The 288,358-nt window shown below is 38.9% G+C and overlaps 5 protein-coding genes across 5 annotated transcripts; 2 read left to right on the top strand and 3 right to left on the bottom strand.

Annotated features, from left to right (window-relative positions):
- Positions 1–7,202: 7,202 nt before the first annotated feature.
- Positions 7,203–36,892, top strand: LOC139744811 (epithelial splicing regulatory protein 1-like; the record flags this gene model as incomplete). Its single annotated transcript, XM_071655226.1, is given in 13 exon segments — positions 7,203–7,450; positions 15,566–15,661; positions 19,043–19,097; positions 23,521–23,631; positions 24,770–24,902; positions 26,559–26,601; positions 27,443–27,540; positions 28,167–28,373; positions 28,668–28,919; positions 29,319–29,502; positions 30,517–30,899; positions 36,429–36,461; positions 36,464–36,892. Coding segments are annotated over 13 exon segments (1,945 nt in total), but the record flags the coding sequence as incomplete, so codon positions are not given.
- A 10,584-nt stretch (positions 36,893–47,476) lies between these two features.
- On the bottom strand, positions 47,477–160,856 carry LOC139744812 (importin-4-like). The gene is made up of 25 exons (XM_071655227.1): positions 160,665–160,856; positions 132,428–132,514; positions 117,042–117,118; positions 110,067–110,108; positions 107,329–107,461; positions 105,887–106,023; positions 99,786–99,828; positions 99,286–99,453; positions 79,746–79,829; positions 77,597–77,728; positions 75,158–75,321; positions 72,974–73,221; positions 71,396–71,500; positions 70,755–70,880; positions 69,490–69,613; positions 64,737–64,848; positions 64,229–64,350; positions 63,847–63,924; positions 61,096–61,256; positions 58,138–58,331; positions 56,421–56,606; positions 55,556–55,764; positions 55,174–55,306; positions 51,833–52,007; positions 47,477–47,718 (listed from the first exon to the last, which is right to left on the bottom strand). The coding sequence occupies exons 1-25, from the start codon at positions 160,728–160,730 to the stop codon at positions 47,585–47,587; spliced, it is 3,240 nt and encodes a 1,079-aa protein (XP_071511328.1). The 5' UTR covers positions 160,731–160,856; the 3' UTR covers positions 47,477–47,584.
- Positions 160,857–161,310: 454 nt separating this feature from the next.
- On the top strand, positions 161,311–258,236 carry LOC139744816 (HEAT repeat-containing protein 3-like). The gene is made up of 17 exons (XM_071655230.1): positions 161,311–161,542; positions 166,098–166,270; positions 177,848–177,935; positions 180,344–180,459; positions 183,523–183,632; positions 188,896–189,039; positions 191,795–191,943; positions 193,129–193,185; positions 198,280–198,379; positions 212,794–212,897; positions 214,112–214,174; positions 216,867–216,949; positions 234,272–234,408; positions 238,098–238,186; positions 250,582–250,725; positions 252,369–252,545; positions 256,069–258,236. The coding sequence occupies exons 1-17, from the start codon at positions 161,390–161,392 to the stop codon at positions 256,195–256,197; spliced, it is 2,016 nt and encodes a 671-aa protein (XP_071511331.1). The 5' UTR covers positions 161,311–161,389; the 3' UTR covers positions 256,198–258,236.
- Positions 172,096–173,302, bottom strand: LOC139744817 (uncharacterized). Its single transcript, XM_071655231.1, has one exon. The coding sequence runs from the start codon at positions 173,221–173,223 to the stop codon at positions 172,231–172,233; it is 993 nt and encodes a 330-aa protein (XP_071511332.1). The 5' UTR covers positions 173,224–173,302; the 3' UTR covers positions 172,096–172,230.
- A 6,058-nt stretch (positions 258,237–264,294) lies between the features above and the next one.
- LOC139744814 (6-phosphogluconolactonase-like) lies at positions 264,295–275,661 on the bottom strand. The gene is made up of 4 exons (XM_071655229.1): positions 275,279–275,661; positions 274,093–274,308; positions 273,443–273,583; positions 264,295–267,221 (listed from the first exon to the last, which is right to left on the bottom strand). Exons 1-4 carry the CDS (start codon positions 275,537–275,539, stop codon positions 267,102–267,104), a joined length of 738 nt encoding a protein of 245 aa, XP_071511330.1. The 5' UTR covers positions 275,540–275,661; the 3' UTR covers positions 264,295–267,101.
- Between the last annotated feature and the right edge of the window lie 12,697 nt (positions 275,662–288,358).

Genomic DNA, 288,358 nt, shown 5'->3' with positions numbered 1-288,358 from the left:
GAAATTTACTCCTCGTCATTAGATCTAGAAATATTGTGAAAGTTTGTGTATATTCTTTGTACTAAATTATAGGGGTATATGACTCTAATATAGCTAAATCAATGAGTTGGGGTAGAGATCAAAAGGGGTGGATCTCATTGTAAGTTTGAGTTTTACAGGCCACAAACCAATACAGAAATGTAACTTGGATCCAAGATGATAATATCTTTTGATATCAAGGGGGAGACTGAGCATCCGAAAACAAAACGCGAAAGGCTATTATCCTTCAAGCTTAATTTTCACGTATCCCTCCGCTTGCAATTTGATAATGATACCGATTCTTCGCTACATGACAAGCAAGATTGCCAATCATTGTTTTCATATTAACGTTTCAATTCCCGTTTTTCTTTCAACCCCACGGTTGTCAGCGTATCAATCATTGTTTGCTCTCTTTATTTTTTCTTTCTCTCTCTCTCTCTCTCCTTCCCTCTCTGTACCTTCGCTCGTTCTATCTGACTCTTCACAGTATCTCGGGCTGCGCCGTCCGCGGGCTATTTGTTATGAAGATGTGATATTGTTTCGAAAAGGTGCAGGCGGTACTTTATTCCGAATGCGCTGTTTCTCCCGAAACCAGGACGTTAAACAAACAAGGGCGTATGGCACTCTATCCCTATCATCACATGGTTCATCATGGCCGTTTCTACCAGATACGAATTTGCCAGTATGCATCACAATCATAACTGATATTCTCCATCACGCTCTCTTGAAACACATTTTATTACTGCCCTCACTAAACAAAGAACCGGTATTAATTCCAAACGTTATCATCCAGACAAGGGAGACAGTTTGTCAGTGTAGAATATCTCAGACACAATGTACTGGTATACCTACGTGCTGTATTCTGTCAGTATAGGTTATGAGGAAGGAGTAAGGACGCACCTGGCTCGTTATGTTCTAGCAGTTTGTTAGACATCATTCAGATATACGCCTTCCACATATATACTGCAACCAATATATTTACGATAAATTCTCTAAAATGCATGCCAGTGCGCTTTCCTGCGTGAAAACACTATTATATAGGCCTACACGATACCCCTTCCATCGAGAAAAAAAACAACATATTATTGTGAGAGAATGAGAGAAAGAGATTGAGATGAAATATAAACCGGCATATAAAACTTACTATAAGAGAAGCATTTTAGAGGTTATTATCTGATTCTCTCCAGTTTCCTTGTGATGGTATAGAAACAATCTGCTGTCCTCCTGAGTAGAATAATGGTGACTTTAGGAAAGTTAAAGGGGAAAATATGAAAATTATATCAAGTTAACCTTGTGATTTTAGAAAGGGAGAGGACAATCCCATTGGAAATGCAGGAAGGTTGAATTAAAAAGAAATGTTTACGGAATTTTTTCATGAAAACTAAGATATACAATTCGTTAAAAGGCTGGGTAACTGGTAGCTGAAAATTTTCAGCAATTTTCAGGGTTTACAAGGTTTATAATTGAGTTTCTTTTTTCATGTATTATACTTTACTCTCGCAAGATATACGTAAGATAAAAACACTGTTAGTACGGGATCGAATGAAAGTACAGACTTTTACTTTTATTAAGCGTGAGATAGTTCACCACCCTTCATCGTGATTTGTAGAATGTAACAATGGTGCACACAGCAACCGACATTAAAGTGAAATATAAGCGGCATACGTAGAAGGATGAAGAATCAAGAACGTTTACGTGTTACAACGTGATACGTCGCTGTGATACATTTCTTTAAAAAATATCATTTTGAAATTATAGCTAATCACAAGATCATTGTAACTTCTCGAATCAACACAATGAAACTACGCCAAAGAGATTATTTAAACATTATGCCATCACAGTCTATAGATTTACATGTAATTAAAAACACATCTTAACAAACATGAATGTTTATTTTATAAGCCACAAACCAATACAGAAATATAACTTGGCTCCAAGATGATAATATCTTTTGATATCAACAAACATGAATGTTTGTTAAACATTGCTTGAAATGTCGAATTTGGAGAATTGTATATTACAAGGATAAATTCTTGATACACTCTTTAAAGCTATAAAGAAGGGAAATGAGAGGAGTAAAGCAACGTCTTGAAGCAAAGACTCTCAGTTTATGAAGAGACATTAAATTTGCTGTCGCGGTATGTCAACGGGATTCTAATCGACATCAGAATAACTCTCTTCCCAAATTCAAAGACTTTTGATATTTGTGAGCGAAGATTGTCGAGAGCGAAACTGCCCATTGTACAGACGTGATGTAGTTGCAGCTCTGAGTTGAAATCACCTGCTACGCATCGAAACGAACTTTGCTAAAAGCACACTATTTACGAGTTATTGCCTATGCAACCAACACCAAGTTTACGAGTTGCTATAGTTATAGCAAGTCCTTTTCCACGAATGTTCCATCCTGCATAAGCTTATAAATAGACGCCCTCCTCCAACACACACACACACACACACACAGCCGTTTCAGAAATTACTATCAGTATTAGATTTTAAAATGTCAGTATACTCACAGATTTCCTTGGGGTACAAAACTCAGAGGAAAGAGAAAAGCAAAGTGGCCCTGCATGTTCATCGCATGCTTCGATTGTGGTGCTTAACATACGTTTTCACCATTTTGCTTGTTTTTTTTTTACACTTGAGTCAGATTCACTGGATTTTTTTTCTGACACTGGAGTCAGAAGCATATTGGTCGCTTTATCAGTGTTGTGGTAATAATTAACTCTTGTATTCTCCCTTTCATGCGTTTTCTCTCAAATGATATCAAAGGACAGTGAAGGATGTCCCCTCCTATCCCAACACTGTGTAGGGAAAGAATTCACGAGTGAGCGTAGAGTCAACTTAAACGAGGGAGTACCACGCTTCTAAAAACTAGTTTGAAAATAGCAGTTCTCGATTGCTAAAGCTGTGCAGTAATACATCATGCTTTCCATGAATGCCTCGTCTGCAGACAGATCTTGGAATAAAGCAGCAAATCAAGGACGTGAGATTTACGGTCTGTAGAACTACAGGTGAATGGACGAATCTATTACAATAGACATATTAATACAATTGACAGAGCAACAGCATGCCTATCTACTATTTTCACTTCATGCTCATGCGTAAGAGCCTCACAGACATGAGTGGTGAAAGTTTTGCAAGTAAAGCTATAATTTCAGCACTACGACTTCCATCAGGTAATTTTGATGGAGTTATAAAACAAGTAGGAAATCGTACATCCCAGATTAGAAGCCAGTAGCAGAGTGCGAGGCTGCTTGCTAGACCCTTGAAAACCATTCGGTTTCTGCGGTAATTTATTGCGCTTGCACCATATTGGTAGCAACTCCGAGCAATAGGTATATACAGGTGATGATGCCTCGTCATAGCTGATTATCGCAGATTTAAGGTTAATAATTTGCACGTAAAGGATAGATGCAGTCTCACTGAAACTGGCGTGTTTCTCCATTTGGTGAATATATAAGTTAACAGTTTTTCAGATGATTGTGTGTATAGCTTTTTTTCCAGAAAATGAAACAACTCTGGCCAGCGCGTCTTGAACCGTCACAGTTGACTGAAACAGCAAGCAGCTTGAATATTGCATCGCAGGTGTACCATCTTTTATAATACTTTGAAAATGGAATTTACATCAGCACATTATCTATGCTGCACCATCTATATGAGTCTATGGTTGTGTCCACTACAGAACTGAATCTAATGGTGAATTTGATACGTATTCTGCAATATCGTGAGCTATCATTAACACTTTTTCAACAATCATAAATCGATCATGTAAAAATCTTTTTTATTTCAATGAAATAGAATTTTAGAGGGCTGTCTTCGTTGAGATGTAAACATCGATGTTTGTTTCGCTGTGTGATGTTACATCTCAATCATGGAAGATAAGATTTCGCCCTCATAATCAACATCAGTATTAGTTATAATTCCAAGAACTTAATGTCTGAGGAAAGTTCACGGCCAGCGTGATAACGTTCTCAATCACCATGACTTAATCGTTCTCTGCAGCCTAAGATGGAACTTGATGTGGTCAGACAGGTATTGTGACATCAAATTTATTGTTCATGTATGTCACTGAGGTGATAAAATCGTAATCTTCTGATCGGTGATTGAAAGAATAATTGGTTAGTTATAAGAAATGATAATTCGTAGAGTATCTTAAATTACCTCTCCACAGCACTAGCCTGGTGAGCGGTCTGAATCGTGTTGTCAAGTAAGCTTTTGTGATACACAGTACTTATCTCAAATACAAAATGGCGATAGCATTTAGGACTAGCAAGTGACGATGATAAACAACAACTTGAATATCTTTAAATAAACAAAATGTCCGTGACGAGCTAGATAAGAATATAACTTATAAAAGAGGATGCCACAAAAGGACTGTATTTCAGATATTCTTTCACTGCCTATAACTACGTTTTGTAAACGAATTCTGAGATCGCCAATGTATGAATCAACTTTTTCATGGAACGAAGCTGCTGTATGGGTGCATGCTTTTCGTCGTATTCAACACATCTTCACTATTGACTATACTCTAGACGGAGTTGTATAGTAAACGAGGTTACGACCCCTCAGAAGCTTATCCGCCCGAGGAGGTTGTATTCTTCTCTAAGTATATTTGATGGATTTGAGCCCCAAATTCTTCACCCAACCCAAAACTGCTGACAAACAATAGATGAAACGAGGGCTTTTGGCGTAAACATTTTTACGATGTCACGGAACACGAAACAGAAATGGAGAAATGGTTACGATTTAAAGCCCTGATTTGCGTTGTTGGTGTAGTTGCCTTCGGGATGGTCTGTTTATCTCTGTTCATCAGATATGCATAATTATGTCTCTCAAAGTCAGGTCAAGGGTCGGAATGGCAACAAAAGAGACCTAAAGACATGCCAGGGAGTGTACGTATTTATACGTGAGAGAAACACCAACAGTCATTTTCCTTCGCTGGTTATGTTCGGAGACATAGGTTCCTCTCAAAGAGTCCGATCGCCGTTCATCTTTAAAGAGTAAACGACAAAACATTCCTTTTATTGTGAAGCAGACAAAGTTTTATTCACTTTTAACTCAATAGAAACTTTGCTGCTTTCTCAAGGAATAAAATATGCCTAGACAAGTCATTAATAGATACTGTCAAGGCACGGTTATGCAGTTGATACTCTGGCTATTTTGCGATAAAAAAAGAAATGAGAATATGCACGACATTTTATCACCTCCCTTTTTAATTTTTCTGTTATTCACATGCAGTTGCAATCTAACAAACTTTTCGGACACTGTACATTGCTTCGACGTTCTCACATTGTTATTCTTTTACACTACAATCAATCAGTTTATGTTTAGGTTATATAGTTGAAAGTATCAATTTATGTGTCATTTTAAAATCATTTTCTAGAGTAGATACTTAAACAGTTGATGGCAGATCTCACTGGCTTAGTAACGTGGATCGACTTGAACTATGAAATTCATTTCAAATAAGAAAGAGTGTTAATGGATACACTCTGCCGGACGGAATAACCAGCTTCAGTAGAATGACTTAGGTTAATGGCAATAAGGTTACCAAATAATAGCTGTCGTTTGTCGATTCATTGAGCAAAGAATCTATAAGAGTAAAAGTCAACATGATAAGAGGGATATATGTGGAGGGATCTTATATGTCATTTTAAGATCATTTTTAGAGTTGATACTTGATCATTTTGATGGCAGACCTCACACACATTTATGTATGTATGTATGTGTGTGTGCCTGTGTGTCTCTGTGTGTGTGAGTGTAGAGAAATTAGAGAGGATTAGAATTTCAAAAGAATAAGTGTTTAACACAGTTTCTTATTTTGGCCGACTTTTCTCTCCTTCCTGAATTATTTCTTCATGTACGCTCAGCAAAAAAGAAAGTAAACACTTTTTCGAGTTCACATTTTTCATAGAAGATTTTGATGAAAATCAATGTATTATATACCATATTAAAGGTAATTTAATTGCCTATCAAGCTAGTAGGTTAATACAAAAGGAAATCTTATGCATGAGTGAACACATTCGTTTTTGTCCCCCAAAGCACAAAAGTAAAAATTGCAAAAATTGACATGTTGCCTTTCATTTGCAAATGCCCTTCACTATAACAATGACAAAAAAGACCAGTTTAACACAATGAGAGACATGAATGAAATAGCAAAAATAAGTTTTTGTTCTCTTTATCTCTTTATAGCCTCCAACAAAACAAAGTGGGAAAGTAAAGGGGGAAAATAAGAATTTTCTGTCAACTCAAACTTCAAATGATATAGGGAGTAATATGCATAAACATGGTTGAATGAACAGATTTTTTTAAAGAATTCACAAGACAAATTCAAGAACTAAACATTATTGACAATTTTCTAATTTGAAAAAAGAAATAACTAAAATTTCTGCCATTTTGTTAATTATTGCTTCTTTTCTTATTTCATTTGAATTTAGTTTTGACAGAAGATTCTTCATTTTTCTCTATTACTTTTAGCCTTAATTGATCTTTTGGGCTTTAAAGATGTCATAGAGATCATAGGTTTATTTTTGCAAGTTAATTCATGTGGCTTTTTATGTGAAATTTTTGTTTGTTCTCATTGTTATAAGGAAGAGTGCCTACGCGTGAATCGCAACTTGCTCAGTTTTTGCAATTTTTACTTTTGTGCCCTGGAAGAGAAAAACAAAGGTGTTCACTCATGCGTAAAGTTTTCCTATTTATTGACCTACCGGGTTGATAGTCAATTAAATTATCTTTAATATGGTGTATAATACATTAACTTTTAGCCAAACATTATATGAGAAATATAATCTCGAAAAAGTGTTTACTTTCTTTTCTTTTCTTATTTTTTTTTTTGCTAATGAGAGTATATAGGGCCTACGTCATTCGGTATGTCTGCATGTGTCGAATCTCCTTTCCACTGTGTGTCCTTTTATATTCAGCAAGTTTATTTACCTATATCTGTTTGTTGTTTTGTATATTTCAATATTACTTATCTATCGTTTGTATGTATATTTCAAGCACTGCTCTTATTTTCTTAGCTAGTGCATTTCATTAACAGTATCCAGTTATCGTATTAGTCTTTTTAGTTGACCTATTACGGTAATACTGTACATTTTCATTTCATTTCTGGCATGATCAACTCGCCTCTGTATGTGTGGGTATGTCTATTTCTGACCATGGACCTTCGTACTGATATGATATAGAGTTTCTACTTTTCATATTTTACAGTTTGACCAGTACCTGAAGAACGAACTCGCTGGGGATGATGGTAAGACGTTTTGCCTGCTCACTGACGGCCAACTTCACGTCAGGCAATGCCTCCATCCACAGTCTACCAGCAAAGGCGTGCCTCTCCCTGAGTACTTCTTTAACTTCTTCGATCTACGCAAGGAGTTCCGCAAGAGGTACCCGGATGCACCTCACATCACTGACGTCAAGGATATGGCGAATTGTATCCTTACCTAAAAAAAATAAAAATATATATACATGCATAAGTCATAATTTGGATGATTGCAAGCCGATGTAACGTTAAACTCTGCCTTTACCGTCGACAACCTGTTGGTATGAATTGCAAATGACAGTGTTAATACACCTGAGAGAGGGCTTAATAAGTACATTTTCCCGATATCAGTTACATGCAAACACTTGTTACAATGTTCTTCTGCGTTCTCTTCTGCTTGCATAAGTCCTAGGCCTATGGTATAGCTTCCGACGCGGTCGTCTTGTGCCTCTGCCATGAGATACTGACTGATAACAATGACTAAACTTTTAAATGAATGAATTCTGGAGATTTGGAAGCGATTTTCACTTAGTTTGCATGACCATAAACAGAAAAGCGTGGGATGTTTACAATATTCATGACACAAAGAGTGTATTTTGGCAAATTAAAAAACAAACAAAACAAGCGAACAAACATTTGACTGATGCCCTAGGCTTATGTGTAAACATTCCTACTAGCAGCTATATGGGCAACGTTTACACAAAATGATACATAAGCTTCAAAAAGTCTTCGCCTGAAAACTCGAACTCCAAAACACTTTCATACTACCATTGCTTTACTAGCTTACTAACATGAGCTTTTGACCAGCTAATTGCAAACAAAGTATTTCGACACTTTGGCAATTTGCAACGCTGGATTGTAAGCATCGGGAAGGAGAATGCATATTGTGGGAATGATTTAATAAATTATGGTGCGTGACTTGACTTTCCTAAGTTCGTTCGAGAGCAAAGTACGCAGGCCATCAAAATTGCCATAGCGTCTAAACATACCAAAGCACCTTTTGCAACCGCGATCATTCATCTATGGGGTCTCTTTTATGCCAATTTTTTGATGCATTATCACCAATTATGAAAAAGCCGAACAATGCATCCATGAACAGTAAACTTTGATTGTATCCCAGGTTCTTTTTGTTGTGTGGTTTCTGATGACCAGTAAAGCGTGATAGATTGTGTCTTGAAAACGCAAACAACTTCACATTTTTTTTTTATAGTCTTTTCTGATTTCCCCTTTAAAACTGAAAGAATAAAATCAGGGTATAGTGCACAACAATGTCCCGGGGGAGCGCTACTCGGCATGCATTTGTATATCCGTCAAGGTACTTTAGCCTGCAGACAGTACAGCTTGTTTACAACATGGGCTACGATATACCAAAGAGAGAAAACGGAAACTTTGTTGAAGACCACATGCCATAATCAACCGAAATGTTATATTTACAGAGGTGTGGGACCGTTGGCGACTTCGTCCCTTTAAAGGGTTGCGTTTGAAAGATATCTAGGGTTTAACTATCATCGTAACTGTTATCATTCAAACTTAACTCACGAATTGCCATCTCCTAGAAGACAATTGTCCATTGTATAACGAATTTGTGCAATATCTTATTGGATGCCCGTTTTCTTAACCATACACGAGCTTGAAAGAATCACATTAGATATATATATATATATCTTAATTAAGGTAGTCGTAGCATCCGCATCACAAAATTATGAATAAGTTAACCGCGCTTTAATTTATTTCGTAGACATTTCTTTAAAAGATACATTTTAACGCTATAATGATGTAACACAGATAATAATTATCTCAGGCATTTATCGCAGCAAAAACGTAATTTCCTCAGTCCAACTTAGTTCTTAAAGTCTGCATAAGTTTAACAAAACAAGAGTAGAACAGAAGACTTCAATCTTTTATCATATTCCTATCGTAATAAGATGTCAAGCCAAAAAAAAAATGAACTAATTAAAATGAATTAGAATTAAGATTACATACGTTCATAATTAAATTCGTCTAAGCATTGTGTACTCAGTATACATGGCTTTTATAGGAATATTCAGTTATCAGGGACTGTGTGCCTAATCTAGTTTTTAAACCTATGTTAACTGACCATCGCTGCTTCATGTCACGGAGATAGCCCATATAGGGGAACTCACATGTATATTCCTTGTGTTCAGTCAGGATTAATGTTCCTGCTTACATCCAATCAACCAAGATGTCTCAACAGATTTCCTTGTTTGGGATTACCTCTCCTTGATTGAAGACGCCCACGGTTGAAACGGTGACCCTTACGGGTTTTTGAGGAAAGTATAGGAGGAAGAAATAATGGTCACAAATACGGCTTCGCCTTGTCATTCAAATGAGGTAATCGTGCGTACTAATCTGTCATAGATGTGCGAGTTTCGATCGATGAGTGAAGAGAAAACACGGTTCCAAGCTCGCCTAGCCCACACCACGTAAGGACACCCATTCTTGCACTAGTAGACCGGCTCCTAGTCTTGTAGTTGCAGGCAGGTTGGAACAGGACCAATTGAAACAAACAAACAAACAAACAAACAAACTGCGGAATTTTTAAATTTGTTCTAGTAGGTAAATTTGAATTTGGTAAATGTTAGGATTTACTTGTAGCTATAGGACACCACCAACCTGACAAATTTCATTCTTTGGCAAAAAGCTGGAATCTAATGGACGTCAATACTGTCTGTGGAAGACACACGAGCAACTCCCTTCGTGTCACTCCTAACAGCTCAGTTTACACGAAAATTCGAATGATCAGTTATACTAAACAGTTGTAGATACTTAACTGGGAAGGCACCACAAGCGTGAAATGAAAAGGAAAACAAAGACGTTTATTGTTTAGCACTCGAACCAGGAAGTAAGTTATCATCACCTTTACGATTTTTTTTTCTCTCTCTCTGCAAAATAGTTCTTTCCCATTCAAGAGAGAAGGGGAAATAACAGTACTGTATAAGAAAAATATCGGCTGGGTTATTAGATGAGAACAACGACCGTTGATTGGAGCGATATTTTGTGTGAATGTGTAAAATCCTAATAGGAAGTTCTATCCTATATATTCACACTATATATGGATTCAGCTTAGACCTATGATTGTGTTGCCGTACATTCAATTAAAAGCGATAGTGTGAAACAAATGTCTAAATATTCATCGAATCGATTTTTTTTTCCTCGTGCAAAGATAAGGTTGCAACAATATTAGTAAAAAAAGACATGTGTAATCGCAGTGTTCCAAAACCAATACATGTCGATGTAAAAACACAGATATCCAGATGCAATCAGTTTGCTGTATTGGATTAAGAAAATACATACAAATTATTACTACATAATTGTTCATGATATGCAGTGGAAGATTTAAAACATGGGCAAATTCATTTTGAATGAATCTTTTAAACAGTTCTCATAAGGGAAAGTTATTATAGAAAAAGTACCTCACTCCTTCATTTTTTCCTATAGACGCGTAAAATCGTTAGCCCAAAATGTGACCTTGTGTGGAAAGACTAAACCTAGCACTGGACCTCTGCTCTCCTTGGTCCCGCTCGATTGGCTGCATTGATTCCACCTTAGTTAGGAAGAAAGGAGGAAGAGAAAAGAAATCCCCCTCCTCTTCATTTTGTGAATCGAGTGAGTGAGTTGATATAATTATAATGGAAAGGACGCATGAGCGCTGATCGTCTCTTTTCTTGTTTTCGTATTCATTCGTGGTAATCCTCGGGGCGCATTGTCACTTCTTCGTGCGGCTAGAAAGGGTGAGATTGATTTTAATGAAAAAGGTGTAAGGTAGAACTTTTTCAACACACAATGTGTCACGCGCTTCGAGAGGAGAAACTGAACGTTGTTCAGAACATTAAACTATGGTCAGTACAGACACCTGTGCCAATGTTTTACTTACGCACTATGTCCTTGTTACTACTTTTTTTACTGAATTTTACATCAACATTAAGTTATATTTATAGCCAATCTGCAAAATATTCCACGACTGTCGTCTTACTACGTAACGTTTGAATAGGTGTTGTTACTTTCATCTTGTGACACAGCAGCAGAATCGGTTATCATCATTATGAAATCACTATTTGACCTTTGCTAAAATCTCGCCATTTGCCTCTACAGCTGATCACCAACACTGTGGCCTGCTGTGCAGTCTTTATACTTCATTGCTCTTGAAATTATTTCCCAGTTTCACGCATTTCACGCATTTCCGCTCGTCTACAATCGGAGCAGTATACTTCACTGTCCTTCACCTGGCCAATGAAGATATGAAAATAGCCCCAATGACCAATAGTCTGACGTCATACAATAAGAAATATTAGAACCTCTGGTTCTATCAAGTTGTTGTCGGTAATTTTAATTCAGACGGAGTAATGCTGTAGTTGTATTTAGGGGGTGATGTTGATTGCTCATTTTATCTTATTCTGCACATACATGAACAACTTGAATTTGGAGAAAAATTCAATTTCAAACGCAATGAAAAGCCCTATGCAAAATACGGCCCGTCCCTTATAGAAGATCCTACAATTCGTCTAAGAGGGAAAAAAATTCGACTCTCCTTATATTCAGCAACCGTATAGTAGACATAAGATGTCCTTAAGGGCTGACAGTTTGTGTCAGTCAGTTGGCGGTGATCGATAAATCGATGTAGCCTAAGTGTAATCTCTTTCTCCGAGTGGATGGAATTGGTCTGTTGGATCAATATGAACAGTGAGCTCTTTGCACAGTGCTCGCCGACAATCGCACAACATGGGCAGACCAGTCTAGCCAGGGTTTGATTGTTTACAAAATAAAATTTGTATGAAATAATGATACAAAGTACCATCTTTGGCATGCAAATAATAAAGCCTTTTATTCCCATAAGCAACGTGCGATGTTTCCCTATCAGCCGTGATGTGAATGATTTGTTCACAGTATGGTTTTCCTTGATGATACCTTCAATAGTACACATTAACATCCGTTTGGCGAAGCATGGCAAAGAAAAAAAAATCCACAAAACATCAAATCTTTCCTGTATTCACTTTGTATCTCATGCAAAGGTTGGACATGCGGGTGAAAACTCTAATGCTTATAACGTTTGTGAAATGATGTTGATGAAATTCTTCCACAATATACAATCACTAAAACAAAATAAAGTCGTACAGTCACTGTTCCCGTGAGAATGTTAGGCCTATACAAATCTTATTGTGCAGATTTGACCGTCATTGTTTCATTGGACCAATAATTACTTTGTTTCTCGTCGTTTTCAGGTTGGCATAAGGTCGAACGCAAAGAAAAATAATACAGCTATTACAGGAGAACAAATCCATAGGAAAAGAGCTAGCGATGCAGGCAGGTATAAGAACTCTCGGTCTGCAAAGCGATAGTTGACCATGTTAATAAATCTCTTAGAAAATCATTTAACGAACGGAAAGAGTTTTTTGAAGTCGCATTGTAAACCCCTGACAGAGGGCCGCTATAGACTCAACTTAATTAAGCCTTATTTGGTCTTTGATGAACGGCGTTTTAACTCGATTCTTTACGATGGGTCACTTTCTTTGGTCTAGTCTTCGCTGAAGCGATAAAGGCTGTTGACTATCAGGACTGTTGTTCAATGAAGACTGAACGTCGCGCCTGATCTCATTAGTCTACTTGGAGAAACGTCGTGTATCATCAAAGAAGTTGCCCTCAATCGTGTAACATGGAAGTAGGGTCAGCTTTAGGTCTCGATGATTTTTAATGGTATGGTTCATGTACCTCCACTTACTCTTTACGACGAGAACTTTTTCATCAACCGTGAAATGGATTGACTGGAGAAAAGGAATGTATTGCTGTTAGTTTTTCTGTTGTAATTTTGCAGTCAATTTCAATATGACAACTATATAGCCTCATCAATCTTTGCAACGTTCAACGCTGCTAATCGTAACATTGAGATATAGTTGAAATAAATGATGATCACACTGTCATGTAGCATTGAGAATGAGTCTAGGTATATAATTCAGCAAAAATGTACTTTGTAGATTAACACACACATGGTATTAAATGGCAATTAACTTTGTCCTAAATAACTTATTTTATGATACAACAATTGCAATATTTTGAATCTCATAGAATAGTTTATAGCCTGTCTGGCCGCCATTTATCAACGCCCGCTTGAACACAAAGTTCTCATCCTTTGGCTCTCGTGATATAATAAATTACTGATAATCAAAATAACTAAAATCACACGAGCACTGCCACAACAACCCTAACACACTTAAAGAAAAATAATCGCTTCCATGCACAAGACTGTGCGTGACCAATATTATAATGTGCGAAAACCGTCAAACTAACGCAAGCGGACAGGGCCTACGAATATGTACTTCTTTCGAATCATGTTATTACGCCTATAATCTTTGCAGCAAATTTTTCATGATATACAGTGAAATAGGCCAAGGGTTTGGGACTGTGTGCTCGAACACACAGCTCTTTGATCGTCTCTCACTATAATCACCGCCTATGCAGTGGAGCCTACACATTGCTTGGACTATCCCACGCTCATCAATCGGCCGCCATTGTTAGCCGCGCCGTGGGAGATGAACCTTCCCAGTAAAATATTTTTTATAAAATCTTAAACTGCCGTCATGTGAGCAAAGAATTGAGCAGGTTATAAATATTCCGAGGTCCACAGAGCCGAAATGTCAATGAATATAATACCACATACTTGGCAAAAGGGAAGTCAGAATTACCTTTCAAAGAGAGAGAAAGAGAGAGAGAGAGAGAGAGAGAGAGAGAAGAAGAGAGATCTTTTTTAATAAATAGATGAGGCGAATAGCTTTAATTGTTGCGGCCGTCTGGAGAATTGAGTGCGTGCAGAGTGTGCGTGTAGATATTTTTCGGGTGCACGTCACGAGACCGACACCCACGAGAAATACAGCCCAAGAGTCATACAGCTCACAAGTCATACAGCCCATGAGTTATACAGCTCACGATTAATAGAACCCAAGAGACATACAGCTCACGAGTAATACAGCCCAAGAGTCATACAGCTCACAAGTCATACAGCCCATGAGTTATACAGCTCACGAGTCATACAGCCCATAGGCCATCAGTTCGACAGTAAGCCAACAAGGCCCACGAGACCGACACATTACGCGCCGTGTTGTATCTGTCGAACTCGTGGGCTGTTTTCACTTAGTGTCGGTCTCATGGGCTTTATTTGCCTACTGTCGAACTCATGGGCTGTATGACTCGTGAATGACTCATGGACCTGTTTTCAATGTCGAACTCATGGGCTGTATGACTCGTGGGTGTCGGTCGAGTGGGATGACCCCTATTTTTCAGTTCGGTTTGGTAAAGATGAAAACTGTAGGTGTGCCCACAGTTTTCCTCTTTTACAGTCATTGCCTTATAACATAATTTTCAAAGACGTGGAACAGTATGAGATTGCTTATTGCCACAGTACAAAATTCATTGTGTGTCATTCATTTATTTATTGTGTGTTACGATGTATTTTTCATGGCCACTAGGGAAGCATTTAAATGCTTATGAGCAGATTAACCCGAAACCGACAGTTTAGAGGAAAGTAAGAATAATTGCATTGCCCAAACACGCCAAAGGCAGGACCCGCTGCTGCCAGCGGTCTCGAACTAAAGATTGCTAGTCCCGAGTAGTCTTATTCACGTAGCAACAATGGTTCACAATTCAGCTCCAGATCAGTAGCAGATATGAAACAATGCTGTTGTATATAGGCCTACTTTTAAGGATTTTTGAGACATTTGTATGTATAGTATAACAAACCTTTGCGCCGAGTACGATGATAAAAATCAATATGATTACAATGTATGGTAACAATTAGACCAATCTTAAATCTTCTTATGGACACACGTTTACCATGATTGATATGCGTATGCATGCATTATAGACATGCGCACTAAACTAGTACAATTTACTTCCATATCTATTCATATACGGGTACATAATTGTATTGTATTGCATTGCATAGCGTAACATAATCTTCCAACATTATCTGATGGTGGTGGCAACGTCGTGATTACATTATCTTCTATACTTCTACACCACTCTTACTTCTGCTGCAGCCGTGTACTGCCGCAACTGCCTACTGATTGTCTTAATCATTCTGTATTTCACTGATCACATTTTCCTCGTCCAGATGAAGCTGTCAGCAAAGCTGCAATGATCAATATCAACTCTTCTTTTTGCTCGGCAGTTGATAAAATAGTAACTTTACCTGATTTTGAGTATTTTCTCTCTACGTGCAGATGACAGTCAACACTCCGACACATTAAATTTTCCTTTACCAAGATCGCTTTCTAGATTTGAGGATAGACGTCGGAAATTACAACTTCACGGAAACAGGGCTAGATGAGTGCAAAACAATGGCGAGCATCGTCCAACGGCTTATAGCAGACAGTAAGTGGCTCATCTCCATAACTTCATTCATTGCGCACGCAAGCAAAACTTGCACAGTCATGATACCGTCTGTTATGATGGCATACTCAAGATCAGAGGTGCTTTGGCCCCAGTGACGATTGGGAAACTATTAAAAAAAACTTCTTATTCATTTCATTTTGTGTCTGCTGACGTTGAAAGTTGAATGGAAATTAGTTCACGCTGTCAGTAAGAAAGCATTAAATGCCTATAAACTTGAGCAAAGTACAGCTCCCTCTTACACTAAATAAGGAATGAGGTTTGAGTACCTTGCATTATGGCTTATAAAAGAAATACCGCTGCTGTCAACAGTCTCGATGATGACCTTGTATGTGAGCAAGTAAATATCGGAAAAAATCCTGATAAAGTTGTCATAACAAGTAACACGACCAAATTACATTCAATTTGTTTGAAGTTGTTACTTTTTACAAAGCAGGATTATACTGCCCATGTTTCCTATTTTCCAGAAGGTGGAGTGTTTTTAATACTAAACCTGGAGTATGATTACGTTTTTAACTACACAAGTCTTATTCACATGCCATGTCATCTGCCCCTTTTCATTTTCGTACTTACAAAATAGACTGATCAAAGTACCAACTCGTCCCATTGGATGTAGAAATCTGTGTGAGCGCACGCGTACAGTGCTTAAAGGTTCCCCGTGGTATCCAACTCTGGTACTGTGACCATGATGACTTCTGCTAATTATGTGAATATGTCTTCAAATCACAAATTCAAATTTAAACCATTTTCATTATGATTTTTCCCTCATATGCTAAGCTCCATGGCCCAATGCTCTTCGTTGCCTTCCGTGATATGTTATTCTATGAAGATGTTGTTATCATGCAATCGAATTTGTATATTTATCAAGGTAAGGTGTATAAACAGCAGGCATTTTGACGCTTGTTTCAGTTGACTGTATTGTTGATGACATCACGAAAGGCAAAAGAGTTGTTAATCTAGGGACGAAGCGTATATCTTAACTGCAGAAAAGATAATGTATAATGTTGTGATTATCAATTAGAGATAAATACTTTGATCGAAAAATCTAGAATTTGTAATTCGTAAAACTTTGTACATCCGAAGAAGTCAAGATCTAGCGGATGTCATGGTGCCCTCAAGATGTGACATTACATGCCATGCACCTAAATGAATGTTTGTGTGGAGTGTATAGAATGTGTGTACTAGCACGCTTTACGATTGCTTCGAAGATCTTTACTTGCATCATTACATTTCCGAAGGATTGTTATTCCGAAAGTTCGTTAATCCGAAAATTGAAAGAGGTTCGTTAATCCGAAAATGAAGAAAGATTCGTTATTCCAAAGGTTTGTTAATCCGGAAATGACATGGGTCCTAATGGTTCGTTATTCCGCAGGTTCGTTGGTACGCACCTTCTTTTCATTTGCTGATGAACAAACCTTTATTTAAATTTCAGATTAATTTGTGTTAAAATTTCATGTATACAGCAATGAAATTCAAAATGCATGAGAGACCTTATCATTGAAACATAATACAAAATAATTATAATGTGCTTATAATTGCAGCTAATGGCATCTTTTCATTGAGGACAACTTGTGTGAAAGTTTGCACGTGTTTCAAGAATTTTCACATTGTAGATGCACAAGCGGTAGCCGCTGTGCCCCTGCAAACCACAAATAGAATATCTCAACTCGTACCCCCCCCCCCAAAAAAAAAAAAAAAAAAAGAGAGAGAGAGAAAAGGTCCTGTTTGATGGCATGCAAAAGGACAAAAGGAGCGCACAACCAACCACTGCACTGAGATTACGGCTTTTCATTCATTCCGGACGGCGTTGCGTTATCGATCGAGTCGCCGATGATTATCTAGACAATACCATGCACTGGAGTATGGCGGCCTGGAAAATGGGCTAGGCACTGCGGTTGAGAGCCGACTGTAATAACGCGTATTACCACTCCTTTTATTGACGATCCAAAAGCACAGCGCACGAGTTTAATGTCCGAAGAAGAGGTATATGCATGCTAGAACACGGGCTTCCTTTTTTTCAGATCCACACAATTCAATAATCGTATGTAAATAATGCGAGACTTCGGAGCAGCCTATTAAGTCTTTGCCCACCAATCAACGTATGCATTATACGAGGAGAGGTGTTTTCTGGCTCATGGTATGATCACCGTTGATCATGGCAGGTATAATGGTTGCGAGTAAAATCACGTACTTTCAGTGTTTGAAAGGAATAACTCGTTCCTGCCTTGGCTGTTTTGAAAATGATAAAGCAACTAGACAGTTTAAAAGTAGACAGTGTACGTTTTCTGACTAGTTCAATAATCTTTGTTATTTGGTCAGCCAAAGTTTAAAAAAATATATCTAATTCACTTTGTGTGCAATGCGACCTTCAAACCAAGATACTGCGAAAATAAGTGTCTATAAAAGAGAAAATAGTAAGTCATACAATTTCTTTCATGGCAAGAGTAGAAGTGAATCTGTTTGGAGCTTTGTGAATAATGAGCGGTTACCGATAGCGTTGTTACAGGATTTGTGAAGTGATATGAGCTGGGTACAGATGGCCAAGTTCCCAGCGTTTTACAGCCCCTTCTGCATTACTTTCAATATCAGATGTCTATCCAGTGCCATCTTTTTAAAAGAGAATGGATGTCGTAAGAAAACAAAAACTCATATTTCCAGGGACCTTGTGTCAATAAAGGAGAATGTGGAGACTGCGTTGGCCAAGCAGCATCTTTCAACATGATACCATAGAACTTATTTACCACGCAAAGGGGTGTCGAAGGAGGGGGGGGGGGTGAGGGAGGGGAGGGGAAGTAAATTAAATTGCGCAAGCCAGCCCCCTCCAGATTATGTGTAATTTTAATAGCATGTTAATTATCCATGTATTAAACTATTATCTGCTTACAATCGTGACTACAATTCCTAATAATTCTGTTAATAGATATCTTTCAAACATGTACTTAACACGCTTATAGAAGCACGTATTTGCCCCCCTCCTTCCCCGCATTTTCAAAAAGTCCCTATTGTGGGAGGCGTATGCCCCCTTACACCTCCCCTCCCTCCCCCCCCCCCCCCCCGGCTCGGTCGCTTCGCTCCCTCCACATATTCATTAACATCTGATCGTTCTAGGCTCTTCCTTGACTACATGGTTTAAATTGTTTCTACTCAGTTTTAACTCACAGTGTTTCAATTACTTGATTTGATGCTAAGTTGTTCCATAACACTTCAACTCCAGGCTATAGGATTATAAAGATGATGCTAAGTCAAGACTGGTCCAGTGTAGCCGACAACACTGTCCTGTGCTTTTTTCTACTGCATCTTCATTAATCATTGCGTTAGTTTTAACTCTCTCATGCTCCTGTTTTATGCCTTTCTCGATCCCAGATCATCTGTTCATGAAGCCAGACTACGTGACGAAAAAGTACGAGCCGGGTACATAGTAAGTAAACAGGCTTTATTGTTACATTTGTCTGTGTGGCATTGGGTGAACAGATTAAGTATACTGCATGAAAAGATTGATAACAGGGCGTCGATAAATTACTGGGGACTGTCGCGACGTAGGCAAGGCCAGTTTGTTTGCTTCTTTATAAATATTTCTGCCGATAAAAAGAAGATTTTCCCACTATATAGCTGAATACAGTTCTTGGATTATAATGCCAGGATTCGTTTGACGATACTGTTTGTTTGCCAAGACGAATATCGGTTATTGTAAGCAGCCTCAGGAATTGAGTTGAAATTTGAGCGATGTTTGAAATGTTAAAATGCTGTGACATTTAAAACTTGTATTCAAACTTGATTGTCAAAATAGAAATGACATGCTCGGATGTACTTCATAGAAAATGTGGAAGGTTTTGAAAAGACATCAATACAGATACTCTGAGTTCAGTTCATAATGCAAACATAAAATCATATGCATTATGCGAATCCATATATTCTGAAGCATGATTTATAAATGAAGTATGAGGAAGAACGATTCACCTTGACCGAAACAATGTTACTCAATATTACGATATTACAAAAGATAGCACAGGGATTATGACTGCCTTAACACTCTTTATGTTGAAAAAAAAAGAGGCAGTAGGGCGTTTTCACATCAGCCCGATAAAAATCCAAGCTCGAGATATTTATATATATATTTTATATATATAAATAGTCAGCAAAATAGCGCGCTATTTCGAAACATCGGGCTGATGTGAAAACGCATCATTACTGATGTATGTGATTTTCTTTACATGTATTGTCTTCTCATGAAGGCATGTCTAACATTCTATCGTGACATTATCGAACATGTTTGACCTGGAATTTTGGTCCATCATAATGATTTCTATTGCTGTCAGGATAAACGTATCAACTTGCTATGCAAGACTGTAAAACACAGACACAACCGGGCTTCTTCCATTATACCAACTAAATGGACGTCAAGGGGACATTCATATTTTCTACCTAAATGATAGCAAAAACCAAAATACTTCCTTAGATATTCAGGCATAAAATTTGTTGAAACAAACAAGGAAATGATTGCAGCATTTGTTTCATCGATTTTGCTGAGAGTAAGCGCAGTGACTGAGTAAAGTAGACAGCTGCAAGTGTATTCAATAGGTGATATAAACATTTTCAAAGTCCTTCATACGACACGTTCGGCACCATATCCCAGAGACTCCCAGTATTTCCGACTCGCTGAGACATAGAATTGGTTCTGAAGAGAACCAATGATATATCAACAACATATCTTCAAGTAAAAACAAATACAATTCGATGTATAAATCAAACAGTGAGGCCCGGTTGAATAATAGCTGTCCCGAAAGTGTCAGTACGGGCTCACGCTGTTTAATCATTATTATCATTATTTTTCTTTTTTGTTGGATATGCACTTACTATCACGCAACAAGGAGGGGCGGGGATAATCCTTTTAACACTCGTAAAAAGTCATCAGCTTTGCGGATATTGAGTCAGTATCGAGACAATTAACATAGCTCATTTATTACGACACATGATGGCATAGCCTATACTAAGCCTACATGTACGTACAAAAGAGGAGTCCATCATGAACTGCGTGCAAACACGTGGCAGTAATTGACATGCTGGTACATGACTGTATATATTAATGCTGCCTATATAATAGTTGAATAGAAGGACGCAATGCAACGGACAAACTACTCATACTTCAAATTATTCTACATTAACAGGTGCTTATTCAATCATTCATTTCAGGTATGAAGCTGTTTTCTAGCTTGAAAGTTACTTAAATGTTTCCTTTTACTATGTGATTCAGGTGGCGATGTTATAGTTAAGATGTTATGCTACGTTAACTAACGTATTGAATGTCAGTTCGGCATACTGCAATCTACAAAGTGGGCATATACATAGACATAAGCGGGTTGAAGTATGTGGCACTATACGAATTGAAGAACTATAATAGTAAAGGCATCCACCGTGAGTAGTGCTTTCGTCTATTGTTTCCCACGACATTATTTTGTAAAATATGTTTAGGTTTATCTGCTTTGCTAGAAAATAACCACAACGCTGCATTATGTGTAAGCTTGATTATACATTTTTCAAAAAATAATGCATATGCCATGTTTATAACGTGTGTCAGGGCATCATTGATGGTATACATTATCATGACGTGAAAGAAACAAACATTTCAATTTAAGGCAATATCTACTGACAAAATATTTGGGCCCTGTCCGAAAGAAGTAGTGGAGTAAAAACTTAATGAACAGAAGAAAACATAAAATCTTGGATATGAAAATAGTTTCATCGAAATTTATTTTTACTGTGTCTTGATTACATCTAATCATATGTTGAGTCAAAGATAAAATGCATGAGCGGCAATTTACAGTATTAACGAGTTTTTTATTTGTATAATGTAAAAATGGCCTTTGATAACATCAGAAAAACACCAAAAAATATCATATCGCTGAAAGCTAAAAAAGGGATAATAATGATAATGATAATAGTGGGCTCTTATAATGCGCTGAAGTCCATCAAGAATGATGCTCTTGGCGCTCTTACATAACCAACATAATACAACCATACATTAAGAATGACGAAGAAAATCCATTTTCTAACATAAGGCATCAAGTATTTCATCCACATTTCATGCGAACATCAGTGTGCTTGATAAGATCAAAATTTTAAATGGAACCATGTCTTAGTAAAAGTGTCGGTAGCCGAACGAATTTTACATTTGCCTAGATAATTTACGATATTTCCTGTAATGTTCAAAGCAAATTTGTCTCTGTACCTATTTTTGTCGTCCATTTTTTCAAATATTTAACTCTGTGCTTTCTGAAGTAAATGCCAAGAAAAAATAGATAGAAGAAGCTAACTAATAATTTAGACAATATATAAAGAAATGGTGCAACCAATCAACATTGCATCCTATCGCCTGCTCTGTCTTTATAACAAATAAAATACAAACATGACAAAAGATAGATGAACGAAAAAAACGTATCGCAAATCCATTCATATACATGCATGTCGACACAAAAAGGAAAAATGGGGACGGAGCATGTTTGCTACTTTTAAATCGTCTTAAGCTGTTACCCGAACAGTGTCGAGTAATTCTTAAGTGATTAGTAAGCAAACAGTTTGCGTCGTACTTCAACCCGGCTTTCCAAGCGTAGACAAATATTGACTCACTCTCGACTTATACGAAGTTTGACGATTCGCCACCTTCCCACTGTAGTTGGCCTACGGCCTGGCTACCGAGTTTTCAATGTGTTATACGCTTGTCATTATCATTATCTTTATCATCGTCATCATCATCATCATCATCATCATCAGTAGTAGAAGTGGTAGTAGTGGTAGTCCTTGTCGTAGTAGTAATACATGAATAAAGAAATAATTAATATTTGCTGTCGCCTTAACAGTAAAACAAACACCATTCAGACGTTCGTGGTCCGAATAGACATTTACATGCATGTTGAACATTAATGTAAGAAATCACGATTTTCAAGACGGATTTTTTTTTTGAGACAATGGACAGGGTTTGTGCAGTCTATTATGATAAAATGTACATCCATTTCCTTTACTATATTATGTGTTTAAATACACACATATGTTATCTCTCTCTCTCTCTCTCCCATATATATATATATATATATATATATATATATATATAATTTATGTATAATTATAGTGATAATATTTTCATATAAGCCACGACACATAACAAAACATCTTTAGATTAGAACCGAAAAGCATCAAACTGAGTGCAATATTGCGGTACATCGAACTCATGAAATTTTGTAACTGATTGTTGGGTGTCAATGTATTCAGTGATGTATAACATTATTCCATACCTTATTACCCATTAGACTATAGGGCACACACCAGGGTATCAGTAGACGATATTGAAATCAGATTCTTCCGTGATAACGTTGCGAGCAAGTGATTCACACTTTTTATCAAAATACTGTTTTGTTTAAACCCATGTTAATATTCTGACTAATCTGCAGACTAATTCTATGCCATATTTATTGGTTTCAGTTGTTTGTTATGTTGTCATCATTACTATTCACTAAAAAAGCAGCATCGATATTGCAGTCTTGGGACATCCCAATGCCAGTCCGTTTAGCTTCTGGAGAGATATTCCAAGTAATGCCATTCAGAATATACGACTAGAGTTTCCCCCTTGACAGCGGGAAGTGTTTCAGTATTATACTGTAGCATTTTTAATTACTGTGTTTGTATTCCTCTACAGCTTTCATAATCATTAGTGCCCTTACGTCATTACAAATTATTACTTTATACATTTTTTTTTTTGTTTATCAGCGTCATCAGGCATTGTCATCTCTTTGTGACAGCCATCACTATAAAATTTAATCATAAATCGGCACACGCATTTTGTTCTTCAGTGATAAGACAGATTCCGTCCCAGACGACACGGTAGTCAAAGCCAGAGGTCTCCCTTGGCAAGCCTCCGATCGTGATGTGTTCCGCTTCTTTAAAGGACTCAATATTGCCAGGTAAATATCGTGATGTATAGCCTATGACGTTGAAAAAGTATTATTTCTGTATGAAATAAAAAAAGGAATATATATATATATATATATATATATATACTCTAAAAAAATCGAGTGAAAATGTTCATTTTCACTCATTTTGGAGTGACCTCAGGGATCACTCGAAGATTTTGGAGTTATCCCTGAGGTCACTCTAAAACGAGTGAAAATGAACATTTTCACTCAAAATTCACTCCAATTTCACTCTAAATTCACTCTTTTTTGTATTCACTCTTTTAGGAGTGAATAGTTTCACTCGATTTTTTTTAGAGAGTATATATATACATATATATATGTTTGATTTTTAAACAAAAGAAGTGAGTTATATCTGACAGTCACTGAATCTAACACTGAATTAAATTTCGTTTTGTAGAAAACAACTACTATGACACCCGGAATTAACATTCTAAAGTAACTGTTCAATACTGTATTGACTGACATAATATGTCTACACTTTGTCTATGGTTAGGCTCGTTGAATACTGAAAACCCATTATTGCAGCAGATAGTGCTGCTTTCTACTGTCTGATTAATATTTCACATAGGCATGGAGTAGGGAATTTGCGTCTGATTTAACTTCAGTCTGCGCAGTCAGCATCTTTTGCCGTCGAGTATGAAGTTCGTGAACATAAAATGATAGTTGATTTCCTCGATTATCAAGTTATGGACAAAATGTATACTTTATAGAAACATTTTTCTTTTTATTGGTGGACAATGTTCCCGGATTAGGCTGGTTTAAATCTTTCATCACGTGGCAAAATAGAAATGAATTGTGACTGTTCTGAAGAGGAAGTAATGTGTTTGAAATAGCAACCACACACTTAGATCTAAACAAAAATAAAATTGCGCGGATGATACATTGTTATCAATATTCGTTGACAAAATATAATAGTTTATCCATTATTTGTATGGATGTGATCGTTATATTCATGATGTATCCTTGTGTCCTGATATCAGAAAGCCAACAAAAAGACACTTATATCGTAAAATAATGCCAACCAACATACACTCAGACACATGCAAACACACACACGCACAGACACACACATGCAGTATTGTATCACATATTATCATTATGTAGTAATAAACATTCCTTTTTGCAGGGGCGGAGTAGCGCTTTGTCTTAACACGCACGGGCGGAGAAACGGCGAGGTCATGGTGCACTTTGAAAGCTCTGAGCAGCGAGACATGGCGCTCCAACGACACAAACACAATCTTGGAAAACGCTATGTGGAGGTAACAAAAAACCTTATACATTATAACTCAGGAGAGGTGTGGGTGTAGTTTTTTTTTTCCTGTTTCTTTTATCATTGTTCTGAATTGGATTTAATTGAAAGCCTCTGAATTGTTATTTGCGTTTCTGTTGTTGGTTTCTTTTCACTCATAATAGGAGTCAAAATGTTTCAGGCCATTAGTTCCACGAGAAGAGGATCGAGCAAATACAAAGAAGTGAATATTGTCATTGATTTTATCACTCAGCCTTAGGGCTAGAAACACTCATATATTTTTACCTTCATGAACCGGTGTGCTTTACGTGAAACTGCATTTAATTTCAGATGAAAAGGAATGCCTATGCGCACTTCCACGTCAAATTATCACAGATCATCTGGGTTTTTTTTTCTTCTTCTTCTAATGTATTTGCCTGGTTTATTCCACTTAGTGTATTATGCATGGGGTCCCTGAGAAAGATGCTCTTACATCAGGAATACGTTGATTTATGAGATGAATATAACCATACGGTCGATAATTCATTTACTATTGGAAGTGTTAATGCCGCGGAACTGTACAGATTGTGTGTAGGCATTGTACAGATAACTGCATTGGATTTTGTTATGATGTCGCAAGGATTAATGTCATGCATCAGTTAAAGTCTTCTCAGGCTCTCCTGTGGCACTTCTTTGTTTCTTGAGAGGAGCATGAGATAGTGTATCTGTTAGAAGGATCAAAGCAAAAGTTTGCCTTCTATTTCCAAGTATAGTGTAAAAGTTGACAAACTTGTTCCCTTTACTCGTCGAAATAGTTTGTTCAAAAAACTATGAAAACGAGTCTATTTTGCCAAATGTGCCGTGAAGAAGGTTGTGTGATAGGGAATATTATGTGTAAACCGTGCAGTAGTAGGTACATCGGTGTAATTGGTGCTTGAAATAATATTTATAACAACACTATACCTTCGACTTCGCATATATACATCCGTGTACGGGTCTTCTCTCTTCAGAGAGCGTTTAGTGCACGAGTTGTTTCGGGATACTCGATAATGCCATTTTGCTCATTAATAATACAGTCAACCTCCAAACCTTCCATCTGCGGGTAGTTGGTTTTACCTTACAGTAAAACCAACTGGATGTTGCACGCACACACGCACACGCGCACACACACACACACACACGCACACGCACACACGCACACACACACACAAGGCACACACACTAACATAAAAGGAGTGGTGATATCGATGCTCTGCAAGGATTGTCACAGAAAATCTCTCCAAAAATGTGAATTTGTTCTTACATTTTTTTTTAATTTAGTGTCTGATTTGCAAATGAGATTGGCTGCATTTCGACTGTAAATGCGAAACAGTGTGTGTGAACTACTTTGTATCGTTTTGTGCCATCGATAATGCGAAACGAGAATTTTTCCACACGAAGCTCGTACGAAATGAAGTCTTACATGGGTAAGATATCTGCGTTCAACCCTCTTAACCTTGTTCAACAATGAAAACGAACAAACAAACGGCTGTTCCCAAACGATTAGATATTGTGTTTGATGAAAAGGAAAGAGCACTTTCTTCACTGTTTGCACTGTATTTATTTCCCGACCTTTTAACGGTACCTTTAAAGGTTCCCTCATTTTTACTACTACTACTTCTTCTTCTTCTTTTTACAATATCTGCAGGTATTCAAGGCGACCGGAGATGAATTTATCCGGGTAGCTGCAGGTATGTATAAAATTGTGCCGGCGGTCATGCATATTCTGCCAGCGTCAGTGGCAGTGTGTTAGTTGAGTGTATGTGTGTGTGTGTGTGTTGTGTGTGTGTGTGTTTTGTATGTGCATATCTCTGTGTGGTAGTTATTGTATTCTAATCTCTATCGCATTTTTTTTGACCCGAGACAAGTTTGTGGATGTGCGTATCACTATGCACTGTGTGACGAACCTCATTTTTCTTTGAACATTCGGCACATTGTACCGTATGTCTCCTCCTCCCCCCCCCCCCAAAAAAAAAAAAAAAATTACAACGGGACCCTCCCCAACGATAACTTTAATAATAGTGTATCAATTCAAATACAATTTCAGGGTATGAAACTATAACTTATTACCCATGGGATCTAACAGAAAACCCGATCCGATTTGGTTCAATGGTTAAAGAGAAATGAGCATGGTGTACAGCATGTCAGGAATCCCTTCCCTCCAAGTTCTGTCCATTGTGTTCACACGTTAATAAGAAGTTCCAAGAGCATCTACGTGATAAACTTAGAAGAATCAGACTCATGACATGCTTTACAACAATCCACATTTCTCTGTGACCACTTAAACAAATTGAATGGGGTTTTCGAAATATAGCTCAGATGTTATATTTCAAGACCCTGAATTAGCATTCAGACAGTTTCATCATATTATTGGAAGTGATCAATGCGAAAATCCGTTTGCATTTTTTTTTTTCGGGGGGGGGACATACTGTATTGTGCTTCTTGAATGATGGCACAATAACTCTAATTTACGAACATACCTTCAAAATCTCAAACCAAACTTTACTCCCCAACCTGCTATTATATTAACAGGAACATCGAAGGAGGCCACTCTGTTTCTGGCGCGCGACGAGGGACACATTATCGTGCGCATGCGTGGATTACCTTTCACAGCCAATGAGAAAGATGTGGTAAGCAGACACATTTTTTTTTATGCTATAAGAAAGTGAAAGACATCAAGTTACAAGATGTACTCCCTACGTAGTAAACAATAAAATTGTGCTAATAAGTTGAAATATGTACTATACCCGGGACATTGTGTTTCTTCTGCACACACTTTTTGAATAAGCCTAACCAGGAAGACAAAAGACCCCTCTATTGTGAGGTTGCTGGGTCATCAATCGATTGATGACATTGTAACGTCATACGATGAACATGGTATCAAGGCATCACATAACCAAGCAGTAGGCCTACAAGTAGAATAGCTATTATGGAATGTGTCTCTATTTGTCTTGAAACATTATTGCTTAGTATTTGTCGGACATGTAATAAGGAATATGACATAAAATTATCCCATTGATAAATCTATTCATACATGTCATAATTCTTTGAAGGTTTTATTTTCTACTCTCCTCTCATTATACCATGCTCATGAGCAAGTAATGTGAACACACTTTTCACATTAGTACCATCAAATAAATCTAATGAGATGAATGATATCAAATAAATCTAACCGAAATTATTTTGCCCAAAAGAGTACCTACTGCAACCCATTCTTCCAATACCACGACTATCTCCATCACCACAATCATTTCAGGTGGATTTCTTTGGAAATGAAATCCCCGTGGCAGGCAGCGAGGAGGGTATCCTTTTTGTCAAACAGAAGAACGGTAAAATGACGGGTGATGCCTTCGTTCTCTTTGCCTCGGAGGATGCCGTCTCCAAGGCACTGGCCAAGCACCGCGAGTACCTTGGCAACCGCTACATCGAGATTTTTCGCAGCACTACAGCAGAGGTCCAACAGGTAGGACGGGTTAAGGTCGCTCTGAAAACTTTTCACATCTGGTAATCAAATACTTTTACATATAGCTGTAGGGTGAAATGAATAACAAATCCACAAATAAGAAGACAGAATGAATGATTTAGAAAGGATAAACGAATGAAAAATCGTCATAATTATACATCATAAGTATAATATCATCAAGATCTTTGGTGAGTGATCTGATGAAAGTATTAATTTGCATAAACATGTCGTTCACAGGATATAACAAAATGAGAAATGTATTCCTCATTGAAAATCTTTCCTTTCAACCTGAAGGTGCTCTCTCGTGTTCAGTCGGAGCCTATAATGGCGGAAATACCGCAGCAGCCAGTCCTCCCTCCTGTCATTCCGATCCCGATGCCACTACCACCACCGCCACAACATTTCATCACTGCGGGAGTCGTGCGGGACTGCATACGCATGCGTGGCTTGCCCTACAATGCTTCCATCGAGGACATTATGTGCTTTCTCGGAGAGTGTGCCCAATATATTCGGCCACATGGCGTGCACATGGTCCTCAATGTACAGGTAGTATTTACCCTTTCTCTCGTACCCTCACAAAAAACGCCTTTAGTTGTATAAGTCGTGAAAAAGGAACAACAGCAACCACACTAACGAAAATTAGACATACATAATGTTGATTTATGCGGCAATCCCAGTCGAAACTGTGATTAAAAAAGAAGATGCATTTGATATTTTGATCTTCTTTTCGAGTGAATCGCTGTATCTGCTTGGAGGTAATTTGATATAGAAACAGTTAAGTGGCGATCAATTCATCATTCATAATTTTTAAAACTGAAAGCATTGCTTAAAATGAGGATTTTAAGTAGAATTGAAATAGATGGGTGTTATATATGACAGTCACAGCTGAATTTGATTTTAAAAAATGTTAAGAAGGAGATAATGTTAAAATTGCTCTCGTCATAGGGCAAGCCCAACGGTGAGGCCTTTATTCAGATGACATCTGCAGATCGTGCTTGCCTTGCGGCGCAGACGTGCCACATGAAGTACATGCGCGAGCGGTATGTGGAAGTCTTCCAGTGCTCGGGTGAGGAGATGCAACTTGTGCTCACGAGCGGGATCAGAAATGAAAAGGCCCCACAACCACAAGGTAACCGGATGATCAGATATAATTAGTCATCCATTTCTCTGATTTTCATCCAGTGTTATGTTACAGTGAGACTATCATACTATTCCTAACAATGCGCAAGTAATAGTGAAAAAAAGTATGACGTGAAATTCCCACAGTGACAACATTATATTTGCGGTTTCGTAAGTCCTAAATTAAAATAATGCGACACACGTGCTTAAAATACACCATAATTAACCCTTTCGTGAAACATAGATACATACAAACTCTCCAAACAGAAGATAATGTTATAGACACAAAAATCATTCAAACAGTATTATCACAATGCATACCATGAGATTAAAACCAATATCTTTCAGATAGTTCACGCTGGACAAACTTTTTCGAAAGTTTGAAACATGTGGGAAGGTCCACTGCTTGGACTGATCTCCTTAGTAGATTCGTGTGCAAGATATATATATATATATATATATATATATATATATATATATATTATTAAAATGATTATATAAATACACGCCATGAATATACAATATTATATGCAACCACATGGTCACAATGAAAATAATATCATTATGGTAAAGACAGTATCCTAGTCTCCTAGGGAAGTATCGTTGTAGAAATATGGACGTTGAATCATGTGATGGTTTGCATTGTGGATGGGTCTTTATCATATTCCAAGTATTCCAAAGAGGGATTGCTACTCACGCACCCTCTAAGTGTCACTTCACTGCATTAGTTGTCAATTATACATGTATTTCCCAGTAAGGGTTCTGAGAGCGACAATGGATACTCGTGCTGGTTATTGAAGCTTAGTGGAGATTTCGATCGTTCAACGAGATGGAAAACTGACCAGTATTCCATAAATACAATGGTAATTACATTATTACGATAATGACGACAATGATAAAAACAAATGTATCGCACACAAGTCATCGGATTTCTGCAACAAATTCGAGTTCCCCGTTTGTAAAAATGAACATTTCCACGTTACTATTCAACGCCACTTTTTTTCTCTCTTGAATCTGTCATTAGTAAATGCAATATCTCCGACAACTCCACTGGCGTATCAGCATCCGCATCACCCCCACGCCCAGCTTCATCATCCTTCGCAACTGCCACAGGTCAGCGCTGGTACCATTATACCCACCATGCCTCATTTGACGGCGCATCCTGCCAACGCCACTCACCACACACAGCACCACCTGCCGCCCGGCGCCACATTCTTGCACCAGCAACAGCTGGTTTACCTCCCTTCCGGTTTCCCGAGTCCGCCTGTGTCTCCTACCGGACATCACCTGTATTACCCAGGAACCGCAGCTGGAAGCGTGGCACAGAGCAACGCCATGATCCGGCTGCGCGGGTTGCATACTGGCGCGACAGCACACGACGTGGCCAAGTTTTTCCAGGGCTATGGGGTGAGTACTTTAATTCATGACTAACCCCGATCTTAACAATCATCTTAACATTTTGCCTCGAGTGTCACTCGGTTGATTTTACGGGAAGTCGAGGGACTAACTAAAGCGCGGAAATCCGTAGTTGTACCATGATGACAGAGGGGTAAAGTTGTGCATATTAGAAGAAATTGGAGAGGTGGATTGCCCAATGGTAGGAGTTCGATCCTTTCAGCGGGCATTGCTATGCTGGCTAGCTGGTTTTTACTGCCTGAAAAAAAAAAAAAAAAACAAAATCTAAACTTTTGCAATCTACTCTGCCAGTATGAGGATGTTTGTTAAAGCTTTTTGCTGGTGATACCTATTATGTCTCCTCAAATTCATGCTACTGTGAGTACAAAAGATAATTATGTGATTGCATCACAAGGACAGCTCTACCGGGATACCTTTACCATCATAATACTAAGAAGAATTCCGGTAAACTAATTTGTAATGCAAGCTATGCTACTATTAATTGTCCACATCCACGTAATCAGCGAAGCACGGAAATTTGGATCCGTACAATCGAGTATGCGGTGCATGACACAGTTCATCAACACTGATTCCTTTGCATGACTCTCACTCCAAGAGCACTGAAACAAAATGCATCACCAAGACTATCATAAAAAGTAAGAGTAATATTATTGCTTGAAGACAAAATAAACAATAATTCGCCGCTCATTTAACATCAAGAGGAGACCAGTATAAATCATACTAGCATATTGAAGCCAACATGCTGTTATCACAAGAGTTGATCCTGACACCAAGAAAGCTTGCTGGAGGCTTGTTGACGTAGGGACATCTAGATTCCACATATCACAATTCCATGTAAGTTCTTCATACAAAATGACGATAATATCAATGATCAAGGTGATGATGGCAATGATCGTAAAAAGAGTTATGATGCAATATAAAGAACAATAATATTAGGTATAACCTAAACAATATTTAATGAGCAGTACACGGCAGATTAGCTCTTACTTGCTCTTACACATAAAGAGAATATTGGAGGAAGTTTCATTCATGTCATGTCATGCATCTCCATGTGCTGCATGCAGACTTCTCTCAGTTTACGATCCCTCCCATTAGATGTGACAAGATGGATGTTAGTCAGAGATAATGTCTGCTTTCACAAACAGAACGAGAAATGATTTCATTTAAGGAGCTGGAGACATAGGATGTGTTCCTATGACTGAATATCAATCATATTCGCTCCCTCTCGTAGGAATGAATTATTGCTTGCCTCTTCCTCATGTAGGTGTGTTGCAAATTGCCCCTACAACTCTGAAATATGTTTTCATAAATCAAGAATATAATTTCCAGAGCTTACTCACTTTTTCGCTGGCACATAACTTGTCAAAGCAACTGAAATGAGCGTTAGTAGGAAAAAAATCCGATCATTACTTATCGAATTAAGCACACTCGTAATCTTGACGTCTGCTCTGTGTAAATGCAATACCAAACTATCGAACTTTGGTTGTAATAGTTATATTGTTTTCTCTTCCATAGATTGTTAAAATGAAATAATGGAATGACTCGTCCACAGTAATTTGACTTGGGATTTCCTGTGCAAAAGTGTATTGTTGTAGTGAAGGTAATGACTGATCCTAATTCGCAAATTGTTCGCGTGCTTTTTCATTAGGAGGGGGTCAGGGTCGTGGGGAATCTGGGCGGAGCCTCAGGAAACTCCTTGGTTTTAGTGGATTTGTAATTGTATTTTCGTTTTTCTTTCCAAATTTTCAAGATGTTTTCGTGTCCAAAATGTTCCTTTATGCATATCTTTCGTAGCCAAAAGTGCAATGTGCGCGTACGTGCGTATGTGTGAGTATGTACCAAAGATAGTGTACCCACCCCGCGACCGATGAAGTCATAATACACGCACAATCACGTGATTGCAATTCAGCTACTAAGTACTTATAACGATGTTTTAGGGAACACTATTCAGATTTTAGGAATGCAATAAAGATCTCGAATAACTGAAGGTTGAAGAAGAATCAATTTGTGAAAAACCCATTTTCTCACACTTTGTACCGTGGTAGTCGTGATAAGTGTTCTCAATCGGTCCAAGGTTTATTAGTCAAAAGATTATCGTAACTTGTCGAAATGAACTAAATGTCTTCGATAAACTGAACTGAACTGAACAGAGTAGATGTGAGAATAAAGTGCATGCATGTCCCCTCATTTCGTTAGGCTTGTTTTCTACAGGACGTGTACACTAACTATATAGCGCATATTGATATGTTACATTGATTTTCATGAATCATTTTATTTCTAATAACTTCCGAAGGGATTAACAGCGGCCCGCACAACGGATTCATGGCCATGACTGCCGGTCTCCGGGTCGGCAACAGAAGGGGGTCTTATGTAAACCCTTCTGGTCTTCGAGATAAACACAGGGTGAACAACTAACTATGCAATAGGTACAAGATGCAGACAAATTACAAAGAATACCGCCAAAATGATGTCATCAACAAAATAGTAGTATACATTAATGGCACGCGCTTGACATGTGATGGGATACTCATTCGGTGCATTGGTTCTAAACTGTATTGCTATAATCCATGGTAGCGTTTGTTACCATCTCCACGGTGTGGAATGTTGAATTTTGATTATGCGCCTCTCCAAGAAAGTAAATCATTACTAGTCATTGTCTCCTTGGCAGCGGGTTATTACTGATCCATGCGATTGGGGTGTATACTGCAACATGGGTGATGTGGGATGCAATACGGGGTATCGCGAGGCAATATCATTCCATTGCACGTCCTAACCTTCAGAAGCATTCATTCAGTCTCTTATTGTCTTCACGTCACAGCTTTCTTTGTTGTTGTTGTTCTCTCTCTTTCACATTGTTTTATTCTTTCACCAAGCATTCTAACAGCGGGGTTGCGGTGATATTAAGGCATCTTAATCTGGTCTATTGTTATTAACTCATTTTGTTCTCCTTGCATGCCACTGTATAGGATCCTCCATCTTTCGTCTCTTCCAGTTTTGTGTCATAACAAGTTCGTATCGTATGAAATAGCCTAAACAAGCAATTTTTAGCTATATATGGAACGATGTAGGAAAGGTGATTGTAGCTCCTGTGCTGTCAAAACAGAAACGTAGATCCGTCTGTTATATCCGGCTACGTCTCTGGTTACTTGTGTGTGTGTGTGTGGGGGGGGGGGGGTGGGGGGAAATGTCTGTTATTCTAAAGGTTAGTTAATCCGAAAGTGAAGTAAGGTTCGTTATTCCGAAACACACAAATTCCCTATGACTATATAGATGCTCGTTAATCCGAAAATGAAAAAGTGTACATTATAAATCCGAAAATTTGTGGCGTTATTCCGAGGATTCATTATTCCGAAAATGAATTAAGATTCGTTATTCCAATGGTTCATTATTATTCTGCAAAATGAAAAGAAGGTGTGTATAAACAAACCGTCGGAATTACGAACCTTATTTCGTTTTCGGATTAAAGAACCTTCGGAATAACGAACGTTTGTTTGTTTGTTTGTTTGTTGTTGTTTTTTTTTTAGCATTTTCGGATTAATGAACCTTTGGAATAACAAACCTTATTTTATTTTCATATTAAGGTACCTTCAAGATAAATATTCTTAATCAATTTTCGGATTGACCCTCCTTCAGAATAACGAACCCTCGGAATAACGAACCTTATTTCATTTCCGGATTAACAAACCTTCTGAATAACGAATTGTAACCGTGTGTATAATTATGTATGGGGGGGGAGGGTAATTGTGTGTACTACTACGAAAATTGATGTTTTTGTCAAGTCAAGAAGGTTTAGCATTACGCATTAAAGAGGTAAGATTCCTGTAAATGAGGATTGCCTGACGAGAGAGTTTTGTATATCTTACTCTGACAAATTCAAAGTAACAGATCAGTGCACGTTAAAACAAAACACTGAGGTATAGTGTGCAGAAGTTACGATTTTTTTCCGGTAGTAAAATTGTCATCTAACATCACGTCTTTTTTATACTTCGATCTCATGCGACCCTGACGTCGCTTGCCCACAAATCCTAATTGCTGAAGAAAGACACACAAGCACACACAAATCAAGACTTTTTTTTGGGGGGGGGGGGGGGACAAGTCGTGCTGATCAATAATCAACGTCCTCTGTCATTTCAGGTGCACAAGATTATAATCTCTCATAAATACTGTCTATTTCGACCAAAGGTAGAACAATTTTTGACAGAAACTGACATTAAATTTCATTTCGAATAACATTAGATTATCTTTACAAGGAGGGCTAGAAACGACATGTTGGATGACTTTATCACATTATTTTTTAGCCTCGTATAGAAGATGCATAGATATACGCCTGAAAGCGTTACATTGTCCCTTGAATCAAACAGCATGTCTTTGCGTAGACTAAAATCTCTTTCGAGACATGAAAAAACAGCAATTTCAATATCGCAGCAATTATTATTCAAAACTCTATCTTTCATTCTAACATTACTTCTAATGATAAAGCAAATTAAATCGTTACTGTTTGGTAGTGGAATCAAACTGGAATTTGTTTGTTTTTTCATTTTTATTTGTGCATGTAAAGACATTTGTGCATGTTCAGGTAATTGTAGCGATCCAACAGTGTTATGTTGCATTATGTCAGGTCCCAATCATCTCGACAAAGATGATTTTGATTTCTCCCACTGGAGCGTGCCAGTTCAACACAGATTATCGATAACGTACAGTAATGGGATATGATATGAAGTGTTTTCAGAATTAAAAAAAAAAAAATGTATCCGTCTTCTTAAACTGTTTGAAAGACTGTTTGTATAGAGACTGTTTTCTATACATCTATACATCAATTTAGACTAAATAGTAAAATGTTAAATACCTATTTCTGCAATCGATAGAATATGGTTTACCGAAGAAATATTGCATAGAAAAAAATATTGCGCAACAGTATTTTCCCAAAAAGAAGACTAACATCACTGAAACGGGTGGCTACATCTATGCTAATTATCAGTTTTGCATGAGATAATTTAAGCAATGCTGAGTATTAGCTGCAGTGTACATTCATCAAAAACCAACGCCAACTTTACACTGTTCTTTATCGGTCAAACAGTAATTGCCACGAGCGCGTCATTTTACTTCAATATACAGCGACAATTAGATTTTTGGGTTTTGAATATGGAAATTAAGAGGCCCATAGGCCGGTTTGCTCGTGAGATATATGACTCTTTTAGCACAAATTATCCGAAACTGAACAACTGAGAAGACAAATAATGATGTTTTTTCTCGCATGATATTTTGTTCAGGTACTACATGGAAATTTTTTACCATCATTATGATCATGTGTGAGATAGTAAGCATTTCAGCATTAAAAGTACTGCATATCTTCAAGAAGTGTGTGATATTCCGTTTTTGACTCTTACGAATTTTTTTATTTTCATGCGTTTTTTTCAACAAACTTAATGTCTTTCTCTGAGTGAAGTTGAGTTTTTTGCATCAGCAGTGTTTTCATAAACTGTTTTGCCATCATCCTTTTTTGCATTTTACCACTTTAAGGTACCTCCTGACAGCGTTCAAAATGACTCAAAGCGGAGAAAGCCATGGTCCCCTTCACCTCCCAAGACATTGCTGTCAGGGCCCTGCAGGACAGACAACGGCAATTCGCCGGCAAAATGGAACTATTCGTAGCCTGAAAGAGAGAAAGTAAAGGTGACCGTCTCCAAAATACAGCATAACAAGACTTCATGGAACATACGTAGGAACGTGTACTCGGAATTGGCCTACAGTCAGATGCTTTATTCATACTTTTGGTAAACTCACAAAATATCACGCACCGTACAATAATTATTATTGGCAGATAACGACTTTTTGTGGATGACACTCTTTGACGTACCCATGTCCTCCGGTGCGCTGAGGCTGTGTTTTAGCAGGGATGTATCTCCCTGCATGGTTTTTACCGTACGATGTTGGATGTTGGTTAAATGCGATAGGTTGATGATATATCGATCCATCGTTATGACATTTTAATCTATAGCGGAATAGCTCTTCCAAACAAAATATTACAACTTGAAATTTGTTCTCCCTTACGTAATCTCCGAATACCTGCTTCGCTTTGACTTATTTTGATCGCACTATTATCAACAAGGCTATACATTCATCAGGATTTCAGCGATTGTACCATAATGACACTCTGCAAGAGAAGTCTTAACCAGAGAAATGCTACATGTTTACCGCGCTTTACTGCAATATGCATATATATATATATATATATATATATATATATATATTTGTAAGAAGAAACGAGTCTCAAATACGCCATGGATCCAACAAGAAGTGTTTTTTTTTTTATTACAAAAAAATAATAATAAATATTGTAATAAAAAAAAAACCCTTCTTGTTGGATGAAAGTTCCAAGATATATATATATATATATATGACATTGGAGGACACTACCTATAGGTCAGCAATTTTTGAAATGGTAGATGACCCACTTACACGATTGAGAATGTAAATAAAGTGCCTACAAAGTCTGAACTGAATAATGAATCATTTGCATTGCTCTCTTTCTGTTGGAGACATTCTTTCCTTCCAGCAAATGTTCCACATGCTGGTCGTGTTTTCCCGCATGTCATACTGAGCATGTGTAGCCTTGAAGAAAACTTAAAACTGTAAACGGTACTGAACGTTATGGCTGATATAAGAAATACGCTTGCCAGGTTTTGGTAGGGTGATTAGAATATCATTTGATGAGTACGTGTTTATTTGCATTTTCTGCTAGAAAGCTAGTGTAATTGTACCGAGTTGGTAGAACAATTACATTGCATATCAGCAGTCATGTTCATGCCGACAATGTGTTTGAATATATTCAGTCGCCTTCTTGTAATCTAGTTTTCATTGATCGTTTTTTGTATTCTTATTGTACATCTCTGATAATTCCAACTCTAAAGTCACTCATTTCTTACTAATTGATTGCAGTTTTTATAGTGTTTAATCTTTTCTAGTCATTATCCTTCTTTCTCTCTTCCTCTGTATCTTTCCTTTTCCCCTAAACTGAATATCATACTGTTGATTAATTTCGAATTAAATAAAAACTACCACTGGCACCTTTTTCTACAAATTGGGACATCACATTCCCTACATGCCACTAGCTTGCACAACTCATAATTTGGCAAGTATTGATATAGCATTTCGATAATTCTCCGAAGTGTAGAGAGGATAATCGAAATGTGTTCGTTTTGGGTAGAATTTCATACTGGGGTTAGGTGTCCTTAACTCTCGTAAGCATGGTTTGTGATTCATGCGACAATTTTCATAAATATTAAAAACCTTGCCATTACAATGTCAGTATGTAAAAAGATGTGAAACTTGGATCTTCGCTAGAAAATTAAACAATTAGTGTTTACTGTGGCCTCTTTGACGATGATTAAATTGTTTATCCAGTCGCAAAGACGGGTGTCTAGTAACTGGAAAAGTCCGCCAATAATCAGTTACTAATATACTTGCCTCAAAATATCAAATTTGGAATCTTACCCACAGGAATGCAAACATTGATATGATACGTTTGAATATTGTTGCTCATTGTTGATATCCAATAATTTAGAGGGTATTTTCTATTATTTTTGCTTGCTTATTCATGTAAAATTCATTATGTGTGTCAGAAACGTTGAACATAATTGTATATATATTGATGTTTTTCCGTTGCGAAAGTGGCAACACCATTGTGCCTTGCAAAAGTATATTAACGGTCGTCTTCCCTATTAAACATGCTGATGTATGTGAAGAGAACGACTTTTATATAAACATAGAATAGATTGTAATTTGTCCAAGTCATCATCTTTTTTTTTTTTACATTTCAGCATATTCAATGCCTTGAAATTGTGCAACAAAGTCTCTTGTCTTCCTAGTATCCTAATGTTGTCATTCCTGTTATCGTTTTTTGACCTGCGGGTATCGTTTGGATACGTCGCTGAAATTGTGAGCACGCGATTGTTTTCTGTAAAGTATTGAAAAAATTCAGCCTGTCCACGGTTGGCGATTCGAGGGAAAATGCAGACCTCTATAACAGAGTGCCATGTGTAATTCATATATTTGTTACATTTTTTTGTGGCCTTTACACTTGTTGAGAATTCATTGCATCCATGGATAAAAAGCGCTTAATATCAATAACAATGTCGAAAATTCTTATCGCATTTACTGTTGTGTATAAATATGACACTTCTGTTCTATTGGTTTTAATGGAAATTGATGAATAATGTCCAAAAACAGGTTTTCACTCATTTGATCGGCATCAATTAAAGCTAAAAAAGCTATGTGCGCTATGATAGAGTACAAAACTTATTCCAAACTCTACAATCTAAACGATTCACCCTTGGAAGCCAATCTTCCGACATAATTATGGGTGTTTATATATCATTATGGCCTCTCTTGATTTCAATCCAAACAAATCTCAGTATAACACAAACGTGGACTAGCTTGGTGTTTTGCGACTTCCGTCTTGCTGCCTTTTTTCAAGGAAAGAGAACATAGAAATTAGATAGCTGAATTAATTACTTTTTTGTTTACCTACGTGTTGAACGAGACGGATGGTGGGAACACCTTGGCAGCCCAGTGCGACATTCTGTACACGGCAATGAAAAAATACAGATAACATATGTGTAGCCGATTTTTTTTTTTTTCCGGCAATGAAATTGCATTCCTCGGGGAAGGGTACATGTGGAGCTACGTGGTGGACATTTCTCTGCATCTATTTTTCATTCCAGGGTTAGATGTTAAAATGAACCGTTTGTATTGGTTTCAAGCAAAAGAAATCTCGTATGACACAAATTGAAAAAGAATTATGAGAGAATCTATTGATGAATTTACTGAGAGAGAATGTTATGTATTGTAAAGTAAAAAAAATGTAGCATTTTACGCATTATCCATATCATTTCTTTACAAAATGTAGTTTTATTTCGTAAAGTTTTTATAGATTTAGCTATTTTTGATTGAAAGCATTATAATCTAGACAGAATTGTCATGAAATTATACAGATTTCATGGTCGTCATAATTTTTAGATAAAATATATTTAGTAATCTAGATTGTGTATCCTCTGTATAGATGTTGAGCTTGTCCGTTGTGATAGTGAAGTTCTATCTACAAAGCATATGAATGTATATTTTGTTTCGTTTTACGTATTATAGTGTTACGCACTTGCCACACAATTCCCACTGTTTTGCTGTTTAACTTGTTTTTTTGTCCTGTCTGTTTTGTCAGCGAGTAATGTGTACCATATACTAGCACTTTTAGGAAAGATTACACTTTGTTTTCGTATGAAGAGGTTGAAACTGTATTTTACTCTTGTTGCCTGTATATAATTACGTTCACTATGTGTATTTCATGTAGATTAGTTCCATATGTAAAGCCGCGTGCACATCGGTAGATCCCACTTGGATCCCGTCTTACATGTTGGATACTTGCCTAATACTCAAAAATCGTGATCGTGTATTAAACACTAGTATGGTGACGTTTCGTTTTCCTGTATTATACGCCATGGAACACGGCAATGTCTATTATAGTTATTCGGCGCGGACGGTACACCTTTTTTTATTATATACTTCATTTAGCTGTAGTGAATTCATGGTAGGTAGATGGTGCCATTTTGTAACACACTATAACCCTGTAAGTACGAGTAATCCCATGTTAATACGAGAACCTCTTTGCACATTTAGTTCAGCTTATCTTCTTACTTGTGTTACAAAGGCATTTTTATTTTTCTCCGAAAATAAGATCCTCCCACCCAAACTATGAGAATTATTAATATATATATATATATATATATATATTTTTTTTTTTTTTTTTTTTTTTTTTTGCAAAAGGGCAAACAGAACTCTGTGGAGGCAGCAACTCGAAATCTGAAGAGTGCAAAAAGGGGAAAAAAATTAATGAGATTCAACTAAATTTTCGATTCCCACAATTTGATGCTTCTGAATGCCATACAACGTGTGAATATAAGGAGTGCTGCTATTGCTAGATTCTCGAAGAAATTAGTTAGAATGGTTGTTTGTTTGCCCGCTTGTCACACCCTCAGATATTCATGCTAAAGAGAACTCAACACAGAGCTCTCTACCTCTTGGAAACCAATATTGGAAATTGGGTGTTTAAATGGAACTACAGGCTTCATCGGCAAACTTACTCTAGTATAGTGATGTGTTGTAGAGGTACAAGTGTATTTTTTTTGTTGCCCTTTGCGATTTTTATCAGTGCGCGACTATTTTGTTGGGGTTTATTTTTTCATTTATGGTAATGGGTATGTTCTTTTATTTGTCTATTTGCTTGTTTTTATTTTTGTTTTATCGTCATTATTTGGTGTCATCTGAATATCGCCAGGGAACACAGGGTGAACTAAACAGTGTCAGCGTCACATAGTGGCCTAGACACACGTGCTACGCATGCTACGTGCAATATTGTCGCAAATGTCGGGAGCATCCAAGGAATAATAATGTCCTAATTCGAATTGGCGAGAAAACCACATGATGGGAGTGAGTGATTTTGTCTATAACCTTTTTGGTATCACACGGGTGAGTACACCTGGAACTGCCAACACTGCTAGTCTTCTCTGACCAGGGAAATCAATATACTGCCTTATTTCAAACAAGTGCCTATCAATATAAATGAATCAACTTGAATAAATGTGAAGTGCCCATCATGAATTTTATTAATGCATAAATAGTCTTCTTCCTTGTAACTTATGTCATGAAAATGTTTACAGGAACATGTGTATACTGTAACACGATTTTTGCAAGAATAGAATCCCAACAGACTGCATGTTATTTTATTTTTTTGAACAAGGAGGGAATGACAAAGAGATATCACAATTGATATCCGAATGCTTGCACTCCTATTGCTTATGAACAGATTTAATGACTCATGAATGACATGATTCATTTTTTTTTTTTTTTTTTTACAAATCATACCATGTATCATCCATTCTAGTGAACAGAAATAAATTTCCAGTAATTGTGTACATAATTTGAGTATCGGCTGTTACTTCACTGGTTGCAAATTAGAGCGCAAATGTCTGTCTGGTTGAATCTACCATCAAACATATCTATATTTATATATATATATCTATGAACATCGGTACCCAACTAGATAAATGTGCATCCACAGGTACAAACAGCCATCTCTTATTGACACAAAATTCCAGTTAAATGCACATGACTTTAATAAAGGCAAGGTAAGAAATGAACGGTAAGATGGATACACGTATAGATTGTGCAGACATCAACGAAGTATATGGTGTATAGACACAAAAGAAGTATGATTCTTACTGACCCAAATTTGACTGTACGTGGTTAAACTCCAAGCCATAAAAGTCTAGCTTAGATTTAAATGTTAAAATTTAGATTGGAGATCTCCTGTTCGGTTTGATTTAGTTAAAAGATGAGCAATACATCTAAACTCCTCAAAATAAGTTCTGCAATTAAAGTTTGACATATCATATTTCTCTTATACCCGCATTATCTTCATTAAATATGACATCATAAGAAAACCTGATTAATTATCTTTAAAATGACACCTCACTTGCTATGATTGGGTGTTCTTGGAATGTGCAAAACAGCTGGGTATGGGAACAGATCAAAAGTGAAAAGTCGCAACAAATCTTGATAATGTACAGTTTTGATGAAAAAAGGCCACTGGAATAAGCAATGCTGAAATGACAGCACTTTCAAAAACTCCTATTTCCTAGACATTAGATGACCGTTTGGTCAATCTTTATGTTTAATTTTAATCTGCAGTTTTTAATTCACGGATGAAGCCTGGAATCTAATGATAATCTCACAATGCATTCTTTTCAAGCACATTCCTTCCCTGAAACGACAAAGCAAATGGGAATTGTACTGTTTAACATAACACGTTTGCTCTATTTTGCAACATTTCACATTTGACCTTTCCTCATACTCAGTCATACTGTGCATTTCAGGAATACCCAATCTAGCAAGTGAGTTGTCATTTTAAAGAGAGTTAATCAGGCTTTCTTGTGATGTCATATTTAATGAAGATAATGCGGGTGTAAGAGAAATATGATATATCAAACTTTAATTGCAGAATTTATTTTGAGGAGTTAGTATCAAATTTACAAGAGATCAGATATAACCTTTCCCTTGGCCCAAATCTAGAATATGATAAAATCCTACATCTTATAACGTGTACAATTACTTGTATATTCAATTACCATCGATTTTAATCAAGCAATATATTGTACAACTACGTAATACATGTAGAATGCCTTGTATTTGCGACTACATGCTACAAGCAAAAAACACAAGCAGCTATAGTCAGGAACATAAGACCAGAACATGTTTGGAGGAACCCACAGCAGACTGTCTGCATTTGTTTGGTCCTATCTCTATATCATGTACTTTGGTATTGCTCAAGTACTTAGCAAGTTGTTATCAGAATTGTTTGTTTTTATGTCACGCATGTTCAAAAACTCAGATAATGGGGCAAAATTGTAAATTTCTTTCAATGATGGCATTATGAGAATGAAAGTGTGATACGGTGGAATGATGCTGTAGTGACATGAGCACTCTACCGCTTGTCCCTTCAAGTCACATCAATGATGAAACATACAAAGCACAGATGGAGAAGACCACTAGTATTCAAGTAGATTGTAGAAGTACCACTGAAATGGAATCGCTAGAAGCACTCTTGTCAGTATAGGTGAAATTCTTGTGTCTACTTCATATAAATCTTCTTGTCTTGTGTGTGTAAAAGAATTGCATATATTCATATTAAAGTACATTGTAAAACAGAAGATCAAAAGAAATCACTAATTTCATAAAATCATGCCTTTTGCATCATCAGTCTCCTACAAAATATTCAACACGTCAAGAAATTGAGTCAATATCTAGCAATCAGCCTACATACACTGACACAGACAAAAACACCCCTTTACACACACACACACACACACACACACACACACACTTCACCACCTGGTATTCTAAAAACTGCATTTTGATACTCATTTTTTTTTTGGCTATAGTTTGTTGTTCCAAAAATGAGAAAGTTTTTTTTTTTTTTTTCCCGAAGGCTCATTCATCCGAAAATTAAAAATAAAAGGTAGTTTGTTATTCTTAAGGCACTTTAATCCAGAAATTAAATTCATATCAATAAAATGAGATTTATAAATCTGAACAAACTAATGTATGCACTTTTTTTCTCTCTCATTTTTGGATTCACAAATCTTTGGAATAATTATTTTTTCTGATGAAAGAACCTTCAGAACAATGATCCTTATTTCATTTTCGTGTAAAAGAACCTTCTGAACAGTGAATCTTATTTCATTTTGAGACTACAAAACCTTTGATATAATGCCACAAGTACCTTCCTTCATTTTTGGATTATCCAACATCAGTGACTAGGTATATGGAAGTTGTATGTTTCGGAATAACAAGCCTTATTTTATTTTCATATTAACGAACCTTCGGAATAATAAACAGCACCTACTTCATTGATGCTGTAAACTCTAGATGCCATAAACCATTGGATTTTCTACTGAGTCTGCACTTAGATGCCACCACCCCAATATTGAAAAAAAAGTAAACTGCAGAACACCCTCCCATATAAATGCAATATTCAACATGGCTTTTAAATTTATGTATCATGTCACTTTTATTCTTTATTGCACATGCAAAAACATAACAGGTAATAAAGGATACAAATTGATGAAGGCATGTCCCTTCTTCTTGCAACATAAACTCATACTCAGTCATTCACTCCATAAATCCACTGATTAAGCCATTTTAAAAATAATAAAATGTGAAACACATCTTAGCTCTCCCAAATTCAGTGTGTCAGGACTCTGGAAATACCAGAGTATTTCCAGAGTCCTGACACTGTATCCATAATGTCCTACTTCCCATACTGTAGTAAGTGAACAAAACAGTTCAGAACCAAATTAACATTTTCTACAGTGTTGCTAATCAATATGCTCTTATTTCTTACAACATGTGTTTTATTTTGCTTGTGTTGTTTTGAACTTATTTGGGGAGAGGAACACTGCATGATGCCTTGTGTGCAACAGACACTGCTAGTAAAGCTATGTTAAATATGTATGTAGAAATAATCATTACATAAGTGAGAAAGGACTGTACGGAATACAGTATTTCTCTTTCTTAAGTGACCTTGTGGCAGATTTCATGATAATCTTGCTATCCTCTCATTGTTCCATGCACACAAACCCCTTGAGTGTATCACAAGCCTTGTGATAGCCTCACTAGTCTTCTAATCCAAGAATGTTAATCCACAGAGTGTATCACAAGACATTTTATAACAAGATTATTTTGAAAAATAGAAGGATTGACCAGTAGAAGTTTCTATTTTAAGTAATCTTTACAGCACTTGTGCTGTATTCTCAATTATTATCCACAAACTCTGTTGCATATCATTTTCCATTTGATCTATATCAAGTTCATAATGATGGACTACATGTCCAATGATATTTACATGGCTCAAATGATTTCACAATTCACAGCATGATTCAACAACATATTCATCCTTTCAGAAATAAGAGCATTTGCATATTTGAAAGGTTTGTTTATCTACACAACTTTTCAAATAGTAACTTATTTCCACATATAGATGATGATTTTATCATTCTTTTACATTTGGTGTAAGCTGAAATGACAACTGCTGAAGCTTTCTTTTCTAACTGTTGTGTCTCTTCATGTTTCTTTAAAAAGGTGAGCATGCTTTGTTTTTCATACATATATCGACACACTATGACAAAATTGGGACGCTGAATTTGCCTTTCAACAAACTGCACTGAGTACACTGCCTTCAGGGTTTTATGGCCAAAAATAGCTTGAATACATACAAAGCAAAATCTTCTCCATGCTACCCCAAAAATTACACTGATTTCAAGCAATGGTATCCATTTTGCTTTATAGGCAGTAAAACAATTGCTTTCTGCTTCCTGTGATATCATGGCTTATGAACTAGAATATCAAAGAAACATTTGATTAAGTGAACATATATATATATGTATATATATATATATATATATATATATATATATATATATATGTATATATATATTCCCCCCCCCCCCCCACACATTTGATGAGAGCTTTTCTTCTGACCTACACTTTTAACATGACAAAATTTGGGATCAGATCCATTACTTAAAGTCACATTCCAACAGTAACTGTAAACTGAGCCTACTGATTTGATTCTGATGTACTTTGGAGACTTAAAAACAAAAATACCTTTTACACTCTGTTTTTGAAGACATTACGGAACTGTCTGTTCCTTTGCACCAATACCTAGTGCACAGAAAGTACATGCAATGGAAGACTGGAGGATTTATCACACATGGTGAGCAACTTACTTAGTTTTACAACAATAAATATGGTGACAATTTATTTTCCTAATGCTGACCAAGCAATCAACATATTGGGGTTTCAAACCAACAAAGCAAAATTCTCACAACCTACTTGTCTATGTATTTGTCTCACACTAAGTCTGCTCATATGCTTTGACTAGTATCCTTTACAATTCCCTTATTATTTTCCCTTTCTGTGCAGAACTGGATACATTTGTAGTTTGAATGTTGAGGCATTGTCTGTCACTGCTTCATTTCTTTGGACCAAAACATGCCCCCTCTCATATTCAGAATGCTCAGAGTGTAGACAATTTAAATCAAAGACAAAACCAAAGATTCACCTATTCAATCAATCTTAATTCATTCCTTTGCTATATACATATCCGAACATTTGAAATTATATTCTGTATCTTACTGCAACTTTTCAGTTCTGTATTAATGTGCATAGAAATGCCTATGTCAAGCACTCTATTAATGTCAAGTATTATCATTTACTCTTATGGATATCATTTCAGCATTGAGCCTTTAAATAAAATGGAAACATCATATAAAACGTCAGTCCAGCAAAAAGTACTAACCAGACCAGGCAGACTTTCTCATTTTCTTTTGTAATTCAAATGTATCATCACTTTCACAAGGTAAACAGAGAATTAAGGTCCTACTGCCAGATTTTCTTTTTTTTTTTCTTCAAACCAACAAAACTAGTTCAGTCAAATGACAGCATCTTTGCATTTGTTACACTGTTCTGTTCAAAGGCACCCTTAAATTCAATTCCAAATTTGAAACTTGATTGTATTGTTAACCACTCCCAAATATTCAGCTGCTCTTCATATAACATAAGACATCAAAACTGTGCACTTTTAATTGATTCTGGGCTATCTAGCAATACTGTAGTGGCTCTATGCATTTCAGTTTTGACCAAGAGTTTGTATAAGAAACGCAATAGGGTTGACATGGTGTGGGTATCATCAAATACTTCAACTGCTTCTATAAGATACTGATTAAAGAAAGGTATATTGAACAAAACAGAGAACTGAAAGTAGTAGAGTACTTCTTTAAAGAATCTTGAAAAACAAGGAGAAACTATTGTGCATTTGTTAATAACTGCTACAGCATAATATAAGATGAATGACAATAACACACATGTGCACACACAAATACTTCAGTTCCTCCAGTTATTTATTAAATGTCGTAAAATGAAATGCTTTACAACATCAAAATACAATTAAAATAGGAAAAATGACACTCAAACTGAACTGAAGATGATTGAGCTCTTCCTACATTGCTACGGTTATTTTGTTGACTGCCCCACTGCATCAATGCAGTCACATTCCAGGAAACCAACTAAGAGGCCTGCATGAGGAGGTTGCTGAGCAAGTTGACAACCTCCAGGGGGAGGGCAGCAACACTAGAGCTGAATGGGTCTGGCTGAGTGGTCTTGGCCAGCTGCAGGGTCTGGATCATTGTCAGCCGCACATCTGAAGCAGAATCATGAACATATCAAAAGTCAAAATATTTCACAGAAAAAGACTGTTCAAGGGAAAAGGCTGATGAATTACAATGAGAGCACATAGGTAGTCCAGCTTTTTCTGACAACTAGCATACACACAACAGGATAGTAAAGCCTGATTTCACCAGAGTCCAGCCAGAATGACATTTTTTGAATAAACAAAATATGATTTTACATATGATTAAACGGTTTTGTTTATTTCAAATCCTTGTGTACCCATGTATGTTTCATAAACACCATGGACATTGACAAGTGTGGTCCAAGCCGAGATCGGAACATACAGTGTAGTACAGTAATGACAACTATTTTCAAGGACATGCAAATGGTACAGCTAAACGAAGAAAGGATCAATTGAACTGATCTGTCGTAACTGACTGGGTGGATGCTCGTGACTGATAGGGTACATGGCAAAAATTATGTATATCAAGACATTTGAGAAGTGCAATGGTTCTTAACTACGAGTTTACTTAGAGCATATCATGGGAGTTGATTTACATGATAATGCCATCATGCGCTATTCAAAACTGATCAATAAAAATTACATGCTCAACAGTGAAAATGCGCAACAGTAATTTTTAGCAAATTTACAACTCTAAAAAAAATCTTTTTAAGTGTTATAAAATGTGATCTGACACATGAGCCATATATCTGACCTCCTACAATTTGATATCAAACAATAAAGAAAATATCGGAGAATAAAAGACAAGGGATGAATGTGAAAGCTGCAGACACTAATAGCGTGCTGTGATGCCCCCCCGGCCACTTTTAGGACTTAACAATGCAACACAAAAATCTATTTAGTTTCATGCTAAAACAGAACTGTGAATGGGAGTATGGGATGGGATTCTTGTACTCAAGAAATGAATAGGGAATTCAGTTGATAAGCCATAACTCTTGGGCTATGAAAAGTCCAGTTTGCTCAAGGCTTATAATTGATAAGGGTTACTCTCTCACATGCAAAAAACAGCAACACAGCAGACACAAATAGTGTGCTGCGACAAATGGAGTCAAGAGAAAAATAAGAGACCTGTGGGAAACTATTCAAAAACAAGGCAAGTGCCAAATTGTGTCTAGCCCAATCGCGTACAAGGAATTAATATTATGTGTTGTTTGAAGGTTTGCATGGTGAAGTAAATGAGGAAGAAAGATTTGCGGTGACACCATGTGTATGTAGTCCTTAATCGGATCGCTGTTTGGCAGAAGAGCCTAGAAAGAGGAGAAACGAAGAGGGAAGCGACATATGGGGGTTGTGAGGAGGGCAGAAAGTGAAGAGTGGGAGACAGTAATGGGCTAGAGGTTGAAGTTGCACTAGTGGATACGGTAGAGAAAGGAACACAGAGAGTGGTAAGGAAGAATAGTGTGAGAATCAAGTAGGATGTTCGGACATCGTTAGAAGGGGAAAGATGAAATAGAAGGGAAGAGGAAGAGGAAGGAGTTGAATGTTGGAGAATCATGGAGATAGGGGAGAGCAGTAAAGATTCATGAAACCAAGAGAAGAAAAACGAAGTCGGCGAACAGTGTGGCTATGGAATGCGGAATCAATGGAGAAAGGACGAATAATCCCTCGAAGGAAGGGTAAGTAGAGGAGAGATGAGAATATGTTGATAGAAGGGAGATAGAGAGGGAGAGGCGGGGGGGGGGGGGGGGACAAAGAAAAGAAGTAGAAAAGAACAAATTGAAATTCAATACGTAAATCAGAGGGAGCTAGTATGGATCCTAGAATGAAATGCTGCTGAGAGGGAGAAAAAAAAAATTGGAAAGGAAAATTGATGACAGTTAAGTCCTGAAAAGGTTCCTGTGGGAGAAAAGCAAAAATAAGAAATCAAAATGAGGTTGAAGTGTAGACCTGAGGAGAGAAGACAAGAGAAATAACCTGTGGAGAAATGTGTAAATTAAGTAGTGGTCCTGAAAAGGACCGTTGGGTTGTATGGAAGGAAGAAATAAAACAAAAAGAAGAAAGAAGAGAAGAGAACAGAAAAGAAAAGAAAAGATAAGTAGTGTAGAAACAGACAAAAGTGTAAGAGAGAGAGAGAGAGGAAAGAGAAATGAAACACTGAGTAAAGGTGCTAGTGAAAGTAGCGCAAGAAATCTAGTTATAAGAATAACTAGGAGAACCGAGGAACTTGACGTTTCGGGCAGGTTGACTGTCCTTCGTCAGAAGTGAAGCGTGATCTGAGAAGAGGTGGGCTATATATGGAGAATGCGGACCTAGATGGAAGTGGTCGGTTGAGGCGGGCTCGCAGGCGAGCTGAGCGTCGGCTGTTGGTGGAGTGTTGCGGTCGTTGATGCGTTCTATTGTTGTCGGAGTGTGTTGATGGCGGAGTATATCTGTGAGAGCTAACTTGGCTGTTAGTAGGTCGTGGCCGGAGATTGGAGTCCGGGTTAGTGGTTGGGGTGGACGCCGGTGAATTAATATTTTTTATAACTCCCAGAAGTTAATTGACCTGCTTAACACCTTTGACCTTGTGGTGACCTTCAACACCCCAAGGGACATTTACCATCCAAGTTTGGTCACAAACGGACAAAGGGATCAAAAGTAATGAGCCATAATCGAAACGCGCCATAAAAACTTAACATTGGGCCCTAAAAACTTGTTGACCCCTTTCTGTAACCTTTGACCTTGTGATGACCTTTAAATCCCCAAGGGACATCTAACGTCCAACTTTGGTCACAAACGGACATAGGGATCAAAAGTTATGAGCCACAATCAAAACGCGCCCTAAAAACATAACAGTGGGCCCTAAAAGTTTGTTGACCCCTGTCTGTGACCTTTGACCTTGTGACGACCTTCACCTTCCCAAGGGACATCTTCCATCCAAGTTTGGTTACAAACGGACAAAGGGATCAAAAGTTATGAGCCATAAACGAAATGGGCCCTAAAAACTTAACATTGGGCCCTAAAAGTTCGTTGACCCCTGTCTGTGACCTTTGACCTTGTGGTTACCTTCAACTTCCCAAGAGACATCTACCATCACCCAAGTTTGATTGCCATTGTAGCAACATGTGCTGAGTTACGTGTGATAAGAGAGTCTTGCACGTAAACTTTAACGTATGACCTCAAATGACCTTTGACCTTATCATGTGACCTCTTACAGCACCATAACATGAAGGTACCCCAAGTGCATCCATCACCCAAGTTTGATTGCCATTGTAGCAACATGTGTCGAGTTACGTGTGATAAGAGAGTCTTGCAAGCAAACTTTAACGTATGACCTCAAATGACCTTGACCTTATCCTGTGACCTCCAACGGCACCATAACATGAAGGTACCCCCAGTGCATCTATGACCAAAGTTAGGTTGTAATCCAAGCAACTTATGAGAAGTTATTTGTCAAAAGAGAGTCTTGCAGGTAAACTTTAACAGAGAAAAGAGAGTCTTGCACATACTCTTTAATATATGACCTCAAATGACCTTTGACATCATCACATGACCGTCAACAACACCATAACATAGAGATACCCCTAGTGCTTCTATCACCCAAGTGTGGCTGCCATTGCTGTAATAGTTGCCAAGTTATGCATCATAAGAGAGTCTTGCAGGTAAACTTTAACATTTGTGACGGACGATGGACGACGGACGAACGACGGACGGACGATGGACGGATGCCATTTGGATCCCTTAGTCTCGCCTTCACCTCCGGTGGGCGAGACAAATATGTTGAGATTCAGGGAATGTAGCAAGCCCCTTGGGCAATCCCTTTTAATTTGGGGTATTTTGGACTAAGGCAATGCCACCATTTGTACTAACTACATTGTATAATCCCCTTCCCACTTTGATGACTGCCAAGTTTGGTCAAACTCCACCCATTAATTTCCAAGAAGAAAATGATAATGTCAAAAATTATGCAACATAGCTAATTTGGAATATCTGGGAACCACCATTTGTACAAACTATGATGCCCCCACCCCTGCAGATAATTCCTGCCAAATCTGGTCAAAATCAAGTCAGCTGCTTCTATTATTAAAAAGCAAAAGATGAAAATGATGCACACTGCATGACAGATGACACACACTAAACAGTAGCAATAGCTCACTTGGGCCATTCCGCTCAGGCGCACTAATATAACAAAATGTGTAATTACCATCTTTCAGTTCTTGTGTAGTTAACACTTGGGCATAGATATTGACAAGTTGGGGGAGGGACTGGACAAGGGTCACTTGACCAGCTTCATAGAGTCGACCCAAGCAGGTGTAGACAGTCACATTTTCCTCCATATCCTCTCTTAGGGGGAGATACTTGAGGAGCATTGGCACCAGCTGAGAGTGAGAGAAAAAAATTATGTGTTAAGATATTTTGACATTGAATAAAAGATTTAGAAAAGACATATTTTGCATATCACCAGCAACATGAATCCTTCACGTTTCATATCATGCTACTCCAAAGTTTATGAAATGATTGATTCAAGCATCAACAATCTAATGATTTCAGAGACAGACCTATATGTATGTTGTATATCATATTTAGGGATATTTAGATGTCGGTCTTAACTGAAATTCCAGATTTATATAATTTCATATCATGTAATACATAAATCGATAGTGCCATGTATAGATTTGTAATATTTATTGTGGTCCTAGAGCAGATGAACCAATACTCTGAAAAACCCAAGACATGTTACAATGAACAAGGATAATGCCAAAAGGCGTTTTCACATCAGCCCGATAAAAATCCAAGCTCGATATATTTCTGGCGATTGCGAATTGGCGTGCTATTTCATTTCTTATTCACATCGGCCAGAAGAGAATTTGGTCGGAATCTTTTCGAGCTAATTCGACAGCTGAGCATGTGCAATCAGCATCAGTAATGTGTGCACTTTCAAAAATTTCTCACGCTTTGTGTGCAGTTTGTATCGATCGATCGGGACACACACGCTAGGCATGATGGGATGCATCGCGCTAATTTCTTGAGGCGTTTTCACATTATCAAATAGCGAGCTAGTTCACCAATTATCCCGCTATTTCAGAAATTTCCAGAGTTGGACTCAAGAAATTTTCTCGACCAGAGCAATACAATTAGCGCGCTATTTCGTGATCGGTTCCCAAGTCAGAAAATAGTGCGCTATTTCGAAACATCGGGCTGATGTGAAAACGTCTAATGAGACTCACAAAATCCAGTAATGTAGTTTCATTACAATAGCACTTGCTCAATAACTACACCTCTGTAAAATTTATGCATGCTTTCTTTTGTTCTGCTTCCTTGAGCAACCAGTCATGCACTCTTATATGAAGCTGTATGTCATTATCCTTGCTCATTGTGATTTGCAATGAATTTTGAGAATATTCTTATTCCTCATCCCAATCACCATAGCCATGTTCAGACGTATTTCTAGTCGGAGTAAAATTTTATGGGCGCAGCAAATTAAAATCAAAATTTATACTTATCTTACCACGACCCTATGTCAACACGACGGTCGTGGGAAGAAACTCCGACCAATTTACCATAGCCTTGCGGGGATCACCGTGGAGGGTCGGTGTAACTTCCGGAAGTGGTAGCGCCGCGCACATCGAACATACTATTTTTTTTTAATCAGTGGCATTTGTCTTCTCCATTCTTGTTGATGAAATTTCTAAGCGCTAGCTTCTTCGTCGCCATCGACTAGGTTAGAATTGCACTACACATGCACGCGTACTTGCAAAATGTCAACATGAAGCCCGGAAGTTTTACCTAGGTCGTAAGGCATGTAAGTTCAGAGATACTCCAAGGGCTTGTCCGCACGGGCAATTTACTCCAATGGGCTAGTCGTGGTAGCGCGATACTCGTAAGAAAACTCAGGAGTATCTTGGTCGGAGGAAGAGGTTGTGGTAAGTTCCTCCGACTGGAGGAAGTTACCCTGACCTTGTTCAGACAGACACTACTCCGACCTTTCCTCCGAAGTTACTCCGACTAAGCTTCCTCCGACCCTTCCTACGAAGATACTCCGACCAAAACTGCCCTCGTCTGAACATAGCTTTTGTTCATTGTGATTTGCAATGAATTTTGAGAACATTTTTATTCCTCATCCCGATCACTGAAAATTCCAATACTCTGTACCCAGTACAACCAATTTATAGATGTTCAAATGTAAAAGTTTGAGAATCATCCAGAAATCTCCTTTAAGCATTTAAACACATTATGGAAATCATATGTAAGACAATGCTAACAAGAAATTTTAAACTTATAGGAGCAATCTATGACTTTTTGCTGAATGGTCTTTTCTTTCAGTGTGTCACAACTTCACACATTTCTTTTTCTTGAAATGGTTGACTGTGAGAAGAGTACCAGAAGTAACCTGAGAAAATGAACAGTGGTTTGATTTGTGAGCAAAAGCATCAAGAAGTCTGAAAGAGAATTTACTTTAATACAAAGATGACTGCTCCGGGAAATGCGACAACAATCTTATTTTCATTGTCATGGAACACTGATATAAGAGGAGAGCATTTCAGCAATCAGCAGCGGCTTTAGAACTCAAGGAAACTGAAGATGCATTCAAATGAAAGTTTTTTAGTCTCTGTGACGTTTAATAGTAACAGTAATGGAATGATTTCATACATGCTGCTCTGATGCTTGTGGCCAAAAGCTAGAGATGAGATGGGCTTGCAGGACAGTAATCCCAATTCAAAATGGTTCCCACTCGAAGCAAACCTCATACAAAATTGGACTCATTCTCACAGAAAACAACTCACAACTAATCAAAATGCATTCAATCTATGAAGCATATACCAGTACCTTAACCGCGCAATATAATCATTCTTAATCTCATATCAGCAAATGTTGTTTATCTTATAGAAAAATTTAAAGTATCTTCAGCATTTATAGACACTACAGGATATTTGAGGAGTGCTTTAAAGGCGCATAGTCCCAGTGGGTTAGAGGGCGCTGTTGGACGATACTGCCGATCACCGTTAGCATGATATGAAGATTGTCGAAGTTGAGCTGTGATCGAGAATAAAGCGCGTAGGTGTTGCTAGGTAACATCGCCTTCCTTGTCTTCTCTGCACGTCACGCAGTCTATAGTGATGCCAGGAAGCGTGCTTATGTGCTTCTTAGTATGACATCACAAAAGAAGTTTGCTAAAGCTGCCATCCCCCTCAGCCGAATCATGAGCCGAACTGTGATCGGACCACTGACTACAGTGGATCGGACTTCTTCTGACCGGGGAAATGGGCCAAAGCATAAGTGCTAAAGAGGAGTAGAAAGCGTAGGTCTCTATAGGAAACTTGCGCCATGTGCCCGCGAATGCATTTGACTAAACCACCGGGACCATGTGCCTTTAAATGTCTTACTGATAAATGACTGTGTAACTTTACCTAAAATCTGACAAATTGCACTTTTATACAAAAAGTTACATCAAGATGAAAATGAGGTTTAAGGAGATGACTTGAACACAAGGGCCACTTCCTACTATGTAAGGCTTTGCTGGGTTTGGGACTTCTAACAACTTACCTGACTGACAGGAACTAGGGTGTGGTTGGTTGTGATGAGACGGCAGACACTGGCACAGACATTATCAATGACCCGACCATTGGATTCTCTCCCCATCACACCTGACAGGACCTGTAGCAAGCTGGGGTAGTGTCTGACTCACAAAACATTATTTTAAGGAACTTAATTCATTCTTTATCAACACAGAATTAACTCATCCTGGCATAGCAGATCGTCAACTACAAAAGATATACACTAACACAAAACCACAATAATGCCTACAACTTGTCAGGAATGTGCATATATACTAGGGGTGGAGAAAAACACTAGGAAAAACTCGGGTCCATTGACACAATCAAAGAATGAAGATGGTGCTTGGTTGTAAGAGAGAAAAAGAGGATACTGATAGAGAGCATCTTTGCCATGCTCAGCTAGGACACCAAGCCCAAAGACAGCATTGCTCCTCACTTCCTCATCTTCATCCTGAGTCAGGTGAGTGAAAATCTTCAGGAAAGGGTCCACAAAGGGGGCAACGCTTCCTTTCAAGGCACACACGCTCTCTGCCAGAACACCACATGCAAATGACTTGTCAGAAGCAGGACAGCTCTTTTTCTATAATACACAAAAGATAAAACATTTTGAATCTAAAACACATAATTCACAGGAGTATGGTCAACATTTACTTTATATTGAACTTACATATCCCTCCAATCAAAATGGTAAACTTGTTAAAATAAAAACATTTACATATTGCAGCGCAAATGAAAAGTGCACTGCAGTGGATGTGATTTACACAATAGTCTTAGTTTGATACAACAAGCAGTTTACACATGCCACTGATTAAAAACACACTGATCACTTGCTTATCTATGACATGATATGAACTGTGAGTAAAATACCGATGTCCTGTCATCACAATATCGCATATTTTTTTCCATTGGCATTTTCAACACATAAAAATGTTATGTTTGGATACATGGCAATATGTAGACCAATCACTGAAAAGGATTTCAGATATGAAGGATATAAAATAAGTATTTTCTGTTTATAACAGTAGGTGTTGTAAATCAGAATAACATCCATTAGCTTTAGAGATGTGTGGTAATATATATACTTTGAGTGGAATCATGAAGTTAAAATGTTTTCCAACAAAAATGAAATAAGTGATGTACTGTGAAGAGGAAGTGAGAATTATTACTAATGCCATGGTAACATGATCAAAACACTGCGACAATCAAACATGTAATAAAACTACAGGGAATTCTTACCGTTTTTGCTAGCAAAAATGGAAGCATCTCAGTAACCATAGAGACAGCAACATCTTGTTTCCCATGTAGTGCCTTGATGACTGATGGAATGACATCTCCTGCATATTCCATTAGAATGGCATCAGACTCTGCCTGTTCACTGTCATCCTCCTCCTCCTCTTCCTCATCCTCATCCTGACATGCAGTCTTCAGAAGAAAATGGTGTCAATGTGTAACAAATTTACCAGCACTCCTGTAATTATGGCTTTGACACCAGTTTGATTTAACTCAACATCTGTAATTCCTAAATAATGTATCATTAGCCTCAGTAACAACGGCAAAACTTCTCAAAGTTTACCTTCTACCTTTGTGAAGTTTGCTCGTCCGTTCATACTGGCAGCCAAGCTTCTCAATTTTTCATTTCTCACAGCTAGGGTGACTTGTGTACATGCCCAACAAAGAAGACAGCGTGCACCATCTGACAGCTAATGAATGTGATGAAACAATGTACACACCCCAATGAGTGGATTCTTTGGAGGCACCTACAACAAACAGGTGGTGGACTTTCCATGTGACAAATTTCACAGTTTCAGTTGCAAATGTTCAGACTGCACAAACTTCGAGAAGATTTGCAGGGATTCAGGAAATTTCCCCATTAAATTGAGTGGATGGTTTCATGAGAAGTTTTGCAAGAAGTTTTAAGGAAGTTTGTGGTCAAACTAGCAAAACTCATAGAACTTACATTTTGTGACATTTTGCCAGTGTGATTGCAGCTATTGCCCTTCAGCCACCAGGCAGTAGCACATCAAACATGGATTCAAATTAGAACACTGAAACATCCCCCCCCCCCCATCTTCACTTCGGCCAAGGATTACCAAAACTCTCAAGTCAGGGGAACTAAAATGAAGGCCTATGAAGCAATGTTCACAGTATGAATGCAATAAACTAACATATTTTGCACAAAAGAAAAAGGAGTTGGCATTCAAGCACTGTCAGGGTAATCACAAACATACTCAGACTTTGCAATTAAAAAATATGACCCCCCTCCCCCCCAAAAAAAAAGAAAAGAAAAGAGTATCATACAATCATATGCAGTGGTTTCATCTGAACCTACAAAATGTACATGTAGTATGGCATTTTTTTTCACTAAAACAACCTATCAGACATTCACAAATGATAAACTGTAACATTTTCCTATTCCTCTTCTTCCTGTTTTGACAAATGGATTGAAAATTCACTCAGAGAAACTATAGATGGATTTCTTTCCACATATCTGGTATACACAATCATATACTCTTTGCAATTTTCCTCTTTTTGTCAGAAGATATAAAATATATATACTGGTATCACACCCATAATCTCCTCAAACATTGGAGAGGCATTCCATGCCACTATAATACCACATGTTTGATTTGAGAAGCCACAATCATTATGTCAAGAAAACAAACAAATAGAGTAAATGGCTCAGATTGGTACATGTAATTACACTCAATCAGTGATACATGTAGGCACCATAGATTGGCTAAGTGCCGCTGTGTATTTTATGAAGTGAAGACAAATACAATACTATCGCAGTATCCATAAGATTTTGCACAAGAACAAACTTCAAACATGATAATAAGACATAAATAAGGCATGTAAATCTTACACAGAAGCTATCATTGTGGTAATGAAATACAACTAAATCCTTCTGTCACCCACCTACAATGACACCCATGAAGTGTAAATATTGAATTACCTTGTGCTGGAGAACATTCTTGATAGACCCTGTAATTGCTGTGAGGAACTCTGGGTTCTTGACCACAAATGGACCAATGGCATCTAGCAGGTCTTTCAAAACCTCCAGCGTTGTAATGACAACCCGACGCTCACTGTCTGAATCTATGTTCTCCACAAAGTGGGGGACAACTTGATCTAGCATCTCTGTCAAGGCTGTCAAAGTAAAAAGACAATCACTTGTGTGCTCTTCCTTTGTTTATCTAATACCACACCACAAATAAAACAATTTCATTCAGAAGATACTTCTGAAAATATTAATTTCACTGTTTCCATTACAATAATACATTAAATAATTGTGCAGGGTGAGAGAGAACTCATGGCAGTCTTGGCTTCTGTAAGCAGGAGATGCTGAGAAATAGTCTGAGTAAATTTAAAGCAAAAGGTAAATACTCGTGCAAACTATTTGCTCCCATTTTGATACCATACGCTATTAAATTGATCCCATTTCCATGTACTATCTTGTTGCCCATTATAAACATGAAAATGTATTCCATGTTTGTGTTGAAATCATTAAAGCATACAAATACCCTGGAAATCAAATTTGTGTACAGCTAGAGTACACATAAAACAGCCATAATTCACCTGTGATAGCCCCTGAAAATATAAATATTTTGAGAAATCAGATCATATCTCTGTAACAGATTGGCACTTGTGCTCTGCGCATTCTGCTCTATTAGCTCCAGTACAGATGTGTGCCCATTCCAGCTATACGTACGTTTTAACGAATAAATATTGAGATTCCATGTTGGTCCATTAGCTGATCGCAGGCACGCATTGCATATCACTATCGTTCCTGACGTATTTGGAAAAAAGCCTTGACAGCCTCATAGCCAGATCAATCCAATTGAAAGAATAAGGTGATCAACGAGCCCATTTCAAGTCCATTTTGTTGTTGTATACTCTTTGAAATTCATATCCAACCCCCCCTCAAAAAAAAAAAAAAAAAAAAAAAAACTAAAAATGTCGCTATGGCGACTGGTACATGTGTATGCCTCTGCCTTATGCATGGTTCTCGTAATATTCCAAGTCTATACTACAATGTCTTGACAATGTGTCATGAGTTTCACAAAAATGGCAAAATATTGAAATGACAGGTTTGTCACAAATGAGTTGAATGTTCATTTTCCTTGAACTAGGTTTAATTGGATGTATGGCTATACTGCCTAAGAAGAGCTCAGGTATATTGGGATTTGAGGATTTTTACTTCACTTTTGACTCTTTTTTTTTTTTTACAAGCCTATGCATTTATCAACTTTCAAGGTATGGAGAAAAAGTGTGATTTTACTATCAAACGGTAAAATTGTTGCATTTTAACTTGGCCTTTGACCCTCGACCTTTGATTCTATGACCCTAAAATTCCTAACAGAATCACTGTCAGGTAAAACATGCATCTGTATAGATATGTACTAAGTTTCATGATGATACCTTGAGTAACTTTCGAGATATGGATGAAGAAATGAAATTTAGCACTTTCACTTGACCTTTGACCTTTGGGCAAGAAACTTCCCAGAGAATCTCTATTGGGTTATACCTGTATATATCAAGTTTCAACAAAAATCCAACAAGTATTGCATTTAAATACAGTTGTATGAGGGAAAGAGTGAAATTATGAGGAGTTGACCTTACCTTTGACCAATGACCTTTGACCCATGACCCCCACATTCCCTAGATAATCACTGCTAGTCAGTACATGCATATGGACTATGTTCCATGAAGATAGCTTGAACCATTTCCAAGATATGGAGAAAAAAAAGTGAAATGTTAACATTTTCACTTGACCTCTGACCTTTGACCTCATGACTCGAAACTCTCTGGAGAATCTTCATTTGGTATTACATATATACACCAAGTTTCAAGAAAAAACCTCCAGGCATTGTATAAATATGGGGGAAATAGTGAAATTTTGAGCATTTGACCTCAACCTTTTGACCTTTGACCTTGAGCATGTGCACCCAAAAGTTGATAGGCACAACTTTGCCCACTCATGCATATACATACCAAGTCTCATTAGGATACCTTAAACGGTTTTTTAGTTACGCTGTCCACACAATTCATTACGGAAGGATGGATGGACGGACGGACGGACGGAAGGACGGACAACCCGAAAACATAATGCCTCCGCCGACACTTCGTGGCGAAGGACGGACAACCCGAAAACATAATGCCTCCGGCGACACTTCGTGGCGGAGGCATTAAAAAATCAGAGAGACAAAAAAAAAAAAATATAATATTTTGCAGAGGGCATGTCTAAAGTACATTCCACAAAAAAAAATATAGCAAACACAATACTCAGGGTACTGGTACACTTTAAAAGAGCAATGTCAAAAAAATAGATCAGCACAAGTTTCAACAGAAGCCCACAGAAAAGTTACAGAATCTAAGGTTGGCGTTATTTTCCATGACTGGTGATAATAGTCACCGTCATAAATGCAAATTAGATGTTAAGGCCTCACAATTCTTAAATTCTCCTCACCACCTTTTCTTCCTGACATGAAATCATCAAGAAAAAAATTACACCCTTTACAACTTACATCAAATCATTGTAGAGTTGTGACAATTTATCAGAGGGAGAAGGGAGGGGTAAAAGGATGGGAAAGTGATGAGAAAATGCATAGCAATTTACTGTCACTTTAGATGGTTTATCACATTATTAAGTGTCATTCTGCTCATAAAATGTAACATAAAGTTTACAAACACAATGTTTTTGTCCCATAGTAACACTGTACATTTGCAAATATTCCTAGAAACCCAAAGTAAACTTGAGGCATGCTACATTTCTAATTGCTACATTGATAGACAAAATGAAATGCTGTTTTCGTACCAAATGCCTGCAACATTTGCATACTTGTGGACACCAGGGGGTAGGGGCTAGAAGAAAAGTGTTAGGAGTTTAGCTGTTTTTGTAAGTACTCAATACCTTCAGCTTGTGACACTTCTGCCATGTTACCACATTGCCCAAGGGTGCAACATAGCTGCCCTGAGCACACTGTGGCTGCCTGTCTGATGCCTGGGGCTGGGTAGTCCATCAGTCGGTAGACCTCATTGTAGCACTCTTCAATGTAAGGGAGAAAAGCTGCCCTGTGGAGAACAGGATTGGCGAACAGACAAGCAAGATGACATTAGCTCTGGCTATACAAATGGAAGATGCTCCTTTCTGAAAGCCTTTCACGTCTGGCTGATTCACAGTTCAGAGTGCTTGCATGTAGTATGCTATAAAACTAGAATATTTCAAATGACAGACAGCGAGAGCTTTGCTTCACCTTATCATGCAAACTCTCCACAGCATGCAGGATTAGAATCAGGGCTTGAAAGCAACTCTGTACTTTATGGTATGATAATTTATTGTCAAAAGAATGGTTATGAATATGATTTAATATCAACAGATATGAATAATACTGTATGATTGTACCATGAGATCAGTCAGACCATGGCATAACTTAGCAAATTTGAGTATGCTTTTGACACAGAAAATTGGGAGTTTTTCCAAAATCATACATACACTGTAGATATGACAAATTGTCTCCACAGTATACATGCAAACTGTGAGTATGAACATCCTAAGACTTGCATGGCATAGTAACACTTTGCGATAATCACAGCACTATGTGAAATAAAAATACAAACCCTAATATTTTGGTACACAAATTAGCTTGCATGATTACATACACAGTTACATACGATCCCATTGAAATTTTCTTTTGCAACTTCTGAATGCAATTGGCATCAAAATGGCATTCATCATACAATTGTATTTCCCATTAAATACACTCCCTCTAATCTGTCATAATGCTAATTCATCTGAAATGTCATTTTCAGTGAAACTATGCAGCACAGTCCACAAACAAATACAAACTTATTTTGGATTTCTTCATTACATGTTCCAATATGGATACAAGTTCAAAGCAGTGTCATGAAAACTGCGTGAGTCCTCATTTCAAGCTCTGATAAATATATTATTCATATAAACACTGATCAGTGCTAACAAGGCTACAAAATGCTTTAGAAAAAACAGAGCTTTCTTGGGAAGGGGTGGAATTTAGTGATTCCATTACTTACATCTGACATAACATTTTTCTTGCATCAAGTCTTATTCATACTGCTGATATTGGGAACAAATTTGTCTAATTTGACCAAACTGATACCGAATCATAAAGCCTAAGTAGTTCACTAGTGGTCTGGACATGATATGCGTAACAGCAGAAACATTAAAAAAAAAATCTGTTCGTCCTTAATGAGGGAAAAAAACTGCAAATGAAAACAAAGAGATAGAAAAAGGAGAGGGCATATTTTATAATGTAACCATCCTTTCTTTCTTTTTTAAATCAGAAGTACAGCTCTTCCTTTGGATAAAACATATCATAAAATATCATCCAGCTTACAGCAGTGTCATCTTGTTGAACACTAATGTAACTCTTTGTAAGTAAACTCCAGGCCATTTATAACATGGCATTACATACGATTTATAGGTATGTGGCACACATAATAGAAAAAAAATCCATACATTTCATGAATTGACTGTTGAATGTTAAGCTGAAAAATTAAATTGCAGCATAAATTCATTCAGTTAATTCTCACGTTACATTAAGAACTTGGATATGAAAACCTGTTTAAGAACACATCAACAAGATAGTACATGATCAACATCTTTTTTTTTTTCATTGACTTAAAATCATACAACAGAAATATTTCTAATCTCCCTTTGGATCTTTTGAATTACATGCATTTGAATGTAATTTGTCCATACTTTTGTAACTACAGCGTTTTATGAATTTCATGCTAGTGATTATGTGCAATTATATAGTGATGTTTATGAATTCTAAATGTTCTTGTTATAGACTCATGATAAAACCAACAAACTAACATCCAGTTGATTATTAGCTACCATATTGATATACAACACCCTACATCCCCCCCACCGAAAAAAACAAACAAACAGATAAATCTCAGATTAAGAATATCAATACTCTTTTCCACTGATTCCAAGTGTCTTTTACTTAGTGCTTTACTTGAAAAGCTACTTTTACAACATAAACTTACTCCAACAGAATATTTATCCTTTGAATAGTCAATGACAGATATTACATATGTAGTTTATAAACACTTCCATTTTTAACCTTTATTGGGTTGGACCTTTTTGGCTATGCTACACTGTAGATCTGGGGATGGATTCTGTAATTATACTATAGTTCCTCTCATTCCATGCTAATTGATGTGATATAATGTTTGCATGTGGTGCATTTCATTTTCAGCATGTGCATGACTGTAAACTGCCCTGTGGCACAAAAACTGTTGGTCCCAATTTTAAAATTTCATATCAGAAGATGCACACGACTCTTGGTTCAAAAGTCATGAAAGGCTAAGGCACAATTATTCTCGATTAAATGATCCTGGAAAAACCACTGGGGCAGATTCCTTCCTATCTCAGCCTTTTCTAGAGTTAAAAACAACTGCCTTTAAGGGTCTGAAGCAGTGACAACCTTTAGGGGTGCAGTTATCAGTCAGGATGCTACCTTGAGGAATGAAGGGTAGGAATGAAAACAAAGAGAGAGAGAGAGAGAGAAAGGAGAATAAGAAAGTAGACCATCAAGTAAAAATTTAAAAGAGAGAATGGGGGCTCTGAGGGAAATATCACACAAATTCACATGGACCAAATATAAATTTTACTCACTTTGCATTGAGTGCTACTTCTGCCATTGCATTACAAGTGTCCTCCTTCTCATCAAGGTAGGAATTCTCCACATTATATCTGAAAGACAAGAGGCAGTTTATTCATTTAGTCACTCTAGCACAAGACACTCATGCAACTCACTAAAATGCATGGCTGGTGTGGATAACATCAGATGTAAACTCTGACAGCTGAATTCTGTAGTAAAACTAAAAGCAGGAAATTATTTTTACCTTAAAAACTTGTGTACCACTTTTAAGCAACACATAAACTTACTAAACAGCTGTCAAAGTACCAACTTGTCTTGACAGGTTTCCTCTTTTCTATAAACTCGAAAGGCAGAAAGGTAGAAAGTAACTAGCTTGATCCATCAGAGATATCTCACCCTTGTATGTCATCTTCATCTTCATCTTCGTCATCAGAGTCAGATGTATCGGACGTGTCATCATTTCCGTTGGCATCTTCAAACAGGGATTGCACTCTGCTTGCCTCCTCATCAAAATAAGGCTACAAACAAACAGACAACCAAACAAAATATACACAAAAACACAATATGTACACAAATGTAAGACTTCATGCATATGAGCTACAGTTGCATGTTCACATGTCAGTCAAATATGACAAATTTACTAATCAGTGTGTCACAAACTTCATCTGTTCCAAGTTCTACCAAGCACCTCATGACTACATTAAGGAAAAGGCAATTCTCAGGTCGCATGTTAAGTAGCTTAAATGGTAAGTCTATTTCTTTTTAATTTGATGGATGAGCTTTATCTTTCTCACACAGAAATTATGAAAGATTAGATGAAAGTAATTGCAAGATCGAGTGAACAGAAAGGAGCCCTATCAGTATCATATTCTGATGCTCACTTGCCTGTAAGTTCCAGACTTACCACTACACCATCAGTGGATCGTAATGAGTCTAACATGAGCTGTGTGATGACCATGAGGTGGTTGGACATATTCTCCCCTAAAACTGATGAGATGGATGCAAAGAGGTTATACCTGCATGGCAGAAGAGAAACACAACAAATGTCCACACCTTAAACACTCCTTTCAATCCTCCAGTAGGAAACTGTAACCAAGAAAAACTAGAAATGCTGCCATGGCGACTGGTATGCCTCCGCCATTATGCATGGTTCTCCCAATAGGTCTATCTAGAGTGCGTCTTGACTATGCGAGACAACAGTTTCACACAATTGGCAAGAAATCAAAATGACATACAATTGTCACATGTGTTGAGTGTTTACTTTCTTTGAACTCGGTATCATTTGGATGGATGGCTAAATTGTTCTAAGATGGCAGGTATTCTGTGATTTGAGCATTTTAACTTGACCTTTGACACCATGAGAAAAAGTGTAATTTCAGTTCTAAACTAGAAATGTCGCTATGGTGACTGGTATGCCTCCGCCATAATGCATGGTTCTCCTAATAGGTCTATAGTACAATGTCTCGACAATGTGTGATAACAGTCTCACATAATACCTATCGGCAAAATATTAAAATGACAGGTTTGTCACAATTGTGTTGAATGTTCACTTTCCTTGAACTAGGTTTAATTGGATGAATGGCTATATTGTCTAAGAGTGCGGGTATTTGGCATGCCGTCAATCCCTCGTTTGAGGCGAGTCCCCAACTGGGGTTCTCCAAAGTGGGGTGCGTATATTTGTCGTTTGGGAGTTGGGAGTCGAAGTACTTGTCCATTGCAAATAAACTTTCTGCTCAGACGTGACAAACCTGGAGGCCAAGCCAGGGTTTGATGACTCCAGCAGCTGTCGTATTACGTAAGAGCATGATAAGGATATCTGCCTGTGGCAGACCATTCAAAGTGAACTCAATTTTCTCTATCCTTTTGAAAGTTTTCAATTTTAAATTCTATTGAGAAATTCTATGGTCATCCATTTTATTTTATGGTGCTGACAATAGTTATGTTCAGACGGCAGGCCCTAACCTCGAGGTTAGGAAACCTCGAGGTTTAGCTCTTGCCCCCTAACTACGACGTGTGTCCACACGACGAATCTTAACCTCGAGGTTACGAAACCTCGAGGTTAAGCTTCTGCCCCCCATAACTACGAGTGGGTCCCACTCGATGTTAAAACCACAAAAGCGGAAGTTTCAGCCCACACTGCTAACAAGGCGTCTATTTATTCTATAGTCCAACCCTGTCGGACTCACTTACACTGCAGAGATAGCACTGCACTGATGACTTTATGCCTTTATGAAGATATTCGTCGAAAACATTTTTTTAGCGTCGGAGAAGAATATAGAATACAGTAGCGAGTTTGACGTGGGTATTTGTGGTGTACGTTTGGGAGGTTGACCCGGAAGCAGAGGGAAATTGTGGGGGCTGGAGTTTACGGCGAGGTCACTCTTAACTTCGAGTTCGTTGTTTTTTGTGTCCACACGGTGCTTAACTACCAGTGGGGACCCCCCGCGGCTCGTGGTTAGAGCGCTAACCATAAGATTTCTCGTGGCTCGAAACATCGAGCAAACCTCGAGGTTTGCTAACTACGAGTGCGTCTTCACGGTCCCTAACTACAAGCTCTAACCTCGAAGTTTCCTAACTTCGAGGTTAAGGGCTCCCGTCTGAACGTAACTAATGTGCTATTTGGCAGTGAGTTACAACGGGGAGGTGAGACTACCTCCCTGGTTACAATCAGCCTGCTGAATGGATCATTGAGAAAGCAGCTGTCGTATTACGTAAGAGCATGATAAGGATATCTGCCTGTGGCAGACCATTCAAAGTGAACTCAATTTTCTCTATCCTTTCTAAAGTTTTCAATTTTATATTCTATTGAGAAATTCTATGGTCATCCATTTTACATTTCGAACGAAAAAAATTGACCCGTAAATAACGAAAATACATGAATAAGAAGGAGAGCATTGCCAGTTTGCCGGTGCTGACAATGTGCTATTTGGCAGTGAGTTACAACGGGGAGGTGAGACTACCTCCCTGGTTACAATCAGCCTGCTGAGAAAGAGAGAGAGAGAGGGAGAGAGAGAGAGAGAGAGAGGGGGGGGGGGGGAGATGGGGGAGGGAGAAGGGGAGAGACAAAATGGAATGACAATAGTTCCAGTCACTGCAGTACAGGCATGCTCTGTCTGCATACGCTGAATGTCTACACTCACACACACACACACGTACACACACACACAGGCACCATGGAGCTACAATTGTACATAGCCCATGCCAAAACCAAAACAATCTCCTCCTCCCGCGGTGCCCCCCCCCCCCCTCCTGTGGTGCTGTGGCGATGACTGATGCTTAGATTAGGCCAGGGTCAAGAAACAGGTGTTTTATATCTTTGATTTTAAGTCATTGATTGCCAAGATATGCACTGGCATTATTTACAGGGGTGTAGCCTCTTCAAACGAGAGATTTGCGTTATGGGGATTTGAGGATTTTTACTGACTTTTGACCCTTTCATAAGTTTGAAGAAGAAGTGAAATTTAGCACTTTCACTTGACCTTTGACCTTATGGCAAGGTACTTCTAAGAGAATCTCTATTGGGTAATACTTGCATACACTAAGTTTCAAGAAAAATCCTGCAGGCATTGCATAGATACAGGAGAGGAAAACAGTGAAATTTTGAGGAGTTGACCTTGACCTTTGACCCCTGACCTTAGACCCATGATCCTTACATAATCACTGCCAGTCAGTGCATGCATTGTTACGACCAAAATCACTCTGAGAATGATCGCACAAAAGAAACAATCAACTGATGTTCAGGCGGTTTATTAACAGTGATATTGTGGGTACAGACTGGTAATCGGTTTCACATCAGTACAATAATGATCAATAGAAACAAGTATAGTCAGTAATGGAATCACTTACGTACGCATTACACGCAATATCCCTGGAAATGTCCAAATACGATGCTCGATGCACAAACGAATGATCCGCGATGCACCGATGAATGATTCCTCTGACGTAACTCCAGAGGTACAGGTTACGATAGTCCACGGTATAGATCCGGGGTAAAATCCACGATATACGTCCACGGCGAAACGTGCAGAGTCCAAATGTTGTGACGACCACGTCCAGTTGATGCGTTGAATGATAATTCACTTAATATTGTCCAGCTAGGAATCCAGCCCGTCACAGCTTTTCCGTAGCAATGTCCATTGACATAAAAATATGGAGTCTATCTTCAATGTAGGCAAATTAATTATCTGCAGGCAAAATGTCTCCCAGGCCTTATCTCCACAAACATAACAGGTCAGCAGGTAACACAGGACTGACTATAACAAGTCGCTTCAGAGCCAGAAGTAACGTAACTCTCAGAGCAGAGGTGTTGGGTACTCTGCCTACTGCAGAATTTCTCTAGCTTATATACTATCTATTCACCCCTTCTAGCACATTCTATAACTCTCTCCAACCTACTAGCCAGTCTAAGTTCCAGGAAACCTGGATGACTCACTGCCTAACTATGTACAAAACATCACTGCCAAGAATAACTACCAATCACATTGGGCTACAGGGACAGTGCCTCACTCAGCCAAATATGTTAGCACTTCCCAGAACATTCTGGAAATGGGTGAAATCATTCTAGATTGAGTGAGCTATAATGTTTTTCCTATTCCATGCATGTACTGTATAGCTACATTGTATACCACCTAGAAAATTCTCCACTGATCTGGTCAGCCTGTATGTACTATATGTATACCACATAGAATGTTCTCCATTAATCTGGTCCACCTGTGTACATACACATTAAACAGCCAGGCACACAGTACATCATACATGTACGTGTACATAACTACTAGTGTGTACATTTGTGACAGCATATGTCCTAAGTTCCATGAAGATACCTTGAAGCATTTGTGAGATATGGAGAAAAAAGTGAAATTTTCATATTTTCACTTGACCTTTGACCTCACGACACAAAACTCTATCTGGAGAATCTTTATTTGGTAGATCATGTATACCCTAAGTTTCAAGAAAATACCTTCAGGCATTGCGTAGATATGGGGGAAATTGTGAAATTTTGTGCATTTGACACTGACCTTTTGACCTTGAGCATGTGTGCCCCAAATTTGATAGGCACAACTTCACCTACTCATACATATATACATTTCAAGTTTCATTACGATACCTCAAACAATTTTTTAAATTACGCTGTCCACAAAATTTATTACGGACAGACGGACGGACAACCTGAAAAAATAATGCCTCCGGCGACACTTTGTGGCGGACGCATAAAAATTTGATTACGGATTAAAGTATGGATGGATGGATAATCACAAAAAACACAATGCCTCCAGCGACACTTCGTGGCGGAGGCATTAAAAAAAGAGGGGAAAAAATCACTGCTTTTCTCAAAGCTTGTTAGTTATTCTTTTTTCTAGTCTTTCCCAGTTTCTCACAATTTCTTTCATATTACCAGATGGCAGAAATTTGAGTTTTAATGAATGGTTTTGAAGCCGTTGGAGTCATTATATGCTTTAAAGATTAACAACAGTTCATCTAAAAACTAAAAACTACTGATCAAAAAACAAAACAACAAAACAGATTGCTATTATCAAGACATATGGGCTTACTTCAAATTGAGAGGTTACTGTATAAGCATTAGGTGATTCCACTACCATAACACCAAGAACTTTCTCAAATATCTTGCAATACATGATAACTGTAATTATCATTACGTGCATCCCCTCAGATCAGGGTCGTTGACCTCATCGATGAGCTTCAGTCCAAGTTGAATGCACTCTTCTGTGAGTGGGAGAAAGTTCTCCTTGCCAATTTGCTTCGCCAAAACACCAAGAGTATCTGGGTAAACAGTTTAAAAAATGGATCAGACAAACCGATAGCTGACAAAAACACCATGAAATGGAGGATGGTTCAATATGAAACTCAGTGCCAAGCATATCTATCCCTTTCATTGAAACTCGTAAAAAAATAAACAAATAAATTCCAGTAAATACCACTAGCTACATGTATACATGCAACTTTGCACAACACCTAAAAAGAATGTAGCTATCTGACTTGTCGATTGCCCATCACATGGCAATAGGTTAAAAGTACATGTACCATTGCACACTGTGGCTGTCAGCTGTGCAATTTGGTTTGAGTAAAAATGGATAGCGCATGGTTGACGTCAACAATTTCCATCGACTCCTGTTTTTAACTCACGAATGACTCAAAGTTTTTGTTCTGTTGCATGGCTGTGATGTCACAATAAACAAACATTTGCTGCATGCACTCAACAATTACACTTTTTGTAAACAACCACATCCGTTTTACGTACTTGTACATGGTACGTTCATGGCCGACTGTGACTGTGCAGCTACTAATTCGCCTTTCACTGAAAATGGTTGCCATTTCTGTGCTAATTTCAAGAATCTGTGTGGACCACATCTGTTGACGTCTGAGGTGTGGTATAAAACAAATAGTGTATGGTCTTTACTCGTGCAATGGAACAAGATTTCGCACTTGGTGAAAGATGAGGCGCACTTTTCAACTCGGCTTTGCCTCGTTGAATAGAGCACCTCTTACACCTTGTGTGTAATCTTGTAACATCGCACTCATGACCACTCACTATTTGTGTACTGTTCTTCAAAAACTTTCCTTAACATCTGAATTTAGCATCTATGTTTACTCTGTCAAAAAGTAATAAAAGCTACGATTTCAAATGTTTTCTATGTTTTCTGCGATACATTTGGAAATACACTCAACTTCATAACTGACCGCTCAGTAAAAGAAAAACAAAGGCTTTTACAGGCATACAAGGAAGAGAAAAGCACACATGAAAAAAAAATTGTAGAGAAATGAACTACAATGAACGCACCAGAACAGCAGATTCATGGTTTAATCTACTATAAGTATTTGGCATTGATGAAATGCTCTCATACTGAATATGAACTAAAATCTATCATAAACTGTGAAGTCATTTATGGCCTGTAGTACTGACCAATGGACTGGATCTGCAAGACAAGTGAGTCTCCTGAATGGGCATTGGTCAGGTAGTGCTTCAGTTGATCCATTATTGGCACAAAGAATGGCAGCATGTGTTCAGAGACAGCATTACCCACAGCTCCTATCAGGCGAGAACAAGAGATATACTCACCCTGCTTGTATAACATGAAACCTAACATTGAGATTATGGTTAACTAAGTTGTCCTCTCTATTACTTTCAATACACAAAACTTGACAAAAAACCAAAAACCACTAAAGTTGGATATGGAATAACTTTAAAACAAAGCAGATAGCCTTGAAGAAGACTGCACAGTATTGAATCAACCCTACAAAGGCTGATTTATAGTCAAGTGAACATTTCTAAACCTAGCTCTCAATTCATTAGGACACTGCATTTACATATGAAGTAGACAATCATTTGAAAATTTTCTCAGCTGTTATGGACTTATGCTACATAATAAATATAACAGAGAGAGCAACTGAATTAATGCCACTGCATACACAATATTCAGCTCAGAGAAAGAAAGCTGGAGCTTTCCACTACAGATCTCTGTGATGAAATATAATCATGTAACATCCTGAGTCACTCATACAAAAAATATTTAGTGGCTTGAATGTCATGAGTGCATCCTGTACCTATAGCACTAATGGCAAGTTCTTTGATGTGGACATCTTGAGCATTTTGAAGTGTCGTCAGGAGGTGTCCCATCAGGGTAGGCAAGTATGGAACTAATTCTGTGCCTGTATGGGAGATAAGAATATAAGAGACAATTTAGCCCTCTTTGAAGTAAATATAAAATGTCCAGATATAATATCCAGCATTCTGTGTTTCAAACTGTTTTAACAACATCATACAGGTGTACTTGGGTCGAGAAACCATGAAAACAGATATGTGTGTACCAAATCTGTGCCTTAGTGTATTAGATGACATGTGATAAAGCCTAGGACCTACACTATGAACATGTCTCATATCATTTCAGCTCCTTTCAGGATATATCTCAATCATAAAATAAATTCTTATTGATAGCTGCTTTTATGATAATGCTCTTGGGCACTTGAAATACTGCACAGTTACATAAATGTAGGTGCACTTTCATCTGTTGACATGTACAAGAATTCTCAAAATGTGAAATGAATTATGAAAAAAAGGCTAAGTTATTCAATGATTACTCAATTACTTACATTACACATAACGGCTTAACATTGTATGTTGTTCAAAATATACTGTAAAAGTGGACATTTCGCGATGTTGAAATTTTCGCGCATTTCACGCAACCAGAAACTAGCGCGAAAATAAAAGCACGCGAATATTTTTGCTTGCCATACGTGCCTGTGCGTGATGTCTTGATTCCGCGTAATTAAAAACATGCGAAACTCTTCCGACCTGGTCAGGCGCGAAAAATTAGTAACGCGAAAATATCCACTTTTACAGTACACAATGTTCTTTCTTCTGTATTTGAAATGCTATAATAGAGAGATTGAAGTTCCTCCATTCACAACCTCCTTTAACAGAATTTAAAGGAGACCTCGAGTTGATTCTCAGACTTTTGCATTTGAACAACTATAAATTGGTTATACTGGGTACAGAGTTTCAGAATTTATAGTGACTAGGATGAGGAATAAGAATCAATGTTTTCAAAATTCATAATAAATCCAAATAAACATGGATGATCACATAGCAGCTTCATATAAGAATGCATGATTAGGTGCTCAAAGGAGCAGAACAAAACAAGAAAACACGCATAAATTCTACACAGGTGAACTTGTTTAAATAAGCAAGTGGTATTGTAATGGAATTACAGTGCTACATTTCTGGAATATGTGAGCCTCAATGTCATCATCTTTGTTTTGGGTTTTCAGAGAGTTTATCTCCCCAAGCACCACAATAAATTCCACAAATTTATACATGGCACTATCGATTTATGTGCTACATGATGTGAATATCGTCTTGAATGTCCCTGTAAACCCCTCAAGAAGGAATACCAGTACTTTGTGTATGATGATATATGATGTTTCGTCTTGATGTTTACTTTAGAATTTCTTTCAAAAGGCTAAAGTGAGAGATATAATCCCACATTCAAGTTACAGAAGCTAAGTGTTTTCTTTGATTTAATTCTTGTACGTGTTCCTTGTTCCATTCAGCATGAAACAATCAATACCAATATGCATATTTTTGTGGTACTACATCAGGGCAGCGTTCCTTTCATGACAAACCTAGATTTTCACAAAATGTCTCAAGGGCATAGTATATCCTTAGATTTTTGGGCTTCTGGTCGGTGTTTTGGGATGACATGTGGGGCAGAAAGCTGAAGAGGAGTGGAAGAAGCTGATTGTGGTAGCGTGAGATCTCTGGCTGGAGATGGACTGAGAACTGTCCCAGTGCAAACAGGCCAGCACTGGAGACTGTGGGGCAGGAGTCACGTATGCCATTGCAGATGCTCTCAAGGAACTGCTCAAGGTGCCTGGGGAAAAACAAACAAACAAACAAACATTCACACTACAAGTGAAAACTGTTAAAGTTAGTTTCTTAATCAAGACTGTTAACTTGCTTCTAGTATCGCAGCACTACAAAGAATTCAAAATACAGCTGCTATTAAAGCTTGTGACCCTCACAAAAAGATCTGACCACATTACTCCAGTTCTTCAATCCCTCCACTGGCATGGCTCCTCATACATCAATGTATCCCCTTCAAAATCCTTCTCATTGTTTATAAGATATAATGATTTTGCCTCATCTTATCTCAAAGACTTGATTTCTCTTCACTCCTCCATTTCAAACCGTTCTTCCTCCACTCTGCAACTGTCACACAGTCCACGCACCAGCACTCGTTATGGTGACAGGGCTTTGACTGTTATTTCTCCATCTCTTTGGTACAAACTCCCTCTTTATATCCCAAATGCTTAAAGTGTTGATAAGTTTAAATCATTGCTGAAAACTTATCTATTTCTAATTGTTGTTGTTGTTGTTGTTGTTGTTATATCATATGTAAATAATGCTATATTTTGATTTAATATTTTTTCTGTATTAATACCCTTAGAATCGTCAGTATTATGCACTACATAACTGTTATTTATTATCATCATTAACAGACTAATCGTTTGTCATGGCATTTTAGAGTAGTTCTCACCAAAGGAACACTTATGAATGCATATTCAGGAAGCATAATAAATACAGGACAACAGTCTATGAGCTCCAAATGAAATATTAGAGAGTATGAGAAAAGTTTAATCAAAGCTTGATGGTAAATACAAATAAATTCAACAACTTTGTCTTCTTGATATTCCATTGATCTATTTTTAGAAGGAATTTGACAAAATTCATGATTTTAAGATTGAAATACATATAAAACTTCAAGTTATTATAATCCTAATGAGCCCAGTTTAGCCTATGCCAAGGAATCATAGTTTCCAGTAGTGTTTTTACAATGCTTCCCTTCATGAAATAATTCATTTCCACTTGTGAATACATGGAGGTGATCAACAATGACTGGCATTATTAACACTCTAGACTGCTGCATACAGTGCATGCAACACACAATGAAGCTCAGTGGTTTATACTCACATCATACCTGCATTATGCATATATACCAATTATGTGCAGGCATTCATAACTGCTGGTGTGTATTGCATAGAGTGTATGTACAATTTCACACATGCTAAGTTCACAAATATCAATTTAAAAACATACTTAGTGAAAATTAAACAATTGCTAACATATGAAGAGTTCCTTTTCAAAAGGTGCTAAATCCATTTTTATCATTTTGGACTTTTTGACAGAAGTATATATATATATATATAATATATATATATATATACTTTTTTTTCTTTCTTTCTTTTCAAAATCAGTGTGGCCATATAGATTTGTCCAGGCACATTATCTTCTTCCTGCCAGGGGGTACTATTATGAGACACAAAGTCATTGCATGAAAACACTTAGAAGCATGTGAAATAAAAATCCAGGTTTTTCTCCTTACCATCAAAAGTGAATTTGGCACCTTTTGGAAAGAAGACTTCAAATGGTGCATACAGTTTTTGACATAATAATATTGGATGGCCATTTTGGGGGTCACAAGAATTGCATAGCACTCACTCGGACCATATTATTATGGTCCTGATCTAAAAAATACTTCCTGTTGTTCCTCTCAAAACCTACTAATATCATACAACGTACTGTAAAAGTGGATATTTTCGCGTGACTAATTTTTCGCGCTTGGCCAGGTAAGAAGAGTTTCGCGTGTTTTTAATTCTGTGGAATCAAGACATCAGCTACTGGAACATATGGCACGCAAAAATATTTGCGTGCTTTTATTTTCGCGCTAGCTTCTGGTTGCACGGAATGCGCGAAAATTTCAAATTTCCACTTTTACACTATGTGGGAAATATACCATCAGGACTCACTTTTTGCAGACATAGCCTGCACATCCTTCTGCAAGGACTGCTAGACTCACAAGCCCAGCTTTTTTCTGGTAAGGATCCTCACTCTTCAGTGCAGGCTCAACTAATTGAAGCAAAGGAGGGACTAGCTTATCTGGTGGAAGATGCAGTGCCATTGTATTTAGGACCTGTTTAGCATTGAAGAACCAACAAATATTAGTGTAGTGATGAAAAATCTTTTACAGGCTATTTGATTTGGCGAACAAATTTATAGTATTTACCATCAAATGTACAAGTCAGTGAGTCATTTAAGACGCATTACATTGATGTTGACTTGTGGGACTGGGAATGTTCTAGGACATACTGTGGATGCCAAATACCTTGCTGAGGTTTTTTTAAAAGCAAATTTTGAGAATTAAAAAAATTCAAGAATCTAACAACTCGCTAAAATATTGCCTCCGGTTATGTAAGTACTAGGTATTTGTAAGAGCAACGTATACGGTGTATGTACACGCAACAAAGGCAGGCAGCAGCTGCACACAGGTGCCTAGCCTACTGTGTGCACATGCATGCCCATATACTGAGTGCCACTGAGTGCATACATGCATGATGATATTATGTTTCCAACTGCAAATTCAAACACCTACAAAATTGTCTTACAATTCACAATTCACGAAATATTATGCCTGCAAAATATTTGGCATCTATAGAAACAAAAAGTATATTTTGAATAATACCACGGAGGGGCTACATTTGTTGAAACATTGTACAAAAAAAGAACCAACAACATGAAGGCATACAAAAAAAGAAGCTCAGGTCCCTGATGCTCATTGGGCCTTTAAGACTAATTTGAAATTAATACAACCTCCAAGTGGTGCCCCTTGAAGGTGAAATACTAAAGTAGGTAGATATATCAATACATAAAGCATGTACAGTTGCAAATATGATCCCTTAACCCTAACCAGGCTGGGCTTTTTTTGGGCGTTTTGTGGCCGGGGAGGGGCTGATTCAACCCCCCCCCCCCCCCCCCCCCAGATCTCGGCCGTCAATCGCGCAATCGCCATGAAATTTGGAATGTGCATTACCTGCCATTATCTACCAAGCTATACAAAAAGAAATGGAAATTTTTGTCGTAATAATCAATTATGCTAATTTATGCATAAAATCATACATTTTGCTCTACATCAGAAATTAAAGCTCCTAGAATCCTAATTTTTGGTGAAAACATTCTTTGTAGCATTCCTAACAATGCACTTGAAAAAAAAAATTTGATATCAAAATCAATTTATGTATTTTATTGTTTTATGAATTTCTTATGTATTTCCTTGTTTTTTCGACCTTTTGTTTTATCATTTTTTCTGCAAAATTTATGACAGAACCTATTTCAAGCATAATTATGCTAAATTAATTAGTTTCAGCCTATGAAAGTGGAAATAATCATATCTTTATGAATAAGAAGAGAAAACTCCATTTGCATAGACTTTACACACAAAATCACGTTTTTGAGCCATTTTTGGTCTGACAGGCATGTATAAAACGTTATGTAGCGTCTTAACGGTATGCACGATTTTCGCAAAAATGGTGTCAAAAGATGCGCGAGACTTGAAAGTAAAAAGTTCGCGAACGGCGCGGTCAAAAAATTTCGCGCAGCGGAGTAGTCGCGAAAAATGTCGAGGGGGGGTTGATTCAACCCCCCCCCCCCCCCCCCCGGCCTTTTTAGGGTTAAGGCACCGGAATGGGGTACGAAGTACTCTTTCTTTCTAATTGCACAATAATATGTCAATTTAACTGGTAGAATCACAGGTGGGGGAGGATGGGGATGTAAAGTGATTTTCATTTGGCTCCTTTGGGTGCAACAGCTTCCACAGACCGATGCTAAGAATGAAGCAAAAACATCTTTCCAGATGAGAAACAGTAGAGCCTCCTCATGTTGTGCATAAAATCTGTTCACCGCAGTTGTAGTCCAGACCAATTTGGCTGGATGTTGAAGTGGTTGGGGGATGATGGGTAGGAGAGGGTTTGTAATTCAGAATATCTTTCCCTGGGCCACTCTGAGGAATACACCAATATTTCTGAATGATGATTCCTGCAAGTTATGTTCCAATCTGATTCAGTGCTTTGTCCAGTTGAGTGTGTTCAAGTTTCCTCTTGCCCTCTTCTTATTTCATGATTACCTCTTTACAGGTACTGTGAACAATCATCACTTTCAACCGATAGAGCTATCCACAGACAGTATAACTTACTGTATTACTGTTGGACAGGGAAAAAATGAATTAACTTTCATCGGGTTTTTGGAGTCCTGTCTCTTGGCCAACACTGAGATGATACCTTGTATGTATACGTTTTGAATTACTCTGCCTTCAAGCTTGTTAGGTTTTTTTTTTTTTTTTTTTTTTTTGACTGGGCCAATCTGGGGTTGCTTACGACACATGTGCATGGTTTCAATTAAGAAAAATGTCTCACTTCCATGGCATAGGATGATGGTGATGATGACTCGCTTTCATCACCCTCTTCCTCCTCCTTAGTTGTCGGCATGCACATGATGGGAAAGAGGACATTCATGATGGGCATCACCAGGCGATTCTTCAGGATCGTCTGTAAAGAATGTTAGAAGAGATGTACGTAGAATGATACAATATGTACATCTATATGAATGGGTTTCCACCAACTCAAGCATGTTGAGCATCTTGCAAAGTAGGCCCTCAATCTCTCTGTAAGTTTTTACTACTAAATCCAGAAGAAAATGTCATTACTAAATTACTACCTATGCACTTCTTTTGTATCTTCCTCCATTATTTGATATGGGCTATACAGAGCTTGGCCCCAATGGGGAAAATAATGTCTGAATCTTCTATGAATGTGCACAATAGAATTAGAGATGTTCAAGAGCAATATGGCAACAGATACAGTGCATGCCTCCACCTGCCGCCCTGTGCTTCAACCGAACCTATCTTGATGAGTTAGATATGTCTGTGACTTGTATCAGGGCAATTACACCCCCCCCCCCCCAAATACTGGTTAGATAAGGTTAGAATAAAGATTAGGGTTTTTAGAGTTTGAGTTTGGGTTAGGATTGGGTTAGGGTCAGGGGAAGGGTCTGGGGTAATTGTCCAGGGGGTAACTGCCCTAGAACCCTGTGAGCAATTGTGAAGCCCTGAGAAATGTACCTTGCCATGACTTTTAATCTCTGAGCAAATTTTAGACTTAAATAGTGAATTATTCTGATATAGCACATCCTGAATCAAGTCTAATGTGACAATGTGACAAAACACTCACATTTTTAATGATTGTGGAATCTCCTTAAAAAAAAGAAGAAAATCATGGCCCAGTGAAAATGACCTCAGTCCCACTTACATGTACCTTAGATATATCTCTACTAGAGTACCTCAGGAACTTGCTGTCAAATTTCATGAATCATACCAAGTTTGAATGTATCACAAAAATTGTTTGATATCTGAAATTATCTGAACCTCAAGCTTTCACAAGACCTATCAGAAAGGCACTAAAATCCACCACTCTGTCTCAGTCTACTACTGCACTCAGTTTGATAAAACTTTATCAACTATTTCTCAATAATCTACACAGTATTATAGCATTTAAAAATATCCTCTCATCTTCCATTTTCATTAGTGCTACTCAAACATTAATGCCTTCAATTTCTGATTCAGGCATTATCATTGTTCCAAAATGTTGAACTTTAATCAAGTGCTTTTGCAATCATTGCTTGTAATTCATAGTTTAATCTCTTGCTATGGCCATTCATGAACCCTTGGAACGTCAACAGTATGGGCAGATCCATTCATCTGTTTGGTAACACATACTTATGCCAACTTTTTCATTTGTACTACTTCAATGAAAATAATTCCTTATGCATGGATGGACAATCACATGGGCAAGTTCAAACCCAAGCAATCTTCTCCAAAATCACTAACAGGTGAACAAGAAAAATATCAACCCCAAGATAGAAGAAATGCCTCTGAAAAATTTTGGAGTGAAGGAATTGAAGTGGATGCTAAATTGGTTATCAAGCATCCTCATAGTCCTGTAACTTATAAATGAGCTTTCCCCAGGTGAGTAGGCAGGTGGATTTGTATGATCCCATTACAACAGACCACTGACTAGCCTGTTGGCAGATGACCTGTAGACAGGTGGTTAATTTTTAAGACATGAAAGAACAATTCTATGCAAAAAACTTGAAGACAAGAAGTAACTCTTCACATCACCAACTACAATAGAAGTGACACACTTATCAAAACATAGTGTCACGAAAATCTTGGTATATGGATTTTCAAAGTTTGAGGAGCCTGTTTCTACTTTGCATCTTATTCATGTACAATCATGTATGCGTAATGTCTCAAATTTCCCTATCCTTTTATTTTTCATTGGTTTTTACTAATCTGTACTCAGCTAATGGGGAAACAAGCAATTTTCTGCTTAAGAACAAAAGCAGCAGAGGAAACGTCTTTGCAGTCAGGTGATTAGTTTTCTCAGGCAGGTCATTCCAAAAGTGAGCCAATAGCACTTTGGTAGACAGTAACCCCTTGAATGGGGGGGGGGGGGGGGGAGGGAGATAAAGAGGAGGCAACAATACAAATGTCTTTATGACAAATACCTTCTTTTTTAACTTGGTCAACCAGCTGATGAAAGACAATGCCTTTACACGGGCGTTGTTGCCAAGTTCCTTATTACTGGCTACCTGGCAATAGTGTTTGAGAAAGAAGGAGAGAGCAAGAGTATGATAGTGATATTAGGCAAAGAGAGTAAACAGACAGCAAGAAGGAAGAAGCAGAGAAGAACAAGAAAACAAGCAAGAAGAAAAGGAAAAATATGAGGAAAAGGAAAAATATGAGGGAAAAAGGCTAAGAGGAAGACGCAAAGAAATTATGATGGATAGAAAGAGAACAAACAAAATGGTGTCAGGAGACAACACACACGCACACACACACACACCCAAGAAAAATGAGAGCCTATGGGAGCTTGATGCTCACCTTAGCTTCATGATGAATTCAAACCTGATGCAACCTCCCTACAGTGCCCCTCAAGGGTAGGTCATTAACTAAATTAGGACTAACCTCTTCAGGGGCACTTTACTGTGCACCTCTGCAGCTGGTCTAAAGTGGATTTGCAGAAATTCCTTGGCCTGACATGTGGAATCTAGACATTTTTGTTTTCCAAGCATGCAAGATTATGAACATGGAGGAAAGAGATTGTTACACACATCCAATAATCTTGGTGTTTACTTTGCCATTTTTTCTTTTAAATAATTGCAGGTGTCACCATGCTGCCTCTGCATAGTTGAACAGCTCTCTTGCAATAGCTTCCCTGAATGTTTCCATGCTGTGCAGCAGTTGCATGGCACCTGCACAAGTGCTATCTCAGCACGAGCACCGGCGATAAAACCGAACTTGAAATCACGTCAGTGTTGGGAGTTGACCTAAAAATTATGACGTATTTCTGGTAGTTGGTGCGAGGGCTCGGTGTTGAATGTCGTCTGCTGAACCGAGCTCCGCCGATTGTGTTAGGGATTTACGTGCTTTTTTCGCCACTGACTAACACTAGCCCCTAGGGATTATCATTTTCGTCATTTCAAGTTCGGTGCTGGTGTTAGCGTTGCCGTGCGAGATTCATATTCACGTCCATGATAGATGCACGTTTTACGTGCTAAGTTTATGCTAACGCAGTGGTCGCCCACGTAACATACACGAACACTCTCGACATGGCTTTACAAATCTGAGCCTGGGAGCAAAATTAAGATAGTTGTATTTTGGGGAGTGGAGGAAATTTGTGGCATTTTAATCCGTCTTCCTCACTGCGTGTCTTAAACTAAGCAATTTCGCCTACATCTTTTAATATTTGACTGTAATCACACACCATCACTTTTTTCGTCGCGCAATTCCCGCAGAGCTCGCAGTGCTGTGATTCCAACACCTCGTGCTGGTGATCGATAATTTTGATCGGTATCGCCTCGTTAGTCTGACCGTTGGTGTTGGAGCTCGATTTAACGCTGTTATTTGGGAGCTAGCACTAGCCCTAGCACCGAACTTCAAATCACCCATTAGGCATTTTCACATCAGCCCGATGTTTCGAAATAGCGCGCTATTTTTCTGACTTGGGACATTAAAAAATATCTTGAGCTTGGATTTTTATCGGGCTGATGTGAAAACGCCTATTGTATATTCACTTAATGGATTTGCATTTGTTACGGAGAGGTATTTTCATGCAGCAGTTTCAAGATTCCTACAAGGGATATAAGAATTACTGCAGTTGGTCAGGGTTGTGGGCCAGCTGCAGTGATATGAAAGGGCTATCAGGATCCTGATATCCCTTTCACTCGGTCAATTTCACAGAAACCTGCTATGATTGCGACTCTTGTTGCAAGGACAAGTGTCGTGGTAATGACAAGAATCCCACTTCTTGATAGACTGTTTTTGCCATTCCAGCAAGAATAGATATCATAACATCTTTTATGACATGAGACCCAGATTCAGCTGCACACACGCACATCCAAGAAGAAAGCATCTCACTGTACAAGCTGAAATTGTGGCGTGCAGATATTTTCACAAATTGCTACTTGTCCGAAAATTTTGCATGTTGTAAGTTTCAATAATTGTAACTTAGCCTTTCATGAAACAATTTAAGAATGAGAAACAAGCGACAATACTACGTGTATATAAAACTGAATACATTTACCACTTGTTGATTCCCTGTACATAAACAAGCAGTGTGTTCCTGCATTAGAAGTACGAAGTACTAGTGTGTTGTTATGCCCTAGATGTTGCTATGTAATGGCCCACACAGTGTGCTAGACCTACATAGTGTACATGTACGTAGTTACTTGTTGTGCGTGATCCAGCAGTGTTGGCATAGCTTCATATTTTTCTCTCAAGTGATGTTGTTTTTGTGTGTCTTTATATTCATGGCTCAAAGGCAAAATTTGCAATAATACAACCATCACAAAAATTTCAGCTCATACAGTACATAGTAAAGCAATTTTGTGGCTGGAGCTTTACTTGTACAGATATTAAGCTCACTATACATTAATACTGTACATTGTACCTACACATTTTCTGAGTAGAAAGAAGAAGATCATCCCTTTCAATTACTCTGCAATTTTGTGGGATTAAATTTTCCCTACATTGGTTATGACACAGATATAACTTCTATGTACCAAAATGGTATCTGGATAATGAGAGCTCGAGAGTGTGATGTCATCTTGCAGCAACATTCACTTGTTTTGTATACAAAAGACTAGAACATTATAGTCTTCACACATACTTCATTGTACTTGATAAGTCTTGAACTGATATTCAGCAAAATATATTTCACCTGGGATTTATAAAATCTTGGTAATATTCTATGATAAAAAAGAAGTGAATATCAAATCTAGGATGATTTGGTTATTATAATGCATTCTCTAGACACTCCTGAGTATATGCACTGTAAATGTATCTGCTGTTTGTGACTGGAAACATATTTAATAGGCCTACCAATCTTCGGGAGTTCAAAATTACAGTAAGGCTGCAGTCATAGACTTATTACATCTGCGTACCTGGCACGACTTAATGCACATACAATGCAGAAGACGATAATACACTGTCACTGCTAATCCTTTCAGTCTGACATTTACCATGTGGTTTGGATGAGTCACGACTGTACTTTGGAACATTTTCTAAGCTTCATTTTCCCCTTTTTTTTTTCCCCTCCTCAGTTTTGGACTGAGACCAATACGTAACCATAGAAACCGTCATCTAATAAACTAATCACAGAAAGAGAGAAGCAGTGACAGAGCAGCTGTTGCAGGGCAGGGCAGCAAAAGGAAGAATGATGATAAAGTAACAACACTAACTTTGTTTATCAATGATAGACATTGAGTACAGGTAGAGAGAATAAGCAAAATGCAAATGACAACAAAATGTGAGGATTCAGGTCAAATATGTTAGTAGGAATAACATCTTGAAATTAATGCTAAATGTGTGTACATGGCACATATCAAATTGTAGAAGTCTGGAGTATAAAAAGTAAAGCTCTAAGTAAATATAAAATATGAAACATTCAAGTAAAGACTGAGTCACAGAAATAACCCACAGCAGCTTTCTCCTATCCCAGCTTGAATAACTTAAGACACTTCCATTATCCCTTAATCATCCGAGAAGATCCAATTATCTCACTGACATATCTAGGTCACCTTCACTTACAAGTAGCAATGTATTGCATGGCATCTCACGTGATCGTGTGTGCACACGGACACCCTGACCATCTCAACAGCCACATCTCAATGTTTACTTCATGTATCATCATCTGTACCAAATATGAGTTGAAAAAAATTTGAATCTTTCTTTGGTTGGGAAGGTGCTTGTGCTACTAGAACACGTAGAGCTACGCTTTCAATAGAGCTGTGAGTGACTCATTTTTTCAAGCTATACTGTACTTGTATCAGAAAAGGGATGCTGGAATAGAGTGACCTACAAATGTACCTGGAGTAGTAAACTGGCTCTACCCTCTAGCTAGCAGGACATATCCATTGTACTTGGAGACAACTTGAGATACCCAGAAGTGCCCTCTTAATGCCTCTAATGGAATATCATCAAGCTGTCGATCAATCTTTTTTGGTCTGTAAAAAATTAGAGTGATTATACTTAGAATGAATAAATGGCATCTTTAAACAACCTCAAAAAGGAATCTTAATTAATGCACATGGAATTTAGACAAGTCCTTCCCTGCACACTGTTAAGAAAAAGTACTCCTGATCTCATCTTGTTGGGTAATATTCTTATTTTTGTGATTCACACATGCATGACTTGATATCCAAATCACAGAAAGTCTTGCTGCAAACAAAATTATAACTGCTTAAAAAGGAAAGAAAAGCTACTAAACACATCTCAGAATAGAATCATTAAATTTCATCAGGAATAATTGAGAACTCTTCTTCTGACTTCATCGATCCTACATGGGCCTGTACGTCAAAATTAATCACGGCATTATGTAAAAACTGATCCACACAAAGAATGGTCAGAATTTTGCCTCCACCTCTCTCTCAGACTCCTGTTGCACTGACAGGAGGAAATGTGACCTGTAGCAATGAGGGCAGGTGGTGAGCCAGTAAGTCACATGGGGGCTATTTATTGTCTAATGGATAATCATTGTCTCCAATCTGACACACTTTCAGCACTTTTACGAGGGAATTAAACTGGTGGGTAATGAAAAGGGTGACACAACATATTCAAGGGCCTGTTGTATAGTTATTCAACTCTATCAGACTTTCACTTTTTGTGCAATAACAGATGAGGCTCTCAAATCAATTTAATAGACAGTCTAGATACTTAACTCTGCCTGCATGCGCAACAACATAGGTGGAGGTAGGATAATCTTCGTTACCTTTGTTTTTAAGTGCAACAATCCTTGACAATATATTGGAATCCAAAATAAAAGAGAGCACGTCAAAAGCAGAATTTCCTTGCTTAGAAAATGGAATGCCATAGTCAGAAATTCTTTTTCCCACTCCATGGTTTGAATTACAGAGAACAATAACGAGACTGTCATGGCTTCATGCTGCCAAAATAATTTGTGTAGGCCTACAGTTTTGAACTATCTTACATTTGAGCTTCATTTACTCACAGTATACACATTTTAAACTTGCAATAATGAATTCACTTAATCAGTAATCACTGAAATAACCAAGAAACTGAAGTAATTGTAAGCATATGAGTGACATGCCATTGATTTTCTTGATATATAAACCTGATGTATAATACAAAACTCCTCCCGACCTTTAAAGCCACAGTTGTTCATGTAGCGAGGCAGGAAGCATGCCTTCAAACTTTGTGAGACAGCTTGTACCGCAGTGTGAGTACAGAGTTCTAATGTCATCATCAGGAAAGACTTTCCATTTACAATTCAGCAGTCAGAATCAACTACAGTCCGACCTCGATTATCCGGCCTCCTTTTATCCGGAAATCTCCATTATCCGGATGCGTTCACGCAGTGAAGGACTTTTTTTTTTCATCCAAAAATTCAGAAAAAACAGTGACTTTAAACTCAATTTAAATTTCTACAAAACTCACATGATTTACCTACAATATTCCCGACAGAACTAACATAAATTCACACCACATTATCATCGTAAAAGTAAGCAGTCATCACCACCGTTGCGGGGTACGCTACCTGCCTAGCTGCCAGTGCACTGGGACGGCAGCTTGGACGGCAGCTATATATTACATTAACATTGTGTCTCCCATATCCGGCCAATTCGCTTATCCATATGATTTTGTTAAAAGGGCAATGACTGACATGGCCATTCTTCATTGTGACCTTTGAAAACAGTCATAGCAATGGAAGATAAGCCATCTCAGTCAATATCTGATCTTTAGATTAAAAAAAAACCCACTATGGTAGCTGCCTCTTTTGAAATGCTTTATCATTTTGTACATTTCACCTGCAGATTGTATTTGTTGTGAAAGAAGCATGAATCAAATTTCAGATGAAGTTCAATTTCTTTAAAAAAACCCTCATGCATATGAAATTACAACATAATCTGGCAATTTACACTATTTCAAGGGGAAATAGAGTTGATGATTTATTGTGAAAAAGAAGAGTTTTTTTTTTTCAATTTTATTTTCCATATAAAAAATATGAGTAGTGACATGTCATTATCACCTCCTCAATTTGGATCATTTTTTTTTTTTAAATATAAGATGCAAAGATAAACAAAAGCCCACTAGGAATACAAAATGACACAAACTAGTCTAGGCAGCAATTCACTACAACAGATATAGTACAGTCTACTATGTCGAAATATTGGGTCCCGTGAGATTTTCGTGCCAAAATTGATTTTTTTAGCTAACTTGGTCAATTTTGGGGTGCTGAATCCAAAAAACTTTGGTTCCATTTTTTCTGACCACGTCTTCAGTCGCCATTTTGAATTTCAAAATGGCCGCCATAGCAAACTGTATTTTGACCCAATTTGCATAATGTGAGCATCATATCAGGTTCAGATTTGATGCAAAAAGCATGTTTGTGATGTCAGACATTCTGATACACCATTTTCTAATATTGTAGCTAGCTTTGATACATTTTTAGGCAGCCATCTTGAAATTCAAAATGGCCGCCATAGCTAAATATGTCTTTACCCATATCTCGGGTTGTAAGCACTATGTAGAGTATAAATTTGGGGCAAAAAGCATGCTTATGATGTCAGTCATCAATGCTAATATGTACATTTATTTATTTAATGATGGATCATTTTCCTTAGCGGCCATCTTGAAATTCAAAATGGCTACCATAACAAATGTAATTGGATCGGTATCTCATATCGTATGCATTGTGTAAGGTTCTAATTTGGGGCAGAGAGCATACGTATGTTGTCAGACATTCTGAAAACCTTTTTCTGAGTGAACGATGGTTCATTTTGATATTAAAGTTGGCCATCTTGAAAATCAAAATGGCCGCCATACCAGAATGTATATTTTGACCCATATCTCATGTTGTACGCAATACAGACAGTTCACATTTCGGGCATAAACCGGGCTCATAATATTGAACATTCAGATGCACTTTTCCCCTCCCTAAAATTGCAGATAGGCCTAACTTTCAAGGCTGCCTTCTTAGAATTCAAAATGGCTGCTTTTCAGCTAACTTTTAGACATATCAATGTTAATGGTGGCTTACGGTGTATATTCTTTAAACACACACACACATAGGGCCTATACATTCTGTAATAATGGATTATTTGTATTGGTCGCCACTCTTGAAATTCAAGATGTATTTCGACCATATTTGGTGCTGTAAGATCTTTAAACTGCAAACCCAAGCATGGTGAAACACTCATGTATAAGTCAATCACTTCAAGTGTTTCCTGTCCTGTAGGTACACTGTTGTGTTGAAATGCAAAAATGCTGCCATGTGAAACATTCCTTTAAAAGCATAGCATTTGGGTAAAATTTGTGAATGGGAAATCATGTGATTTTGATGTTAAAAACAAATGACTTTCAAAAAAACACCTCTCAATAACTGTGTCTGACTGACTAAATAACGCCCCATTTAGACGATTTGGTTGTAAGAACTTACAATATTAGCCCTATATACTCTAACAATTCATGGGATAGTCACTTAGATAATCAAATGTTTTCTAGGCTCATTCCTGCACATGTTTAGAAACAGCACTCTAAAGCTGTACACAGGGGAGAATTAGTTCTGAATTCTTCCAGAAATAATGACTTTTGCATTTCCTGCTTTTGAGCATGATAATGAATTCTGTGGCTACCGTTGATGTAGGAAGTTCGAAGCATTTTATAGAAATTGAACAATTTATGCATACCCTTTCGAAATATCTACAATCTAATAAATCATATTTATATGTATTAGAGGCACAAATTAGGTTGTGAGAGTTTACGAGGTTCGTTCTCTGGTTATATCGTCAAGTCTCTACGAGGGTAAAGCGGGAAATTGTCCTGATTGAAGTCATCCACGCCAAACTTCTGGAAGGCACGGACTGTGTCATACCACATTCTGCATGATTCAAGGTTTAGATACTTCTTGGTCCATCTGCTCTTGGAGACATCCTCAAATTTTCAACTTCAGCCAGCACCATGAAAGGCATTAAAAAGCAGACCTTTAGCTGTTCCTGTTTTTCGCAACAAACTGCAGAGCATAATCTCTCAAAATTGTCAATTGTACCTTTATCATTTCCTTTTCCAGTGATGGAGCAGACAACATGCAATGCAGTAAGTGAAGCAAACCTACAAGATCCATCAGGATAATTGAAATGTTAGAGTCTACGTAATAATCATCAATATCTCTGATTTTCTCGTTGCTCTAATACATACAATGGAATGAGGCTATCTCTTGTGAGTGACGGGTGACAATAACTCCCATGGCATCTTTGATGAACTCTTTTTTTTTTCTTTCCATGGTCTCTGTGTCAGATGGAATTGACTGCTCAGTATTTCAACTTTCAGGCTTATTATTTGGCTCAGTTTTGTGAGTTTCTAAGGCATTCATGGGTAGGAAAAATGAACCTTTAATAGGGAGAATGAGGAGAAGGCCATAAAACAATGAGATGAAGAGTGATTGTGGAATTGCTTAGAACTTATACCTTTCAATAATTGTATCGTTCAGCAATGACAGGATAATGACAGGTCTACATGTATCAGGCTGTAGAACCAGTAGAAATGTTATGAAGAATTTGCGATCCCTTAAGCTTAATGACTTTGGATCCAATCTTACATGGTGTATTTTTTTTCGCACGAGCTGAATGTCTGGCCTTTCTCACAATATTCCGGAGATTAATATATTCTAATTCTCGCAGATACAAATTCTTAGTACAAAACATTAAAACTGCCCTTTTCATCTCTTTCTAGAGTATCTCCATTGAATGTTTCTGATATCTGACTACCAACCAGTGGCAACCACCACATTTATTAGCTTCAAGGCAGTGTCAATTTCTTACATTACCCTTGTTTGATGATCTTCTAAGTTGTGGAGGAATTCTGATGGATGCAAGCGCCACAGAACTGAGCTATCATTACTCCTTTGTAGTTTTAGAATAATTGGCTGTACAGCAATAAGCATCTTGGAAGTCTTGATAATTGAAGATGATCCACTCAAGGGCAATCAGGAAAAGCCTACTTATTCCTTCTTCATTCTGTGTTATTCCAGAAATAATTATATCTATCAAACCTTAAGTGTTTCAGTTTTGGACAACAAACAAGCTTGTGAATGGGATGCCTGGTAGGGTGACCATAGCATTTCTTGCCATTGCGAGACTTTTCCTCGTTTGTCTTCATTCTCTTGAGGCAGCATCAAGTTTTTTAAGATCACCTTCAATTGCATCAATGCTTGCTTTTATACAAATATTCAATGATTGGGATTAAATATAATCATTAACGAGGTTCCACAACGCAAAATAACGTGTTGCCTGAGAGGCAAAAACGAACCGTTTTAGCGCGCAGTTTGCATACCGCATACCCGCCTGGCTATATGGAATGTATAGCTTACACGCTTGCCCACACTATCGGACAGTGGTATGCCCCCTCCCCCCTTACGCAGTTCTTGCCCCTCAGCATCTCTTGATGACGTAATTAGAACCTCATCCTTAAATTTTGAATTTATGGCGGCCATTTTGAATAGAGAGATGGCTGTCATTCTGCGTGAACTGGAAATAAATTCAGTCTAACTAGGACAATTTTGGCACATTCATCAAAGGCGCTTACCACAGTATCATAATTATGTTTTTATGGCGGCCATCTTGAATTTCAACATGGTGGTCTATCTAATGATCCACAATTAGGAAACAGCTGTGCTGGACCATTGGACACCACCAGCATGTGTATTCTTAAAAATTTGATGCTTCTACAATAATTGCAAACTGAGATATGGGTAAAAATGCTATGGCGGCCATTTTGAATTTAAAGATGGCGGCCTAGAAACTCTACAAAGCAATCCACAATATCAGAAAATGATATATCAGAGTGTTTGACATTATAACGATGTATTTTGCACCAAGTTTGAGGTTTCTACAATGCTCACTTTATGAGATATGGGTAAAAATACAGCTTGCTATGGCAGCCATTTTGAAATTCAATATGGCAGCCTACAAATTGTATCAAAACAATCCACAATATCAGAGAGAGATTTATCAGAGTGTCTGACATCACACCCATGCATTTTGCACCAAATTTTAAGCTTCTACAATGCTCACTATATGAAATATGGGTCAAAATACAGTCTGCAAGGGCGGCCATTTTGAAATTCAAAATGGCGGCTGAAGACGTGGTCAGAAAAAATGGAACCAAAGTTTTTTGGATTCAGCACCCCCAAATTGACAAAGTTAGAGAAAAAAATCAATTTTGGCACGAAAATATCACGGGAGTACATAGTAGCCTCTACTAATATCTCTCTGGCACCTAATCATTGATTCATAGCAACCAACAAGAAAAACTGGAAAGCAGGGGTGGATCCTCAGACATGTAACATAAATTGTTCATATGCACCCTGCTACTGAAGGATGTAATACAATTCTCAGTGATGTCACCAACTACACTGTCTGGCAAGCTGTTCTAGACATGTACTGCTGTGTGGATGAAAGTTTATCCAGTGGAAATGGTTCTGGAGATGGTAATGTACTGCAAGAGTATGGCAAGGCATCAACAGGCTGGAATGGGTGGTTCTTCTGACAAGTGGCTGAGGAAGCATAGCACAAAAGTCTGTTGGGCAAGTGCTGGTGTGCATTTTGTAGAGGAATGTAGCTACTGCCAAATATTGCCTTTGTTGGAGAGAGGAGATTAGTTCCAATGTAGTTTCATCCCTCCACACCAACAATCAAAGCAATTTCTTTAGAATCAAGTCTAGCAGTCAAAGTGTTGTTGGGCTGGCACTCATTCATAGGAGTTAAGCTTACTCCAACACACTTTGAGCTTGGGTCTTGTAGACAATTGCTCTACCTCTCCTATCCAGCCTGTTAGCCATTCTCCTTATGGGCCCCCGGTTTTGTCCAGCTCTTGATGCAATGTTGGAGATACAATGTATATGCTTTGTCCACATTAGTTTGCTAGTGTCGGTTGCCACTTCCAGAGTCTCCAGCTCTTCTTTCTCTGCCAAAGTTGTGCTACCAAACTGTAGATCAAGCCTGGCTGGATTCCTTTTCCTGGATAATGTCAGGAGGTACTTTGCTGACAATGCAGGGCAGTGAGATGGTGCAGTACGTACTTAGTTGATTTAGACTAGGAATCTCTTTTTTGAATAGGGATGACACTTGCTGTTTTCCATTGTCTTGGACAGATTCCCTAGTAGAAGCATAGCTGAAACAGCAAAGGGAGTGGCCTTACAGTTCTGTGCTGGATTCTTTCAGAATTCTGGATGAAATGTTCTCGAGAATGGCAGCTTTATCAGGCTGAATGTTCCACAAAAGCCTCTTCACATCTGTGGCTTTAAAGGTTAATTTTTTCATTGAGCTGGTTGACGAAGGCAGACACTCTGGGGTAAACTCCCGTTTACTGTCAAGCTGACAGTTAGTGGCAAAAGTCTTGATAAACTTCTGTGCCTTTTCTGTCACTGTACCTGTGGTGATCTTTCAACACTGGGATCTCTGCTCTGGTTGGCTTAAAGACAAGATGTTGACAGTATTCCACTACTTCAACTGCTATGGCCACCATCTGACAGTGCCTTCTTCAGTTTGTCATTATACCCTCTCTTGCTCTGTTTTCAGCAAAGTTATAGTCTCTCCTGGTTTCTGTGAACTTGACAATGTTATCTTTGGTCTTTCCAGTTTCCTGAACAAGCGGCACTTCTTTGCTGCTCATCTGCAGTTGTCATTAAACCACAAGATGTCAGCAGTCTTCCTAGACACATATTTCCCTGGTAACAAGTAGATTTCTATCACATCACAGATGATGTAATAACATCATTGCAAGCTTTTGAATCTTCTGTGTGAAGAGCTAGAGACTAGTTAGTTCTAATCATACTGCAAAACTGCACTGGAAAGGTTTGTCCCTATGCAGAGGGAAATTAAAGCCAAAACATAGTTCTGGTACGCCTGCAAAAGTTGTCAAATTTCGCTCTCAAATGTGAACGTATGCCAAGGAAATGTGCGGAATAACGCTGTAATAACTAGATATTCGATGGGTAACGACGAAAATGCGAAATATTAACCAAAAAGGTTTAGTCTCAGAACTTACTCGAACGGGGTCAGGCTAAACTCGGACTCGGGGATAACTCGGCCTCGCTTAGACGGCGGGCTGATGGTGTATTGGTTGTCCCTCTGGATTGTACAGTGTTGTAGTATTGTACTATGGGAGCGGCCTGTATAAACTAGCACTTCGCGTTCTGGCTACTCGCAGTAATGGTCCAAGTTGTTAAAACGCGCGCATCAAAAAACCTCTTTGGCGCGCATGCAAAATTAGTGTATGCCTATCAAGCACCTCTAAAAACAATCAAAGACGCTTGATAAACTACAGCAAAAACTTCAAGGACAGCGCGTCTCAGCAACTGAGGTGATGTGCGTATAGGCTTGAGGACCGCGCGCTGTCCATTTGTTTTGTAAAGGATTAGCACGCACTTTCCTGTCTGTTCAGTTAGGCCTCGTTTGGTATTACAGTAGAATATGGCGATCAGGAACTGCGTGTAAATTGTCTGAAATAGGGACAAGTTTTCCCTGAGACCGAGTTAGTCTGGATCCTTCTGGAATAAAAGTCGGTTTTCCGACTTTTATTATTTTTCTCAAGATACTCTAAAACGACTCATCAGCCCGGCAAATCGCGTCAGCCAGGTAAGTTTCTGTGTAGACTCTTTCCATATATTGCAAGCAAATATGAAATGGTGCCAGACGGGTTCTCAAACCCTTACCAAAACCATGTTTTCACTTTAAGCTTAAAAAAAACCAGGATTATGATCCAATGTTCTCAGCCTCGGAAATGTCTTACACCTAACATTAAGGTCAGTAGTCAAGTATCTGGTCTTCTCTAGTTGGTTCTTTGACAAGCTGAGTCAAGCTAAGTGTGTTGCACATCTCAAGTACACAGCACATCAGTTGTATGACTAAAAACCCATTCCTTTAGGTGGACGTCTCCAAAAAGGATAACTGACTGTGTGCTGAATATAGAGAGTTTTGATAGTGTGGTGGTATCTAGGTAGCTGATAAAATTGCAGTTGGCACCAGGTGGTCTGCACACTGCAGCTATCAGTACTGTCTGTGACCTGAAAGTTAGACAGAATCACATCAACTTAAAGTCTGCTGGGTCAATGTTGCAATCACGGAATATGGCAAATCCTTCTAGGCAGTAGACTGCAATATGTCCTCTGCTTTTGTCTCCTTAGTTCTTAAAAGTTCTGTCACTGCGACAGTCGAGGGAGTATCCTGAGATGTTAACACAGTTAACTCCAACTTTCACAAATGCATCTCAAGAAGTTTCCACATGACAATAGTGTAAGGCTGAAGTTCATGGCACAAGTTGGAAAACTCATCAATGCTGTCAAAACTCTGATGTTCACTTCATGTACGTGTATACTACATACGTAACAGACTGGGCATCCACATGGTCATGACACCACATGGTCATGGATTGGGTGCTTAAGAATTTACATTCCACTTCACATTGTTCCTTGTTGTCAGTTTTAGCCTTGAACTTTCATTGCCCTATTTATTTGATTTCACGCTACTTGTTACAGTCAAACTTAACATGGAATGAAGCTCTTTGTAATTCAGCAACAAGAAGTGAGAGGCCTCCTACAGAAAAGCTCTTCTCCATATTCAAACTTACCTGAGAAAAATATGTCACAACTAGAAATGTCACTATGGCGACTGGTATGCCTCTGCTATAATGCATGATTCTCCTAATAGGTCTGTAGTACGTCTTGACAATGTACAATGACAGTTTAACATAATTAGCAAAATATCATAATCACATGTTTGTCACAAATAAGTTGAATGCTCACTTTCCTTGAACTAGGTTTAATGGGATGAATGGCTATATTTTCTAAGAGAGCATGTTTTGGGGATTTGAGGATCTTTGCTTGTCACTTTTGACTCTTTTATAAGTTTTATCAGCATTAAATAGTGAATTGTTAGGATCTTAACCTGACCTTTGACCCATGACCTTTGACCCTATGACCTTAATATCCTAAGAGAATCACTGTCAGGCAGACAATGCATTAATATGTGCTAAGTTTCATGATGATACCTAGAGCCACTTCCTAGATATGGAAGAATTGAAATTTACCACTTTCATGTGAACTTTGACATTTTGACCTTTGACCTTTTTGGTGAAAGACTTCCCAGAGAATCTCTATTGTGTAATACATGTATACACCAAGTTACAAGAAAAATCCTGCAGGCATTGCATAGATATGAGGGGAAAGGTGAAATTTTGAGGAGTTAACCTTGACCTTTCACCCATGACCTTTGACCCCAAGACCCCAAAATTCTCTAGTTAATCACTGCCAGTCACTACATGCATATGTACTAAGTTCCATGAAGATACCTTGCACCACTTCTGAGATATGGGGAAAAAATGAAATTTTAACATTTTCACTTTACCTTTGACCTTTGACTTCATGACCTATTACTCTACCTAGAGAATATTCCTTTGGTAGTACATATACACTAAGTTTCAAGAAAATACCTTCAGGCATTGCATAGATATGGGGGAAATAGTGACATTTTGAGCATTTGCCCTAGACCTTTGACCTTTGACCCTGAGCATGTGCACCCAAAAGATGATAGGCATAACTTGGCCCACTCATTCACACACATGCCAAGTTTCATTATGATACCTCAAACGGTTTTTTAGTTACGCTGTCCAAAAAAATCGATTATGGACGGACAGACGGACGGATGGACAGACGGAAGGACAGACGGACAGACAAGACGGAAGGACAGACGGACAGACAACACGAAAACATAATGCCTCAGGCGACACTTCATGGCGGAGGCATAAAATCTATGAAATGAAAGTTTCTTCAAAAGAAAGAAAAAAAAACCCACAAAACCCTTAGAAATGTCGCTTTGGTGACTGGTATGTTTCCGCCACATCACATTTTTTCCCATAGGTCTGTCATTCATCTTGACAGCGTGAGAGTTTCACATAATTGGTACATATCTGAAGTGACATTATCTGAAGTTAGATGGAACAATCCCAAATGTTTTTAGTGTTTATATGAAGCAGATTTCATCAGATAGCTAAATTGTTTCAGATCAAGCAAGTATTTGGGCATTTTCAATTGACCTTTGACCCTTGCTCTTTGACCCCATGGCTCACATCTTTCTTCAAATAATCACTAACTGGTTATGTCCAATTTTCATAATAATGCTTTGAGTTATTTTCAAAGTATGGGGGGATGACATTTTAACACTAACATGTGCAGTAATACATCAGTTTAATTACATGCACTTAGTGATTTTCAAGGTAATGGAGAAAATAGAGTAGTTTCACCATTAAATAGCATATCCCTGAGTTTTCATATGGCCTTTAATCCCTGACCTTCCCCCATGACCCAAAACATTTTAAGGCAGTTCATGCATACATTGTATATCAAGTTTTGTGAAGATAACTTGGGAAATCTCCAAGATCTGAAGAAAAAAATAAGTCTTAGCATTTTTACTTGACCTTTGAACTTTGACCCCACGGCCCAAAACTTCTTGTAGAGAATCTTTACCTGGTAATACATGCTTTATATGCAAAGCTTGATGAAAATAACCTCAGGCATTGCAGTGATATTGGGAAAAATAGTAAAATTTTAAGAATTAGACCTTGATCTTTGACCTTGAGTGTGTGCACTCAAAACCTTCCCTAGAGAATCTTAACCTGGTAATACATGCATATGCTAAGGTTCTTGAAAAAAACTTCAGGCATAGCAGAGATGTGGGGAAAATCATGAAATTGTAAGAATATGACCTTGACCTGTGACCTTTAGCATGTACATTGTACACCAAAAAGTTGATAGGCACAACTTCATCCACTCATCATAGTCCAAGTTTCATTTGGATGCTTTAAATGGTCTGTATAAAGCTACATCGTCCACAAAATAGATTACAGATGGAAGGAAGGATAGACGGACAGATGGACAACCTGAAATCAAAATGCTACATTTAGTTCATTGTGCTTTCATTAGACAGGAATGTATGCAAATAATATGGCAAGATTATGCCATTACCTAACGATCTTCCTAAGGATTTGAACTTCAAAGATATCATTCAAGGTGTTTGCCAACAAAACAACTGAAACATCTCCAATTCTGAAAAAACTAGAATTATCACTGAAGGTGATTAATACCCCCGCCCCTAGTGTTGCTTTATAGTATACACTTTTTGCCATTGTCGAAAAATGTGTCTGGCATGAACACATGTGGTGTCTTGCACATTATTTATACAATCATTATCATACAAACAAAATGTGACCACAGTTGCTTGAGTGCTATGGTAACAGTTGGGTTCCACAAGGTTTTGGTAAAAAGTGTGGTTACCATGGCAATGCATTGTCTGATACAAACACAAGGGACATTTTGCATAACTACACTTAAAGACCATCATACACACTCAATTTGACCTTCATAGCTTGAATGGTTTATTTTGATACAAAAATAAGTGGTTACCATGGCAACACATTTTCCTTATGCTAACACATTGGTGTCTTGCAAAACTACACTTCTAGATCATGATACATACTAAATTTGACTTCAATTGCTTGAATGATGGAAAAGTTATTCGATCTGCAAGGTTTTGGTAAAATTGTGGTTACCATGGCAATGGTTTGTGTGACAAACACAAAAATTATGTGTTCCACATCTATACCTCTGGGCAGTAATGCCTACCAAATTTGGTTTCAATTGCTTGAAAACTAGAAATTCACTCCACAGGATTTAAAAAAAAAATGCGGTTACCATGGCAACGCATTGTCTGATACAAATACAAAGGACATTTTGCAAAACTACACTTAAAGAGCATCATACACACCAAATTTCACCTTCATAGATTAAATGGTTCAATTTGATACAAAAATGAGTGGTTACCATGGCAACAAATTTTTCTTATATTAACACATTGGTGTCTTGCATAACTACACCTCCCGATCATCATACATACTAAATTTGACCTTAATTGCTTGAATGATGTGGAAGTTATTCAATCCACAAGGTTTTGGTAAAATTATGGTTACCATGGCAATGCTTTGTCTGACAAACACAAAAATTATGTGTTCCACATCTATGCCTCAAGGCCATAATGCCTACCAAATTTGATTTTGATTGCTTCAAAATTGTGGAAGTTGTTCACTCCACAGGATTTTGAAGAAAACATGCAGTTACCATGGCAACGCTTTGTCAAGTACAAACACAAAGAGTGTCTTGCATAACTACACCTATAGATCATCATAGATACCAATTTTGAAACTGATTGCTTAAATACTATGGAAGTAGTTCCCTCCACAAGGTTTTGGTAAAATTGTGGGTACCATGGCAACGCATTGTCCGACAAACACAAAAAACATGTCTTGCACATCTATACCTCAATATCATCATTTACCCCAAGTTTCATTGAAATTGCTTCAAAATTGTAGGAGTTTGCGACACAAGATTTTGCAACAGACCGACCGCCCGCCCGACCGCATGACCAACATCACGGTGATTCCTATATACCCCCTTCACACTAAGTGTGGTGGGGGTATAAAAAAATCATCACAGTTAACGATAAAAGGTGCAGAGGTTTGTTGCTTTCTGGTTCAATGTGAATATAAAATGATGTTATAGAGGTACAAAGACTTTTGTGCAAATCACTGAGGTTCTGCATCATTGTAATTGTGAACAATATCATGGTTACGTTTGACTGTGCAAATGGAACTTCAGAATTCATGACTTTTCTGTTTTGTTTGTCCATTCCAATATTTTACTGTTTAATTGATTGAATTCTATTCAATTCAATTCAATTCAATTTATTTCTTATCTCTTAAAAATGCACAAACATAGACATATACACGTGTATGTACAAACAGAATGAAACACAGAAATATTATATAAAAGTAAGTACACAAAACAATCTCAAAACACATATAGTACAAGGACTGTTACCATAAAGTAGGAAAAAAAATTGTAAAACAGTACAAAACTGCAGATGTGAGGGAATGACAAAGGCCCTTGGCTTATCAAAGGTCAAACCCTTGGTAGACTACATCTTACAAGTTTGCATTTAAAAAAGAAATACATGTAAATGAACAAGAACGGAGGCTAGGAGAAAGACAGGCAGGCAAAATGAAGATTAAAGACATTGTGGGAAGACAACACTGACATGGCAAGCATCAAGTAAGAAAGAATAAAAGTAGTACTGACAAAGATTTACTGGTAATAAACTCAGATAATGGGCCTCTGTATATAACATAAAAAAGAAAAAATCCAAAAAGTACTTCATTGTGGGAAATTACAAAGTATTTGTGAGAATACATCTTTTTTTAAAATTTTCTTTTAAAGGCAGACAAAGAAGTTTTACTACGGATAACAGTGGCTATATTATTCCACATAATAGGGCCTTAATAAAATAAACTATTTCTTGAAACCTCATATTTATAAAAGGGTACATATATCTGCTTTGAATTTCTGCTGGCATATACATTGACAGAAGAGTTATATTGCACATAATCCTGGATTTCAAACAGAAGAAGGTTAAGTAAAAGTAAGTACATAAATACAGAAATATAATATTCTCGTTTCAGAAACAATGGTCGAGTGTGAGCAAAATAGTTTGAGTTACCAATCATCCTTATTGCACGTTTTTGCAATATAGTTAATTTTTTAAGCAAGTACTGAGCACAGTGTCCCCACACAGTAATTCCACATGTAAGATGGGGCAAAGACGCATGATAAAGAGTGACCAATATACGAAGAGGGAGAATATCTTTTACCTTATACAACACACCAACAATTTTCGATAATTTGTTAATTAAGGTTGTTGATATGATCTCTCCATACAAGCTTACAGTCTATGATTACAACAAGAAATTTTGTACCATCACCTTTTCTTATGCACATATCATTCAAATACAAATTAATATTTTCATCAATAATTTTCTTTTTCTTTAAATCATATAACATGATTTCTTAGCATTTATTTGTAATTTGTTAAGTTTAACAATACAAAAATACTTTTTGTCAAGTTAACGAAAGGAGTACAATTTTAGTCCTAATGCTATTCAGTAAAAGTGTAAACATGACAACAGTACTGTAATAGGATCTTGTGGATTAATATTCACATAAATTGATGTCACTTAATGTAATATCATTAGAAAAAAATTCATACATATAACTGTAAAGATTTCTGAGCACATTTGCAATTTGCAGATGTGTGACAAGATTTTAAACATAAGCATGAATAAAGTGTGAATTTACCATTGGCACTACAGTAGGGGTTGCTTCTTATTTGATTCATTTGGCATAAATAATCAAAGACAGAATCACTTCTTTCGACAAATCTCAACAATATCATTAGGTTATCCCTGACAGTCTACAGAGAAATCCCTCTTGTATTCAGTGAAGGTCCCCATGTACTATATAAAGAACAATTATAAAGCATAAGAATCATATATAAAATTGTAGATGAATTGAAAACATCCTTGCTCACAAGAAAGAATAGAAAAATTATGCACAGTTTGAATGGAAATAAATCATGTACCACTCACTTGACAGCAGAACTCCAGGACGCTTTTGAGATGAGGAACAATGATGGACACTTCGCTCTCTACCAGCTCATCAAAGACTTCCATTGCCTCACATCCTTGGTCTTCATCACGGACCAAAAGCTGCCCAATCACAACCAGGACCCTTGGGATCAGGGGTCTGAATAAGGGCTTTAGTGTAAGACAAAATCAGTTGTGACAGTGAGGAAGGAAGAATGCTACTCAAACTCAATGTGTCTCACTGCGATAAAAGTCTAGCATTCACAATGTTAAACACTACATAGAGAGTAGAATGTCTTGAGCACTTGTCATTATTATTATAAAATTCATATTGCTGTAGCAGATGCAATATTCTGCATTCATTATTTTACACTGTTGTAAAGTACAAAAATCGTCTGTCCCATAATGCCAACTGATATAAGCCCTCACGCTAGCTCTTTACCGTCAGTGCTAAAATTGCGCCCAAAACAACAATCTACGGATCATATGGAAGACAAACTCACAATTTCATCTGTGCCAGTGTAATGAACCAGGGCAGTCATTGTTCTGTAAGAGACAGATAACAATCAAGAGACACTTGAATATAATACTCACCTCAATTTTAAGTTGATATACATTACTTTTCGATAGACTTTGAAAACAACATTGTATGACCAAAAAGAAAGAAAAAAATAGTATGCACACATGGAAATTCTGGTAATAAACCTTGCTAGTTAGAATCAAGTCTGATTTTGATAAAATTTCTACTCCTTTGTTGCTTGCTTTTGCTCTGTTTATCAAAGTCAATTTGTTAGAATTGCGTATAGAATCATCATCCAGTTTGATATAATCAGACTGGTAAAGTCCAGAGGTTTCAAATCTGATCAGAATGAAATATGAAGAGAAAATGATCACAGCATTAATTGCATCTGTGGGGCCATCCCTAGAACTGCCATGAAAAGCATTTTCTGATTTTATATTGCAATACATACATCAAATTCATAACTACACACAATACCATAGGAGTGTCATACTAGACCCAGACAAAATGTTATCTACCTACACCATCACTACGTTGGATCTTTGGGGCATAACTTCATGGCACCATTTCTGGGCCAAATTGTGAAGCACAGGTATTATACAAATGATGCACAGGATAGAGTGCGTTAGTAATCCTGTGCATCATTTGTTTTATAAAATGGGTCGAAAATTAACAGCACTTTTCACGTACCTTTGTGGGTCAATACCAGTCAGCTACATGTAGCACTCGCTCAAGATGTCCGAAGATGTTCGTCCCAAACATTTACGCACGTCGCACTCGCACATCTCGCACATATAAGTACTGTACGTACAAGAGTACTAGTATACGTACGCCACATGTTATGCACAAGAAAGGCCGGCCGGCAGCCCGAACTAGAAGTTGTTTACAGGATTGACAGCGCGTATAGTAGCGCGCGACGCACTTGTAACAACTGACTGAGTGCGCACTGCTAGTGTAAACATTGTGACGTCAGGCCGTGCATGTTAGTGAGAAATTTATACACGCACACGTGACTCATTTCAGCGCTTCCAATTGGCTACATTCTTGAACCCATTTTACAAAACTCTTTATTGGATATCTCATTACTTCGGGATAATCCTGTTTCAAGATTAATTCGACAGGTCAGTTTCTGGGAATGAAAATGTCAATCTTACCATGGCCCTCGCATCAGTGTGTTACTCTTTCAGAGGAATAATTGGCCTTTCATGAAAAATGAGTGGCATTTATGTACTATATCTAAGAATTGGTGTTTACCACATTCCTTGACATCTATTAGAATGGTGTTGTATAAAACATAGCACCTCCTATTAAATCTAGTGTGAAATCTTGTCCTGACCATTGCACTCATAACCATTCCTTATTCGTATAAAGGGAAGTATGTGACAATGCAAATTAAAGGAGACAAATGTATAAGAAGTTTACACACAAACAACAATTGCAACTCCCTTGAACTCTTGGCTCTGGTGAGCAAAAGACTAAATCAAATGGTATATTTTGATCAGGTTTGTAAGCATCCTCAATGTTATTTCTTTCTCTTTCATAGATATGCTGAAAACTGCAGAGAGTGCTTGAAATTACAGGATATATTTCTTCAATTCATTTTACAGTAAAATGTACGATCTTTCAAATCATCAAACAATTTGACATTGCCAACAGAGAAATTATCCTCCAAAAAGATACAAAGACGAAGGGAAAAAAAATTCAAATGGTTCACTTATTTCCTTTGTGCCAACTCAATGTACATACAGTGTATAGTACTAGCAGCCCAGAAAGAAGGCAGGTCATAGCAAAGAGTGGCAGAAATGAATGTCAAACCCCCAAATTCAGATTACAAAACTGTGATGGAGATACTAGAGTGATGCAACAAGACTGTCAAAATGAACATTAGAGGTAGCAGTCTTACAAACGTGCAGTCTTATAATCTAAGTGTCATTGGTTGGATGCCGCACAATGAATGAACAATACAGCTTATCAGAACTTTTGGCTCAGGTGAGCTAAGAGACGTACACCACGCAGCAAAGGACATCACCAGACTGACTGACAGTAAATGACATTATTGACTGACACTAACATGGTCTAAGTTTGTCTTTGTAATATTTTGCATAATTTTGCAAATAGCAATAATAACCTAACATCAATGACAACAATAACAGCAGTGAGAGCAACAACATTAGAAAACCACAGCGAAAACTAATGGTACTTTGACTATTGTACACATTCAACTTGGATGCCTCCGCTTCTCACACACAATCACTATCTGCCATACGCATAAGAATATGGCCCTTCATTATTTTGTAGTACATGTACATGTACATTTCGATGAAGTAAACTGCTATTTTGGGAATTCCAATTTCTATCCATTACAACAAATTTATAACATTTCTTGCCACAGACTTAAAAAGAACATAATTTAAGGCCACAAAATGAGATTTTATCTCAATTTGTTGATCTTGACCTGTAATCCTTTTCACGCCTCTTATTTCAGGCATTCCATTCATTGATTTGTTGCTATCCTTCATCCCAGAGAAATACTACCTATTAAAGGACAGTGACATTTTTACCCAAGGTACACTGTACAGTGAGTGACCTTTGTCCTTGAACTTGGCATTATCACCACAACCATGTTTATGCACATGATTATCAATGTATTTCCACCCTGTCCAACAAGTTAACATCATCTATGGGCATATCCAGCTGAACAAGTAATGATATGAAATGACTTTTACTTGGACATACACAGTGACACAGGGACCCTTGACACTGGACCTTTTATCATCATAATTTCATGGAATAATGGTTTGTTTGCACCCTTCCTACCAAATCTCTTTAACAGTGGCATTCCTACATGTCATTGCTCCTGATGTCATAGCTCAGTGACTTTGACCTCGAGGGATTTTGCCTAAATCTAGTCAGTGCATCTACATTTCATGTATTATACATGGACCAGGTACCAAGAAAATGAATTGTATCTCTGAAATCATGATAACAGATCATGATGGGATGGATGAACGGACATTATTCCACAACATAGTGCCTCCAGCAACCCTTTGGGGTAGACGCACAAAGACACAGAATAGAAGAGGCATACAGACAACAGAATAGAAAAACACTCCATGATAAAATCATTCAAGTCATTTGGTAGAATCAAAATTCAGCGCGCATATGTGGAGGAGACTGGACATAGCTAAGCAAGGCTAACACTGTGTTGATTTGAGATCCTTTTACACCTGGTCCCTGCTTTGAGTATGGTTATTTCTTGGAAGCAACAGTGTGTGATGCAATGCAATTGCTAACACTGAAGAGGACAGTAATATGGAAGTGGCTATGAAATTTTATTTAGCGCTTTTTTTTTGGGTCATGTGTGAATGTACCACAAAATAACAGCAGCTAATGATTTACAAATATGTGCTCACATCAAGAATTTACATAATGTAGCTCTAAGACATGGCAGCATTGCCAAATTTACAATTTAATGATCATGTTGAAACGAAACACCACAGAAAAATATGAGATGAGTAAAAACAAACAAAAGTTTCAAATGAGGCAAATATAAGAAAAATGTGGAATTTTGTTTTTACCAATTTGAATTGAATTGAATTGAAAAGACCTGTGTTTTATTCATCAATATCCATTGCAGCCCGGAGGCTGAATTACAGACATTGTTAACAAAGGGCCATGAATACATTGAAAATACACACAAGATACAGCGTAGCAATGAAAAAAAAAAATGCATCTACAGAACAACAAACAAGGCAAGTGCCATAATGTGTCTCGCCCATTCGCGTACAAGAAATTGTACGCGAATGGGATATAACAGATAAAAAGAGATATAAAAGGGTAAAAATTTATGGCAAAAAAGAAACGTGCCATAAAAACTTAACATTGGGCCCATAAAGTTAGTTGACCCCTGCCTGTGACCTTTGACCTTGTGGTGACCATCCACTCCCCAAGGGACATTTACCATCCAAGTTTGGTCACAAAAGGACCTATGGATCAAAAGTTATGACCCATAATAGAAACGCGCCATAAAAACTTAACATTGGGCTCTAAAAGTTCGTAGACCCCTGCCTGTGACCATTGACCTCGTGGTGACCATCCGCTCCCCAAGGGACATCTACCATCCAAGTTTAGTCACAAATGGAGTTATGGATCAAAAGTTATGACACATAATAGAAATGCGCCATAAAAACTTAACATTGGGCTCTAAAAGTTCGTTGACCCCTGCTTGTGACCTTTGACCTTGTGGTGATCATCCACTCCCCAAGGGACATCTACCATCCAAGTTTAGTCACAAATGGAGTTATGGATCAAAAGTTATGACCCATAATAGAAATGCGCCATAAAAACTTAACATTGGGCTCTAAAAGTTCGTTGACCCCTGCCTGTGACCATTGACCTTGTGGTGATCATCCACTCCCCAAGGGACATCTACCATCCAAGTTTAGTCACAAATGGAGTTATGGATCAAAAGTTATGACCCATAATAGAAACGCGCCATAAAAACTTAACATTGGGCTCTAAAAGTTTGTTGACCCCTGCCTGTGAGCTTTGACCTTGAGGTGAAATTCATATATGGTATAATGTGACACTTTGTACGACCCCTCTTCCCTCGAGGTTTGATTGCAATTGAAGCCCAGAGTAAAGAGTTATTGAAGTTTTTGTAGCGTCACGGACAGACGACGGACGGACGACAGACGGGCAGACGCCGCAGGCGATCCCTTAGTCTCCCCACACCTCCGGTGGGCTCGACAAAAATCAATCTTATTCATCTTAACCACTGCACACTGAAATCAACCTATAATACAAAAAAATAACAAACATTACAATTACAATATCTAATATCACTATTCTCAATAATTATTAAAAAATAAATTGTGAGTTTATGTTAATTGTGTATGCTGGTCATTTCTACTTATTAATACAGATGTTGTTATACAGCTCAAATCAACACATTTTACACAGCAAAAGTAATCAGTTTGATTCAAAAAATATTTTCTCACAATCTTTTCTTCCTAAACATGAACTCTCATATCAAAATACATTCAATCTACACACTGCACATTACATCAAATCTATGAATGAATAAATACTACTGTAAAGCGAGGAATTTTCGCGCGCCAAAATTCGCGAAATTGAAATGCACGCGAAAGCTTTTGTCTATACTACATGCATTGAATGCCAGTAGCAATTCATGAAAATTTCATTCCACGAACAAGGCTGTCGGCTCCAATTCGCGAAAATTTCATGCCGCGAATATATCATGTTTTACAGTATACCGGTATTCGAATTATTATAATACATGTATACAAAAATAGTGTTTGATATTTGCACATCTCTCTCCCCCCCCCCCCCCTCTCTCTTCTAACTCTCATTCCACTAATACACACACTCTCTCGTATATCTAACCAGCAAATATACACTATTGAATCTAACCAACACTCTGTGTTATCATTATTGCACATTTTTGCACCAGAATTTGATCTCACATAATATTAAACAAAACAATGAGTTCCATATTCAATTTAGAGAAAGGAAACTTTTAACTCATAAACTCTTCAACTGGTTTGTAAGGAGGATGAATATATTACCTTTTTTTTCATTGATAAGTAAACAACTTCATAGTGTAAACACCACTTCCTCATCTGATTTATATTTGCCAAATAAAATCATTCCAATTCCACAACAATTTGATGTACAGGATAACATTTCTTTGTCATAATGTAACTCTGAGTGATGATTTGTATGGAAGCAAATAAAGTAGTTGTGGGGCACTGACATATCTGCATTTTATGTGAGTGCATCCAATATTTCTCCTGTAGGGAAAACATGTGAAAGTGAACTTAGATATGGTGCGGAATCTCACTTTCACTGACTACATGTACATTAGTTTGGAATAAACTTTCCCTTTGGACGTCTAGGAAGCATGGCAAGACATGGTTATACAATAATATGTTTGGTGGTGTATTACTCATAACATCAGGACTGTGTAATCAATAATAAATAGCATAATTCAGCCTACTTCTGGTATTATTGCAAGATTATTGCAAGATTTTTATCTAATATTTCTAAAATACGAAGACTCACTTGATTGCGTAGAATGGGACATCCTTGCTCTGGGTGTCAAGTAACATGGTGCTGAACATATGGAAGAGACCCTTGTAGAAGGGGCGCAGGTGATTGGCAGAAGTGCTGACCACACAGCTCAACAGGAGGCTTGACAACTGGACAATCAATCAGGAATTGAAAAACAATGCTTGGAGGTTATAGCATTTGCACTAGACTTACTAAGATGCAATGATATCAAAGCTGATGACTTCAATTTGTTTAAAAAAAAAAGTGTGCCAAATCATTTCCTAGTCTGGTGATACCCTGAATATCTGTACCTGAGTCCCCAAAACTTTTTAATTTGTATTAATTTCTGTGTATCACATGACAAAATTACATTAATCATCAATAACATAGTAGATATTCCACAACTTTTTAAAACATACTTATTATATCAGTGTTTCAATCTCATATCATATTTCAAGTAATACAACAAAAGGAAATATCCTACAACCTGCACCATATGAAAAGAGAGGGGAAAAATACATGAGTGAAACCATGAGGGGCAAATTAAAGGGGATTGCAATAGTAACTTTGATGCAAAATACTCGTAGGCCAAGAATGTGCATAGAAGAATTAATCTAGGTATCAGTAGACATGCTGATGTGTGCTCAAATTTACATGCATAATTGAACACCACAAACATAAATGGCAAAAAAAAATGTGACCCTGCATCACAAAACCAACAAAAATTTACCAGGAATGGATTTTTAGTTCAAGGAAGATTCTGAAAGAGCAGACTTGAAGCTTTAAAATGATGTATAACTCAATACAAATGGACTTTCCTATCGTATCCAAATAATGAAAAAAGTACACGCCCTAGAATAGTGCTTACTGATACAAGAGGCATTCGAGTTTAGGGTCTATTCACGTGCTTTGGCAGTCTCACCAAGCTGTGCTCTGTGTGTCAAACAAAACAAAAAATAGGATGTAAAACTCCAGGGCAACCTCAATGAAGGGATTATTTTTACACTCTTATAACACATTCTATTCATCACCACTATTAACTTTCAAAGCAGTAGCATTATCTTTTCAAAAGTTGAAAGTGAAAAGGGTTTCTAAAAAAAAAATAATAATAACACTGCGAAGAGCTTCTGAAACATACCCTATCACACTTCTACCAAAAAAAAAAAAGGTTCTAGAAAAACTGCAAAAACACAACTTCCCACTCATCTTATGATCCCAAAATTTACACATTATGTAAAAGAAGGATTGCTTTTTCAGAAAATAATTCAAAAATTAAAAGTGACTACATGTAGGTTCACCCATTTTGAGTCCTCATATAAAATCTTGGCATGTACCTTTTTGGTGATTTTGTGATGCACTATCACGAATAAACATATCAAAGACAAAATACAAAGAAATACATTTTTCTGTCAACATGTACTGAAATCCAATCATTCTAAATTTGCTCCACCTACCTCCCTCTGAGAGGGGTTGGGACTTGCTGCCCCATCCTGTATGTACTGCAGTATCTCTGGCCATTTGTGCTCAGCTAACTCATACCTAGCGATAGCAGCTGCAAGCTGGGACACACTATTTCGTACAACTCTCCTGTCAAATTGAATCACAAAAAACAAACAAAAGCAATGCAATTTTAGTTCAAGATCAAATTAGCTTCAAGGCCAAGGGCTGCTTCCCCTAATTCAGTTTATATTGCCTACATCAGTCTTGAGTTGAGATAACTGTCCTTCTGCTGCTGGATTATAACAGGTGATAGCCCCCCCCCCCCCCCCCCCCCCAAGTAGCATGTTCAGTCCTTGCCTCACCATTCAACTATCATAACAAATTAGTCTTGAGTAAGCCACTCATTTGGAACACAAACATTAGACATGAGGCCTGACCAAAGGCTAGCTGCTGCAGCATCTCCTGTCATGGGTCTGTCAACTACATGTAGTTGCAGAGAAAGGACACCTCCTTCCAAATCCTACTATGCAAACAGTGCATCAATCTCCAGGTACATGTAGTCCTGTTCAGAGATGGGGCCCAGTTAAAGTTGGTGCACACCACCAGGCATCATGACAAACCTGATTGCACAGGCAACATGAGTTGCAGCTTCATGGTCTAAAGGAGAGTTTGACTTGATAATTCATGTAATAGTCCATCCAGCCTGGTCAAAAGAAGAGAGAACACTAAATCAGCAGGCCCACTTGTTTCCTGGATGAGGATTAGCTGGTCAGAGTCAACCAAGCACTGTTTTTCACCCTGGACTGAACAGCCCTTGCAATTGGAAAAATGAACATATTCATTGGTGTTGAGCAGTTTCTACCCTGATCCTTGAAGATCTGCCATGGGCAATTCAAACCAGCAAAATCTCCTCACTATAGCATTGGCAGTGACTTCCGCTGTCTAGTTGGGCAAAGGACACCTTTGACTCATTCTTTGAACTGGTTCACTACTAGGAAGAAATGCTCTTTCCCCTTTGAGATATCCTTCCCTGTTCCAAGAGGGCCCAAGCATGACAGCTGTTAATGTGATGTTTCCCATACCTCGTGCTTTTTGCTCTGGTTGCAGATAAGACACCTCCTTAAATGTATTCTTTGAGTATCCTGTGCACACCCCATATGAGAAACAGTAGGATCTCATCTTGCTGCAGGTCTCACTCTTGCTAAAATGGCCTGTGGATGGGAGGTCATAATTGGATCATATCCCTTTACAAAGAGAAGGGAACTAGAAGTAACATGTTTGCCCTCATTTCTCCACTTGACAAAGTCGTTCCTCATAAGCATATCCCTCTTTACCAATGGAAATGTCCTGTCCAGACACTTTAACATCATGGTTCCCCTGTCTTGTTCTTCGGCCAAACTAAGCACTTATGCTGGGACTTGAATGAAGCTTTAATTCCTGCTCTCTCCTTAAGCAGTCTGCAAGAGATTACCCCCACCTCTACTCACACCCCTGGGAGGTGTTTCCAGTAGACACCTCCTGAATCATCAGCATTGCTTCTGTTAATGCAAATTACTAGTTCTTCAGGAGATGCCAGAAGGTCTGTAGCTGAGACCATCTTCTTTTCTAGTAGTGACCCTTGTGATTTTCTTTGGCTTTATTGTCGATAAAATGATGTGATCTACTGCATTAACTGAGGAGACCAATACTGATGGGTCTTCTGGCAGTAGGGGAGCAATCACAGATAGTAGTTCTCACAAAGGAACTGTCCAGTATGCATTACGAGTGCATCAGCAATCTGATGCTTCTTGCACAGTCAGTGCTTCATCTTCATATCATACCCCCAGATCCTCTGGCCCACTAGACCAGTTGGTCTTGAGGTTCCCACAATTACTGCAGTTGGCAGGTCAAACTTCCAATGCCTATGCAACCTCTAGAAGGTAGGCAGCACTAATGTGTAAACCACGTTAATGTCATGCAGCATCTCTGCTGCTCAAAAGAGTGAAATAGGCTGCTGTAGGTAACAACCTTTCCCTGGGTGGTAGAAGGCTTTAAGGCACACCATGTATTCTTTCTTACGTATAATGTATGAAGAATGCTTGGTGAACAATCAAGCCTTCTACCAACCAATGTTCTACCGCCATGGAAGCCTTTAAAAGATTTCAACCTTTCCCTGGCCTTCCTGTTTTGAAACAGCTCAGCTCTAATTGCGGTGACCAATGCATCTGTGTTCAGCATGAAAGGGAGTACATATCATCATTTGTTTGCCAGGGTCAAAGGCTGTCTGAGGTTCTGCTTTCCAGTGAAAGGCTTTCTTCACTAGGAGACAATTAAAGGGGCTTACAGTTTCTGTAAAGCCTTTCATGAAAATATGGTACATGTGACAATAGACCAACCTCTACACTAGTCAAGATGAACCAGTTTTCCGCTGCCTGCATCTTTCAGGTGTGGGCTGATTCCATGTCAGAAATTTGTGATTTTAACAAGATCTGGCTTGGACAGACAAATATAATACCTCTGGCACCCTGTGGAACAGAGACATCTAAATCAATGCTTGTGTGTTATGGATCTACACAGTTGGCCACTTGATGGCTTTGCAGCATTTTTTAAAAAATTTTCTTTTACTATTAGCATATTTATGGTGCCTCATCACATAATGCCATTGCTTTTAGCAAAATTTAGACCAAAAAACTTGACATGTATGGTTGCATTAATCACTCAATCTGAAATACACAATGTAGGAGAAACAAGATGGAACAATGTAAAGACTTACTCATTCTCATGCTGGAGAAGCTGGAGAGTGATTTGCTTCAAGCTGAAAAAGAATATGTACAAAGTGTAACTTTGCAAGAAATGACTTTGAAATTTTACAAAAAATAAACAAAATAATAGCTTGCACAGAAGACATATGTTAGTTTTCCATAACACTTTACAACAATGAATGAGAGTCAACTGGGGGAAAAAGATATTCTGTACGAGTATGGTCCAGATGAACATGGTGAATCACACAACGATGTAAAGTGAGTCTACCCTAAATTAACAGTTACAGGAGGAACATTTAAAAAATGTATTATTTTGCTACACATTTTTCAATGACCAGTGAGTGAGGGCCACAGAGAATATTAAGACTGCTCCCTCTACTGGAATTACGGAAGAGCTGGAAGGGTGCATTTATATCACAGTAATGGCAGGTGGGAATGGTAATACTCATGTCTTCTTTTTTTTTTCAGGGTAGCTTCTTCACTGTGGCTGAGAGGAACATGGTGAGAAAAACAACTTGTCCAAGGATGTGGGCACTTCACTGGATTCAACCTTAGACCTCTGCTTCAAAGTCAAGAGTCTTATCCACTGTGCTACAGTGGCCCCCACTGCTATTGCAATTTAAAAGTTAAAAAAGACTGTTTTAATACAATGAACAATGATAATACAATGTGTGGTTGTTTTGAAATGGCCTGTTGTGCGAAAATATATAACCCCCTGCACACTTCACTAAATCTAGGCTTTTCTCATTTTCCCCAATCTGTGTTTACATGGAGACCAATTTTGTACTGTAGCAGTTCCTGAAATATTCTTTTAAAATGCAGTGGACTGAATTACAATGTATATTACTAGCACACACACACACATACAAAAATGGTTTGCAACTTTATGAGCTTTTCATGCTGATAGATCACATATTTTATCACAGAAGCCCATCACAAGCCATTTTACATGATTCATGTATACAGGCACTTCCACTTCAACTGAGCTGTTGCTTTGATATCTAATGGACAAAGAAAAACATTGTCTTTGACATACATTTTCCTTCAAAATACAAAGCACAACACACAAAACACAAAGCACAGCAGACAGCACATGTCAGATGACCTCTTCAATATCTTTATGACTTGGATTTCAGAACCTTCCCTTACAAAATGAGTCTGCTTACACAAATAAATTGTATTTCTAACATTAAGATTAAAGCTTCCATTTTTAGTGATATTGCATAAAGGAGTCAATTGCTTCTTCTATGATGCAAGAAAATAGATGACTCAAGTGTCTTTTTTTTTTCTTCTTAAAAGAGGTATAGTAAATATCATTACAGCAACCCCTAAACAGAGTCACAGAGTGATGACATTAATTAAGACTGAGAAATTATAGCTAATAATCACAAACACAAATGGGAGTAAAAGGCACACAAATTCAGTCAGGTGACCAACTACACTCATTTGACTGACCCTGTAAAATGGTACATGAAATATATTACTGATGTTCAAATCCAGTCACCTAGTTTTGCTATTTCTTTGACTGCTTTTGCTTGTTCACTTATTTGCAGTAACAGATATCAAATTTCTCCTAAATTAACAAGCTTTAACTCATCTATGTCTTGGCATTGCAGCTAAACCTGATGAGGATGAGCTGATTTTGCTGTAATACGCATTTCCTATTGACACCTGCCAATGTACATTGTATACTCGGGACTAGTTTTCAACAGGTTAGTCTTGATAAAGTTGTTGCAGCATACTTTATAGATATGTTGCAATTTGAATCAGATACATCCATTTCATAATGTGTGGAATGTTTGCAGATCATGGTTGTTGAGCTTCACATGACTCTTTCATTCCACAGCAGCTTCACTAGTTGCATCTATTATTATCTGCATACTGTTTCAATATGGACTTCAAATTCAATAAATATATAACATCTACTACGTGCTCTATGACACTTATATTCTTAAATCTGTTAACCAAAATGTGATCAAAGAAAATGACAGCAAGTCCATAGATGTACCTAAAAGGTATGTTCACTAGTAAAGTACAATGCACCTTACAGCCCTCATCCCCAATGGGATGCAATGAGATGAAGTGCCAATAAGTTAAGGCATGAGACAGAGAAATGTACAAAAAAGAAGAGTGATAGGGTAGGGATAGAGCTACCAAGCGTTATTCTGCTTCCAGATCTGTTCATGATTCAGTCAAAGTTCCAATGTTTTCCACATTAAGACGAGGCTATTAGGTGAGCCCATGTTTACAATGTAGTTCACTGCCAGTGAAATGTTAGAATAACATGATGGCCCCTCAATGGTTTTAGTTTTGTCACTTTGAAGGTTTGTTAATTCGAAAATGATAATTATAATACCATAACGGATTCTTTTATTTAGAAGGTTCATTAATCTGAAGATGAAAAAAAAAAGAGGTTTGTTAATCTGAAAACGACATAAGTTTTGGTTTGAGTTTCTTCAGTTTGTCTCCCTCTACAAATGAAAATTTGTTAAGATCGCAACTGCTGATCTGTAAATTAACAAACATGTCAGAAAAAAGGAACCAGTGGGACTCGAACCTGTCATCTTCTGCTTTCCAAGCAGCGACACTACCACCAGGCTGTCCCTGGTTGCCGGCAGTGACACAATGAACATGGAACAAATACCCAAGCTCTGAGATTCGGACATTGTTATGTTAAGTAGTCCAAGGCGGACAAGGCATAGGATAAAGACATAAGTTTTGTTAGTCCAAATGTTCATTTTAATAGTACGGACCTTTTATTTTCAGATCACCAGACCTTTGGAATAACAAATCATATTCAACTTTTTGGATTAAACAAACCTTCAGAATAATGAATATCACCCGTGTATGGAGGTACTAGTATGATATTTCCTTGGTGTAACCACGACCAAACAATGCCTGGAAAGGACAGTGACAATGACGCCCTGAAAATATTCGCTCTGCACACATTCATGAGCGATGTGAACGAACATGAATTCTGCAATACAGTTGTATCACTTCTCATGCCTTTGCAGCACATGTGGTCGAGTGGAGAGCGAGAAAGCAAAAACACTGCACAGAGCTAAACTTTCTGTGATCGCAACATGTGACGTAGTGGCCACTTGAGATGGCTAATGTTGTCACAGAAACGTTTATCACTTGGTAACAATATCCAGATGACCATTTAGCTGTGATGAAATCAGGCCTATCAACAGTAGTCTACATCATAGTCAGTTACACCAAAATTGAAGAACTGCGTGGAGAAAGTGGGTTTGACCCCCCCCCCCCCCCCCCCCCCCCCCCGCATTTCTCCCAGGGGCCCCAAAGTAGGGAATGGTACCGTATCCATTTCTACAAATATGTATTCCATCACTCTAGCAATAATGTCTGCCAAAGCAGATAGTCCACGGTATTGTTTTATATCCAGCTACGCATCCAGGCTAAGCACAAAGCCAGATGAATTACTCACACGCTCGCTCGCTGCATGCTCTAGCCCGTATACCGCACAGTGCAAGTGCTTATGAATGTTAGGTTACTGTACAGTATTGTACACTGTTGATCTAGCTACATTTGTAGCTAGCTGGGCCATCTAGCTAGCTGTGATTGGATGTGTGAGGATTGGTAGTTTGTTCTTGGACTGGCTGAGGATACTGTTTTGTTGTAAATTTTATATCCTGACCTCTTTAATTAGATTTGAATTTCTTTCAAATGTTCATGCAAAAGCAGTAGACCGGTCTAGAATCAATCAACTTGGTGTGCGTAAAGTGCGGTAGTTGGTTTGGAAGGCAGTTGCAAGACCTGTGGGCTGTGCAAACAAGAACAAGAAAACCAAGAAAAACAAGTATTTTTTTTCAAATTCATAAAATCTGTTAGCCAAACATCAATTAAGAATAGATTAGGCCTAGATGTTCCACTAGTGCTGATTTAGTGAGAGGCTGAAATACCCTTTTTACTGCGTTTTTAGCTGAAAATTTTACTGATCAGCGTGGATAAGCAGTTTTGCATAGCAAAGTGGTATGATAACATCTATCTCTGACTCTACACCTACTAGGGGGCTGATCATACATGTACCAACGTTTGATAAGAAGCCAAACGACAAGAGACAAATACCATCAGTCTATAATATACAAATGACGCACAGGTCTGAGTGCGTCAGTCGGAATTGTGTGCATAAGGTAACTATGGAATGCTTAACCCACGAGGCGAAGCCGAGTGGGTTTAGGCTAAATTCCATAATTACCGCATGCACACTATATTCCGACTGACGCACGAAAAGACATGTGCATCATCTGATTTATAGAATGAGTAATTTTCTTGCCAAAAACCCATTTTTCTATCGTGTTACCCGATGACAAAATCACTGGATGCATTTCCTTTTGGCTTGGCATAGACGAGAGCTTGAAAACCATGCATCAGTTTTCACTGGACGCACGGCCAGCCATGCATCAGTAAATATTATACAACACCTCAGAATGATGTCGAATTGTGATTGGCCAAGAACATGTCACATGACATTCAATAGAAAATACTTATCAAACTCATTGAGAGTGACAGCCACACAATAGGCCCCTGGCATGGGCCTATTGCACGGCTCGAAGGTACTATAGCACGGCTTCGCGGGGGCTACTAATGCATGGCCGCTCACAGAGTTCTGTGGCTCACAGCAGCAAAGTGCCAGCAAACTACATTGTACGTGCTGGCCGGCTGCGCTGTGCTGCCGGTAAGTCTCACAGACTGGGCGCGGCGGAGTACTGCAACGTTATACGTGTACGCGCAGCTACTTTACCTAGATAGTTGCATGTATTGCGGCCTTTATACCTACTGCTGTGTTTTTACTTTTGACTCTGATCTGCTACAAATGTACGTGGACCACAGTGATCCCAAAATCAAGACTTCATTTCAAGTTGAGAAACCGTAATTTGATTATTTTTCTGTGTTTTTATACAAAATCATTTTCGGAAATAGACAAAGTCTAGACCTACTACTAGATCTACCGACATCTCAGATCGGCCTAACAGTCAGGCCTATTTTTAAACTCGATCTAACGTTAGCGTAGAATGGGTATAACACTAGACCCTGCGGAGTTTGTGATTCCTGTAACTGTGTGGTCGAATCATGACGAGTGTTTGAAAGCAGTACACAGGGTGGTTTAAAATTCTCGGCCTAATTGTTACATTTATTTTTAGGCCTTCCTGAGTTGGCGGTCACTAATTTAGTACTGTGATTGTGGACAAGGTGTTGTATAAAACGAATAATTTATGATTTTGTTCGTGCATTGGGGCACGTAATACCGCACTCGGCGCGAGATTCGCCACTGGTCTATTCAATGCGGCGCTACGCGCCTTGTTGAATAGACCAGTGGCTTATCTCGCGCTTCGTGCGATATTCGTGCCCTATGCACTCACAACTCATAAATTATTCGTATACTGATGCATGGTTGATTTAGCCAATAGGCGTCTCGTACTGAGTGCGCGAACCTTTGTTACAAGTACGCGTACTTTTGCTACAAGTGCGCGATAACATGTTTACCACTGTGACTCAGCGTGCGGCCAGTAAAAATCAACACATAGTTCTCGACCAATGAGATCGCAGGATTCTCGCTACCCATTCAATAATATACAAATGATGCACAGGTCTGAGTGCCTCAGTCGGAATTGTGTGTATAAGGTAACTATGGAATGCTTAACCCACGAGGCGAAGCCGAGTGGGTTTAGGCTAAATTCCATGGTTACCGCATACACACTATATTCCGACTGACGCACGAAAAGACATGTGTGTCATCTGTTTTATAGAATGGGTAATTTTCTTGCCAAAAACCCATTTTTCTATCGTGTTACCCAATGACAAATTTACTGGGTGCATTTCCTTTTGGCTTGCCATAGACAACAGCCCAAAAACCATGCATCAGTTTTTACTGGACGCACGGTTTCTCTTCAGAACCATGCATCCAGTAAAAACTGATGCATGGTTGTTTTAGCCAATAGGCGTCTCGTACTGAGTGCGCGAACACTTGCTTAATGCGCGAACCTTTATTACAGGTGCGCGATAACATGTTTACCATTGTGACTCAGCGTGCGGCCAGTATAAATAAACACATAGCTCTCGACCAATGAGATCGCAGGATTCTCGCTACCCATTCTATGAATCAATACGACATAGGAATTCGGGATCATTCTCTGTTACTGGGCTAGGCCTACAGCAGAGTCCCCAGTCACTGCATTTCAATGCAGTTTGAGCGATGTATGACAATGCGGATTGCTGTAGTGATGCTACCCTAAAGAAGTACTAATAGTAGAGGATTAAGTCTAGGTCTACAATTCCTGATATTCTATTGGCTGGTAATGAAAGAATTATTGTTTCTTTTATCGAACCTTATTACAAATCCCCCCCCCCAAAAAAAAAAACAAACAACAACAACAACATAGGCCTAGTCGATAAAAAAGTCATAATTGGCAAAGGTTCAAAGACAAAGGATAGGGTAAATGTATACTACAAAGTGCACACCATGCATGTGTGTGTGTTGTTTACCATAGAGCTCATTCCCGAGATGACGTCACCTGGCATTTTGCATAGTTTGCCCACTTTTGACAGAATTTTGAGGGGCGCTCCCAAGTGCAGTTTTTCTTTCTCAATATCTCGTTCCTCATTCAAAATCGCCAGAAATGAGTGTGAAAATCAAAATCAGTAAGGGAAATTATCTAGAATGGTGTCTATGGCAAGAAATGACATTTTCTTGATTACTCTGGACCTTTAATCGAAACGGCTTGGCTTAATGCATTGACTGCCCAGTGTTCTCTTATGAAAACATACAATGGTCTCAGATCACAGCTTGACGTCATCTCCTCTATGTGATCAACTATGGAGCACAAGGTATTAATGCGAAAAAAGACTGATGGAACTATTTACCATATTCATGCTTTAACATACTATGACATGATCTTGTGTAAACACTCCAAGCTGCAGGAGAATACTCCCACATAACAATACAAAGTCAAGCTGGTTTGCACCTTTCGTGGAATTCTGGTGAGAACTTTTTCCATCTTCTGACGAGTCTTCTCAGCAGAACTGCTGCAAACTGACGAACCTGAGAAGAAGGCAAAATAAATGCGCAAATTAATCACAGGGCTTCATAAGTGTAACGTCAAGTCATACACAAGGTCAATTTATCATTTAACTATTCATGACAATTGGACATTAAAGACTATATTTGAAGTGCATGATTTGTTGAAAGGAGATAAAAACAAGCTAAACAAGGAAAAGTAGAAATTACGCGGTGCGTAACATATGTCACCACCGGAAGTAGCATTTTGTAGCAAAATGTACAATATAGGTCAAAAATCAAGGTCAAAGGTCAAAGAAGTCATAGTGTAGAAGTTTTGAAGCCCTCACCTAAACATTCGAAATGTGTAGAAGTAGCATTTGAGCCAGCCCTCACCTAGGTCAAAATTCTGTGTAGAAGTTTTGAAGCCCTCACCTAGTGCCATCACATAAAGCAAACAGAATCAAAAGCGGGTTAGAAATGGCGAAGGAGTAGCATTTTGTAGCCAATGTACAATATAGGTCAAAAATCAAGGTCAAAGGTCAAAGAAGTCAAAGGTCAAAATTCTGTGTAGAAGTTTTGAAGCCCTCAAATAGTGCCATCACATAAAGCAAACGGAATCGAAATCGGGTTAGAAATGGCGAAGGAGTAGCATTTTGTAGCCAATGTACAATATAGGTCAAAAATCAAGGTCAAAGGTCAAAGAAGTCAAAGGTCAAAATTCTGTGTAGAACTTTTGAAGCCCTCACCTAGTGCCATCACATAAAGCAAACGGAATCGAAATCGGGTTAGAAATGGCGAAGGAGTAGCATTTTGTAGCCAATGTACAATATAGGTCAAAAATCAAGGTCAAAGGTCAAAGAAGTCAAAGGTCAAAATTCTGTGTAGAAGTTTTGAAGCCCTCACTTAGTGCCATCACATAAAGCAAATGGAATCGAAATCGGGTTAGAAATGGCGAAGGAGTAGCATTTTGTAGCAAAATGTACTATATAGGTCAAAGGTCAAGGTCAAAGGTCACACCTGAAATTCTGTGTATAAGTTTCAAAGCTCCCATGTAGTGCTATCATATAAAGCAAACAGAATCAAAATTGGCTCATAAATGACAGAGAAGTAGCAAATTGAAGATTTTGATCAAACACGGACGCACACACAGACAGACACACGGACGCACGGACGCACACACACACACGTACAGAGCCCGTTTCATAGTCCCCTGCTCGAACTCGTTCCGCGGGGACAAAAATGATGCACTCATTAACTCAGTCACTGTCATCCACTGAAAATTATTCTAAAATTGATGCAGTTAGAGACTTTTAAATCTGATTTTTTTTTTTTTAACTGTGTGATCTCACCAGAAGATCTCTTCATAAATGAAATACTTTGAATACCTTTTTTCTTTCCTTTTTCTTCTTCTCTTTAGGAACTAAGAGCATCTTGACGGACTGTTATACTTCACACAACAAATAAAAAATTACAAATTCAAAACAAGTACATTGTGACATCATCATCCTGTAACACCTGAGCTGAAAAATAGACACAGTAATATGCCTTACCATTCATAGAGCTCTATGTCAAAAATTGGTCAGAAACATCTGCATTAAAAAAATTAATAAATGATGGTAAATGCAGGTAGTAACAGCGAAGAATAGTATACAAATAATTTATGAGTTGCACGCACACACGTAATGTTTAAGTACCTGGCCGCCGTGCCTGATAATGAACAGGCCAGCACTTGATGGCGCTTTGCACATTATGAGCCGTGCATTATGCCAATGCCAGGGGCCTAATGTATGGCTGTCTCTGTTAAAGAGTTTGATAGGTATTTTCTATTGAATGTGATGTGACATGTGCTTGGCCAATCACAATTTGATATCATTCTTAGGTGTTGTATAAAAAGGCACATACATAATGTATGGTTCTGTGTCTATTGTTCAGCTCAACATTTATAGCAAATTTGGTTTTACCAACATTTAGAAAACAAAAGTTTTTGTTACGAAATAAATTTTGTGTAACAAGAAGTCCACTAAAGCTTGAAAGGTGACTTATTAATCAACTAGAATTATCACTGAAGGTGATTAATACCCCCGCCCCTCGTGTTGCTTTATAGTATGTGATGTCATGAGGGCAATGACGTTAATACCAAGTTTGTGCATTTGTAGAATTGGAAACAGAATAATTTTAGTTTACTGTACAATTACAGACTTGACACTGAGTAAAAAACTTACAGCAAATGGAAACATGCTTTCCCCCAGCATCACTACACTTAAAGACCATCACACACACCAAATTTGACCTTCATAGCTTGAATGGTTTATTTTGATACAAAAATGAGTGGTTACCATGGCAACACGTTTTCCTTAAACTAACACATTGGTGTCTTGCAAAACTACACTTCTAGATCATGATACATACTGAATTTGACTTTAATTGCTTGAATGATGGAAAAGTTATTCGATCTGCACGGTTTTGGTAAAATTGTGGTTACCACGGAAACGGTTTGTGTGACAAATACAAAAATTATGTGTTCCCCATCTATACCTCAGGGCCATAATGCCTACCAAATTTGGTTTCAATTGCTTGAAAACTGTGGAAGAAGTTCACTCCACAGTATTTAAAAAAAAAACATGCGGTTACCATGGCAACGCATTGTCCGATACATATACAAAGGACATTTTGCAAAACTACACTTAAAGAGCATCAAACACACCAAATTTCACCTTCATAGATTAAATGGTTCAATTTGATACAAAAATGAGTGGTTACCATGGCAACACATTTTTCTTATATTAACACATTGGTGTCTTGCATAACTACACCTCCCGATCATCATACATACTAAATTTGACCTTAATTGCTTGAACGATGTGGAAATTATTCAATCCACAAGGTTTTGGTAAAATTATGGTTACCATGGCAACGCTTTGTCCGACAAACACAAAAATTATGTGTTCCACATCTATGCCTCAAGGCCATAATGCCTACCAAATTTGATTTCAATTGCTTCAAAACTTTTGAAGTTGTTCACTCCACAAGATTTCGAAGAAAACATGCGGTTACCATGGCGACGCTTTGTCAAGTACAAACACGAAGAGTGTCTTGCATAACTATACCTATAGATCATCATAGATACCAATTTTTAAATTGATTGCTTAAATACTATGGAAGTTATTCAATCCACAAGGTTTTGGTAAAATTATGGTTACCATGGCAATGCATTGTCCGACAAACACAAAAAACATGTCTTGCACATCTATAACTCAATATCATCATTTACCCTAAGTTTCATTTAAATTGCTTCAAAACTGTAGGAGGAGTTCGCGACAAAAGATTTTGCAACAGACCGACCGACCGACCGCCCGCCCACCCGCCCGACCAACATCACAATGATTCCTATATACCCCCTTAACACTAAATGTGGCGGGGGTATAATAAAACATTCAAGCAAATTATGATTTTAAATGTAAAGTGTTCTTCCACGCATGTTCAAAGCTAGCAATAACTTCAAAGGGACATTCTCTTGCCACAATCATTGCCCCAAATTCAATTTTGCTTCACCTTTTTGTGTACAGACCCAGTGGGTCAGTTTTGTACATACATTATGTATCTAACACTTGACACTATCAATTCCAGCTCCATAAAGCGCCCTGATGTCAAGTTATCGCTCTGTGCAGTGTTTATGGGATAGTTTTTGGGACCCACTCACTTCCAACTGGAAGAAAACATGAATTGCACAACACCCCACACCACACATGTGTAGCAGTGTAAGCATTTTATCTTTTTAAACATTCAGAACTTTCAGCAGGAGTTAATAGTGAAACGTGATTAACATCATCACTTCAGCTAATCTACATAACATGGTTGTAGCAATATCTCTTCATAACTAAAATTTAACTTTCTTTAAAGGTATTAGCCCACATTTGTAAACCTGCAGCAATTGGTCTCATAGTTAGCATGGAGTTTGGGTATGATTGCAGTAACACCTGTGCAAAATTTCGTACCAATTAGTCCATTACTTTCATAAAAATAAATGAAAATGCACCGTATGCATGCGTATAACGCTCGCTAGCTCCGGTCCGCGTACGTACTACATGCATGCGATACATGTGTAAGTTACATGTACGTAGCTAGCCCGCGCTCGTAATTCGATTTTGGGTCGGGTTGACCTGGTTTGAAAATTAATTTTAAAACGATGATTTTCTCTCTTTTATCGAATGGTATAGACAAAGAGCAACAGGTGAGGTATGTTACTGTTATAACTTGTACTTGAAGTCATATTGGACCTGTTTTATGCAGTTTTGATTTTTGTGGGTTTGCAAATGTGGGCTAATACCTTTAATATTTGATGTCTGATTTGCATAATACCCTGCTATTCTGATCATCTGGGGCCCGTTTCATAAAACTTGTCATCAGTGACAAGTTGTCATAGATGTGACAAGCTACTGAAATCCTTGCATCTGATTGGCTGAGAGCAAATTTGTCATAGAAATGTTGCAGTTGTCACTGATGACAAGTTTTATGAAACAGGCCCCTGATTTATACCGTTTTTTTAGAGTCAACTTGAATACAAAATCTGTACCTTAATAACTTGCACCTTTTTCCTCCAGAGATGTTTAATGATATTGACTTAACATCTCTCTCTCCAAGCACACATCCACATAGTAAATTTGCAATAACTTTTCGCTTATTTTTTATCCACTGAAAAAAACTTGTGAAGATGTAATACTGTAAAAGTGGATATTTTCGCGCAACTAATTTTTCGCGCTTGGCTGGGTAAGAAGGGTTTCGCGTGTTTATAATTCCATGGAATCAATACATCACGCACAGGAACATATGGCAAGCAAAATTATTTGGGGTACTTTCTGGTTGCGCGAAATATGCGAAGATTTCAACACCGCGAAAATTTCCACTTTTACAGTACAACATTTCGGCGGTTGAGAATGATAAGGGCGTTAAGTTGCTACTGAAGCCATAGTGTTCAAGGCACCTTTAACTACACTTAAAGAGCATCAAACACACCAAATTTCACCTTCATAGATTAAATGGTTCAATTTGATACAAAAATGAGTGGTTACCATGGCAACACATTTTTCTTATATTAACACATTGGTGTCTTGCATAACTACACCTCCCGATCATCATACATACTAAATTTGACCTTAATTGCTTGAACGATGTGGAAATTATTCAATCCACAAGGTTTTGGTAAAATTATGGTTACCATGGCAACGCTTTGTCCGACAAACACAAAAATTATGTGTTCCACATCTATGCCTCAAGGCCATAATGCCTACCAAATTTGATTTCAATTGCTTCAAAACTTTTGAAGTTGTTCACTCCACAAGATTTCGAAGAAAACATGCGGTTACCATGGCGACGCTTTGTCAAGTACAAACACGAAGAGTGTCTTGCATAACTATACCTATAGATCATCATAGATACCAATTTTTAAATTGATTGCTTAAATACTATGGAAGTTATTCAATCCACAAGGTTTTGGTAAAATTATGGTTACCATGGCAATGCATTGTCCGACAAACACAAAAAACATGTCTTGCACATCTATAACTCAATATCATCATTTACCCTAAGTTTCATTTAAATTGCTTCAAAACTGTAGGAGGAGTTCGCGACAAAAGATTTTGCAACAGACCGACCGACCGACCGCCCGCCCACCCGCCCGACCAACATCACAATGATTCCTATATACCCCCTTAACACTAAATGTGGCGGGGGTATAATAAAACATTCAAGCAAATTATGATTTTAAATGTAAAGTGTTCTTCCACGCATGTTCAAAGCTAGCAATAACTTCAAAGGGACATTCTCTTGCCACAATCATTGCCCCAAATTCAATTTTGCTTCACCTTTTTGTGTACAGACCCAGTGGGTCAGTTTTGTACATACATTATGTATCTAACACTTGACACTATCAATTCCAGCTCCATAAAGCGCCCTGATGTCAAGTTATCGCTCTGTGCAGTGTTTATGGGATAGTTTTTGGGACCCACTCACTTCCAACTGGAAGAAAACATGAATTGCACAACACCCCACACCACACATGTGTAGCAGTGTAAGCATTTTATCTTTTTAAACATTCAGAACTTTCAGCAGGAGTTAATAGTGAAACGTGATTAACATCATCACTTCAGCTAATCTACATAACATGGTTGTAGCAATATCTCTTCATAACTAAAATTTAACTTTCTTTAAAGGTATTAGCCCACATTTGTAAACCTGCAGCAATTGGTCTCATAGTTAGCATGGAGTTTGGGTATGATTGCAGTAACACCTGTGCAAAATTTCGTACCAATTAGTCCATTACTTTCATAAAAATAAATGAAAATGCACCGTATGCATGCGTATAACGCTCGCTAGCTCCGGTCCGCGTACGTACTACATGCATGCGATACATGTGTAAGTTACATGTACGTAGCTAGCCCGCGCTCGTAATTCGATTTTGGGTCGGGTTGACCTGGTTTGAAAATTAATTTTAAAACGATGATTTTCTCTCTTTTATCGAATGGTATAGACAAAGAGCAACAGGTGAGGTATGTTACTGTTATAACTTGTACTTGAAGTCATATTGGACCTGTTTTATGCAGTTTTGATTTTTGTGGGTTTGCAAATGTGGGCTAATACCTTTAATATTTGATGTCTGATTTGCATAATACCCTGCTATTCTGATCATCTGGGGCCCGTTTCATAAAACTTGTCATCAGTGACAAGTTGTCATAGATGTGACAAGCTACTGAAATCCTTGCATCTGATTGGCTGAGAGCAAATTTGTCATAGAAATGTTGCAGTTGTCACTGATGACAAGTTTTATGAAACAGGCCCCTGATTTATACCGTTTTTTTAGAGTCAACTTGAATACAAAATCTGTACCTTAATAACTTGCACCTTTTTCCTCCAGAGATGTTTAATGATATTGACTTAACATCTCTCTCTCCAAGCACACATCCACATAGTAAATTTGCAATAACTTTTCGCTTATTTTTTATCCACTGAAAAAAACTTGTGAAGATGTAATACTGTAAAAGTGGATATTTTCGCGCAACTAATTTTTCGCGCTTGGCTGGGTAAGAAGGGTTTCGCGTGTTTATAATTCCATGGAATCAATACATCACGCACAGGAACATATGGCAAGCAAAATTATTTGGGGTACTTTCTGGTTGCGCGAAATATGCGAAGATTTCAACACCGCGAAAATTTCCACTTTTACAGTACAACATTTCGGCGGTTGAGAATGATAAGGGCGTTAAGTTGCTACTGAAGCCATAGTGTTCAAGGCACCTTTAACTACACTTAAAGAGCATCAAACACACCAAATTTCACCTTCATAGATTAAATGGTTCAATTTGATACAAAAATGAGTGGTTACCATGGCAACACATTTTTCTTATATTAACACATTGGTGTCTTGCATAACTACACCTCCCGATCATCATACATACTAAATTTGACCTTAATTGCTTGAACGATGTGGAAATTATTCAATCCACAAGGTTTTGGTAAAATTATGGTTACCATGGCAACGCTTTGTCCGACAAACACAAAAATTATGTGTTCCACATCTATGCCTCAAGGCCATAATGCCTACCAAATTTGATTTCAATTGCTTCAAAACTTTTGAAGTTGTTCACTCCACAAGATTTCGAAGAAAACATGCGGTTACCATGGCGACGCTTTGTCAAGTACAAACACGAAGAGTGTCTTGCATAACTATACCTATAGATCATCATAGATACCAATTTTTAAATTGATTGCTTAAATACTATGGAAGTTATTCAATCCACAAGGTTTTGGTAAAATTATGGTTACCATGGCAATGCATTGTCCGACAAACACAAAAAACATGTCTTGCACATCTATAACTCAATATCATCATTTACCCTAAGTTTCATTTAAATTGCTTCAAAACTGTAGGAGGAGTTCGCGACAAAAGATTTTGCAACAGACCGACCGACCGACCGCCCGCCCACCCGCCCGACCAACATCACGATGATTCCTATATACCCCCTTAACACTAAATGTGGCGGGGGTATAATAAAACATTCAAGCAAATTATGATTTTAAATGTAAAGTGTTCTTCCACGCATGTTCAAAGCTAGCAATAACTTCAAAGGGACATTCTCTTGCCACAATCATTGCCCCAAATTCAATTTTGCTTCACCTTTTTGTGTACAGACCCAGTGGGTCAGTTTTGTACATACATTATGTATCTAACACTTGACACTATCAATTCCAGCTCCATAAAGCACCCTGATGTCAAGTTATCGCTCTGTGCAGTGTTTATGGGATAGTTTTTGGGACCCACTCACTTCCAACTGGAAGAAAACATGAATTGCACAACACCCCACACCACACATGTGTAGCAGTGTAAGCATTTTATCTTTTTAAACATTCAGAACTTTCAGCAGGAGTTAATAGTGAAACGTGATTAACATCATCACTTCAGCTAATCTACATAACATGGTTGTAGCAATATCTCTTCATAACTAAAATTTAACTTTCTTTAAAGGTATTAGCCCACATTTGTAAACCTGCAGCAATTGGTCTCATAGTTAGCATGGAGTTTGGGTATGATTGCAGTAACACTTGTGCAAAATTTCGTTCCAATTAGTCCATTACTTTCATAAAAATAAATGAAAATGCACCGTATGCATGCGTATAACGCTCGCTAGCTCCGGTCCGCGTACGTACTACATGCATGCGATACATGTGTAAGTTACATGTACGTAGCTAGCCCGCGCTCGTAATTCGATTTTGGGTCGGGTTGACCTGGTTTGAAAATTAATTTTAAAACGATGATTTTCTCTCTTTTATCGAATGGTATAGACAAAGAGCAACAGGTGAGGTATGTTACTGTTATAACTTGTACTTGAAGTCATATTGGACCTGTTTTATGCAGTTTTGATTTTCGTGGGTTTGCAAATGTGGGCTAATACTTTTAATATTTGATGTCTGATTTGCATAATACCCTGCTATTCTGATCATCTGGGGCCCGTTTCATAAAACTTGTCATCAGTGACAAGTTGTCATAGATGTGACAAGCTACTGAAATCCTTGCATCTGATTGGCTGAGAGCAAATTTGTCATAGAAATGTTGCAGTTGTCACTGATGACAAGTTTTATGAAACAGGCCCCTGATTTATACCGTTTTTTTAGAGTCAACTTGAATACAAAATCTGTACCTTAATAACTTGTACCTTTTTCCTCCAGAGATGTTTAATGATATTGACTTAACATCTCTCTCTCCAAGCACACATCCACATAGTAAATTTGCAATAACTTTTCGCTTATTTTTTATCCACTGAAAAAAACTTGTGAAGATGTAATACTGTAAAAGTGGATATTTTCGCGCGACCAATTTTTCGCGCTTGGCTGGGTAAGAAGGGTTTCGCGTGTTTATAATTCCATGGAATCAATACATCACGCACAGGAACATATGGCAAGCAAAATTATTTGGGGTACTTTCTGGTTGCGCGAAATGCGCGAAGATTTCAACACCGCGAAAATTTCCACTTTTACAGTACAACATTTCGGCGGTTGAGAATGATAAGGGCGTTAAGTTGCTACTGAAGCCATAGTGTTCAAGGCACCTTTAACTACACTTAAAGAGCATCAAACACACCAAATTTCACCTTCATAGATTAAATGGTTCAATTTGATACAAAAATGAGTGGTTACCATGGCAACACATTTTTCTTATATTAACACATTGGTGTCTTGCATAACTACACCTCCCGATCATCATACATACTAAATTTGACCTTAATTGCTTGAACGATGTGGAAATTATTCAATCCACAAGGTTTTGGTAAAATTATGGTTACCATGGCAACGCTTTGTCCGACAAACACAAAAATTATGTGTTCCACATCTATGCCTCAAGGCCATAATGCCTACCAAATTTGATTTCAATTGCTTCAAAACTTTTGAAGTTGTTCACTCCACAAGATTTCGAAGAAAACATGCGGTTACCATGGCGACGCTTTGTCAAGTACAAACACGAAGAGTGTCTTGCATAACTATACCTATAGATCATCATAGATACCAATTTTTAAATTGATTGCTTAAATACTATGGAAGTTATTCAATCCACAAGGTTTTGGTAAAATTATGGTTACCATGGCAATGCATTGTCCGACAAACACAAAAAACATGTCTTGCACATCTATAACTCAATATCATCATTTACCCTAAGTTTCATTTAAATTGCTTCAAAACTGTAGGAGGAGTTCGCGACAAAAGATTTTGCAACAGACCGACCGACCGACCGCCCGCCCACCCGCCCGACCAACATCACAATGATTCCTATATACCCCCTTAACACTAAATGTGGCGGGGGTATAATAAAACATTCAAGCAAATTATGATTTTAAATGTAAAGTGTTCTTCCACGCATGTTCAAAGCTAGCAATAACTTCAAAGGGACATTCTCTTGCCACAATCATTGCCCCAAATTCAATTTTGCTTCACCTTTTTGTGTACAGACCCAGTGGGTCAGTTTTGTACATACATTATGTATCTAACACTTGACACTATCAATTCCAGCTCCATAAAGCACCCTGATGTCAAGTTATCGCTCTGTGCAGTGTTTATGGGATAGTTTTTGGGACCCACTCACTTCCAACTGGAAGAAAACATGAATTGCACAACACCCCACACCACACATGTGTAGCAGTGTAAGCATTTTATCTTTTTAAACATTCAGAACTTTCAGCAGGAGTTAATAGTGAAACGTGATTAACATCATCACTTCAGCTAATCTACATAACATGGTTGTAGCAATATCTCTTCATAACTAAAATTTAACTTTCTTTAAAGGTATTAGCCCACATTTGTAAACCTGCAGCAATTGGTCTCATAGTTAGCATGGAGTTTGGGTATGATTGCAGTAACACCTGTGCAAAATTTCGTTCCAATTAGTCCATTACTTTCATAAAAATAAATGAAAATGCACCGTATGCATGCGTATAACGCTCGCTAGCTCCGGTCCGCGTACGTACTACATGCATGCGATACATGTGTAAGTTACATGTACGTAGCTAGCCCGCGCTCGTAATTCGATTTTGGGTCGGGTTGACCTGGTTTGAAAATTAATTTTAAAACGATGATTTTCTCTCTTTTATCGAATGGTATAGACAAAGAGCAACAGGTGAGGTATGTTACTGTTATAACTTGTACTTGAAGTCATATTGGACCTGTTTTATGCAGTTTTGATTTTCGTGGGTTTGCAAATGTGGGCTAATACTTTTAATATTTGATGTCTGATTTGCATAATACCCTGCTATTCTGATCATCTGGGGCCCGTTTCATAAAACTTGTCATCAGTGACAAGTTGTCATAGATGTGACAAGCTACTGAAATCCTTGCATCTGATTGGCTGAGAGCAAATTTGTCATAGAAATGTTGCAGTTGTCACTGATGACAAGTTTTATGAAACAGGCCCCTGATTTATACCGTTTTTTTAGAGTCAACTTGAATACAAAATCTGTACCTTAATAACTTGCACCTTTTTCCTCCAGAGATGTTTAATGATATTGACTTAACATCTCTCTCTCCAAGCACACATCCACATAGTAAATTTGCAATAACTTTTCGCTTATTTTTTATCCACTGAAAAAAACTTGTGAAGATGTAATACTGTAAAAGTGGATATTTTCGCGCGACCAATTTTTCGCGCTTGGCTGGGTAAGAAGGGTTTCGCGTGTTTATAATTCCATGGAATCAATACATCACGCACAGGAACATATGGCAAGCAAAATTATTTGGGGTACTTTCTGGTTGCGCGAAATGCGCGAAGATTTCAACACCGCGAAAATTTCCACTTTTACAGTACAACATTTCGGCGGTTGAGAATGATAAGGGCGTTAAGTTGCTACTGAAGCCATAGTGTTCAAGGCACCTTTAACTACACTTAAAGAGCATCAAACACACCAAATTTCACCTTCATAGATTAAATGGTTCAATTTGATGCAAAAATGAGTGGTTACCATGGCAACACATTTTTCTTATATTAACACATTGGTGTCTTGCATAACTACACCTCCCGATCATCATACATACTAAATTTGACCTTAATTGCTTGAACGATGTGGAAATTATTCAATCCACAAGGTTTTGGTAAAATTATGGTTACCATGGCAACGCTTTGTCCGACAAACACAAAAATTATGTGTTCCACATCTATGCCTCAAGGCCATAATGCCTACCAAATTTGATTTCAATTGCTTCAAAACTTTTGAAGTTGTTCACTCCACAAGATTTCGAAGAAAACATGCGGTTACCATGGCGACGCTTTGTCAAGTACAAACACGAAGAGTGTCTTGCATAACTATACCTATAGATCATCATAGATACCAATTTTTAAATTGATTGCTTAAATACTATGGAAGTTATTCAATCCACAAGGTTTTGGTAAAATCATGGTTACCATGGCAATGCATTGTCCGACAAACACAAAAAACATGTCTTGCACATCTATAACTCAATATCATCATTTACCCTAAGTTTCATTTAAATTGCTTCAAAACTGTAGGAGGAGTTCGCGACAAAAGATTTTGCAACAGACCGACCGACCGACCGCCCACCCACCCGCCCGACCAACATCACGATGATTCCTATATACCCCCTTAACACTAAATGTGGCGGGGGTATAATAAAACATTCAAGCAAATTATGATTTTAAATGTAAAGTGTTCTTCCACGCATGTTCAAAGCTAGCAATAACTTCAAAGGGACATTCTCTTGCCACAATCATTGCCCCAAATTCAATTTTGCTTCACCTTTTTGTGTACAGACCCAGTGGGTCAGTTTTGTACATACATTATGTATCTAACACTTGACACTATCAATTCCAGCTCCATAAAGCGCCCTGATGTCAAGTTATCGCTCTGTGCAGTGTTTATGGGATAGTTTTTGGGACCCACTCACTTCCAACTGGAAGAAAACATGAATTGCACAACACCCCACACCACACATGTGTAGCAGTGTAAGCATTTTATCTTTTTAAACATTCAGAACTTTCAGCAGGAGTTAATAGTGAAACGTGATTAACATCATCACTTCAGCTAATCTACATAACATGGTTGTAGCAATATCTCTTCATAACTAAAATTTAACTTTCTTTAAAGGTATTAGCCCACATTTGTAAACCTGCAGCAATTGGTCTCATAGTTAGCATGGAGTTTGGGTATGATTGCAGTAACACCTGTGCAAAATTTCGTTCCAATTAGTCCATTACTTTCATAAAAATAAATGAAAATGCACCGTATGCATGCGTATAACGCTCGCTAGCTCCGGTCCGCGTACGTACTACATGCATGCGATACATGTGTAAGTTACATGTACGTAGCTAGCCCGCGCTCGTAATTCGATTTTGGGTCGGGTTGACCTGGTTTGAAAATTAATTTTAAAACGATGATTTTCTCTCTTTTATCGAATGGTATAGACAAAGAGCAACAGGTGAGGTATGTTACTGTTATAACTTGTACTTGAAGTCATATTGGACCTGTTTTATGCAGTTTTGATTTTCGTGGGTTTGCAAATGTGGGCTAATACCTTTAATATTTGATGTCTGATTTGCATAATACCCTGCTATTCTGATCATCTGGGGCCCGTTTCATAAAACTTGTCATCAGTGACAAGTTGTCATAGATGTGACAAGCTACTGAAATCCTTGCATCTGATTGGCTGAGAGCAAATTTGTCATAGAAATGTTGCAGTTGTCACTGATGACAAGTTTTATGAAACAGGCCCCTGATTTATACCGTTTTTTTAGAGTCAACTTGAATACAAAATCTGTACCTTAATAACTTGCACCTTTTTCCTCCAGAGATGTTTAATGATATTGACTTAACATCTCTCTCTCCAAGCACACATCCACATAGTAAATTTGCAATAACTTTTCGCTTATTTTTTATCCACTGAAAAAAACTTGTGAAGATGTAATACTGTAAAAGTGGATATTTTCGCGCGACTAATTTTTCGCGCTTGGCTGGGTAAGAAGGGTTTCGCGTGTTTATAATTCCATGGAATCAATGCACAGGAACGAAGATTATCAAATGCACAACACCGCGCGAAAATTTCCACTTTTACAGTACAACATTTCGGCGGTTGAGAATGATAAGGGCGTTAAGTTGCTACTGAAGCCATAGTGTTCAAGGCACCTTTAACTACACTTAAAGAGCATCGTTCTCAGCAGACGATTTATGATTTCATTCTCCTTTGACCATGCAGTATGACAATTTTACAATTAGACACATTGGTCTACATTCAACCTCGTTCATCAACATACAAATTTGACCTTAATGTGCTTGTACGATGTGGAAATTATTCAATCCACAAGGTTTTGGTAAAATTATGGTTACCATGGCAACGCTTTGTCCGACAAACACAAAAATTATGTGTTCCACATTTATGCAATCAATAATGATACCAATGGAAGTATGACATTACTGTTATTACTACATCTTGGTGGAAATGACAATGTGCGGTTACAATGTTGGGTTCTACATGTACATACCACTTGCTTAATACTTTGTTTGGGCCTATTGGTGTGAAATACAAAAGAACTGGCTAAAAATGAGGCAGCATGTTATTTTCCAGTAACTTACAAAGTGGGAAAAATCATCAAAAACAAAACACATCACATAATTTTGCAGCATCATGTTTTTTTTTTAAATCAAGATTTTTTTATTTGATTTTTAAGCATATTTAATATATATAAAAAAATGTCATTCCTTTTTTTATGATGATTCTCTCTTCTAATGTTAGAGTTGACATGAGGAATAACCCTGACACACATCCACTGGTTCCTTTAAAGAAGTACTTATCAATTATTCTCAGCCACAAAAATGGGGCTTGTGGTGTTTTACTTTTGTGATGCAGAATAATCACTTGCCTGAATAAGCAAAACGAGTAGAGCTCTACACAAAAGAAAAAAAAGTCTATATTTTTCTTAATGTGAAGTGTAGGCTGACTGGATGGCAGCACAAACAACACCCCTCCAAAAAACAAACAAACAAACAAACAAAGAAATGAACAACAAAAAAACAAACAAAAGTCAAAATTACTAGAGGCATGATAAATTGTGCTAAACTTGAGAACATAAGGTTTGGAAACTAAAGATACTTTCAAACCTCAATCACGAATGGAGACAAAATGACATGACAGAGCTGTCAGGGGCTACAAGAGCGGCAGCACAAGAGTTTAATGTTTTCCCCTTAATCTCTTTCTCTCTTTCTCTCTCTCCCTGACCGCATATGAAAACTGTAAGGAGATGAGAGGGGGCGAATGGGGAAAGTGAACAGGAAGGAAGGATGAAGGTCAGTGGAGGGCTAACGATACCTGCGGGTTTTGCGAAGACGTAAGCACCGAGCACAGCTCTGGCACAACTCCAGAGCTCTTCAGTGCCTGCCGCAATTCCTCAGTGCCCTACATTTGTGTGGAAGACAAAGAGAGTATGATGATTACAGTTAATGCATATGTTATAAAGCTCACATAGAACTAAGACACATCTAGACAGACACATCAACGTTAATAATCTACATGTACGTCAGAGACAAAAAGGCATTCATGTAAAGTATGTGTGTAAGACCAAATGTGTCCCTGCATCCCAAAAACCATCAAAAAGTCACCAGACATGAATTTTTTTAATTAGGGCAGATTCTGAAAGAGCAGACTCTAATCTTTAAAACAAGGCAAGTGCCATAATGTGTCTCGCCCATTCTCGTTCAAGAAATTGTACACGAATGGGATATAACAGCTAAAAAGAAGAGATATAACAGATAAAAAGAGATATAAAAGGGTAAAAATTTATGGCAAAAAAGAAACGTGCCATAAAACCTAACATTGGGCCCTTAAGTTCGTTGACCCCTGCCTGTGACCTTTGACCTTGTGGTGACCATCCACTCCCCAAGGGGCATCTACCATTCAAGTTTAGTCACAAATGGACCCATGGATCAAAAGTTATGACCCATAATAGAAACGTGCCATAAAAACTTAACATTGGGCTCTTAAAGTTTGTTGACCCATGCTTGTGACCATTGACCTTGTGGTGACCATCCACTCCCCAAGGGACATCTACCATCCAAGTTTAGTCACAAATGGAGATATGGATCAAAAGTTATGACCCATAATAGAAACGCACCATAAAAACTTAACATTGGGCTCTAAAAGTTCGTTGACCGCTGCTTGTGACCTTTGACCGTGTGCTGATCATCCACTCCCCAAGGGACATCTACCATCCAAGTTTAGTCACAAACAGACCTATAGATCAAAAGTTATGACCCATAATAGAAATGCGCCATAAAAACTTAACATTTGGCTCTAAAAGTTTGTTGACCGCTGCTTGTGACAGGCCTCGAATTAACCGACGGCCATCGACGGCCATGGCCGTCAGTGCCCCTCTTGTTGGCCGCAATGCCTTTCTTTCCTTGATCAAAGTTACGGCCAAAAAAAATGTGCCCTTTTTCTTGCGGCCGTGGTGCCCTTATAGAATGAAAGTTATTATCTATGACGTATAATATGCCCTTTCTCAAAGTCTACACTTTAATAAGTTTGAACAACTTTCCTGATCTCAAATATCATACCTTCAGTTCACTCGCGTCCCAATATACCTGATTCAAACTCAAAGTATCTTTCCGAGATACGAGACGACGTGCAGAAGTCTACGTACATGTACGCCCGACTGGCTTTTACCGTCCCGACTGCCTCCGCAGCGCAGCGGCCATAGAGTTACTAGCTAGGCAGCGGCGGGCCGGAGCAAGTGGTCGCAAGCCATGCTAAAAAATGCCAGGCCTGTCGGACAGCTGCGAGCATTGCCATCTCTCTCGCTCTGCATTCATGCCTCGCCGCCGCCGCGCCGCATGCTCAAAGCAAAATGGCGCCGGAAGTGCTCCAAAGCGAGCGCGGCGTACGCGTTGAGAACGTACTGTATTACAGAACTTACATCGTATTGCGTATGGCCTACTGCCTAACGTCGTCTGCTGCGGAGAGATCTTATGCGTGCGTGCACTGCTGGAGTGTAGCAGCACGGTCAATAGCATACAGCTCTATGGGGCATTCACATCACGTATAAACACCCAACATGCCCTTTCCAATGTGGCCTTGGTGCCCCTCTGACTGACCTAAGTGCCCTGGTCTCTTGGAAAAAGTGCCCTTTTCTAAATGGCCTTGCCCTTCCAAAATCCTATTTCTAGGCCTGTTGTGACCTTTGACCTTCTGGTGACCATCCACTCCCCAAGGGACATCTACCATCCAAGTTTAGTCACAATCAGACCTATAGATCAAAAGTTATGACCCATAATAGAAATGCGCCATAAAAACTTAACATTGGGCTCTTAAAGTTTGTTGACCCCTGCTTGTGACCTTTGACCTTGTGGTGATCATCCACCCCCCAAGGGACATCTACCATCCAAGTTAAGTCACAAACGGACCTATGGATCAATATGACCCATAATAGAAACGCGCCATAAAAACTTAACTTTTGGCTCTAAAAGTTCGTTGACCCATGCTTGTGACCTTTGACCTTGTAATGACCATCCACTCCCCAAGGGACATCTACCAACCAAGTTTGGTCACAAATGGATTTATGGATCAAAAGTTATGACCCATAATAGAAACGCGCCATAAAAACTTAACATTGGGCCCTAAAGTTCATTGACCCCTGCCTGTGAGCTTTGACCTTGAGGTGACCTTCATAAATGGTAAAATGTGAAACTTTGAATGACCCCTCTTCCCTTGAAGTTTGATTGCAACTGAAGCCCAGAGTAAAGAGTTATTGAAGTTTTTGTAGCGTTACGGATAGACGACGGACAGACGCCGCAGGCGATCCCTTAGTCTCCCCTCACCTCCGGTGGGCTTGACAATGATGTGAAACTCAATTCAATTTAGAAACATATTTCTAACTAATCTGAAGAATGGAAAGAAAATACACCCTCTGAAAAGTGTTAACCGGTACTGAGAAATGAGCCTTTGAAGTTTGGGGTCTATTCAAGGGCTTCATGTCACCCAGTGGTGCTCTGTGAAAAGAACGGGACAAAGAACAGGATATGAAACTCTGTAGCAACCACTATGAAGGGATTATCAGATTAAGCTGCTATTTTGCTCACTCATTAAGTGCAGTCTATTTATGACTAATACTAACTTTCAATGCAAAAGCATCAATCTTTTTAAAACACATTTAGAGTTGAAATTGAAATGTGCTTTTAGGGTTTCCTGTGCTTAGAATCTTTAAATCTGAAAAAGCCTATGTCAGACTTTAAAAATGTGTTCTAGAAAAAATAGAAAAAAAAAAATAGAAATGCCGCTATGGCGACTGGTATGCCTCTGCCATAATGCATGGTTCTCCCAATAGGTCTACAGTACTTCCTGACAATGTGTGATGACAGTTTCACCATGGACCTACTACACATGGACATTCATCGCTCGTTAATTAATTCATGCACCTGTTTCTATCAAAAGCGTCACAAAAACATTTTGAACATGTTTTCCTGCTTTGATCCAGTGTTGTCCACCGCCAACCAGCCTGGATAAAAACAAGACGGCACTTTGAGAAATCTAAAAACTACATGCGCAGAAGATAATAACTCTCTTAAATCAAGAAAAATGCATGTACAGTTGTAGTGTATATTGCAAAATCGTCGCTAAAGCGATTTCATTTGCGCAATACAAGTACTTTACAAGAAAAAGCAAATAATTAGCCAGGTTGACTGTGCTGTGTAATGTATTTTTTTCCATTTGTCGCACATTGTTTTAGAGTAAACATGGACAGTAACAGTAGACGACATGCTTGTCTTACCATTCAGGGACGTTACGTGGGTGGCCGCAAGTGTCCGCTTCAGTAATTACCAATTTTGTGACCCAAAATTTGTCCTTGTCTGAGGTTTGCTGCTCCCCATCATTGGTGTTTATTCAAAGGCAGTTGAGTCTGAAAAGGCACCTCAGCCAAATACAACCGAAATGAGGAAAACGGTTCTTTTGTCAGTGATGATGCACAATTACGCAATCGTCATTGTCCAAACGTCTGAATGTACTCATTAAGAAGCACATAATCAGGTGGCGGTGGTGAACATTGGATCAAAGAAAGACCTCTGTTCATAGTCCATATGTGTAGTGGGTCCATGGTTTCACATAATTGGCAAAATATCAAGATGACATGTTTGCCACAAATGTGTTGAATATTCACTTTCCTTGAGCTACGTACATGTATGCATGCAGGTGTAATTGGATGAATGACTATATTTTCTAAGAGAGCATGTACAATTATGAACTTGGGGATTTGAGGAGTATTCACTTGACTCTTGACCCTTTTGTAAGTCTCATATGCACCGAGCGATTTTTAAGATCTGGAGAATACGTGTAATTTCAGTATTAGATAGTAAATTGTTAGCATTTTAACCTGGCCTTTGACCCTTGACCTTTGACCCAATGACCCTAAAATTCAAAAGAGAATCACTGTCAGGCAGAAAATGCATAAATATGTACTAAATTTCATGATGATACCTTGAGCCACTTCCTATATGGAAGTGAAATTGAGCACTTCCACTTGACCTTTGACCTTTTTAGCAAGACTTCCCAGAGAATCTTTATTGTGTAATACATGTATATACTAAGTTTCAAGAAAAATCCTGCAGGCATTGCATAAGTATGAGGGAAAAGCGAAATTTGGAGGAGTTAACCTTAATCTTTGACCCCCGACCTTCAACCTGATGACAACCAAATTCCCTAGATAAATACTGCCAGTCAGTACATGCATGTACTAAGTTCCATAAAGATACCTTGAACCATTTGCAAGACAGAGAGAAAAATGTGAAATTTAAAGGGACTGTACAGTACTGGTTGAGGTAAAGATTCAGCTTGTAACGTTTTGCGAGATATGTAGAAACCACTCTATGACATGTTAAAGAGCAAAATTCTAAGGGGAATCAAAAGTTTATTTGATCAAAATCGGTTTTGAAATGACTGATATATATCTAAAAACAATGTAAAACAATGAGATCCTAATAAAAGTCGTGGCCTGTCAATTTTATTAGGATCACTTTTTTTGATATCTCAGCCATTTCAAGGCCAATTGTCATCAAATAAACGTTCAATCCTTCTTAAAATGACATGCTCTTTCATATTTCACAAGAGGTTTCTCATTATCTCACCAAAAACCTGAATCTTCAACTCAACCAGTACTGTACAGTCCCTTTAAACATTTTCACTTGATTGACCTTTGACCTTTGACCTCATGACCTGAATCTCTCTCTGGAGAATCTTTATTTGGTAGTATGTATACTAAGTTTCAAGAAAATACCTTTGGGCATTGCATAGATATGGGGGAAATAGTGAAATTTTGAGCATTTGACCTTACCTTTTGACCTTTGAGCTTGAGCATGGGGACTCAACAGTTGATACGCACAACTTCACCCACTCATACATGCTAAGTTTCATTAGGGTACCTGAAACGTTTTTTTTTAGTTACGCTGTCCACAAAATTGATTACAGACGGAAGGACGGACGGACAGACAGAAGGACAGACGGATGGACAGATGGAAGGACGGATGGACAGACAACCCGAAAACATAATGCCTCCCGCGACACTTCGTGGCGGAGGCATAAAAATAGGACCGTGTGGTTTACCACATCCTTTCCTTCCAGATTAAGTACCTTGTGCAGCTGTAAAAAAAGATGAATTCTGATGTTACTAATGACTAGCGAATTGCACAGTCCAAAGACTGATGGATGAACACTGTACGAAGTGACCCACTCGAGCGGGAGCTGGGCTAGTTACTGTACAATTGGAGTACTGTAGTAGTTTGCACGTACAAGGTTCTGCTGAAGCTATACTCACCACAATCAAAAGACGAATCAGTCGTGACCAAAATGCAAATCAACATCAAGGATAGTTCACATGTATAAAGACGTTGCCATCAGGATTTAATATGATTAACTTTAGATAGCTTTAGGGTTAGGGTTAGGGTAACATTGATCTCGGCGTCCTAGGGTAATGCGGACCCGGGAGTCCTAGGGTGACGTGGACCCCAGTGTCCTAGGGTGATGCGGACCCCGGTGTCCCAGGGTGACGTGGACCCCGCTGCCTATGGGTGACGCAGACCCCGGTGTCCTAGGGTGACACAGACCCAGGGTTTGGATTTTAGGCACATAATGCATAGACTGTTGACTGAAGGGACAGTCCAATCTATGAAGGGCTAACCAATAAAAGGTGCATGCTGAGCTGGGCTGAAACTTTACTGGCCGAGACTGCATGCAATACAGAAAATAATGAAAGTAAGATAGCTTGGAAGAAAACCTGTAAATGGCGCCATCTAGTAATGAGCATAATACATTCTATGCTGCGTATGATGAAGTCCACTTCATCAGCAACTCATTATATGATAGCTACATCGTGAGCGCATCAGTCTTCAATTTTCAAGATACCAGGTTCAAACCCCATGTTTTCCAAAGGTTTGCTCAAGAGTGCAAAAATGAAGTTAATTCTCTCCTCTCTCTCATAACTAACTAGAAACCCTATACATAGACCTGTCGCTGTACACAAGTGTCGCGACAGGGCTGTACCAGTCGAGATCTGAAACATCACCTTATTTCGACCGACAATGTGAATTTTGGATTCATTACATGATTTTTCAGACCTATATATTTGATATCTTTATGAATTTAGCTTGCTATTTTTATGCCTCTGCCACAAAGTGGTGCCGGAGGCATTATGTTTTCGGGTTGTCCGTCCGTCCGTCCGTAATGAATTTTGTGGACAGGGTAACTATCAAAACCTTTTGAGGTATCCTAATGAAACTTGGCATGTATGTGTAGTAGGGGGTGAAGTTGTGCCTATCAACTTGTGGGTGCACATCCTCAAGGTCAAAGGTCAAAAGGTCAAGGTCAAATACCTAAAATTTCACTATTTCCACCATATCTATGCGATGCCGGAAGATATTTTCTTGAAACTTAGTGTATACATGTATTACCCGATTAAGATTCTGTGGTGAAAGTTTGGGTCATGAGATCAAAGGTCAAAGGTAAAAAAAAATAGTAAAACTTCACTTTTTTTCTCCGTACCTTGGAAATTGTTCAAGGTATCTTATGGAACAAAGTATACATACATGTACTGACTGGCAGTGATTATCTAGAGAATTTAGGGTTCATGGGGTCAAAGGTCAGGGGTCAAAGGTCAAGGGAACACTTCAAAATTTTACTATTTTGCTCATGTTTATGCAATGCCAGCAGGATTATTTTTTTTTACACTTGGTGTATGGATGTATAACCTAATAGAGATTCTCTTAAAAGTTTTTTATTTTTTATTTTTTTGCCTCAAAGGTCAAAAGGTCAAAGATCAAGTGAAAGTGCTGAACTAACTTTTTCCTCCATATCTTGGAAGTGCTTCAAGTTATCTTGAAACTTACTACATGTTTATGCATGTTCTGCCTGACAGTGATTATCTCATGAATTTTAGGGTCAAAGGCCAGATGAAAATGGTAACAATTTACTAGACTATTCAATACAGAAATTGCACTTTTTCTCCATACCTTGAAAATTACTCAATGCATTTTTATAAACGTATGAATGGGTCAAAGTCAAGCTAAAGTCCATAAATCCCCAGATACATGCTCTCCTATTCATCCAATTGAACCTAGGTCAAGGAAGGTGAACATTCAACACATTTGTGACAAACTTGTCATTTTAATATTTTGCCAATTTTGTGAAAATGTAATCTCACATTGTCCACATGCACTAGACCTAATAGGAGAATCATGCATTATGGCGGAGGCATACCAGTTGCCATAGCGACATTTCTAGTTGTTATTGATATTGACATACACAATTTACAACTAACCGAAAACGAAAATTATTTAACTATCATATGGACACTAAATTCCCACTTCTCTGTACGGGGTAATTCAAATTTTTTCGCATTGCTGTCTACCCTGTCGCTCAATTCTCAGTTTAAAGAGATTGGTTTAATAAGTTGCAATCGGGAGGATTGTCGAATATGGCCACCGTGCGCACAGTGGTACTACAAGCGCTTATCTCTACTGAACCAAGTATACAACTTACAAGGTTTGCGCCACTCTTTCAACGCACATGCTGCGCTCTTGTGATACTAAGCACTGAGTAAAGGGTGTGTCTTTGGTCAAAGCTGTTATGACATATGATATTTTGAATTAGCATAGTGATAGTCAGGCTATACTGTTAGAAATTGAAATTTTGCTCAGTGGATATCGCGCAAGGGGTTGCTATGGAATGATTCATACCGTGCTCTAATTCCATGTGTGTATAGTAAAATTTGTGCTGGAATGTAGAAATTTTCCACACTTGACAACAGTTTTGCAGCTGTGCGAGGGGTTTAGCTTGGTCAGGCTATCTCATAACCAATGCACATTGCCCAAGTAACCCCAGGGCGCTCCATTGTACACAGTGTATACTGTGGGAGCACACCGAGTCAACAGAATGGTGTCTCTGTGTGATGAAAAAAAGAAACACAAATTAATCCTATTTCACCAGTAAAAGGCTTACGTTTTGTATCTAATTCATACCTATTTTACACTTGCTCATTTCCAGACTGATCCCATTGTCTTGTACAGACATTTTTCTACAAGTTCATCTCCATCCCCCTGTTCCTTCTTCCATTTTTGAAATGGCCTTTGCATGGCACTTTGCGCATTGGCCATATGATATGCATGCATTAGGAGTCACAATGTCTGTAGCCTTTTCACAAGGTCCCTTCACTGTATTGTGGCGAGTGAATGGGGTTCGAGTGAAATGCGCCCAGCAGAAAGCTCTGCTGAGCTTGCTTCTCACTCGCCCAGAAAGCAACACAATGCAGCGAGAGGCCTTGTCAAAAGGCTACACTGCACTCCATTATGCTACTGATAAGCCGGCCCCTATCTAGCCATGCACGGCTAGTGCACGTTCCTAGGTTTCATATCTGTCGTTCTCACAGATTCGCTTGACCGAATCAAGAAAAATCATCAATTTGGACAGAAAGGGACTTGGAGGAACCGAATGTTCTCCGTTGCCAGTGCTTGTCAACAACTGAACCAGAATCTAGGCCAACTACGTTTGTACTATTCAAATTGAAGCAAATTTAAGTAAAGTTGGATTTTATGCATGATACTACCCCGTATGAGACCAAAAATGGGACATTTCTCGCAAATTGGTTAAAAGAATTCTTATCCGGTATGACTATACATTGTACATAATGCAAATATGAATGATTTCTGTGTGCGCATTTTCTCACAGATCTTTCACATTTGCATTATGGACAATGTAGTCATACCGGATAAGAATTCTTTTTAAAGCAATTTGCGAGAAACGTCAGATTGAGAGATATTTTGATCGTAAGTCCAAGCCAGAAAATGTGCTGACAGAGGTCTTTCATACTATTTGCATTATTGTGGACCATCACACACTTCAATATGTGATCAAAACGATATAACTCTATGCGAGAATCACCAATATTTATCAAAATTTTGAAGAGACATCCAAGTCCTGAATGACTGGAATGCGCAGATATCTCTTATAATGTGAGAAATATCCGATTTAGAGCCAGTTTGATGATGCAGTCATCGAGTCATGACATTGTATCTCGCGAGAAAATGTGCAAACAGAAATCTTTAATTTGCCTTGTGGACAGTGTATTCATCCCCAATATGAAATAACATCAAAACAATATGCGAGAAATGTCAGATTTTTTCCAGAGATAGTTTGATGAGGCATGCAATATTAGTATACGCAATAAATGGTCCGCTGGCCATTGGCCACCCAAAATCATGTCGGACTAGCTAAAAATCATAAAATTCTGAAGTAACTAGTCCGTCTGGCTAGCCAAAATATTGCTTCAGTGTCAAAATTGATTCTAAGTAGTCCGTCTGGCTAGTTAAAAAAAAAGTTAAAGACACCCAGTCGCGAGGATACATGGACATATTTCAGCTGCGGGCGGCAGCACGTAAACTCGCTTCCGAAGTTGCTACGAAGCGAAATGTGTGTGTGCGCAAGACATCCCTAAAGCAATGTATCGCGCTTTAGTATCTCGATTGCTCGCGATCGCTTGCTGAGCGCGGGACAGTACGTTTTGTGTAATGTGAGTGATGTTCGCATGAGCTAGTAGCTAGCTGCGTATACTTCGTACGACTACGCATTCTCTTCATCGCATCGTCGATCGTCGTCACTCGTCAACTATACTGTAATCATCAGATCAGATCAGATTAGTGAGTGCAGACCACATTATAATAGATAGGGTGGCCATCATGGACGATGACACATCGTCATGGGTAGCGCATATTACCGCCGAGTTGTCTATTCTGAACGCGGACGATTGGGTCGGAGACCCTGCCTGTATCATGTACTTGCCCTGGCGTGTGTACATAAATTCAGGACGGGGAAGCGACTGTGCCCGTGCAGGGCCAACGGCCAACGGCCACAGTTGCACTGCACATTTATGCAGTATTTTTGCACTCTTCATTGTTTTACTAACTAATATGAAGAAGGTGAGCGTTGTATCACCTGCCTGGAATATTATGTAACAAGCAATGCCGAAACCCTTTCATTTGACTAGGTAAACTCACAGTTATAGTTCTGTCAGCTTAGCCTGGTGTGAATAATCTTTAAAAAAAAGACACACACACACACAAAGTGAACATTAAAACTCATAGATAAGTACATGACAAATAAGATGTAATGCCTTCTTCAGACAGGAGCATAAAGAAATTATTGTCTATCTCCCTCTTACACAAACAAACAGAACACTATTGTCTCAACAATACAGTGTGAAGGATAACCATTATAAATAAACCTATCACAGGTATCAGTATTTGAGGTTATGTGTGAAAAATGCCCTACAAATTAATGAAAATCGTGGACAGTAGACCTTTGTCCATAGTCAACTCAGTGTAACATCGCAAAGCCATTGTAATGGGTTAGCTTTCTACCAAACACTGATTAAAATACCAATCAGAGGCGTACCTTTGATCAACAAATAAGGGATGTGCCACGGATACCAATTAATCGTACTTGATGAAGCTCATACCTGTACATATTAGCATGTTACAAACTGATAGGTTCATATTGCCCCTTGACCTATGACCAATATCTGTATTAGAATTAAAACAATGGATTCTTATGAACTGTTGTTCATCAACAACTTCCACACCAATCAACATCCCTATTAGACACTCCTATATGAAGATGTGAAGGTAAATAAAACTGTAACTTTCACGTACAAGGGTATTGTACGTACACTACTGTAACTCTGTAGTTACTACCACTGACCTGACACTGTCGGTGTAACCAAACTTTAACGAATTTCAACTGTAAAGGATCAATTTTTTTTTCTTCAGAATTTACATTTCAACATACTTGTAGAAATTCACATGAAAAGATGTACACTTCACTGGATCACTTGAATTTGGTTTCAAATTATTGGACCAAATGCATTGGAAGTTTGACTATAAATGCAACATAGATGCCTGAAACTTTTGCCAAGCTTATGAAAATTACAATCTTTATCAAAATTCCTTAACCAAACTTAAAATGTAGGGCCCCTAAATATGATGAAAGAGGAGACTTTGCTATACAGTTAAATCAATGGGGACAAACAGTATTTGAATCGCAGCCATGAAATCTGGCTATGCAAATTTAAGCTGGATTGTTGACGCTAGCTGCTCAGGAAAGTGACCTCTCTGTATCTATCTAGATTCTACATTTGCACATGAAATACTTTAAATTCTCAATACTGTGATGACAAAAAACTTACCACTACTTGTGATTCCCTGACTAATGACATTTGCTGCCTACTGCTGGGTCAGTTTTTAAGAAGCGATAAACTGACCCAGCAAATGTCATTTCGATTACGGCGTTATATCATAATTTGACATAAATGAGAACTTAGAGAAGTTTTTTGCGGAATTATACATAGAAAAATAGGCCTACTTGTCGATGAAACGCAAAGGCCCTAGCAGTTAAAGATAGATTAGAAAAAGTCATTCCACTTCAATCATTGATTCATGTAATAGACTTCTAACGTTACTTACACATCATCTGGATCTGGATTCCTTGAAGTTGTTGACTTGGTCAGCTGGGGTTGCTTGATTGGCGTAAGCCGTGGCATTACAATTCCACCGTGCATGCCGTAACACGAATTTGCACATTCTAAATTCCTGCAAAACTGTTCATGCAACTCCAGCAAGTGGAAAGCAAATTTTTCATCGGCACGCTGACGCTGAAGCTTCCCCCTCTGCCACTGGTCTCTTACTTGTCCTAAGCAGGGAGGTGAGAGGAAACCTCCCTGTCCTAAGCATGCTAAGAACACGTCTCTCTGCGTTCTCCACTCGTCGATAGCGTCAAACAAGTAGATACGTTTTACTCGAGTTGGACGGCTGTTTTGATCTCCATTGTGAGGTTTCATTACTAAAACCAAAGCCAAGGCTAATCCGAAACAGTACACGCATACCACACACATTATTGATATTGACATACCGGTACCGACGACTTTATACCAACTTTGTTATGTTCCGATCCGGCCCAACATACTGTAACACAGCTGACGCAGCAGACAATTGCCAATGAGATCAAAACAACCCGCCATATGGCCATGAGCATTGCAACTTGCTATACATGAAGTTTAGAGTTTTAATATTTTTTCATCAAAGCATATTTATAAATACCAAATATTAAACAACGTAATATATGAATGATTTGAAATATTGTTGTATAATATTTTCAGACATTTTAAAATATTATTGCTTAGATTGCTGAAATTGGCACCATAGTGCAAATAAACAGAGACTGCAGCCAGATACGTACGTACGTACACCACACAGCTCTACTGTTGTGTCGCGACGGGGACCCGTAGGAGAGATTTTCATGCACATGGCTGTTGTGCGGTTTTGTGCGTGCACCCATTCGGCCCCATTCGGTAGGTATTCGGGCGTCCATGTTGAAATTACAGTGGACGGCTCGCACGGCTCTCGTGCCCCATCTGGTTTTCGCTGGTGCGCTGCGTAGCGTCGTGTTCGGCATTCGGTACGTACGGGGGTACAATAACGGGAGGAGCAGCTTGTCGTGCTTTTCTACTGAGCTGCGAATCGCCTGCGACGACCGATTGCCTTTAAGTGCGACCCCTGCGAATATATGCAAAAAAGTCCAATTTGACATAAATTTTGATGAGACATCATAATCATTGTGTTTTGCGAGAAAATATGCAGACAGGAATCTTTCATAATCTGCGTTATGGACAATGTAGTCATACTGGATATGAATTCTCATGAAAGCAATTTGCAAGAAATGTGTGACTGAGAGATGTTTCGATCATAAATCCAAGCCATGGAATGTGTCTAGCGAGCAAATGCGCAGACAGAAATTTTCAACATGTTTAATATTTGCCTTGCGTACTGTGTATTCATATACTATATGAACAATCATCAAAGGAAATATGCGAGAAATGTTTGATTTCTTTTTTCTTAACCCATTGAGGACGGTTTGATTTTGCTACAACACGCATTTCCCATAGACACTTGCCCGAGTATACTTGGGACTCATCCTCAACAGGTTAAAGGGGATGGCTAGTAACTGATCAGTGGGAATGCTGGGGGATGATTGTTCCCATCCTTGTGGGATTTATTTAAGAGTACATTATATATATTGTTTGGTGAAAATTATTTGCGTCAGAATGATCTCATATTCAAGTAATGTGCAGTTTAATGTTTCCAGGTTAGCATGCCTGTACAGTGACGGGGCATTAAACTGCACATTACTTGAATATGAGACCGTTCTGAAGCAAATGATTTTCACATAACAATAGCATAATGTACTCTTAAATGAATCCCACAAGAATTGGAACAATCATACCCCAGCATTCCCATTGATTCCCACTGATCAGTTACTAGCCATCCCCTTTAAGATACTTTATGAACAGACTTCCAAGATATGAAATAATGTCTATTATAGCGACAAAATGAACAGACAGATATATTTCATATTCATAATTGCGTTGTGGACAGTGTATTCTTATCCAGTGTAAAATCTATCAAAGGAATATATGTGAGAAATGTCCAATTGACAGATATTCATAAAACATCATAATCACGAAGTTTTTGGCGAAAAAATGCAGACAGAAAGCCGTGGACCGTGTATTCATACCCATAAGAAATATCATCAATGCAATAATGTGAATAATCTCTGACTCACTTAATAGGTATTTTGAAAATACATCTTTTTTTTATGAGAAGTGCCTTGTGACAACAAGAACAAAATAATATGTGCATCGTTTTTTTTTCTTTTCTCCGTATATTGTGTAAAACTAAATTATATGTACACGCAGTAAGCAAACCTACATTACGACACACGCGTGATCAAGCTCACTGATAAGAGGTCAAAGCTTTTGAATTTGTAACGGTCATCGAAGCACTGTGCAGAGGGAAGGGCAAAAAAATCTCGAAAGTTCACCTCCTCGTACATGTATCTCCTTTATTTTACCACCAAATCCCTTGAAACTTCACACATATCTAATATGGATATATCATCCTTCATATGATTTTTGGGCGAAAATGCTGATGTATCTTTCGAGATATGTGTTTTTCTGTTTGAGTCAACCGTGGGAAAGGGTTAAGATATTTTCTGGACATACAAGCTGCAAGTCTGCGCCTGCATGAATAACTATGCATTTGATTAACATATTGCTAGTCTGTATACACCAGACTCGCTACCTGCGAAGTTCTGCATTTGCGCAACTAGTAGTTAGGTGAAAATAAGAGCAAAAAGACAACCTAATTTAAGAGAAAATACTGGACATGCACAACTAGATCATCCTCCTGCGCATGTGTTCTCTACTGGTCAGATCACGCTTAGCCAATCAGCGGTGTCAGGTTCGGCGCAATGCGACAGGGTTCGGTTTTCGGTCTAAGAGTGGTGAGTGGACAAGAGAGGAACCCTGCAATGTACTTCAACTGTTTCATGCAGCACGAAAACTGATACATCGGACTGCGTACTGCTCACGCTATGGATTTTATGTGGGTCACAAGTGACAGTGATCTCAGATTTTTTCTGGACATAACCGTGCGCCAAATGATACAGAAAAGATATTTGGAACACAGTATACTACCATAAGTCATATGCCAAAGTTTCATTTTTGGGCAATGAAGGAAAATGTGAAAAAATACCACTTGCTTTGAGACCAAATTTTCTGTTTAGGAAGCTAAGTTTCGACGTTATTTTCACAGAAGGCCCCTCAATACAACCCAAAATAACTAACATTGTGATCTAGAGAATAGTTTCTTCTTCAATTTGCTGTATAGATTTAATCATTTGATGGCTTCTGAGGTCAGATATTGCAATTGTCCTGCAACACTTCCCCAGCGGTTTTGCTTACACAAGCTGTCTACTTTATGCAAATGAAGCTTCAAGGTCATATGCTTTTGGCGAGTTAATTGCACCGTATCGCCGCGCCTGAAAAAACGAAGGAAGGAACACGCGAAAATGTCCTCCGAGTAGCAATTCGCGAAAATATCTGTACGCGAAAATTTCAGCTCGTACAGTATATTAAACTGTGTACACATACAGGTATGGTATTACCGGACAGCATGGTAATTCCAGACACGCACATTTTTTCGTACTATAATGACAATCAGTACACGCGGGACTTTGTGGATTAGCCTCACAGAGCGTTGTATGGACCGAAATTGCAAAAAAAAAAAGGCGACAGAAAAATGTAAAAATGCTAAGAAATTCAAATTTTACCTATGATTTAGAAGAAGTTGTTGATTTATCACAAGATTTTATCACGTAAACTGTTCGAAATTTTCATGTCAGACATTTTACTGTAAAATATGAGATTTGGGCCTCATTTGCCGATTTTTTCTTTGCCGTCTGCTTGGTAAGAGTGTGTAAGGTGAATCACGAGTATAAATTGTGATTCTGGTGCTAGGCAAAGATATACGAAAGACGTCAATTATTCCATCACGAAAATCGTGTCCGGAATTATAATGCTATTTTTCACCATGCTAATTAAAGACAACTTTTTGGAGAGGGGTATGTCTAAAGTCTTTTTCCCAAAAATCGGAGTGAATAACTTTAGCAATTTTCCTGAATTCATCATTTTCAGGACTTTGTGAATAATTGGTGTTTTTTTTGGCCGAAATTTCATCCTCCGAGTATGGAATTCAGAGCCACGAAAAAAAAAAAAGTCCAGTGATACGATCCACTCTCCTACAAGGAACGCCCTGTGGTTACTGGCGCCCGTGATTCGGTGCGCGACGGTGGGTCACGTACTGCACTTTAGTTGATTAAAACTCAATTTTTGTCAACACAAACAAAACAGATTTTTTTTTTCTTCTTCTCATCAATCATGGAGAGTGCTGGACATGTGTGTGTAATAAAAAATCACAGTGCGAATTTGCGACCATTTATATATCGTGAGATGGATGATTAGTGAAGAGGAGACCTCATGAACACTGCGGGAGGGGGTTTCTTGAGTACCTCAGGGGGTGTTTCACAAAGCCATTCTTAAAGTTAAGAAGGACTTAAGACCGACTGGTGATCAGTTCTTGTGCTGAATTACTGCTATTCTGATAAGTATAGCACATAAGAACTGATCACCAGTCCTTCTTAAGTTAGGGAGTTCGATGAAACGGCACTTTCTGAATTTATATCTGTTAACACGTGAAATTCGATGTTGCAAACTTGCCGATTAAAACTTTTTCCAATGGTATTTTACCTTTTCGGAGACATCTGCGTGTAGCCAAGAAGTTGCTTGTTCTTTGATACCAATTACTTGAATTGAATCTCCGGAAAAGTGGAAATAGAGAGTGTTGAAATCCTCTTACATCGGAACACTACGCGAACGCAGGAGGCCGCCATTTTGAAAAAATTTTCTGACTGACCTCTGCACTTCGATATTACTTGCGGTGTATCAAACTCTCATAAGGCATGTTGTGATGGTACTGTAATCACACGCTTTGGGAGATTCTAAGCTTTCGTGTGGTATCAAGATTGCCGGGTATTAGAGCATTTTTTCCGCTTTTCAAAGCCGAAGAAAAGTAAGTTTTTAATTTTGGGGTCTATTTCCGTCCTTATTTTTGCTAGAAACCTTAAAAATAAGGAATGAAGGAGAGGGAGAAACCCCATAGAAACCCATATTTTTGAAAACTTTGAAGTTTTCTGAATCTAACGGTGTGCATTGATAATGCATTCATGCTCGCGCATAGAAGCGCCCTGCGCTTGAAAAAAAACGGACACTACTGGAAAATAAGGAATCTCGTGTATTCGTGGCTCGTTATTGTAATTATATACTTCCAACAGCCAAATGCTATTTTGCCTATAAAAGTAATGACAAAAAATTGTGGTTTTTACTTGGGAAATAATAACTGAAAAATTTTTGGAGCACCCTCCCATGGCCCATCAAATAATTGTGGGTTAAGCATGATACATGTGAAATCTATATCTCATTTGAAGAAATATTTAAATAAATCACAGAAGAAAAAAAAACCAATCAGTCGTGAGTCAGAAATCTACAGTATGTTGGAAACTTACACACTTTATTTTTCAATTTTTTTAGCCAAACCCCTTTGGAATAGCACTTATATTTATATGTATATGATCATGATGTGATGTAGGTCTACATACAGTGTGTATCTATAGACTAGGCTAGGCCCTATATTTTATTTTTATAATAATCTACATTTTAATGTGTCTTTCATTTATTCCCTTTGTTTCCATTATCAAAATTGTATTACTATTATTATTATAATCAATAGTCAAGTCATTGATCATTACAATATATCAATTATTATATGTTAGCCAATAAATGTACATATTTTATATATATTATATACAGTGAAACCCCGTTATAACGAGGTCCAAGGGACCGGCCTTCATTATAACTGGTACCTTGTTATAACCGTACGCATCAAAAACAAAGAAAAACATAAGCATGACATCATATACAGTGGAAACTCGATATAACGAGATGGTCGGGACCGAGTCATTTTCCTCGTTATAGCCGATATCTCGTTATATCAGTAGGCATAAAAGAAGGCATAACATAAAGACATTAATTTGCACATGTGGGACTACCCATCATATTTCAATCAATACTGATAACTTGATATTGTGTGTGAGGGAATTACTCACCTTTACGGGTAAGAAGATGTTTTTCGCCAAGGAAATCCAATATCAAGTCAAGAATGTGTTTCTTATTAATTGTAGATGTTTGAATTTGTAAATTTATATAGCTTGCGATTGTATCAAGATCGTATGTGGATTGGTATGTGGTTATCGTATGGGTGTGTGTTGTATGGAAGCTTGAATAATTATGGTCTGCACAATGTGTGTGTATGTGACACATTCTGTATGTACATTATGACTGCGTGTGTGTGAAGATGGGGAATTCCCTATGTAGAAAGCCAATCACAGCATCAGATTGCCTCATTCCTGCTAAACGTCATGATGATGTCATGTATACATTATGGCCGTCCCACCACATTTTCTGCATACATCAGTGTGCGCGCACACACACACTTACACGTACAACATGCAGTGCTAGCTGGAGTGCACTGAAGAAAATGATTATATGTGTACAAGACAGTTTTTGGCGCATCAAGCTTTACAATCTCGGAAGATGATAGCACAGGCGAAGTAAAGCTTTACCGAAGGCATTTTGCTTTACCTCGCTATAGCAGGTTCGATTGGTTTTGTTTTTCTTTGTTTGGAAGTCACAAAATTCATCTCGTTATAGCAGTTATTTCGTTATAGCCGATCTCGCTATAAGAGTAGCATTTTACATAGACTTGTGTGGAAGGAAATTTGGGACCGGGAAAATTTCCTCGTTATAACCGATATCTCGTTATAGCAGTGTTCGTTATACCGAGTTTCCCCTGTACCCATCAATGAAACTTAAGAACATCCTTTGCGTTGTTATTACACAATTATGGATCATTAATATTGAGAATAAAGGGAAACTATTTGTAAATTAGACGAAAAAGTAGGGGCTGAAATGAGTTATTTCTTCATTGTAATTATTGTTTGTTAAGTTTTTCTAAACACCAGCGCAAATAGAGTAACATACAGGCGTTGATTTCCGTAATTTGCGAGGTATTTTTACACTGTTGGTGCCCAGCGGGAATGCGATGATTTCATGAATCATTTCAGCTGTAATCTTGTACAGTGTATGATCATTGCGCCTGAAGGGATTAAAAATTTGTTCATTTTCTCCCAAAAATCTCTTCGCGTTTTGTACATCCATTCTTGAAAAATATGCGACAGGATTGAATGTTGAAGGTTGTGATCCTCTTTACACAAATCTGTACCTGGTAGACCATTCTGAAAGAAAGAAAATCTTTATTGTGAAATGCAGTGTTAAAATTGTGATATTAATGAACAAAACCAGATCTATCCAAACTAATAAATGCATTTGTTCTTTTTTTGATTTAGGATAACATGCGTCATTCAACTTTATTTACGCTACTGTCACCTGGCGAGATCGCGATGATTTCAGAGTAACATACATGCGTTGTTTACCGTTAACTTGCGAGGTACTTTACGCTGTTGGTGCCCAGCGGAAATTCGATAATTTCATGAATCGTTTCGGCTGCAATTGTATACAACGTATGATCGTTGCGTTCGAAGGGATAAAAAATGCGTTCTGTATTTTCTTCCGAAAATCGCTTTGCGTTTTGTACATCCGTTCTTGAACTGTTGAATGCGTTTGTTTCTTTTTCTGAACACCGATTAAGTAGGTTAACTTGCGCTATTCAACTATTTTTACGCAACTGTAACCCGGCGAGATCGCGATGATTTCATCAATTAATTCGGCTTTATTCATCCAACGCTCATATTTGCTAACCAGCAAAAAGAACTGGAAGTCGGAACTAAAATTGGAAAGGATATAATGATGAGTTGCACACGCATTCCAATTGTCCATTTTTGGCCACAAGTATCGCTACACGAAAAGTTTTTGAATGCGTTGTTAACCCTTTTTTTTCTCGTTGCGCTGTGGTCTGACCTAATATCACGCAAGCGTATCTCGCAAAAAAGAAAATCGAATGATTATGTTTACTAATTCAGTAGGGACATCGGAAGGCATTCCTGTATCTTATCGCGTGGTTTAGAAGAAAAAATGGAAGGAACGGTTCTCTGCAAAACGGGAAAAAGACGTGGATAGCGTGAATTCGGTTTTCAATGTTTCGTTTGTCGCTTGTTTGAAAGCGGCAATTTGGTCAAGAAATAGAAAATTTAAATGAGAACTTACCTGTTTGAAATTTAAATTGTATTTTATGAGGAAGGCGAAGGAAGAGACTACGATGCATAAAGAGTAATAATAGGAGCCCGCACGCGCGTCCAGCAATATTAGTAGCTCCGAAAAATGTGAATACCAATACCAGCAGTCATCCTACTGCTATTGAGAACTACCTGAGATTATGAAGAAGGGTGGGAGAGGAGGGACTGTAGTCTCTTCCTTCGCCTTCCTCATAAAATACAATTTAAATTTCAAACAGGTAAGTTCTCATTTAAATTTTCTATTTTATTTCGGAAGTCTCGAAAGAGACTACGATGCATAAAGAGTAATAATAGGAGACTTTGAAGCTGGTAGTCACATTTTTTGGCCACACAGAACTGTGCCAATGACCATAATTACCACAAGGGGTACAATGTATGGCTTTACCTTTTACGATAATACTGCATGGCTGAAACCTCTATTCTCATTCCTGAGGGGTTTCGCGTAATATGTTTGAAATGTCTTCTCGTTACTCCAGCCTGCCTGTGCCAAAATCTCATGTACAGGCAGATCTTTCCTCTGGGCAGCAGACGCTGAGGCTGCTCTCGTGGAGTGTGCCGAGAACATGCTGGTGTCAATCCCAGCTTCTGTCATAACTGTCTTAATCCATCGTGACAAAGTTTGGGTAGAAACCCTGTGATACGGTTTACAAAAACTTATTAACAGATACTTTTGGTCCTTCCTAATGATCTGAGTCCTTCTCAGATACTCTCGAAGGTATCGTACAATGCAAACTCGTCTGTCTGGAGGGTACGCTCTTAGGTTAACGACTTGGCCTGTATTACCAGGTCTGTGGTGCTTTAACAAGTCATCAATGACGAAATTGACAGAGTTGTCTTTGAATGTCATCTTGTCTATTCTCAAAGCATTCAATGTCTGCACCCGCTGTGCTGAGAGAAGCGCTAATAACATTGTCACTTTCAACGTTAGCTCTTTCAAACCCAATTCGCCTGCAGGTGATTTCCTCCTCAGATAGTTGAGGACAGTTCTAACGTCCCACACCTCCGTGTAGCGTGGTCTGGGGGGTCGTAAGTGAAAGACTCCCTTCACAAATCTAGTTATTAGAGGATGAGTGCTTATGGAAAACGAACTGTCTGTGAGTGTCAGAAAAGAAGCCAGTGCACTTCTAGCAGAGTTTATAGTACCGTAGCTGGCTCCCTTATGGAACAAGTCGGAAAGAAATTCTAGTGCCCATTCCGATGAGGTCTGGAGATAGTTAATGTTGTTGGCAGTGCAGAAAACTTTCCATTTGCTGATGAAGCTATGATATTGCTGTCGTGTAGATTTCCTCCAAGAAGCTACGATGACCTTGACGGTCCCTGCACTCAATCCCTGCGACCTGAAGGGTTGGCTGAAAGCCTGCAACAGAGCAAATCCAAATGTTTGTGTAAGGGGTGGGGCATAAAAGACACAGGTTGAACAAGAAGTTGTGCATGTCTACATAGGACAAGTGGTTTTTCAGTCAGCATGTCCTGAAGTGCTGGGAACCATGATTGTGTAGGCCAGTTTGGTACTATTAACAACCCTGTGGCTTTATCTGCCCTTATCTTTTGCAGACATTTAGGGATAAGGCAGAAGGGAGGGAAAGCATAGAACCATAATGGACCCCAATCCACTGTAAATGCATCTACATTCTCTGCCGAAGGATCAGGCTGCCAAGTGATATACCTGGGTAGCTGTGCATTAAGTCTGGAAGCGAAAAGATCGATTTCAGGGAGGCCGAAATGTTCTACCACTTCAGTAAATTGGGCTTTGTTAAGCATCCACTCTGTTCGATCATTAAACTTCCTTGACATGAAGTCTGCTGTGGTATTGAGCCGTCCTGGCAAGTAGGCGGCTGTGATCCAAATCTGTCTTTCAATACACCATTCCCAAATATCATGTGCCAAATTGTTGCATTCCTGGGATCTGAAGCCCCCCATATTGTTGATATATGAGACTGCAGTTGTATTATCCATTCTAATGAGAACATGAACATTTCTCAGGTTAGAGCAAAAGGACTTCAATGCCAATCCGGCTGCAAGGGTTTCTAGATAATTTATCTCATTGTTAACAGCCTTTTCTCTTTCCACTTCATTCCATCGTCCCCCTATGTTTGTGCACATGTCTGTTGCTCCCCAACCAGACCCACTCGCATCAGTGCGCAATTCTATTGTATGCCTGGGTCTGTCGATAGGATTAGAGGTGTACTGTATGTGATCAATCCACCACTTAAGTTCCTGTTTGGCTCTACTAGACAAGCTCATTTTCCTATCAAAATGACCTTTATTGGCCTTCAATGCCAAAATCTTCTCTTTTTCCAAGATTTTGTAGTAGAGGGGCCCATATTGGGCTGCAGGAAAGGTAGCAATCAGTTTCCCTATTACTCTAGCCACTTCTCGGATAGAGGATTCTGTGGCATGCAACAGACTTGTGCACTCAGCAGTGATATCTTCCTTCTTAGATTCAGGAAGAGTAACTGTCATGTTCACAGAGTTAAGGACAAATCCCAAAAAGGTGATTTCTTTAGTGGGTTTTAACACTGATTTAGTCTGATGGACAAGAAACCCCAAGTCTTCGAGGAGATCAGTCGTAGCATCGACTGCTCTTTGAGTGCTAGCCTCACTCTTCCCAATAATGATAGTATCATCAAGGTATCCCACTACCATGTGACCTGCTCTTCTCAGATGAGCAAAAACTGGTTTGAGAAGCTTTGTGAACAAACGCGGTGCTGTACTAAGCCCGTTTGGCAGTGCGCAATATTGCCAAAGTTTGCCCTGCCACACAAATCGCAGGTATTTCCTATCCTGCGGATCAACTGGTACTGAATAGTAAGCATCCTGAAGGTCGACTGAGGCTAGCAAGCAATCTGGTGTAATAAATTGCGTTGCTGTATGGATGGAATCCATTTTGAAATGCTGATAGACTAGGCTTTGTTCAACTCTGAGAGGTCAAGAATGACCCGAAGGCTGCCATTCTTCTTAGGGCGGGTAAAAATGTTCGAGATGAACTCCCCCACTTCATGTGAACAAGGTTCAATAACATTCTTGGCTGCCAGTGAATCAATTTCAGCTTGGATATTGGCCAAATCTTCATTCTTTACTTTGAACTGAACCAAAGGATTAACCCTTTCAGGTGGAAAACATTCAGGCTTGAATTCAAGTTTATAGCCATTCACAGCTTGTAGTACTGTGGGATCTGAAGTTAACTTCTCCCAATTACATGCATGAAGCCTCAGTCGACCTCCAACTGGATGGTCATTTACACATGAAGTGGTAGGTCTAGATTCTATAGATCTAGTAAATTGAGGAGTAGATCTAGAATACCGTTCTTCTAGATAAGGTAGAAATGCATCATGGTCAGTTACTGACATGTCAAATGAGCAATATGTTGAATCTATATCTCCTACCTCTTCAGAGGCGGGCTGTTGGGTTACTTGTTGTGGGGAGTCTTGCTTCTGGCCTGTGGATGAGCTCTGCTCTGTGGCCGTTGCTGTGGGGGAGGTCGCGACTTCCCCTGGTAGCGCTGGTCTAAAAAAGGACGATTTGCCGTTCCATGCACGAAGCGTGAGGCTGCAGCGCTACGCGAGCCCGTCCAGCCCGCATCGCGAGCCTGCCGGCGAGCTCCGCTGTTGAAGGGCCGTCTGTACGGATGGAAAGAGCCGCTCGGACGAGAAGTATGTTTCTGCTGGGTCCTCATGACCCCAGCAGAGGCCTTATGTTGTTCTTTTAGATCTTTCATCTGTCTTGTGAGATCATCACCAAACAACAGTTGCGTGACTGGTGTAGAAGGCTTACAGAGATGCACGTATTCCGAGTTGATGTCCGGCTTAATCAGCTCCTTTCGCACGCAATTCAGTTCAAAGTGCGCATTACTCAATAGAGCAAGTGCGTCTTGCTGAGACTCGGAGATATCTCGCGCGTCGAGAGAGCGAAGAAGAGCCCCAATACCGCGAGTCAGACATTTCTGCACTCTCTGTAGTTTCAAATCACGATTACGCGTGACAGACTGCAAGTGTTCCCAAATGGGAGCGTTCACTTTAGGTGTATCGAGGTGGGGGCAGTTGCTCGGTGGGGGGTATTTTTCAACCGTTTCCTCAATGGCTTTATCTTCTAGTTTGTTGCCAATAAAGTAGTTCACCGATTTTGCGATTTCCTCGTCAACTGCCTCCCCAATCCCGAGGGGGATAGCATACTTGGCTGCCAACTGTGGTAGCTGTGCAGCAGGGGGAACCTCTTCCACCCCTTCGTCAAAATCGAACGGTCCATCACGCTCTGCGTCTTCAGACGTAGACGTATCAAAATCGTCCCCAACAAAATGGCGGACGTTAGTAGGCAAGCGGGAAAATTCCTCCGCTGTAGATTTCGATGTAGACGCGCCTGTATGTACCACAGCAGCACGGCTAGTGGTTTTATCATGCGATTGGGGAAGGTGTTTCACCACTTCGGCGAGGAGATTTTCAAGTTTGTCTAGACGAGAACTAACGTCCCCGGAGGTAGACGCCCGATCCTCGGAAGGGGCTTTTGATACCGTATGAGGAGCTTTTTTGGGAATTTTCTTCATCGTCTTCTTCCCTGAATCTTGAGCCTTTCCGATGCTCACATTCTTCTGTACGTGCGCCGTACCGGCATCGCCGGAGGGAGGCGCTGGTGGTGGTAACTCTGACTTCGTGGCACAGACCTCCTGTCCACGTGTAGCACGTAAAGTGAAGGATGGATCGTGCTGCTCTTTCGAGCTCATATTTATCGAACCACCGTAACGTTTAGGCTCGAAAGATGCGTCAAAACACTTCTCAGTAGGTTCCGGATGACCGGCGAAGCAAAATTTCTCGCGAGAAGGAAAATTCCGGCGATGAATTTATGGAAAAATTTCAAACCGCGGAGCTATGCAGGAGAACCTCCTGTCGGCTGGAACGAACGCGAACGTATTGCTGGACGCGCGTGCGGGCTCCTATTATTACTCTTTATGCATCGTAGTCTCTTTCGAGACTTCCGAAATAAAATGGACCTTGTTATATCCGATCAAACTGCTTATGTTTTTCTTTATCATGATGCACCGAAATTGTCCTTGTTATAACCGGAATCTCGTTATAACCGAACTCGTTCTAACCGATTTGTTCTGCCATAGGTTTACACGCAAAGGAAAACGGGACTGACGAGATCACCTCGTACTATAAGCTTTTCCTCGTTATAACGGGGTTTCACTCTATATATAATATATGATATATTATATTATTATACAATATATATATACATAGGCCTATACGATTATATAATCATTATATGCAATATAGATTTGTATGATTATTATCATTATTACTGTTATAAATGTGCCATCCTATTACTACCTAAATACTACTGGTACTAGCATTGAAACGGGTCACATGTAATTGCAGCCTCTTTTCCATTGTCATCTGAGATTGTTTTGAGGGTACTTATCATTCCTTGTTTGTTGTTGTCTCCTGATAGGGTCTACTAAAGTGTAGAATGTTTTACCTTGTAAGTTGTAATGAATTCAAGTTTGTTTGGGTTTTGGGAGGTTTTTTTTTTTTTGCATTATAGTAGGCCTCTCGAACTTTCATTCTTTGGTAAGTTTGCCCATGTCAGAATGGGTAAAAGGCGACAGACATGAAATGCTATGGTGATTCAGGAAGCTAATATTGCCCATAACTTCGCCAATATTCAAAGGTTTGAGCTGATTTTACCACCATTGTTTATCTCTTTGCGTGCTCTTTCCAATGATACCAAATTTATGGGGATGCTGTAAAAAAATCAAAATCTCACCGAACTCCCTACTTAAGCTAGAAACATCTAGTCTAGACCTAACCGTTAGACCTAGTCCTAGAATCTAGTCCTTCTTTACTTTAACTAAGTATCTGGTCATCGGAGAAATGTTCCGCGGAGACTGTGTCTGGCTTCAAGGATCCCCTCCTGTCTACGGAGGAGAGCGATAACGTAAAAAAAATAAAAGACTCCTCCGGACAGACGGATCTTTCTGTCTATCAGACACCCTACTTCTAAGTTCTATTAACGTTATGGCCGGAATATCAGTTCGGGAAACCCACTCACAAGGGGGGCCCCTCCTTATAAGTAACCCGTCCCCCTTATAAGTAACCCCGTCCCCCTTATAAGTAACCCCCGGGGCACCCCTTATAAGGAGTCTCCACGCTTTTTTGCAATGCAACGCGAAAATGAAAGGACTGCGGCAATTCGCTTGATTATGTCCATAAAGCTTCACAAGTTTCCTAGTTACTCACGAAATTTGAGCAAAATCGGTTTGAGGCATCATATCTAAAATCATGGATTTAAATGCGATGTCAAACGACCCATGCGAATGCTGAAATGCGAGCGATTACTGGCGTGAGTGTCGCCAGGGGCGGCGGCGCGGCAATGCTTGAGTGCAGACGTGGCGACTGAGTACGGAGACTTTCGTACTCAGTCGCCACGTCTGCACTCAAGCATTGCCGCGCCGCCGCCCCTGGCGACACTCACGCCAGTAATCGCTCACATTTCAGCATTCGCATGGGTCGTTTGACATCGCATTTAAATCCATGGTTTTAGATATGATGCCTCAAACCGATTTTGCTCAAATTTCGTGAGTAACTAGGAAACTTGTGAAGCTTTATGGACATAATCAAGCGAATTGCCGCAGTCCTTTCATTTTCGCGTTGCATTGCAAAAAAGCGTGGAGACTCCTTATAAGGGGTGCCCCGGGGGTTACTTATAAGGGGGACGGGGTTACTTATAAGGGGGACGGGTTACTTATAAGGAGGGGCCCCCCTTGTGAGTGGGTTTCCCGAACTGATATCAGTCCGGGAAACCCGCTCATGAGGACCGCCCCCGCGTACGAGGATGGTCCCTCCTCATGAGGACCTCCCCCCTCCTCATGAGGCCCCCCGGGGAACGCCTCATGAGGCCCCCCTTCACTTCTTATTCATCTCACATCTGACGTATAAATTGTCGCAACTTTGCACGGTGATTTTTTGTTACACACACATGTCCACTATCCATGATGAAAAGAAGAAAAAATCCTGTCTGTTTTTTTTTTTTTAAATCGAGTTTTAATCACCCGATGCAGAGCGCCCATCAAAACACGGGCGCCAGCGCGTTCGCACAATGCAAGACTGCCGCACCTAGCGGCCTGATCCGACTAAATATTTTCGATGCTTTTTTCTGCGGCTCTCACCTCTCCGCGCACGAATCAGCCTCGTGAAGCTGAAGTCTGACATCTTTTTACACAAATTCGTAACGAGAAAAATTAAATCAGTACTAACCTGATCTTGTCCATATATTCCAAATTACTATTCCACACTGATAGAGTAGGTGGGTAGATGACATACTCCAGTTTGTTAGCAAAATAATCACTTTGTAGGTATGACGAGTTCACTTTCTTCGTCAATTCCGCCCACGATTCCGCCGTTTGGGCGCTTTTTCTGGAATCATCCCGCGACGCGACGTACGTCGCATACATCACGCATCCAGCACATACTAAGTACCATACTGGTATGTGCTGGATGCGTGATGTGATGCGACGTACGTCGCGTCGCGGGATGATTCCAGAGAAAGCGCCCAAACGGTAAGCGGGCGGCGGAATCGTGGGCGGAATTGACGAAGAAAGTGAACTCGTCATACCTACAAAGTGATTATTTTGCTAACAAACTGGAGTATGTCATCTACCCACCTACTCTATCAGTGTGGAATAGTAATTTGGAATATATGGACAAGATCAGGTTAGTACTGATTTAATTTTTCTCGTTACGAATTTGTGTAAAAAGATGTCAGACTTCAGCTTCACGAGGCTAATTCGTGCGCGGAGAGGTGAGAGCCGCAGAAAAAAGCATCGAAAATATTTAGTCGGATCAGGCCGCTAGGTGCGGCAGTCTTGCATTGTGCGAACGCGCTGGCGCCCGTGTTTTGATGGGCGCTCTGCATCGGGTGATTAAAACTCGATTTAAAAAAAAAAAAAAACAGACAGGATTTTTTCTTCTTTTCATCATGGATAGTGGACATGTGTGTGTAACAAAAAATCACCATGCAAAGTTGCGACAATTTATACGTCAGATGTGAGATGAATAAGAAGTGAAGGGGGGGCCTCATGAGGAGTTCCCCGGGGGCCCTCATGAGGAGGGGGGAGGTCCTCATGAGGAGGGGGGAGGTCCTCATGAGGAGGGACCATCCTCGTACGCGGGGGCGGTCCTCATGAGCGGGTTTCCCGGACTGATATGGGGATTCGAGATCGATTCTGATTAGGCATTGACAACGCCACACGGCCACGGCCCGGGTCGGGTTCGTTCATCGTCACCTTCCTCGTAGAAGCAGACATTCATGATTAACTTACCTGCTGAATGACAGCATTGTCCGGCACGAGAAGTTTCAGAAGAATACCTTCGAGCGCAGAAGACATCTTCCCTTTTGTTCTTGGGGGTAGGCCTAGTCTCAGAAGATCTAACAACAGCTAACGTTATAACTGTTAGATCAAACACAAACGATCTTGCGCTTGTTTTGGTACTGCTTGCATATAACGTTAGACGCTTCTTCAGATTCAGGCAGCAGATCGGGGAGGTACATGTACCCTTGTCCCTAGCTAGCTAGGTATACATGTAGCTTGTAGACGTAAGTTCGAAAAGAAGCAGTGGTTAGGTCTGTAACTTGTCTGCTGCGACGACGCTGTGCAATCATAAGACATGAGGTCTAGTTTTACTTGAGAGGCAGAATTCATAAGATCAGTCCAACAAGGCAAGGCCAAGGGATAGGTAGAGAGGGGAGAGCCGAGCCCAACCAAAGCGTGAGCGAGCTGAGCCGTGTCTGCTGTGATCTGTCCGATAGGCTTTTTCAAGCCGTCAGAAGATAGAGGAAAAATCTACGCCTCTTTGGATGATCCCTCCCCCATTTTCCCATTGCGAACTATACAGTAAACTGCTGTTTATTGACGACTACAGAATCGAGTTCAAGGGTCGTGATTCATCCACATGGTCGGTCAGGAATGTTTTGACAGCAACGAAGAAAGGAGCGCATGAAATTAAAAACATAACTATTTCCTACTATACAGAATACCGAGCAAAAATGGGGAAGGCAAGGAATAAAAAGTATCGGACCAAGAAATCAGCCCCTACTGGCCTCCAAAGCGTAAAGGATGCTCAACAGGAGGAGGAATTAGCAGCAGCAGTCAACACCAAAGCAGATGTACAGCTGAAGACAGTGGGACTGCTTGAACGGGTAAATACAGCTTACAGCTACCACGTACCAGGGCTGAAGCTCAACCGGGCCGGCCAACGACACGACGCCGCGCCGACGGCAATCGTTCGGCCGACTCTGGGCTTCCGGAGAGCAGAGGCATGGCCCATCCCATGCCATGGCTTGCAATCATGACTGTCAATGTGCATTGCTGTTTCGTGGGTAAACTTTACTGTCAGTTGCTTTGGACGACGGATTATAATCTGAGAGAAGTATTTGGCCACCTTACTTCATAATGTCATGACTAATGACAATGTACCTTTTAAGATTCAATCAGAGTTTTGTGACTATCAAGTATCATGGACAAAACCGTGAAATTGCCCCACGGCAGTGCGCGCACATCCGTGTGTTTACTGTTAGCAAGCAAGGTTGGGTAGCATGGTCTGATGGTTGTTACTAATGTTAGGTTAGGTTTAGGGTTAGGATTAGGTTAGGGTTGTAGTAACTGGTTAGACCCCCTGGTTGAATTAGTCGAGGGACATCAGGAATTCTTTTTAAGAATAAAAGGGAGGGAAAAAAGGATAAAGATTGAAAAGAGGAAAGAAGTGAGCTAACGTTAGTAGTATTGCGATCACTCTTTGTCTGGCTTGCTTGTAATTTAATTGTATGTTGTCTGTCGTTGTCCGTGATGCGTCATGCATGAACTTCGTACATTTTCATCTTCTTGAAAACTCCATGACTGATTTTCACCAAACTTGGCAGGTAGATCCCTAGCGGAGGGCTGCACACTAACCCATTTTTTCTACTGTAGTACTGGTCTGACCTGTCTGTTATTACTCGCGGTGTCAGACCAGTAGGTATCCAGTTTTTCCATGTTTTATACTGGTCCATTCCTGACAAAATTACTGGTCCGACAGTGATTTTTACTGGTCAGGGACCATCAGACCAGTGCCAGTGTGCAGCCTTGCCTAGGGCCCAGGGGGATAGGATCAGAAGTATTAAAACCAGAAGTGATAGAGCTAAGTTTATACTATGTCTATGAGTTAGTGCATTGATGACTGTAGTTTCAAGTTTGTTCATGGCGTAAGCGGGGGTGCCTTCATTGGGACTTGACCCAGGGGGAGGGGGTGCGAGGGGCCCTAATTGGGGCCTAAATTGTACATTTTCATCTTTTTTTTTTTTAACCCCATGATGAATTTTTACCAAACCAAAGTAAACATATTGTAACAACCACTATTGTGGCACATTAAAGTAAGATTTTTGTCGTGATTCAGATCAGTCCGGGAAACCCGCTCACGAGGCCTGCTTCCCCGTACGAGCACTCCTCTGCCTCACGAGGCCCCCGGAGAGCCTCATGACGCTCCCGGGGAGAGAGACTCAAGAAGCTCCCTGTTCACTTTTTATTCATCTCACATCTGACATATAAATTTTCGCAACTTTGCATGGTGATTTTTTGTTACACACATTGTCCACTATCCATGATGAACAGAAGAAAAAATTCTGTCTGTTTTTTTTTTACAACAATCGAGTTTTAATCAACCGATGCACAGCAACCCATCGAAACACGAGCGCCAGCGGGTTTGCTCAATGCAAGGCTGCCGCACCTAGCGGCTTGATCCAACTATATATTTTCGGTGCTTTTTTCTGCGGCTCTCACCTCTCCGCGCACAAATCAGCCTCGTGAAGCTGAAGTCTGACATCTTTTTACAAAAATTCATAACGAGAAAAATAAAATCAGTATTAACCTGATTTTGTGCATATACTCCAATTTACTATTCCACGCTGATAGAGTAGGTGGGTACTCCAGTTAGTTAGCAAACTAGTCACTTTGTAGGTATGAGGGGTTCACTTTCTTCGTCAATTCTGCCGTTAGCTAACCTTTGGGCACTTTTTCTGGAATCATCCCGCGACTCTACTTCACATTACATCACGCATCCAGCACACAGAACTCTACACACTGTGTGTAGATTTCTGTGATCCAGCACATACAGACAGTGCGCAAGCTGTGAGATTTTCAGAGCGAGCTTGCGCACACACGGGTACCGGAGGATACTGTATCATCCGTTGGGTGCACACGCTCGCTCTGAAAAGCTCACAGCTAGCACACTGTATGTGCGTAATGCGTGATGTGATGTGACGTCGCGTCGCGGGATTCCAGAAAAAGCAATCAAAGGTTAGCGGACAGCCGAATCGACGAAGAAAGTGAACCCGTCATACCTACAAAGTGATTAGTTTGCTAACAAACTGGAGTACCCATCTACTCTATCAGGGTGGAATAGTAATTTGGAATATATGCACAAGATCAGGTTAGTACTGATTTTATTTTTCTCATTACGAATTTTTGTAAAAAGATGTCAGACTTCAGCTTCACGAGACTGATTCGTGCACGGAGAGGTGAGAGCCGCAGAAAAAAGCACCGAAAATATATAGTCAGATCAGGCCGCTAGGTGCGGCAGCCTTGCATTGAGCGAACCCGCCGGCGCCCGTGTTTCGATGGGTCACTGTGCATCGGTTGATTAAAACTCAATTGTTGTTAAAAAAAACAGACAGAATTTTTTCTTCTTTTCATCATGGATAGTGGACATGTGTGAGTAACAAAAAATCACCGTGCAAAGTTGTGACAATTTGTATGTCAGATGTGAGATGAATAAAAAGTGAACAGGGAGCTTCTTGAGTCTCTCTCCCCGGGAGCATCATGAGGCTCTCCGGAGGCCTCGTAAGGCGGAGGAGTGCTCGTATGGGGGAGCAGGCCTCGTGAGCGGGTTTCCCGGACTGAGATAGCTGTCTGGATCCAGGATAGCTTTTTAAATTTTTAGCTCACCTGAGCCAAAGGCTCATGTGAACTATTGCGATCATTCTTCGTGTGTCATCTGTCAACCGTCATCCATCTTCCATCGTCCATCGTTCGTCATGCGTAAACTAATTACGTTTTCATCTTCTTGAAAACCCCATGACTGACTTTCACCAAACTTGGCAGGTGGCATTCCAAGAGGGATAATATCTGGATTTGTTCAAATGGGCATGATGCCCCACCTGGGGCCCGGGGAGGGGAGGGGGTAAACACCCAAAATTATTGTATATTGATGACTGTTGTTTCAAGTTTGTACAGTGTATATGGCAGAATCAGGGGTGCCCCCCTTAGACCCAGAGGAGGGAGTGTGATGGATCCAAACTTAAGGTCCCCATTTGGATCCATCGCACCCCCAATTAAGGAATATTTACCAATCTTTGCTAGAACCAGAAGTGATAAAGTGAAGTTAACCTGTTGCGGACGGTTTGATTTTGCTACAACACGCATTTCCCATAAACGCTTGCCTGGGTATACTCGGGACTTGTCCTCAACGGGTTAATACCATGAGTTAGTACATTGATGACCATAGTTCCTAGTTTGTTCATTGCAGATCCAGGGGTTCCCTCCCCCCTCTCCTTGGAGTTGTTGGGGGGGGGGGGGGGAGGGAGGGGGATCCAAATGCGGGCTTAAATTGTTCATGTTCATCTTCTTGAAAACAACATAATAGCATTCCCAGGGGGGATAGGATCTCAGTGTGTTCGAATTGGCACCATACTCCCCGTAGGCCCAAACCTCCTAAAATAAGGAATATTCAATAAAATTCATCACTAGAATCAGAAGTGATACAGAGCTTTAAGCTTTTGTTTTCTCCAAAAACTGCAAGGTCCAACTTTCAAAGTATAGTGTACTTGGCAGGTATTTTTTACCAGTGTGATGGACAATGCAAATGGACACCATGCCCCCTTGAAGGCCCTCAAAGCTGCCGCCCCCCCCCCCCAAAGTTTGCTATGTTCTCAGGTATCGGTATAGTAATCTGCAAGAATGCGTGGAAGATAAACTTGCTATACTCCGGTGAAGGCGAGGCTCCCAGGTCTCTTGTTTGACATTCACATCCTTTGCAAATTGTTCATGTGCTCAGCGAAAATAGACTTGAATGATCAAAACAGTCGGTGACTTTTGTAATAAAATGTTGTTTTAATTCCCTTGACAGATTTACCGGGTATGTACTAGTAAATGTCAACTACAACTACTTTGTAGACCAAAATCTACAAGCTGCTCTAAATGAGGCAGCTAAGAATGTGGGCTGAATATGATATAAAAATCTGAATGGAAAGACATGTTTGACTTCAGTTTGTCATCAGGGATTGGCACAGGTCATATATTGTTCTGCACTAGGAGATAGGAGGAGGAGGTAGGCTGATCATCTGATCCTGTCATCACCCAAACTTACAGCCTTAGTCGAGAGTGTGGGGCCCTTGCCCAAATGCCCATACTGGGAATATGGAGGGGGAAGAATTGTTGTTTTTGTTGTTGTTGTTGTTGCTGCTGCTTGTGATGGGAGAGGATCTCTGTCCCATTTCCCTGATATGATATTTAAAAGCTTTTCTTCTTTATCCTTTGACTTGCCATCCATCAGGGGTGTGTCAATGAGGTAGTAGTATTATATATAACTCTATTTAAATGGTGCAATATTCTGTAGGTCAAAGGAGTTCCCATAGGCCTATGTGTTTTTTTCTTGATGTTGATAAAAATCTTATGACTCTTTTCTTGAGTGACTTATTGACAAGTGTTTGCTTTTCCCCCTAGCTTCAAAGCAGTTCAGCAGAAGAACGTGAATGTGCCTGTACATCTCTTGCCAACATAGTCCAGGACCCTAAGGCACATCAGACCCTTGTTGAACAGAAGGCTGTACGAAGCCTCAGTCCTCTTCTCCTTGATCCTTCTGCTGGTATAAGGGAGGCAGCAGCAGGGGCTCTCAGGTTTGTCTCCCTATATCTACATCATTTACATTGTAAACTGTTAGAAAGTACAGATAATCTTTTTAATTATCTTCCATAAGCCCTTTGATAGTTGATCACCACATACAGTTTGTGTTTTATCATACATTTTTGTTTTGATGGGGGAAAAAAAAGACTTTGATATTGCTGCGAGAGGTGATAAAGCCTACTGTAAAAGTGGAAATTTTCACACATTTCGCATGAGCAGAAACTAGTGCAAATATGAAAGCACATAAATATCTGTGCTTGTTATATTTACCACTATGCAATGTCTTCATCCTGCACTTGTAACTGAAAACATGCGAAGTTCATTCTGCTTGGCAGAAAGCGAAAAAAATTACTTTGCACAAACACATCTGTAAAAATCAACTTTTACAGTACTTTGCAGCAGTTCTAACATGTTTTCAATTTGGTATAGCCAGAGACCAGAGCAGGATTTCTATCACAGTCTACACATTTGGTATATACAGTCAACTTCGGATGCCTCGACGTCGGATAAGCCGAATATCACTTTACCTCGGGGGCAAAATGAAAGTCCCGATTGTTCCTATGGAGTTTCCGTGTATTAAAATTCGCGTAGCTCGAAGAAAATAACTCGAAGTTTGGTTACCTCGAAGTGAGATCTACTGTCCCGATCTTAATTAACTTATTGTTTTTCCCAGCATGTAGCTCGAATCGAAATTGCAAACATCACTCGGCATCTCCGATTAAGCGCGCGTGGACAGCGAAGACATGTCACAAATCTTTTCACACTCGACTTTAAATATTCTGAGACCAGAACAATCGCGCGCCCAAAGAAATACCCGGTACACGGCTGACAAGAAAAATCCCCAACACCTACCTACATACTTACACGGTATGCACATAGCACCCGTGCCAATGGAGTGCTTACGATAGCACTACGCGCTGCCCCATCATCTTCTTTTCTTTCACCACTGTGTTTTAATTCTTGATCGTGATAGTCATACCGTGTGCGTAGATTTCTTAACCGTCGTGGCGCACCTGCTTAGGTGTTGACACTTATATCTTTGACATTAATCACGGTCCACTGTCCAAACATCAATCTCTTGCATAGTGCCTTTTTAGCTCACCTGAGCCGAAAGGCTCAAGTGAGCTATTGTGATCGCCCTTCGTCCGGCGTCCGGCGTCCGTCGTGCGTTTTGCGTCGTCCGTCGTCCGTCGTGCGTAAACTTTTTACATTTTCATCTTCTTCTTGAGAACCCCATGACCGATTTTCACCAAACTTGGCAGGTAGCATCCCTAGGGGAATAGGATCTCAGTTTGTTCAAATGGGCACCATGGCCCACCTGGGGGGCCCCAGGGGGGCCCAAACCCCCTAAAATTAAGGAATCTTTAAAAATCTTCTTCTCTAGAACCAGAAGTGATAGGACTTTTTTTTTTTTTTTTTTTCTTTTACAAATTTATTTATTTCCTCTTCATTATACAACATAACATACAAAATCATATTACAAATCATGTTTTGTTTAACAAATTAACAACAACAACAACAACAACAGTAAAAGATGGGTATCAAACTCTTCAACAATTGAACAATATCCTAAAGATACAGTCAGCTCTCGTTACAATAAACTCCTTGGGCCCAGCAAAATCACCGTGATCTTGTCACTTTTGAAACCTTGCCGTATCCAGGGCGCAAATACCTCTGAATAGGAAAATTTTCAAACCCTGGGACCCCCAAAAAACTACCCCATCACGTCGGGGTTCTGCCATATGGATATTCTTTATCACGAGAGTCGACTGTATGTTCTTCTACAATGACCTAAAAAATATTTTCTACAGGGGACCATTTCTTATAATGAAAATTTAATTTGTTTGTTCGTTTTGCAATGTTGGATTCTATATATCGGATATTAACAATAAATGCTGTCAATCCATGAAATTTCACACCTGTATCTTTGCATCTCTGAATATATATGTACCTTTTGTATAACAATATTAAATGATTCAATAAACTCCTGTGGGGCCCTTTCCAGTCTTTGATGAATCCAAACATTACTCTAATTCTTGTACAATCCTCTAATTTGACATGAAAGATCGTACCAATTTCATCCACAAATTTTTGAAGTAATTCTTTGGCAGCTTTACAATCAAAAAACAGATGTACAGGGGTCTCAGCACATGACTTACAAAGCGTACACAACTCTGATTCTGATATTTTCATCTTAAACAATCTTTCATTTGTGTAAAGTATATTATGCGACAACTTGAACTGAAATTCTCTCAATTTTACTTCAATTGTACATGTAAATGGCAACATATATATTTGTGTCCAATCTTCTGGTTGAATTCCATACTTGCCAGCAAAAACTGTTTCGCAAACAGGTCTTGATTTAATCTCTTTTAAAAATTCCTCATATATTGGTTTTGATTTCACATTTTGTAACTGTGAAATAATAAGATCCTTTTGTTTTTGAGCCACTTCTTCTTTCCAAAACATCTCCAATAGGAGTGTATTGAAGGAACATTTCGAGTATTTTTGAACAGAGTCTACAATTGCCATATACATCATATTATATTTGCTTGGCACTCCTTTCCTTAACCAAAATTCAAAATCAATGAGCCGTCCATCAATACTAAATATTTGATATATATAACATAAACCTGCTTCAAAAAACGGGCTGCAGAATATTGAGTGCTTATCAATCAAAATATTCTGGTTATTCCATACTGGTTGTTGTAGGATGTCTGCTTGGCTATTTTCATCACCAATAAAATCCTCATGTATGTTTGTCTTTAACCATATTTGTAGAATATTCTCATAGAATGGAGGGATACCCCTCTTATCAATAGTTTCAAGGGAATAATTACTTTGAAACACTAGAATTCCACCAAGCCTTTTTAAGAAATAATCTCCCAATAGCACCCATTGATGGTTACGATTTCCATAATATCTTTTAACCCACTTAACTAACTGCGTATCAATCATACATTGTAAATTGGGGAATTTGAGACCACCCTCAGCATATTGTGCATACATAGTTGACCTTGAAATCTTATCTGGGCCATTCCATAAAAATGAAAACATTAACTTCTCTACTTCTTTCACAAAATCTTGAGGAATTTCAATGTTTGACATCAAATAAATTATCTTAGACATAATAAATGTTTTCAAAATTTGAATTTTACCAATTAACGTTAAATTACGATTTTTCCAAATAAAAAATGTTCTCTTAATCTCACCCAATCGATCTTCAAAGTTTCTTCGGATTGCTTCTTTTTTGTCATATGAAAACCAGATTCCAAGAATTCTAAGACCATTGTCTGTCCACTTTATCATCTGTGGCTTTTCTTTCGATAGTCTATCATTTCCTATCCACATTCCTTCTGATTTGCTTCGGTTGAGGCAAAGGCCTGATATCTCAGAAAATTCTTGAAAGCTTTCTAGTAATACTGATAATGATTCTGTATCCTTACAAAAACATGTTATATCATCAGCGTAAGCTGTATATTTAATCTGTTTTCCGAGCATCTCCATTCCAATAATATTTGGATTATTTAACAATCTCATTAGATATATCTCGAGCCCTAATATGAATAAAAGGGGGGCAAGGGGGTCGCCTTGGCGAACACCCCTTCCAATTTCAAAATAACCAGTGGTAAAGCCATTTATCAATACACAGCTATTTATACCTGCATGCAATGTTCTCACCCATTGTATCATTGACGGACCAAAATTAAGACATTCTAAACACTGTAATAAATACCTATGACTGAGTGAATCAAATGCTTTGGTAAGATCTAATGCTAACACAATTCCAGATACATTGTTGGCATCTGCATAAAACATTAAATCTGAAATCAGTCTTATACCTTCACCTATATATCTGCCTTTAATAAATGCTGTTTGCTGAGGATTTATCAAATTACCAATAATTTTGGACATACGTTTCGCTAAACATTTAGAAAGTATCTTTGCATCCACATTTATTAAAGTGATTGGTCGCCAATTGCCCAATAATCTCTTATCTTTATTGGATTTAGGAATCAATTTAATTATTCCTTGCCTCTGTGACACGGACATACTTCCTTTTTCAAAAGCATGATTAAATGATCCTATTAGTTCTTTAGAAATCAAAGGCCAAAATGTCTCATAAAATTCCACCGATAAGCCATCATTACCAGGTGTTTTATTTTTTGACATCCCAAGGAGGACTTCCCTTGCCTCTTCATGTGTTATCAGGCCTTCACAAGAGGCCTTTTCATCTTCCGTGAGGTGTTTTAAGCAGGAAATTTTTATGTAATCATAACTCACTTTGTCAGACACTGTATCCCTGTTTTCAAACTGTTTACCAAAAGATTTCATCACAAAATTTCGTATATGATGGGGATGTTCAATAAGTTCCTCACCTGTATCTAATACATCTATGTTTGTACTCTGTGCTTGTGTCTTTTCCAATGATAAAAAATATTTTGTACTCTTCTCTCCTTTCTCGTACCAGGTACATCTTGAACGTAATATGGCCCCCTCTGCTAAATAATTGTACATGCAGTTAAGTTCCTGTTCAATTTTCTCTTTCTTATCCCATTTTTGCTCATTCATTTCTGTCGGGTCCATGTCATTTATTATTTTCAATTCTTGTTCTAATTCTTTTCTTCTAATTTCTTTTATATTTTTCTTCCTTTTAGAAAATGTGATTGTAAATTCTCGTATTTTGAATTTTAACCAATCCCATAATTTTCCTTTATCATTTTTATCTTCCCATTCATTTACCCACATCTCATAATGTCCCTTTAAATTTTCAACATACTCAACATCACTAAGTAAACTGTTATTAAACTTCCAATAAGATGGGCCCACAGTGTACTCTTTAATTCTCAGATGTAAATTCACAAAATCATGATCTGACAAAACACAGGGGACCATATCACAATCTGTCACCATATTTTGTACAGACTCATGGATTAACCAGAAATCCAGTCTTGACTGAACACAAGGATTGGAGCGTCTCCAAGTAAATCGTCTTAATAACGGGTTCTTGTCTCTCCAGATATCTATTACATGATAAACGTTTTTAATATTTTCTATTATTTCACAAGAGTGCTTCCAAGTGGACTTCATATTACCGCCCTCTCGGTCCAATGCCAAATTTTGAATAAAATTAAAATCTCCCCCTATTAATATTGTCTGTTCAGCATCATAATATTCTTGTATAGTCAAGTCTACAGCTTTAAAAAAATGCATGTGATCTTTTTCATTATTTGGTGCATATACATTACATATCATAAATTTTTTTCCATATACTTCCATTTTAACCAACAAAAATCTCCCGTTAGAATCTTTCACTGTCTCTATCAATTTTATATGTGGGGTTTTCCGAAATATGATACACACTCCCCTACTAGAGGAGGTTCCATGACTGAATACAATATCGGCTCTTAATTGGTTCTTCCATAAACTTTCATCCTTATCAGTCGAATGGGTTTCCTGTAATAAAATAATATCCTTTTTTAATTTGGATAAAAAACAAAAATATTTTTTCCTGGCTTTAAAGTCCCCTAGCCCATTAACATTATGGGTCATTAACTTCAGATCCTTATACATATTTCACAAGTAGGTAACCTTGTAAATTCTTATGACCCACCATGATCAAGACAAAACAGACAACAAAACATTGGCAATGAAAAAAACACACATACAATTTGCATGAAATCGAATAAAACATGATCACAAGGAATCCAAGTGCCCCTGGGCATCTTCACAGTTATTTTTTCCTCAGGTTGGCAAAAACAAATGATTTTCCTTATCACTTAATCACTTGAAAAGTGTATCTTGTCTTCGGAGATATCAACTGTTAATATACTGCTGGCATGACAGGGTGCCGACTGCTGAGCTATCGCAGTCGTGTCAAGAGTTTTTCAAAGTATTTCGTATTTTGTTAGACCATTGTCTACTGTGCAAAAGCAAACTGCCAATATCCATTCTATCTTGTGGTGTGCTGCTTGTACTCCACTTCTTTTCCGCTCTCAGTCTCCCTGTAAAACAATCGCGCCGGATATTTGAAGTACACCTTTCGCTTTGGGTCCTCCTCTTTCAGCTTTCGTTTCAGTGGCAGCAATTTCCTCCTGCTTTCTCGCACTTCTACCGGCAGCATCTCATCGACAAATATCTGGTGATCCTTTCCGTTGTGCTGAAAAGGCCTCTCCTTCAAATATCTGCGGGCACTGCTGATCACTGTTTGTCTGGTTGTGTATCTACTGAAAGCTACCACAACTGGGCGAGGAGGGCCGGGTTTTGGCCTGATGCGGCCTGTGCGATGAGCTCTTTCAATGCTCACTTCACCTTCCATTTGCATATTTGACTTGGCAAATTCTTTGATCAATTGCTCACACTTCCCAGCGTTTTCAGCACCTTCAGGAAACCCGTAAAACACAGCCGTATTCCTCATCTCTCTCGCAGTGAGGTCAACAAGACGCTCTCTCAATTTCATATTCTCCTTTTCTTGCTTGTTTACTTGGTCCTGTAACTGTTTGATATCAAAACGGCACGACTCTTGCTCCTCTTTCAAGTTACTGATTTCTTTCTCATTTGTTTCAATCTTACCAAGAGCTGTGTCCAACCTGGATGTGAGATTGGAGTTCATTTCGTCTATCTTGTGGATAAGGGCCGCGAGTAGTTCATCTGTGGTTGACTTCTCCCCGTCTACTCGTCGTTTTTTCTCAAGCGAGGAGCGTGGAGGTGATTCCGCCGACGCGCCCGGGCTGGTTCCCTCCATATCTCGGTGAAGTGGTTTCACTACCGTGTGCACTGCCGAGTCAGTTAAGCCGTGTGCATTATCACTGTCACTGTGTTCTTGCGTAGCCTTCTCCGTAGTAGCGTCGCTAAAATCCATCTTAGGGTCAAAATCCTCCTTTTCCTTGAAATAATGGGAGATTGTAACGACTCCTTGTTCTAAGCTCCTTTTTCTCGATGTCATTTTGACTTTTCAAACTGTAATAGGCGAAATGAGCTGCAATTTTATTTCCTCCTAATGCCTCCGTAACACTCAGGCACGTCCTAACCGCACAGCGCCATCTTGGATTCCAAGTGATAGGACTTAGTGAATACTATGAGTTAGTACATTGATGACTGTAGTTTCAATTTTGTTCATGGGGGAATCAGGGGTGCCCCCCTTGGGACCCAGGGGAGGGGGTGGGGAGACGTCCTAATGGGGCCTAAATTGTACATTTTCATCTTCACTTCGAGATCCCCATGTCTGATTTTCACCAAACTTGGTAGGTAGCATCCCTGGGGGGATAGGATGTCAATTTGTTCAAATGGGCACCATGGCCCACCTGGGGGGCCCCCAGGGGGCCCAAACCCCCTAAAATTAAGGAATCTTTAAAAATCTTCTCTAGAACCAGAAGTGATAGGGCTTAGATAATACTATGAGTTAGTACATTGATGACTGTAGATTCAAGTTTGTTCGTGGGATTGGCGGAATCAGGAGTGCCCCCCCCCCCCCCCCCCCCCCCCCCCCCCCCCGGGACCCAGGAGAGGGGATAGAGATGGGTCCTAATGGGGCCTGAATTGTACATGTTCATCTTCTTCTTGAAAACCTCATGATGAATTTTGACCAAACTTAGCAGGTAGCATCCCTAGAATCTCAATTCCTTCAATTGGGCACCATGTCCCTCTTGGGGGCCCCTTGGGCCCCCCCCCCCTCAACATAAAGGAATATTTAAAATCTTCTACTCTAGAACCAGAAATGATAAAGCAAAGTTAATACCATGAGTTTGTACGTTGATGACTTTAGTTCCAAGTTTGTTCATTGCAGATCCAGGGCTGCCTGCCCCCTCCCCCCACCCTGGAGTTGAGGGGGGGGGGGGATCCATATGCAGACCTAAGTTTCCAATGTTCTCGGGTAAGAGTGTGCAAGAATGCATGGAAGGTGAAATTGCGATACTCAGGTGAGCGCGTGACCCCCGGGTCTCTTGTTTAACTTTTTTTTTTGCCTTTCACGAAGTTTGTTTCATTTATTCTTCCCCGAGAACGCAAGCACTGATTTTTTTTTTTTTTTGAGCAATGTGATTATGAAAATAGTGTGGTATATGATCTGGAAGTCTAGACCGAGCATAATAAAGAATAGAATAGACAGGGCTCCACACTAACTTTTATTGGGCCATCAATATCATTGATTTTTATTTTTTCGTGGTCGAAAGTAAAATCTGATGACACAAAAAAAAATCAATAAAAAACATTAGAAAAACTAAATCGGACCTACTAAACATAGAAAAATTAAGATTAAGCATTATTAAAGTGATACAGATGCCCATGTCTAAAACAAATGAATAGAAAATTCAATCATCTTATTCTGTGTTTTAAGATTTAGCAAATAGGCGTAGAGATTATTATAAAAGTTGATGCCTATATATTTAGGAGGTCAAAACTTACTTTTGAAATGAGAAAGTGGGAGCATTTGCCGACATTTGTTAGCACCCGACATTTGTTTTAGCATTGTAAAGAGCCGAAAGTTACCGTTATTCATTTCTTATTGTAAAAGCAATCATCCAACATTTATTAGTCTGTTAGCACCTTACTGAGCCGAATATAACCGTTAATCATTTCTAAATGTAAAAGCAAACAACTGACATTCATTTTAGCATCTTACGGGTCTGAATGCTATCCTTATCCATTTCCAAACGTAAGAGCAAACATCCGCTATTTGTTTCAGCATCTAACTGAGCGGACTAATACCGTTAATCATTTCCAAATGTAAAAGCAACAATCTGTTATTTATTTTTGCGTCGTACGAAGCAGAATATTACCGTTATTCATTTCAAACATACAACATTTATTTTATCATCGTATGGAGCCGAATGTTACTGCTGTCCACTTCCGAAAGTGAAATGAATCATCTGACAATTGTTTTATCATCGTACGGAGCCGAATGTTACTGTTTTTCATTTTTGAACGTCAAGACAAACATCAGATGTTTATATTACCATCAAACGTAGCTGAATGTTACTGTTATTCATTTCGAAATGTAATAGCAAATATCCAATATTTTTTTTAGCATCGTATGGGGCAGAATGTTACTGCTATTCACTTCCAACCATGCCAAACGTAAAAGCAATCATTCGACATGTATTTTAGCATCTTCCGGAGCTGAATGTTATTGCCATTTACTTTCGAACGTAAAAGCAAACATCCAGCATTTATTTTATCATCGTAAGGAGTTGAATATTATTGTTACTCATTTCCGAACGTCAAAGCAAACATCAAACATTAATTTTACCGTGGAACGCAGCTGAATGTTACTGTTATTCATTTCGAAATTTAAAAGCAAACATGAGACAGTTATTTTAGCATCGTATGGAGCAGAATATTACTGCTATTCAGTTCCGAACATAAAAGCGATCATCTGAAATTTATTTTAGCATCTTCCGGAGCTGAAGGTTATTGCTATTTCCTTTCGAAAGTATAAGGAAACATCCAACACTTATTTAACCATCGTACAGAGTTGAATATTGTTTTTCATTTCCGAACGTCAAAACAAATATTCGACATTTATTTCAGCATCTTCTGGAGCCGAATGTTATCCTTATTCATTTCCGAACGCAAAATCAAATATCTGACATTAGTTTTAGCACCATACAGAGCTGAGTCTTATCGTTTTTCATTTCCAAAAGTATGAGCAAACATCTGACATTTATTTTAGTATCTTACCGAGTCAAATATTACCGTTATTCATTTCTTTAAAAGCAAACATCTGACTTTTATTTTAGCATCTTACGGAACCGATTGTTACCGCTGTTCATTATCAAAAGTAAAGGCAAACATCCGATTTTAATCGCACCACCAAAATCTTTATTTCTGAAATTTTGATTTCAATTCCGATTTTCATTCAATTCATTCATATAAAAGTCGATTCAATTCCAGTTGACAAGCATGCAAACAATCGGTAGGCACTATAACAGATACCATGTTGAACATCGATAAACATCAGATAAGTTGAAGAAAATTTGACGTACGCGTACCTCTAATTTCGCGTACGTCGAACCATTTTCTTCAGTCCTGACAAATTCGAGGTATCCGAAGTTGACTGTATACGAGAATATCCATAGCTAATAATAGTCCTAGAGAGGAACTGTGCTTGTTGTAAGATGTAATTCCACATAAGTTTGTGTGTGTGTGTGTGTGTGTGTGTGTTTGTGTGTGTGTGTGTTTAATTGAAGGAATTGAAGCATGATGAAAATTCAGCATTTTCTGAGGAGTGATGTTTTTCATTTAATGGCTTTTGTAGGGTACCTGGTATGCCTGACCACCAGAAAACATGGATAAAGCATTCAGTTTTCCAACGTAATTTTAACCTTTATCCGCCAATCTACGGGATATCCCGGAGTTCACCCAAATGCTGCGAACGCCTATCTACAGGATAATCGGTAGCAGATATGGCTTGGACGATGAGGTCATTTTTTAAAGCTTATTATAGCCTGTAAACTCTGACCTGATATCCCACAGTCCTTTTCATCACTTTTAGATGTGCTGCCCCCAGTGTTCCGTCTTTTATTGGGTCAAAGGTCATGTTGTTGGTGGATGGTTTCTTTGCGCACTATAGGCTACATTTGTAAACGGATTTTGTTCAAATTTAGTATGAAGGTCTACCAGGATATAATCTACAACTGTACCAGCCTATAGATTTTGAATGTGCTGCCCCCAGTGTTCCATCTTTTATAGGGTCAAAGGTCATATTGTTGGTGGCCGGGTTGTGTGCGCTCTATAGGCTACATTTCTTAACAGATACAATCGCATTGCGCGGCAATGGATATTTCTAGTTTGAATAGTTTGTATTCACTTCGGAGCTCTACAGCAGGCTGCTTACAGAATAGGTCTACATTTATTTGAGATCGAACACTGCTGTACGTATACATGTACATGTAGGTGTACTGTAGTTCCACCCATTGATTCTATGAGTTTATAGACAAAACTAGTCCGCAAAGTGTAGATCTTTGAGTTATTATTTGATTTTTTTTTTTTTTTCAAATTTGTAAGCATTGAGCCTCTGAGTTATATACCATCGGAAAGCTTACATTATGAAGATTTCAAAATTGATACCCGTTAGTTGTTTTTCTGTATAAAGGCTATAGATATTTTTCATTAGCTTGGTTTCTTTTGCATATTTATGTGATTATTCAATGGTTTCTTTTGCATATTTATGTGATTATTCATAGATATCTAAATCATACAAAAATACTAAAATCATATGACGTCACATAATTCATGACATGACGTTGATTTACATCTTATATGAAAGGGCATTTCCTTCTCTTTCAATTGATATATAGTTTTTCCATATTTTACTTATAATAAGTGTTGGTGACATTATCTTGAATTCGAGATGGCACAGTTTATTGAACGTACAAACCCCGGCAGCAACAGCCTTTAAACTGTATTACATGTTCGACGGATATGGGTTAATGCCGTTTGTAATAAACACATATGTATGAATATCTTGACCAAATGAGCAATTCATGGATATGTGCATGATCTTTTTTGTTGTTGTTTTTGTCTTTAAGCTCTTGCAAGATTTCATCTACTGAATGTTTTATTTTGTTCAGGAATTTTACAGTTACTGGGGGCCATGACATCTGTGATCACATGGTGTGTGAAGACGTGATGACACCTCTGGTTTCATTCCTGTTGCAGGTCTGTATATGGATTACAGATTCATTCATACTGTCTTGTAGTTAGCAGTGCATATGGAATTAAATGACAGCTTCAATTATTCAACTTGACAGTTCTGCTTTACATCATAACTTGTAAGAAGCAAAACAGTATGATGCTACTCTGAAGATGTTTCACAAACTGTGATAACTACACTTTATATATGTACGTTGTGTACATATCATATGCTATAGAGAGAGAAAGGAGCTGTTCTATACCATGTGACATGCTGTGACTTGTTCTCTTTACACTTACAACTGATATGAAAGAAAAGATAAGGTGTGTATTACACAGCTTATTGCTTTTCTGTTAAACTGTTATATCATCTGACTATAGTCAAACCTGCCCATAGGTTAGGGTTAGGGAGGGAGGTTAGGAAGACGAAAAAAGTGGCCGTTATAGACAGGTGGCCGTTATATCCTACAGGTTATCCAACTGTTTACATTGTCTATTATACAACACCTATTTAGAATGTAGTTATCCGATTGGTCGATTGCCCATCACGTGACATTTAGTAAAAAGTTCCATTGCACGTTCTGGCTGTCAGCAGTGCAATTTTGTTAGACCAAAATGTTCCATTGCACGTGCTCTGATGTCACAATAAACAAACGTGTGCCGCGCGCACTCAACAATTAGGCCCAAAAACAAAATGGTTTGTTTGCCCTTCGCGACCGACCGAAAATCACAGAAATTTCGGGTTGGGTTTTTTATTCATTTTTTTTTTTTTTTTGCTCTCTTTCAAGTGTATTTTTTTCCACAAATTTCATTTTCTGCAAATTTGTGAACGGTTTTAAACCCAAAATTATCCATTTTAAGCTAAAGAAAGAATGAAAAAAAAGTCTAAAAATGTTTTTTTATTTCATCGACCCGGCGTAGTGGCGTTCGGGCTGCGCGGGGCCGCAGGCTACGTTTTATAGCATGCATTGCATGCTAGCTACCTTTTTAGGTAGTGCGCTAGCTAGCTAGCTACCGTACCGGCCGCGGTGCAGCGCAGCGCGACTGCCATTATGGCTACTTTTGCAGCATCCGTTACCAGCTGTCATGGCACCGAAACTGTTTGGATTTCAGTTGCCAGCATCTCACTGGAAGGTACTTTTTTGGAGCTGTTTGCAAAATTTAACAAAGATGAACGTTATAAGTGTTTGTCAGTGAGTGTTTCTGCCTCGCCTACCGGGCCCTGGCAAGACGTAAATTTGAATGAATCCCTTTGAGTTTTGAGTGCATTAAACTTGCGCCACATCCTGTACAAAGTTGAACTAGAACTCGAAGTATTGCCAGAAGGATGAGTGTATTACGAGATGCCCTGCCAAAGTTACAAAATTACATGGGTAAAAAGGGTATTAAAAAAAAAAAAAAAAAAAACGAAACGACCTACCGACCCTCTTGGGTTTTGACAATTAAGGGCAGACAAACAATTTTTTTTTTGGCCTTACAAGCATGCTTACAAGCGCGTACTTTTGTCACTCATTTTTGTAAACAACTTCTTTTCGCATACGTATACGTACATGTACATACACTGTGACTGCGACTGTGAGGCTACTCATTCATCTTTCACGGAAAATGGTTGCCACTTCTGTGCTAAATTCAAGAATGTGTGAGTACCAAATCTATTGACGTTCGAGGTGTTGTATAAAACAAATAGTGTATGGTCTTTACTCGTGCAATAGAACCAGATTTCGCACTCGGTGAAAGATGAGGTGCACTATTCAACTCGGCTTTGCCTTGTTGAATAGAGCGCCTCTATCTTTTACCTCGTGGGAAATCTTGTACCATTGCACTCGTGACCATTCACTATCTATATGTACATGTGCATGAATCATTGTTGTATACATCTATAAGTACTTACATGTATATGTATGTATGTATGTATGCACATGTCTGTTTCATGCATTGAACAATGCCGGTGTGTATGAAATTGTTGCACAGTAGCTGCTGCATGTGTACAGTCGTGAAGAAAGCTTAACACTATTGCTGTATTTTGACTGAATGAGTGATGAATGCAGGGGTGGCGATCACTGAACGTTGCCCATGAATGACTTGCACAGCTACACAAAGCAGAAAAACACGCCGAATTATCGGCTCGGCTATGGCTCCATCTGGTCTGTGGCCGCTATAGACAGGTTAAAAACAAAATTTGTGGCCACTGGCTGTGTTAGACAGGTGGCCGCTATACACAGGGTCTTTAACAGGGCGTTTCTCTCGGTGGGATTTTTCAGTGGCTACTATAGACGGTGGCCGCTAAGGCAGGTTTCCGCTGAGGCAGGTTTGACTCTATCTCTATAGCTCATCCTGTATCAGTCTCTTTGCCATTTTGTTGTATGTCTATGATACCTTTCATCCCCTCACCCCTCTGTCTCTCTCTCTCTGGTTATGTATGCACATCATTGCAGTATTCAGGGGGAATCCCAGAACTGGCAATGAAGCAGAAAGAAGGCAAGGCTCATAAGAATGACCCTCCGGCATTGGGGCCTCTGATGCAAGCACTGCATCTTGTTTGGAATTTGTGGTATGTCTATATTGCAATATTACACAGAGATGATGAAATAGAATTATATGAAATCTTATATGATATGGCCACCATTTGGTGAAACAAAAGTGGATCAAAAGTGAAATAGGGCTGAAAATATTGTCAAAATTCATTCCTACTATGTACACAAGTTGCCTTTAATGGACTCCATAAAATAAGACAAGGAGAATGGTAGAAGTTTCATTAAAACTGGACATGAAATAAAAAGTTATATAAACAAGTTTATGTATAAAAAATTATATAAGACTAAGTTTCCCTTGTTTCCTCTGAACAGTGACATTGGTCACAACCACAGATCCTCTCATTGGCATGTACACAAACCTTGAATATTATATTTCAGTTGAATTAAAAAAAAGGAAAAATTGATAAATGGTTTTCTTCTAATTGAAGTGTTGTGTTGTAGTAATCAAGCACATTTTTTAAAGACTTTTACAAAGATTTTTAGATGGAAAAACATTGCACTTTGTTCAGTCGTCAACCGGAAACATGATTCAGATATTTTTGTGTATAAACCAATTTGAGGGTTGTGATTGGTCATTGGTTGGTTGCTTTTTGGCATGGTTTTCTTTCTTTTTTTTATAAAATTAAGATTGGTATAACTGCTATTTTCAAGAGGAACTCAGTAATAAAATCCATCGTGCTCCAGCCAGGAATGAGTCATATACTTGGCAAAAGAGAAAGTGAACACTTTTTCCAGTTCATGTATTTCATAGAAGGTTTTGATAAAAATCAATGCATTAAATTTGAAGGTAATTATACCCCCACCACACATAGTGTGAAGGGGGTATATAGGAATCACCGTGATGTTGGTCGGGTGGGTGGGCGGTCGGGCGGGCGGTCGGTTGGTCAGTCTGTTGCAAAATCTTGCATCGCGAACTCCTCCTGAAGTTTTGAAGCAATGTAAATGAAACTTAGGGTAAATGATGATATTGAGGTATAGATGTGCAAGACATGTTTTTTGTGTTCGTCGGACAATGCGTTGCCATGGTAACCATAATTTTACCAAAACCTTGTGGATTGAATAACTTCCATAGTATTTAAGCAATCAATTTCAAAATTGGTATCTATGATGATCTATAGGTGTAGTTATGCATGACAAAGCGTTGCCATGGTAACCGCATGTTTTCTTTGAAATCTTGTGGAGTGAACAACTTCCACAGTTTTGAAGCGATTGAAATCAAATTTGGTAGGCATTATGGCCTTGAGGCATAGATGTGGAACACATAATTTTTGTGTTTGTCGGACAAAGCGTTGCCATGGTAGCCATAATTTTACCAAAACCTTGTGGATTGAATAACTTCCACAACATTCAAGCAATTAAGGTCAAATTTAGTATGTATGATGATCGGGAGGTGTAGTTATGCAAGACACCAATGTGTTAATATTAGAAAAATATGTTGCCATGGTAACCACTCATTTTTGTATCATATTGAACCATTTAATCTATGAAGGTGAAATTTGGTGTGTATGATGCTCTTTAAGTGTAGTTTTGCAAAATGTCCTTTGTATTTGTATCGGACAATGCGTTGCCATGGTAATGCATTTTTTTTTAATCCCGTGGAGTGAACTTCTTCGACAGTTTTCAAGCAATTGAAACCAAATTTGGTAGGCATTATGGCCCTTAGGTATAGATGTGGAACACATAATTTTTGTGTTTGTCACACAAACCGTTGCCATGATAACCACAATTTTACCAAAACCTTGCAGATCGAATAACTTTTCCATCATTCAAGCAATTAAAGTCAAATTTAGTATGTATCATGATCTAGAAGTGTAGTTTTGCAAGACACCAATGTGTTAGTTTAAGGAAAATGTGTTGCCATGGTAACCACTCATTTTTGTATCAAAACAAACTATGAAGGTCAAATTTGGTGTGTATGATGGTCTTTAAGTGTAGTGATGCTGGGGAAAGCATGTTTCCATTTGCTGTAAGTTTTATACTCAGTGTCAACTCTGTAATTGTACAGTAAACTAAAATTGTTCTGTTTCCAATTCGACAAGTGCACAAACTTGGTATTAACGTCATTGCCCTCATGACATCACATACTATAAAGCAACACTTCAGTGATAATTCTAGTTTAATTGGCCATCACCCTGATAGGTCAGTACAAAGGGTAAGTTTATGCATGAGTAAACGCATTGTTTAATTTGTTCTCCAAGGTACAAGAATAAGAATTGCAAAAAAATGAGATGTCATTCATTTGCAAATGTCCTAATAAAATAACAGTTATAACAAAAGACAAATTCAACGCAATAAGAGACATGAATGAAATAGCAAAAAAAAATTTCATTCTCTTTTATCACTTTATAGTCTCAAACAAAAATGAGAAACTAAAGGGGGAGATTAAAATTTTCTGTCAATTAACTTAAAATAACATAGTTAGTAAAGTCTTAAAGGTGATCAAATGACCAGGATTTCCTTATTTCAATCTTTTAATATAGGAGTTTAAAGATTCATATTCTACACAAATTTAAAACTCAATTTCAAGTTTCCTAATTTGAAGGAACAATTCAAATGTCTACTATTTCTGTTAATATTACTTCTCCAATGTCATGTGAATTTGGAGTTGACAGAAGTTTCTTCATTTACCTCCAGTATTTTCAGAATTTCTTTATCTTAAGGGTTATGAAGACCTAGATATGATGGGTTCATTTTTGCAAATTAATTAATGTCTTATTTTTGTGTTAAATTAGTCTTTAGTTCTTATTGTTATATAGAAGACCACTTACTCATGAATTATAACTTATTCGTTTTTGCAATTTATACTTTTGTGCGTTAAAAGAAAAAACCAAATGTGGTCACTCGTGCATAAAGTTTCCCTATTTATTGACTTGCCAGGGTGATACAGTAACTAATCACATCATAGAATATGGAATATAATATAATATTGTATATAATACATTGATTTTATAAAAATCTTCGTTGAAAAATATCAACTGGTATAAGTGTTTACTTTCTCTTTTTGCTGAGTGTAAATATATCAACGTGAGGGAGATAAGTGTAATATTGGTTCCTTTTTGTGTGTGTGTTTTTCTATGCAGTGAGAACAATAGCACAGCCGTTGCCATTGCCAACCAGCAAGGCTTGCTAACAGTCTTCCTCCACAGCCTGCAAACACACCGGATTATGGTGGATCTTGCGATTACTGCAGGTGAGGCAGGGATTCTTGTCTCCCCCCTTTTTTTTTAGCTCACTTGAGCCAAAGGCTCAGGCTGAAGTGAGCTATTGCAATTTGCTCACCGTCTGGCATGCAAAAATTTTAAATTTCCAAATCAAAAAAGCTTTGCAAATCTCCTATGTAGAACTAGAATAGATACGGTATGCTAAGTTAGTGCTACATGTATGAGTAGGTAGATTGGTGACTATAGTTTCTGCTTTGTTCATGGCAGATTCAGGTGTGGGGTGGGGGAGGATTCAAGTAGGGGGCCAACACATTTTATTCATCTTCTTGAAAATACATGATCAAATTTGTTGTTAAACCCTGTGCATTATCACAAGGGTGATAATTAATGTACTTTTGATACAGGACCCCAGAACCCCCATTCCACAAAGAAAAAACAAAACAAAAAAGAAACAAATTGTTTAAAACTGGAAATACTCCAAGTAAATACATTTAGTGTGTGCATTTTCAAGGTCATTTGCATTTCATTTTGGTGGAGATCAGTTTTTTTTAAAAACTGCTTTGATAAGTATTCTAAATACAGTGTACTTGGCAAATATTTTTACCATTGTGATGGAATATGCATATCAACATCATGCCCAATAGAAGCCCTCAAAGCTGCCCACCCCCCCCCCCCCCCTCTCCCAAGTTTGCAATGTTCTCAGGTAGTACTTGCAGTAGTCTGCAAGAATGCATGGGAATTAAATTTGTGACACTTGGGTGAGTGTGAGACCCCCGGGTGTCTTTTTTTTTCGGGGGGGGGGGGGGGGGGGTGGGTTGGAGTACAGGCAAAACAGGAGTATGGTCATGCACACTCGTGTACAAGAAGTATGTGTATGTATGTACATTTGTATATACAGTTCGACCTCGATTATCCGGCCTCCTTTTATCCAGAAATCTTGATTATCTGGACGCGTTCACGCAGTGAAGGACTTTTTTTTTCATCCAAAAATTGAGAAAAAACAGTGACTTTAACATCATTTCATGGATCTATTTCACTAATTTTATAAGTAGCAATAATAAAGTCACAACAGAGGAATGCAGGGAATGCATTAATAGCCAATCTTGATTTAATGAATAATCCGAATTTTCGTGGAACCCTCCTCTTCTTCAGGGATGACAGTGCGAATATTCACAAGAATATATATATATATATATATATATATATATATATATTCATATTTATCAAGATTGGCTATTAATGCATTCCCTGCATTCCTCTGTTGTGACTTTATTATTGCTATTTCTAGTACTGCCAATACGCGGAACAACTACTAATTTTATAAGATGTGCATGATTGGTTTCTCAATATCTAATGAGGTAAAACATGTATAATTTTTACATAAAGATATATACTTTATTTTTGTGAAGGAGGGACTACAATTTTGTGCAGGCTAGCATAGATTGCACCACCGTTGTGGGGTACGCTACCTGCCTAGCTGCCAGTGCACTGGGAAGGCAGCTTGGACGGCAGCTATATACATTAACATTGTGTCTCCCATATCCGGCCAATTCGCTTATCCGGATGAGCGCCGGTCCCGACATGGCCGGATAATCGAGGTTGAACTGTACACGTATGAATGAATGGGCATATATGTGCCGGTACATGTTAGTATATATGTGTGTGTGACCACTCAATTCTTTTTTGTCGAGCCCACCGGAGGTGAGGGGAGACTAAGGGATCGCCTGCGGCGTCTGTCCGTCAATCGTCCGTCCGTCGTCTGTCCGTAACGCTATAAGAACTTGAATAACTCTGTACTCTCGGCTTCAATTTGAATCAAACTTGGAGGGAAGAGTGGTCATACAAAGTTTTACCTTTTACCAAGTATGAAGGTCACCTCCAGGTTAAAGGTCACAGGCAGGGGTCAATGAACTTTTAGGGCCCAATGTTAAGTTTTTAGGGCGCGTTTCGAGTATGGGGCATAACTTTTGATCCATAAGTCTGTTTGTGACTAAACTTTGGTGGTAGATGTCCCTTGGGGAGTTGATGGTCACCACAAGGTCAAAGGTCACAGGGATGGGTCAATGAACTTTTAGGGCCCAATGTTAAGTTTTTAATGCGCGTTTCGATTATGGGTCATAACTTTTGATTCATAAGTCCGTTTGTGACTAAACTTTGGTGGTAGATGTCCCTTGGGGAGTTGATGGTCACCACAAGGTCAAAGGTCACAGGGAGGGGTCAATGAACTTTTAGGGCCCAATGTTAAGTTTTTAGGGCGCATTTCAATTATGGACCACAACTTTTGATTCGTAAGTCTATTTGTGACCTAACTTGGATGGTAGATGTACCTTGGGGAGTTGATGGTCACCACAAGGTCAAAGGTCACAGGCAGGGGTCAATGAACCTTTAGGGCCCAATGTTAAGTTTTTAGGGCGCGTTTCGAGTATGGGGCATAACTTTTGATCCATAAGTCTGTTTGTGACTAAACTTTGGTGGTAGATGTCCCTTGGGGAGTTGATGGTCACCACAAGGTCAAAGGTCACAGGGATGGGTCAATGAACTTTTAGGGCCCAATGTTAAGTTTTTAATGCGCGTTTCGATTATGGGTCATAACTTTTGATTCATAAGTCCGTTTGTGACTAAACTTTGGTAGTAGATGTCCCTTGGGGAGTTGATGGTCACCACAAGGTCAAAGGTCACAGGGATGGGTCAATGAACTTTTAGGGCCCAATGTTAAGTTTTTAATGCGCGTTTCGATTATGGGTCATAACTTTTGATTCATAAGTCCGTTTGTGACTAAACTTTGGTGGTAGATGTCCCTTGGGGAGTTGATGGTCACCACAAGGTCAAAGGTCACAGGGAGGGGTCAATGAACTTCTAGGGCCCAATGTTAAGTTTTTAGGGCGCGTTTCGATTATGGGTCATAACTTTTGATTCGTAAGTCTATTTGTGACCTAACTTGGATGGTAGATGTCCCTTGGGGAGTTGATGGTCACAACAAGGTCAAAGGTCACAGGCAGGGGTCAATGAACCTTTAGGGCCCAATGTTAAGTTTTTAGGGCGCATTTCGAGTATGGGGCATAACTTTTGATCCATAAGTCTGTTTGTGACTTAACTTTGGTGGTAGATGTCCCTTGGGGAGTTGATGGTCACCACAAGGTCAAAGGTCACAGGGATGGGTCAATGAACTTTTAGGGCCCAATGTTAAGTTTTTAATGCGCGTTTCGATTATGGGTCATAACTTTTGATTCATAAGTCCATTTGTGACTAAACTTTGGTGGTAGATGTCCCTTGGGGAGTTGATGGTCACCACAAGGTCAAAGGTCACAGGGATGGGTCAATGAACTTTTAGGGCCCAATGTTAAGTTTTTAGGGCGCATTTCAATTATGGACCACAACTTTTGATTCGTAAGTCTATTTGTGACCTAACTTGGATGGTAGATGTACCTTGGGGAGTTGATGGTCACCACAAGGTCAAAGGTCACAGGCAGGGGTCAATGAACCTTTAGGGCCCAATGTTAAGTTTTTAGGGCACGTTTCGATTATGGGCCATTACTTTTGATCCATAAGTGTATTTGTGACCAAACTTTGATGGTAGATGTACCTTGAGGAGTTGATGGTCACCACAAGGTCAAAGGTCACAGGCAGGGGTCAATGAACCTTTAGGGCGCAATGTTAAGTTTTTAGGGCACAATGTTCAGTTTTTAGGGCACATTTTGATTATGGGTCATAACTTTTGATCCGTAAGTCTATTTGTGACCAAACTTGGATGGTAGATGTACCTTGGGGAGTTAATGATCACCACAAGGTCAAAGGTCACAGGTAGGGGTCAATTAACTTTTAAGGCCCAATGTTAAATTTTTAGGGCGCGTTTCGATTATTGGTCATAACTTTTGATCCATAAGTCCGTTTGTGACTAAACTTTGGTGGTAGATGTCCCTTGGGGAATTGATGGCACCACAAGGTCAAAGGTCACAGGCAGGGGTCAATTAACCTTTAGGGCCCAATGTTAAGTTTTTAGGGCGTCGATTTGATTATGGACCACAACTTTTGATCCGTAAGTCTATTTGTGACCTAACTTGGATGGTAGATGTCCCTTGGGGAGTTGATGGTCCCCACAAGGTCAAAGGTCACAGGCAGGGGTCAATGGACTTTTAGGGCCCAATGTTAAGTTTTTAATTCGCGTTTCGATTATGGGTCATAACTTTTGATTCATAGGTCCGTTTGTGACTGAACTTTGGTGGTAGATGTCCCTTGGGGAGTTGATGGCCACCACTTGGTCAAAGGTCACAGGCAGGGGTCAATGAACTTTTAGGGCCCAATGTTAAGTTTTTAGGGCGTGTTTCGATTATGGACAACTTTTGATCGGTAAGTCTATTTGTGACCAAACTTGGATGGTAGATATACCTTGGGGAGTTGATGGTCACCACAAGGTCAAAGGTCACAGACCGGTGTCAATGAACTTTTCGGGCCCAATGGTAAGTTTTTAGGGCACATTTTGATTATGGGTCATAACTTTTGATCCATATGTCCGTTTGTGACTGAACTTGGATGGAAGATGTCCCTTGGGGAGTTGATGGTCACCACAAGGTCAAAGGTCACAGGGAGGGGTCAATGAACTTTTAGGGCCCAATGTTAAGTTTTTAGGGCACAATGTTAAGTTTTTAGCGCACATTTTGATTATGGGTCATAACTTTTGATCCATAAGTCTATTTGTGACCAAACTTGGATGGTAGATGTACCTTGGGGAGTTAATGATCACCACAAGGTCCCTGCTCACAGGCAAGGGTCAATGAACTTTTAGGGCCCAATGTACTATGCATTTGATTATGACACCTAACTTTTGATCCATAGGTCCATTTGTGAACAAAATAAAGAAACAGGTGTTGTACGTTTGTGGGCGAGACACATTACGGCACTTGCCTTGTTTTGATGACGATGTTGCACACTCGTTGCAAAACAAAAGCAACTTGATTAAAAATGTGATGGTTTCAAAACAGATTTTCAGTATATATAAGTAGTAGTTCATGTTTGGCATGTTGTGTGGAGTTATGTTTGAAAGATAAAAGTATTTTCACTTGTTCAAGGGTGGACCCATGAGGCCCCAGTGGGAGTTCATTTAACCCATTGCCTCTATCATATGGAAGTACAGTTATTGGCATACATTAGACATAGAGAATTACAAATGTACCAGTAGTTTAATATCCAAAAGGTATGTGTAGTCCTCATTTGGGCCGTGGGCCAGGGTCCCCATAGGGGTGAGGTAATATTCCTTTTACAAGGGAACACCCCTTCTGTTGTTTAATTTGACAGCTCAGTGCCTTCACACATTCACTGAAGACAATACGCTGGCAGCACAGGAACTCTGCAGACCTGAGAGGCTTCTGGTACTAGAGGACGCTCTTCTCTGTAGTGATGTATCCTGGAAGCACACACAGTTGCAGACTTTGACAGCAGGTTTGAGAAGATAGGACCATCTGCTAGTATTTATACCCTTATCTACTTAAAATGTTTGAGAAAGGTTGCAACATACAAACTCCCCATCTGTGTTTCATTTACCAAACATCAATTCAAGTAGTTTTCCTACTTTGTTGATGATAAGAAGGTCTCTAGAGCTAAGAATTTTGATAAAGACAGATAAGCTGTACACAGGACCCATTTAGGAATTTGAAAAGTGACTCTCTTTACACAGATAAACTAAGGGCAGTATTAAAGTAAGCATTTATACTGTAATCAGTTTGCAATTTGCTTAGTCTTTCATTTTACTGCAATTGTTATAGTGGTGCTTTCCAGATTTCATTTGAAAAAAAAAAAAAAAAAATATCTGTTGACAACGGGGAAAAACCCTCATTGAGAATTTCATCATTATAACCATGAATTAATTTTGTACTCAGGACTATATTATATGTGAGCAATTAGCAAACTACATGTACATGTAGGAGCAAATGTGCAGCTAGTGGCTGGAAGACTGCCTCAGATGTTAAACAGACATTTTGAACATTTACTTCAGGTGATGTCACAAATCTATTTTGATCATGTTGAATATGTTGTTCCAAAAGGCTTTGCAATTTTCACAGATGTCTTCAAACACATATGTGAACCATATTTTATGCTATTATGCCTATCCTGTATTTTATTTTGTGGCTAAAATGAACCTATTTCTATATAACAGCTCTGCAATCTTTTGCATATTAGAACTACTGCCATTGAAGATAGGGCCTATACTGAACCAGGTTTTCTGTCAGTGGCATAAAGCAACCCAAATCCTCAAACTGCAAAGTGAATTTACACCTACATTGTACATGTGTGTGATATTATAGAGATGTAGAAATTTGGACATTTTGGTTCACCATGTTTGTAGACTGAAAAAAAGGTCCCTATTGATAGGGAGGAGAAGTTAAAGAGTTAGAATGGGAAGTTAGAATGAGAAAGAAATACTGAGTAAAAAGATGAAGAAAAATGGAGGGAAGAAGAGGAAGAAATGAAGGAGGTGAAGCATGGGGGCAGAGGAAAGCTGAGAAGAGAAGAGGAGAAGAGATAGAAGTAGAAGTAGTCAGTAAAGACCCGAGGGTGTTTCTTGAGGAGTCCTACAAAAGGACTGTGGTGGAAGGGATTTAAGCGTAAAGAGAGAGATGTTTTGGACAGGTTAACTGTCCATTTCCTGTGGTTATGCCTGCAGGAAAGGCACAGAAAGTTAAGGCATGCTGTTGTGAATATAGAGGGAGTGCAGACAGTTGGGTGGTGGTGACAGTGGTAAGATGGAGTCAGGGGTAGCATTGTTCTCTTGGTACTGTTTTGATGGGCATGACAAGGTATCTGTTGTCCCAATTTAGGTAGTGTTCACGTTGTGAGTGCTTGACCAATACATATATACCTGGTTAACATACATGGTTGTGGGCATTAGTCCTATTCTGACTTGGGGGGGGGGGGGGTCAAATTGACCCTCCCTTGACATTTCGTGTGATGTTTCCGTAACGCGCAAAGATTTTGCGGCACCATTTCATGACTTTTTTCTTTGAAGTCTCCCCCCATATTTTGAGACCAAATTTGCGACGTTCAGAGGTACACCGTTCTAAAGTTATGTAATGTTTTGCATATGCATGTCAGCCCAAAAACAGCTTAAATTTGTAATTTTGTATACAAATCCAATGCAAATTGTGTTTTTATGTTAGATTGATATAAATTAGATTATTTCAATATTTAATCATTGAAATTGATTGATTCTGTGGCAGATAAGCTTTAAAAAGTGTCTGCAACAAATTTTGACACAAAAAACCCAATAGAAAACAAAAGGTCAAAAAACAATGAAATAAACAAAACAATAAGAAACAAAAAACAATTTGGATTGGAAAATTATTTGATATATCTTGAGGAATTTTGATGCAAAAAAATAAACAATCCTTCAGCCTTTTTAATGGAGTTACAGGCAAAAATATGATTTCATGCATAAATTTGCATAATTAAAAATAGAAAATCATCATTTTTCTCTTGTATAACCATATAATGTTGTAGTTGACATCCCGCTCTATGTTTGGGCAAAATTGTGCAGTGATCGCATGATCAGGCGCTGAGATCTCAGTAAAAACTTGGTCTCAAATAGCCCAGTTAAAATAGGGTTAAAGTTATACAGAACTTATTTGTCCCTCTGCTACTCCATCGTCTGGATCAGTGACTAACAAACTTATGTTTCCTGTGCTGTGCGGTTTATTGGGAACATGGGCATGAAAATTACTGCTTGGGGTTATATTTGTCCTTATTTGTCACATGGCTATGAACACAGCACCCACAACAGTGCCACACTTAATACCAGGAGAACAGTGGTGCCCCAAACTCCAGCGCTTCTGGTGCACTGCTGACACCACTGTCCAAAATCGGCAATAGCCTAACTAGACCTCCTATGCCCTTCCTGCAGGCATCACCCCAGAAAAGTAATGGACAGCTGACCTGTCTGAAACATCGAGATCTCTCTCTATAAATGCTTCCTGTCTTCCACCACAGTCCTTTTCAGAACTCCTTTAGAGAGAATACCTCAGGTAGTCTTTACCAACTACTTCTATCTCTCCTCCTCTCGTCTTACCTTTTCTCCCACTCTACCTTTCTTCTACTCATATACTGAAAACTTATTTCTTATCTTTCTCTTTTCCTCTATAATTGATTGCACCTCTAGGCATATGAAGATTATCACATTGACTTTTCCTCTTTCACATTGAAGGAATTCTGTTTAACATCCGAGGCAGTCTTCCAGCTACCAGTCGAGGACAGAGCTTTCAAGCAGTGGTCAAAGTTCTGACCACTACTTTACTTCCAAATGCCAGTTCTGCAGTGACACAATTGCTTCCCAGCATGCAGCCCAATGGCAATGTGAGTTTACAAATGTGATCCCATTAAAGTCAAACTTTCATATTGTGCATAGTTGCAAATATCAATCATATTCTGTTTAGCTCATTCTATTCTTTACTGAACTTTTAGTGCATCTTCCACCATGTCTATGTGACAGTTATGTCAACTTGCAGAAATTTTATTTTATGGTTTCAGAATTTCAGTATTGGGTGCCAAGTTTGATGTAGGATTTCTTCATACAAGCCATTGCGAGAGAAATGGCAACATCCAAAAAATACTGATAAATCATTTGTATGTAAACTTGGGGCTGCAAACAGAGAAAAAGCTGCTGAAAACTGCTTATCCACTGAAGGTAAGCCAGTAGAGTAATATTGAGTTTAAGAGCTCAGAGATTTTGATCCTAGCAGAATCTTCATGAGAGAGCAAAATGACAAGCAAAATGGGTAAGCAGACACCGGTGTATGGACTATAAACAAACTTGTCATGTTCTAACTGGGAGGGGCAGGGGCCACTGAACAATGAAAACAAAAGGGGTGGTTTTTGTGTCAAAAGCAAAGAGTCAATTAGGTAAGGAGGGGAGGGGGAAGGAAATAAAATAGAGAGGCAAACTAACATGTATGCATTGTACAACATATCAAATATATAATGAAATATACATGTGTAATATGGGAATGAATGTATTAACATATATTCTTATATAAGTATCTATATGAAGTCAATATTGTATACAGTAATCTCCACTTAATCAGGTTGTGTAGTGCAGAACATTTCTTACCTGATTATAAAAGCAGTGTACTTGCTCAATGGAAGATCATGTTTCATTCATGTCATAGCTACCCTACACTGATTTTGCACCTGTTGTAACATGCACAGCAAGATATGTCACTACAACCACACCTTGTCTAAAGTCACACAACTGACTTTAATCACAGAAATCCAGATTTCGTTGTAAATACTTTCAACGAAAATGACATACAAACTTGACAAAATTAATTTTTGAATACCATACTTTGTTGATGACAGACTGCAAAGGGGTGATTGGTAATCCATTCCAAGGTCCTGCATGCACCAATACAGACTAGCCTTTCATGGATGTGCAATGTACTTTGGAAAAGTCACATTGTAACCAGAATGGGTGCAAAAAGGTACTTGTACAAAAATGGTTACTTTTACAATATGACTTTTTGTGTATCATATCCTGTGCAGGCACTTAATTGCGCAACTGTAGAGGAACAGAAGACAGAGGATGACAAATACAAGACAGTAAGTTGTGCTTTTGTATCTTATTATTTTTTAATTTCTGTATTCAGCAGCAGAAAAGATATCTTCAAAGAGGAGGAATTGTTGGAACTTAGAAATCTATCTTTTAGTTCATTTATTCATTATTTCTTGTATTATCCGGCAGGGTTGGCCTTTTCAGTTGTATACACAATTGCCTTCCAAAGATATTCTGCAGTTTTGCACGTATTTGCACATGGGAATACATGGAACATATGTACATGAATTGCACAAACCAAATTACATAGAAATAGAGAGTAAATCAAACAATACAAAAATATGCAGGTTAAGGGGTGCTGCGTCTCAGGTAATGAGATACATGTTAGGGCATGACATTGGAGATGGAACCCAGTTTGAATTTATTTCAGAGCTGGATTGAGTCTTTGGCTATCATCTGCAAAACTTGTTCCATTGTGTCTTGACCCATATTTCTGATAAGACTGGTTTAACCCATCCACGTACGGGCATCTGTGTAATCTGTAATTTCGTGCCTGCCTAGTAAGTCGGCAGTGAACTTGGGCGCGATCTTCCCTATGACGCGATCTACACGCGAGGGGCATTCATACGTCATTGAAAAACTGCCTGTGTCATTCCCACTAGGCAGGAGGGATGATACGTGTACACTCGTGCGAATGTGCACTTAGTTGACTCAATACAGCACTAGTTTATGTCAATTTTATGAAAAGAAATGATAAACTGTGAAGGAATTATGAAAAAATATTATGTTTCTGTGTATTTTATTAATAAATCCTCTTCATTTCAACCTATCTGTAATCACATCTTACCCACTTGCAAATCGATGTGTCCATAATGTCCTCGAGCCCCCGAGATAGCTCGGGAACATTCCATTCAATGATGGGTTTTTTATTTTGCAACGTTATCAAATAACTCTCATGTAAGCAAGTTCTTACTATGGCTAATCTATTTTATAATGTATCATAATCTATCTATGCTTAGATAACCTAATTCAAATTTGCAGAGACATAGAAAAAGATATGTTTTACAATCGTGATACGTTCAACTACTCATTTACCCTGTGCTGAAATCCGCATGTCTGCTCCGCACATGTTATCGCTATCGCTCAAACTTCGATCGCGATGGCTTGGCTTGTGTGTGTTCTACGTATGTGTAGACGAGAAGCATGGGGCTGAAAAAACACGCAGCACCACGTGGTGTGGTAAAAAACAAATCGGATGTAAGAAGTCGTACATTCAAGATCTAAAACAGACAGATAGCAAATTCAAAGTCCACTGAAAAGGTCTTGACACTGTAATGTATGTTCCCAAATCATGTCTGGCTTAGTTTTGAGAGGATTTTCTACACTTGTGAAGGTTTTCCTCGCACGAGATCAGGAATGAGATCGGTGAACTAGCTACAATGTATACTGTATGTATAAAACATGTGACTGCATGCATGCACTAAGTGACTGTGAGAGTGCGGCAAGAACGCTAGGAATGCACCAGGTACGGTGTGCTACAAATTCTTGGGGCGAAATTAGACTTCATTGTTCAGCCCGTCTAGTATTTATGTTTTATAATAATTCTATTTCTTCATAAATTCATGAAAAAAATGCAACATATATTCATCATATATTTTAGAAGCGTAATATGAAATATTTTGGCTTTTTTTTTTTAGTCCAAGAAAAAAAAACTATATTGAATAAAAAAGTAATAGCAACTGATAGTTCTTGACTCAAGTCTAAATTCTATGCACCTTCTTGCAGTTACCCACAGTTGCCCATGGATACGATGCATAAATAATCAGCTGTCTACTGAGTCATACCTACCTTACTGCTCCTGTTCAAATTGAGAGAGATTGTGATTTTATCGGTGGCATGTATAGTTTTATAACCTAATCCAATAAAAAAAAAGACAAATTCAAACATCAAATGGTGTGACAGTTTTTGTCAGAATTCCCTATCAATATCACTTGTTGCCACGATAGTTTTCAGATTTCACTTGCTTCATTATCGAAGCTGTTGGACATTTGAAAGAACTGCTTCATAAGAAATCAACTTTCATTTGTTATTTATTTTCACAAACAAGAATTTTAATCACTTACATATTTTTTTTTTAATTATTTGAATGTCATAATATTTCATGATGGTATGGTGTGCTGTCTTTACATGGCAAGATGGGATTTTTTTTTTCATCCAGGGTCAAAGAAGAAAGTGACAGCTAGGAAGGAAACCAAAAGGATGGGGAGGAAATGAAAAGGATAGAATGAAACACCTGCTCAGCAGGCTCTTTTTTTTATTGATTTAACACAGTGGTGAATGCAGTACATCAGAATTTAAAGGGGAAGGCTAGTAACTGATCAGTGGGAATCAGTGGAAATGCTGGGAGATGATTGGTCCAATCCTTATGGGATTCATTCAAGAGTTCATTGTATATCTATTGTTGTGTGAAAATGATTTGCTTCAGAATGGTCTCATATTCAAGTAATGTGCAGTTTGATGCTTCCAGGTTAGCGTCCCTGGTCAGTGACGGAGCATTAATCTGCACATTACTTGAATATGAGACTGTTCTGAAGCAAATCATTTTCACACAACAATAGATATACAATGAACTCTTGAATGAATCCCATAAGGATTGGAGCAATCATCTCCCAGCATTTCCACTGATTCCCACTGATCAGTTACTAGCCTTCCCCTTTAAGTACAGTTCTAAATAATTGATCAGTTGAAAAATGAGCAAAGAAAGTGGGATTTCATCGAGTTCTAAATGAAAACTGAATTAGCATCGCCATTTAGATCTAATATTTACTACAGAATAGACCTGATGCAAACTTTATTGTCAAGCTGGTTGAGTTTCTTCAGAGACACAAATTTTGGTAGCACTAAACCCAAGTGAACAAGCAAAAGGGGAAAAAAAATGATAAAATGCAGGTCTCTAGATCTAGACCACTCCTGTGCACGAGCGAGCATCAGCCCCCGTTTCATTGTCACTCTCGTCATTGGCCTAGGCTAGGCTGCTGGTGTCGTACTCGCCATCATCAACGTCATGGTCACATGAAATAAATTGCATCATCATAACGGTTCGTACATCAACATCACCAGAATCATTATCATCATCATCATCACTATCATCTCAACCACAGCAAAACCCTGAATATCACTCCCATCATAGTCACTCTCAGCTCACAAAACACATCAGCAAACGATACAGACATCGCAGACCTAGCTAGCTATGTTAGACATTAGTCATACACAAAAATGAAATGGAGGTGTAAAACTAGTAATGAATACATGAAGATCATCAACAATGGCATTCTACCGTAGAAAAAAATACACAGAACATCTTGCACCGCAAAAAAAAAATCGAGGTAAAAAACTACGATGAAGAAAACTAGGGTGAAAACCCGATGCTTGGAAGATGAACGATGAAGACACTTTACGGTAAAAATGCTTACACGGAAACGAACGAGTGGGTATACCGTACCATACAAAGTACGATGTTCTCGCACACACGTAGATAATCTACATCATGTTCAATCAAAAAACTCAACAAACACTCGACAAAAGTTCACCTCTAAATTGTTGCAAACGAGATAATCACTGGAAAAATGAAAAAAAAAAAACACTCAGAAGTACGATTGTACTCTGAAAATAAGAGATAAAATGATATGAAAGCAAAAGAGAGAAAAAAGAGAGAAATGGATGGGAAACCTAGAAAAGCTACGCCACACTCACTAGCACTAACGTAATTCGAAAACACACAGAGTAATCAGATATCATCACGCACCCTATGAGGAGATCGATATCACGATACCACGCGTAAGAAATCACTGCAGTTGCTGGGGCAACAAAGATACATGCGCGCTGTAAACATGAATATTGATTAGTTTCTCAGCAGGCTCGAACCTCTGATAGGTGTTTCAGCCAATAAGAGACATTCAAAAATAGATTTCTTTGCATGAATTATTTTTCAGAGTCCCAGTAAGGATCTCTGTGATTGGTTAAAATCATTTTACAGCTCCTGGCCAAGTCTGAGGTCGTAGGACGCCCTCTTTTGGTCATAAATAATGCAACCCACGCTGGTTGTGGGGTGTGACTGGGATGGGTTAAAAACTTCACTCCCATGAACATTCTTAATGATGTATTTTGACAAAGAGAGAACACAGTTTAAAAATTCCATGTGTTTAACCCTAACTACATTGTAGGCTGGGCTATTTAGGTAGATGATAGAGCCGGGGGCCGTCGACCGCGCGGTCACGACAAAAATTGACACATTGTCTGTGATGTAATCTAAAATGTGGTAAAGTTGATTTTTCAAAAAATTATCATTTATGCTAAATTATGCTAATTTATGCATAATGATGCATGAGATCAGACTATTTGGTATAAATCACTATAAATCGCTATAAAGCTCAAAACAGGCACGTTTTTTGCGTAAATATTCTTATAAGTGTCCTTTGCAAATGTAAGAGAAAAAAATTGTGCCATCAAAAAAATTTTTGAAGTATTTTATTCTTTTTTTGAATTTCTTATGTATTTCTTTGTTTTTCGATTTTTTGTTTTTCATTGTCCTTTCAATGAAATTTGTCTGTGACATTGTTCTGAACATAAGAATTAGTATGTTATCAATTGATTTTAATCCCTAAAACCCAAAAATAATCATGCTTTTATGAAATTTGCCTGTAAGCACAGTTTGTATTGAAATTGTACATGAATTCACGTTTTTGAGCAGTTTTTGGTCTGACATGCATGTACATATTTACACATAACTTCGGAACTGCGCACCTGGGTATCGCAAATTTGGTGTCAAAAGATGCAGGAGACTCGAAAGAAAACAGTCATGAAACATCGCGGCGATAGCTTTTCGCAATAGCGATACATTGTGCGGAACATCGAGGGGGGGCCTCAGAGGCAAGAAACTTATGGCAGCTGTGTTTTTAAGGAAAACTTTGCATGATGTGTTATTTTGCTAAACTTTTCATTAGTCATTTATTGGCTAGCTGATGATGTTACATACTGTGAAAAAAAGAGTAAATACATCTGTATGTGCATTCATACATGTGTGTATTCTTCCGTATAATACTGCTCTTCATTGTTCGTTCTGCAAATATTCATGTATGCAGATACCACCTAAGCTTGACAGCAATATGGCTTTGGCAGAAGCATTACTTAATGCTCAGCAAGTTGCCCTGGAAATCATCTCCAATTTGTGCTGCCCAGAAGGTAATTTAATCTTTTGTTTTTCGCTCTGGCTATTTTCCGTCTTGAAGTAGTTAGTTTATTGCGCTCTGATGTTTTGTGTACCTGGTACACTTTGAGTTTGTGATAGGCAAAACTGGCTAAGATGAAGGGTATTTGATGTTGCCAGTGATTTTAGTCCCAAATTAACTTTTGTGTAAGTCTTTTTAAAAAAGTTATTATGTTTCTTTTATGCTAGGGTAAAGATGATCATTTGTCTAACGAAGAAATTATAGGTAAGACATAAAACGTTTTGCTTGCTACTGCTTAGCTTTGTCAGGTTTACCTGACGAAGCTCAGGTAAAAGAAACATCGGTTGAGAATGAGAAGGGCATTAAGTTGCCACTAAACCCATAGGCCCGAATTCACGAAGGTGGTACAAATGAAACCATGGTTTAAACCATGGACAAAAACCATGGAGCGCCAAGTGTCGCACGGAATATTTCGTTACGAAATCAGTCATTTCGTCGATGAAATGATTTTTTTGTAACGAAATGACAACATTTTGTAACTAAATGAACATTTCGTCCACGAAATGATAATTTCGTCCACGAAATGGTCATTTTGTCGACGAAATGACCAATTTTGTAATGAAATATTCAGTGCGACACTTGGGGCTCCATGGTTTTTGTCTATGGTTTAAACCATGGTTTCATTTGTACCACCTTCGTGAATTCGGACCATGATGTTCAAGACAACTTACCGCCCTTCTCATTCTCAACAGATGTTATGTATTTCTGACACTAGGGTAAAGATTATCATTTGTCTAATGAAGAAATTGTAGATGTTAAACGTTTCGCTTGCTACTGCTTAGCTTCGTCAGGTTTACCTGATGAAGCTCAGGGACACGGTGGTGCATGCACATATTAAACGTGCATGTGTACCCAATTGACAGCTGCTGACTCTTGGAATGGGCCTGTGACAAGAGTTACACTGGAGAGACTGACAGGCCTGTTGAGGAAAGGATATTGGAACACAGGCAGGATATCACAAACCACAGAACTGAGGCGGGCGTGAAATGCATAGACACAGCGTGACACTGGTACACCATGAGAGTGAAGGAAGTTAATTATCCATATACAACTCAACCAAGATGACATCAACAGAGATGTTGGTGTTGGCATTTAGTTCCCCGAGTCATGGATGCGCTTTATTCGCCTTTACCAACACAAGGGACGTCCATCCACCATCACCAATGGTGTGGCTGACATCTCTGATGAGATCCCACCTTCGACGTCCACAAAGGCGCTACTAGACTGGACTGACAACCAACAGACGCAGGATGGCGCACTGCCAAGCCTGTCCAGGGAGACAGCATTCTAGCAATTAGCTCCGCATACATGTCATAGCTTACATGAATGCACCACCTTGTCTCGTACCAGCAGTAGCGAGCAAAATGTCGTACATCATATGACTTCTTCATAAGACAAACAATTATCTTTACCACTAGCATCATAAAATACAATGGTCAACTTCTTCACAAGTATTCTATGTGACCCTATATCACAAAACCAACAAAATGTCACCAGACGTGGATTTTTAATTGAGGGCAGATTCCTAAAGAGCAGACTTTAAGCTTAATGATAGCTTAATTCAGATGGACTCCCCATACCTATGTAAATACTAAAAAGAAAGCTTACACCCTATTATCATTATTATCATTACCGTGTGTGTATATATACTTTGATATGTTTGATTTCTTTCATTTTGTTGCCTCCTCCTGGTACACCTTTCAGGGCTCACTGTCTGCTCAGCCCCCCCCCCCCCCCCCTTCCCCTTGCTGTTGCTTTTTCACTCTTTCCCTTTCTTTATCCCTCTGGTGTTCCTTATCTTCTTTGATGTTGGCTCCCTATTCATCCTTTTCCTTCAGTGGTTTCCCCTATGATCCTCATGATCATTACTGACCCTCCTCTACCTTTTGTCTGTCCCCCCTCTTCTGCCTTTTGACTGTCCATCCTCCTGCTCTAATCCCCCTCCCTTTACCTGTTGGGCTCCATGCCCATGACCTTCCACCCTCTCCTTTGTTTTCTTTGTTCTGTGTACCCTGCCTGTCCCTGTCTGTTCTTGTTGTGTGAAGTCCTTTATGTGATTGCTTTCCCTGCTTGTTTGTCATTTTGCCTTTGACAAGATTCTGCTAGGATTGAAAGCTCAGGCCCCTTTTGACTATACCCTTGAAAAGTGTGAACTGAGAAAAGCGGCTCTGAAGTACAGGGTCTAATCAAGCGCTTAATCTTTACCAAGTCGTGCTAGCTGTGCAATGAAAGGGACAAAACACAGGATGTAAACCATTGGAGCAACAACAATGAAGGGATTGTCAGATTAAGCGTAAACTGAGCATTTTCTATAAACACATTCTGTCCATTTTCAAAGCAGTAGAGATATCCTTTCAAAGTTATTAGACTTGAAAGTGGAGAGTGTGTAAAGGATTTCAAGAAATGAAAAGGGGACTCTAAGACATACCTGATTATTTTATTCTCCACCCTAAAAAGGGTTGTAGAAAAACTGCTGAAAACACACTTTCCCACTCATGTCATGATCCCAAACTAAAGAATAATGTAGAAGAAGAATAGCTCCTTCAAAAAATATGAAAAACTCAAGATTGACTCAGCTGAACCATTGCACCTTTTTTGAGTGCTCTCGTAAAATCAAGGGGTGGGACTTTTTGTTGGTTTTGTGATGCACGGTCACATATGTGACTGTGCATCACAAAACCGACAAAAATCACAGGCCCTGATTTTGTGTGAGAATCCAAAATAGGTAAAATGGGTCAACCTAGTCAGTCTAGAGTTTTTCATATTTTCTGAAGGAGCAATTCTTCTACATTATCCAAGAGTTTGAGACCATAAGTTACTGTAAATGGGAAATTGTGTTTCCAGCAGTTTTTCTGGAACACCTTTTTTTTGTAGAATAGTGTGATGAGGTATGTCTTAGAGGCTTTGTTTCATTTCTTAGAAATCCTGTACATACACTTCCACTTTCAACTCTGATAAAAGTATGATACTGTTGAGTTGACAGTTGGCATTGGCAAGGAATAGAAAATGTGATAAGAGCATGCTGAATTTCAGCTTAATCTGAAATCTCTTCATTGTTGTTGCTATGGTGAATATACATCCTTTCTTTCGTCCTACTCATTACACAGCTTGCAGGGCTTGGTAAGATTAAGTGCTTGATTAGACTCTGTACTTCAGAACGTCTTTTCTCAATACACACATTCTCAGAGTGTGTGCTTTCTTTCCAATATTTAGATAGGGGCAGTTCCTTGAAAGAAGAAGCTTTAATCAGCTTTAACCCTATTTTAACTGGGCTATTTGAGACCAAGTTTTTACAGGGGGGGGGGGGGGTCAATTTGACCCCCCCCCCCCCCCCTTCAGATCTCGGCCGCCGATCATGCGATCGCCACAAAATTTTGCCTGAAGGTAGAGCTGGATGTCAACTACAAGATTACATGGTCATACAATAGAAAAATATTGGCTTTCTATTTTTAGTAAATTAATTATGCAAATTTACGCATGGAATCATATTTTCACCTATAACTCCATTAAAATGACTGAAGGATCCCTTAATTTTTGTGTCAGAGTTCCTCAAGACACGTCGAACAATTTCTTGTAAAAAAAATAGCAAAATCAAATTCAATTTCTTTTGTTTTTATTGTTTCGTTAATTTCTTATGTATTTTATTGTTTTTTCGACCTTTTGTATTTCTATTGTTTTTTTGCCAAAATTTGTTGCAGGCACTTTTTCAAACTTGTCTACATTAGAATTGATTAATTTCTATCATTAAAAGTTGAAATAATCTAATTTATATCAATTTAAAGGTAGGGGATACCTTTTACAGAACTCCCAAAATGCAGCAAAACATTAAATTTGAACCTCACGGGACTTGTTTAGGCTACTGCTAAGAAATTTGAAAGTCAACAGTTATCTACAATTTGAATAATGCACAAAACTCAACTACTCACTAGTTCTATGTGTCAGCCACACTCAAGCCTTTTTGTTGCAGTCTTCTGTATTTTTCTTATCTATAAACACAAATCTAAAAGTATGAGAGCTGATGTAATAACATATAGAGTGTGTGGCAAGAATGTATATAGAAATGTTTGTACGTTTTGATGAACTTTATTCACAAAATATACATGATGGACACACATGCAGTGCATGGGTCTGCAAAGGTAGCCTAGTAATGTACTGGAATTTACGGTGAGCCCCGAAAAGAATTCAATTCAAAATCTAACGGTCAATAAAAATGTACTAAATGTTACCTTCCACTTTCAATACTTTATGGGAGTTTCTAAAATGATGCTCTCTTAAACATACCACTGTGTTTATACAACTCTTCATTTAAGGCATGCAAATGGGATTCCCTACCTTTAACAAAAAAACACAATTTGCATTGGATGTGCACACAAAATCATTAATTTCAGGTTTTGGGTTGACATGCATATGCAAAACATTACATAACTTCAGAACAGTGTACCTGGACTTCGCAAATTTGGTCTCAAGATATGCGCAAGACTTCAATGAAAAAAGTCATGAAACGACGCGGCGAAATCTTTACGCCTTAAGGAATCGTGGCGCGAAATGTCGAGAGGGGGGTCAATTTGACCCCTTCCCCAAGTTGGAATAGGGTTAATCAGTCTTAATAGAGTGAAATTAATGCCTTGGGTGGGTACATTGGTGACTGTACAGTTTCAAGTATTTGTATCAAATTGAATGACAGATCCGGGGGTGCCCCCCCCCCCCCCCCCCCCCCCTTGAGACGGGAACCACATATTTATCATCTTTTCAGGAATGCATCTTCAGATTTTTGTATAGCTTGCCAGATATATTAACTAGGATGATAGAATATATCTATGTACAAATGGGTGCCATGCTCCACTTAGGCTGGGTTCACATAGGAGTACACTATTCGGGTATACGGTGCACGTTTTCTAGGGCACGCGAATAGCTTGAATCGAACGATAGGATTTCCTAATACCGGGTCACATAAGAGGGCACTATTCGATAGTACCGTACTGCTGCGTATAGCATAGGATAGTGGGAATCGTGCTTGTTCGATTTTGGTGCAGCATATACCATCTCTCGTTTTAATTGATTTACCCAAACTGACCCCAGGATGGAGTTGGGTCAGTTTTTTATTCATATACTCAATTTATAGCTTTCTTGTAACAAAAATGGTGCGGTTCCAATGTAATCTCAGTTTAGAAACTCTTTATAAGATTGCTAGGATGGTTGTGTAGGAGGAAGAAATCCTCTCTGCATGGGGTAGGGAGTTGATGGTGCAGGTGATGGTGTACTGGGTTGACTTGACGACGCCAAAAGAATATTATAAAGTAGGATACGCGTGCTACCTTGCTTATGTGACCTACCATGCCCAAATGGCGAATAGCGAATAGCGAATAACGAAAAGTGAATACCGTATACCGTATACTTCTATGTGAACCCAGCCTTAGGGGCCCTGGGGGAGGGCAAAATCCCAGAAATAGGGAATCTTTAAAAATCTCCTTCTCTGGAACCAGTAATGATAGAGCTACTGTTTCGACTTGACGACGCCAAAAGAATATTATAAAGTAGGATATGCGTGCTACCTTGCTTATGTGACCCACCATGCCTAAATGGCGAATAGCGAATAACGAATAGTGAATACCGTATACTTCTTTGTGAACCCAGCCTTAGGGGCCCTGGGGGAGGGCAAAATCCCAGAAATAGGGAATCTTTAAAAATCTTCTTCTCTGGAACCAGTAATGATAGAGCTACTACTGTAAGTTATTGCTTTGAATGAGTACAGTGGTGACTATAGTTCCAAGTTTGTTCATGGTAGATCCAGGGGGTGCCTCCCTCACCCCCCCCCCCCCCCTCGTGCCATGCATGGGGACCAGATTTAGGCCATTTGAAAACAAATTTATATTTTGTTTTAATGAGATTTTAAAGCTAGATTTAAAATATAGAGTTTCAAGTGTTAATTCTGTATGTGGGACCATATTTTGAGAGGTTGATTAGCATTTGATTAGTACTTAATTACCAAATTGGTATTTTGAGAGCTTAATTAAGTGGGGGTGTATTAACTACCGTGACAATACATGTTTTGGTAGGAAAGTCTTGTCTGCTTGTGCGAATCAATGTGCATGCACCTCTGACAGGACTGAATTACAGAGTTGATGACAAATCAGTATTCTGAGCGTGCAATCAACAGTGAAAATTGATCAAAAACTTAAAGCAGAATACTAAAGGAAATGCATATTTTGTTGGATTATTCCCCCATTTCAAGCTTAGAGCATGTTAAACACAGCGGCCTTTAATTCATCCATTTAGAAAATTACGTTTTGGAGAACGACTGCTTAGAAAAATTGTTTCCTGAATCATGCTCAATTGGAAGATCCGTGGTTATTTTGGGGGTGTGTCCATGACGTCATGGGTTGAAGGGCAAACCTGAAAGTATCACACAACAGCCTAAGCTTACCTATGTATGCTCTTGATGAGAGCGAGATGTCGAAGCTCGTACCCCAAAATCCCAAGACATTTTTTTATTAGAATGTCATAAAAAATGAAATAAAATTGTTTTCTGTGAAAGTCTCCTGTGAAATCACACATTTCTTCGTTTAAACAGAGTCTGTTACGTGTTATTTAGGCCACAAATACAGAAGTTGTCTGGCCTAGTGCCTGTAGTGGTGCTTCCTAGTCGATCAGTCACATGCATGCGCCCATCTCACCGGCGGCATAGGCCTATGTCGCAGTGCAGTAGTCTCCGTGTATCAAAGAGCGGAGAAGTCTGGGCTTCGTACCTCTTTGGTACGTACAATATCAGCAGTTCCTCGGTAGTACTACAGCTGTGTATGCCATATATTTAGCGAGTCTTTTTTTTTTCGTGAATTGGAACTTGCCAATAATTTTGCGAGTGCTTAAATTTGTGGTTGTGGAGTAGTGGGAGTACACTACGGAAGGGGAAAATATATACGAAAAGAGAGTTGATATTTTCTTGTGTTTTTTAAATTCGCAAAAAGCACCAGGTTCGCGAAAATAAAAAAAAAACCTCGCGAAACATTTGGCGTACGTGGATCGCTAATACTAGATACCACGCAATGCGCGGGCATCGGCTAAGTCGAAGTCTTGACTAGGCCAGCCGGCCTATCTGGTGATAAAATAAACGATACAGAGCACTGCGATTTTCATCGATAGTGATAAAACTTTGATGGACTCGGTGAAGTAATGAATGGATCGTGCAGTGAATTTGTGAGGGTACCTAGCTGGATAGAATGCTGATGAGCTGTGAACGGGAGTACGGAGTGAGTGTGATGTGATAAGATATGATAATACGTAGCCCGACCAGACGCTGCACTACCTATAGGGCTAGCGACTGGGCTGTGTTCAGTTAGGCCTACTGCTGCTCTGAAGTACGAGTTCAGGTCAGCACTATAAAAGCTCGATTCATTTTCAGTTCAAAATAAAAACAACTCTTACCAATCTAAATTTTGAAGCCTATCTGGCATTGGTCCTGCGTCACCAACATTGTCCCCTGCTGGCCTGCCGTGTGGCAAGGGCTCGTATTGCCAATCTCCACTAAGTCCGTCTGCTTCAACCGGACCACCCTGGGCCTTCCCGACTATCTCGCTCGCAGCGTCTCCCTCCTGCGCCCCGCCGTGCGGCTCGTCATCAACATCTATCTCTCCAACTTCACCAGGGTTATCATCACTAGTTTCATCATCGCTATCATCACTCGTGTGTACTGTATCACTCAGTTCATCACCGCTTCCACATTCAAATTCCACCAAGAAATCATCCTGATCATCACTAGCCTTAATGTACGATGTCGCGCATTATTGAAAAACAAACTTTCAAAACTTATGCAAATACTATCTACAACCACTTGTATAATGCAATGCATGCACTATGCGCGCGGGGGGCTGTGGCGCTCTAGACCTTGCGCGATTCCCTTCAACCCATTACGTCATCGGCAAAGACTCGAAATTTACGCTGTGACCTAGATTTCAGGGGGGTGACAGGTGTAAATCTTCAATATCCTCTAACTCCACTTCAAAAAGGCCATTTTAAACGATGTAAACGACAAATTGTTCTATGTGTTCCACTCTTTGACTTCATATATGATTTTATTTCTTCAGTATTATACAAATGATGCACAGGTGCGACATGCACGAGGCGCAGCCGAGTGCATGTTTGCAACCGTTGTCAATACTCGAGAGTGAGCCGCACCTTCACTAACGCCACGAAATAATCCTGTGCATCATTTGTTTTATAAAATGGGTCGAAAACTAACAGCATTATTCACGTACCTTTGTGGGTCAATACCAGTCAGCTACATGTAGCACTCGCTCAAAAGTCAAGATGTCCGAAGATGTTCGTCCCAAACATTTACGCACGTCGCACTCGGAAATCCCGCACATAAGTACTGTACGTACGTATAAGGCCAAGTAAAAAAAGAAAGCAGTTTCTCGTCCGGGTTTTTTGAGCAAGGCGATGAGGGAGGTCCTTACTATTTGATATCTTACTATTTTTTCGAGGATTGTCAAAATGGAAGTAATATGTGTTTCTCATCCGGTAATTTTGAGAAAGGTAATGAGAGAGGGCTTTACTATTTTCTATATCCAATTTATGAAATGACTATCACTCTGGTAGCTGTGTTATGAGAGACCAGGTCCCAAGTGTATGTCTTGCCTGCACTCTGTGCATTTTCAAACAAATAGATATATGTACCATACTTGAAATGAACTTCATGCATGCAGAAATACATGTGCTTTTTCTTTCCACTACAGATGTCAAGGGAAAATGACCATCTTAATACTGGTATCTAGGCCTAGTGTTGTAATGGCATTTCTGATACCCGGTACCAGTGTAAGCTTGCAATTCTGATGTATTGTGCTATGAATTGAAACAGGTATAAAATATGTCTTTCAACAAAATACCAATGTACGACTGAAATAATTTCCATGATATTCAAAACACTGATTTATTAATCATTGGTAGTGTGACTTTTTGTGTCCACACAGCTGGTATGTATATATCTGCATCTCTTCACAGTACAAATATATTGTAGAACATTCAACTGGAAACTGGCTTGTACAATTGCAGATGGATGTCAAAATGATACTTGCTGATATGGCATTATAGCATTAAACCTTTAAAGATGTTTCTTCATGTTCTAGACATTTTGATGAATGATTGTATACTACACTACAGGGGATACGACTCACGGCCGTGTCCTTGAATTTACATTGTAAAGAAAAGTACATGTATCCTGCAGAAATACGAGACAAACTAGAAATATCACTGAAGGTGATTAATACCCCTGCCCCGTGACGACAGTCTTACCCAAGGAATGATCTTTCCTTGATCTTCTGCCATTTAAATGCCGTTACCATGGCAACGCAGCTTCCGACACGTCCGAAAAATATGTCTTGCACTTCTTCCCACCAAGACTATTGTGTGTGCCACATTTCATAAGATTTTGTCAAAAACTGAGGAAGTAGTTCAATCCACAAGATCTTTCCTTGATCTTCCGCCATTAATATGCCGTTACCATGGCAACGCAGCTTCCGACACGTCCAAAAAATATGTCTTGCACATCTTCCCACCAAGACCAATGTGTGTGCCACATTTCATGAGCTTCAGTCGAATACAGAGGAAGTAGTTCAATCCGCAAGATCTTTCCTTGATCTTCTGCCATTTATATGCCGTTACCATGGCAACGCAGCTTCCGACACGTCCGAAAAATATGTCTTCCACATCTTCCCACCAAGATCAAGGTGTGTGCCACATTTCATAAGCTTTGGTCAAAAAACTGAGGAAGTAGTTAAATCCGCAAGATCTTTCCTTGATATTCTGCCATTAATATGCCGTTACCATGGCAACGTACTTTCGGGTACTGTCAAAAAATGCGTCTTGCACATCTACAACCAAAGGCACACATCTGTACCAAGTTTCATGGAAATTGGGCAAAAACTGAGGAAGTAGTTTGTAACACAAAATTTTCCATCATTTTGGCTCATAATATGTGAGCTGTAACCATGGCAACATACTTTTTGTCACTGTCAAGAAATGTGTCATGCTGACCTATATCCTAAGACAAACATTCAATATGAATTCCATGAGAATTGGAAGAACACTGATGAAGCAGTTTTGCCATGAAGCATTTTGCCCTATATTTTACCAATAACATGCCGTTACCATGGCAACGCACTTTTTGCCACTGCGGAAATATGTGTCTTGCACATTAACATATTCAGATGAACATCTGTACCTAATTTCATAAAAATTGATCAAAAACTGTGGGAGGAGTTCGCGACGCAAGATTTGTACCCATTTTTGCCCATAATATGCCGTTACCATGGCAACATACTTTTGGGTACCGTCAAAAAATACGTCTTGCACATCTACAACCCAAGGCACACATCTGTGCCAAGTTTTATGGGAATCGGTTGAAAACTGAGGAAGTAGTTCGCGACGCAAGATTTGCAACGGACCGACCGCCCGACCGACCGTCCGCTGATTCCTATATACCCCCTTCAAACTTCGTTTGGCGAGGGTATAACCAGAATCCATGGAAAAGTTATTTATTTTGTGGATACACCCATTTAATAATTCTACATTTGCTGGAAAAGCGCATTCATTTTCTCTTCAAAATAGAACAAATCCGTCATCGCCGTCAGATGCAACGTTACAGAGCAGAGTGTACGGGCTTCTACACATTCACATGCTTGTGTTCATGCGTGCGTGCAGACAGCTGACAGGCCAGGGGGATGGGGACCCTGCTGACACCTGGTATAGACCAAAGAGATTATATAATCTCTTTGGTATAGACAGTGCAGTGCAGACACGCATGCCATACGCGACTGGCACTGGCACCGTACCTCGACACTGCACACACATGCACATAGTCACAATGACATGAACATGTATACAAACTCGATACAATCCTCACAAGCATTTGTACAGTACAATTCATCTGCTTAAAATATGAGAAACGGGGAAAATACGAACAATGCGCGAAGTATGCGTGGAATATCAGCGATTGTTCAAAGAAATGTTGCCGCTATCGCGTTCACGACGTACCAAGTGCGCTGTATCCATCACAGCCCAGGCCCGCGCCCGCCCGCACCCTTCCAACTACAGTTCGACTGCTTTGTGGGTCATTCCTTCTTGCCAAGCTCGCAGTATGAAATGCATGCGTTATTACATACGCACTACGGAAGCTACAGCTATACTACAGCTAAGTAGAGGACGCAAGGCGTAATTAGAAATGAGACATCACGATTGGTACTGGTAGGTGAACTGTCGATCTTTTTTTCGGCGGCCGAAAAATAGTAAATATCAAAAAAGTCGATGCGGCAACTGAAAATCGATGGGCGGGCGGGGAGCGGGCTGGGACAAAAATTATGAATTTCTTGGTATTTTCAGCGCCTTTTTGAAAATAGTAAATAGTAAAAAAATCGATGCGGCGGCCAAAATCGATGCCTGCGAGGACGAGAAACTGGTTTCTTTTTTTACTTGGCCTAAGAGTATACGTACGCCACGTGTTATGCACAAGAAAGGCCGCCGGCTGTTGTGGCAGCCCGAACTAGAAGTTGTTTACAGGATTGACAGCGCGTATAGTAGCGCGTGACGCACTTGTAACAACTGATTGAGTGCGCACTGCTAGTGTTAACATTGTGACGTACGTCAGGCCCCGGCCGTGCATTTACTAAGAAATCAATGCACGCACTCGTGACTCATTTCAGCGCTTCCAATTGGCTACATTCTTGAACCCATTTTATAATCCCCTTTAATGATTCCAATGAGTGTCAGTAAATACCCCTTGTACGTTTTTTTTTCTCGCCCACAAGGATGTTTACCGTTCTTGGTAATGAAGGAGCTATTGGATCTTCTTGTCATGGGAGCTGTAGAATTCAGACAAAAAGATATACAACTTGTATTAGTAGGCAAACTTTGAGGAGTTTTATCTTTTTGTGTGACCAAAGAGGATGAGATCTTCCCATGTAAAGGTGAAGGGTTGTAATTGAAGACCGGAATGTGCGCACAGAGTTCTTTGGTTGCAATTACACTAGTGTTTACAGGGAGTAGGAGGAGTGTGCATTGAGGGAATATTGTGTGCGTAATCATCATTTTAGCTTTTAAAGTGTATCTGCACCCTGAAATTTATTTTTCTGACATTGTAGGTTGTTGTACTGGTAATGTCCCTACCAAATATAAGAGTGCAAAGTTACTCACATACAGAGATATAGCAATACATAAAGAGAAATAGAGCAATCTCTAAAATGCCAAAAATTACATGTGCCGTAGTCGCCTAGTGTTATCGACTGCATTCGATTGCGTAGTTCGATAATTTTTTGTACGATCAGTGTACTACGATACTAGTGCTCTCAAAACACACAAATGCACGCCAATGTTAATGTATGGTACGCAGCTATGGTTGATACTGCCGCGCCCCGCCGCCGCGCCGCACCGAAGCTGTAGTCCCCTAGTATACTTGGGTGACCCGCACCTCGCCATAGTTAATGTTTATGCATATTTGAATCACATTTCGTTACTGAAATTCTATGAAATCCCATTTACATACTGGAAAAATGCTGAAGATTCCAATGGAACCACAAATTCACTGTTCGATACCGGAAATTTGCAGCTATCGTCCTCAAATGCTAACGATGCGAAAAAGTTGCGCGCTGAGGAAGGGGCCCGCAACTCGCTACCCGCGCTCCCATAGACAAAGCACGTAAAAGACGTGTGCGGGTGACCATGATGCTCCCATAGACAAGCACGTAAAAGATGCGTACGGGTACTTACATGTATAACCCGTAATCCCAATATTAATTTCAAATTTTCGCGAAAAACTGCTCGTTTTTCACCACAGTTTGCTTGTTTGTGGTAACCCTGCCAAGTTTCAAGCTTTTTAAGGGATAGTGAACACAGTCCCAGGCATAAATTTTTGTTCACTGGGCTTGTAACAATTTTAAACAGGGTGGCAGTATTCGAGACCCTGGCGAGGTGCAGGCACCTCACTTACTGTTACTAGTTAGACGTCTGACGTTTAGTAACTAACATTGTTAGAGTCTATACACAGCCCAATCGCTGTTGCACAGCGTCTGGTCGGGCTAACGTTATAGGGGTCTAACGTTAGACACCCAGATCTAATCATTGATAGGTCTAGTACCTAGGCCTAACCCTGGTACTTAATCAAGTACCAGGTACTAGATCTACTAAGTTAGACCTCTAGACCACACAACAGAGTATACATCTTAGAGTTAGACCTGACGTTAGATCTTCATGGGTTAGTGACAGTTTGTGTTTTTGACTACTCTAGTAACCATTCTAGTGACCGTCACTTTTCAGTGACAGTGCCAATTTCACTTCATCAGGAGTTACGGCAAAGATCGTACGATCTTTGGTTACGGCTGCCTACCTCAGTAACTTACTGTTGAGTCTACTCACAAGACAAACGGGCTTGATGAACACTGAGGGAATAGCATGCAAATTCAGCCTGATTCTGGTGTTTTGATGATGATGGTGTTCTGTACAGTCCAATGTCGACGATGTGTGAAGGCGGAATGACTGTCGAAAGTCAGCTGGCTTGTTCTTCACAGAACCTTGCGTTCGAGTTTACAAGCCGGTGTTCTGGCAAAGTGGTGCAACGCAGATAATAGGCATCTTTAACGTAAATCAAGAGTTGATCGAGTCGTGATCGCCAAACGCTAAGCTCCTCGCGGAAGGGCCGGCCATGCCGGGCTCCGCTGCTACGATGCTGTCTAGTACACTATTGTACTTAGTACGCTGTACTTCAGTACATACTAACGTTAGTCATGTCGCGCTATCCGGGCATTGGAAAGACACACGTACGTGTACGCGTGTCCACCCAGGCGATACCGATAGACGGTATTCGATATACTGTGTGCAGACGGAGGCAAACGAAGAAAACGTGCACACACAAAAGGTTGACGCGCTGCAAGTATTTTCATTTTTGGCAACTATTTTCATTTTTGGTAACTAATGCAGCGCGCACTAGTGCATGCTGCTTTATTACAATTACTATTTAACAATTTAGGGCATTTTTTGTAATGAGATATAATGTTCTCTCCTTAAGACATGCTCTCACACCTCTCAAAAATAAATTTCAGGGCGCAGATGCACTTTAACAATGCATATGGATAGAATACCATTTAGATGGAAGGAACCCAGAATAAGGGACTTAATCACATGCTAATTAAGTCCTCAGAATAACAATTTTGTGCATGATTCAGGGGCTATTAATTTCCCAATTTAATTATGAAGTTAATTAAACACTTTCTTCTGACCTCAGAATACCACACCTGGTAATTGAAATCATAAATGGTTATTATAAATCACTAGCAGAAGTGTACAGTAATCACTATTTTCTTACGTGTGTATCTCTATTGGCAGATGAGGATGGTGATTGGGAGGATATGGATTCCAGTAGTAGCAGTAGCAGTGGCAGTGATGACATCCAGGATGAATCATCAAAAGAAGTTCCAGATCCCATTATGGTAAATACAGTAGGACCTCGATTATCTGGCCATGTCAGGACTGGTAGGGCCTCCGAATTATCAATTTGGCCAGATAAGAGAGATATATGGTAGTGCTCAAATACAGCACTTTCTAGCATATCATGCTAGGGGTATACACAGTCATGTTATTACCAATTTACTAGTATTATGCTTATCTGCTTTGCATTGGGCTATATGCATAAAAGGTAACAATTTCTTGCAAGCAATTGCTTCAAGCACAAGCACAAGCTTGTCAAGCAAAAGATCGAATTCAAGCAATTGCTTAAATTCCATATGCATAACTTTTGCTTGTGCTTATACCTTTTGCTTGCCCTGCACAAAATTGCCTGCATTTTCAACAAAAAGAGACATCATGCCTGTGGGAACACAAGAACAAACGTGGATGCGATAGCATGTAACTGAAAGGCTGTGTGTGTGTGTGTGGAAACATTTCTTGACATAGTAGAAGAGCTAAGAAATGGCACTCATAAATGCACACACACACATGCATGTACTGGCTGATTCCCATCACTGCTTATAATAGCCCGGATCTGCCAGGTTGCGCCTGGAGAGAGGTCTCCTTGCTCTCCACAGATGTCGAGACATCCTACCTGTTTCTCATTACATTTTGCATGCTAACCACTGGACTTTCCTGTTGTTTGAACGAAAATTTTTTTTACCAAAGTTAGGAGGAATTTCTTGTGGACTTACAAGACTTGTACATGTACAATGTATACCACTCCTGCACAAGTTTGGTCTTTCTTTCATTAATATGAAAATGACACTTAAAAGCGAACATCCCAGTTAAGCAAAAACTCAAGCTCGTTTTACAGAGCTAAGAAAATTGTAAGCAATTGCTAGCAAGAACAAGCAAAAGGTCTGTTTTATGCATACATTTTTAAGCAAATGGTTGGTCTCTAAGCATTTGATTGCAGGCAGCAAGCAATTGCTTGTGCTTACTAGCAAATGCTTCAACTCGCAAGCAGTTGCTTGCTTCTGTGCATACAGATTCAAGCAAGATGCTAGCACAAGCAATTGCTAGTCTTTATGTATTTTTCTACAACAGGGCCTAGTCTAGGCTAGCTGATAGCATATCATCTAAAAAGGGATGTGCCGTACACATGAGAATTTACATTATATGATATCAATACTATTTCACAAAATATTAAACAACACCATTTAATGTATTTTTCCTATTTTTTTCCCCATTCCAGTCTCCTTTGTGCCTGTCTGCTGAAATACACAGTGCCCTCATCAATCATAGCTTACCCAGCAAGGTATCTGTATTACCACAAATGTGCATGCAAGGAGAAGTATTTGATCATCAGGAATGCATTGAATTCGTGCCACTTTTAGTATGAACATTTACCTGGAGTATCCTCTCATATATGTAGCAAGAATAATTCTTATTTAGTTGTAACCCAAGCAGGGTATGATCCAAATGGGGCCAGATTGTTGTCCATACAATTTTGACATTTTTACCTGAAGAATTCACAGTTGGATTTGAATCAATCTCGACATGTCTCATTCTTTAACATTATTCTGGAGAGAGCAGCTAGCACTCTGAGTACTTGGTAGTTCGTAACTAGATATAGCGCTATACAAGAAATTACTTGTTATCGTGATTATTATTATTGGGTCTAGGGCAATTACCCCCTGGGCAATTACCCCGGACCCTTCCCCTGGCCCTAATCCTAATCCTAATCCTGAACCTAACCCTAACCCAAACTCCTAACCCTAAACCTAACCCTAACCCTAATCTTTATTCTAACCTTCCCACTAACCAGTATTTAGCCGGGGGGTAATTGCCCTCTGGGGATAATTGCCCGGATACGATTATTATTGTATCCCCCGAACAGAGTTCGGAGGATACTACAAATCGTTGGCCTGGTCACGCCGCATCCGCGTCCGCCGCCGCCTTGTGAGAGCTCTACCAGCTGCGTTTCTTTTCCGATAATCTTCAGATTTGGCATGAAGGTGTACTATGGTTAGACGAAGAGGCGTATTGTTTTTGGTGATGGCGCCCTCGCTTGTTCCGTCTTTATACATGAAAAGGTAAATTCAATAGGGTCTGCTTGTGAGCGCTCTACTGGCTGCAGTTCTTCTTCGATCATCTTCAAATTTGGCATGAAGGTGTATTATGACAAGACAAAGATGTCTATTGTTTTTGGCGATGGCGCCCTCGCTTGTTCCATCTTTATACATGAAAAGGTAAATTCAATAGAGTCTGCTTGTGAGCACTCTACTGGCTGCAGTTCTTCTTCGATCATCTTCAAATTTGACATAAAGGTGTATTATGGTAAGATGAAGAGGCCTAATATTTTTGGTGGTGGCGCCCTCGCTTGTTCCGTCTTTATACATGAAAAGGTAAATTCAATAGGGTCTGCTTGTGAGCGCTCTACTGGCTGCAGTTTTTCTTCGATCATCTTCAAATTTGGCATGAAGGTGTATTATGGTAAGACGAAGACGCCTATTGCTTTTGGTGATGGCGCCCTCGCTTGTTCCGTCTTTGTACATGAAAAGGTAACTTTTAAAGGGTCTGCTTGTGGTGTGATGCTGGCCTTGTTTGTTGACCAATTTTTTTTCAAATATGGTACATGTAGATATATCATAGTCAAATCTATACATCTATATTTATTAATAATGCTGCCCTCACTGTTCCACCTTTTACAGGGTCAAAGGTCATCTTGATCATGTCAAAATTTGCGAAAGTGCTTATGTATATGCAATAACTTGATTGCTACCCAACAGATTTTATTCAGACTTGCTAGGGAGGAGTATGGGTGATCATTCTATATGAAGGACATAACAGTTTGTGGTGATGGCGCCCTCAGTGTTCCGACTTTGGATGCCAATGCTCATTTCTTGTGTGTGCTCTATCAGCCACATTTCTTATAAGATTTTCTTCAAATTTGGCAAAAAGGTGCATTATAGTGAAATGAAGATGCCCATATTGTTTTTGGTGGTGGCGCCCTCGCTTGTTCTGTCTTTATCCATGAAAAGGTAAATTTTACAGGGTCTGCTTGTGTGTGTGCGACCCTGCTTTGTTTCTTGACCAATTTTTTTCAAATTTGGTATGTAAATGTATCATAGTCAAATCTATACACCTACAGCTATTTGGATTTTATTGTATCCTGCAACAGTTGCCATATCATACAAAATTCTGGCCTTAAAAGTAATCCAGATGGAGTATGGGAGACGGGTTCGGGGGATACATGTGCTCGATTGCGAGTGCTTCTTGTTATTACTACTATCAGGGGAAGAAGTTTCTCATCAATGCCTTCTGCGGAATCTTTAAAGACTGATTACTAGGCAGAGCATTTTTTTTTAATCCAAATAAAAAAGTTGTAAAGCCAAGGCATATTTTATGTCACTACTTTTAGTGACAATGGCAATGGTGGCCAGATTGGATTCTTGGGGTAGCATGTTGGCAGTAGGTCCAAGTGTTGAAAAATAAGATTTCATTTCCTTGTAAAAAGATGCATGTTGAGATTGAATGACCACTTGTCAAATGTCAACTTAAAGAGGAAGGGGTTGCGAAGGTCATTGTTCTATGTGCTGTGTGCTACCCCAAACTTACACAGCAAATTGAAAATCATTTCTAAGTCTACGTGACTTACATATTCCTCGGGTAGTAGTGCTCCTTAATTTGCTCATACAGGTACTAAGCAATATTCTCACTTTGCTGTGGCAAGAGGTGAGAGGTCCCTTTGAAGAGTAGTAGATTTTTGGCAAATTACAGCTTTTGAATTCTGCCTGAGATTAAATGCTGTCCTCTTTCATGAGCAAAATCCATGCAATTTGACATTATTTTAGAACTATTTTAAGGTGATGAGAAATGATGAGTTAATCATAGCACTTTAGCCCCAGAATTTAAGACTCCCTTTTTTGAATTATGAAGATTTTCATTAGAAATACACCACTTTACAAATAATTGCATTCCTTTTCTTTTTTCTTTCTTTCTTTCAGATCCTGGAGAAGATTGATTTTCCTGATAGATCACTGCTGCAGAGACTTGTGTCACTCAAAGAAGGGAAGCCTCTTTTCAAAGGGTATGACTCAACTCCAGTGGTGTTCTTTTAGTTGGTCTTATTAACAGGAAATTTATTTCTTTTGTTTGTGTAAGATATTTCATACAGAATGAGAGGTATATTTCAAACTTTATTGACTGAGATATATGACAATTTTCAACTGCGTTAAAACAACTGATATGGTAGACTGCATAAGACTACCATAGCATCTTCATTTTCAGTAGGGTCATATACGAATAAATGGAATGAAAGGAAGAATAAGAAAAAGAGAAGCTACACCTTGCTTTTGTTTTAGTATAACCACATGTAGTCCTGAGTTTTTAAAGGTTATATATTCAACAGAAGGTACCAAGTTACTGAAGTTAGATGGAGTGAAATTCCATTGGAAATTTGCACAAATATTGAATAGTAAAATCTTACTTGGCATGACACTTTCCTTAGGGTACAGGACAGTGTTTTTTGTTTTGTTTTGTTTTGTTTTGGTGGGAGAGGGGAGGATGATCACAAATTTCTTTATTGCATCATAATCTGGTTTGTTATTAACACATTGAGGACATTTGATTTTGCTACAACATGTATTTTTCATAGACGCATGCCCAAGTATACTTGGAACTAGTCACCAACCAGTATTATTATGTCAATTAACTGGGTTAGTGTATGAAATTGGCCATAATACTCCTAATGGTCCTCTCTGAAGCATGTGGGATAAGGGATTCTTTGAGGAAATAGTGATGAGAACTACAGTCAACCTCACCTAAGTCGACATACAAGTGTAATCGGGACTGAGCAAAACACGTTGACTTACGCGTAAGTCGACATTTTGTCGATTTATAAATGAAAATTAATTTCCACTGTACACAGTAAGATTTGGACCGTGATGCCGATCGCAATCCAAATCTCACTCTTTTTGCCATCGAAACATGCCCACTGTATCTTACCAATGATCCTATTTTAGTTAATACATAAATATCGCCCGAATAGTGAGGTCACAACACCTCACAATTGCCCAATATCTAGAAACTTCACGTTTTAAACTTCATTTGAAAAATCAAACGCAGATTCCCCTAATTGCATGCAACTTTGCTGTTTAAATTCAAGTGCGTTGCTGAAAAGATATGCGTGTGATTTCGTATGATTCTGTTGACATGATTTTTCAGTGCCGACTGAGTTGAAATATGTATGATTTTCCTTCCGTATAAACTCTGAAAAAGAACTGTTCTCGGGCTCCAATTCACAACAGTACCGCTCTGTATGGCGCGGACCCGTCTGAAAGAAAGGAAAGTTTGTTAATCCGAAAACAACATTTCATTTTCGGATTACCTAACCTTTGGACTGTGATTCAAACCTTCGGTATAGCAAACTGTAACAATTATTTGTTACCATTTTTCATTGATATTTCGTGAAGCTGCATGCGTTTCCATGCGTTTCGGTAGTTTGAAACGTGTAAATGTTGTGATGTCTTTCCCCTACTACTATGTTCGGTCTCGGCTATAGTAATGTTTGATATCTTAATTTTGCGTACGAAAAAAAAATGCAAGACTTGTCAACGCACTTGCGTAGGTGCGTATAACGTTTAGATGCAGTTTCTTTATAGTTTCATACCCAAAAAATGCTAGTCTTTCCTGCAACGCTCTTGCGTTTAAATACAGCATTGGCTGTGTTGTAAGGAACTTGCATTTTGATTTTTAGAGTTGCGTTTAAGCGCAATTGAGTTTCAGTTTCGTACAATTTTCTGATTTCATATGATCATCAAACGCAAGTCTTTTCAGTACTGCACGTGCGTTTAAATGCAAAGTTGCATGTGATTTGATGAACTTGCGTTTGATTTTTAGAGTTGCGTTTAAACGCTTTTGAGTTCTAGTTTCGTATGATTAAAAACGCAAGTCTTTCAGTGTTTGGTGTGATTTTATGGAATTGCATTTGATTTTTAGAGTTGCATTTAAACTCAATTGAGTTTCAGTTTCGTAAAATTGTCTAGTTTCTGATTATCAAACGCAAATCTTTTTAGCAACGCACTTGCATTTAAATGCAAAGTTGCAGTGATTTGATGAACTTACGTTTGATTTTTAGAGTTGCGTTTAAACGCTTTTGAGTTCTAGTTTCGTACAATTTTCTAGTTTCGTATGAATAAGAACGCAAGTCTTTCAGTGTTTGGTGTGATTTTATGGAATTGCATTTGATTTTTAGAGTTGCGTTAAAATGCAGTTGAGTTTCAATTTCGTTAAATTTTCTAGTTTCTGATTATCAAACGCAAATCTTTTTAGCAACACACTTGCGTTTAAATGCAAAGTTGCGTGTGATTTGATGAACTTGCGTTTGATTTTATGGACTTGCATTTGATTTTTACAGTTGCGTTTAAACGCAATTGAGTTTTGGTTTCGTAAAATTTTCTAGTTGCTATATAAATTATCAAACGCAAATCTTTTCAGCAACTCACTTGCATTTAAATGCAAAGTTGCGTGTGATTTGATGAACTTGCGTTTGAATTTTAGAGTTGAGTTTAAATGCAGTTGAGTTTTAGTTTCGTACAATAATTTTATAGTTTCGTGTGATTATCAAACGCAATTAAACGCAGTTGAGTTTTAGTTTCGTACAATTTTCTACTTTCGTATGATTATCAAACGCAAGTCTTTCAGCGTTGCGCATGTGTGATTTAGGCCTAATGGACTTGCATTTGATTTTTAGAGTTGCGTTTAAGTGCAATTGAGTTTCAGTTTCATACAATTTTCTAGTTTCTGATTATCAAATGCAAGTCTTTTCAGCAGCGCACTTATGTTTAAAGTCAAAGTTGCTTGTGATGTGATGCATTTGCATTTGATTTTTTTTTTTAGTTGCAATAAACGCGAAGTTTGTAGAAACGGGCACAGGTTTCTTATCCTGCTACGGAAAATTAACGTATGAATATTCGGAGTAATGAAAAGGCCCATTTTATGTTAGGATAACAAATATCTACTAGGACCTATATGTACGAATCTGTGTATTTTAAGAATAACGGTCGAACCTTATTGCATTTTCGGATAAACAAAATCACCCATAACAAACATATCCTGCAAGATGCGTGAACAAATCATGAGCATGCGGAGATTTGTGATATACAGTAAGTATATTTGACAAAATTGTATACATTACTGGCTGTCATCACACAAAATATCGTTTTGACTTGGCTCAGAAAACAAGTGTACATCCCACGGTACAATGCATGTAATTTTAAACGAGACAAAAAGTGAGAAGAAAAATGTTTAAGATCAAATTCCTGTTGCACCCTCATCGGACCATGCAGCTTTAGCTCCATGTTTTGCACTGTAAATTGCATCACGCTGACCTGCACCAAGGATACAGACACAAACACTCAGATAGAGAGAGGGAGAAAAAGGAAGAAAGTGAACTTCTTCGGGTACTACGTGTAGCACTCGTGTGTAAATGAGTGTATGCCCTTTATAGTCAGGCGTACAAAACAACAGATGCATGGCACAAACGGTATCGCGCCCGTACACTAGCGAATTAGCAAGTAGCAATGCTGCGAGTCGGAGCAGGAAAACAATATTTTTCAGAGAATGGCGATAAGAATTTGAGCGAAAATCATGTTGACGTAGACGAGGGAATTAACACGTATTTCAGCTCAGTTGGCACTGAAAATCATGTCAACTTACGCGAGTTGTTGACTTACAAATGTCGACAAAGACAAAATTTTCAAGGAATAACAAAGGCAAAAATCTGGACTTTTTTATTGTGTCGACTTAACCGAGATGTCAACTTATGCGATGTTGACTTAGGGGAGGTTTACTGTATGTACTTCTGTCCCTTCATAAAAAGATGATAAATTTTCTTTGCCATGTACTCTGATGAAAGAGATGTTGCATATTTCAAATCTATCTGGGGCTTGTTGGTACAGTGTGCATTAAAATAGAAAGATTAAACGAGAACTTATCGTTCGAAGTTTGAGATTTATTTTAAAGGGGAAGGCTAGTAACTGATCAGTGGGAATCAGTGGAAATGCTGGGAGATGATTGTTCCAATCCTTATGGGATTCATTCAAGAGTTCATTGTATATCTATTGTTGTGTGAAAATGATTTGCTTCAGAATGGTCTCATATTCAAGTAATGGGCAGTTTAATGCTTCCAGGTTAGCATCCCTGGTCAGTGACGGAGCATTAATCTGCACATTACGTGAATATGAGACCGTTCTGAAGCAAATCATTTTCACACAACAATAGATATACAATGAACTCTTGAATGAATCCCATAAGGATTGGAACAATCATCTCCCAGCATTTCCACTGATTCCCACTGATCAGTTACTAGCCTTCCCCTTTAATGAGTAATTTGAGGGGAGGTATAATATGAGATCCTGCTCACGCATGCACCAACAATATTCAAAACAACAATGTGCCCACAGTCACAAGAATCAGGAGACATAGGCGCCGGAAGTGGGGGGGGGGGGGGGGGGGGGGGCAAAACGCATTTTTGCCCCCCAAAAAGCCCCCCCCTCAAAAAAAAAAAGAGTAAAAAATAAAGAAAGTAAACAAATGAATAAATAAATAGATAAAACTAAATAAAATAAAATAGATATATATATATAAATAAAATAGGGAAATTTATTAGCTAAGACTAGTAATTCTAACTCTCATATATGTTTAGAACTTCATTTTTCATAGCGTGTGAGCAGATTATCTCAACCGCATTCAACGGTAACCGTTGCAGTTTTTAGAGGCCTTTGGCTATGGAAAATCGTGTTAATATAAAAATGTGAGCTTTAAGCACTGGTGGATTTAGTAGTCTGGTAGGAATGGGGGGTCCCCATGCACCCTCCGAACACATTTTTTTAACTTACTTTTTTGTAACCCTTAGGGCGTCTAGTCAATGAAATTTTTTGTTCCCAAGAAAAAATCGTGTCCCATGGGGGTCATTGGCGGCCATCTTGGCAGTCATCTTGGATTTTCAGGGAAAATCGTGAATTTCCATAACTTTTGAACTACACAGCATACAATTACAAATAAAGCATTTCTTCATGGTAATTGTGACATGAGGAATCGATTGAAACGATTATTTACATGATTAAAGAAAAATTGAAACAAGAAAAGCCAAAAAATATGACAATTTCAGTGTCATTTACACCGAAAAATACCCAAATAGTTTTACTTTTGAGTTACATAACATCCAGAGACAAATAAAACATTTCTTCAGAGTAAATACAGCACGAGGAATTGTTTGAGATAGTTATTTACATGATTAAAGCAAGTTTCATACTAGAAAAGTCCAAAAATGCAAGAAAAATTAGTATCGTTTACTCTAGAAATTGACCAAATAGTCTATATACACTGGTGTATACATATACATGACAATCTCATACCTCATAAGAGTGACTGACCACTTTGTCTTAATAGTCTTGTAGTAAAGGGGGATCTTCATACACCCTCCTTTTTGGTATCCCTTAGGGTGTCTATTAAATGATTTTTTTGTTGTTTTCATGTAAAAATCGTTTCCCATGGGGGTCATTGGCGGCCATCTTGGATTTGCGAGGAAAATCATTAATTTCTATAACTTTTCACATTTCCAACATACAGGGACAAATAAAACATTTCTTCAGAGTTAATATAGCATGAGGAATCGTTTGAGATAGTTATTTACATGATTAAAGCAAGTTTCATACTAGAAAAGTCCAAAAATGCGAGCAAAACCAGTGTCGTTTACTCTAGAAATTGACCAAATAGTCCATATACATGCATGACAATCTCATACCTCATATGAGTGACTAACCACTTTGTCTTAACAGTCTGGTAGTAATTTTTTTTTTTTTGGGGGGGGGGGTCCCATGTACCCTCCTTTTTGTATCCGTTAGGGTGTCTTTATGATGATTTTTGTTTCGTTTCCAAGTAAAAATCGTGTCACATGGGGGTCATTGGCCGCCATCTTGGATTTGCGAAGAAAATCATTAATGTCTATAACTTTTGAACTTGAACATGCAAGGACAAATAAAACGTTTCTTCAGGGTAAGTGTGGCATGAGGAATCGCTTGAGATGGTTATTTAGATGATTAAGACAAGTCTGCAACAAGAAAAGTCCCCAAAATGCAAAAAAAAAAAAGCAGTGTCGTTTGCTCTGGAAATTGCCCAAATAGTCCATATAATATACATGACAATCTCATACCTCATAAGAGTGACTAACCACTTTTGTCTTGAAGGAATGGGGATCCCCATGCACCCTCCTTTTTTGTATCCCTTAGGGTGTCTATTGAATGATTGTTTTTTTTTTTCAAGTAAAAATCGTTTCCCATGGGAGCCATTGGCGGCCATCGTGGATTTGCAAGGAAAATCATTAATTTTCATGACTTTTGAACTTCACAACATACAGGGACAAATATATCATTTCTTCAGGGTAAATGTGTCACAAGGAATTGATTGAGATGGTTATTTACATGATTAAAGCAAGTTTGATACAAGAAAAGTCAAATATATGAAAAGTTTAGTGTCGTTTACACTGTAGAGTACCCACTATATAATCCGTTTATATACATGACACAAACTACTTCACATAAGTGACTTATCACTTTGTCTTTAGATCATAGCTCAGATCTGGTGTTTTGCATCAAAAAGAACATTCAACATTATCTTTAAAAAATCAACTCCAAGCATTCTGACTTCTCACTTGTTGAAATCAAATGAAGAATGTAAGCACTATGACAATCCATATGCAAATACCCTAAAAATAGCAGATCAAAAGAGGTGAACATACAGATTTTGATCACAACATGTGAAAGTGACCGTTGATAATCGACACCTAAAATGAAATTGAATACTTTTTGTGTGCATTCTATTTCACTTAATTTGCATATGAAGAGTTTGAGTTGGGGTATTTTCATGAAAACAATCACTCTGCCAAGATGCTCTGCCGATTTCAACAATTTAGGTGCCAAAATGTTATCATTAAAACTTATTGAAGATTAAGTTAAAAGTGATTCATTCAAACGTATTTGTTCAAAGCCTTTCTGTCTGAAAATAAACATATGAATTTCACTTGACAGCCAGAAATCCACTCTGTGAATAGAGACTGCTTTATCAATGTGGATTGCGGCAACTGATTTTGGAATATTTGCATACGAATCGCTGATGTGCTTACATATGTATTCTATTTCAACAAAAAGAAATTTCAAATTGTTTGAAATTAACTTTTCTTTTAAATTCTTTTAAAAGTTGTCTGATACAAGACAAAATATTTAACCTTTGATCAACAGACAAAGTGGTTAGTCACATTTTGTTACTTGTGTACTGCAGTATGTGTTTTCCATGAAGTATGGACTTAAAGTATATCGAGAAAAGTAACACAATATGACTTCACTTTGTCAAAAGTATTCTGAATTCTCATCCTGTGCAATTATACAAAACACAGAAGCGGTAAGCGATATGATAGCTTTTGGTTTCACACTTCTGTAATTTCTAGTCATCATCAAAACGATCATTGTAATTAATGTCTGGCTGCTCCTCTTCATCCTCCTCCATCTACGCAGTAATTTTCTGAAGTAATCAATGAGGGAAGTAGTAAGGATAGGGCCAGTTAACCACACCGGGTCCATGATACCGAAGGCTGTCTTCTGCCACCCTTGTCCAGGATCAAACGGGTTAGCGCGCCATAGGACTGGCTGATCAGCTCGCTTAAAGATGGCAAAGTGGTGGTTCACACATTGACAGTGTTGGATAAGGTTGCCTCTGCCAGGTGGGAGCATGGAGAAAACCACCTTGGATTTGGTCATCAGTTGCTCGCCCTCTCCCATCATCTGCTTCAGCACGATGCTGCGGACGCCATTAATAGACTTCTCCCGGGCCTTGCTATACATTGGCATGTGAATGCTTTAATGTCATCTGTCACCTCTGGCTCCACAGACTGCCCATCACCAAGATTTCTGAGGAAAAAGCAAACAAACATTGGCACATAATAAAGTCATATTTTAAGATTTCAGTAGTGTTTATTATGATAATACTGAGCAAATTACTAGATTTCAGTAAAATACTTCTGGAATTATGATATCAGACTACTCTCACATGAATGCTATGTGGTACATGGGGTGGCTTTGTAGATTCTTTAGGGGTCCAACGTACCTTGCTCAACCCTTGAAGGTACTTAATTATTACATCTTCCCCGGTAAACACATACAGTCCAAGTATTGTGGTACAGTAGTCAGCTCATTTTGATTCTGCATTCAATTTCACTGACATTCACTATCTGGCAATACTTGACAGTCCGTTTATTAAGGAAGATACTACATTGTAGAAGTGAGGGCGATGGATTAAGCATGGAGCAAGGGGATCGAAAATGTCTGTGTCAGGAGTCCTCACAAAAGCTACCTTGTACCAAAGCTTAGGGGCGCACTTGAGGTAGAGCACAACCCTGGTGTCCGTCTGATCCTCCTGGTTAGACAGCCGCTCATGGATATCGCTTATCGTCTCCTGGAACATATTGTGTAAACAAAAGGAATGTAACAGAAATCACATTCTCTGAAGCTCAAGTGATTCCTGTTACATTATTTCTATTCACACAATGATGCGTCCCAGGAGACAATCAGCTCTATCCATGAGCTGCTGTCCAACCAGGAGATGGACACCAGGGTAGTGCTCTACCTTGAGTATTCCACTGAGCATGGGTACAAAGCAGTTGTGGTGAGGACGCCAGACACAGACATTTTCTTGATCCTCTTGCACCATGCTCACTCCGTCACTCGCTCTATATTCCTTGATAAACGGATTTTCGAACATTGCCAGATTGTAAATGTCGGTGAACTGGCATACAGAATCAAAGGGAGCTAACTACTGTACCAAAATACTTGGACTACAAGTGTTTGCCGGGGAAGATGTAACAAGTGCCTTCAAGGGTAGGGACAAAGTCGGACCCCTAAAGAATCTACAAAGCCACCCCATGTACCACACAGCATTCAGGTGAGAGTAGTCTGATATTATAATTTCAGCAATATTTTACTGAAATGTATTAAATTGTTCAATATAACATTTGATAAACACTGCTAAGATCTTAGAATATGACTTTATAATGTGCCAATGTTTTTCCCCCCTCATAAATCTTGGTGATTGGTGATCTGTAGAGCCAGAGGTGACAGATGAGATTGGAGCGTTCGCATGCCGAATGTATGGCCACGAGGCCTGGGAGAAGTCTATTAACAGCAGCATCATCCTGAAACAGATGGTGGGAGAAGGCGAACAAATGACGATCAACTCCAAAGTGGATTTCTCCATGCTCCAACCTTGAAGAGACAACCTTATCTCACACATTTAATGTGTGATCCATCGCCTTACATCTTAAAGAGAGTTGACCAGCCAATCTTCTGGTGCTCTGTATTGCATGACCCCTTTGATTCTGGATAAGGATGGCAGAAGACAGCTTTCGGTATCACGGAGCCAGTGTGGTCAAGTGGCCCTATCTTTCCCACCTCCCTCATTGACTTGCTTCAGAAAATTACTTAGGAGATGAAGGAGGATGAAGAGGATGAGCTAGATATTGATTACGATGATGGTTTTGTTAATGACTAGAAATTACACAGTGGCGGATCCAGAGGGGGGCGCAAGCGGCGCACGCCCCCCTTTATTTTTCGTTAAAAACAAAAGAAATAAAAAGAAAAAAAATGAAATGAAACCCGGAAGTGGCACCAGAAATATTAGTCACGCCCCCCCCCCCCCCCTTTAGAAAATTCCTGGATCCGCCCCTGTTACAGAAGTGTGAAACGAAAAGCTGACATATCGCTTATGTCACAAATGTATACACACTAGTAGTTATGTACATAATTATTATGATGTACTGTATGCAAGGTTGTTTTCATGTGTATGTACACAGGTTGACCAGAGGAACATTCTATTTGGTATAGATATAGTACATACAGGCTGACCAGATTAGTGGAGAATTTTCTAGGTGGTATACAATGTAGCTACAGTACATGCATGTGACAGGAAATACATGTACATTATAGCTCACTCAATCTAGAATGGTATCTCACCCAATCTAGAATGTTCCAGGAAGTGCTTACATATTTGGCTGAGTGATGCACTGTCCCTGTAGCCCAATGTGATTGGTAGTTATTTTTAGTAGGCTGTTATGCACATAGTTAGGCAGTGAGTCAGCTCGGATTTCTAGAACCGTCTTGGACTTGCTAGTATATACAAGTGTGTGGCCCCAGGTTGGAGAAAATTACAGAATCTTCAAGAAAGGGGTGAATGGATAGTATTGTAAGAAGGGGAAATTCTGAGGTAGGCAGAGTACCCAACACCTCTGCTCTGAGAGTTACGTCACTTCTGGCTCTGAAGCGACTTGTTATAGTCATTCCTGTGTTACCAGCTGACCTGCTATACAAACTGTGTTTGTGGAGATTAGGCTAGGGAGACATTTTGCCTGTAGATAATTATTTTGCCTTCATTTGAGATAGACTCCATATTTTAATGTCAACGGACATTGCTACGGCAAAGCTGTGACGGGCTGGATTCCTAGCTGGATATTATTAAAGTGAATCATCATTCAACGCATCGACTAGACGCGGTCGTCATAACGTTGGATTTTTGTACATATTTCGCTGTGGACATATACCCTGGATATACTTAATGTGGACTATTAATTGTAACCAGCGCCTCTGGATTTACGTCGGAGGAATCATTCATCAGTGAGTCACAGATCATTCATCGGTGAATCGCGGATCATTCATCTGTGCATTGAGCATCGTATTTGGACATTTCCAGGAGATTACATGGATTTTGTGATTTGAGATTTGGCTGTAATACATGTAAGTGATTCCATTACTGATACATAATTGTTTATATTGATTATTATTGTACTGATGTTAAAAACGATTACGAGTCTGTACCCACAATATCACTGTTAATAAACCGCCTGAACATTAGTTTATTGTTTCTTTTTTCTTTCTCAGAGTGATTTTGGTCGTAACACTTACCGCTTCTTTTGTTTGTACAGTTACACAGGATGAGAATTCAGAATACTTTGGCAAAGTGAAGTCACACTGTGTTACTTTATTTTTTCAATATACGTTACTTCCATGCTTCATGGAAAGCATATACACACGTCACAGATGTAATCACTTTGTCTTCTGATAACAGCTTAAATATTGTGTCTTGTATCAGACAACTTTTAACAGAATTTGAAAAGAAAAAACTTAATTCCAATCAATTTGAACTGTATTTTGTTGACTTTGAATACAGAATGTAAGCAGAAAAGCGATTCATATGCAAATATTCCTAAATAAAAGTAGCAGCAATCAACATTGGTATAACAGTCCCTTTACACAGGGTAGATTTCCGGCTGTCAAGTGAAAATTTGCTCTTTGTTTTCGGACGATAAGCTTTAAACAAATACATTTGAATGAACTGCTTCTATAACCCAGCCTTAGATAAGTTTAAATAAAAACATTTTGCCAGCTACATTTTTGAAATCGACTGAACATTTTGTGTTTTCATGAAAATTTTTCATATTTTTGGACATTTCTTGTATCAAACTTGCTTTCATCATTTAAATGACCACCTCAATTAATTCCTCGTGCTACCTTTCCTCTGAACAAATGTTTTATGTGTCCCTGTATGTTGTGTATGGTTCAAAAGTTGAACTATTTTGGTACTTTTTGATAAAGACGACACTGAATTTTTCATATTTTTGGACTTTTCTTGTATCAAACTTGCTTTAATCATGTAAATAACCATCTCAATCGATTCCTTATGCCACATTTGCCCTGAAGAAATGTTTTCTCAGTCCTTGTATGTTGGAAAGTTGAAAAGTTATAGAAATGAATGATTTTTCACGCAAATCTAAGATGGCCGCCAATGACCCCATGGGAAACGATTTTTACTTGGAAACAAAAAAAAAAAAATCATTAAATAGACACCCTAAGGGATACCAAAAAGGAGGGTGTATGAAGATCCCCCTTTACTACAAGACTATTAAGACAAAGTGGTCAGTCACTCTTATGAGGTATGAGATTGTCATGTACTATGTATATGGACTATTTGGTCAATTTCTAGAGTAAAAGACACTAGTTTTTCTCGCTTATTTTTGACTTTTCTAGTATGAAACTTGCTTTAATCAAGTAAATAACTATCTCAAACGATTCCTCATGCCGTATTTACTCTGCAGAAATGTTTTCTTTGTTATTGTATGTTATGTAATTCAAAAGTAAAACTATTTGGGTATTTTTTGGTGTAAATGACACTGAAATTGTCATATTTTTAGGCTTTTCTTATTTCAAACTTGCTTTAATCATGTAAATAACAACTTCAATTGATTCCTCATGTCACATTTATCCTGAATAAATGCTTTATTTGTAATTGTATGCTGTGTAGTTCAAAAGTTATGGAAATTCATGATTTTCCCTGAAAATCCAAGATGGCTGCCAAGATGGCCGCCAATGACCCCCATGGGACACGATTTTTTCTTGGGAACAAAAAATTTCATTAACTAGACACCCTAAGGGTTACAAAAAAGTAAGTTAAAAAAATGTGTTCGGAGGGTGCATGGGGACCCCCCATTCCTACCAGACTATAGAGGCAGGCATAACTGGCCCATGCCAACTCTCCTTTTGAAGCAACTTTTAAAGAATTCTCCTTTGTTTTGTAATTTTTATATGTGTGCCCCCCCCCCCCCCCCTTGAGAGAAAAAAAAAAAATCTTCCATACGTCCCTCTTCCACCGCTAGTTGTTACTAACGTGACACCTGATGTAGGTAGCGCTCCCAGAAAATAGTTTTAACCCCCGCCCACACCGCCCCCCCCCCCTTCTTAATTTCCAAAGCGAAAAAATATAGCTACAAACGACAGTTTTTGGACTGTAAAATGTCACAATTTTCAAGCTCGCTCACATTCAATCGCCATGTCATTCTCCTGATGTTGCTGCCAGTAATTGCCAGCAGTTGTGCCCTATGCATCCTCCCCCCCCCCCCCTTAATTTCCAAAGTGAAAAAAGTATAGCTGCAAACGGCAGTTTTTATACTGTAAAATGTCAAAATTTTCAAGCTCGCTAGCATTTAATCATTTTCGCCATTCTCCTAACGTTGCTGCCGGTAATTGCCAGCAGTTGAGCCCAGTGCCCCTCCCCCTTAATTTCCAAAGCGAAAAGCATAGCTACAAACGGCAGTTTTTGGACTGTAAAATGTCAAAATTTTCAAGCTTGCTCGCTCCGCTCGCTTGCATTTTATTGTTATGCAATTCTCCTGATGTTGCTGACAGTAATTTGTCGTTTCACACCGTCATTCCATAATCCATGTAAGGAAAACTTACAATGTTGCTCAATGACTGCATTGTTGAATGTATCACATTCTGTAATGTATTGTAGTCCCATTAAGTTAGCAGACTGACAGCGCACGCACACACGCACAAGCATACACACCCTCAAAATTACTTTTCCACAAGGTGCCCCCCCAATGTTCCCACGGTACGCCACTGTACATATATATATATATATATATATATATATATGTCTTTACACTGACGAAGGTCTGAGGCAGAGCGAAAATTTTGTAATAAAAAAGTTCTCGTTGGATCCATGGCGTACTTGAGACTCTTTCTTCTTATTTATATATATATATATGTGTGTGTATGTGTGTGTAATGTATGTGTGTGTATGTGTATATTGTGTAACATATGTATGGTCTATCATGAGCCCCCTCCAATATTTACACCCCCCTCCCCCAATCCAAAACTGCTTCCGGCGCACCTGTCAGGAGATAAACTACAAGAACTTACTGAAGTTTGAGTAATCCCAGGGAGGGAAGAGGGGAGTTCAAAGTAAATCCTAAGAATTGAATCACTTGGGTTGGTTGAAGTACTGATTTCTCAGGGTGAACAAGGAAACCAAGCCGAGAAAATAAGCTTGTAGTCGCTTGAACAAATTGTACTTTATGAGTAAGCTCTGCATCTTTTCCTATGATGGTATTGTCCAAGTACCTGACAACCACATGCCCTTCCTGCTGCAGGGAAGCAAAAACTGGTTTGAAGAGTTTAGTGAATAATCTCGGGGCTGTGCTCAGACCGTTTGGGAGAACCTTAAACTGATAAAACTGCTTTTGCCATACAAACTTCAGGTACTTCTTATGGCTAAGGGTGGATTGGGACAGAGTAATAGGCATCCTGGAGGTTGACTGAAGCAAGGAAACAACTGGACGAGATCAAATCCATGGCTACGTAAATACCATCCATTTTGAAATGTTGGTAACTCATGTACTGTAAAAGTGGTTTCTTTCGTGTACAGAAACTTTCGCGGTTTCCATCGGTGCCGACTTTTTCACGTGTGTTTAAATTTGAGGTCGGTAATGATAGCGTTGTAACAAGTGACGAGTTCAAAACATTTTCACGAAAAGCGCGAAAATAAAACCACCGCGAAAGAAACCACTTTTACAGTACTTATTAAAGCCCAAACAAAGTTCTGGTACGCCTGCAAAAGTTGTCAAATTTTGCTCCAAAATGTGAACGTATGCCTAGGAAATGTGCGGAATAACGCTGTAATAATAAGATATTCGATGGGCAACGACGAAAATGGGAAATATTAACCAAAACGTTCAGTCTCAGAACTTACCCGAACGGGGTCAGGCTAGACTCGGACTCGGGGATAACTCGGCCTCGCTTTGCTTGACGGCGGGATGAGTTGTATTGGTTGTCCCTCTGGATTGTACAGTGTTGTACTATGCATATGGGAGCAGCCTGTATAAACTACATTGTAGCGTTCTGGCTACTTGCAGTAATGGTTCGAATTGTTACAACGCGCGCATCAAAAACCTCTTTGGCGCGCATGCAAAATTAGTGTGCGCCTCTCAAGCACCTCTAAAAACAATCAAAGACGCTGGATAAACAACAACAAAAACTTCAAAGACCGCGCGTCTCAGCAACTGAGGTGATGTGCGTATGCTAGTAAGCTTGAGGACCGCGCGCTGTCCATTTGTTTTGTACAGGATTAGCACACACTTTCCTGTCTGCTCAGTAAGGCCTCGTTTGGTACCCGTAGTATTATAGAGTACTGATGAACATGGCGATCACGAACTGTGTGTAAATTGTCTGAAATAGGGTCGAGTTTTCCCTGAGACCGAGTTAGTCTGGAGCCTTCTGGAATAAAAGTCAGTCTACCTACTTTTATTATTTTTCTCAAAATACTCCAAAACAACTCATCATTCCGGCAAACCGCGCCAGCCAGGTAAGTTTCTTTGTAGACTCTTTCGATATATTGCAAGCAAATATGAAATGATGCCAGACGGGTTCTCAAGCCCTTACCAGAACTTTGTTTTCACTTTAAGATCAGACAGATTTAGAATTATTCTGAGGCTGCCATTTTTCTTAGGCCTCTTGAAAATGTTAGACACAAATTCTCCATTTTCATGTGTACCCTACATGGTTCAATCACATTCTTAGCCACAAGTTTTTGTATTTCTTCCTGAATGGCTTTTCTTTCTTTGTTGTCTTTTTGATATTCAAAGATAGGATAGGATCTTGATGGTGGTCCCAGTTCTGGGTCAAACTCAAGTTCATACCCCTTTAGAGCTGACAAAATGAACAGGTCGGATGTTATTTTGCACCACTCATCATAAAATTGCTTCAGTCGACCTCCAACTTTAGAATTATGCATAGACTGAGAATTTGGATAACTTCCCTCTTCAAGGCAAGCTCCCGTTAGACTCTCCTTGGAGCCTGGCCTGACCCTGGCCTCTGCTGTGAGGAGTGGGGCTGAGGTCTGCTCTTTGTGGCTGGGGGTGCCGCTTGGCATCTGTGCGTCTGATCCTGAAAGCGTGCCCCTAAAAAAGGCTGATTTGAGGTCCATGACTGTGGCGTATCCCTGTGGGATGTCCAGCCTGCATCTTGATATCTGTTGCGAGAATATGGGTGAAATCTGCGATGCCCTCAGAAATCTCTGTATTGCTGTCCTGACACCTGCGATGGCCTTTTTTTGTTCTTGCAGGTCTTTAATTGTTTGGGCAAGTCATCTCCGAACAGAAATTTCTCGATTGGTGTTGAGGGTTTGCACAAATGTGTGAATCGCGAATTCATGTCAGGGTGGATGAGGTGTTTTCTGATGCAGCTCAGCTCAAAACTGCTGCTGTTCTGAGATATATGTGGAGTCAATCGTGCACATGAAGGAAACAAGACCTCTGGAGAGAGAGTGTTGAACCTGCTGGAGTTTCAAGTGTCTGCTTTTAGTGCCCGATTTCAAGTTTTCCCAAATAGGAGGATTAACTCTCATCAAGCATGCTGCAGTTGATAGGGGAAGGATATTTCTTGGCAGTCTCTTCCGGAGAGTTTTCTTCTAATTGATGAGTAAGCATGTACGTGACTTATTGTGCGACATTGACATCAACAACCTCACCGACCTGGGGTGGGCATGTAAATTTTGCGGCGAGAGAGGGCACGCTTGCATCAGGATCCATCTCATGTTCTCCTGTGGGGAAAGAAATAGTAGAACTACTTTCCTCTTCATCGTACTAATCATCATAATCACTGTCATGCTCTCTTTCATAGTCATATGCACCTCCTTGATAGGCAGAGCAGTGGACATTGTGGCCCACAGAGACGTGAGCTTGAAGCCGATCTGCTGCTAGGCGAGGGAGTAGATGGGAGATGGTCAATCACTTTTGCTAGCAAACCTTCCAGGTTCTGAAGTCTTTTCTCCATACTAGAAGTGTCCAAAGAAACCACTGTAGCAGCAGAAATGCTCTTTCCTTTGCCAGTTTGCTCTTTCCCTTTACTATCACTAGCTTTTGCCGTGGGCACTAATGAATGCATCACAGTCGATTTGCTTTTCGTGCTGTCTGCGCCTGCGCCTGGCTTTGCCGGCGTCTGGGCCAAAGTTCCCGGTGTAGAGCTCGGCTGTGCTGGCCTTAAACTTCCGCTGCTGCATTCCCTTCCATACGAGCTGAAAAGTCCGAACAAACAGACGAAAAATTTTCCTGTATACAGTACGAATATAATCAAATCAGCTTCACACATAAACTACTAGCATCCAAACAAACACGTAGGAGCTTAAAATAATGCTGATGTCAAGGGAATACGGTGATTGAACACGATTTAGAAAACTAGTCGGCGAGAGACATTTTAGAACGACGCCATATTGCGAGCAAATTGTTGGCACATGCGTGAGCAGGATCTTATATTATGCTGTACGGAGAATTACGAATTAAAATGTACATCAGAAATCACTAGTCCTTTTCAGAGGTAGCAGGGTCATAAAGCATGAAGGATAGAACATATGACAGGTAGTTGGGCACTGGATAAAGGAATGGTTGCAGATTTTATTGTGGGCTATCAGAAACAATGTGGAAACTGATTTGTCATGTGAATGATTGATACATGTTTTATGTTGATATCTTCAACAGGCTGTTGCAAGTTCAGAGCCGAGCCCTGCTGTGTCTGCACAACATGGTGGGTGCCATGGAGCTGGAGTCTCTTGGTGGACCAGAAGCCATGAATCTTCTGCTGGACAGGCTCTTGTCCATCTCCATGCATGAGCCAGGTAGCACTAGCCATGTGTTCTACTTCATGGATAAAGTTTGAGCTCATACATGTTTGGTATTGAAAGGAATTTACTTGATTATTGATAAATATGTAGTAGAGGTACATATTATGTATCCATTATGTAAAATGATATAGATGGATACACAGACACAAAAATAAAATGAGGTAACATCGAAATAAGGAAATATGAATTGCAAAATATTTGTGAAATGAAGATGCGTCAAACAATGGGATAGGAATCAAGTAAAAATAATCATACATTTGTATTTTAACTTCATCATCATAAAAGCATCTTTGCACCATAGAAATTGATAGATTTGGATTAGCAGTTTTGGCCCCCCTCCTCGATGTTTTGCTTGATTATTCCGCAACGCATAATGCTCTCGCCGCGACATTTTATGACCTTTTTCTTTCGAGTATCGCCCAACTTTTGAGACCAAATTTCTAGTTTCGGGCATACTGTATTGAAGCCACGCCCCTTTGAAAAAAATTTGTCGGCCCAAAAATTGCTCAAAAACATGATTTTGTGTAAAATCCACTGTGAATTGTGTTTTTCCAATTAATTCATATAAAAATATATTTTTTACTTTCAATGGCTGATAATGATTTATTTTAGCCTGATTATGCTTGAAAGAGTTTCTGCGACATCATTTTGACAAAAACAAACAAACAAAAACAAATAAATTGTTCACGCGCTCCGATTCGCAACATTACTGCTCTGTACGGCGCGGGCCCGTCTGAAATAATAAAAAGAAGAAGAAAAGTTTGTTCATCCGAAAACGACATCTTTCGGATTACTAACCTTCGTAAAAACAAGCCTCTTTCCATTGTTGGACTAATTTAACCTTGGACTGAGATTTAAACCTTCGGCATAGCGAACTGTAACAATAATTTGCTCCCATTTTTTCATTGACATTTTGTGAAGCAGCATGCGTTTCGGTAGTTGAACGTTTAAATGTTGTGATGCTAGTCCCCTGCTAGTGCAGACTAAGTTTGGTTACCTCCGGGGAAAGTTCCGTTACGAAATACAAAATAATGCAAGTCTTTTCAACAATAATGCACTTCTATATAGATTTTTATTTGTTTAAATGCAGTTTCTATAGTTTTGTACAAAAACCGCAAGTCTTTTCTGCAACTCTCTTTGCGGTTTTAGATACAGCATTGTGTGTGATTTGATGGACTTGCATTTGAATTTTAGAGTTGCGTTTAAGTGCAATTGAGTTTAAAAAAAAAGTTCCCTACAATTTTCTAGTTTCGTATGATTATCAAACGCAAGTCTTTTCAGCATTCCATGTGATTTGATGGTCTTGCATTTGATTTTCAGAGTTGCATTTGATTTTTAATTTTGTGTACGAAATAAAAAATAATGCAAGTCGTTTCAACAATAACGCACTTTCATAATTGTTTAGAGATGCTTTTAACCCTATTTCAACTGGGCTATTTGAGACTAAGTTTTTATGGGGGGGGGGGTCAATTTGGCCCCCCCCCCCCCCCCCTTCAGATCTCGGCCGCCAATCTGGCGATCGCTGCAAAATTTTGCCTGAAGATAGAGCTGGATGTCAACTACAAGATTATATGGTCATACAATAGAAAAATATTGGCTTTCTATTTTTAGTAAATTAATTATGCAAATTTATGCATGAAATCATTTTCACCTATAACTCCATTAGAATGACTGAAGGATCCCTAAATTTTTGTGTCAGAGTTCCTCAAGACACGTCAAACTATTTTCTTGTTAAAAAAATAGCGAAATCAAAATTAATTTCTTTTGATTTTTATTGTTTTGTTAATTTCTTATGTATTTTATTGTTCTTTTGACCTTTTGTTTTCTATAGTTTTTTTGCCAAAATTTGTTGCAGGCACTTTTTCAAGCTTATCTATGTTAGAATTGATCAATTTCAATGGTTAAAAGTTGAAATAATCTGATTCATATCAATTTAACAAAAAAACACAATTTGCATTGGATTTGCACACGATAGCATAAATTTGAGCCGTTGTTGGGTTGACATGCATATGCAAAACATTACGTAACGTCAGAACAGTGTACCTGGACGTCGCAAATTTGGTCTCAAAATATGTGGGAGACTTCAATGAAAAAAGTCATGAAATGACGCTGCAAAATCTTTGCGCGTTGCGGAATCGTGGCACGAAATGTCGAGGGGGGGGGGGTCAATTTGACCTCCCCCAGTTGGAATAGGGTTAAATGCAGTTTCTAGTTTCGTACAAAAACTGCAAGTCTTCTCTGCAACGCTCTTGCGTTTGAATACAGCATTGCGTGTGATTTGATGGACTTGCACTTGATTTTTAGAGATGCGTTTAAATACAATTGAGTTTCAGGTTTGAACAATTATTTTCTAGTTTCATATGATTATCGAATGCAAGTCTTTTCAGCAAAGCACCTGCCCTTCAATGCAAAGTTGTGTGTGATTTGATACATGTGCATTTGATATTTTTAGTTGCATTTAATTACAATGTAGTTGCATTTTAATTAATTTTCTAGAAACGGGTCCAGGTTTCTAATACCGCTGCGGAATAGTTAATGTTAGAATATTCGGATTAACAAAAACACCTATTTCATGTTCGGATAATGAATCTCTAGTAGGACTTATAGGTGTACACAATTTGTGTGTTTTGAGAATAACGAGAGGGAGAAAAGGGGGAGTGAACTGCCTTTGGGTACTACATTTAATACTCCAGTGTAAATGAGTGTGTGCCCTTTCTATTCTGGCGTACAAGACAATGGATGCATGGCGCGAACGCTACCGCGCCGTACACTAGCGAATTACCGGGTAGAAATTCTGCAAATCGGAGCGGGAAAACAATTCTTTGTCAGAGAATGGTGATAAGATTTTGAGCGAAAAATTATGTTGACTTAGACGATAAAATTAACACGTATTTCAGCTCAGTTGGCAACGAAAATCAGGTTGACTTATGCGAGTTGTCGACTTATGCGACGTCGACTTAAGCGAGGTTTACTGTATGTGTTTGTGTGTGTGTGTGTAAATATATGTTGGTATGCTGCTGATATGTGTGCCATAATTTTATGCTTTTGTCATCTTGGAAGATTGCATGCACCTTGGTTTGTGGTTATTTCTTTATCACACCATGTTTGTACAGACAAGCTCTAATTAATTCAGCTTGCATCCAGCGACACCCCCTTTGATCATTTATCATACGTTATTACATACTTAAATACATTTAGCAGTCTAGATTAGCAAAGTCTGCAAAAGTATATCATATAGAAATAAAGATGAATCATTTTCAATAGGTGAAGATGGAAAGTGGAAAAATGTAGCTATATGAAAAATAAAATGAATTGCAAAACCCTATACTGCTACGTGAAACTAAAGCTAGTTTACTGATGGAATGACAAAGATGTCACACATTTGAAATTAATTGTAATTTTGTTAGAAACCCATTTCAAAGAAGATCTCTAATTTTAATGCCAGTAAAATGTATTGACAGTACTGATGCAGATACAGGTATGTAACTTGGCTGAAGAGAACACATATGAAATTGACATTTACCTGCAATATTAGAGCAGTGACTTTGTCAATTCTCATAAAGAATGTGCAGAGAAATTATTGAATAATGTAATATAATGGCCATTTCCCTTTGAGAAATATTTGTGGATGTGAATGAATACCGACATATTTGCTGGTGTGTATCTGTTTTATTCTACAACAGCTCCAGTGGGCAATGAGTTAATAGAAGCTCTGACAAGTGCTTTGAGGGCTGTTTTTCAAAAGATGGCACAAATCCAGTGTGTACCAGAGGTAAATTGCTTACGCTCTTTTTACACTCCACTCAAAATGTAAAAATTTCTTTCTTGTTTGCTTTTCAACCTTTCATTACCTTGAGTGAATATTGCATGGTGTAGTCAGGTATGTCTATAGTTTGTCATCTCGTTTTTCATTGTATACAATATCTGATTTAGATAGTGTAAATACTGTGAGTTATATATTGTTTCTTGTGTATGTATGTTTGTTTATTTGTTGTTGTTTTATACACTAGGGTATGGAGTTGCAGGAAAATCTGATTTCTGTTTTTCTACTTTTCATTTAGGCTAATCACATACTGGGGAAACCTGTTAAAATGAAGGCGATTTTACCTTGTTGTAACTGGTACATGTACCATGTGAAATGCTATTAAAAAGAGACCAGGACCCTGTTTCACAAAGAGTTGTATTTACAAATAACTTGCCAAAGTCACACTGCGCTTACATGCGACTTGTGTATGGAGATTCATTACATTGTTCTTAAGCTTAGTGTGATTTTATTGATGGCGAACATATTTATATCTTCTTGAATTAGACATAATAGAGGCTACTATGTAATCCCGTGATATTTTTGTGCCAAAATTGATTTTTTTTTTTTGGGCTAACTCTGTCAATTTTTGGGTGCTGAATCCAAAAAAAAGTTGGTTCCATTTTTTCTGACCACGTCTTCAGCCGCCATTTTCAATTTCGAAATGGCCGCCATAGCAATCTGTATTTTGACCCATATCTCATAAAGTGAGCAATGTAAAAGCTTCAGGACAATTTTGTCAAATTGTCAAAATTGTGGATCATCCACAATATCAGAAAAGAATTGTCAAAATTGTGGATCATCCGTAATATCAGAAAAAAATATATTAGAGTGACTGACATCACAACTATGCATTTTGCACCAAATTTGAAGCTTCTTGAAATTCAAGTTGGTGGCCATAGAAAAACAAATGATACCGTGGTAAGCACCTAAGATGAATTTGACAAAATTGTCCTAGTTAAATCAAATTAATTTCCAGGTCACGCAGAATGACAGCCATCTCTCCATTCAGAATGGCTGCCATAAATTCAAAATGTAAGGACGAGATTCCAATGACATCATCAAGCCATGCTGAGGGGCAAAAAAAGGGTTTGTTTTGTGTGTGTGTGTGTGGGGGGGGGGGGGGGTCCATACCACTTTCAATATGACCGGTGTGGGCATACGTGTATGCGTTACATCCCAAGTCCCATAGTAGCTAGGTGGGTGTAGGCCTATACAGTTAACATACTGCACGCTACACAGCTATGTGCTTTATACACACATGATTTGTTTTTACCTCTCAGGCAGCACATTGTTTGGCATCTTGGAACCTCATCAATTTTATATTTAACCCCAGTTATTAAAATATTTGTACAAAAGCAAGCATTGATACGATTGAATGTGATCTTCAAAAACTTGATATTGCCTAGAGAGAATGAAGACAAACGAGGAAAAGTCTCACAATGGCAAAAAAATGCCATGTTATGGTCACCCTACCAGACATCTCATTCACAAGCCTGTTGTCCACAAACTGAAACAGCTCATCAGGGAGCTCATAATTGATGGATGTATTCTGGAATAACACAGAATGAATAAGGAATTAATAGGTGTTTTTTTTCTGATTGCCCTTGTGTGGGTCATCAATTATCAAGATATTTACTGCTGTACCACCAATGATTCTAAAACTACAAAGGAGCAATGACAGCCCAGTTTTGTGGCACTTTGGATGCATCAGAATTCCTCAGCAATTTAGAAAACCATCACACGAGGTTAATCTACAAAACTGTAACTGCAAAAGCTGATGAATGTGGTGCTTGGCAATCAGGTATCTGAAACATTCAAGGGAGATATTAATAGAAAGAGATGAAAAGGGAAGTTTTCATGTTCTGTACTAAGAATTTGTATCTGAAAGAATTAAAAAGAAATCTATCTGGGATAATATGAGACAGGCCAGACATTCAGCTCTTGCAATATTGTACACCATGTGAGATTGGATCCAAAGTCATTAAAGGACAAGTTCACCTTCATATACATGTGGTTTGAGTGAAGGCAACAATATTAGTAGAACACATCAGTGAAAGTTTGGGGAAAATCCGACAATCCGTTCAAAAGTTATGAATTTTTAAAGTATCTGTGCAATCACTGCTGGAGGAGAAGACTACTACAGTGTATGATGTCACATGCGTGCAACAATATAGGGAAAATAAAAAGAGAATTTCACAAAACTTGACTTTTTAGCTCACCTGAGCCAAAGGCTCAAATGAGCTATTGCGATCGCCCTTCGTCCGGCGTCCGTCTTTGCGTCGTCCGTCGTGCGTAAACTTTTTACATTTTCATCTTCTTCTTGAAAACCCCAAGACCGATTTTCATCAAACTTGGCAGGTAGCATCCCTAGGGGGTTAGGAACTCAATTGGTTAAAATGGGCACCATGCCCCACTCAGGGGGCCCCCAGGGGGGCCCAAACCCCCAAATTAAGGAATCTTTAAAAATCTTCTTCTCTAGAACCAGAAGTGATAGAGCTAAGTTAATACTATGAGTTAGTACATTGATGACTGTAGTTTCAAGTTTGTTCATGGCGGAATCAGGGGTGCCCCCCTTGGGACCCAGGGAGGGGGGTGGAGAGGGGTTCTAATGGGGCGTAAATTGTACATTTTCATCTTCTTCTTGAGAACCCCATGACCCATTTTCACCAAACTTGGCAGGTAGCATCCCTAGGGGGTTAGGAACTCAATCTGTTAAAATGGGCACCATGCCCCACCAGGGGGGCCCCCAGGGGGCCCAAACCCCCCAAAATTAAGGAATCTTTAAAAATATTCTTCTCTAGAACCAGAAGTGATGGAGCTAAGTTAATACTATGAGTTCGTACATTGATGACTGTAGTTTCAAGTTTGTTCATGGCAGAATCAGGGGTGCCACCCCTTGGGACCCAGGGGAGGGGGGTGAGGAGGGGTCCTAATGGGGCCTAAATTGTACATTTTTATCTTCTTCTTTAGAACCCCATGACCCATTTTCACCAAACTTGGCAGGTAGCATCCCTAAGGGGTTAAGATCTCAATTTATTAAAATGGACACCATGCCCCACCCAGGGGGCCCCCGGGGGGGGGGGGGGGGGGGGGGGGGGGAGGGGGCCCAAACCCCCAAAATGAAGGAATCTTTAAAAATCTTCTCTAGAATCAGAAGTTACAGAGCTACTAAAGATAATACTATGAGTGAGTACATTAATGACTGTAGTTTCGAGTTTGTTCATGATCTAGGGGTGCCCCTCTTGGGGGCAGGGGGGGGGGGGGGGGCTGGTTGGGAAGGTCCAAATTGGGGCCTGAATTGTACAATTTCATCTTCTTCCTGAAAACCTCATGATGGATTTTCGTCAAACTTGGCAGGTAGCATCCCTAGGGGGTCAGGATCTCAATTTATCAAAATGGGCACCATGCCCCACCCAGAGGGCCCCAGGGGGCCCCAATCCCCCCAAATTAAGGAATCTGTAAAAATTTGGGCCCTTATTGTACATTTTCATCTTCTACTTGAGAATGCCTGGTCGAATTTTGGTAGAGCTGTGAATAATTTAGATAAGTGACTGCGTGAAAGGTGAACTTGCGATGCTCAGGTGAGCGCTAGACCCGCGGGTCTCTTGTTGAATAAAGTGCACATTTCTTCGACATGTTACTGACTTATGTTAGGGGTAATATTATTTCTCCTGACTTCTGAAAGAGAGAAGTCGAGTGTCCTTTTATTATGTGAGAAAAGTGAGAATATCTTGAATTTTCTTTATACTTTCTTTATATAGTTGTACTCATATGACATCACAAGCTATAGTAGTCTTCTCATCCAGCCGTGACTGAGCAGAAACTTCAAAAATCCATAACTTTTGAACGGATTGTCTGATTTTCCTCAAACTCTCATTGATGTGTTCTACTAATATTGCTGCATTCACTCAACCCACATGTCTATGAAGGTGAACTTGTCCTTTAAGCTTAAGAGGATCGCTAACTTCTCATAACACTTCCACTGGTTCAACAGTCTGGTAGACCTGTCATTATCCAGTCATTGCTAGACGATAAATTATCGGAAGGTATAAGTTCTAAGTAATTACACAATCATTCGTCATCTTCTAATTTTATGGCCGCCTAATTCTCACTAACAAAATTTCATTTTTCATACCCATGCCTAAGAAACCCACAAAATTGAGCCAAATAATCAGCCTGAAAGTTGAAACACTGAGCAGTCAATTCCATCTGACACAGATACCACATCATGAAAAGAAAAGAAGCAAAGGGTTCACCAAAGATGCCATGGGAGCTGTCACCCGTCACGAGGAAGGAGATATCCTCATTTCATCGCATGTGTCAGATGCTTCTTCAGGAGCAACAGGAAAAATCAGAGATATTTGTATTGATGATTATTATGTATCTACACTGACATTAATAGTATTTTTCATTCTCCTGATGGATCTTTGCTTTATTTACTGCATCGCATGTTGTCTGCTCCATCACTGGAAAAGGAAATGATAAAGTACAATTGACATTTTAAGAGATTACGTTCTACAGTTTTGTTACGGAAAAACAAAGGTCTGCTTGGTCATGTCTTTTGTGGCGCCAGCTGAGGTTGAAAATTTGAGGATGTCTCAAAGAGCAGATGGACCAAGAATTATCTAAGCCTTGAATCATGCAGAATGTCCAATGATACAGTTCATGCCTTCTAGAAGTTGGCCATGGATGACTTCAACCAGGACAATCTCCCACTTTACCCTCGTAGAGTCTCGATACAACACATCCAGAGAACTAACCACAACCTAATTTGTGCTTTTACTACAGGGGAATATTATGTAGTTATTTCCAGAGGATATACATAAATTGTGCAATTAAATGCTTTGAGCATCCTACACCAACGGTATATAGCCACAGAATTCATAATCATGTTCGATGGGAAGAAATGCAACATTCACTGTTTCTGGAAGAATTTAGAACCAATTCTCCCCTATGTACAGCCCTATATACAGTAAGTGCTGTGACTTCAAAAACACATGCAAGGAATGAGTCTTGAAGACATCAACTAAATGTGGGTATCCCATGAGTTTTTGAGTACCGGTATACGGGTAATATTGTTTACTTAAACCCTGCCCCCAAATCGTCTAAATGGGGGCATTTAGTCACTCAGACATAGTTATTGAGGTACTTCTGAAAGTTATTTGTTTTGACACCAGAATCACATGATTTCCCATTTACAAATTTTACCCAAGTGCAATGCTGTTAAAGGAATGCTTCCCATGGCAACCATTTTGCATTTCAACATGGAAGTTTACAGGAAACAGTCCTGCGTATGCAATAATGATACTATTCATTGAAATGATTGACTTAGACATGAGTGCTCCAGCATGGTTGAGTTTGCAGTTTAAAGATCTTACAGCACCAAATATGGGTTGAAATCCATCTTGAATTTCAAGAGGGGCAGCCAATGCGAATAGTCTGTTACTACAGAATGTATATAATCATGTGTGTGTGTTTTTAAAAGAATGTACACTGTACGCCACCATAAACATTGATATGCCTAACAGTTGTTTGTAACCAGAGATATTAGCTGAAAAACAGCCATTTTGAATGTTAAGATGGCAGCCTAAAAATGATTTGCAATTTGAGGGAGGGGAAAAGTTCATCTGAATGTTCAACATCATGAGCCCGGTTTATGCCCGAAATGTGAACTTTCTGTATTGTTTACAACATGCTATATAGGTCCAAATATACATTCTGGTATGGCGGCCATTTTGAATTTCAAGATGGCCACCTATGATATCAAAGTGGACCATCATTTCAGAAAAAGATGTTTCAGAAAGTCTGATAGCATACGCATGCTCTTTGCCCCAAATAAAACCTTACACAATGCATGCAATATGAGATATAAGCCCAATTACATTTGCTGTGGTGGCCATTTTGAATTTCAAGATGGCTACCAACCAAAATGATCCATCATTTTAAAAAAAAAAATGTATATATTAGCATGTCTGACATCACAGGCATGCTTTTTGCCCCAAATTCATACTTTCAATAATGCTTACAACCTGAGATATGGGTAAAAATACATTTAGCTATGGTGGCCATTTTGAATTTCAAGATGGCAGCCTACAGATTGTATTAAAACAATCTACAATATCAGAAAATGGTGTATCAGAATGTCTGACATCATAAACATGCTTCTTGCATCAAATTTGAACTTTCTATGATGCTCACATTATGAGAATTGGGTCAAAATACAGTTTGCTATGGTGGCCATTTTGAAATTCAAAATTGCGGCTGAAGACGTCGGAAAAAATGGAACCAAAGTTTTTTTGGATTCAGCACCCCGAAATTGACCAAGTTAGCCAAAAAAACCAATTTTGGCACAAAAATCTCATGGGATCCAATATTTCGACATAGCAGACTTTCCTAATACCTCTTATAAGCAAATTATATGCAAATGAAATGAATACTAGTCTTTTGGTCAGACATTTGGGTATTACTGTGACCCCCGGGTATTACTGTGACCCCAGGGTTGCAGAGATGAGCTTGAGTGAAAACAAATGCACTGGAGTGGATAATTTTTTGCAACAATTTTTATGCCTCCGCCACGAAGTGGTGCCGGAGGCATTATGTTTTCGGGTTGTCCGTCTGTCCGTACGTCCGTACGTCCGCTTTCGTTTATGCGATAACTTGAGTAATATTCACTGGAATTTTGCCAAACTTGGTCCAAGTATGAAGTATGATGGAGAAATTATTTGATTAGATTTTGGGTGAAATCGGCTGAAAAAGGTCAAAGGTCAAGGTCAAATCATGAAATTGTATCCGTTTACGTGATAACTCGACTGGATAGAGCAAATTTCACCAAACTTTGTTGGAGGATGATGTATGATGGGACAATTACTTGATTAGTTTTTCAGTGAAATCAGACAGAGGTCAAAGGTCAAAGATCAAGGTCAAATCCTAATTTTATCTGTTTACGTGATAACTCAAAACTGGATGAAGCAGCTTTCACCAAACTTGGTCCAAGGATGATGTATGATGGGACAATTAGTTGAGTAGATTTTAGTGACATTGGCAAGAGGTCAAAGGTCAAAAGGTCAAGGTCAAATGCTACAAATGTTGCAATTTCCCCCATATCTATGCAATGCCCAAAGGTATTTTCTTGAAACTTGGTGTGGACATGTACTACTGCGTAAAGATTCTCCAGAGAGAGTTTCATGTCATAAGGTCAAAGTCAAAAGGTCAAAGGGTAGGTGAAAATGTTGCAATATCACTTTTCTTGCAAATGGTTCAATGTATCTTCTTGGAACTTGGTACATACGCATGTACTGACTGGCAGGGATTATCTAGGGAATTTAGGGGTCATGGGTCAATAGTCATGGGTCGAAGGTCAAGGTCATCTCAAAATTTTACAATTTCCCTCGTATACTAGTATATGCAATGCTTGCATTATTAGTTTCAAAACTTAATACATGCACTACCTAATGGAGATTCTCTGGGAAATTTCCAGCCGGAAGGTCAAAGGTCAAAGGTTAAGGGTCAAAAGCCAGGTTTCGATGCCCTGCCTCCCCCCCCCCCCAAAAAAAAAAAAAAAAATGAATTTTGTACCGTCATTACACTCTTTCTTCATACCTTGGAAATTACTCAATTCATAAACTTATAAAAAGGTCTGTCAGAATTCAAGTAAAAATTCTCAATTCCCCAAATATGTGTACCTGCACTCTTAGAAAATTAAGGCAAACCCAGTTCAAGACATTTCTGACAAACCTGTCATTTCAATATTTGTTATGTGAAACTGTCATGGATCACACATTGTGAAGACATTTTACTATACGCCTATTGGGAGAATCATGCATTATGGCGGAGGCATCAGTTGCCATAGCGACATTTCTAGTTTTTCATCAGTTTTCTAAGGCTCCAGAGCCTAATAGAGTAATAGTGCACTTGTAATTGCATCAGATTCAATTTGCAAAAACAAAAAATCACACAAAAACTTTTCAGAAACTGGTCTATCTTGGTCAAATCTACATACATGTCTATACTTAATGTAATGCTCTATCTTATGGATCCACTTTTTTTTCTTTTTTTTTATAGGGACAAGTATCACATTTTAATTTTTGTCTTGCTTCCTCTCCGGCAATCACTTTTTTTCAGTTGATTCCATTACGATTTGTAAGGAGTGCCATACATGTACTTTACCTAATTTTATTCTGATGCTGCCCCAGTGTTCCATCTTTTACAGGTAAAATGTCGCATATTGGTGCACTTTCTTGCATGCACTTGACAATCACATTTTATACTTACTTCTTCCAGATTATATATAGTGTACATCATAGTTTACTCTTCCACAGTTTTTGATGCTCTCCCTGATATTCCTTATACAGTGGAACCCCGTTATAATGAGGTCCGTGGGACCGGCGATATTACCTCGTTATAACCGGTACCTCGTTATATCCGTACGCATCATAAAACAAAGAAAAACATAAGCACGATATCATATCCTAATAAACGAAACCTAAGGACATCCTTTGCGTTGTTATTACACAATTATGGATCATTATTATTGAGAGAATAAAAGGAACTTATTTGTGAATTAGACGAAAAGTAGGTGCTGAAATGAGTTAGGTTGTGAAGTTTGTTTGTTTTTTTCTAAACACCAGCGCAGATAGAGTAACATACAAGCCTTGTTTACCGTAACTTGCGAGGTATTTTACGCTGTTAGTGCCCAGCGGGAATGCGATGATTTAATGAATCATTTTGGCAGTAATCTTGTACAATATATGATTGTTGCGCCCGAAGGGATTAAGAATGCGTTCTTTATTTTCTTCCAAAAAATCTCTTTGCGTTTTGTACATCTGTTCTTGAAAAATATGCGACAGGATTGAATGTGGAAGGTTGTGATCCTTTTGACCCAAATCTGTACCTGGTAGACCATTCCGAAAGAAAGAAAAATCTTCATTGTGAAATGCAGTGTTAAGTTGTAATAATGAACAAACCCAGATCTATTCTAATTAATAAATGCGTTGGTTTCTTTTTCTGATTTAGGTTAACATGCGTCATTCAACTTTTTTTTACGCTACTGTCACCTGGCGAGATCGCGATGATTTCAGGGTAACATACATGCGTTGTTTACCGTTAACTTGCGAGGTATTTTACGCTGTTTGTGCCCAGCGGGAATGCGATAATTTCATGAATCATTTCGGCTGTAATTTCATACCATGTATGATCGTTGCGCCCGAAGGGATTAAAATGCATTCTTCATTTTCTTCCAAAAAATCTCATCGCGTTTTGTACATCCGTTCTTGAAAAATATGCGACAGGATTGAATGTGGAAGGTTGTGATCCTTTTGACCCAAATCTGTACCTGGTAGACCATTCTGAAAGAAAGGAAAAATCTTCATTGTGAAATGCAGTGTTAAAATTGTAATAATGAACTAACCCAGATCTATTCAAACTAATAAATGCGTTGGTTTCTTTTTCTGATTTAGGTTAACATGCGTCATTCAACTTTGTTTACGCTACTGTCACCTGGCGAGATCGCGATGATTTCAGGGTAACAATAACATACATGCCTTGTTTACCGTTTATAACTTGCGAGGTATTTTACGCTGTTAGTGCCCAGCGGGAATGCGATAATTTCATGAATCATTTCGGCTGTAATTTCATACCATGTATGATCGTTGCGCCCGAAGGGATTAAAAATGTGTTCTTTATTTTCTTCCGAAAATCTCTTCGCGATTTTTACATCGACTCCGTTCTTGAACTGTTAAATGCGTTTGTTTTTATTTCCGAACACCGATTAAGTAGGTTAATATGCGTTATTCAACTATCTTTCACGCTACGGTCACCCGGCGAGATCGCGATGATTTCACCAGTTATTTCGGCTTCAATCATACACACTCATATTTAAATTATCATATATGTCAAATGATAATGAACAAATCCAGATCTATTCAAACTAATAAATGCGTTTGTTTCTTTTTCTAAACACCGATTAAGTAGGTTAACATGCGCTATTCAACTATTTTTATGCTACTGTCACCCGGAGGGATTACGATGATTTCATTAAGTATTTTGGCTTTAATCATACACACTCATATTCAGTTATCATGATAATGAACAAATCCAGATCTATTCAAACTTAATAAATGCGTTTGTTTCTTTTTTCTGAACACCGATCAAGTAGGTTAAAATGCGTTATTAAAACAATTTTTACACTACTGTCACTCGGCGGGATCGCGATGATTTCATTAATTGGGCTTCAATCATCCACACTCACATTTGCTAACCAGCAAAAGAACTGGAATTCGGAACTAAAAATGGAGAGGATATTATTATGAGTTGCACACGCATTCCAGTTGTCCATTTTTGGCCGCAAGTGTCACTACATGAAAAGTTTTTGAATGCGTTATCCTATTTTTCCTCGTTGCGCTGTGGTCTGACCTATACCGGTAATATCACGCTCGTGTATCTCGCGAAAAAGAAAATTGAATGATTATGTTTTACAATTCAGTAGGAACATCGGAAGGCATTCCTGTGTCTTATATTGCGTGGTTTGGAAGTAAAATGAAAGGAACGGTTCTCAGCAAAACGGGAAAAAGACGTGAATAACGTGAATTCGGTTTTCAATGTTTCGTTTGTTGCGTGTTTGAAAGCGACAATTTAGTCAAGAAATGGAACCTCGTTATATCCGATCAAATTGTTATGTTTTTCTTTATCATGATGCACCAAAATTGTCCTCGTTATAACCGGGATCTCGTTATAACCGAACTCGTTATAACCGATTCATTCTGCCATAGGTTTGCATGCAAGGGAAAATGGGACCGACGCGATCACCTTGTTATAAGCGGTTCCTCGTTATAACCGAACTCATTATAACGGGGTTTCACTGTATATGGTCAAATTTCACAATTTAAGCCCCAGTCACACAGTCGCTCAAACAATCCTCTGCGTCCGGCGTTGCATCCAAAAAATCCATTAAAAAATTACACTTTTTACAATGCAACGCCGGACGCAAAGCATTGTTTGAGCAACTGTGTGACTGGGGCATTAGCGGCTATCCTGTAGCCACTCTGCATGCAGGTGACGTATCTTCAGATAGTACTTTTGAATTTTGTATACAGATGCATTATACTCTATACAAGATATTGTTTTGTGAAGCTGTGTCTAGTTTCACAATATTCACCTTCATGTTTGAAGAAGGGGAGGGGATCTTTGTCCCTCGCTCAAACGTGCAGATGAAGCAAAAGCTGCTGCTAGTGCAGGGGGATGGCAATGGACATTTGTAGTTGTTTTCTCATTTGCATGTACCAAAATGTTTTGTTATGATAATCCGGTTTATGAATGGTTATATATTATAATTTGAATCAGCAGGCAAGTCCATGCAAAGCAACAATTAAAACTGGTTAATAGTCACTTAGCCAGCAGATTTCAGCAAAGGAACTTGTGTGCTGTCCCATGTGGTTCTTTGAATGTGCTTATGCCCCAGTCACATAGACATCCCGGATCACCCCGCACCACCCCGGATCTGATCTGGGGAGAGATCCGTGTTGACGCCGGGAGGCCAACACGGCAACTTTTGGAGGTCAAAAAGATCCGGCGTCTTCCGGGGATTGCCGTGTTGGCAGAGCAATCTGGGGTGGTCCGTGTGGCTGCCGTGTAGCTGCCGTGCTGATCCGTGTAGCTGCCGTGTTTATCCGTGTAGATGCCGTGTTTGTCCGTGTAGATGCCGCACTCTTCCAGCCTTATCCATGTAGATGCCGTGTTGATACCCTGTGTACAGTCATACCAAAATCCCGCATCTCCTCGGACGTCCCTGGATCTCCCCGGATCACCGTGTAGATCCTTGAGCATCCGTGTTTATATGTGACTGGGGCATTAATTAAACGAGCGTGAGTCATACACACATAATTCATTCATGTATCATACAGCATTAGCCTACACAGCATACGTTTCATTCAAGAGAAGTCAACCTGCTGTGAATGGCTATTTATTCACCTCTTGCAACTACTACTGCATAATTGTGATCAAGAGCAGACAGGATGCTTCCAATCAGCGTGTAGTTCACTGCAGTTCTTCTGTAGTACTGGTACCAAGTAGTTTGTCAATTTCCCCAAGAAGGATTGCCTAGTATGAGAATTTATCTTGCTGTCAGGTCAGAGACTATGTCCTATCTTTGTATGAAAAGCTTAAGTTTCACCTTATTACCACCAATATCTTTCTATACTCACTTCATTTCAAGTACTGCAATACACAGAAGTTTGTGTGAGACACTGAAAACAGAGCAGAAACCATTTGAAATGGAGTATCTAGTAAAAGCTAATCTTGTTATACTGGGGTGACTGTGAAGGTGAAATGTATCTTGTGCCTCACTTGTACACATTTCTTTTTTGTAGGCACTCAAAGAGGTTCATCTGTCCAAGCTGTGCTCCTTTGCTGGAGGGAACGCCTCACCCCACATCAGGGTAAATCTTGTTGGGATCCTTGGAGGTATTGGCAGCATCCTGGCCAAACGCAAAGACACGGAGTCACTTCTCACTGTTAGTCATGGCACTTCTCTCACCTCTTTTGTACTCATTTGAAATTACAGTCAAACCTGTCTATTGGACACCCAAGGGAGATGAAAAGAGTGGGTATTATAGACAGGTGGCCGCTATAGACAGGTTATCCGACTTTTGTGTGCATTGCCTACATGTGCATGTGCGTATCATCGTTGTATACATGTACATCTCTAAGTACTTACAGTGTACATGTACATGTTTGTGTATTTATGCACTCGTGTGTTTCATGCATTGAACAATGCCGGTGCTGATCTAGTTTTTGCAGTAGCAATTGCAGTAGCAATTGTACAATCGTGAAGAAAGCTTTACATTAGTGCATTATCATGATTGAGTGAGTAAAGAATGCAGTGGTGGCGATCAGTGACCATTACCCATGAATGACTGGCATGGCTACAAGGCAGAAAAACACGCTAGATTATTTGCTGGGCTGTGGCTCCATGTGGGTCTGTGGCTGCTGCAGACAGGTTAAAATCTACAACGGAAAATAAAATTTGTGGCCGCTGGCTGTGTTAGACAGTTGGCCGCCGCACACAGGGCCTTTAACAGGGCTTTTCTCTCGGGGGGCATTTTTCAGTGGTTGAATATGGCAGATGGCCACTGATAGACAGGTGTCTGCTATTAACTCTTTATGTGCCATGGTGGAAACCCCCATGTTCCACATTATTCTGAGGCACCAACGTAGTCATGCGTTGAGAAAACATGATGTTCTTCAAATCTTGACAACTTTTGTAGATTTCTGTTAAATTGTAGACGAAGTGAGCAAAGTTGGAGAGAAAATGCCAAGCTTTGCATTTATGTAAATTCTATGACAAATCTATAACTGCTTTTCTTTCGAATACCCAGTAGCTATATTACTGTAGATATATGACTTTTGCACACAAAGCAGTGACAGAAACTTAGAATTTGCACACAAATCCAGTATAAAACACTGCTTGTTAGTCAATCACCACATAACATGCAAGAAAGAAATCACGAGAAACGCTTTCATCGTACTGTGGCATTTGGCGATTTATCGATCGGTTTGGGCGGGTTTGTGCATTTGAGTGGAATATGTGAAGTTGGCACGCCGTCGGCTGAGTCGGATGTGCGAACGTGGCACATAAAGGCCCGAATTCACGAAGGCGGTACAAATGAAACCATGGTTTAAACCATGGAGCGCCAAGTGTCGCATGGAATATTTCGTTACGAAATCAGTCATTTCGTCGATGAAATGATTACTTTTGTAGCGAAACGACAACATTTTGTAACTAAATTAACATTTCGTCCATGAAGTTTACGAAACGGTCATTTTGTCGATGAAATGACCAATTTCGTAACGAAATATTCCGTGGGACACTTGGTGCTCCATGGTTTTTGTCCATGGTTTAAACCATGGTTTCATTTGTACCACCTTCGTGAATTCGGGCCATTGAGTTAAGGCGGGTTTGACTGTAACTATGAAAAAACAGGATGTTTGAAACTTACATTAGGGGGAAATTTGATTCTGATGAATGTTAAAATTGTGCTATGTCTTTTGCCTTGCTATACAATTACAATTTCCTCTTGCTTGGAAATTATAGTGTGCTGAAGCCATGTGTGGTAATACTTTTCTTGAATGTCTGCTTGATTTCAACTCTCAATAGGCTGTAGGCCACCAACTTTTAGAGGTTGCCACCAAAGATGCATCTCTCTGGGTGGCTGCAGAGTCTCTTGATGCCATTTTTGACACTTTTGCTGATGGTCTTACTGCAGACCACGTCGCCGTAGAAATTGGACTTACAGCGCGCCTGAAAGCCCTGGTCCCTCAGCTTAAGTCTAAGGTAAGTCTAACTGGGAATGAAGTAATCAGAAGGATATACACCACAGCAGCTATTCAACTATTCGTGTAAAGCACATTGATTAAAACAACTATTTTACCCCAAAAAAAAAGAAAAAAAAAGATAGGAGATCATACAACGTAATACCAAATAAAGGGAAGGTGAACAATTCTGAAGGATGAACATTTTGAAAATATCTGATTTTTTTACAAAGGAACATGACAAAAAAAAAAATCTTGCAGATATGTTAACCTTTGCATAAATTGATGTCACACAAGTTGACAAAATCAAAATATTCTGACATCTAAAACTCTTTTTGGACATAGGCATTTACATATCGTCGGGTGCCCGTGCATTGGCCGCTAACGCAATACAATTTGTATTGCGTTAGCGGCCAATGCACGGGCACCCGACGATATCAACATGATTTCTTGGTCCCAAAGAAATAAGTCCTGTCTTGATTGCCTTTAACCCTAATCCCACCAGGTTTTTTTGAGGGACTTGAAACCACCGGGGTGGGGGGCTTTTTGGCCCCCCTGGCCCCCCCCCCCCCCCCTTATGGCTTGCACGATCCTCACAAAAATTTACCCTAAGGTAGAGGACAATGTAACCTACAGGACTGTATAGTTAGATTTTTCAAATGTTAATTTATGTATTTCATATAAATTTCTGCTAATTTATGTAAAAGTGATTTTTTTTGGCCTATAAATAAAAAAATAAAGCTCCAAGACTTCTAATTTTTTAAACATATTCTTTTCAATATCCTCAACAATAATGTTGAAGCAAAAATTGCACTTCATAATTATTTCTTATGTATTTTATTGTTTATTGAATTTCTTATGTATTTCTTCGTCTTTTTAGTTTTTGTTTTTGTTTTTTTTTCGTCAAAATTTGTCGCAGAAACTTTTTAAAGCATAATCAGGCTGAAATAAATCATTATCAGCCATTGCAAGGAAAAATATCTATTTTTATATGTATTAATTGCAAAAACAATTTACATTGGATTTGTACACAAAATCATGTTTTTGAGCAATTTTGGGGTTGACAAATTTTTTTTCAAAGGGGCATGGCTTCTAAACGGTATGCCCGAGAGTGCCAAATTTGGTCTCAAAAGTTGCGCGATACTTGAAAGAAGAAAGTCATCAAATGTCGCGGCGAGAGCATCATGCGTTGTGGAGTTATCACACGAAACGTCGAGGGGGGGGGGGGCGGAAATGTGCAAAAGTGCAAGTAGAAGTCTAAAAAGATATCATGTGTATACTTACTAGTAATTCTAAGCAAGATGGATTCAATAAGTAAAAATTTGCAAAAATTATTCCCAACTTGTCCTTGATTCTGTGAAGAGACGTACAGAATCCACATTTTGAACCGCGGCACTGTGTAGCAACAGCGCATTAGCGCAGGGCTGATTTGTTCCTTGCATGACGTCATAATTTCGGGCCCCAAAATTTCGCTGTCAAATCGGGTTCTAGCGATCAGAAAAGGGTCTTAAAACACCATCTCTCCATCGTTCTAGAGATGTTTTCATGTTCTGAAACTTAATTATTCATATTCACAGAGACTTAAGATTTCAAGATATGTATAATTCACTGTATTTATGAATATCAAGCTATTTTTTATGTGATGACTACTTTAAGCATAACTGCTAAGGATGGGAGCTGCGTTTAGCGTAACTTGTGTGGATGAGAGCTGTGACTAAAAGTCTGAAGTTACCTTTTTCATTTTATGACAAATTGTTGATATAACTCACATGCATTATGGTCAAAGTTTACATCACTCTCATTCTTTATTTCATTCAAGGAAACCATGCCCAACATCCTATTTTTCTCTCGCTATTGCTGTACAGTGCAATCCGCGAAATGCATACTTTACCCAGATTACTTTTACTGCCAGAGCGCCATGTGCTTCGAGCTTGTTGCGATGCATCAGGTTGAATACATGCTTTGCGCGAATGTTTTACCCGAGGAGGAGATTGACGGATGCCATTTACGAAAACAAAAAACTATTATCCATTAACTGTTGATCGCAGAATCAACTGAAATAGTGTTTAGATTAGATACACATGAGTTAGTTAAATGTTTTGTTTTGTTTTTAGCATACGACCTCATTGTATTCAATTTCTCTCATAATCAAAAGATATGTAAATGGGTACCTAACAAAGTAGCTATTGTTTGCAAAAGTAGCAAATTTGTAGCAAATTTTAGATTTCGTCAGAGTTCGGTAATAGTTGCAGTCAAACTTAACAGTTTTTTTTTGTTGCAACCAGTTTTTACTTATCACAAAGAAATTTTGAACATAATCAAAATTCTCCGCTCTAGGTCAGGTACTCCCTTTATGTATCTTTGCAGAAAAGGTCACTTAACATGTGGGATACATAAATACATTAATTTTTTTCTTCTTGTTTCAGTAAAAAAAAAAAACAACAAGAACATCTATTGTAGCGTTTGTGATAAAGTGTAGGCCCATTCTTTATCAAAGGCTATACATTGTAGCTTCTAGATATTCCTATGCTGTTCCATCTCAGCCCTAAGAAAGAGACTTCATGTGCTCCTTGATTGCATTCTGTTGGCACTGACAGATGTTAGTTGCTGCCTGCACGCAATGATAGTTCAAACAGTTATATGGAGAATTGACCTTTCCCACTTTTAAAACAGTGTGCGATTTTGCCCATTGTTTAGTTCGGTAAAAGAAAAAAAAAAAGATGTTGTTATATCCCCACAATTTTGTCTTTGTTTTTGTTGTTTTTAGGCCTAAAAATTATCTAACTATTAATGGAACGTTGTATTCCCATAGGTTACCATGCAAAGTTAGTCGGTACTGGATGATTTATCTCGTTAATAGTGTATTCTTGTTTTTACCGATCTGGTTATTATTCTCTCATTATATATCTCTCATTATTACGGAATTCCCCTGTATATTGAGTGATGAGGGAATGTTGCTTTCCCAGCTAGAAGTGTAGTTCATGTGCACAGTAAATTGACTGCTCATGGGTGAGCAGGATCTTGTAATAATTGTCAGAGAAATATGACATAAGATATGGATTCATATGGAAGATCCTACATGCCCATGCTATGAATGATCATAGAGAAAGAAATCCATCAGTAGGCATGTTAGAACAAAATTAAGAAGCCTGCTGTGTTTGCTGCTACCAGCCTTTCACGGTTATGCAGTGAGTACTGTATAAAATTTTGACATCACTACAGGTGCATTCCAATGTCTTTTGTTAATTATATAGTCATAATTTATATTACTTTAGCAATGATTGACAGATGACGATGTTACTCTCAGAATCTTTGTTTGGAAGGGTTTTTCTGTTGGCCTGTCCAAGTAATCTGAGGAAAAATAGTAGAATAATTATTACAAAATATGTGGCATGTATTTACACAGAAGACATTCATTTATCCACATCAGTGATGATGGGTATTATGAGTCAACACAAGTCTATGTGCATTTGCATGACATATGTCCTTTAATTTGAACATGGGGTTTAATTTTGTTTTCCTAATGCTGCCTTATTTTTACACAGCTACGTCAAAACAGAGGTACGCTAGGGGAGCACCTGCCAATTATCATGAATGCGAGGACAAACCTTGGGCGATTCATCAAGTACAAAGATAATCAGGAGCGCTCTCTGGGAGCCTCCCCTCCAACCTGAACTCCAGAACGTCAATGCACAGAGTGGTAACAACAAATATTTATTGTAAATATGAATCAATTTTAAGACTTTTTACTCTTTGTAATTGCCAAAGCCATGCACACATCTTTGAAAAAAAAGGAAATAATTTTCTCACACTGAGCGAAAGAGGTACAGTAGTGTATCATGTTCATACAAAGTCAGTCCATTAAGTCTTGGAAGTAGCATATTGGTGGACCAAGTTTAAAATGCCATACATGTAACATATGTGGTCTGGATTTTCATCAAATGATTGCCATGTGACTGGGCATTATTTCTACTTTCTGAGTAGAAGTTCTAGGAGCCAGTCCACAGCTGGCCATACAAGGTGTAGATGCTAACAGATGCACCAAATTAGGTTTTGAATGGAATCAGCAATGTTCAAATTTGATATTATTTAGTACTAAGTACCCTGCGCTGTCATCAATTCACACTATTTCTTTTCAACCCAGCATTGGTAACCTCTTGAATTGGAAGTGTATATCATCTTCTATGCATAATGATCCCCCCATACACACCCAGTTGAATATCAAGGGCCATGGGATTGTTTAATAATAATAATATAAAATATTTATTTAGCGCTTAATACAACATGTTTCTAAGCGCTTTACAATGCTAAACAACCAAACATACAAATCAGCTTAGAATAACAAATAATTTACTACAAATGCATACAGGGCCTACATAATCATTAATTCTGCTCCAAAAATAAATGAGTCTTAAGTTTCTTTTTGAAGATGTCAATGGAGGTGGAGGTTTGTCATGTTTTTAGAGATGTCAGTTTTTGTCAAGCCCACCGGAGGTGAGGGGAGACTAAGGATCGTCTGCGGCGTCTGTCCGTCAATCGTTCGTCTGTAACGCTATAAAAACTTGAATAACTCTGTACTCTGGGCTTCAATTTGAATCAAACTTGAAGGGAAGAATGGTCATACAAAGTTTTACCCTTTACCAAGTATGAAGGTCACCTCAAGGTTAAAGGTCACAGGCAGGGGTCAATTAACTTTTAGGGCCCATTACGTTTTTAGGGCGCGTTTCGATTATGGTCCATAACTTTTTATCCATAAGTGTATTTGTGACCAAACATGGATGGTAGATGTACCTTGGGGAGTTGATGGTCACCACAAGGTCAAAGGTCACAGGCAGGGGTCAATGAACTTTTAGGGCCCAATGCTAAGTTTTTAGGGCGCGTTTCGATTATGGGTCATAACTTTTGATCCATAAGTCCGTTTGTGACTAAACTTGGGTGGTAGATGTCCCTTGGGGAGTTGATGGTCACCACACGGTCAAAGGTCACAGGCAGGGGTCAATGAACTTTTAGGGCCCAATGTTATGTTTTTAGGGCACGTTTCGATTATGGGTCATAAGTTTTTCAATCCGTCTCTTTGTGTCTAAACTTGGGTGGTAGATGTCCCTTGGGGAGTTGATGGTCACCACAAGGTCAAAGGTCACAGGCATCGGTCAATGAACTTTTACGGCCCAATGTTAAGTTTTTCGGGTGCGTTTCGATTATGGACCATAACTTTTGATCCGTAAGTCTATTTGTGACCAAACTTGGATGGTAGATGTACCTTTGGGAGTTGGTGGTCACCACAAGGTCAAAGGTCACAGACAGGGGTCAATGAACTTTTAGGGCCCAATGTTAAGTTTTTAGGGCGCGTTTTGATTATGGGTCATAACTTTTGATCCATAAGTCTATTTGTGACTAAACTTGGGTGGTAGATGTACTTTGGGGAGTTGATGGTCACCACAAGGTCAAAGGTCACAGGCAGGGGTCAATGAACTTTTATGGCCCAATGGTAAGTTTTTAGGGCGTGTTTCGATTATGGACCATAAATTTTGATCCGTAAGTCTATTTGTGACCAAACTTGGATGGTAGATGTACCGTTGGGAGTTGGTGGTCACCACAAGGTCAAAGGTCACAGACAGGGGTCAATGAACTTTTACGGCCCAATGTTAAGTTTTTAGGGCGTGTTTCGATTATGGACCATAACTTTTGATCCGTAAGTCTATTTGTGACCAAACTTGGATGGTAGATGTACCTTTGGGAGTTGGTGGTCACCACAAAGTCAAAGGTCACAGACAGGGGTCAATGAACTTTTAGGGCCCAATGTCAAGTTTTTAGGGCACGTTTTGATTATGAGTCATAACTTTTGATCCGCAAGTCTGTTTGTGACCAAACTTGGATGGTAGATGTACCTTGGGGAATTGATGGTCACCACAAGGTCAAAGGTCACAGACAGGGGCCAATGAAATTTTAGGGCCCAATGTACTGTGCATTTAATCATGACTCCTAACTTTTGATCCATAGGTCCATTTGTGAACAAAATAAAAAAAGGTGTGGTACGTTTGTGGGCGAGACACATTACGGCACTTGCCTTGTTATGTGATACGCTCATATTTTGTTCTGATCATTCAGTCGTTGTTGGAATAATTCACCCTTTGTATCTTTTGACACTTGGAACAAATGCCTTGCTCGAAATGGTTGCCTTGTGGGAGTCATATCTTATCCATGCTGTGAACCCAGAAATTTTCATGTTCATGAAGCTTTCACAGATTTTGCAATGAGCCAATATTTGCGCAACTAAAATGCAAGTGAGTGAATGTGCTTGTCTACTCAGTACGTTCAGTGCAGTAGCGATTCACCAAACTTTCATGACTTTCTCATGAATGTTTTTGGATTTACAGTACCTCACTGACATTGTATACGTGTTAGGTATGTCCATGCACCCCGTTTACCGTTGACTGGTGATACTGTAAGTATCTCTATTTATTTAATGACATAAATCTACTATAGTAGACGTGTTATCAGTTCAGTTTGTAATCTTTGAAAAAGAAACTGTCATTGCCAAGAGTAGATAACAAATGTGATTGTACACTAAAATTTGCATGAGTTGAGGTCCTTGGGATTGGAGAAAGTACTTCAACTTGAGCGATATTAGCCTCTCACGATAGTCTTATATATTTGACTTGGATTTTTGTCTTTTTTTCTGTAACTTATTCAGTCCATGGTTATATGTTCATATGTGTTGTACTACTTTTGTTTCTAGGCATGTTCTTATTGCGTTTTGTCATTATTTAAGCGTGAATATTGTCTTTAAACTGTGTGCACTTCCCTTGAATTTCATTGATGAGTCATTAAATGGAAGTGCATTTTGAAAATGTGCTAAAACAAAACTTAGGTCGTTGGCCAAGCCTCTTTTTTGTTCAGGTTTGTTGACATGCTCAAGTGATATTGTTCCCATACATTGAAAGATAGAAGAGATAAACATCAATGACAAAATGACTTGTTTCCACATTCATGTCTTACATGTTAACAAAATGCGTATACAGTAGACCTCGCTTAAGTCGACATCGCATAAGTCGACAACTCGCTTAAGTTAACACGATAAAAAAGTCCCGATTTTTGCCTTTGTTATTCCTTGAAAATTTCGTCTTAGTCGACATTTATAAGTCGACAACTCATGTAAGTCGACCTGATTTTTGAGTGCCAACTGGGCTAAAATACGTGTTAATTCCCTCGTCTAGGTCGACATAATTTTTTCGCTCAAAATATTATCGCCATTCTCTGAAAAAAAAATTGTTTTCCCGCTCCGATTCGCAGCATTTCTACTCGGTAATTCGCTAGTGTACGGCGCGGTAGCGTTCGCGCCATGCGTCCATTGTCTTGTACGCCAGAATAGAAAGGGCATACACTCATTTACTAGTACGTTGGAGAATTACATGTACCAAAAGTAGTTCACTCTCCCCCTTTTCTCCTTCTCGTTATTCTCAAAACGCCCAAATTTTGTAAACCTATAGGTCCTCGTAGAGAATCATTATCAGAACATAAAATAGGTGTTTCCGTTTATCCGAATATTCTTATGTTGATTATTCCGAAGCGGTATTAGAAATCTGGGCCCATTTTTAGAAAATTGATTAAAATGCAACTACATGTAATTAAATGCAACTAAAAATCAAATGCAGGTGTATCAAATCACGTGCAACATTGCACATAAATGCAAGTGCGTTGCTGAAACGCTTGCGTTTGATAATCATAAATATGAAACTAGAAAATAGTTGTCTGAACCTGAAACTCAATTGCGTTTAAACGCAACTCTAAAAATCAAATGAAGTCCATCAAATCACGCGCAACGCTGCAGTTTTCGTAAGAAACTAGAAACTGCGTCTAAAAGCTTCTCTTAACATCTACGGAGATGCGTTATTGTTGAAAAGTCTTAGCATTATTTTTTATTTCGTGCGCAAAATTTAAAATTAAACGCAACTCTGAAAATCAAATACAATTGCAAGTCCATCATATCACACGGAACGCTGACAAGACTTGCGTTTGATAATCATACGAAACTAGGAAATTTTAGGGAAATCTACTTTAAAAACTCTGTTGCGTTTAATCGCAATTCTAAAAATCAAATGCAAGTCCATCAAATCACATGCAACGCTGTGTTTAAACGCAAGAGCGTTGCAGAGAAGACTTGTAGTTTTTGTACGAAACTATAAGAAACTGCGTTTAAACACATCTCTTAACATCTACGGAAGTGCGTTATTGTTGAAAAGACTTGCATCATTTTTTATTTCGTACGCAAAATTAAAAATTAAACGCAACCCCGGAAATCAAATGAAAGTCCATCAAATCACACGGAACGCTGAAAAGACTTGTTTGATAATCATCCGAAACTAAACTTAAACTCAATTGCGTTTCAACGCAATTCTAAAAATCAAATGCAAGTCCATCAAATCACAAGCAACGCTGTATTTAAATCGCAAGAGCCTTGCAGAAAAGACTTGCGGTTTTTGTACGAAACTAGACATTGCGTTTAAACGCATAAAAATCTATACGGAAGTGCGTTATTATTGAAAAGACTTGCATTATTTTTTATTTCGTAACGGAACTTTCGCCATGACTGAACTTAAGTCTGCACTAGCAGGGGAAAGACATCGCAACATTTACACGTTTCAAACTACCGAAACGCATGCTGCTTCACGAAATGTCAATGAAAATATAGTAGCAAATTACAGTTCGTTATGCCGAAGGTTTAAATCTCAGACCAAAGTTAAATTATTCCGACGTTGGGAAGAGATTTGTTTTTACGAAGGTTAGTAATCCGAGAGATGTCATTCTTTTTATTTAAGACTGGCCCGCGCCGAACAGAGCGGTAATGTTGCGAATCGGAGCGCGAGAACAATTCATTTTCAGAGTATGGCAATAGAAATTTAAGCAAAACAAATATGGCGACTTAGGGAAGGAAAATCACACTTCATATTTCAACTCAGTCGGCACTGAAAAGTTATCTCGACAGAATCATACGAATTCACACGCATATCTTCGCAGCAACGCATTTGAATTTAAATCGCAAGTTGCATGCAATTTGGGGAATATGCGTTTGATTTTTCAAATCAAATTCAAAACGTACAGTGTCTAGAAACGGACCCAGGTTTCCGATCCCGCTCTCTCAAAATCTCTCTAGAGATTTGGGAATTGTGCGTTGTCGTTACTAATCCGTGCGAGATTTATGCATGAACTAAAACATAATTGTTAATGTCAGTAGGTATGTTTTGGCGGCAGAAGGAGTAAGATTTGGGTAGCGATCCGCATCGTGATCTCACTCTGTATGGGGGAAATTAGATTTCATTTATAGGTCGACAAATTGACGACTTACGCGTAAGTCGACGTGTTTTTCTCAGTCCCGATTATGTCGACTTACGCGAGGTTGACTGTATATGAGAGATATTTCTCCATGCCTTCAAGTAATCGTACAAGCCACATTGTAACTATGCACTCTCACACACACACACACACATTATAATAATACATGTGCAGGCAATGCATACAGTATGTTATGGTACATACATACTGTACATACCATGCGACAGCGAGGCGATCCACAACACGAAGACTTCGTAAACGATGAACAGAGTGTTGGGTTTGGACAATATTGCATACAAATATTGACTTTTAAACATGAAAATGCCCATGAAAGTCACCTACCTTTCCGAGACAGTCCAAATACTGCCTCGTCAAGCCTGGTCTGAATGCCGAGTTTGCTCACTTGTTAAGCCTCAGAATCCTGTGACGAAACAGCTGTTTGGGGACAATTTGGTGAGGAAAGTCAAAGACATTCAGGAGGAACAAGGAGTAGCTGCTGGTGTTGTGAAAGGCCCCAAACCTTTCCCAGTTGAGAACTCCCGCCAGCAATACTATGGCTCAAGTTCCTTTTCTGTCATGGCACCCACCCTATGGAACACCTTACCCAACTCTGTTCGCACCGCACCAACACAAGAGACTTTCAAAACTAAACTAAAGACGTATTTATTTAATCAATACTTTGATCACTTTTCTTAATTTCTTTATTGTTGTTGTAGTCAGTTGTATTGTATTACATATGTATTTTCTAATTGTATTGTTATTATAGAAAATTTTGTAAAGCGCATAGAGACTTAAGTGTAACATGCGCTATATAAGCAGAATGTATTATTATTATTATTATTCACACTTGCAGTCGTAGTTTCAGTATCACCCTTCCCGCAAACAGAATAAGACTCGGTCCCAAAGAATGAGATCAGCGAGGTGGACCAGACCATTCCTCCAGTCAGGGTCAGTGCAGCAATGATGGGTGGAAAACTAAAACTATTCTTTGACAAATGGAATAACATGACTTCAGACTCGTACAATTTGAATGCTGGATACAAACTCGAATTTGATCCCCAAAATTTCTCCACTTTTAGAGAAAAAGGGTTGTATAACTTGTCTCGCAGTTCAGAGCTCAACAGTCAGATAAGAAGAGATTTCAAACCTCTTAACTACATGTACTAAGAATATCATGCTACATCGCACCGATTGATCTGCAAGATGCATACTATTCAGTTCCCATCTATCCATCATAGAGAAAGTACTTGCGTTTCTATTGGCAAAGTAAACTGTACTAATACAAGAACCTTCGTAATAGTCTACCCGGCTTCGGACAGAAGGGCATGCAGTTATGCGATACAACCATTTGAGACTCTGATAATTGGGAGATCAAAGGACGCTACCTAATTCCAAAGGGCTGTTTCAGCTTCCACCAATATATTAACAGAGTTTGGGTTTGTAATTCACCCTGAGAAGTCAGTACTTTGCCCAGGTCAAGACTGGAGTTTCTTTTGGTTTCATTTGGATACCACAGTAGATCGATGCATACTGTAAAAGTGGTTTCTTTCATGTACAGATACTTTCGCGGTTTCCATCGGTGCCAACTTTTTCGCGTTTAAATTCATGGTCAGCAAAAACTGTTTTTATTTTGCACATGAAAACCCAATCTATAATCCAATTATTCTTTTATTTATTAAATAGAAATTAGAATTAAATGCAGGCTTACCTGAAATTCCGTCTCCTGAGTACTTTATGACATGCTTGTACCTACATTGCGCGGTATCGCTGTGTGTGTTGACCATCAATACACTTAAAGGACAAGTTCACCTTCATAGACATGTGGGTTGAGTGAATGCAGCAATATTCGTAGAACACATCAATGAGAGTTTGAGCAAAATCGGACAATCTGTTCAAAAGTTATGAATTTTTGAAGTTTCTGCTAAGTCGCGGCTGGATGAAAAGACTACTATAGCTTGTGATGTCACATGAGTACAACGATATAAAGAAAGAATAAAGAAAATTCAACATATTTCCATTTTTCTCGCATAACTAAAAAACACTCGACTTCTCTCTTTCAGAAGGCAGGGGGAATAATATTACCCTTAACATACGTCAGTAGCAAGTCGAAGAAATGTCCACTTTATTCAAAAAGTAAAGTTTTGTGAAATTCTCTTTTTATTTTCCTTATATAGTTGTACGCATGTGACATCATGCACTGTAGTAGTCTTCTCTTCCAGCAGTGACTGCACAGATACTTAAAATATTCGTAACTTTTGAACGGATTGTCCCATTTTCCTCAAACTTTCACTGATGTGTTCTACTAATATTGCTGCATTCTCTGAATCTTTATGTATATGAAGGTGGACTTGTCCTTTAATGCGCGGAATCTTCGTGTGTGCATGTGCGCAATAGCGTTGCCACTAGTGGCGAGTTCAAAACATTTCCTTGTGTGGTTAATTTCGCGCGACTTCTCAAAACATTTTGGCGTGGTGTTAAATTTGCAGTTCAGCCTCGAAGCGCGAAAAGCACGAAAATAAAACCACCACGAAAGAAACCACTTTTACAGTATTACTTTGCCACGGGAAAAACTAGATGACATTTATGGGGTTTGCACTGTTACATATTCGATGATTCAGTCTCGATACAGTGGTTTACGATCAGTCAATGTAGGTAGATGGTTACAACAACGCTGTCCATGCACATCAATTACAGTCATGCATTTCACTCAAAATGATCCATGCAGACATGTCATCTTAGGTTGCTTCGATTTTATTACTCATGATCAGTGCTTCTTTCCTTCACTCCAGCTCAGTGCGGGTCTGAACTATCGTGAGAATCTGTCAGAGCCGCACAGGTATCATGGGGAATTTAACTTTATTAGCAGCATACATTTTAGACTTGAATCATATCTGGTCAAGGGTTATATGACCTGTCTGCTATAATGCAACATGTTGAACCTAGATTTGAACAGCTTTGAAATTAAGTTAGGCCAAATATATCTATGATACATGTATATCTGGTTTTAGAGTTTACAAAAATATTTTTTCTGGCACATTAAAAATATCTCTTGCACATTCATTCATTTCATTCATTTATCTTTTCCATTTCCAGCAGAAACATATTAACATTTTACAAAAATTGAATGCATAAATTACGTCACAATGTAAAATAAAGAAATGTATAAGACTGCAGAATGTTGAAAGTGTATGGAAATGCTGGAAACGGGGAGGAATGCTAAAAAGCAATGTAAATTTTGCCCCAAGACCATTATGTGTGCAAATTCAGTGACACAACACTTGCTCTTTTGACATTTGCTCTGTTTCTATTTTTCTCCAAGGACTCTTGGTTAGGGTTACAGTTGTGATAGGGTTTAGGTTTAGGTTGATGTAAAGTTTAGGATTAGGGTTAGGATTATGTTTGTGGCTGGAATTTATGTTTGACTTAGTGTGCAGATTTTTTTTTTCCTCCAAGGACTTAGGATTAGGGTTGTGATAGGGTTTAGGTTTAGTTTGTTGTCAGGTTTAGGATTAAGGTTTGGGTTATGTTTGTGGGTGGAATTTATGTTTGACTTAGCATGCAGATACATTGTATTTAATAGGAGCAATTGTCGCAGGAGCAAATGTCATGGAACCGCCAAATTCATGATCACTGCTCGAAAGTGCAAAAGTAGTTTGATCCACAATATTTTGCCATGATTTATTGCCATTACAATTCTGTTACCATAAAGCCCAGTTTTCTACAAAATGAACAAATATGTCATGCACATCTTCATTCCACACCAAATGTGCCATATTTAATGACTGCCCACTGTTGACTTAGAAACAAGCTCTTGCAGCAAAACAAGAAGTGGATTTATTAACTTTTGTCACAAAATACATTTAAAAGTACATTTCGCATTCCCTCTTGACCAGTGTACTGTATACGCCAATATTTTTGCGTACACATATTTTCGCGAATCACAGTATCAGTGGCATTTTTGCGTGTTGTTAAATTCGCGATTGATACTAGTACAGGTAGTAGTAGGGTCTACTGCCAAGCCCGAGAAACACTTGCCAACGTACACGTACTCGTAACGTTTTTCCATTTGCATTGTGACTTCCCAAATGTGAAAATAGAAAAGACACAGTAGAAGATTTATAAAATGAAACAATTACGGGAACTTGCAGTGAGACATTCACACACAGCATTCACAAGTACTCAGTAGGCCTACCTACCAAATGTTGCAACAAATAGACGACAAAGTTTCAGAGCTGTGCTAGTGCTAGCGAAAGTCTTACATGCATCCTATTATTCACGGCCCTGTCGCTGTACATACACAAGTGTCGCGCTAGCGCACGGTGTCTGGTCGGGCTAACATGCATCCTAACCAGCGCACACGGCATCTGGTCGGGCTACATGCATCCCTAGGCCTCACCCATCAACCACGTCGAGCCGGTGTTCGTTCGCGTAGGGTAACGTAGCACGGAGATTGCACATTTTTAATGCATGTTTAGCATCGTTCTGCACTTCCACAATCGGTCGCACTGTAGCGTAGGTACTAGTAATATAGTATGTGTACATACTGTACTGGCCGGTGTAACAGTCGCGTTCTGGTCCAGCCAGCATTGGATGCATTTTGTCATCAATTTGTACATAAGGTATGACGGGGTAATATTTTCGCGTGTCTTTAATTTCGCGATCAGCCCGAAGCTCGCGAAACTCGCAAAAATAAAACCCTTGCGAAAATAACGGCGTATACAGTATATTTTTCCAGAAAATTAGAACTTCTATTATGTAGGTAACGGAAATTTGTAACAAGCCTTTAATCATTTGTGTGCTATGGCAACATAGTTTAACAAAAAATCTTGATTTGAAAAAAAAAATCGAAAAAAAATGGACCCATCATTTTTCTGCAAAATCTTCAACTAAATCTTCAAAATACATATACATACAGTGGTATATTGACATACATGTAAATGTAGTGACACAAATATGCTAACAAAATAAATCTCTCAACTGCAAGTAGACCTTAATTTCTTACTACCTTTTGAAGTCCCACATGTATGCATTGCATATAGCAACCTATGGGTGTCTGCTTTGACAAGATTTTGTTGTAAAGCAATTATTGTTTTCAATGTAACAGGGTTCACTGTTACAAAATTCCTTTGCTTTGCAGAGAACCAATGCCTTTGACACATCAAGAAAATTTTTCCTTTCCTTTGAAATTCAGTGCAGAGCCAAGGGATGTAACACTTTTTCAGTTCATATTCAGCACTTGGAGATATCAGTAGGATGACTTGAGTTCGCTTGCAGCAGACTCATCTATAAACCAATGTACTGTTCCTTCAGAGAGTTTGACCCTGGCAGCTGGAAGGGGTGGGTCATCCTTGCCTTCTAACACCCTCTGAAAGACAAAGAAGTGAGGAACTGACATGAGTAACATTGTTTGGTGTAAATTTACATTTGTATGTCATACAAACAAACAAAACAAACCAAACTCTGAGAATACAATGCTTGGCTTGGAGGAGAGAGAGTACAGTGAAACCCCATTATAACGAGTTAGGTTATAACGAGGAACCGCTTATAACGAGGTGATCGCGTCGGTCCCATTTTCCTTTGTGTGTAAACCTATGGCAGAACGAATCGGTTATAACGAGTTCGGTTATAACGAGGACAATTTCAGTAAATCATGATAAAGAAAAACATGAGCAATTTGATCGGATATAACAAGGTTCCTTTTCTTGACTAAATTGCCGCTTTCAAACACGCGACAAACGAAACATTGAAAACCGAATTCACGCTATCCACGTCTTTTCCCGTTTTGCAGAGAACCGTTCCTTCCGTGTTTCCTTCTAAATCATGCGATAAAACACAGGAATGCCTTCCGATGCTCCTACTAAATTACTGAACATAATCATTCGATTTTCTTTTTCGTGAGAAACGCGTTCGTGATATTAGGTCAGACCACAGCGCAACGAGAAAAAAATTAGATAACGCATTCAAAAACTTTTCATGTAGCGACACTTGTGGCCAAAAATGGACAATTGGAATGGGTGTGAAGCTCATCATTATATCCTTTCCAATTTTAGTTCCGACTTCCAGTTCTTTTGCTGGTTAGCAAATATGAGTTTGGATGATTAAATGCGAAATAATGAAATCATCGCGATTCCGCCGTGTGACAGTAGCTTTAAAATTGTTGAATAACGCATGTTTACCTACTTAATCGGTGTTTAGAAAAAGAAACACACGCATTGATTAGTTTGAATAGATCTGGATTTGTTCATTATCATTTAACAAATGATGAAATATGAGTGTGCATGATTAAAGCAGAAATAATTTGTGAAATCATCGCGATCCCGCCGGGTGACAGTACAGCGTAAGAATAGTTAAATAACGCATATTAACCTATACTTAATCGGTGTTCAGAAAAAGAAACAAACGCATTTATTAGTTTGAATAGATCTGGATTTGTTCATTATCATTTAACAAATGATAGTTTGAATATGAGTGTGTATGATTAAAGCCGAAATAATTGATAAAATCATCTCGATCTCGCCGAGTGACAGTAGCGTAAAAATAGTTGAATAACGCATGTTAACCTACTTAATCGGTGTTCGGAAAAAGAAACAAACGCATTCAACAGTTCAAGAACGGATGTACAAGCGAAGAGATTTTCGGAAGAAAATAAAGAACGCATTTTTAAACCCTTCGGGCGAAACGATCATACATTGTATAAAATTACAGCCGAAATGATTCATGAAATTATCGAATTCCCGCTGGGCACCAACAGCGTAAAATACCTCGCAAGTTACGGTAAACAACGCCTGTATGTTACTCTGAAATCATCGCGATCTCGCCAGGTGACAGTAACGTAAATAGTTGAATGACGCATGTTAACCTAAATCAGTAAAAGGAACAAACGCATTTATTAGTTTGAATAGATCTTGGTTTGTTCATTATCACAATTCTAACACTGCATTTCACAATGAAGATTTTTCTTTCTTTCAGAATGGTCTATACCAGGTACAGATTTGCATAAAAGGATGACAACCTTCCACATTCAATCCTGTCGCATATTTTTCAAGAACGGTTGTACAAAACCCGAAGAGATTTTTCGGAAGAAAATAAAGCATTTTTAATCCATTCGGGCGCAACGATCATACATTATACAAGATTACAGCCGAAATCACTCATGAAATCATCGCATTCCCGCTGAGCACCAACAGCGTAAAAATACCTCGCAAGTTACGGTAAACAATGTTTGTATGTTACTCTATTTGCGCTGGTGTTTAGAAAAAAACTTAACAAACAAGAATTACAATAAAGAATTAACTCATTTCAGCCCCTATTTCTTCGTCCAAATCACAAATAATTTCCCTTTATTCTCTCAATGATAATGATCCATAATTGTGTAATAACAACGCAAAGGATGTTCTTAAGTTTCGTTGATGGGTATATGATGTCGTGCTTATGTTTTTCTTTCTTTTTGATGCGTACGGTTATAACGAGGTACCGGTTATAACGAGGTAATATCGCCGGTCCCACGGACCTCGTTATAATGGGGTTTCACTGTACTGACACAGAGAACATGACACATTACTTCTCTGCACACTTATCAACTCGCTGATAAGGAATACAGTACAGCTCAATTTTCCAGTCACTGCCCCATGTCTTCTAACGCCATTCAATTCATGCACTTTAATGTGATTTGAAAAGGGGGATGTTATTGGTACACCGTACAATAATGATAATGATAATGAATAACATTTATATAGCGCTTAATACTGACGTTTCTAAGCGCATCAATCCGGGAAAAAAAAAAATATAATATATAATAGTACCGGTACATCGTATTTCCCTACCTTGCTTCATTCATTACAAAAAGCCAGTTCACAATAAGCTAATGTGCACATAGGTACATTGTAGAAATGACCCTTTTTTTTTTCTCAGTTGATTAGGCGATTTACTCACTTTCAAAACATCACACTGCATACTTGGCTTGCCTGATGTGACAAATCTGAATGTATGGAATTCATGCTCAAAAAACAGAATGAATTTTCATTTATATCATCCCGGCATTCACAAGTACCAAGTTTGCTTAATTTAAATAATCTTGTAATTAAGCAAACGCAAATCAATTTTCTAATCAAGTAAATTTGCTGTCTGAATGGAAACTGAAATTGTGGAGGGTGATTTGAAACAAAAAAATTACAATTAAGTTTCAAATCAGTGTTTTTCAATTAAGTTTCACCAGAATTAAGCAACGAAACTAGCGTCTGAACGTGATTGACCTCCAATTGATTTTTTTTTTGACCCATCAACCACTACTACTTTCAGAGAAAATCTGCACCACTACACAGGCTACAAACAAGAGTGATTGATGGGCACTGGGAAAGAAGCCACACCTCCCCTCCTCGCACTGAAAGACTCAAAACCGCAGAATCTGCAAAGCTCCTTTCTGTGGGTGAACAGACTGTGATTTGAAACTTAATCGCAAACAAGTTTGTAATGAAGTTTGTAATTAAGCAACTTGGTACATGTGAAAAGACCCCAGATGACCAGAATGGTAGGATGTCAATTGACACTTCAACAGGCATCTGTCTTGTTTTGTATTGAATGTATTTTTCTATAAATTTTGCCAAATACTGTATCAAGCTTGCTGTCAGGTGGATGTAATAGGAAACACCATTCGAAAGGATTACATTAACTAGAGCACTCGCACAGGAGACCCATTTGAGCACATGTATCCCCCGAACCCGTCTCCCATACCCATCTGGATTAATTTTTAGGCCAGAATGTTGTATAATATGGCAACTGTCGCAGGATACAATAAAATCCGACCAGAAATGAGGCTAGTAGTAGCACAAACAAGGAATATGACATGTCATCCTATAAAAGTTTAAACAATGAGAGCGCTGGCAATGAAAACTTTTGTTACCTAGAATAACTCCCCATAAACCCCCTAGCAAGTTTGAATAAAATCCGACAACAAATGTGGCTGATGATAGAGCATGCACAAGAAATGTGACTGGCATCCAAGTTGGAGCACTGAGGGCACCACCACCACAAACTGTTGTCTCCTACATGTACATGTAAAATGACCATCCGTTCACCGATCCTTAGCAAGTCTGAATAAAATCCCATGAAAAATGAGGTTACATGTAGTATAGCGCATACAAGAAATATGACATGGCATCCTTAAAAGTCCAAACAATGAGGGCGCTGTCAATGGAAACATTTGTTACCTAGAATAACCCCCCACAAACCTCCATAGCAAATTTGAATAAAATCCGATAAGAAATGTGGCTCATAGAGCATATACCAGAATGTGAAATGGCCTCTATGTCGGAAGACCGAGGGCGCCATCACCACAAACTGTTGTGTCCTTCATGTAGAATGACCACCCATACACCTCCTTAGCAAGTCTGAGTAAAATCCAGTGATTAACAATCAAGTTATTGCCTAAATAAGCATTTTTGCAAATTTTGACATGATCAGGGTGACCTTTGACCCTGTATGATATGGAACAGTGAGGGCAGCATTATCAATAGGTATAAGTGTATAGATTTGACTATAATACATTTACATACCAAATTTGAAAAAAAAATCGGTCAAGAAACAAGGCCAGTGTCGCACATACAAGCAGACCCTGTTAAATTTACCTTTTCAGATATAAAGACGGAACAAGCAAGGGCGCCATCACCAAAAACAATAGGCGTCTTTGCAAATTACCATAATACACCTTCATGCCAAATTTGAAGATGATCGAAGAAGAACTGCAGCCAGTAGAGCGCTCACAAGAAAATCTCTGCGGCGGACGCGGTGCAACGAGGCCAAATCCACAGTATCCTCCGAACTCTGTCCGGGGGATACAATTATCATTACATTCCTGAGCTGCTGATCTCAGTGAATTTAAAAAAACCAACATGCCTAATTTTACAGTGACCTTTTTTGCTCATGTGCAAAGTGAAACCAAGGAGGTTCCAGAGATGGAGTTACAACTGACTATAATTATTCAATCAGCTGTCAGTTTTCTATGGATGGACAAAAGAATTCCACAGGTGCATTTGTGCCTTTGATGTTCGATGCTTGAAGGCGCCATCTTTCTGAGCAATCTGAAGATTCATTTTAACGCTAACATAATATCGGGTATATGCTGCTCGTTTATATATCAAATGCAATGAAATTTCACCTAATGATAAAGCATATAAGACAAAAGTCAATTCCATTCGAAAATATGTGCAAAAGTGTAAATCTGAGCTGTATTTTGTGAAAGTGTTTTAAATTCTACCCTCATGGAAAGCCGGTTTTATCACTTTTCTCCTTATTTCAGCAAAATGAAACTAATATGGTATCATCTTCAATAGTTCTTTATAAATTAATATGTCAGACTAGCGTAGAGACACGTACAGTCGAGTAATTTTGATATCTATTTCAGCAATATTTGAGCAATTTCTATTCGCGCACCCCCGTGCCTTTACCATTGTCTAATGCCCATCATTTCTAAGTAGGGATAGCGAAAAGTAATTTCCGTATCTTCCTTGGAAAGTGGCTGGTGAAATGCAATGAGACACGAGTCAATTGTCTTTGCATCTGAGCGGCAGATCCAGTTTGACACATACAGTTGTACTTCAAATATTTTTGAGTGGCGGCTTCGAGCATGGGATCAAAGCGAATAAGACTGTTGTGACTCCATTTCTCAAATCTCCTTGGTGAAACTGTAGACTGTTTAATATGAGTGAAATACGGATGGTGGAAGGGAGGGGAATGATTGAGGATTCACAACCAGGTGCACATCTCAACTTCCACTTCTACTATGCTTGTCATAGGAAGCAAGAACATCCCCCCCCCCACACACACACACACGATGTTTACATTCATGTAGACCACAATATAAACCGAGTAAAATATTGGATGCTTGAAATGTAAGTTTTTATCAGTACATGTTTACAAAATTACTATTCAACATGCTCTTAAACACAAACATAAACAAACAAAACGATATTCTCACATGCAAGTTGTGCTAGGGTTTTGTAAAGGAACATTAAAACTGGTCATGTCGTGTGAGTTCATGTATAATTTCATTACAACCCATGGCCAATCATTCGTACAAGATATATCTTAAAGGGATGGTACAGTATTGGTGGAGATGAGAATTGGGCTTTTAACTTTTTGCGCGATACAAAGAAAACACTTATGATATACACTGTAGTACTTGATGAAAATCGGATTTGGAATGACTGGAACATCAAAAAACAAAGTAAAACAAAGCGATCGTAATAAAGTGTGGGTCCCACACTTCATTAGAATCGCCCTTTTTTGGATATCTCAGCCATTTCAAAACCAATTTTCATCAAATAAACGTTGCATTCCTCATAGAATTACATGCTCTTTCATATTTCATAAGAGGTTTCTCATTATCTCACCGAAAAATGTTAGAAACCTGAAATTAGGTCTCAACCAAAACTATATGATCCCTTTAAAACAGAAAAACCTTGCAGTATATAGTATCTACGGTTTGCTTGCATGTGGGTATTGTTTGCCCCTTTTTGTCTGTTTCTGCTTAGTTGCTCTTCCATAGCACTAATATGGCTTTCACACATTTCATTTTTTTTTTTTTCTAACCTGGAGGATGACTGCCTTTCCGGCACCGGCTGAAGCAAACATGGCACTCCTGGCAGCGTTTATCACAGGGTATGTCAGAGTCACTCGACAGGGCGGGGGTTTCGGCGAGTCAGAAATAGGTGCCACAATTAGAGATGTCTCCTGATTTATTTTTTATTTTTAAAGACATGTAAATGATAAAATTTTGTTACAGAGTTACACACTATAAAAACTTTCACACAAACACAAATCCATGTTATTACAGACACATCTGTGAAAAAAGAAAATTGAGCCATTAAAAGTACATGTAGTTCCACACAAGGTCACACAATTACATTCTTGTCAACATACAATGTGCATTATAACTGATCTATGTAATGTATTTTCCTATGTATTTTATATATATATACATAAGTATTATACAACACACCATATCATTTTTGGAAAGAAAAGTGGCAATGTCACATGACATCTTGTTTAATTCCACTCTTTATGAATAACAGAGATTTCATCAAGTGCAACAAATACTTCATTGCCAAAAACTGGGAAATTTATAACATGCAATGACAATAAATGGTGTAATATGATAACTGTATATAGCTCTCCTTTACATTTTCTCCAATATGCATTTAAACAAAGACACATGATAAAATGACATCACAGATACTTACATTTAGTAACATGTGCCCTGGAAAAAGGGAGCATGTGTGGCCGTCAGGGCCCATTCCTAGTACCAGGAGGTCAAACACTGGCAAACATCCCCCACTACTTGCAGGAACTTTCTTCACCACCTCTGCATAGTCCTTGGCTGCATCTTCAACAGACATGTCTGGCTTGATGCCATACAATTGACTCTCTTGAAGGTTGGTTTTTCCAACTAGTTTTTCCTTTAACAGTGATTGGAAAAATTCCACAGGTAAGACACTAATGCATGAGAGAATTCCATTGGCAACAATGTCTAAATTGTACAAGTTTGTCCATTTAGGTTAAAATCACAAGAAAATCTGTCTTCAAAGAAGCAATGTGCATTAATGCATAATCAATTCAAATGGCCATGCACAATCTAAGTACAAGGGGAAAACACTAAATTCATCCACCTTGTCCTTGAGCTTAGTTTAGCCATTTGTTTCTCTTAGCAATTCATTTGACAAAGTACATGACAGACAAGTTGTTTCTCTGCTTAATGGTACAGTGTACAATATAGTACATAGTCAATCAAAAATGTTCACTGGCATATGTGAAGTACAGGGACCAGGGGGGAAGGGTGTGGGAGGGGATTCCCCTCCCCCTGCCACAGTAAGGAGCTTTAGCATTATTAGGCTGGAAATCAGGGGATGTGATTTAAATATCGGGCATGGTGATTAAAATACCGGGCACTAATGTTGTGACTTACTCTAATTACAAACAAGATTGTCCCAATTTTTTTATTTTTTTTTTAGAAATGCATGCGTGTGTGTTTGTTGTCCTGTGTGCGTGTTTGTTGGTTGTTGTTATTGTTGTTGTTTGTTTGTTTGGTTGGTTGGTTGGTTTTTGGGGTGTTTTTTTTGCTGGGGGGGGGGGGGGGTGGGGAGCAGGGGGTTGTGTCCCTGCTGCGATGCGCCCGCCCCGTAAGCGACTGGGTTGTGTATACTCAGTAGTTACCTCAAGGTTACCCTAACTGCGACCAGCAGCCCGAACGCTTAGCGTTTGGGCTCCCACACGGTACCGGTGCACCACCACCACCGCTCTCGACTCCACAGTGCAATGGGGCGCCCCGGGGCCGGGGTTACCAAAGGCTAAATCCTCGGTGAAAACAACACCAGTCGAGTCAACGGTACATGTTTACTTTGTCTTTAAATTGTATCAACCTGGTGTTACCTTGTAAATTCTGTATGTGCTGTCAGCGTGGTCAAAAGGAACATGTCTCTCATCGCAAAAGAAGATGTGCCATTTTTCCCAATGGATGTCGGTCAAATGGGGTAGTCCGTCACCCAGGAAGTTGGCCACGCTGCCCCCGGACACGCCTATATAAAATGCCCCACGATTCGCAATGGCTTCTCTGCTTGCCTCAGCCACAAATGAGCACACTGCATCTGGAATTTTGCTTGTTGGCAAGATGTGTACCTTCTTGGAGTCCATCTTCGTATAGGTCAAATATCATTTGACTAGACGTTATGACGTACGTGTTCTAACTCAGCTTCTGAGCTGTGTCTGATGTAGGCTGGACCACTCTTTGGGCAGAACGCTCATTCAATGCCCAATGTATGAAGCTCCGACCTTTTTACCTGTACGTAGGCTAGGCCTACTTGGGATTGTACCTGCGCACGGCCTGCGCTGCGATCCTGGCACGAGTTGGTACAAGTGCCTGCGCTTTTCGGGCTGCGTTTTTTTTTAAAGACGGCACAGATTGGGGCATGGCGCGTGTTAAACCTATGGGAAAAACGTTGGGTTAGGGTTTTTGGTTATGGTTAGGGTTAGGGTTAGGGTTAGGGTTAGGGTTAGGGTTTGGGTTATGGTTAGGGTTAGGATTAGGATTAGGGTTAGGTTTAGGCATAGGGTCCCCGATAAATTTGTAGTTTCCCCAATCTGTGCCGTCTAAAAAAAAAACACGCTTTCGGGCTCGCACCATTATATTAGCAAATGTATGGAACGCGGAAAGAACAACCTTGAGTTGATCGCGTACAGAGAAAATAGGCTAGTACATATAGGCCTAGTAGGCCTGTGTACTCTTTGTAACTCAGGGATCGGTGACGAATCTCACTTTGTTCCTGTATTTATCCAAAAAAAGAACTTCCCTCTTTGACAGTGGCGTATCTGGGGGGGGGGGGGGGGGGGGACAAGGGGGGCACGTGCCCCGGGCGCCACTCCATGGGGGCGCCAAAAGTGAACAAACAAACAAACAAACAAACAAACCTCGCCGGACCGGGGGGGGGGGGGGGGGGGGAGGGAGAATTGGAGAATGTTTTGTAAGCTGAAATACAAAAAATTTCGGCTCTCTCGCTCGCCAAAATTTATCCCCCCCCCCAAAAAAAAAAAAAGAACAAAAGATAAGAACAAAACGTGATATACAAATTTCGGCCCATTCGCGCGTAATTATTTAGAGTATTTTTTTTCAAGTCCTCTGTTGGTATAAATCGTTATCTATAAGGCCGTCACTATATCTTATTAGAATTGTAAGATTTAATAAGCAAAAAATGACAAGAATTCCATGTTTTGTAAGCTGAAATACAAAAATTTTCGGCTCGCTGCGCTCACTCGCCAAAATTTATCAAAAAAGAAGAAGATAAGAACAAAACATGATGATGACGCAAACAAAATGACAATGTCTATTGTGTTCACACATGTCATTTCATATTATTAGCAGGCAAAATGTTACACGGAGCAGCGACTGCAATTTCTTTCGTTCTGAAGCTATAGCCGATTGGATCAAAAGAGGGCGCCAAAGGTTTCGAACATACGGGGGGGGGGGGAGGCAAAAAAACCAAATCTAACAAGATAAGAACAAAACGTAATGATGACGTGGAAATATACAAATTTCGGCTCACTCGCTCGTACTAATTTAAAGTATTTTTTCAAGTCCACAGTTTGTTGGTATAAATCGTTATCTATATAGGGCCGTCACTATATCTTGATTAGAATTGTAAGATTTAATAACCAAAAAATTACAAGAATTCCATGTTTTGTAAGCTGAAATATATACAAAAATGTTCGGCTCGCTTGCTGCGCTCGCTCGCCAGAAGTTATCACAATTTATTACATTTAAATCACCCTCAAAAGACCCCTTAAGTGCTTGAAAAAGCATATCATGTGGACTTTTTTAAAAGTCCGTACTGGGATGGGGTTGAGGTTGAACACTTTTTCAGAAATTTGGGGCGCAATTTTCGCGCATGCTTCGGGCACCGTTTTCCCTAGATACGCCACTGCTCTTGGAATCCTCTCTAAATGTTTTAGTGAGTCAAAACACATTCACAATGCATCCTCTCTTCCAACCTCATTAGATGACATGAAAAACTTAGCTGCCTCGAAACTGAAGTGATTTATCTCATTTCTATTTTGCTTTTGCCATTGTTTGCTCTTTTGCTCTTTTTCTTGTTGTTGTCTAATGTGTTATCTTGTTTATAGCGTAGTGCACGTTTTCATTATTAGTTACTAGTATCCCTTGACATAATGATGGTGTTCTCGACAACGGCGTAAATCCTTACCGAGGAGAGGAGTGCATGGGGGATGATCGGCCATAATTATGTCACCATCACTACAATCACGATTACGAACCCACAACCGGACCGGCGCAACGCGGGGAGGGGTTGAGCTTGGTCGGAGCTGCCCCCCCCCCCCCTCCACACACACACACACACACACACACACACACACACACACTCACGTCTTTACAGGGATCGAATGTTTGTATCCCTCACTTTCATTGCATGAAATAGGTGGAAAGGAAGTGGCAGCAAAAATATGAAGATTTTGTTTCTTGTTTTTGTTTAGAGAGTAGTTCGCATAATATATATACCCTTCTTTATAATGCTAGTTATGATGACCTTCTGGATCATCTTGAACTACAATCCCTTGCAGATCGTCGCATTGAAATCCTGTCACGATTTGGTTATCCGCACGACACTGCCATCTCTTGCCACTGTCGCGCAGCATGTTGAAACTGGTCGTAATCTATAAGAAACGATCATCATTTGGCTTTGCCACGTTGTAGAACACAGCGTTACCAGCGATCTGCAGTGCCCTCTTTAGTTCGTCTGTTTAATTCAACTCATTAGTTGTTGTTTTTTTTTCTTGTAAATGTGAAATATGATTTGCAAGATCGCTCTTAAGATCCGCATGATGTAATCGTAGAAAGGATCATTATTTGATTTTACCATGTTGTAGAACACATCGCTACCAGCGATCTACAGTGCCCTCTCTAGTTTGTTTGCTTAATTCAATTCATTAGAATTGTTTTGTAAAAATATGAATGTTGAAACTGGTGCGAGATCGCTCTTAAGATCCGCGCTATGTAGTCTTAGAAATGATCATTATTTGGTTTTACCATGCTGTAGAACACAGAGCTACCAGCAATCTACAGTGCCCTCTTTGGTTTGTCTGCTTAATTCAACCCACTAGAATTGTTTTGTAAATGTGAAATACCAGGGGCGGATCCAGGGAGGACCGCAACTGGTGCACGCCCCCCCCCCCTTTCATTTTTTGTTGAAACAAAAGAAATAAAACGAAAAAAATGGGGGAGGGGTGCGTGCGCCCCCCTTTAATTTTGTAAACGCGCCCCCTCTTTACGAAATTCCTGGATCCGCCCCTGAATACGCATTGCATTCTTTCTTTTTCTGTGGTCTGTTCCATCCTATCAGTTTCTCCCTCTGTTTCTTTCTCTCTTTGTCCATCCTCCGTTCATTTCGACACTTTTTCTTTCAGTTTTCCCCCTTTTTTTCTTCGTTCTTTCGTCAGTATCGAGCTCAATTACAATTGAAATTTGAATTCTTGGAAATTTCGTCAGGAAGTTTTCACTTCAAGCATTTTTTTTTGTTTGTTTTAATAGTAATGAATAATTTCATGGTTTAATCATAATTCTTTAAATAAGAATGGTTGAATGCATTGTATACTGTTGTTGGCAATTGCTATAGCATTCGCTCGGTCACATCCCTCATGTTATGTAGCGTTATCCGCATTGTGATTACCTCCTATGTTATGCTCTTCTTCTTTTCTATTTTTTTTTTCTAAATGCACATGTGGCACTACGTATGTGTACTTCATATGTGTAACTCGTTGCTGCTGGTGATGGTACTTTTTTATCTGTAATCAATTTGAAAGATTTATCTAAGCTCTTTTTTACTTTTTCTCCCTCTCTGTTTCATTTTGTTTTACCCCTTCTCTTTGATTTCTTCGTTCGTTCCCTCTCGATCTATATGTTGCTGCTATCCTTTCATTATTTTATTCGCTTTCACACCTGTTCGCGAATACTTATTCACACCTGTTCGCGAGTACTTATTTTTCGCTCTGCTCCGCTTTGTTTCCCTCCTTTTCATGATCCCTATGCTAGTCTCTTCTCTCTCCCTTTCTCTCTTTTTTCTGGTTGTCCTCTTTTTATTTCTTATCCGCTTCCACACCTGTTCGCGAATATTTATTCCAACATCTCCTATTTAACTCCCTTGATTTTTCTTCTCTTTTTTTTTCTCACTCTCTTTTCGAATACTGATATCCTTGAATTTTTTTTCTTTTTTTTTTTTTGTCATGGCACATTATGATGTTCACATTATGCTGGGTTTTATTTTCCCATAACTTTATTTGCAGTTGGATGAAATTAATTTGAATATCTGTGTATGACTGCATTCATTTTCAGTTGCTGGGTTTTTAATCCAATATTTACTTATCAATATGATAATATTTAACGTTTTTTAATGTGTGAATTATATAGCATATATCATGTACATTGTATGTGAGGGTGTGTGCAATTTCTCTTCTGTTGATGCCTTATCTTTGTTTTTATTATTGGTATCAATTTTTATGATAATGTGATTACAGTTTGTCATTTTTTTTTGGGGGGGGGGGTCCATATGAATCAGTTGTGTAAAATGTCAGTTTGTTTTATTTCTTTTCTTTATGTCTCCCTGTTGTAAAGCTGTAAAGTTTAATGTAAACCAAATATGGTTAGTCTTCGGACTTTTACATGTATTTTGTGTTTTTTAATAAAACCGAAATTGAATTGAATTGAATTGAGTTTTTGCTTGTCAGCCGACTTTCGGCGGAAAATCACACTTCAGAAATATGAAGATTTTTTGTTGTTGTTTCTCTTTCTTTCTTTTTGCTTGAAAGACGATTTTGGCATCCCCCCCCCCCACTTTCAAAAACGTATAATAGCGTCGCACTGCGCATAATGCACAAATGAAATCAATAAAAATGGTAATATGGATATCTATTGCATTGAATGTAGCCTATAATAATGTAGTAGATATTTCCTTTTAATAGCTATTGTGTTTCTCAATTTTCCTGATTTACGTCCATTCAAGCTATCATCCCCGGGGGCGTCGTTCCATTTTAACGATGGGGGTGGGGCAAAAACGTGGAAAATAAACCCTATGTGCGAGAGAGCGGAGCGAACAAGAGAGAGAAGGGATGGCAGGGGCAGGGGCGTCGATCCGTTTTCACGATGGGGGACGGGGGGGGGGGGGGGCTTTGTGTTGGGTGTGCGAGGGAGCGGAGCGACCGAGCAGGGGGAGATTGTGGGAAGGGGGTATCCCCCTCACACGAGGAAGATTTTTTTTTTTTTTTTTCAGATCTGAAATTCAGCGATCTGGTGCACATTTTTGGTGAATTTTTGGATTTTTTCCTATCAAAAAGGCAAGAAAAAAATATTCACAGATAATTGAAGGACTAAATCGTACATGGTATCTCAGCTCTTGTACCGCGTGTGCGACATCACTGTGTAGGCATACTAAATGATACATGGAAGTTATCAGGGGAAGGGGGAGAGTGTTGGAGGGAGTAGCCCCCTCCCACACGACGGAGCTTTTGCTTTTTTAGGATTGATATAGAGCGAGCTGATGCACATTTTTGTGGAATATTCGGAAAATTGTCAATCCCAAAGTGTGCAGAGTCTAAATCAATGGATGGGAACTGAGCGGGGAGAGGTAAATTAAAAGAGGATGAGGGAACTTTTAAATTTATTAGAACTGAAGTAATAGATCTGATGCAGACTTAAATGAAACGTTTTGAAATACAAATGTATGTCAATCTAATTGTGTAGCAAGTCTAAGTAGGAAAAGGACCGAACGGGGGAGGGTGTGGAGAGAGAGGGGTTTTGCATTTTCAGACCTGAAATTCCGAGCAATCTGGTGCACTCTTTGAATGATATTTGGACAGTTCTCTTAAAGGAAGCAAGAAAATTGTCCTCATTCCGGGAATTATTGGGGGACAAAATGACATTTTTGCCTCCCATCCCCGTTCTCCAGGATTGACGTCCCTGCATAAGAGGGGGCTTTTGCATTCTTAGAATACAAATACAAATGAAAATATCTCGTAAATACATTTTTGATGGAATTCGTAAATGTGTCAATTCCCAAAGTGTAATAAAGATTTTAAAGTGAAACCAAGACAGCAACGACGGAACTTTTTTTTTAACTGAAGTGACAAACCTTGTGCACACTTCAGATGAAACATTTTGAAATCTGTCAATCTAAATACAGCGTATAGTATCGTAAGTCTCTTGAAAAAGGACCGAACGTGGGAGGGTGTGGGCCCACGCGAGAGAGATTTAGCTTTTTCAGAATTGAAATACAGCAATCTGGTGCACACTTTGGATTACATATTTGGACAGTTTTCTATATGTAAGGCGACAGACATATACCCCCTCTTGTGTCTGAATTTGTAGACTAGTCCCCCAATTCTGTTACGTGCAAGGTTAAAGTTTCTGCCAGCAGGTTCTTGACCCTCGACAGTCATTCCTTTTTATACGTAACTCCCCAAAACAAAGACCCTTTGATTTATAGACAGGCAGCTCAGATGGACTGGCCGGAGTGATCATAACATTAGCCAGAAACAGCCATTGTGAGTCATCCACCGTCGGATGCAAGCGGCAATGTTGAAAGCCCAAAGTGTTGATATTTAGATAAATTATCCCAAACTCCAAGAGGAAACTTCTGCCAAATTTTTGTTCCATATTGAGTGGTGATGGCGTCGACTGTCTCCCAACCTGCCACACATCTGTTTTGACCACTATCCCAATGGAGCCCTCTAATGACTCGTGGTTTAAATGTCCAAGACAACTTGGTTAATTCCTGGAACATTTTTTGTATTAATCTGTCATCCCTTGTAGGCGGATCATGATACTTAGGACCAATGAGATAACTTATCCAAGATGACAATCATTCTAAGCTAATCTCAGGACCTCCCCAAAAAGCAATCATTATGGGATGGAAATATAAAGAGTAAGATTAAGATGAGGAGTGATGTGGGCGTGAAGTGAGATGTCTTAGTGGGTGTGTTAATGAATGTGTAATGACCTATATATCCCCAGCCTTTACCCCAAATCCAAAGTAGTGTGGAGTCGAGTCGAGTCGAGAAGCAGAGAGACCAGTCCCAGAGCCGCCCCGGCCGAAGTCCCAGTCCCAGCCCCAACTCCAGCCCAGATCTCGGCTCCCGTATTCCAGTTCCCGTTCATCTCCACTATTCATCTGTAACTTACTAATTTTTTTCCGAAGCTGCATATCTTTGAAACATAGTCCAAGTTTCGACTGGAAATTGAACTTGTAATTATCAACATCAGTAACTTCCTTCGAAGTAACCTAAGCAACGAAAATCGGACTCTTGTGAACGCCAGTAATTTCATTCGGAACAACAAAATAATACCAGTCTTGTCAACGGGACTATTTCATCGAAACTCCACGCCTTCATTAATTTAATACATCTATTCAAAGAAGAAGAACCCCAATCGGCAACGCCCGTGTTAAACGTGTATACAACGAGCAAAGGAAATCCAGCCCAGCAGCATATTGAAAACTTTCGCCCTAATTCACGCAGAAAATCCGACGTAGCAGACGCTGGAGAAAGTGAGTGCGTGTGGGGCGAGTGGCTAGTCGACACGTTAATGGGGGGTGGCCTGCAGCACCGTGCGTGGAGGGACATCATGTTCACATAATTTCACGCGTAGTGTGTTGTGTGTAGGCGGCAGAAATCGGGTTAAATCTACAGTTGAGATATAATCTAGGACCTTATCATTCCTTTACAACATTATTTCAGTTGATTACCTGTGCATAACACGTGTATATAAGCACCCGATTGCAGACAGCAGGTGGCAAGCGACCGTTGCAACTACTTACATTATTACCACCTCCGAAGAAAATGCACCAGTCCGACTAGAGCCATCATCGAAAAATGAGACGGAATATGAAATATATTTGGTTGTTTTTGCTCCCAAACTTAACAGTTATGTTGCTCATAAGGCTGCTACGTATCTAGATAATGTCTCACATACAACTGTATCTTGATATTGCATTGAAAATGATATTTGGCTAGAAACAAAAGCTTGAAATCACAGGAATTCACACTGCTGACGACGGCAGACAGTGAAGGTCAACGGCTCAAATTTTCGTTGGTAGTCTCGTCACGTGATAGCTCTGTGTGGATTGTACACGTTCCCTATGACAGCAATTGTGACTGGGTAGTCTAGCTTTACTGCTTATTTGCGTCAGGACTGCTCAACCAATGAACAAGATTCTTATATCACAAAAATGGGCAGAATCTCTACTTTCTAAAACCGTGCGCCCCAAGTTCGTGCGGCTTTCCGTTCTCGAGATATCCCGTGTGGAAGAATTGCAAGACGGCAAAATATGCTCAAATTCGTCAAATTTGGACTGTTCGCCATAGACAAATCTACTCATAAGGTACTTTTCTGATCAAATTTGCGTCACGACTACAAATGTTACAATAATGATATGTACACATAAATAATCCCTAAAGTGTCTACATTCAGAATCCGGGCGCCCCAAGTTTGCTTCTTAAATAGTTTAAAAGTTATGGCAGATTTTGTGGAAAAATGCGTCGATTTTTGACCCGTTTTACGTGTTGTAGCGTTCGCGCGGAAGCGCGGCTTCGCAGATGACCGAAAGTTTTCAATATGATGCCTTGTTCCTGAGATGCCCCACTCCCAGAGCCGCCCCATCCCTGAAGACGCCCCCTCCCTGCAGTAGATGCACCATCCCCGGAGTTGAGACACCCCATCCCTGCTGTCACCCGTGTCGTCAAAGGAGGACCTTCGCGTTCATGTTTTCTGTGCACATTACTTCGGACATTTGGACACTCGCGTCAAACAATAATAATAGTAAGTGGCCACACATATTAACTTCATTTCCCCACTAACTTTACCTATCCCTTCCCCGAATAGAAACAACTAAAAGGTCAGTGTGTTTGAGAGTGTGATGTGTGTGAGAATTGATAAGTTGCCGTTTGGTTATTGTATTGAAATGATCACCTTTTGTTAAATAATTTATACCAACCTGTCTGTCATTGATATTTCACGCCTGGGTGGCGGGTGAATAAAGTTGATTATTGTGATCCCAAATTAATTTCCACAAACTGTTTTATTTGACTGTATTTAACTAATTAATTTTCTAAATTATTCTCTCTTTTTTTCGGTGGTTTATTTGTTAACTCGACCCTCACCTCGGTAGTGGCGAGCTAACAGACCTAAACTTAGCCACATACCGTGAGTCTGAACTCCCAATAATTCTTGGCGAGGTAAGGCGTGTGAGGGGGTGCGAGATATTTAAAAAAAAAATCGTCATTTCGGGAATAATTGGGGAGCTAATATGATGTTTGCCCAGGATCGATGCCCTTGCATACGAGGGAGCTTTTGCATTTTTAGAATTCATATGAAAATTACTTTAGATGAAACATTCGGAAATCTGTCAATCTAAACATAATACTAAGTCTCCTGGAAAAGGACCGAATAGGGGAGGGTGGGTATCCCCCCTCCCAAGCGAGAGATATTTTGCATTTTCACAATTGAAATTCGGCAATTTGGTGCACACTTTGGGTGAAATATTTGGACAATTTTCTATAAAAAGAAACAAGAAAATTTCACATCTCGAGAATTACGGGGGGGGGGGGAAGGCAAAATGATATATATGTTTGCCCCTCAAATATTTTCATGAGAAGGGGGTTATCCTCTCCAACATGAAGGAGATTTTGCAATTTCAGACCTGTACTTCAGAGATCTAGGTGCACACATCATTTTTTTAATATTCCAGTTTTGCTTATGTCAAAAAAGTAAGAAGCATTTGTATTCAGGAAAATGTGCTGTGAAAGGGTGTGGGAGGGGGAGAGGCCCCTCTCACATAAAGGAGATTTTGCATTTTCATTCCTGAAATTCCGAGATATGGTGCACACTTTTGGTGAGATATTCGAGTTTTGTTTTATGAAAAGAGTAATGATTTTAATTTTTAAATTGAATTTTATAGGAGAATGTGTGTGTGTGTGGGGGGGGGGGGGGAGGGTGACTGTTGCCACTCCCACACGAGAATGATTTTGCTTTTTTAGATCTGAAATTCAGGATCTGTTACACACTTTGGGTGAAATTGTTGGATTTTTTTCCCTATCAAACAGTGAGAAAAACAAATATTCACAGAAATTAAGATGAACATAACCTCGTTAACACATTTATGATGGAATCTGGGAAAATTTCAATCCTAGAAGTGTACTAAAACTATGGGGGGACCTTCCGTCAGTTAAAAGTATCTAGATATCTCCTCACACCTATACCCGACGGAACTTTTGCATTGTTTTAACCGAAGTGACAAACCTGTTGCACACTTTAGACGAAACATCTGGAAATCTGTCAAACTAAAAGTATATTAAGTATGGAAGGGGGTAGGCCTATCCCCCTCTCACGCTAGGGAGATTTTGTATTTTCAGAATTAAAATTCAGCAGTCTTTGGCTTAAATATTTAGACAGTTTTCTATCAAAAAAGCAAGAAATTTCCACATCTCGGGAAATACGCGAAGCAAAACGATATGTTTGCCCCCAATACTTTTATGGGTGGAACCATGCCCCCCTCCCATCGACGCCACTGCATATTTCAACATTTCCATGGGGCAGGGTAAATGCCCCTTTGCATCCCCCTCCCCCCTCTTACAGGATCGACGCCCCTGATTATCCCTGTGTATGCCCATAGATGTTTCCTGACTGAGTCTTCAGCGTCATCGTCGCTTGCTCATTATTATTCAGAAATGGAGGGGGGGGTCGTCAATTATGGCGGTATATTTTGTTTGTTTGTTTGTTTGTTTGTTTGTTTTAGTAAGTAGAATTTGCAGATAGTCCATAGTTGCGCGGGTCATAGCATGTATACATGTAAGCATATATATCATTAATTGACCTTGTAAACGTCTGGACCATATATGCCTTTAACTGGGCCTATTTTCGCGAGCGAACGAAGCGAGAGAGCACTGGAGAAAATTATGTACACATCGTAAAAGATAGAATACTGTTAAGCTCTGTTAGCTCTCTGAAGGCGGGCGTAAGAACAGTGAGGTGGGAAGAGAACGACAAGCAATATGCCGAGAATGATACAATCACATTTCTGCTTCTTCCATTTTTTTTTCTTCAAAATTTCAAGGGGGGGGGGGATGATTGTACAGGCAATCCCCCTCCTCGATTTTTGATATTTACGCCTATGGTTTTCGGTCCTTACAATGTATTCTCTTGTAATCTTGTTATATATATTTTGACCTTGTGGCCACCGGGTCCCCGCCCCTCCCCTAATTTATATGCACATGGCTCACATTATTATCGCATTTGTTTTTAGATCCAGTGCTGTGCTCCAATCAACATAGTGTAGGATCTTTGCTCAAAATGTCATTGTATGGGCCGTTGAACCACAGGGGCGTAGGCCCCTGACGGCTTCAAGGTTGCCATCATTATTGTTTGTTTTAATTGTTGTATCCTTGTTCACCCCTTTTGGGGTTTTGGAATTCAGGATCGTTATTAAATTGAACTTCCAAACTTGAAACTCGGTTTGCTCACGGCTAGTTTTAATTTGATCACCGTCACTTTTATGTGATAGCTCGCCATAGTAGGCCTAGGATCATCAGACATTACCACCGACCATATATTTTCTGGCATCAATGAATCACCTTCATACTAATATAATTGAACTTGAATTTGTCTTTAAAGCTTTTTGTCTTTCGCCCACGAATTCTCTGAGTTTTTAACCCTTGTGGATACAGGAGAAAGATGAAAAGAATCTTTTTGTCTAGTAGGGTAAGAATGAAGTTCAGTATTTTTGACAAACATCGACGAAAACACATCAGGAGACCACCACGTAGTAACGTACATAGACCCTACATACTTGTAAGTAGCACACGTACATGCAAACGTGTATAAGTACTCTGTATCGTACGGATGTGCAGTATGGTCGATAAATAGTAAACACTGTAGAATACTAGTAGATATGTATAAAATCAGTGCTGCCAGAACCAGGGGTGCGAATTGTTTTTGCCGACGATTTTTTTAATATTTTTTATATTTTTTGGCCCCGGTGCAAAATATAAAAAAAAAAATGGAAAAGAATAATTATTTAGCGTCCGGCGTTGAGGTCGCTCGCTGACTGTTTTTTTTTTTTTTTTGTTGTTGTTTTTTTAAGGATCTGAAGCCCCCGTCACACTAGAGCGGATCGAGCCAACGAATGCCCAGCGGATCCGAAAATTTGGAGATACGCTCACATCCGTTGCTCGTCGTTCGTGACCCGCTTGACGTTCGCTGTATCCGCTAGCTGTTCGCAGAGATTCGCAGAGATCCGCCAGAGCCAAATTTTGATTTTGGACATGTCCAAAATCTTGAGCGGATGACGAACGGAATGACAATCCGCTCTGTGTTCGCTTAGCATCCGCTGATCGAAAGTTTTGGTCGCTCTGCCTGCGTTTCTTATTCGTCCGCAGTTCGTCCAAATTCGCCCACCAAATCTGCACAGCAACACACGTTAATTTAACGTATATTAGGAAAAAACAAATAAATATTCTTAGCACACATAATAATAATAATAATAATAACAATAAAAGAAAAAGGTCTTATTTACTCAGGGTAGCCTCTTCAGTGTTGTCACTGCTCTACCAGTGGCCCTGGTATTATCATTACCCTAGCGTTGCCAGGTACCCATTTACACCTGGGTCGAGAAGGATATCGTAGGTAAAACATCTTGCCTAAGGAGGTAAGGACTGGACGGTATTCGAACCCGGGTCGTCGGTTCGGGAGTCGGGAGTCTTATCCGCTGTGGCACACCCCCTACAAGACATTTCATTACACGTATTCTGGCATTAAGTAATAAATGGTAGATAACCGCACTTGTAGTACTTGTATCGAGAACATTATTCTAAACCGCTGCTATAAAAGTCAACCTGTAGTAAATGAGAATCTCTGCATGGAAATTTGGAATTGTGAAAGTTCGACTCCAGTTGGAGGCACCA

Source organism: Diadema antillarum, unplaced genomic scaffold (genome assembly GCF_040938485.1).
Source record: "Diadema antillarum isolate AM-2024a unplaced genomic scaffold, OU_Dant_1.0 seq00001213_RagTag, whole genome shotgun sequence".
NCBI lineage: Eukaryota > Metazoa > Echinodermata > Echinoidea > Diadematoida > Diadematidae > Diadema > Diadema antillarum.
The sequence above is the reverse complement of the archived record's forward strand: the minus strand, read 5'-3'. Positions and strand labels throughout refer to the sequence as shown.

What these genes read in the sequence shown, in the direction of transcription:
- LOC139744812 (XM_071655227.1), bottom strand. Translation starts at nt 160,730, where the DNA reads ATGTCTTCTGCGCTCGAAGGTATTCTTCTGAAACTTCTCGTGCCGGAC. An exon ending in GATCCACTGATGGTGTAGTG is followed by an intron (nt 64,351 to 64,736) that starts GTAAGTCTGGAA and finishes GTTTGTTTGTAG; the next exon opens with CCTTATTTTGATGAGGAGGC. An exon ending in CCCTAGTTCCTGTCAGTCAG is followed by an intron (nt 52,008 to 55,173) that starts GTAAGTTGTTAG and finishes TCTCACTCTCAG; the next exon opens with CTGGTGCCAATGCTCCTCAA.
- LOC139744816 (XM_071655230.1), top strand. Translation starts at nt 161,390, where the DNA reads ATGGGGAAGGCAAGGAATAAAAAGTATCGGACCAAGAAATCAGCCCCT. An exon ending in GTTGCAGACTTTGACAGCAG is followed by an intron (nt 189,040 to 191,794) that starts GTTTGAGAAGAT and finishes TTCACATTGAAG; the next exon opens with GAATTCTGTTTAACATCCGA. An exon ending in CAATTTGTGCTGCCCAGAAG is followed by an intron (nt 198,380 to 212,793) that starts GTAATTTAATCT and finishes CTCTATTGGCAG; the next exon opens with ATGAGGATGGTGATTGGGAG.
- LOC139744817 (XM_071655231.1), bottom strand. Translation starts at nt 173,223, where the DNA reads ATGACATCGAGAAAAAGGAGCTTAGAACAAGGAGTCGTTACAATCTCC.
- LOC139744814 (XM_071655229.1), bottom strand. Translation starts at nt 275,539, where the DNA reads ATGGACTCCAAGAAGGTACACATCTTGCCAACAAGCAAAATTCCAGAT. An exon ending in GCACATACAGAATTTACAAG is followed by an intron (nt 274,309 to 275,278) that starts GTAACACCAGGT and finishes TCACTGTTAAAG; the next exon opens with GAAAAACTAGTTGGAAAAAC. An exon ending in CAGGGCACATGTTACTAAAT is followed by an intron (nt 273,584 to 274,092) that starts GTAAGTATCTGT and finishes AAAATAAATCAG; the next exon opens with GAGACATCTCTAATTGTGGC.